Here is a 261,490-nt window from a genome sequence, read left to right as displayed (position 1 = left end):
ATCCACAGACGACCTCTCCCCTCTCCTGCATAAGAAAAGTAGAACAAAATTCCTCCACAGTGCCTTTCATTCAGGACTAACCCACCAGCAACACACGTGCCTCTTTTCCATTTTGATGGGGATCCATAGATTAAAAACCTTTCTGTTTTTTCACTCAATTATGCTTCCGTGCTTGCACAGGCAAAGTTCAGAGATGTTTTAGGAAACTATACTGTAGCTCAGCATTTTACTGCCCCTGGAATTTCAAGAATTCTTGATGTGGAGATTGTTTCCTCCTTTTTGTGGAGAGGTGCATGTGCTTTTTGCGGGTGGCATGTGACCAGGAGCTTTAAAGTCCAGCTACACAGGGAGGACAAACACACACTATAGCCCTGCAGCTAAATACCAGACTTTTGCTGTATTTGTGCCCATTTCAACCAGCAGTTCAGCACTGACGGTAAACAAAGCACAGGAAACTTTACACTGGTAAAGGGGAGCAGTGGTTCAAAAACAAATAAGCTTCATCATACACGTGTTCACTGCACTGTATCTGTGTGTTTTACCGACTGTATGTGTTTCTCTTATTCTTTCCACTCCCTGTGGATGGTGCACTAAAGTCACTGTGTGCACAGAGAGGAAGACCAGAGAGTCTAGTCATCGTGTTTCTATGACTCCAACATAAAATGAGTGTAAACCACACGATGCTGGCTTCGCCTCAAGGCCCTCACTGTATATTTTTATCATTACTCTCCAGCAAATGGCTTGTGTTATGTAGCTCAGCGCTCTCCAATTGTCTCTGGCAATATCCTTCTGCCCGAGAATGGATGAAACATGTGAACATCAAACAGCCTGAGCACAAGCCTGAAACAAAGGCTGCAATGTGAGAGCTTCTGGTCTGGTTACTGAAGGAAATTAGGCCCGCCATTAAGGCATGTTGTCATTTTCAAAGCAGTGTGTGCCGTCAGGGCATGTGTTTTGATTCTCACCATCTACTCCCTCCTGAAAGCATGCAGCTTTTCTGGCCCCTTTTATTGCAATATAAACCCCTGGATGGAGACGTGAGAGGAGTGAAGGAAGTTAAGAGAACACATGTGTTGAACATTAGTCTCTTCTTTCCGCAACACATAGACACACTGAGATATGTTTTTGAAATGTGACAGTTAGTTTCTGGTATTCAAGTCAATTAGAAACTCCTTTTGTTTCTAAGACATATGGGAACTGCTGCTTCGACCTGTATTTTCTGTGAACTGCTGCACCAAGGGTTATTATTATAAAGCACACATTCTTCCTCTCTAACCTTTTATCCATCCATTCAGAGTCCTTTTTATAGCCATCGTTCAGCATTCATTTACCAACCGTGTGTTGGTTTGTATTTCACTCATTAAAATTCACTCTTAATGGATGTCGAATGAGAACAAGCAAACACCACAAGAACATTTAATAGCACACTGTTCAGCATCAAGTGAGGTAGTCCTAACAAATACTGAAATGTTGGACTGACTTTATTTCAGTTATGCAGAGACAATTAAAATTCCAGATAAATTATGTAGTGCATTGGCAAATTTGCCAAATCATCTATGATTTAGAATATAATGAGACTATTTCTGGGTAACATACAGAATATGAGTAATAGAGGAAATATGCCCAGGTGCACAACTGCGTCTACTGTTAAAAAAAAAACTCCCTTAGTATAATGACTGGTGCCTTCAACAAAGCAAGCTAGTACAAAAAAAAACAAATATACAGTATATGATGGAAGCTAACCTTGTGGCGCACAGTATGTTACAATGTAGAAATCAGCAACAATATTTCCAATAAATTAGAGCCACAGGAGCACTAATGTCTTATAGGGATTTATCATCGATAAAGCGAGGGCAGTGCATCAGCCCCAGGGCCTGACCCTGAGCTGCTCAGACATGATATATGATAGACATAAAAATACAAATACAAAGCGACAGTAATGACAGTTATCCACCCCTCCCCTTCGTTTAGCTAGTTTTCATGCATTCGGACTCACTCAGTCAAACATCCTCAGTCATCGCTCATACTGACACTACTTAAAGAAGCATCTATGATGTGTTTTGGCATATATTGTTATATTGATAATATAGCTGTTAAAGTGGAAATAGACAACTTTTTTGTTTTAACTTATCATTATGAAGTTGATGTTGATTACACAATACAATGGCTATTGAATAATGACACCACTGGCATACTGGTTCCCTACATGCTTTGCTTTCACTTTTGCAATTTTGTCTTTCACCGGGCACGAATTTTGCTGAAAAATGAAGACTCGATTTACGGCACAAAAGTGCATCTGCCACTGTGTAACCAAGTTATGCCAAGTAGCTTTCCCCAGGTAGTGGAAATGACAGATGGTGGAACCAGAGTGAATGTGGAAACCCTACATGGCAAAAGAGAAAGAGCCCTGTTGTCAGAGGAGGCAAAGGAGGTGAAGAGGGACACTGACAGAAACCGAGAGAAAACAAGAGTGAACCTTGGATAGGTGGTCACTCAATGGAGGGAGCCATGGTCAGACTGGGACAGAAATTTTGCCTTGGACTTATCCGCTGGGACCGGAGCGAAGGCCGGTAAAGAAACTGACTGGGCCGGTAAAACTTTATGGATTTTTTTAAGGTCCACTCACCCACCAAGATTTGTCCAAGTTGTCTATAGAGAGAACCAACATTTTAGTTGTCCTCATTTCTACTAGATCCGTAAGTAACAAAACTGGCCAAAGCATTAAAACAACTGGGTGTTTTACACTGCCTTTATCATAGCACTGAGATCAAATTGAAATTCTTATGGCTGTTTCTTGCTTGGCACAATAGCCAGGCTGATAGCCAGAGCCATATTGCTAGCACTACTGCTAGCAGCCAGAAACAAATATGTATGATTCATTGTCTGTTCGATAATCTGAACAAAGAGCATGTTTTGTGGCACTGACCTTTCCTAAATGAGCAGTGTTGAAACTTACTATATTCTGTTATATTCGATGGGGTCTTTGCGAAAGTGGCGCCAATTTGAAAACACTGCGGGGAAAAGTTGTCTATTGCCACTTTACATATTGTCTCTCTCTCTCTCTCTTTTGGTAATTTGGCCACTGAACAAATGCTGTCCTGCGAATGGCTGCTCAGACAAAAGAACTTCTGATAGGGGATGAAGAAACGCTATCAGAAAAAACACTCTTTCCTGTTCCTCATCATCTTTCTGCTTCTAGTCTTCCTCCTCTCAAACCTTGCTCTTAGAAGTTGTAAGGTGAAACCATTACATGGACCCTGGCCACATGCTTGGCCTGAAAGGTGCGGTCGCTGTACTCAGACATGTCCACATCAATGCTGATCTCCTGTGGCCCACGCAGCTGCTGGACCAGTATCAGCTCACCAGTCTGTCTGTCTGAACGCTGCATGACAAAGATGCCTCGGGAGTTTCCACCCACTATGCCGAAGCGCAGACTGTCTGGCCCAGTGCGCCCGGGGGCTGCCGCGGTCGCCATACGGAAAAGTGTGGCAGGAGTCTGCAGGTTGGAGGGCAGAGATAGGTAGTGGAAGGACACAGTCTTAGGAGCAAGGTGGCAGGAGCGGCTGTCCATGGGGCAGGGGTTTCTCTCACACTGACTGAAAGACAGAAATGCAGCCATTATTAAGCCGGGGTCATTACAGGACGAAGTGGTAAATGGTTTCCATTCTCCATGTGTTAAACAGTTGTCATGGAGAAACGGTTACATAATTAATCTATCCCTGTGAGAAAGTGTTCATAACAGCTTCTTTGTGACTTAAGAGAAATGACACATCTACATACAGCACATTTGAGGTCAAGCACCCTGAAGTATTAGATCATGACTGTGAATTTCTTTCTGTTGTGGGCAGAACTTGTTACTTCTTACGTCCCCTCTCACAAACACTAACTTTCACTTGCTTTCAATTCCATACTGCATAATAACAGAATACATAATGTACCAATGTACCACACACTGACAGACATCAATCAAACTGTAGATTGCAATTACCAATAAAATACTTTATAAAAGGTAAGGGAACTGTTTTTCCAAAGACACATTTTTTTAATTTGCTGAGATCTTCCTGCATCACACCATCATCTGTAATTTGTTTTAAGTTCTTGCAGCTGTAAGTGGTTATTTCCTTTAAACACTGCATTCTGGGACATGAATATGAAGTGGATTCGGTATGCACACTGATACCTGATAGTATACTTCATTCAGTCACTCACTTTTTCATTGTGAATGCATTACAAACTAAAAACCTGCTCAGCATTAGCATGGAGCATAGAATTGGGACACAGCTACTGGCTTACTCGATTTCCTACTTTCTTTCCTAAATATTTATCCGTCCCCGTTGCTGGCGGTGGAGCAGTATTTCACCACATTGATGGTTCACTAGAAGCAGACAGAGCTTTGTTTCATGCTTTTAAATGAGGCAGCTTGCTGATGACTGGCAAACAGGAGATGGAAGTTGTAATGTCTCCAAACATTTGTCCAGTGCACAGACGTTCTACATGGTTTCAAAGAACAAAAACTGACGTCATTCAGTGAAGTTCTGCTGAGCATGCATGTTCTTTGTCAGGAACTATTTGCATCACTATAATACAGCTATAACCACAACTATTTTTTGTTATTGTACTGTATTCATGAAAGTAAGATCTGGGAGAAATGGGGGCATTGTTACAATGATTGGGCAAGAGTCTCAAGCAGACAGGGTTTACACAACAGTCAACCTTTTAGCAAGATTATCTACACCACTTCATTTGAAGGTAAAACTGAAGGTGAGTGCATCTAAAATGTTATACCAGGAACAATAACTACAATAACTACATAACTAAAACTGTTGTGAACAGTTTCAGTGGCAGCCTTCGATTTCTCCTCCAAAAAAGTTTTGCTACCTTGGCTGTTAGTGGTGTTGCTGCGTTGCCAGATCTCCGCATTTATAATGGTGACTTTAATGTTATTTCTATGTAATGTTATACCAATGATGGCCAAATCTACCAAGATAAGTCCCAAATTGTATGAAAATGGTTTAGCTGGAGAATTTGAGGCTGTAACACCTTGCTTGGATGCACCTCATCAATGACAGATCTTTCTCACTACCATGCTCATTAGTGTCTCCCACTTGGCTCTGATTTAGTACGCAGAGGGTCATTTGAAAGTTGATGACACTTTCCTGCTGAAACGGGGGAGATGTGGTCCTGGTTTGTTTTTTTTCAACATGTATTCACTGACAGAACAAATGACAAAGAAAAACAAACCGGTCACACTGTGCTGTATCCACTTACAAGGGAGATGTCTTGACATAGCTGATGTTGCCATGAGAACGGGGACACTCTGGATTGACGCACTGAAAGCCTCCACCCCTGTTGATACAAGTTGTCCCTCGGCTACAGTTGTGCTGCTGGCTTAAACACTCGTCCACATCTGGAAGACAAAACAGCGCAGGCATGTAAGAATGAGAAGCGGGGAGAGAGAGAGAGAGACTTGCCAGACTGACTCCCTGCTTCCTGGTTACCACAGTCTGAGCAGGGGGTGCTGTGCTGTGATTGTTTATTTGTTTTTTTTTAGTTTAGTCTCCCACAAACGCCTCATGTCCTAAAGATCCCTTCTGCTGGGAAAGGGTGAGGTCATTCATTCCACTGGCAAGCACTGTAAGCTTCAGAGGTGCTAATGAAAGTGGTACCAAGGTTTGCAAGACCGACAGACACCTCTGCAGAAACTAAAAACTCTGCTGCTAAAAGGCTTCTCGTCTTTCTAACTCACAGGTATGCCTGTCCATAGCTAAATACCCAGCTAGATCTGCAGCCACGATCCCTGTGAATGAGCCTTTGTCCCCTGTTGCTTCTTGTCACTCACCCTCACAGCTCCGCCCATCTGGGAGCAACTTGTAGCCGCTGGGGCAAGAGCAATGGTACGAGCCGGGGACATTCACACACTCGTGGACGCACAGCTTCCCTCCTTGGTCCAGCCGGTACACTTCACACTCGTTTACATCTGTCACGAAACAGAAGAAGAAATGCATGTAAATGCCTTGTTTCTATATGCCTTGCGCATATAGAAGTTGACTTGAAGGGAGGAGGTGTTTGGGATATAGGTAATGATACACCTCCTGCAGTTTACAACAGGAACCAAGGTATGTTGTTGTCTTCAGCATTTAGGTCCCTCAGTTTTGCACTTTGACCATCTTGGACATAAACACATTTGAAGCAACAACATGAAAACTCTCATTTCAAAATGTTACTAAACCAATTACATCTTAAAAACAACTGAACTGTGACCTAAATGGATGCTAATCAGCTTGAGACCTCTCGAGAGGATTATTTTGTTTGTCACAGACTGGCTCTACAGATTACACCCATTTGTAACCATATAAATCTCTAGAGGAGTAAACGATTCAGGTGTTCAGGGATCTAACATCTGCTGTTTGCCCTGCGGCGATGTCGGTGAGCAGGATGGCCAGCTGGAGGGGAACTGCTCTGTAGCTGACCCTGCCTCCCTGTGAGGAGGAGCAGCAAAAGGGGAGAATGTCGCAGCAGGGATCAGTTAAGTAACACCTGATTACAGCTCACCCTGACAGATACTGTTGTCAGAGGTGCCACTCATGTGAAAGCCTGCATCACAGCTGCAGTGTTGGGCTCTGTTCACTTGGGCACAGCGAGGTCTCCGGCTGAACGCTGGATCGTTCATAACACTCCACTCAGGTGGTGCTGCATTAGGAGAGAAAATGAAAAGTTAAAAACCTGGGCTACTATTTGACCTAGAGGAGGACACACTGCACAGACATGTAGTGGTAAAACTCAGTTTGAGTCTCAGACATTCATTTTGTGGTACTGACCTGTTTGGGTTTGGTGCTGGCAGTGAGAGCCACTCCAGTTCTGGGGGCAGGTGCATTTGTACTGGTTAACACCTTCCACACAGGTACCTCCATTTTGACAGGGATTACTTGCACACTCACTTATATCTGTGGGTGTGGGAGAGAAAGATCTTAACTTGTCAAGAAACGTCCTCATCGGTCTCCAGTAATTTTCTAACTTAACTTCTTATGGATAAAAGGCACAACAGTCACTATTTTGGCCAGTCGCATTAGAGCTACTTCCTTCTGAGAAACACAATCCAGAGATGAAAATGAAAAAGAATTTGGCCAAAATTGTGTCTATTTATCAAACAACCTAATGAAAAAAGATGGTAAGATAAGGTCCTGTTTGAAACACTTTTAAAATAATATGAAAAAAGGTGAACTACAACAGAATTTGCTTCAAGTTTAACTGGAATTGTGTAAAGAAATGCAGAAATAAATGAAAGGGTCTCTGTAAGTCTTTCCTGTCTACCATCCATCCATCGAGTGCCCAATGTGAGTCCACCCAGTTTGATAACTGATACTTCCGAATAGGAAACTGGTACTGTAATTATGGACGCAGTACGTCAACTGTAAGTCAGTGATGCCCTTTTATTTATTCCATTTGTGGAAAAGCAGTTCTATATTTAGGACATCTAATAACTAACATTATTAAAGTGTAATTCAAGAAAATCCATGTGCATCTTCAAAGTTAAAAGTTTAAGTTGTTGGTGTTAGACAATGTGACCTTGTGCTATATTACACTTGTAAGGTAACAGCACGGTAAAAAAAAAAAAAAAAAGAATAAAAATGATAAACGCATTTGTTGTTTTAAAGATTTAAAGCTGTTTTCTTTCAGCAAAACAAACAGCTGTGAAGTACCTCGCTGTCATTCCCTTCTCAAAAAGTTCCCACAAATATTTCAAACAGTTCTACTTGTTTTCATGCAAACTTCATATATACTTCATATATACATATATACAAGCTTTTTATGGTCTCCTAGACTACACTACAATAGTACAGTACCTAATGAATACATGCTGTGTGTACAGAGTACATCCATTCATACACTCACCAATGTTATGTTTATTGACTTATGTGTGTCTGCTCATACGTAGTTAATCATCAAACAGTGGCCAACAAGATGGTAGGCCTGCATAAAATATTCTCTGAACAACAACAGAAGGTAAGATGACTCTAATTGGTGATCTCCTGGCAGCTCCAAAACATGTTCTGTCTGTCAAAGTTAGGAAACCAGTGGATAAACAGTACATCATGCCTTATGATCTTTGCCTCTGTAGCCAGCTCTGAACATTGTGCAGATGGTTTCTGCTGCTCTTTCAGCTCCAGTGCTGAAGCCATAGTAGACTGGATGACAACCAATCCCTTTAATGTTTATTTGGCTTGCCCCAGGGGCCACCACAGGGCCATAACATGAAAAGGCCCACTTCAATCTGCTAAATATTTTTAAACTCTTTTTAACTTTTCAGACTCTGTTAATACAACTTTTTAAGCATGACTAAATTTAGACCTCTTGTGCTGGGTTGAAAAACATGATAATACTGTGTAGAGTCGAGCCTTCTCATGTTGGTTTAACCATGAATGTCAATAAACGTATGCACATGTTCTACTGAGTGTGCCACTTGGAATTTTTGGAAGAGTGCCACCAGCAGAGGCTGAACAGGCTATCAATAGCATGCTTAGCATACTTCTGTGCTATCAGACCATGGTGTGGGTATAATGTCTGGACCTAACCCCGTCCAGTGGGATTGCTGTAAAAGAATTGGAGAAACATGAGCAAGAGAGGGGGGGGGGGCAATCTTACAGTAGCCCAAGTGCTGTTCATGAGGAGTAGAAACCGGGAGGGGAAGGCACCCCACAGTGGAATGCAGTACAGGTGTTTTTCTGTGTTCAGAGACATTTAATGCCATTTTAACGAGGGCTTCATTCAGTATGCTGAGGAGCTCCAGCCCTTTCAAAGAAAGGCTCTTTTCTTTGCATGTTATCTGTGTGAATGTGTGTGAGGAGCTCAGTTTGGCCTCAGGGCTGCTGCCCCTTTCAGCCTGGCTTTCAGACACTACTGAGCCCAGGTCGCCCTAAATGGGTGTGGGGATTTTTGCTCAGCAGTGAATAATGCTCATACATAGCAGCCATGGCACAAAACATTTCACCAAGTCATGCATACAGTAGGTGGTAGTGGATGTGTATTTGTATGTGGAGGAAATAATGGCAGTCAAAAGCTCCTTATCCAATGATTAAAACATATTGTAGCTGAAATGAGAGTCCATTCTTCACCTAAACCAAACGTGACACTTGTGTCCCACTATAAATTATAAACTCCAAGGGAGACTCACCTTTACAGACGGCACTGATGCCAGTCCAGGTGCCATTTTCCCGGCAAACACGTGTGGCAGAACCGACAAGATGGTAGCCCTGGGAACAAGTGAAATGGACCTCATGTCCAACAAAATACTTTGAGCCAAACTTGGTTCCATGAGCTGGGGCTTCCAGGGAGGGGCAGGTGGTGGGAGCTGTGGGAGAGACACAGACAGCACGAGAGGAAGGCTGGTCAGATGTGGAGTAAGCCTCCCAACATCCTCTGGCATTCTCTGCCTGGGGATATACACGTGTCACTGGGCAGTGCAGAGCCTTCATGGGAAAGAATGGTTCAAATGCCTCGTTTACAGTCAATCAGCAGAGGACCGGCCATTCCTGTGAGTCAGAACTGCATCAGAAGCCAAATGCTATACTATGTTGTGTTGTTCTGGAACATTTAAAGCTTGTATAATATATAATGTAATTGCATTACAAAACACTGTGGATGGATTGCATTTTTGACTTTTATAAGATGTTTGTGCTTCCTCCAACTTGGATGATTGTGAGAAAATATTTTCTATTTTTTCAATCTCAAGTGAAAACAGCACATTTCAGATAAGTCTTGCATTGCCAGACCTCAATCATGTCCAGCTCATGTTTGTAGTGCCAATTTTGTCATATTGTGCCTTTTTATGACCAATTTTTGAGTCAGATGTTTTGCAGACCAACATGAGTTTCATCGACAGGGTTAAGCTACGCAAAAAAATCTATGTGCACTATGTATTTATATCATTTGAAAAAAAAGAATACATCTACAACACCTAAATCCAAATACTTTTGGATTTGATCCTGATGTGAGCACTTAAAGCAGTTGGTGCACTGATTTTGCTCTTGTCTTTTCATTTTGTTGAGCCTTTATTGCTGCAAATGTAAAATATCAGCTTCTTCCTGTCTTGCCAAGTCCTCTCCAGAGGAGAGTTATGGACTGCACTGGTCCATCACTAACAAATTGGCCTGACTGCTTGCTGCCAAACAACACAATTCCACAAATCCACTTCCCCTGTCAAGTACCCAGCTCTGTAACTGAGATGGCGCTGTGCTGTTGGATGAATCTGTAATCCCATAACACAAGAAGTCATCTCTGGCTCCTTATTGTTACTAGTTGACTGAGTGTTCCTAAAATGTTGTGAATTTAATACGTGGAATTTTGTATTATATTTAACTAAGCAATCATTCACTGAACTACTGAACAAAAACGTCAGTCATATCATGCATGCGTATGAAGCTTTATACAGCGTGGACTGCAAATTAAATGACCACACTTTTGGTAAAATCTTTTTTACAGCCAACCATATACTGTGTGTTTGTACGATCAGTGGCACAACTATAAAATTAATCCATTCTGTATCTTGATTTATGTAGAAGTATTGCTACTGACAATATCTATGCTAAATGGTCAAATAAGCAGATTATGGTAGAATATATATATTAGAAATTGTGCTTCTCTAACAGCCTTTGAACAAACGGTAGTTTCTAACTTCAATAAATAAAAACTCTGCATGTTTATTAATTTGTTTACCTGAGCAAATAGACTAATTTTAACAATTGTCCATGATCCAGTTTTTTGTAAAATTAGAACATAATTTCAGTTTTTCTGTGTTAAAATTCATTTATACAAGATGTATGAAATATTATGGCGACATATTGTGCATCCCTGTATAGTCCGCACTGTGCTTTTCCCACTACGATAAGTTAAGATGTCAATAATGAGGATTATGACAATGAATATGACGACAAGTTTGGTGCTGTGCATTACTATCAGTCTGTTACTCACCAGCTGACTGATCTGCTTGAGGTAACTTGGAGACAGAGTTCTGCAGCGCTGCCAGCTTTGACTTCATGATCCGGAGACCCTCTGTGAATCGCATCTCCTGTCCTTTCAGAAACTTCTCCATTTGACGGAGGACCCCAACCACCTGGTGCTTATCCATGCACGTCTGTGAAGAAAGCATAAGCACTATGAGCAGAATTAAGAGCTGTAAAAGAGTCTTGGCGAAATGTTTCTGAATGCAATGACTTTCCAACAAGAAAAAATAAGCACAGAAATAAAGGTTCCCTCAGTTAAATGGTCATAAAATATAAAACATGAGCAGTGAATAAACATTAATGTGCAGCTGTGGCGCATGATGTCATTGAAACTAAATCCATCTTTTTGGTAGGCCTGTGGTTGTTAAGGTTTTCATTGATATAAAAATACATTATGTAACACACACAGGGCATATTAGTGAGATGTTTTTTATTGTGTGTGTATGATACAGTAACTCATCATGATTTCTTCTACTTAAAACGATTTCAGCTTTCCACTGTTTTCCATTAGACCTCATTGCACTCACATTTGAGATATTCAAGGCCTACCATCTCTCTTCTTCTCTCCCTCACCCCTTTCCACTTACTACCACAACTCCAGTGGCAGACACAGCTGGACAAAAGCTGTCTGGCAGATGTTAGTGGGACCTAAGTCCAAAATGCTGTTCCTCTGTATATTTTGCATGGTGGTAGGAAGGCATATGCTCATTGGATAATCCTGAATGGGCAGACTGAAAACAGCATGGGTGCCACTAGCAGTTACTCGAGGGAGAAAGCCTGTCAAGCCATTACAAAGTTCCTCAGAGAAAGTGCCTCTAATCCTTTCAGGAGGGTTTATTAATCACATGCTCATTGGAACAATTTCTCTGTGCTGCATGCCTTGAATTCCTGCACTGGCATTTTTGGGGCTTTGTAATTTCTAATTTCAATACATTAAAATTCACATTGTGCACTTAGTTTGGACATGTGCAGTAGTTAGATAGTTCTCTGCTCATTTTACCTGCCCCAGGCAAAGGGGAAATGCCACCAGCTGACAAGACATGAGAGGATTCATATCCAGATGCTACAATATTTTTGTGTGTAATTCAAAAAGTATGAAGTCATTCCTCCAGTGGAAACTGTAGACTGTGATCAAAAAATCTGCAAAACTTAAAGTGTTATATAGCCCTATAACACAACTGCAACTGATGGAAACCAGTGTAAAAAACAACTTCACTGCTAGTTGTAGAGTAAGATGGAAGATTAAGATATTATGAATTGCTTTTCATCAAATAGGCCTGTATGAATATTTCATAAGAGTCACATACTTTATTGAGTCAGTTTACCAGGCTGTAGTTCCTCTTGGACAAGTGAGTTGTTTACATGAACTAGTGTAAAGTAAATTACTCTTACCTGGACTGCGGCATTGCCAGTCTGAATGGCTGTGAAGCACAGCAGAAGCAAACACCTGCGTCGAAAAGACAGTGCCATCCCTTACAGTCCCGCAATAATACCTTTCCCTGTTGATATTCTCAAAGATTTAGCAGGCTTGTTGTTATTTTATGGCACTCCGACAAAATCCCCCCAAAACAGTTCACTCTTGTAAAAATGAGGTCAAAGAGTTTGAAAGATGCTCATCAGGTGTCTGAGACAGAGATGCGCTCCAGCCTCTGGAGCTGCGCTCTTGGACAGTTCAGCCTCTGAGCTCTGCACGCCACCTAAATGTGCTGCAGCAGGAATCCCTCCCACCGAGATACTCCCAAACACTCACCAGTTTTCCTTCTTACATCTGTCTCTCTGTCTGCTGAAAAGGGAAGTTTCACACAGAATGAAGTCAGCTGTAGCTGGCAAATGGCACAAGTATAGTAGGACTTTTATGTTTGTTTACACGGCCATTAAGGGTAAAATAAATAATAATAATAATAATAATTCCTTTTCATTGCAAACTGACTGGATTTCTTAAGAACACGACTGCTTTCCTCAAGTATTTATGTGTATTTCAGCTTCACAGTTGAGTGTTACTGTGAGGTTCACTGCTACACTGTCGGGCAGTCTATCATTTGCTCTATCCACTGAACACATCACACACCGCTGGACGCACACTACGCTGGTCACCGTTACACAAACACTGGTGTGTTTGTGTCTGACGTGTGGAGCCGGAGCGGCACCAGGTGGTAGCTGACGGGACTGACGGGCGGAACGACACAAGAGAAGAAATACGTCGCTACCCATAGATAAAATTAGCTTCACCTGTTTTGTCTTTAAATGCTAGCGCAACCTCGGATCATTATAACTGCGTAACAATCGCAGCTGTGAATTAAAACAATGACAAAGGACGAAACTAAACGTCGCATACACTTCATTGTTGCAGCTGTTGGACATAACTGACGTTGCTCTGAACCAATCAGAATCGCAGCTCTGTTGGCCCGAACGACGTTTGACCAATCGCCGACGAGGGTTTGTTGTAGGCAAGTTAGATTGATCCGGACATGACTATATATACGTGGAGGAATACATAATAGGGGAATGTGTTGCAGAGCTCAGAAGCCATTTTGAGATGATGTCCCTGTTGAGAAAACCCATGAAGATGCTGAAATCAACGAGCATGGTTACATTTCTGTCTGTTTCTCCCTCCGTCTCCTCTATTTCACCATGGCAGCTGTCAACCGACGGGACATTAGCAAAGCGGGGTATCAAGCCGTGCTCACAGAGTTAAAACGTCATTGATATGAAAGAGGAGAGTGTCTGTTTACTGTCTCTGTCGAGACATGTAACACCGTGAGTTTTTTCCAGTCTGAAATCTTCCAGCATCTCTCACAACCCAACGTCTCCTTGAGTGACTGTGTTAATTCACTCTTGTACCGGAGAGAAGGGAGGCAGATCCGTTTTCCAATGGCTTCTGTGAGCCTTGTTTCCAGTCCCCCAGCCCCTGTTCTTGACAAAAACATGACAGACTCTGAGCTTGCAGGGGATGAAAGGTCGAGTAACATTCTTGTGCAATTGTTAATACGCTCATCTGTGCGTTTCAGTGCTGTGGGTCTACATGCTTGTGTTACTGTTTTCTTCTTTTAACCATTAATTGCAGGGTATAAGAGCCATTTCCACGGTTTCCTCCCCCCCTCCCCTCTTCTCCCCCTCAAAAATCTTTGCATGCCTCTTTGGTGCAGTTGAATAACGCTGTCCAAAATAGCCTAGACATCCCATCTCCGCGTCGACAAGACTCATTCATGATCATTTCCATGCAAGATAGCAGACCATCGTGTGTGTTGTTGTGGCACTGGGATGGGTCCATGGCTTCATTGTTGCCATCTGCAGGATACTATGCAAATGACTCTGATGTAGATGCCACGCCCATCCTCGTACTGCCCTCCCCCTACCGGGCACACGGCGGTACTGCGGAGACAGGCTTCACTCGGGGTTGAGGTTATGTGGTTCTGCTGGGTTCAGGCCATGCCTGCGTCCTTGCGATTGCTTTGTAATCTGAACGGGACTGTCAGACCATGTGAACAAAGGGTTAAACCAGATGGTTTAACAGTTTTTAACCAAAGAAGAAGACGGAGAAGAATCAGCTGGTGTTAGTGTTTAGTTGGGAGAAAAGTTTGATTGCACCTGTTACCTGTGACAGATTTAGATTTCTGATTTAAGTCCTTAAACTGGGCAAGAAAAGTGATGTAGTACTCGCAGTAGGAACTTCAGGTACGGCTGTTGTGCTCAGTAAGGGGATTGTGGTTTTATTGCACTTTGTAGTATTACTTTTATTATTATGTGGAATCACTGGAGAGTTCATGTTTCTATAAATACTGAATAGTTATGCCGAGTATTTGCCTACATTTGTTATCAGTCTTGAGTAAGGTATAATTACAGGTAAATATGAAAATAAGAGGGTGGTTTTATGCCGTTTTCACTTAATCATATTTGAAATATTTAAGCTGGTGGTGGATCTTGAGGCCTCTGCTGCTTTAACTGGGCTAAAAGTGAAGTTTAGGTGCAGTGTCATGGTAGTGTTGGCTGTCGAGGGTGTCATGTTGAAGCCTGAGCTGCACTGGTGTCATAGGAAGAGGCAGTGGGTGCCTGTGAAAACAGACCTGGGTCAGTGAGTTATTGTCTGCACTATATTTCTAAAGCAGCAGACATTGCATGTAATGAAAACATTATCAAGACTGAAATGGTGAGATATATATATATATATATATATATATATATATATATATACACACCACTGTCATAGTTTGATAGGAGATGGTAGTTTTTAGGATATATTTTTACATGAAATGCTTGCTATGTATTAGCCATCTACTATAACACAGTATGTGTTAATTTGTATTTTAAGAAGCATCAATCATAGTCATTTTAAATTTGGACCAGCTATTAAAAAAGGTTGCCTTTACTAAAACTGCTGAACTTTATTGTTGTAACCAACTAAATTTACTCAACATCCTTGTCTGAAACATGACATCTTATAAAAACAGCATGTAGGTATGTGGCGTACATTCAGTAACCACTCCTCTGCAGACACACGGGGCCATGGTTGCTGCAGCAAACTAATAGGAAGAGAGCCCCAAATTCTTCCAGAATGATGCTCACGCACTGATCATAAAGATGATAGACGTTAGTATCTTTAAACATCAACATCTCTGTATATTTCAGAGTCCAGGCTCGGACACGTCCTGGCTGATATTTCCCAGCTGTAAAATGTTCTCTGTCATAGTAATTGTTCCTACAGGTGTGCTCAGGCCTCTCAGCCAGATCGCTTATGTTGAAATTCCATCTAAATGTATCTCATTTTAAGAATCGTTTACTTGAGAGTAATAGTTGTCTTTTGTCACAACCATTTTTGACTTGTCAACACAGGTTTGCCTAAATCATACTTCACTTGTCTCTGACTTCAGGTTGTCATTATAGCATTTATCATTATAACTTTGCTTCCAGAAATAGAGGCTCATGTAGATTTTAACTCAACCTGAAATTGAATTTAATTTGGTTTTCATAAAACAACAGCACGCTGGAAATAAAGACTTAGCCTTGAATTATTAATGTGATGTTTTTAGTACAGGAAAGGCTCAGGGCGTAATGGAAACTCTCTGGCATGATATTTGGTACTTTGTTCCAGTTGAAGGGAAAAGACATTTCAAAAGCTTTAGTATAATTTCATTTTTATTTCTTATTTAAGTATTACAGCAGGCTCATCAGATGATTTGCTCATGATGTGAAAAACATATTCACAGTGTCCAAGGCTGACAAAATACAGTATAAACCCTTACAGTTATACTCATTGTACTGACTGTTTTCCTCTTTTTAGAGAGGATGGTGAACTAGAAGATGGAGAAATAGATGACGAAGGGATTGGAATTGAAGAGGAAAACAAAGAGGCTACAGAGGTGACCGGAGAAAAAGAGAAAGAGAAGGACAAGGAAAAAGAAAAAGAGAAAGCTAAAGAGAAAGAAGAAAAGACTCACAGGCACTCCAGGAAAAGATACAAAAAGACCAGAGAGAAGAGGAGGTCTAAAAGGAGGAGGCGTGACAGACAGAAAGTAACTTTATACTTGTCATTACAACATAATATCTCTTACAGCTACTGCAGTCACGGCATGAATGTGAACCACTCAGACTAATTGAAAATTCACTGCAATGTTTTGCCCTCTCCGCAGCACCACTCCCCGTCCAGCAGCTCCAGCTCTGACAGTTATGACTCTGACTACGACCGACCGGAAAGGCCCAAAAACAGGAAGAGCCAGGGATCTATCCGCGACCCTGACGGCCAGCCCTCTCAGGTGAGTTCAGCTCCGCTGGCACGCTGACGCTTAATAATCATCTAAGCATTGTTGTGCAACATTTCTCTCTTTTACTGTTGACTTGCCAGCATGGACGGGATTCAAAGGGAGGCCATGGCAACTCACAGAAGTCCTCGCCGCACAAAAGCAGCGATTTTGACAAATACAGCGACTACAGTGATGACAAGTATGACTATGATGAAGAGGAGGATGATTATGACGATGACATGTCCGAGTATCAACAGGCAAAAGACTCAACATCCCCGAGTCAGGGAAGGGGACGTCATGCTAAAGACCAGATGAGGAGAGGAAGTATGAGGGGAATGAAACAACAACAGTGTAAGAAGGCATTTTCAAGTTTAAGCATTTTGTATCACATTCATCTGATACACTATTGAGTCTGATCACTTCCTCCAAAATGTCGTTTCCAGTTGGGCAGAGGGGAAGAGGCAGAGGGAGTGGGCCAGGCAGAGGACGTGGGATGCTCAACAAGAACAAGAAGATGAAGGGCAAACTCTGGGGGGGACGTGGACGAGGTCGAGGAGGAGATCAGGGCATGGAAGACATGGCACTGGTAAATATGCCTTTAAAAATTCAGCCAAATGTATTAGTCCTATATTACTAATTATGGTAAATGGGCTGCACTTACATAGTGCTTTTAGTCATGGAGAATCAAGCTAAAGTACTATGTGTATTTTTAGTGTCTGCGTCACACTGTAATATAGAGTTTTTAGAAAACTGACCAACAGTCAAATGTGAAAAGACAGATAACTTTTGATTAAAGATTTTTATTAGTATTCACAATGAACCAATAAAGTAAGATTTCGCTTGTAGTGTATATTAACAAATTAACTGGGAACAAGACAAAACTGAGACGACATCCATTTGTTTACTTTGTGTCACAGGAGGGAAAAAATTCTTCCGGTTTTCAGAAGAAACGACCAATTATGAGCAAGGAGTTTATTAATCAGCATACAGTTGAACACAATGGTAGATACATCTGCAAGTATTTCCTGGAGGGCCGATGCATCAAGGTACAGCAGCACTAATGCTCTTTGGCTTGTTTTATATCTGGAAAACACAATGACTTTCCTAAATGAAAGATGAAATGATTTTGTCTTCATCCAGGGGGAACAGTGCAAGTTTGAACATGAGCTCGTCGTGCCAGATAAGAAAAAGGAACTTTGTAAATTTTACCTCCAAGGATACTGCAGTAAAGGAGATAATTGCATTTACATGCACAATATCCTTCACTAATGACAACAAGTGTTTTTAATTACATCTGTGTAATTGCATCTCATAATGAACAGAACTCTCATTATACATTTTAATTAGTTCTGATCCTTAACCTGTGATTGCACATGAATACCCGTGCAAGTTCTTTCATACGGGAGCCAAATGTTATCAGGGGGATAACTGCAAGTTCTCCCATGAGGCTCTGACTGATGTGACCAAAGAGTTGCTTGATAAGGTCAGACACCGAGAAAAAGTGATTTTGAATTTTAACACCTCCATGCCAAGAGACCTCGAAACTTTTGTCTTATTTCTGCCTTCTGACTCATTTCTCAGATAATTAACACTGAAGAGGAGAATGCCCGTGAGGACGAATTGGAGCTGGAGGATCTGAGAAAGCAGGGTATCTCCCCACTTCCGAAGCCTCCTCCTGGGGTGGGGTTGCTTCCCACTCCTGGTCAGAGCAGTCCTACAGATGGAGCCTCTGGCCAAGCAGGGAAGAAGATCCCCTCCCTATTTGAAATAAAGGTTCAACCTACTGTAGACTTGGCGCAAAAAATTGGTCTTAGGTAACCAAAATAATCTGTAATCAAGCTCTATAACTCTTTTTCAAACTCAAACTGGAACTTATCCCCAACCTAATTGTGCACTTAATTTTTTCAGTGGATCCAACTTCTCCCAGAATCAAGTTGAAGGGACCAATCAGTTTAGTGGCGACTCAGAGGACACACAGAGTGGAGGTATGGTGCCTTCAGGCACCTCTGTTCCTCCTGTTCCTCCCCCTGGATCACCTGGTCCCATGGGTCACCCCACCGGCCCACCCATGCCACAGAGCCCCCCAGGACAGCACCCAGCACACGGATTTCCAATGCAGCCACCAGTCCCCTCCGGTCAGCCCCAGCCCTTCCACGGAAACCTGCCTAATATCAACCCTCAGATGAATATGCAGAGACCTCCATTCCCTCCTATACCAGATCTACAGATGCTGCAAAGTCTCTTCCCTTTTCCATCATTGGGTCAGAACCCGGTAGAGTTCTTTGGCAGCTTCCTCCGAAACCAGGCCATGGGCCAACAAGGAGGTCAGTGTGATATTAAAATGTTTATTCAATAGGTTAATTACCCTTTAATCATTACTGAAACTTCAAAATGTTGATGTTTTTTTATGGTTTATTTTCTGCAAAGTGGACCCTAGTCTGGCCTTCATACAGAACCTCCAGCAGCAGATGGGTACAGAGTCACAGTTGCAGTCGTTACCACCAGCAGTACAGAAAGCCATCTTTTTACACCTGACACAGTCACAGGGGAATGAGCCACAGAGAGCAGAGTCTCAGGATGATAACAATGCAAACAGAGGTAAGTGCCCAAGCCCAAAAAGCAGGTTTGCAGAATTGAGATGAAATAAAAACCCAGAACCCCCTCAGAAACAGACTGAAGTAAAAAAGACCTGTGTTACCCAGGAAAAGTATTCAAATACTTCATAATAATTTACAAAAGTGCTCAGAGAGAAGAAATATTTAGATATGATTTCATCGTCTTTTACAGATGAAACTACAAACTGGTACTCGAGCGATGAGGAGGATGGGAGCTGTGTTGCCTCCATCCTTAAATCTCTGAAAAAGCAGAGTGAGCTGCAGCAGTCTCAGTCCAAGCCCTCCCAGGCTGCCCCAGGGCCCCCAGCACTGGGTGACCCTCGGCTTGTGAAGGAGAGGGCCCCACCTAGTGATCCGCGTGTGAAGACAGACCCCCGACAGCGCCCCCCTGAGGTGAAAAAGGAGTTGGATGGAGCTGCAGATCCACGGCTCTCCAGAGACCCCAGGAAGATGAGACCGATGGAGCCAACTTCCTATCGCCAGCAGGGCCACCCTGTTCCTCAGAAACCTCCCACAGGAGAGGAGGATGATGAAGGAGAGAGGGAGCTCAGGGAGAGAGCTGTTCTCATCCCTTTAGATGCCAGCCCCGGCGTGGTGCTGCGGGACCCTCGTTGCCAGTTAAAGCAGTTTAGCCACATCCGGGTTGACATTCTGCTCCAGAGGCCTGCCTTTGCTCAGACAGTGGTGTGGGCCCCTGAGGACCTCATCCCTTCCCTTGTCCCCAAACAGGAACACTCCATCAACCTTCCTCTTCCACCCCTAATCGCAGATGCTCAGATGAACCGAACAAGCCTGCCCGAACATCCCCCTGTCTCCAGCCCTCCGCCATCTGACCCCAGACTGCTAGCTGCACGTTTAAAGGAACGTATTCGATTGCCCTCTGGATCTCTAGAGTCTCGATCCTCCACTGAGAGACCCGTAGACCCACGCCAGCAAAAGGCTCTGGACCCCAGACTCAAGCGTACAGGAAGCCTGGACTCCAAGCTGCTGGTTCCAAAAGAGCCCTCCACTGGGGGAGGAGTTGTGGACCCCAGGCTACAGAAGACCAGTTCCAGCTCCTCTCCTCACGCCGCCCGAGCCAAGCCAGAGCCTGAGAGGCTGCCGCCGTATGCCCCTCGTCTGGCATCCTCTGGTGGAGGGCTGGAGAGTCCCACTACAATCCTTGGGGGCATCAGTCTGTACGATCCTCGTGCTCAAACAGAGCAGGCTCAGAAGGAGCAAGCAGAGCCTCCTAAAAAGGCGGGTATTCTGAAACACCCCGCAAAGAGAGACAATACTCCGCCACCATCACTCTCACCAACTCAACGAAGTGGCTCTTTTGAAGAGGCCAAAAGCACAGACGTTGCCTCAGATCAGCCTCCACCTTCCAGTTCCCCCACAGTGCCCCCCGCCTCACCTGTCAAACCCCCTGCAGTTCATAATCTCCCCATCCAGGCGCTGGCCGGGCTGATCCGACCCCAGTACACTGACCCCAGACAGGCCAAACTAACAGGACAGGGTCCTACAGGAGCACAAGAGGAGGCAGAGCTAAAGAAGGAGCAGGAGCAGCAGCATCAGGAGGAGGAGCAGGAGGAGGCCTTGAAGGAGCACCCAAAACAGGAGGATCCAGAGGAGGAGGCAGACGACAGGACGCTTAAAGATGTGTTCAAGACCTTTGATCCCACTGCTTCCCCTTTCTGTCAGTAAACACTCCAGTATGGAAATGTGAAAAAGTTGCATAAGATTTGTATATTGAGGAGACGTGTGTATTAATCTTTATTTAGCTTTACATGAATCTATTTATTTCTGTATATAATGATCTTGTATAGAATCACATATTATTTAGTGCACCACACATTTGACAGTTTGGAGAGGATGCTGGATACGTGCGCAGATACAGTGTATAGTCCAATTTAACATGATCATATTGATGCTGAAATGTGTGTTTTGTAAGTGTGTATGTTAAAGTCTTTTTATCATTATGTAATTTTCATCTATGTTTGAAACAATCCAAAAAAAAGGAACTATGTTAATGTGTATAGTTTTCACTAAGGACTGACCCATATGGTGTTTACTAAACTCTGGGTTCATTTCAGGCATTACACCCTGTATAGTAGATGAATTCAATCATAATAAAAAAAAATACTGAGTAATCGATCAAACCACAATTGTAAGAATTACCTTGAGAATTTTTGTATTTACATATTTATTTCTGGACACTTTTATATTACGAGGTATTTAAGTTTATGCTCACTTTTATGATAGGGGGATTTCTTTCAGCACAAGTTCACAGATGTTTTATCAAACATTTACATTTGTTACCAAACACACCCTGAGCTTATGATTTGTCAAGATCTCACATGACCAGGTCAGATTCCTTGCAGGCATGTAACAATGACTGATTGCTACTCCCTTTTTACAGTTTTTAAATTAAACTCTCTACAATTAAGCTAGTTTGTATTTTTTGTGCAATATGAGACAGTTCCCTGCTTAGCTGAGAAGAAATGTTCTGTAGTTTTGCAACATTGCAGCTGTTCGGTTTCAGGTTTTGTAAATTGTTGGACTATTATCATTTAAAGTGGCCTAAATGCTTTGAGGATGTTACTGTTGTGGGTTTTTCTAACTGGCTAACCTAGAAGTAATGACAGTTAATGGAGTAAATTAATATTGGTTACCTAATTTTTTATCATTTATCATTGTCATTCCTCAAAACACTCACTGCTGACAAGCTTGTAAGTAGCTCTTAAAACGTCCTTCACTATTTTTCAAAACAGATCATCAGAGTAAGAAGAAGGAAAGAAAACCAGTGTATTATACAAAGAGGATACTATCTTGGTGACATTGTAGTTATGTGTATATGTGTTATATGACCATTATGCCTATTTTCACTGTAGATTTTATTGGAGTTGACTATAGATTAACTCATATGAGGTAATGTGTGCTACAAAGGGTGAGCATTGTAGACCTAAGGTGGCATATCGCTTTGCAGTTTTGTTTTAATTAAAAGTCGTGTGTCTGTTGTAGTGAGCTTGACTGAAACTAAGCTATTTACTTTTTTTTATTATTGTTTTCATAATTCACATTGTAAATGCCTATTTTGTATCACGTGTACAGTGTATTTTTGGGTGTTTTAATGAATAATGCTTTATTTTTTTTTTCCTGTCAGTATGGTGGTTATGGTTGTGATAATACTATATGACATTTTAACAACACATATGCCCGTCACATTTCAGTGATTTTATTATGAATATCTGAAATAAAGAGAGAAAACATCATCAGTTTTATTTCAGAATCAAATGTCAAGTTGAAATGTCTCATTTTTGTGTGCAAGTCCAATATTATAACAAATATCAGCTCCAATACAAACACTGCTGAAGTGTCTTTGAACATGACAATCTGTGGAAGTGCTGCAAGCATTTAGAGGGCTTCATAAGTTTATTAATATGTCACATGAAAAAGAAAACCTGTCAGTGTTTGTGCTTCTTGAGACATAAATACTACAGGTGTCACTTGTAGCTATGTTGTACATTGACTTGCGGGGCAAGACTGGGTGCTACAGGGTGAGTTGAGGTCTTCCTCAAACCCAGCTCATCAGTCTCTGGGTTAGAGGTCTGCTGGGCCCGATGGATCTCCAGGTTCCTCTTCCACTGGAAACACAGAGCTGTAGCCTCAGCACCATCTGAGTTTGGCTCAGGCTGCTTCAAACCCTGGAACCAAGAGCATTCACATAGAAAATAGTTTGAGAGATTGTTTGTATCACAGAGAGGAGCTCATTGTTTGTTGCTGTATGTCTGTGTTATTAAAATTACTGTGATGCAGGCTGTCTCTGCAGCATGAACCCCACGCAGGACCGTCTGCAGTAGATTCTGTGCATTCTTCACAAGGATCTCATCAGATGATTTGCACCCAGGTGTTACGGCATTAACACTACACAAACATTAAGATACTGTCTCATTACCTTTATTTATTATTGCTATTTTGCAAGTGATTTGTGTCTAAGCTTTTCTGACCTGGAGATGATGCTGAGCTGGTTGGTGATGGTGAGGATCTGCTCGACAATGAGAGATAGTTCAACCGTACACTGCTCATCCAAGCAGTGGTTGGCAATGACTCTGATAAACTGAGTCACTGACTGGCAGTTAGAGATCACATCTTTGGCTGCAGTGACAAATGCCTCTTTATTCTGAAAAGAGAAATGATTGTGGATTATTTGCACCTGCAAATATCAAGGCAAACAAAACAAGAATTGTCGCCCCTTGCGGATGTATGCCTCTGCCACTCACACTAGTTTTTTTCTGTTTATCCAGAATCATATAAAATATTAATCATTTGTGTGAAACCTTGTCACAATTGCTATGTAAATTCTTGAGTTACGGCTAAAAGTGTGTTTTGTGCAGTCACAGTGACCTTGACCTTTGATCTTGGCTACAAAAATCTAATCAGTTTGTCCTTGAGTCCAAGTGAACATTTGTGCCTGGTGCAAGCTGGAGAAGACTCTGCATCACAATGCAAATCATCCAATCAGAACACAGCTACCAACCAACCAATTAGAATAGAACTGCAAACTAACTAACACCAAATTTGAACAGATGACTGAGTTATCACAGACATTGCATTCACAAGGCCAAAACCGTGTTTGTGACATCACCGTGACCTTCACCTTCGACTACCAGAATCTAATCAGTTCATCCTTGAGTCCAATTGAATGTTTATAACAAATTTCCATTACTGAGCAATCATGTTCACAAGAATGGCACAGACAAACAGAACACAACCCAGAAACATAATGCCTCTAGCCCTGGCTGTCACTGGTGCAGAGGCATAAAAATGTGATCTGTGGTGGTTCTTACTGGTATTGGGCCTTTTCTCCTCAAGTACTGTGTCATGTAGCATATTGTGTCAGCCATCTTCCTGGTCACCTGGACAATTCTGTTGTCCTTAGGGTCCCAGCTGTCACTTTCTTGTTTTAGAAAAATGGAGGTGTAGGTCAGCGAAGAAACTTTGTATGCTCCAGTCACGGCACCATCCTATAGAGAAAGGAAGAACTTCATTTATTGTGACATAAAGGAATCACTGATCTGTAAAATCTTGTCACTCATTAGATACCTACATTTTTTTCCATATTTCCAGTTCCATACCTGGCCAAAGATGCCCTTTCCATTTTTGTCTCTGGGGAATCTACACTCTCTGTATTGCCTTTCTGCCAGGACGTCATTGCTGTGTCAGAGGGAAATTCCACTTCTTTCACTTTAGATGGGATTGCAGCCAACACTGCTTTGATATCCTCAGGTGTTTTGCCCTGTAGACCGACTCTGATGTGCTCTTTAGCATCTTGGTGAATCCCATCTTGTTTCCTGATCTCCTCCACCACATAGTGAGCTTTGGCTGACCAGCACTGTATCTGTACATCCAGACTGAGCGTGTCACAAATGTAGTGAGTCTCTACCATGAGCCTTGCCCTGCTGATTACATCTGAAATCTGAAAAGACAAGTGGTCGTTGATAGACCTCAGATTAGAGCGGGCGCGTGGGTCATGGATGTAGTTCAAACAGTCCTCGACTGATTTGGTTGCAGATTTTACATTTTCAAAAAGTGTTTGTGCTGTATTCTCAAATTGTTGCTCTGCCTCTTCTATGTTGTTCTCCCTAAAGTGTGCAGCTGCAAAATAAGCAATGCTGGCAATATTTTGAAGTGCAGTGTCATAATCCTTATTTGCTTTGCTCAAGTGACCAGAAAGTACTCTAATTTTAATCAAAATATGTCTTTGCAAGAATTCAGATTTTGCAAGTTGCATCACGCTTGGCATTACGTCCAGCTCCTCTGCAGCTTTAAGGTAGGCCTCAGTCAGTGTTTTTAGTTCATCCTGGTATCCTGTTAACTGTTTTGATTTGTAAGCACTTCTGCAATTTAGGCTGGTGATCCTTGCTGCCTCTTGGATACGAAGCGAGTTCTCAGACAACACTGATAGCTGTTTCTGAGGGCTCAACTGGTTCATTGCAGCTGATGTTCCCAAAATCTTATCAAGCGAATTTAGCAAAATCTGAACAGACAAACCCCAGAGGATACAGAGTCCCTCTAGTTGATCTACCTGTCCTGCCTGTGAAGTGGAGAACTCGACCAGGTACCTTGTGTTGTTCTGGGCTTTGTTCAGTTTGGTGTGTAAAATGCTGAAGGTTTCTTGGCCGTCACTTTGTGAGGTTAAATCAGAGGAAGTCAAGAGCTGGACCACGTCAGCAGATAAACTCATCACTTCATTTAGTTGCTGCATAACAGTGGCTGCTGTTGTTGGCAGATTTCCTTGCAGTGCTGTGTAAACAGCATGATACCAGGTTCCAGCTACTGGTAGTAAAACCTTTCTGATGTTGTTAATAAGGTCAGAAAACTGTGTGCTGTGTTTGTAGATGCTCTCTGTTCTCATTCCTGAGCTCATCGCCGTCTCTTGAGCTGTCTGGACGAGCAGCGGAGTCAATGACACCAGCTCTGCTCTAAAACCTTCCAACGTTTGACAATCAACTGCATCAACAATGGCCATGGCCTCCTTTGCAGCTTGAGCGAAACAGTTTGACAGCTCAAGAACACCAGTGCAGGCCTGGTTGAGCACCGTCACATCTTTTTCTTTAGTCACAGTCACAACTTCATACAAGAGGGGTAAAAGGTTAAATTCAAGAGGCTTGTGGATCAGCTTGGGGGTATCAGAGACAGCTGGGATCTTTAAATCATCACTGTCATATTTATGAGCCAGCTCTGCTTCTATGGTTTCCTCATCTGAGTGCTCCTCCTCATGTTCAGTATGGGAATCCCTCTCCTTGAGCTCCAAAACAGGAGAATCAGACCCTCTTATCATGTCATCCAGGTTCAGTTCACAGGTGTCCTTCACTGGTAAACACAAGTGTGAGATTTCAGGCTGACGCGCCCCCTCTCGCAGTGGGCTCAGAAGATGTGGATGCTGTTGGCCGTCCAGTCCCTCTCTTAGCACTTTAAAATGCTGAATGACTCTGGAAACATTGTCTGAAAAAGTAGAATACACCTCCACATTTAGACAGGAACCTAAAAGCATGTCTTTGATTGACTCGCCCACTTTGGTCTGAGATGACTGAACCTGTTTCAGCAGGACCAGGAGTCCATTCCTGTAGATGGGGCTATCACTTCTGTCCAAGTGCCTCTTCACTGAGTGAATCACCAGCTTCATGTGACAAATAAGGTTTGTTGCATGTTCATTAAACAGTTTATAGCTCTGCTCTCTGTACGCTTCGTCACATCCATGCCGATCATTGACCATCTCATTAATGGCAATACTGGTAAACTCCCTCACATCCATCACATCACTGAGAGCATCCTGAAGCTGACTAGTCTCCTCTTCCCATTTCTGACAAACCTCATGAAGCTTGTGTACGGTTTGCATTGAATTATCCGCCAGCTCCAGTGAAAGAGGGGCAATCCGAGCTCTGAGTCTTGTAAGGCATGCTCGCGAGTTCTCCACGTTCTCCAAACTCTTTGCATCAACAGCTACAGCTGAGATAAAATTTGCCACTTGTGTAATTCTATCAGTGGAAGATATGAAGTCCTCAACTACAGGCTGAATAAAGTTCAGATCCATCTTTGTAGAGGAATCTGCCACCAGGATCTGTCTTGTCACATTTAAAAGTTCCTCAAATGTAGAAGATGCTATAAGAAATGTGTCCAAGACTTGATAAAGAATCGTAGTTATCAAAGTTTTGTCAAGCATTTGTATTTGTTCCACCAACAAAGTGAAGATGTTTTCAAGTCTCTGCTCATCAAGATCATCTGAAGACTTTAAAGTCCTTTTTATATCAGACCAGGACTGCAGGATGTGACGACAATGACCCACCATTCTTTGCTGAAACTCTCGACGAGAAGAATTTGCGACAACCATACAGTGAAACACAAGATCTCTTACAATGCTGTCAAAGCCACTCCTTTGGATTGAGGAGGTGGAAGAGCTAGTAAGTATCTCCAACAGACTGGTCCTCCTCCCTGTGTAATACCCAAAAGGACCCAGTGAGCCTCTGTGGCATTCACTTTTTAGGGTTATAATAATGTCATTCACCGTTCTCTGCACCTTGTCCAGAATGTACCTCTTGGCTGCCTGTGCCTGCTCGCATGTAGGGTGCTTGATGGTTGTGCACATGGCAGTGTGCAGCATGGAGATGCACCTCCTCAGGATCTCCAATGAATCAAAAAGTTGTTTTGTTTGTGTGGGATCCTGTAGGGAATTTGCCCTCTCCACTGTCAGTCTGTTGAGGAGACACACAGCATCAGAAAACACCTGGAAAGACCTGAGCAGAGACTTGATGTCTGAGGAGGAGCCAAGCTGAGAGAGGCACTCCAAAACCCGATCAGCAGCAGCTACAACTCTCCGGACGGTAGCATCATCATCCACTAACAGAACCTAGGAACAAAGAAACAGATAAGGTCACTATGTTACTGCTTTCTGTTTTACCTTTATAGTCATTCTAAGTCCCCAGAGGATGAACCCATCTGATGTTGGAGACCCCCTGACATGTCCTCTAGCACCACCATGAGATTGACTTTTTTTTACTCAGTGAAATGTCTTGACAATATCTTTGGGTGGATTGACATTCAATTTGGTTAAGACATTCATGCCCCCAAATTGTAATTCTGATACAGACAAGATCAGGTAGAAATAATAATTTGTCCAAAATTGCAAAACTAATGATGTCCCCATCAGCCTCAGCTCAGCTGTATAGTGCTGATTAGACAATATGCTAACTCAGCAAACTAAGGTGGAAAATATTATACCTGCTAAACATCAGCAGGTTAGCATGCTGATTTGAGCCTTTAGCTCGAAGCATTGCTGCAACTTCAAGCCTCACAGAGTTGCTAGCATGGCTGACTCCAAGTTTAGTTCATATTTCACCATATAGGCACAATATTACTTAGTCAGGTAGTAATGTGTTCGATCAAGTTCAATACCTAAATGTAAAACCTAAAAATTAAAACTATGTTTGTATTCACATAAAGCAAATACTGACAGACTGAAAAATTCTACATTGTGGGGGACAGGCACTGTAGATATAAAGTGACTTAGTTGTTTTGCAGTATGAGTGCATAATATTATGACAATGGTAATTATGGGTAAAGACAGACATCCCCAGATCATTTTGCAATCTCTTCCTAAGCCTTGGACAATGGTGGGAAACAAAGCTTCTGTGTGTCAGCATGTTCTGAGTGTGAGAACTTTTGTTTGCAGAAAAGGTTGGAATTTAAATTGCACCAATTTGATACCCTTGTGTGCTGAAATAGATCTAGACAGCATTTATCATAACCAAAGAGAAGAAAGACCAGATAAAGTTAGAAAACAGTGTGGGTGATAAAGTAGACCTCTGTCCTTTTTTTCAGATTTACATGGAATAGCTGATGTAACCCACTTTTATAAATTACAGAAGGTCTGTGCACAGGCATGACACTTCAGATAACATATCGGTCAGTAGCTAACATTAGGAGAAAGTTCACCATCCTCGCAAATTAACAAAGGGTAATTTAAACTGTTATTTGTAACAGTGTGTTTTTTCCATTTAAGGAAACTTGTCTGTGTTATTAATCATTCACTGTCTGGTTTTGGACGATGTAGCCATCCCTCTTTGCCTATCTCTGTTTAGTTTGGGGTAAAATGGTAATATTTATTTTTAAAACACATCCGATATTAAGTAATACATTAGCAGACACCTTTTCAACCAGGAGAAGAAAAATCATACTTTACTTTGACTAATCTCAGGAAGACGTTTTGTGTAGCGGTGATGAGCTCCTCTCTGTGTTCAGCCAAACTGGGCTGGATGCTGAGTTTCTGGGCTGCCAGCAGCACATGCTGTCCAGACACAGTGACTGACTCCAACAGTGATGACATCTCCATGTGCAAAACCTCATCCTCTGTCTCATTTATATGCCTGGAAGTAAAGAGCCTGGTGTTTGTCTGATAACATATTACACATGTCTCTTATATAAATCTAATGAGGTTACAAATTGGAATGTGAATTTTACAGATTTTCTTGTACCTGCGGTCTTCTACTCTTTCCCCCAGTAATCACCACACTGTACATACCTGGAGGCCACTGCTGCCATATTCTCAGTGGCTTTGGCCACAGCCTGAGCTGCCTCCTCCAGGTGGCTGAACTGTTGAGGTCCCACTGCACTGTCACACAGCAGCACCAAATGGCACAAATGACTTGCGATCGGTGCGACCACCTGCTCCACCGCCACAGTCCTAATCAACCCGTGATCGAATAAGGAGGACATAGTTAGCAGGGTGATTCTCTCTGGTCAAAAAAAAGTGAGCAGCTTCATGTGTCGTAGTGTTCCTGCTGTATTCACAGTGGTATTTGTATTAATAATTCATTGGGCTCTACAGAGGAGCTATCTTGATGACAGTGTTTCATAGCAACTGGTGTCACCTGACCGAGGAAACTGAACCTCATCAGGTTTAAAGAGCCTTTTCTTCCTTGACATATTGTTGTGTATTCAAACCAGTAGTGGCACAGCTCCCACGAGCAGAATGTACTGTGTGCTGCAACAAAAGATCATTGTAATTATCATTTAATCTATCCGTTATTATTTTGACTGACTGATTACTCCTTTAGGAAGGTGGGTTTAGCAAAAGTGGGACATTAAAGTCAATATTGATTTCACCACAACACGGCTTCCCACTGAAAAGCCAATACTGTTTGTGTGACTTTGTTAGACTAAGTTGAACTTTGTGGAGGAGCGACTGTTTAAAATGAACTGGAACTTACAAAACACAAGAGCTTTAAAGTAAATATAAATTGCTCAGTTAGTGCAGTTATTACAGAGTTGTCTCTGATCATTGAGTTCACAAACAGAGCACACAGTGTCATCTTTATTTTTCTTGGAAATCATATTTTGAACACTGTCCCACCATAGTTTAAGGTGTGAGCAAAACTGACAATATTATATTGACTATTAGTGGATTCTATCATTACTAATTAACATGCAATGACAATGTGAAATCTTTTAATTGATTTAGCAGTTATAGGAAACACTGAATTATCTTAGTTAATATGGAGTCTTTACTATGAAACGCACTGTAGATCAGTGCCCCACTTTAACAGACAAGCTGCCCACTAAACCTTAGAAATAAAGGAGTCTTACTGGGTGTCATTAATCAATTCCCTTCAATAGTATCATTAATCAGTTCTATTTAAGATTTTACATGGATGCTCAGAAGGGTTCTACCATTTTATAAAAACATGACTGGTGTGAGTTAATGTTTGTTATAGTGCTCTGGAATATTTGCCAAAATGTGGCTCACTTTTGCTGAATTCACCCTCAGAAAAATGTCAGAAATACATTTACAATGATACAACAGTGACAGATCCTCATATTTGAGAAGCTGGAAGCAAAAAATGTTTGGTGTTTTTGCCTGATAAATAAAAAAATGATAATCAAAATTGTCCCTGATTTCTTTTCTGTCAGACCCTTGTATTAATAATGATAATACTCCACAATAAAACTTGACATTTAAGCAAATAGTACTGAAAATACATCCTTTTTCCAGCTCCTTTGAATATGAACAGTGGTTTTGTGTTTTCTCTGTTCTGTTTACAGCAAAGCAGCCAGCAGAGAGCAGCACATACCATCAAACCATAAGCAAACCAACCCACAACCACACTGCGCCCTGTTCAAAAACAGCAAACGGAGCCAGGAAATTTCACTCTAAAATTTATCAACAGATAAATATACAGCTCAAACATGACTTTAAACATCAAACATACAGCACACTATAATGGAAATGATATTCAGTGACAGTAGTATACTCAGAACAAAACCCCAAAGAACGGTGAGATTAAACGTTGACGACAAACAAACATACAAACAAAATATAACCATCACAGTTAAAATTTACCAAAAATGTCAAGTGTCGGTTTCTCTGCATACAGGTATAGCATCGGTTTAACAGATGCAGAGGGGAGACGTGAATGTGTACAGTATATGCCGTCATGCCAGTGGAATTAAATGGTAAAAATAAAGTGTATCAGATCAGTAAAAGATTCATACAACACAATCGAGAGCTAAGCAATCATAGTGAGCCATAAAGTGACTTAGCACTGAAGTCTTCATATATAGTTTTTGTTCTTTGGCATTGCACGTTTCAATCTGACTTCGGTCTACTGCAAAATTACCCACAAATCCTGAGACTGCAGGGTTTCATCCTAACTTACTGAAATCTGTTTTAATATCATTCATTTACAACTTTGTTCATGTTATTTTGCAGTAAAGATAATCAAGTGTATAGAATAACATTAACATTCTTACTTCTTTGGGGACATAAAAATTTAATTCACTGTCTTCTGCAAAATTTCTTTAACAATCTAGCTCAGTATTTACAAGGTAAAAATTTGAGCACTGATGAGCCGTGGACTTTAGTGGTGGCAGGTTTTCGGGGCGCTGACATTCCTCCATGTTGACTTAAAATGAGCTTTTCCCATGAGCCCCAAAGAGCTCGTTTATGTGTAGTGATTGAGTGCAGCACATTCCCACCTATTTTTAGGGCATTAGTCATGCCATGGGCCCCTGTAAATGACTGTAGGTGGACTCCCATCATAGTAATGTATCTCGTATTTCATGCTAAAATCCAATTCCTAATAATATAATGGTAGAATTAAACGGTCTGCTTAAGTGAAGTCTGGAAAGGTTTTGGAAATAAATCACGATCAGGTTTTGTGTCATGACATATAGTGAATTATTTCCTCCAGAATCAGCTAAGATACCTTCATTTGAACCTGGAAACCTTTGGGGGTCCATCTAAAGAGCCAGCTGCATATCTGAGCGATAGTTTGCTCTACTGCACATTGCACTCTCAGAGCAATTGTTATTTCAAAGCACTGCTGAGAGTAAAGCTCAAAATGCAAATCAGCTGGAATCACGTACGTTACATCCACTTTAACACCTACAAAAAACTTGGTTAAAAGCATGACCAGAACAAATGGAATGCTTATGGAAAGTCGCAAAGCTTGAGATGTGAATGCTGGCTTTTACAGTTTAATTTACAACCCATCCTTTGAATTTCAGGTGTGGATAATAAAGGAAACATGGTAACTAAAGTGTTAATAGAGAACTCAACAGCGCTGCAGATTACTGCATCCTCAACTCAGTCCCAATGACCTCAGAGAGCACTTTTCCTGGGCCTTTAGAGCTTTTGGGACACCTCTAACAACACTGGCGGATGACATCAGGACACAACGTTTTAATCATCGTATGTGCAGTCGTAAAACACAGAAATATCTCTGGCTGATTATCTGTGGGAGGGAGCGGAAGTCAGATGTGTAAAGCAGATATTCTATAAGCCGGAAATAGTACAGAAAAGATACAATCTTTCACTCCCAGGAAGAAATGAATATACAAGTGACTCCAATCATATACTATACAGGACAAATCTTTGGCATAAAAAGTAAAGCTATGGAGCCAAGGCATTCATTCTTATCAAACATCAGTGCTTTTAGGAAAACATACTGCAGATACAGTATGTTTATAATGGCCTTCAAAACCCCAACTCTTCTGGAAGCCCAGTTTTATACAATATGGCTTAAAGTGTAGGTATAAAAATAAATTTGCTATGTAACACAGCCCTGAGGGTTTTGTTGTCCACCAGTATTCATGCCGTCTCCACATCTCCACACAGATGTGGGTCTCCATCAGCAGCCACGCTCCGCTGGCTGGGAGTTACCTCCGTTCAGATTAGCTGAATTCCACAGCAAGTGTCCTCTGGCAAGCCACACTGTCACCTCAGAAACCTGTTTCCTGGACCCCCACCCACAAAAAAAAAAAATCAAGTCTCCAAAAAATATGGAGAATATTCTTCTCTTCCACATATGGAAGACTGAAGGGCCTGGTGCCACTGGGGCGGCTGGGCTGCAAGACCCCGTGCTATTGGATCATTCGTGACCCAATCCCTAATCGCATTGGCTCCTCTGCCCCCCCCCCCCCCCCCCAACTGCAAGTCTCAGTGATTCTTCTCCATCCAGTCCCAGCTTTCATCACTGTCCTTCCTGTTCTTTTCAGCCTCGATGATCTCTCTGTAGCGCCGGCGGAAGAAGCCCATCTGATAAAGAATGAGAGAAGCAAACATTTGTGTTAGTAAGGTGTATCTGTGCTCAGATGTGACTGCAGGAGTGAAAAACGTTTCAGCTCATTAACTATTAATCGCATATATTTTACATAAGTGCGGACCATTTTCCAAACCATACTATTACTTTTCAGGTGGTCACTGTTTTTCAGATAAGAAATGCATAACTATGACTTAGAGCCCAACCACTGGCTGATATTATCCCATATTAACTTATCAGTGATATCTTGGTACAGATATGAGAGGGGAATCAATCTCCTCATCTAACTCTTGGAGAGAAAACAAATAAACCTATTTTCCAAAATGTCGATTTTAGCAGTTAGTGCATTCCTTAGACATAATTCTCTAATAATCAGATTCATGGGATCCTTTTTATCCAATTTATTTTAAAAATATATTGTCTGATATAATTATATTTTTCAGCTTTATTGGTATTGGTATTGTATTGGTCGGGCTATACTGTGAACATTTAGTCAGCTCCTTTTAAAATCTTAAAAACTTTTTTTTCTTTTTTTTTTTAAATAAATATTTATTTTGATTACATTTCTGGACTCAATCCAGATCACTGTGTGGTAATGAAGTTGCTAGCAGTCCTACTTTTTGGAGCATTCAGGTGCGCTCCAACAATAAAAGACTTATGAGATTCAGCTGTAGCATGCAAGAAAAAAAAAAAAAGCCCTGCAACATTTCTCCTGGTTGTCTTTAGCTTGTATATGAAGTATTATTCAGCAACTAACTGTCAGGAGCGCCAGTGAATGAACCACCAGTGAGAGTTTATATAAAACATTCCCTTCTTTCAGCTGCATTATTACAATAATAACATAATTTAAGCAAGTAATAACTCAAACCTTAAGTTCACTGTGATAGATTATATCTTTAGTTAAAAATAATAATATCTTATTTAGACAAATATGCAAGTGGAGATTACTCCCACAGTGATGAAAGTGGAAATCTATGGATGTGTGGGAGATATGAACATCATGGCATGGTATGCTTTGAAAAATGCACAGCAGTAATGTAAAACATACACAGTTTGAAGTCAATAGGCTAAACCATGTGAAACCACCAGTATGGATGGAGGCAAATTGAAAACTTCCCCTGTAGGAATGTGTTGTTTCTCTAGAAATGTAATATTGTATTAGAATTCACATTTAACTGACCTATAACATGCATTTACAAAGTGTAATATAAAGGAGATACGCAGGGAGGGAGAGCAGTAGATTCTCGGTGTGTAGGTAAACAAAGCCACACTGCAATGCTGCCTCCCTCACTACGACTCCATTCATTTATCTGCATTTGGCTACTAAAGTTTATTGATACAGACCTGTACTCTCCTCAGGCATTTCCTGAAAAGAGCAATACAGGACATGTGCTGCTCTTGTAAGAGGGGTTTATTTTGGCAAGATCTGAGGACCTGGGGATCGGGGAGGGGGAATGTATCCCAGGACCAGCATTCCAAGGTTTAGTTGTGGTATTCCCGGTGGAAAATGAAGCAGTGAAAAAGAAAAGGGTTTTTGTGCTAACAGGGCCTCTGGACATCAGTGTAATTGCCATTTCCCCTTTAGATTCTTCTTTCATGTGAGTGGTATGGTGTGAATTATTGTCTGTGATTTGTCCTTTTCAAGCTCTAACCCCCACCTCTCCCCCTACCTCCAGCTGTCTCTGTACAGTTGAATACTATGCGGACGTCTAATCAGAGTTAGACACAGGGTTTCTGGCTTTGACACACAAGTTTGTGACCACTGCCTCTCATTTATGAGCAAAATCTTCCTAGAAAAACAAGCACTTTTGTAATTTGTTCAGCTGAATAATCTGTGTTCATGTGTTGCTTTACCTTCCAGAGTAGCACAGCTAACAGCAAAAAGATGAGGATTCCCACCAGAAGACTGATGGCGATGATCCAGCCCACTACGTAACCCCGCGGCTCCTGACTGTGGAGAGCCTCGAACACCAGCTGGAACACAACAACACTTAAGTCAGTCAGTGAGTCAACCTCAAATGCAACACACACAAGGCAGGGACACACGATGATTAAGCACATTAAGTCATGTGCTGCTAATGATGCAATGTAAGTGCAACAACAACCCAAACACATCTTGTTTCAGTCTCCTTTAGCTGTAGTCACAACTCATGACTTGATTCAAGAGGAGCAACACGCTAAGCAAAACTACCATCAAACAGCAGAAAACTGGACACTAATGGAGTTTATTTTATGCAGGACACATTCAATTCATCAGTCAGGCTCACAAGACAATACAAAACAGTCAAGATGCAGATTCATTATCAGTTTATCGTGTACAGTGTCACATTTCAGGCAAAAAAGGAGAGCCCTTACTCTTAAGGCGACCCAGGTCACACAGGCTGGTTTGGTGACCTTTGCCCCCACCCACAACTCTTAGCAGCACAAATTGTAAACAACTTGTTGTGCTGTAAAGCATATTTTCTTCACATCATAAGTGATCATTTTTAATGATTCAGCAGCGTGGCTCTGTTGATGACAGTGTCAGTCACTCAGTCGGTCGGATGGTCCACAACTTTGGTCCAGACTGAAATATCTCAACAACTACAGGGTGGATTAGCATGAGATTTTGTACAGACGCTCACAGTCTCCAGAGGCTGAATCCCGCTGACGTTGATGACCCAAACTGGACCTATGGTTGAATTTGTCCAGTGCTTTGGTTTAAGGGAAAATATCCATAAAGCTAATGCCATTTTCATTAGCCTCAGCTGTAGACTGTCATCACTGCTAATCAGCAGATACATTGTTACCATGCTAACACACTAAACTAATATGGCAAACTTCGTAAGCAATATACCCACAAAACTCAATCAGCACGTTAGCGTTGTCATTGTAAGCTTGTTAGTAAAGGAGGATGTTAGCATTTAGCTCACAGCATCAGTACAGCACCTCAGAGCTGCTAGCTTGGCTGTAGACTTGTAGTCTTCGTATTCATCATTAACTCCTACTGTCTAACAAGATTTTCCCTATATTTATTTATTTTTCACTGGCATTAATTACATCGCAGAGCTAATGAGTATGCTTAACCATCACTGCTTCATAAAGCAACGCCGATGCCAAACAAGTATTCGCTAAATCAGTGTAATTCAAAATAACATATCATCCACTCCCTTTTTCAGTTTGGAGAATGACAAAATGACTCCTTGAGGCCCAGAATGAGGCTGATTCGGAGACTTATCTCGCTCATTCTGGGAGGCTTGGCAACTCTTAAAAAATAGCCTGTTTCCACAATCAAAAAAAAATCTTTTCCCATGACATGAGTGAACGCTGACCTGCTGGTTCATCTGTCACTGACAGCAAACACAGTTCACTTTACCCGATGCACAGTGTAACGCCTAACTGCAATGAAGGGAAGTAGTATCCAGTGACAAATGCTGTATTTAATGTAATTAAGTGAACATAATTAAATAAATTTCTAGCAACATTACTTCTATTTGTGTGACAGTGAAATAACCACTTTAGCCGTATGCTTTGAAAATGTCCCTTTGAAGCTATTTCATATTTCTTCACGAGTCATTTTCAAAACAATTACTTGGACCACTTAAATTGATGTGCACTGAATTAACAGTGGTGCGACTTGAGTGAAATATTGCATTACTCTGCACCACAGCTGAGCCTGCACTAATGTCAGCCTTCAGCCCTTAAATGGAAAACAACACATTCACTAAGATCATGAAAGAGACGAGTTTATTTACTAATGATCTTAAACAAAGACAAATAACGTTCATTCTCCAAAATGTTACACAATTCTGCTTAATTTGTTACTGCAAACAATGGTGGGACAATTTCAGAACGGACTGAGGAATCTTGATGTTCAGAGCTGCACGGGACACGAATGTGGCATGAGACGCCAACTGTGAGGCAAGACAAAACCAAGTGGACAAGTGAAGATTAATCTCTCTGTTGAATAGTTTGCCACATTAACACCTCCCCCCTACCCAGAGCTCTGGAATCTAACTGTTGCTATGCATGCCAAAGTGCTTGCGTGAACGAAAAAGATGAAAGCTCTGCTGGTCGTTGCTCTTTGACTCTTAACTTGTGCGATCAGTTAATTCTGGGAATGTGTGTTTGAATGTGAAGTTCGTTCAACTCAGCTCTGTGATGCTCAGCATTTAACTTGGATACTTGTAGCGAAAAACATATGGATTTTTTATGTGGGTTTGTTTACATGTCACGGGTGATAAAAAGCGAGCGTGGCATTCTGCTGACAACCAGGAGGCTTGCTGTGAGCAATACAACCAGGGACCACAAATTACACTCTGCAGTGTGTACTCTAGCCAGCAGTGATCCTGAGGGAAAAGCTAACTTTGTTTACTAAAACCTAGGGGGGTAGTAGTCACTAGGTGCTGAAAGAGTGGCATGGTATGGACATATTCATACCAGGTCTAAATTTTCCAAGCACGTCTGGAGCTCAGGGTCAGCAGGGCTGCAGCCCGGTCAGCACCCCAATCACTTGAGAGATCCCACTGCGAGCTTAACGGGTGCTCAGTATAATCATCACATCTGATCTGTCGGGCCATTCAATCACTCAGCAAACAGTGGGGGGAGGGTCCATCCTTGAGCACAGCTGAGAACCCCGAAAACAGCCAATATAAGTGCCACCATACAGTATACCCACAGTTCCCAGCTGTCCCCTGGACTCACATCCTTCATAAATAATCCAGATTCCATACCCACATACTAGCGTCTAAGCCCTGAGCTTCAATAAGACTCTACCCTGCCACAGTGCCTCTGAGCAAGATACAGTTGCCTTACTAGCTGCAGCAGTTCTGCTCTGTAACCTAACCTGTGACTCTTAAGTCAAAGTGATTGAACATATTTTCTCACATATTTATTTGATTTTATTTTTATATATTTACATCTAGTGGTTTTAATTTAGGTTTTAAGAACATTTTGAGAAATCTCACTAGAACAATTCTCTATCGAAGAAATTGTCACTATGACCACAGGATTATTCAGAGTAACAGTTGTCGTCGCTGATCTGTTACTAATCTGACTTTAATGTTTTGAGCAGCGTAACTTAATTCTATTCATCCACATTGTGTTTGGGCTGGAGTCTGAAATTTAGCCAGATATCACATAAGGAGAGTAATGTTTACATACTATCTCCCTTTAAACTTGAAATAGCAAACATGTTAGGAAACAGTTGCATATTTATACATACAGCAGACAGGGAGCAACACTGACATTAACTTGGAGTTATCTTTCCGGGGACCTTTTAGCTTCTGTTTTGGTCTCCACCAACTCCTGAGAAAAACAACGGGTTATGTTCACCAGCTAATCGCTAACTTTGTTTGTCTGCTGTTTGCTGCTTGATAGATATTGTACAATTTGTTTTTCAGAGCTTCTTTGCTGAAAATAGCTCTGAAAGTAAGCGGAGAGGTGCTAAAACGTTAATAACAGCTGAAGAGAACTGCAGCGTGTGGAGATAGTTCTCTGATTACACAGAGCCAGCTGACCCATTGTCAAAAGAAAAATATTGATCAGAGCAGCTGTAAGTGGATTATGTATAATAAAACCTCCCCACTGATACTCTGTAGGATCAATACATTTATTTTGAGTGCTCTAAATAGTATTAGTGGTGTAGATGGTGCATTACTGTTGCTTTACTCACAGAAATGTCCTCTGGCAGGCCCTTTGGCACCTCCATGGCCTTGTCATTTACTTGCACGCTGCCCCTCGTCACAAACTGTATCACTGAGGAACTATCCTGTGGGTTGAGAGAGGGTGGATTACTGTTGCTCTAAGAATCACAATAACCTGCAACTGAACTTGTCAAGAACGTGACACATTTCTTACCCTCTTAAGAATTTCAGTGTTGAGCAGAAGTTTTATATCTATGCTCAAAGCCTCTTCTTTTAACTGTGGACCCAGACTGCAGGAGATTGTCATACATGCTCTTCCAGGCCGATCACAGTCCTTTAAAAAAAAAAAAAAAAAAAAGACAGAGAGAAGAAGAAAGAGAGAGTGGGAAAGAGCAGTGTGTGGGAGAGAGAAGGATGTGTGATGAACAGATGTTTCACTTCCAGAAAAATAAAAATAAGAAGAAGAATCCTCATAGGGAGTGACTGTCAGTGACCTCTGAAATGTCAAAGTGCAATGCGACGGCTGCATATTTACCAAGACTTTGCGTCCTGATTTGGAGAAGAAGGCAAATATGGAGTGGAAGATGCTCTCTTTGTCCTGAGGGATGGTGCACGGTGTTGGGTTCCTGTGAGGGGTGCAGTTGCCTCGACCGTCGGCCACCTGTAACATGCCATTGGTAGAGAAAAACGTGTTGACTAAGATTTTAGGTAAAATCACATCTAATGAATATAAATAAAGAATATAGCAGAGTTGAGTTAAAATAGGATGCGTGGCACGAAGGTGTTGAAAGCAGAGATATTTGAGTTTGATAGCAAAAATGTGGACACAAGCACTTTTGTCAACTGAACTGGCCCAATCCCACTATTGTTATGGGTCTCCAGGGCTCACAGGAAGTTCTCCCCAGCCAGAAGCTGGTACCCCTCCCAGACAGATTTCCCATATGGAGTGATTTAGAGGTGTCTGCTTTACTGCCCTGTCCCTGGGGGAACACTTCCCCTTTCCCCTCTTCTTAGTCCAACCTAAAGCTCGGAGGTGGAATCTCCTCTGGCCCTCCACACTGTCTGCTCTGCTACCACCCAGCATGTCTCAACTTTAATTGCTGAGCTTTCTCATGTCCTATGTTACTGCTGCCATTGTTGGTGTGAAGATTCATAGGCTCTACTAACTTTAACCTGATGAAATCCTCCACAAGAACAGAATTTTTGCAGTAAATTATGACGAATTAAGGTTTTGTACAGAACTACAGCATATGGAGCAACAGTCAGGAACTTGTATATCATGTCTGAACAAATAGAAGTCTGTATAAAATGTAAGAATATCTGCTATAAAATATAAGTGTGCAACTGTCTTGTGTGCCTCAGGCTAGACGGCGTGTTAACAGTGTTTATGATGGGGATGGTACGGGGCAGTAGCCAGGTCTGCAGGTGTCCCATTCCCATTTCGTGCAAGCTGTCTGATCCCCTGAAAGTGATTCCAGATGGGATCTAGGAGGGTGGGATACAGTCAACCCCGTCTGCCCATTCACAGTAAATACAATTAACAGCTTGAGCTCCCCCATGATCTACCTATATGAAAGGGTGCAATGCAAGGGTTAAGAAAACATTTAAACCCAGTGGGAGTATTGTGTTTCTTTATCTAAATGCAAAATGTTGTGAAACAAAATGGTCCGTTAGCTTCAGTAGCAACGTCAACACTTTTGCTTCAATTTTCACTGGCCCAGTGGTGCCTCACACTAAGCAAATTGCCCAAGACATGACAAAAAGCCCACCGGTTTAGCAGCTTTCTGTACATAAAAGTGTCCTCTGAGGTGGATACAGGCAGCTGCGCCATGAAGGGAAGCAAGACCAACAGGCATGGGCTGGATAAATGAAATAAAAATGTGGCTGCATGCAGGTGAATAAACTAATAAATAAGGTTTTGGGTTAGATAAATAATGTAGATAGACTGCTGTTGGCATCCACCTGTGTTTCAATGATGTGGAACATGTCAGCTCCGCTGCCAGCCAGCCGGTTGGGTATCCTGATGTCCACAGTGGAGCCAGGCAGCCTGCTGGGCCCCTTGTTTATGGCCTGGAACCACATCACACAGAGACAGTGAAAGGAAAAGAGAAGTGAATATATATGAGGAAACATAAAAATAGTGAAAATCCTATACACTCCATGAATACAGTACCTGGAAAGTGAGATTGAGAGGCTGAAAGTTGCACTCCATGTCTTCTAGCTGCACAAAGCGCGAGGCATCGATGGAGTTTCCGTACATGAAGGAGCTCGGTGTCACCACCCTGCAGACAATAGTGTTCAGGAGAGATACCAGATGATGCACTGACAAAAAAATATATTTACTTAAATGTTATTAAAAAGAGTGTCATAAAAATGTTTGGCTTCAGTCATGTTATTAGCTGGAGTTTTTGTGAGGAGCTGAGATATGAGTCAGATGTGTCAAGCTTTGCTCTGAGGCCTCCCTCCACATTAAAGACAGAGCACACACAGCAGTCTTATCAGATGTCAGAGTTCTGGCAGATTTGGGCTGTTTTACATCTCTCTCCCTTCTCTGTGAAGCAGAGCTATGATAAAGCGTTCAGAGATAAGCCTTTTCAAGTTGATAGGCTCCATACTGACAAAAGCACTCCCTCTGTTCCCCAGAGCCAGCAGATGGGCAACAAGTTCAAGTCTCCACTGGAACATTGTTGTTCTTACCCAGTAATAGTTGTGTCAGTCTCATGAACCAGAGGGATGGACAGATCCAGACTGTTGTCGGAGAGTTTGTGCTCAGGATTGGCGCTACAGCAAACAAGCAACAATGCAGTTATTCATTTTGTAAATCAATTCAAGTGCAGGATTAAATTCAACTGGAAAAATATTTTTACTCTATGGGGCATAAAGGTGGGCACATTTATGAGGATAACTCAGCATTTTAATTCACAGCAAAATAAATATTGTTTGGTTTGAGCTGAAATGTGATTCTTAATACTTGCCTTTTTGCTTGAACTAAGAACTGCAACGTGTCATTTTCTCCCGAGAGCTGACTTGTGTCAAAAATCACTGCAAAATGATACTGAAGAGAAAAAGACAAAAGCAAACCAGGGCATCATTGACTGCACTCTCAACCATGAAACTGTTTTCCATGTGATACAGTATGTCTGTTGTGAGATGCTGCACTTTTTTCCATGCAAAAATGCCACAGCACCAGGTGGCTTCTGTACACCAACGCACTGCGATTTACTTCAGTTTGAAGTCGCTTGGCGCTACCTTAGTCTGTGCTCTCATGAAGGGAAATCCGACGCTGCATTTGAGGAAGTCCAAATCAACAAGCTCACAGGAAATACCCTTCTCTTCCTGCAAAAAGACAGATAGACAGGGGAGTGAGAGGGAGTGATAAAGACCGACAGACTGGAGACAGAGTGGGTGACACTCGTGGAGACAGAAGACACAAAGAGGAAGACACAGATGAGGAGACGCAGACTGGGACTGGAGGAATCAGTTTGGATAAGTTAACAGGTAAAAAGCATCTGCAGGGGCTTTGAACTTTGGTAACTTCAGTGCAAATATATAAAATGTAATTTACGACATATGCATGACAAAAAGTAATGGTCTACTGCAGCTTTAAAAACACAAACACAGACACACACACACCTGCCAACATGTACAGTATACGCAAAGTTCATTGTAAGAAAAGACAATATATGTAAAATAATAGGTCCTTGTTTCTTATTGAAGTTCCAAATTAGGTTAAATGAAGAATGTACAAAGCAGTGATGGCACACACACATCTTAGCGGGTGGGTAATTGGACAGCCTCCAGGCTGTGTGTTTGGAAGCTTGTCTAAACAATATGGAGCTTCACCGGCTGCGCTGTGTAAACACTCAGGCCTTGACCCTATGAGGAGTAAGAATTCTTTTAGCCAGAGTTCACTGACAGTTTGTCAGCTGAGCTCGTGTGCTGGGAGCATGAAAGACGGCAGAGATACTTCACAAAGGAGTAGACTAGTGCTCCTGGAATATTTAGCGGAGAGCTTAAGGTAAGTCATACAAAATATCTGCATGCTTGTCCTGCTGCCCAGTTGGAGCCTGTGTTTATAACATGTTTCCAAATGTGATAAAGAAAAGAGGTGTGAAGGTTGTCTCTGCTGACATATTTAAAGGTACATGACCATCCACATATCATCCACACTCCAATTCCCCTTATTCAGCAGATTCCCAGTGTCAGTACAGGGTGTGGCCGTGTCCTCAATCTTCATTAAGTCAGCTTAAATAAGCGGTGTTGCCCTTGTAGAGCCAGCTCTGTGGGGGTGGGGGTGGGGTTGGAGGCGAAGGGGGGGGGGGGGGGGGGGGGGGGGGGACCCCAGAACAACTGGCAGTGATGGAATTTCCTCTATTTCCTGTATTCCTCTGTGCTGCTGTGCAAACACCGCCTGTCCCATGGGGCTGGGCAGGATTGGGGAAGTCAGCCTGTTTACCCATCACCCACCTGGCAGCCCTTGAGAGAGAGCAGAGCACTCAGACATATGGTGTGCTGGGCCTCTAAACGACAAAGTCTGTTTGTTCAGCACTTCTTCACTTTCTTTCTCTTTGCTTACTTTCTCTGTTCTTTCTCTGTCAAATACATGCTGGGATTTTCACAAATGGCAGGAGCATTAAATATCACCGTGATTGTTTACTCTGCTTTAGTGTCAGCTGAGGCTTCTACTGCAGCAGTATGTCAGGGAGGATGACAATACACAGGAGCCACGCGGTTCTGCATGTTCTGCATGTCTCTTTACACCTCCATCCCCTTTGTACATGGAATTGGTATTTGTACAGTTGGCCTTACTTTGGTCTACCTTTTCCAAACCATTGTCATCACCTACTTCTTACTCACTACGCAGATATGACGATCTACCTTTGGCTTTCATGGCATGTGCAAAGCTCTGCTTCAAAGCCAAGAAAACCAGTGGTTCATATATTCTCCAGTTTTGAAGGTCTGCTGAAATTCACAGCTTCACACATTTCTCAGTTGCATTCCCAATTTCTGGGCTTTTCACCACGATGCTCCTTTGTTCCAACTCTTAAATCACCAGAAGTCAGTGGTGGAAGAAATATTCAGATCCTTCACTCAAGTGAAAGCAACATTTAGTCAAAGTCCTGCATTCAAAATGTAACTTCAGGAAACAGAAGTCTTAAAAACAACTATAATTAATTACTGAAGTTTTAGATTGACATAGTACATAACATTGAAGATGAATCTGATTATTCAACATATAATTTTGCATACATGTTACATAGAGACATGGACAATACCCATAAATATGAAGCAGCACAACTGCTACATTAACACGTGAGTAGGATTTTAATATTATAACTGGTGGAGGTGAAGCTAACTCTATATATATTGCTTTCTGTTTTAATCTAACAAATCATAATTTACAGGCAGGTATTTTTTGTGCATAAAAGAAACTTTAGTTTCAAGCTAAATGAATAGAGTATTTCTCTGGTGCAGTGGAGCAGACATATAAACCACTGCCAGAAATACAATGGTGCAAACATCTGCTACACCTCTGCCCTTCAAAAAAACAGACTACCCAAACATTTGAGAGATAAAAAAAGAAAACACAGAAGCCAGCGCAGCAGTCCCACGGGAGTGAAGGCAGTGCTCCTAAAACCAATTCACCTCCACAGCTCTCTGACAGCTTGTGTTGCAAGAACAACAGAGATAACACACCCCACTCTTAAATATGAGGGGAGTACAAATCCACTCTTCGCTCACTGGAGAAAAAGCCATAGGGGGGGACTGGGAGAAACTTTCACATCGTCACCTCAGACTTCTCCTGCAGTAATTAGAAAAGTCTGAAGCATGTGGCAGTAAATCTCCTCGGTGGCCTCTTTGTCATCTCTTCGCAGTCTTCACTTCCTGTTCCCTTTGTGCAGCAGGCCGTCCTGACTTATCAGATTCCCGAACAATAAGAGGCTCTGTGGCTGCCAGCAACCTGATACTTAATGTCAGCCTGGTTCATTAGATTAGCTATGAAACTGAAACTGAAACACTGTTTTTCTAATAGTTGCCTGCAGCATGTGTTCTATTTAAATTCAATTTCAGCTTTGTTTGGGGTTTTTTAAATCATGACACAGGGTTTGGTGCTTTACAGAGATGGTCCTATCCATCACAGGGTTTAAAAAAAACCCAGCTGGTTGATGAACATGAGGTCCTTTTTGAGGGGAAAAGCCTTCCTGATGGAAGCACTGAAAAAGCTGCCGAACGCATGCAGGCTTGTGTCAGAGCACTCTGTCTGACGTGGCGTCTCTCTCTCAGCTGTGAGCGGACCTGCTGTGCTCTTTGCGACAAGTGAGTGAACAGACGAGAGCAGAGGCAGAGGTGGCTGCTGTGAAATCCATCCACATACTGTGGGGTCACAAGGAAAATCTCTCAGGTTTAATGTGGGACGGCAGTGGGAAGATATTTCTTTAACAGGACGCTGAAATAGTTTTGTTTTACAGGTCAAAGGATGTGAGGAGCAGGTCTGATCGATACCTCCATTAAACTCAGTCATTATCCTTTGCCAATCTGTATCTACCCCCCTCAGTTCGGCCCTAGGGGAGTCTTCTGACACCGAATAACACAATTTGAACGGTGCATAAATCAAGCTTGAGGTAATATGAAGTATGTGATTTGTTCTCATGCAAACAGCTCATATGTTGTTGACATGGTGCGTCTGTCTTAAATGAGTCAAAGACGCGTATGACAGGTCAGCCAGAGGAGCTGCCCTGTGAGACGGGACAGCTGCTGCTGCTGCTGGGGCTCTCCAGCTCTTCATCCTTTCATCTACAGGGCTGCATTTACGGCTCAGCCGGAGCTTTAAGTTCCCGCAGGTCTGTCTTTTTGCATGCTTCACTGTTTAGACTGAGCTCCTGACACATCATCAGTCTTTTTAAATAAACTATCTTTGAGAAAACGTACATCTCGGTGGAAAACTGATGATATTCAGCTGATAAGTGAAATATGGCCATATGTATCATTTCAACTTCAATTTCCTCGTCAGATTTCAGAAATAAACATGAGCACCTGAGTAAATAAACACATTCTTCAGGAGCCACAACAGACCTTCTGCCAAAAGTTGATGTAGAAAACTTCTCTGGAGAAGTTGAAGTAGATGTTGGTGTCATAGGCGTCGTCTCCGGTGTTAGAGATGGTCAGGTTCAAGGAAACGTTCTTCACTCCCCCGAGGGCCAAATGGGGCTTGCTGTGCACCCTGATGGGAACATAAAGTAAACAATGTATTTCAGCGTATAAATAAACTTCTTATAACAACTGTGGGATGTTACAGGGGGAAGTGTGAGTAAAGATTTATATTAACAAGGAAGGCAAGTTTGTTTTACTTTGAAATTTTTACTGTAAAATATAAGTAAACAAAGAGGAGAGCCCTTAAAATAGAGGATGTGCTTGTATTTGCAGAAAAACAAAGAATATACAAAGAAAAATGACGAGTGGTTACCATGACAGACCTAAACTGTCAGTAAATGCACAGAGAGCAGATGATACACAATAAAAAGAGAGGGAACTCCCTAACTATGGAAAAACATATGGATATCCTCCAAGCATGCGTCATGGTTCCACTACCCACACCCACATGGCCTATGACGTCAGCTTGCTTCCTCAGTACAGGAGGAAAAGGCAAAGACGGCGGATGAATCTAAACTGTGAAGTTGAAGGTTTTTACCCAGAGAGCAACAGTTTCCCATGAAGCCTCAGGTCTGCAGCGCAGTCATCTGACAGGCAGTTCTTCTCAAACCAAGTCTGAGGAGGAAACAGTAAAGTACACAGTTCATATGACCTCATGCTGCCCATGCACTGAACACACTGACTCCATATTCAGACTAGGGGGCAGTGTTGTGTTGTTGTTGGAGATATCCAGGAGATTTTTATCTGTCTGATCTCTGTTTTAATTAGTCAGAGGAAGAGCTTTGGTTTGAGGCTACATCATGAAAGGAAACTTAAGTCAAGCGTCAGAGTTGCTGCTGCAGATAAATGAATTCTGTAGGTGGTGAAAGACGCAAATCCCTCAGTTTTTCAAGAAGTGCAGACAGTGGGGAAACACATGTGGGGCAGGTTAGAGGTGGTTGCAAAGAAAATAAATGAATCAGTCTTTTTGGACTCCACTCAAGAAAAGCTAACACAGACAATAATAAGCTGGTAACGAACACCGAATCATTACAACCCCAATTTGAGCTATTTCCTTCATGCCCTCTGTGACTGTGTCAGGTGTGAGGAGAATTTAGCCTTCAGTGGAATCAGCTGAGGAAATGAACTATATCAGAAAATAACTGTGATCCTCTCAATTCAAGAGCAAGACTGATATAAAACACTGTTGCAACACGTGTGAACTGAACTGTAAATTGATAAAAGCGCAGGGTAATTTAAGTATCGGTATCTAAGTAAGTGAATTAAAAAAAAAGACATTTAAAAACTATCTTCAATTGGAGATGGTCTTTTCAAGGTCAACTCCACACACACTGAAAAAACGAGAAGCTGTGAAACCTTCAGCAGCTCCATTTGTTATGCTGTCAACCCTTATTTTACCTCATTTCTCACTGCGATCTTGTTTCCTTTCCTCCATCGTAGCACCGGAGTGAGCGCAGGCAGGTCTCGCTCCTGGTGTCCCGTCAGCACATGCTTTCCCAGGCTGTAAGCCACCTCGAACGTGATGGCTGTGAACACGTCCTTCACATCTTTCTGCAGAGACAATAAACAACAAGGCTATTTTAAAGAAATTTGCCCGACCATAGACACAAAACTGTTAAAATAAATTTGAACTTATATGAACAATAACTGGCATGTGACAACCCGGATGATTATGGTAGTTTATCATCTTTCTCTGACTGAGGCCTGGAGCAAAGACTGATTACACTGCAGATTATCAGAACATCATACAGTTATCACTGTTATTACTAAACAAAAGATCCACACGGTTGTTTGCTGATGTAAATATACAGATAAACCACAAAATGACCTGAATTGATGAATATATTTCTATTTTGTCATTTTGCTGAACGTAGTAATAACAGGGTCATCGCTGACAGTTTTCAGCAAAGTGAACACACAGACTTTTTAAATCTGCTGGCTCTGCCTCTGAGAGCAATCTTTTCGTTTCTGGGGGCTCCATCTGAGACCACAAAAGAAGTGTTTGATTTGGCATCAGGTCTGGAAACAATGCAGACAGAATGAAAACAGAGCTAAATGTGATCAAATCCCATATCTTCATTAGATGACAGCTCTGAAAGACATACATGGGAAAAGCAGATACTGATGTTGCTTTTTCATCTCTTCTGTCCATTACAGTCACGCTCGGCTCTTTGATAGCTCGGTGGGTCTGACTCTCATCTTGGTGTCTAAAAACTGCAGCAAAAACACACACACAGACAACCTGTGCCCCTTTGCCAGACTGATGTCTACCAACACGGAGCCGAACCCACAATATAAACACAAATGTCTCTCCTGTGTTTTCCGGTGGTCACTTAGGCCACTCGTTCTTTTGCACTTTCTCTTTTTTTGTCTATTATCAGAGCATTTTCCAGTGTCCACCCACCCATCCTCTTTCCTCAGTCAGGGCCAGTCTGGGCTTTGGACACATTAGGCAACAGCAGTGGGGAACCCACCCAACTCATCAGCAGTGAGAGAGTTACAGCAGGAAAGAGCAACCGTTAGCGCAGGACATGAACAGACAAAAACAGAAGATTTGGGACTCACTTGGGAAATCGTGCTGGACACAGATAAAAATGTGGTGTTGTTGATAAAATCAGAGAATTTTTAGCAATTTCTGGTCATTATCTGGTTGGCTCTACAGTTGGCAACTGAAAATAGGGCTACAAAATATATTTATTTTCACTATCAATGAATCTGCCTGTTACTGACATCTTAAAATTGTTTTGTGCAGCCAGCAGTTCAAAACCCAAAGATTTACAATTTACTATATAAAACTCAGAAAAAGAGCAAAATATTCATATTTGAAAAGTGGAACAAGGGAAACAAGAAAAAGCATCTATGCTATGCAAGCAGCTCTGTGGTGTTGATACTTTGAGCTCTGTGCTAACATTCGAATGTTAATGTTCACATTGACTAACGTGCTGATGCTGATGCTGTCTGACTGTGGCACTTGAACAAAGCAGTACCTTCAACCTTCCTCTGTGTACGGGCTGCAGTTCGGTGACAGGAAGCGTTGAGGGCAGCAAGTGTGTACAAGAAGGGGAAAACGTGTCAGTCAGTCACAACCTGCACAATAAAGCAAGCTAATCTCTGTCACAATGTACTTAAGTGTTTTTAACACTATTTCAGATTGTAATTCTTTCATTTAGACAGCTTTCGGGCCTCCACTACCCAGTATTCCTGGTCAAATGAGCCTGGGTAAGGCAGATGATAAAAAGACTTTGACCTCACATCCATCCCTGGAGTACAAGTCATGCCTCATTGGGCTTTCAGAGACAGTGTTGTTCTAAGAGTATGTCGGCTCAGCTGGGAGGTAACATGACACGGTGTGGTGCTGGACGAGTGGTGGTGTATACAATGTAAGGTACTGGCAAAACCTTCAGCCTCAGTAGCCATTAAAGCAGAATGCTTGAAATGGCCCCTGTCCTCTGGCCTCTGAGTGAACTGACCCCCTGGGAGTTCACTGCTCGGGTCTCCAGCCCCAAACTCCCACAGCTTATCTCACATTTTCACAAGCCTCAGGAGAACTGGGGGACATAATGACTTGAAATGAAATTCTGTGTTTTTGCACAATCTCATGCTTTAAGGGAGACTTTTATGTACAAGTAAATAGGCATAATCTTTCCATTACACTACTGTGCTTTAGAGGGATCTATTATTGTGCATGAAGCGATCTATTATTGTGCAGATACAGGATGACTTTCTGCTGGAAGCACAGGCCTACAGCCCCCAAGACTCACAGAGAGCTTAGATTAGAATTGCCAGAGGCTGTTCAGTAACACTTGGCCTAAGCTTTTATTATCCCTTGATCAATGCTGCCAATTGCCCCACCCGTATCCACGCCCCTGGTCCGGTCATTTACTCCCTCCTGACCCTGCTTTTAATTCCTATATTTATGGAACAGAGGAGTTCCTGAGCTCCAGCTGAGAGAGACACCAGCTAGTGTTAACTGCCTGCTACCTATAATCTTATGGAAAGAAACGCAACAACTGTTCCTTACATGACGGCAAGTTTACAAGGGAAAACTTGTGACAGGTCATTCTCTGCTCAAAGGCTTCCACTGTGTAAATCCTCATGCAAACATAAAGGCCGCTCTATCTGATCTCAGAACAGATAGAGCAAGTCTGGGATTTATGTTATTTAAAGAACATTACAATAGAAGTGCAGATATGAAACAGAAGGTTTCAATAGTGTATGGCATTTGAAGGAAAAAAAAAGAAAAACATTCTTCCTCTGACATACTGTTACAAAAAGCTGAACTCATGCAATAAAACACACCCTTGCTCAGTTTAATACAGTCAGGGGGTTTTGCTGATACAGCCTTGGCCAGTAGCTGATGGTGGCTAAAGCTAATGTTTGTTAGTGACTCAGTTTGTCGACTTTATGACTTTTGGCCGACTTTTCTACTTGTGCTCAGTTGCACTGTGGTTTCGCATGTCACAGATAAACAACTGTTTTATCACAAAAGTAAAACAAAAAGTAAACGTGCTGCCAGAAAGACATGTTTTTGTTTCTGACTCTGCTTGGAGAAACAGTTGACCAATCAGGGCTTTGTGGGCAGGGTTTACAATGTTGACATCATCAGCGCAGTTTACATGATTCTTTCGGCCCTATTCATCAGGTTAGGGCCATGTATTTCTATCTGACACACAGCAAAGTGAAACTCTCAAATTTTACACATAGTGGCTTTAAATAAGTTGAATAAGACTTTTTTTTGACAGTATCCTTAGAGTAGGAAATAAAAAAGGTCAGTTTCCTGCAAGGTCACCTAAAAACAGTCTGAACCCTCTCATCATCCCAGGGACAAAATTACTTATTAATGGTTGCAGTCATACTGTCAAGATGCCAGCAAACTCAGTGGGAAGCAGCTGTTTTCCAGCAGTTCCCACCATACTTTGGTAACTGTAAATTCTCAACTATAGGATGGAAATCTGCATGTTGGGATATTTTATGACACACTTGATACAAACCTCTTCCTCCCTGTATGCATTATTCCTATAGTTAACTCATGGGATGGAGGACAGCTTGCCACTCTGCATGTTTTGAAAGAAAACAACTGGGAATCACACCTTCACCTACACCTTCGCAACACCGTCTCTCTGCGGAACAAGGTTTCTGTCAGTATACTATCTCTGTGTTTATGTTCACACTCAGGACCCATTCATTTAGTACAGCAGAGCATAACTCGCCCCCTTACCAACCATTCTCTCCCCTTGATTTCCCTCTAAGCTGTCCGTATGCCTTTTTCCTACACTTGATGCTTGCATGTTTTAGCAACATAAAGACTGCCGATCTATGAATGTTGAAAGTATTTTATAGATTTCACCCTGAACTCTTTGAGTTTCACTCTAGAGCTGCAGGCTCTGACTCTAACATGTTTATCCGATCAACAGGATGGCAATGCACCAAGCTGCACCCGTCATGCTCACAGAGCAGCTCCGCCATGGTGGGTGCGGGGAGGTTGACGTCAGGCTGCAAAAGGCTCTGATCCTCAGTTTAAACGCCTCATGCTTGGCTGAAGTGCACAAGAGCTCCTCTCTCAGCCAAACCATTCCCTCAAAAGCATATAGTCTAAGTCTGGTCGTGGGAAGTCTTTATTAACTCGTGAGCGAAATGCGCTCACAGCTCTCCTTTTTAGGACAATGGGTGTTTGGATGACTTGCAGGTTGAGGCCATTTCATTCAAGGGCTAAACTCCAGGGAATCTTAAAAGCTTTTTAGTGACGTGATGAATGAATTCAGCCTGTCAAAGGTTAGGGTTATGAGTGTATACTGAGACAAAGGGAGACAACTTGAAATAGAGAGAATTTACAGTAATGTCTGCAGCATACGGCAGACATGCACTTAAGCAGTTCATCTCAGCTTGTCCTTGAAAAAAGTCTAGAAGTAAGACTATTACTGAGATGTTTCGTGTGTAACTCTCTGTCAGATCGACTACAGGTCAAACTATAGCAGCTGCTCAGCTCACAACAGGTTAGCAGATGTTGGGAAGCCTAGAAATAACAAACTGTGTAGGAGCAGGAAAGAGTGTCATCCACTTGTTTTGGTTAGGAACCTTTCTGGAGAGGTCAGCTATGAACGGCCGCACTGTCTGTAAAATTGATCATCATACTCCTAAATCTTTCCTGTCGTTGCAGAAAGATCAGAGTCTGTACTTGCTTTGTCGTCATAGCCTCTTGATACGACAAAACTGCTATCTTTATTCCTGAAACAGAAAATATCACAGATCTATTAATAAATCCCACGGTCCATCCTCATATTTAACAGGATTATTTTTGGTTTGAACACCTCTTGCTATGAACTGCACTCACATCCAACGACACATCCTTTACATTCTGATAAAATCCCCCAAGGAGCAGCTCCTCACTTTACTGCTGTTGAATATAGTCAATAATAAAATGTGAATACCTTCCTTCAAGGACATGGTCAAGGACGTCTGAGAGAGAATGAGTACAGCCGCCTCTAAATCTGGTGATTTTGTACAGCCATGTTCTTTATGTGTATTTCCTCTTGTTGTTTTGTTACTTTAACTGCGCCTTGCCTTCAGTTCCTGCGTCCATTATTTTCCCTTCTGTGGCTTGTCATATCAAATGAGGGGTTTTTCTGCCTCTTGTAATCTTGTGAAATAGTTCTTGTATTTTTTGTGAATCTATTAATTGTTTTTTTTTTTTTTTTTTTTTTTGGTTTTTTACATTTAGGGGCAGCAGAACAAGCTTAAACCAAACACTGATGTATTATCACCTTATAAAGCAGATATTGTGAATGCGTAGTGAATAGTTACATATTCATCATATTCAATAGTTACATGTCATATTTACACATCCAGCAGACACCAATGAACTTCATAAGCACTCATTTGGAATCATGGCCACCTAGTGTCCACTATTCACTCTCCTATTAGCTCTGTTTTGGTCTCCACCACCTCTGATTGTTTAGGTCTGTCTGCTATTTGGTCCTTGGCATGAGGCGCACAGTAGGTTTTATCTGAGCTTTTTGACTGAAAATCGCTGCCTGCTGAGGCTGGAAATGACAACGACGAGAGCAGTGAAAGTGAACCAAAACAGTGTAGTTGCAGGCTGTAAAATTAAAACAATGAGCAGAAAGATGGTAAATCTATAACAAAACTGTGGAGAGGGTGATAATTATGTGTGTAGCTTAAAATCTGTAATAATTTTGCTCACTTGGGAGCAGCTGAAACAAGTTGTGAAACAGCTGCTTCCAGCTGATGACCGAGCCCAGTATTCGCTCTTCTTTTAGCTCTGTTTTTTGGTCTTCACCGACTCCTGAGGGAAAAATCTGGCTCTTTAGCTGCTAAATGCTCCTCTATGTTCAGCAGCTGGTGAACCTGCTGGCATAGGCTGGTTAACTTTGTGTTTTAAAAGCTTTTCAGTTGAAAACAGCAGCCTGCTGTGGTCAAAAACGCTATGAGTGTGAACCGAAATGGTGAAGGTGCGGGCTGAGCTGGGAAACAATGAATGCTACACAGCCAAAATCACTATGAGCACTCCTTTCACTTCGTCACATTGTTTTCACATTGTCATTTGAGACTTTGTTATGATAAGGAAATATAGATTAGGCAAGATGTCTGGTCTGAAACAATGACATGAACGTGAAAATAATAATGTTCTTATTAGCAAGTCTGGAAAAAATGATACAAGTCAACAACAAATGCTTTTGGACTTCAATGTCTTCATCCTGTCCAAAACCAAATAATTCTGACATGAAAAAGCCACATTAGCAGTCACACCAAATGTAAGCAGTATGCCTTTGAAAGCGGTGCCCAGTCAACACAAGCCATGTTTACTCCAACCACTGGAAAATGCTTCAGTCTGTCTGATGTTAGTAGTAGACGCTGTGATTCTCAGATGTCTGTCCAGCTTCAGGCACCAACCTGATAAATCACACACTGCACACACTCCACAACCTGTTGAACATAAAAACAAACTGTGCCCAGAAAACAAACTGAACTGGCGGAGCATTTTCAAACGAGAGCAGGGCAGAGAGCTCAGGGCTCGCTGAACACTGTGCCTAAATATGTTCCTATTACTCAGAGCTAATCCAGGGTTGGTTCTGCTTATTAAGCTAATTTAGTTAGAAATGAAAACAAATGTGTGGATTTACAGGGTTGTACACTCACGGTAATTAGGATCAAATCATGCTTTCAGTAAACAGTGGACTGTTCTTGCCTACAATGAACTTTTGCACAAATAAATCAAAACCCCTTCTAAATAACTATGTTAAGTCCTCACTTGTCATTGTGGCTCTTGGACAAGATGAGAAAATGAGGACAGGAGTGTAGTTTGACAATAGGACTGTTCGTACAGTGAAAATCTCACATGGTGATGGAGTCATGAAGTTTTTTAATCTAGAGGAATATTTGTTTTAATTTCTAAACCTCCCCCATTTCCCCATTCTTACTCTCCCTCCATTCTTAAATCATTACTGTCTCATTTGTTTTTCACTTTTTCCCCGATTTGTTGGATGGAGCTTTGATGGACCATTTACGACATTACAAGTGCCTGATCAGAACAGTCCTTAATTTACAATCCCTATAATGTCTGACGTGTAGCTGTGCTGCTGCTGAGACAGACCTCTGTAAACTACAAGAATGCTTTTTACAATACTGGGCTGCTGTTTCTGTGAAAACATAGCTGAACCGAGTCCTAACCATTAGCAAGACTGAGTGTTGCTAGATATAGCAGTGTGTTGTAATGTCTCCCATGAGCAAACACATATTTCCTCCTGGCTAAAAGAGAGGTGCACCGTCACGTAACTGACAGGAAACGTATACCATCTGTACTGTCATGCATGAGACCGCGTTGTGAATAAACACTAATAAATACCACGTTGCTCTAAACGCATCGTGCACACAAAACATTTATTTGCACACTGCCTGTTATTCTACATTTTTGCCTCACACACCGACGTTCACAATGTGGGCCACACAAACAAAAACACACACCTCTCTGCTTGAGACTCTCAGTAAAACCGCTCTCCCTCAATAAAGATCCCGCGGGTGCAGATAAGGAGATATACGTCTCATACGCCTTGGAGAATCCAAGCGTATTGAATTTATTGCTTTTTAAAACAATGTTCACATAAACACAAATTGCAGGAAACTTTTACGGTCTCACATGCATCATGAAGAAGGCATTCAACATTTGACCCTTGGACAGTTAAAGCCACAGCTGGGATTTATAAAGGAGGAGAGAAAGGTGCCTCATTTCCCCGGTGGAAATTGGCAGATGGAGTAGGTTTACTGCTCAAACATACCAAATTCATCAGCGTATTATTTTTACTACAGTCTATCAACAACAACTTGATTTAACGCCAACTCTAACTATAACTGTACCATAATATCCAACCAGCCACCTATAAATACACCAATGTCTTCCCTCATGCCGCATCTCACTTCCTCTCTCTACTCTCAACGCGTAATTTGTTTCTGTGCTATTTTCAGTGTCATTACTACGTCTCATTTGAGAGAATTACTAGATTTTACACTCTTGAAATGACCCTACGGCTGTAAAGTTGAGCTCTAGAAATTCAGGAGCAGTAAATTCGTCTAAAAGGTCCTGAATTACAGCCTCGTCATTTTCCAAATTCTTGACCCAGGGCTCCCGTCATCATCATGTCTATCTACCCTTAAGCCCTCGCTGATCTCTATTGTAACCTGACTGATGAGTGTGGAGTCACCGCAAGGACACATGCAAGACTCTCTTAGGAAGCAAAACAAACCTTTTGCTGAAAAAAAAAAAAGAAGAATCCAGATGAGGTCCTTTTAAGGAAGTGGTTCTGTGGTTTGAGAACTGGGAATCAAATAGGAACAAGGTGGATTTAGTTGCTGTTTAAATCTGTTTTCTGTTTTAGGCAATAATAGGAGGAAACCTAATAGTGCGACTACAAATAATAGGAAATTTGACAATGATTTTAGACACTCAAATATAATGGCAGGGGGTAAATATAATGTACTAGGCAGCAAATACAGAGAGATTTCAGACACAAACAGTGTTTTATTTGGTTTTATTTATAAACTCATTGAACTAAAGTCATCAGAATTACATTACTGAATTTTGTTGGCATTTAGAACGAACAACAAGCATCTGAAGAGTTCCTGTCTTTGAGAGATTAACTTCCTTCAACATCCTGATACATACTCCTTCTACACAAACAGGATGCTTCTTATCTTTACTCTTACTCAATGAATTTAAGAAGAACAGCAAAAGAATGAGGGTTCATTCACAACAATCGCTAATTTCAGCATCATGTCTTGTAATTACAAGCTTTCATTGAGAATTACCGTTTCACTCTTAGGAGAAAACCACCAGCTGATTGATGAGATACCAGCAACCAGGAGCAGCTCTGAATGTGCAGTTTCTATGATGGGCTTCAGTGTGTTTATGAGTATATTCCATCTTGGTGATAGAGGAGGTCTCCAGATGCTTCCTGCGGCTGATTTCGTCACTGTGCACAGACTCTGCTGCACTCTTACATGGCTGTTATTGTTGGAGCCGTTTTAGACAAAAACTTGCAGCACAAATTAGCCAAATGAGGCCAGGTTACAGTCCCTGCTGCATATAAACAAATGTCTTCTGTATTTATTTGCGCCACTTCCTTTGTGGCAGATCTTGCCCATTTATACAGGAAGCAGAATTTGATGCTGACGCCACCACATCAGGAATATATGCTAATATTAACAGTGGGTCAAGTAATGGGAAATGATGACGGAGTCACCACCAGGAAGTTAAGGAAGTGTCATGAAGACACCAAGTGATGAAGTAGCCTTTTGTTTTATCCTGGTTAGTGAAGCCCAGGCACCGTCACATTATGACTTTCTGACTGTGCACGCACATGAGTTCACACTGAGCACTTGCATGCATGCACATTTCCTCTGCAGTGCAAGCGGGAAACATGGAGGAGAAGCTCTTTCATTGTGGTCAGACTTGGCCACCCATTACGCTGCCTTGCAATGGCACTGTGTGGCAGTAACAGGGCCAAAAGACTTCGGAAACATTCTACCCAGCATGCTCAGCTGCCAAAATCAACAAATCATCAAATCTGGTCTGTCTTGATATGAGTAACAACGATGGATTTACTATGGCAACAGCACAGAGTGGGACTAATGAGCAGCCATACCAAAAATAATAGCTTACTTATATCTTTAATACACACGCATGGGAAGAACTTCATGAGAAATTTTGACTTGTTTTACTGTAACAAAAGTTACAGTTGGCCGTAGAGTCCCAAAACAAGACTGGAGAAGAACTGTTTAATGTTCATTCTGGCATGACCATGTAGGGAAATCCTGACCAAAATATTACCCTGAGCTAAAATTAACCTGAATAGCTCTTCTTCAGAATCCAGTAAATACTATCAACACTTATACTCACAGACAAAGGATTCAGTTGAACTTATTTATGGGACAGTGAATGTGATATTTTCCACTTGATACATTATTGCAGCGCATTGCTCTAGTATTTTTAATTCTTTATAAATAGGTGCTTGACTTGCTGCCATGTGTAATAGAAACAGCTGGGTTTGATCACCTTCCTGCTATACGCTTTCATTGTATCAGCTCTCTTGGCCCGAGGTAAATGAAACCGGGGGAACGGTATCGAGGGAATTGCAGATTTCTATTGAACTGTAAAGAGGCAAACAAAGCAGGCAGTGTGGCTGTGGCCCAGCTCTGGTGTTTCCATGTGCCAGACAGTGTTGAGGGGACTGGGACCTAGTTTAGCTGGAGACTCTTTGGGATGCCGCGACAGGAACTCCTGCTTTACTTTACTCCCCAGAGTTTCCTGTTTGTCTGCAGAGAGCAGACTTGGGTCAAACAGTGAGTGCAAATGATTTTTCACATTTGTTCTGGCTTACGTTGAGGAACAGATTAGTGGACTTAACTGCATGACGTAGTTCAAACACTGTCAAGTAAGCTGTCAATCACAGAAAAGTGTATCACAGTGTCTTTCTCTTACTTCTCTTTGATTGTCAACAGCTTCTAAGATCCAAAGTTACATTCTGTGAGCCACTTCTCACTGTCTGCCACAGATACATCAGGGTAAAATGTCTTGACCCAAGTTTGACCCAAGTCTTTTAAAGAGTGGGATCAGTGTCAATAATGAATCTCTAAAGCTGAAGGGTTTCGATCAAATTAAACGAATTAAAGCTGCAAATAATTTCCACTGTCGACTATATAAATGATTGTTTTCTTCATTTGATGTTGCTGCAAGACACTGTGTTCAGACACACACTGATTACATAGCTCACCCATCTTTTTTCATTTTTCTTAAAACCCATTTTCGTTAATTTTCACATACAGTATCAGCGGTAAATTCATCAAATAAAAACGTTGTAAAATACTAGTTATCAATATACCATCGGATGCTACAAATACAAATTGAAAGTGTCTGCTCCGTGCAGCAGCAGAGCAGAGTTACATCACAGTCTTATCACATGATGAGAGGAGAGTTGACCAACAAAGCAATGGCGGAGGATTTGGTGTCAAAGCGAAAAGCAAAAGCAGATATTTGGCAATATTTTGGATATGGTGAATTTTTAAATAAAGACTTTAAAATTAACAATTTATGAATAAATCGACCGATCATTTCAGCTTTACTATTGGCTATCAGTACTTCACCATTTTGCTGGTGCCTAATATCAGCAATCAGCCATTTGTGAATACAGGAAACATGTTATGTAAATGAAGCTGAAATCAAACAAAACTTCTCTAACTTGTAAAGCTGCAGTTTGTTTGTTCATCATTTGTCTTTCAGATTTTGTTTTAAAAAAAAAACACAGCATGTAAAAGACGGATCTGTACGAATGCAACAAACAGACACACAGACGAGTTCAGACTTTACTGCCTTTCAACTGCATTTGCAGAGGCAATGATACGAGTAACCTGGTTCCTTCTGTAACTGCATACATCATGATCAGTCCATTTACCCAGTCTGAAAATCTCATGCACCAACATGCGTGCATAATCTGGTTTTTCCATTCAGTCATATGTGATGGGAGACTGGAGTTGGCCTCAGTGCGTTCAGCCTTGACAGTTTGATGTTCATGCTACAGATGCCCCAATAACAGCAGCAGTCTTTAGAATAAAGTTTGATGGAGCTTTAAATACTCCAGTGGTGCCAAGCAAATGTTAAGGGGCATGAGATATAGGCCACATACTCAGTTGAATATAGGCCAGAGGAAAGTGAGCAGGATACTTTACGAGCTAAATTAAACAGACAACTGTTGCAGGCAGGGCTCTCGCTCCCTATTTTAGCTCCTCCTCGGAGACTGTGCCGAATCTACAGCGCTGCACAATACCGCTCATGACCACAAATGGAAGTGGCTCTTGGCATGATTTCAAGGCTCACGTGCGCTGTGACGGGACTGCTGAACTCGAAACACGCATATGACGATGGATGAATCGCCGTGGATGTAAACATGCCATGAGTTGTGATCAAGGAAGGAGCGCAGAACATCTAACAGAGGAATACTTAAAACATGTTTACTAAGACGAGCAATAAATCAAAGCTGATTGAGCAGTAAAAGCCGGCATACAACCACATAGCATGTGACACAATGAATAATGAATGCTTTACAGTTTGAAGTAAGACATATATCAGAATGTAATGTTGACATTACACCTGTTGCACTTAAATCAATGGACAATGATGTGCTCCACTCAACATATGGCATGCATACGTAGATAAACAAAGCACAGAACATGATCTGAATACCAGTGTCACTTCATTTGTTTTCATCAATGCTAGCAAGCTGGCTCTGTAGATGGCATGTATATATACCCTGCTCTATGGATGGTATATATATATATATATATATACATATATATATATATATATATATATATATATCCATTATCATACCCATCCTACACAACATACCAGTAGGTAGTGTACAGTAAAATAAACTGTCTCACAGGTGGTTTTTTCTGTCCGTGATGCTTCTATAATAAAATGTAATTACTGTGGCGTCCACTTGCACATGAATAATACTCCAAACCTTCAAACTATTTCACTACAAGTGTTCTGACTTGCACAATAAGATGAGAGACTATTCCACACGCCAACAGTGCAAAATTACTTAATGCAACACATACAACTGAAGAATTTCCGCTTATAGTTGGTGGTTCACTTGTTAAATGACTCATTTCCATCTCACGCACAACGCCTCTGGTCTGATCAGAGCCCGGATCATTTGTCAGTCATCACTGCGAGGAACTGCCTTCCCTCCCTAATGTGAGGTACAACTGAAGGAAAAGCCTGCATGGAGTTTATTCAGCTAAAAATAACCAAACAAAGTCCATCTGGAGGGCTGGTATTCCTGTTGGTCTGTGCCAATGAAAACATGTTTAAAATGATCAACATGAAAGTCTTGCATAATTTCAGAGAGAATTACCCCAGAAAAAAATGTTACGACTGAACTATTAGCTTCTGTACTCTGTGCTCTCTGAATAACTCCTGTGCCCTGGTGTTCTCAGCACCGCATGATTTACAGATTGGCCAGTTCAGCTTTTTCACTTGATTTCAGATGGTGAAAATCCAGCGTGTCTGTTCCAGTGCTGTTGCTGCATGTACATTATGCAGAACAAACACAACTTTAACAGTGCATTATTAAACCTCGCTGTTAACTGAAGTCCTTTTAAGAGTTGTTTAATTTATAAAGTCAACAAATGGGGTCGACAGATGGTCAGAGTGGTTACGAACGTGAGAGTGGCTCAGAATAGCTCATGGCCTGCTTCCACCGGCCCTCATGCATCAGGGCTTGAGCAATCAACCCTGACGTGAGGCTTTTCCATGAGCAGCGCCAGCATGCAGCTCCAGTTGACACAACAGCAGCCCAGCACCCCGCTGTGACGCTACAGCCCCAGTCCTGTGTTTTCACTGCATGTTATAGCTGAGAGAAGAGTCGGGCGGGGGTGTGCAGTCCACCCCCTACCTTTCCGAACACCCTTGAGGATGTAGTCGGGCAACCAGCTGGTTTCCATTAGCATTCCTCTTCTGGGGAATGGGAGGACTGGCTCATGCGGGCAGACACATGAGGAAGATAAACGATGCAAACGGTCAAGCAGACTAGACCCTCTCTTAGAGCGGAGACGGATCACCTCTGATTATGGTGATTCTTCAGCTCCTCTCTCAAGATTAGGACAAACACGTACTGCATGATGAGACAGTTATAGGTCGCAATCTTTCTCCCTTTTACCCTTCATACATATACAAGTCATTCAGCCTGTAAACAGTCTGGTAAGGTTGTCATTTGGGCACCACACCTTCACCATCCTGTGTGGCTTTTCGGGCGTTTGGCAGCTCTGGGAATCTCACTTTTGCCTTTTGCTGCTGAGCAGGTGGAATTTGTGGATACATATAGTGAAAAATAATAATCCACACAGCTGCAGTGGCAACCACGCTGCACTTCACACCTTAGTCAAGCCAATCCAAATACTCCTACAGACGGAAGATGTAATGGCGTCTGCATGAGGCCACCCCAAGAGACACTTGTCATCTGTAAACTCAGTATTAAAGAAGTAGTGCAACTTCGCTTATTTGCTTTCTTGCAGAGAGTTAGATGAAAAGATTGATTCTTATATTTGTCCCAGCAAGTAGAAGGTACACCTGCTGGAGGTCACTAATTAACACATTATATCTTGTTCACTTAATCTGTACAAAAAATGAAGACAATTTGCAGATGTTACTGCACAGAACCCCCTGTAACACTTTACAGGGTGCATTTTACCTTTGGACGGAGCCAGGCTAGCTATTCCCCCTGTTCACAGTCTTTATGCTAAGCTAAGCTAATGATCTCCTGGCTCCAGCTTCATTATGAACAGACAGACATGACAGGAGTATCCATCTCCTTCTCCAACTCTCTTCGTGACAGCAAATGAGTATATTTCCCAAAACTACCTATTCCTTTAACAACATGAAAGTGTAATTGCATCCACCAACATTAGTGCCTCAGCTAACTGACAGAGCTGCAAAACACGGCTCGTCCCTGAAGTTACCATCTGGCCTGATGGATGGCACTTAAAGAATAAGGGTGTTTATCTCACAGCCAGAGAGATGCCACAGATACGAGAAGCTATGAGCCACAGCTGACTGATAATTCACCCGCCCACCCACAAACCTAGGAATCTGAATTTCAGCTTTACTTTGGGGCGGAAACACTGCTTTATTTGACTTACGTTCCTGTTGATGTTCTGTGTGATGAAACTTGAAAAAAAAGTGAAAATTAAATTTCAAATGTGCAAAACTATCCCGTTTTAATGAAGAGCCTGGATAAACACACACCAGGCTTCACTGAATAACCCTTGATAACAGTGATGTGTGTGTTGTGATAAATAAAGGAGCTTATTGCTATAACCGCTCTGTGTGACATACGCTCATTATAGTGTGAGAGTCTGGTTGAAGGAAGAGAGGCGGGCACAGTAATGACAGCCCCCCTTCAGTCAGCAGCTCAGCCTCCCACGGTGAAAGTGCCTGGAGAGCCCCGTTATGAAAGCCAGTGAAATTTACAGGCCTGCGGTGGGCCTCTGTATTAGAGGAGGTGAAACATGGATGGTGCCCTCAGGATAAGGACCCTCTCCGTGGCGACACTACTAAATCACAGAGGAACACAAGAGAGGGACTATGCAATGACAAAGGAGACTCTGTTTCCTGTGTCTGTCACTTTCTGCAGACGCACACTTGAGCAGCATGGCTTCACGAACCATCAAGCGCCTGACTGTTACCTTTAACCTGACCCAGCTGGGTGTCACAAATAGCTTCCCAGCAGATGCCTGCTGATTCATAGCCTTCAGCTACAGCAGCCTAAGCTCTCACATCGCTGCGAGTCGCGTGACGGCCCTTCCTTTATCTTGACATTTTCATTTTTTCTCTTGCTTTGATCTGTCTTTCCGGTGGAAATGTACAGACGCTGATGCTCCAACCAAAAACTACATAAATAAATGAAGAAGGAAAACAAACCGTATAAGCAAATAAGTCATATCACAAATCAACACTGCAGGGTGAGAGTGCTCGAGGTCATGGGAAAGCAACTGAGAGAGCAGCTGAGGACATGAGCAGCGCAACACAGAGCACCAGCAGTAAGGCCGGACGATCCAAACTTACCTTCACGTAGGCAGTGTAACGCTGGCACTCCTCCCTGTTGATGTCCAGGCTGAGCTGCTGGCTCATCTGGTTGATCTGAGATCCGCCCTGGATGAAGTAAACCCGGGAAGGCTGGCTCTTCTGTCGCTTATCCACATCAGCTGTCAAGTTGTACAGCAACTCTGAGAAGAGACAGAAACACTGTTACACATAACTTCCACTGACAGTGGTGGTTCACCCAGTAAAGATAATATTGGGGAACACTTATAGTAGCATATGAGTAGGTGTAGGAGTATATGCAGGGTTTTTGTTTTTCTCACAAGTGCCATCAAAACATGGGAAATAATAAATGATCTCTTATTGCAGTCAGATTAATGTGAGTCAGAGGGAACATGTTGACATGACTTCTTGGTCAGATCATCTGATATGACTTCACTTTAACAAGAGTCCTTTCTTTCTATGCTGCATCATAAAATACTGATTTCAGTAGATTTATATTAGATTATAATGAGAAGATTTAGATTTAGATTTAATCATGAATTTCAGTTTCATCTAGAGACTAGACAAAGAGAATTTAGATCAAATTTGTCATTCATCAGCAATGACATGAAGAGGAGCTCTGTAGAATAAGCTGTTGAAACCCTAAGCCTAACCCTTATTAATGTCAGCTCATGCTGGACTGAATTTACACATAAAAAATAAGCTTTTTGTGCAGATATTTCTGTAGCTTAAGGTGGGCAGACAAGGACTAACTTAAAAAAGGAAATTAATTTTCCAGCTGGTGGGGCAGAACTAGTATTGCTGTGAAAGAAAACATTGCAATAACAACATTCCTCCTGGTTCCACCCCTGGCGTTAGTGACATTAAGACACTTCCAATGTATTTTGAATTGAGAAATCATAAGCATGAAGTCAAACATTACCAATGTTTCCGAGAAAACCATATATGGGCCTCTGGCCATTTAAAATCCATTCCTCTGAATGAATCAGCCTCAGTCTGTAGTAATTGCTTCAAGAGGGTGTCATACTGGTAAAACAGTGGGAGGGGTGGCAAACACACCCCAGTCGGACCAAAGCCTACTGTTTCCTCCGTCCAACAGAGGGAACGCCATGAGCTCACTCCAGAGGAGGCAAAAGAAGGTTTCAGTACGGGAGTCACCAAACACATGGTGCTGCACTTTCCATGCTGTTCGCCAGACAGCTAAACAGAGAAGCTTTATTCCTGTGAGCCAGGATGCAGTCATTATGTAACTACAGGGCTCCTGCTCCCCTGGGGGGGGCCCACAAATGACCCCACCCAAACACTGAAACAGGACTGCACCTCAGCGCTCAAAAGACACCGCACCCAAGAACCAGTTAGGGAAGGCAGAAGGGTAAACCATCGGCCTGCAGCACTGACAGTCGGCCACGGGCTAAAGGCTAACCACACTGGCTGTCTCCAAGCATGGGGAGAATTGCTCATGTTTACAATTTTTCCTCAATGAAATGACCACTAAAAGTTCAAGGAGTATGAATTTCACTCCCTCATGATGTGTAATAGCAAGGGATTGATAGAGTATAGCAATGACAAATGCCGACTGAGATTTCTGGCTTTTGAGATTCAACTGCAACAAGACTCGAGAGCGTCAGTGTGCTTGGCCACTCGTCGCCGACAAATATGTCAACTCAGTGGCAGGCATGTTTTTTCATCACTTCTCTACTTACTCTGGTGCATTGTGGGGATATATTTTTGTTTCACAGGTAGTTAAGAGACTCTTTAATAAAGGACTGACAACTTCTGTGAGGTTTCCCTTGTCAGGATTTCTCCTCACCTATCTGTCCGGGCAGCTGTCTCCCCCTGAAGCGCATGCAGACTGTGACACTGAAGCAGTTTAGGTTCTGGTGGCCCTCGTGGCACTGCGGCACAGTAATGTTGATGGAGACGGGCAGGAAGATGGAGACGTCCACTGTGATGACAGGCCGGGACCTACAACCACATCAGCCGACAGGGCATCAGGGTGGGAGAGAGATCGGACATTAAAACGACTTAGGAGTAGAAAAAAAACACGGCTGCATCACAGAGATTGATCCAGTTACTCACCTCAGCAGCACCACACTATCTGCCATGAAAGCTCCGATAGTGACATCTGCAACAAAAACATTAGCACGACTGATTAAAAAAGCCATGAAGAAGATATGATATTAATGCAGCATCTGCTGACAGCACTCCGTACACCTGCAAACAATGCACAGAGGTCTTTAACTGTCATGCTGGCTGAGTCTGAATGTCAGCTGTGGAATGCAGTAAACAAAATGCCTCAATCACGAGCCTGAAACTCTGCTATTGCAAGAGAATGAGAGTGTAAAACTATGAGGGTGCAAAACAAAAAGATTTTATAAATAAATCCTTTTTCGATTTGATATGTTTTCATTTTATTTTCCTGATCTTTCAAGCCAGCATCCAGTCTGCTACGACTCTACCTGTGTAACCATTGCCATCCATGTCCACGTTGCCGGAGATTGACTGGCCAAACATCTGCAGACCAGGGTTTACACTGCGCCCAGACAGTTTCTGTAACAGATGATACCAGCCTTTAAATAACATGTGAGCCAATGTGGAAAAGAGCACATTGTGTAACATGTTTTTATGCTTGGTGTTTGTTTCTCATAGATGAATACTCTTTGCTTTCACAGACCTTTAGTAAATACCACATTTGGTAGCTTAGCTTGGCATTAAGACTGTAAACAGGGGGAAACAGTTAGCCCGGCTTTCTCCAGAGCTCAAACATACACCTCTAAACTCTTGTTTGTTTAAACTGTACATAAGCAAGTGTGCAGCGTTTCACTGGAACTTAAATATAATGTATTCCTTTGCTTACGATGAAAAAACATCGTACCATGGAGTATTTGCTGATGATCCCTGTTGCATCCCCATGGTAGATATAAACAGCTCCTCCATAGTCATCCTCTTTAGGTGCCCCTATGGCTACATCTGCAGAGACAAATGGAGGACAAACAGTGTTTCTGTGTAAAAGTTGGAATGAGTGCATAAACGACTGTGCGTGTTTGTGAATGTGTACAAATGCTTTCATTAAAACCGTGTTTACTTTCAGACGGACCAGTGCACGGGAAACAAGCTCTTACAGTAAGACTCTTAATAGACAATTAAGTGTTGTTAATGGCCATAAAAACTTGAGCGACCTCTGAGAAAGTGGAAACAAGACTATAAAGTGCTGGCGAGGGCACTGAAACAACGTCTCCTTATGCCATTTCCACACAAAGTCCACATATAAACTTTCTTTTTATAAACCAAAACACCTCTGTCCCCATGTGGTGCAGCATACCAAAGCAGAAATGGGAAAAGAATGGCACTCTCTTTTTTTTTTTTTTTTTTTCACAATTAACTCATTATGTAGAAGTTAAATGAAACAAGGCTTTTGTTCTTTGTAAAACTGAATATATACAATTATTTCTACAGTAGTTCCTTCAAATGAAATGGTAGCAGTTAAGTTGTAAATAACATTGTCAGTCAGCGAGTAAGTCTGGCACTTTCGACGCTCCAAGTTACAGGATGAGTTATACTTCCCAGCTGCCATCTTTTCTCTGCTCACACACACACACGCGCACACACGCGCGCTCACACACACAAACACCCACTCTGCCAGGCTGCAAGCCTTGAGGCGTATCTCACACAGAGATGAAACCAGGCAGCAGCTCCCAGCCTCGAGTGAGAGACAGACGCCAAGTCGAGCCGGCAGAGGAACAGACAGCGCAAATGTATGTTTCTGCGTGAGGATAATTTGGTTTGTGCCTGGATGAATCTGTGCACAGAAGGGTGAGAGAGAACAATATTCTCTACACATCCCCGCTCGCCGCAGGGCAATCGAAGCAAAATGTCTGTCAAAATTATGGGGTTCTGTTGCACCTACCAAGCAACTCAACTGGCCAATGTTTGCTTGTGGGCTGACATGAAGAATATAAACTGTGTAACTTTATTAGCCACCAGATGACAGAGGAAATGGCTCTGTTGCATGACAACAGGACAATAGCATTGAGTCCTGTTACAAAGTGGTTGGCATTGCCTGGATTATGGAATCATAGACCACCGGAGAGCCATTAAGAGAATTGTACATATAAAACATAGCCCCCAGCTTTGCTCTGACCTCTCACTAGTGGCTAGATACAATACCAGCTGTTTTGCATGTAGGGCCTATTTTGAAATCTCTCCCTCTCTAGAGCATTCAAGGACACTCTGACAGACAAAAAGAATGGTTATATTAATTTCTTTTGGTCTGTAATTGCAGAAGTTGATTTAGAAGGAAACACTCTCTGCTCTAAATTAAATGGATGTCAATTTACAAACCAGGTAGCACGTTTGGAAAAAAGGCCAACTCTAATGTACAACACAAGTGAGTTCAATGGACTGAAATATGTCAAAACCCCAGTGTGATGCTCTGAGGAAATGGTTCCTCTTTTTGGCTTTTGACCCCATCTACTTGTTATTCCTTTAGACAGGTTTCAGATGTTTGTCAGATGTCAGCAGTTCCTTTGAGAAGTCAAAGTAGAACTATTCAACAAGTACAAGAAGAAAATCCCATCAATCATGACCCTTAAAATTTATGTCGGGACCCAATTAAGGAATACCGACCCACAGGTTGGGAAACACTGTTTTAAGTATCTAAATTTCTGTATCTTCCCATTGGCAAAATGCAGAAGGTGTAAACATTAGCCAGGATTTAACTGTCCCTGTTAAAACATTATAACATGACATACTTATAATAATAGATATCATAATTAATTTACAATAAACCACACAACAACATGGGCAAGAAGACTTCAGTGTGCTCAGAATAATGCAGCATCTATGGTTCAATGAACAAAATCCATCTGCTGATGTCGACCATGAGATAGTTCAATAAGTAAGTGGACACTGAGTGGAGACCATTCCCTCAACAGTTTGTATGAAAATGTGTTTATGAAGTCAGAAGTCAGTCAGTTTAAAGATGACACTTTGCACTGACCTTGATAACCATCGTCATCTATGTCTCCGATTGCAGCGATGCATTCACCAAAGTGTGCATTGAAAGCATTGTCACCAGTCAAAACACTGGTCTCCTCCATCACCCCCTACAAACAGAAGCAAGCAAGAGAGCAGTTCATACACAGAAGAAAGGCTCCACAGTTTACAGCTCCAGTGAAATGACTGCAGCTTTTCTCTGATGAAATGATTTAGCCACGGGTGTTGATAGTTGGCTTTTATTCAAAAAAACTGAACAACCAAACACAGTCAGTATCCTCGCAGTTACTCATAAATAAAACATGTACAAGCAGAAGCTCTATTCTCAGTCATTTAAATAATCTCACGACGCTGTTTTATTCTAGTAACACGATAATAAATATGGTCAGGAATAAATCAAACATGAGCAAAGCTAAAAGGGGGCGTTGCAGTACAGAAATGTGCATCTGTTCAGGAAGAAAGAGAGAGGGTGTAGTAAATAAAAGCACGTGGTATCATGTTCCCGCTGACCCACAGATCCCACTCACATTGCCCTTGCTGAGGTACACAGACACCTGGCCCTCGTCCCGGAGCTGGCTGTGCATGGGTGCCCCCACCAGCAGGTCCGACAGGCCGTCCTGGTTCAGATCAACTGCACACAATGAGGAGCCAAAGTAAGAGCCCATCTGGAACCAAGCCGAGCCACAGAGCAATGGGTCAGATCACAGACACTCTTCCTTCAGTTCATACAATTGACACACGCTCTGACTGGATTCATTTCCCCTTTTATAGCTGTACCAATATTAAAGGAATATTTACACAACTTATGTCTTAAAGCTGCCCTGACTTCCTCTTACTTACTCTGCATGAAAAGCATTAGCTACCTCCCTGGCTTTGGTTTCTGGCAAGTGTGTTCCTTCTTTGAATCACTATCACTGTCTAAACACTTAAAGCAGACATAAACAGAGCAGCTCTGACAACAAAACAATTAGAGTAGCATGTCTGCAACGCATCATAAGAGTCAACCACAGCAGATTAGCTTAAAAAAATACTGTAAATACTGTAAAGCGTTTAACTACAATGCAAAGTATGCGCTGCATAATGATTAACAAGAGAGCTGTCAGAGACCACATCTGAGCTCATACCATTTTCCCTGAGGCTTGAAAACTCTTCACCAAAAACGCACCATCAATTTTGAAAATATAAACCTGTGCAGGAGAAAACACAAAATCAGTGCAGCAAGCAACACAAGAGGACTTCAGTTCAACAAAGAGAGAAACAACAAAAAGATGAAGTCCCTACTTTTCCGCTGCCGCTGTGCTGAGGCGCCCCTGCAGCTATGTCTATTACATGAGGAGAGGAGAAGTGTCCCGCGGTCACAGCATAGCCTGGAGACACAGATGTTAATCAGTCACAGCTCCTTTGTACTGATATATTCAACATTCATCACAAATATCCTCATGAACAGACTCTTACCAAGGTAGCTGTATCTGTGGGAGTCCACGTCTTCTTTGTTCGGGCTGTAGACAGAGTCAGAGGTCAGGTTGTACACCTTGATCGTCCCAGTCCAGTAGTACGACCCCGGTGCCCCCATGACCACCAGCTCCTGAAAATGACATTCATTGAGATAACTCTGACTTTGATCCACCTTTCATCTGCAGCGCAGCAGTCTGCTGACGAGAGGAAGAAAAAAAAAAGGAAGAAAGGCGCTGCTGGGTGAACGTCTGGTTAACCAATGGCCACAGACTGGTTTGTGCTATCTGCTCTTAACCACATATCCAGATGGCATACCAGCTGACGCTTTGATCTGATGAGGAATTCAGAGCCCAAGCAAAATTGTCAGCTGTAAAATGAGTTGTTAACAGCTTTTTGTTGTGATGCTCCACATTTATTAATGGAACCATAGCACGACGATTAAGATGCTCCATTCTGACTACAGTAAAAGGTGTTGTGCTCTTGCTCAATACCCGGTGCTTCAGTCACACTGGAGCATGTGTGGCCACCACTGGGAACTCGTGCTCTCTACAAACAGACTGAACAACACAGTGATGACCTTACTCAGCAGTATACATTCCCTGCGCTGTGGTGTCAAACATCTGGGCACCACCAGGCGTGTGGACGGTGGTTCAGACAAGGATAAGGTTTAACAGTCGGACGGCTTTTCTTTAAATTCCTCACATTCTTTCAAGGGGGATGGTTCAAATGCTTTAACAGATCAACAGTGACGTTCTCAGCCTGTGGAGAAAAAAAAAAAAAAAAAAAAAAAGCGAGTGTGATAATTTCTTTAAAACAGGAGTTTAATATGGGATCCAGCTTTATCAGATTCTTTTCTTTCCTGAAGCCAAAAGTCTTCACTCTGCTGTTATTTACAGCTTCATTAAATTTCATGCTGTTCCACACCTGCGCTGCACCTTCCAGCTCAAATATTGTGCTTTTCCACTGGAGTTTATGTGATAAAATAATGAATCTAATCCCTGAAACATGACAGTCACACTCTGATCCACACGCCTGAGTGTTCAGAACAGCCGTGAACAAGACTTTCACTTTCTTTGACACTGCGTTGAAACGCACACATCAAAGAAGCTGTAGTACTGTAAATGTTCAACAAGTTAGCAGGCAGATCATGTGATCTGATCCCATTTTAGTATCTGTGACAGGAAAATCAGTTTTAAAAGCAAAGCCATGTGTGTGACATGTAATGTTCTGCTGAGTCTTTGTTATTGTAAATAAGTAAATGTAGAGTTTAGGTCTGGTTATATTCATTATCAGTTAATCTGCTAACACTTTACTTAAAGCCCCCTTATTTAACATGTATAAGGACCATACAAGGATTTAAATGTTGAGAAATACTTTTACTATTACATAAACAACCAATTCAAATGTCCTTATACAATTACAACTAGAACTTCCAACTAAATTATACTGTTATAAACCATTCACTACTGCTTAGAAATGATAAATAAAGGAACATAAAGTAAAATGTTAGAATTAACCTTTTTTTTCTCTATTTATCATTTGGTCTATTAAATGTCAGGAAATCCATCGCAGTTTTTCCAAGCACAAGGGGACGTTTTGAAATATCTTGTTTTGTTCGTGCAACAGTCCAAAACCCAAAGACATTCAGTTTACAATGATATAAACAGAGAGAAGAATGATTTGAATGATTAAGCACTGTTTAAAAAAAAGCTCTTGATTAATGTTCTGCTGATTGACAGTCGTTTGTGGCTCTAGCAGAGTTGCTTGAGATTAGCACCGGGTTAACTTTAAAGATAACATAATAATGTTATTGAACCAGAGTCTTTCTCACCAGCGAGAATGTTCTGGCCCTCAGGGCACAGCCGTGCTCCCAGGACACACTCACAGTCACTCACTTACAGTCTACTGTACTTTACTGTATGTCCCAAATTAAGCGTGACTGTAATCTGAGACTTGAAAAGGACCTTTGCAGAACATGCTGCTCATGGGCAACATCAGGAAAGAATTATATTACTGACAAAATGTCTAAACTGATCAAACATACAGTTTTCAAATTTTAATTTATTCCTCATATGCACATTTTTTCTTGTCAAACTACATTTTCACAAAAATGCTTGTAGAAGTTAAATCTATTTGACCTTCCTCTCACCACTTCTGCTCACTGCAGCAGCTTCATCTCTCTAGACTGCTCTCAAGACAAAAAGCTGTTTGGAAGATACAAAAAGGTGTTTCTGTAATTAGGGATGATGCCACATGCAAATACAAAAACAGTAGTGAATCTACACTGTGGGGCGAAGGAAGCTCATATTTTCTCAAGTGCTTTATCTTGTGGAAGCACACCAGAGGTCGAGCGAGGCCGCTGCAGCCTTTCCTTACAATGCTATGGAAACATAAGCTGACAGTTATCAGCACTTAGTCACCAGAGAGCTCACCAACATGAATATGTGACTGTAGGATTCAGATTTTCCACATCATTTGACTTGTTAAACAGCCCTCAGCTCCACATATTAGGTCTCTGCTAACTATCCTCAGGATACCAGAGAGTGAAAGTCAACAAAGACGAGGGAAAAAAAAAAGGTTCTTTGTAACATCAGGCATGTGGCAGTGTTAATGGTGATCATACTTTCAACTGAGAAAATGAGACCACGGGTAAAAAAAACAAACAAACAAAAAAAAACAAAAAAAAACACAAGGAATATGAGAATGACTAATAATCTTTATTTATATGTGATGTGAAAACGTAAATTGTTATTATTTTTGAAGATGTGATCCAACCGCTCCATTTACCAACCAGTGAAGTGACTGACTTGTCCAGACAACAGAGTTTGGATGACAGCAAACAACACAAAGAGAGAATTACATGGATTAAGAGGATGAACAGGCAACGTTACTGACCTCCGTAAAAACTCCCGCTATCCCGGCTTGGCACGAGCCGTGCTCTTCCCCATACTTCTGCTTATAGTCTGTAAGAAAAAACAAACCACAAATTATTTCACTGTGTGCTTGGGCCAGCATTTACTGGAGTTTTTCCTGCATTCCATATGGAGCTAGTCAAAGTCCCAGTCCCATCCAAGAGGAAAGGGGGCAGAAAGCAGACTGAGAAGACCTCTTACTTTAGAGGAGTGGGGGTGGGGGGTGATTGCTCTCAGGTTACAAAAATATTGAGCTTGGATCTGCGCAAAATGCACTGTAAATAATGTCCCATGCAAAGTCTGCCTGGCTTCTCCACGACTGCTGGCAACGAGAGTTACGGAAGGAAGTGAAATCCTGACCTGGGAGCTCAATTAAGGTGTAAAACAGCCTTTGATAAATAGCTCCGAGTCACATACGAAAACATATGAGGAACACATTTGCATGAGTCAGCTCAAAATGTTACACAGAACATTATTTTTTCAAATGAAACTTGATTTTTATTGTTGTAGCGTGTGCACAGAGGAAAACAACCTGCAGCACAAATGGCTTTGATTTACTACACTCAAAACAAAATCTGATTTCTCTACTTTGCAAGTAAGTCTTTTCTTAGAAACATCTGATTTCTTCGAAAATCGAGCTGAAATCTGTGCTCTAACAAAGTTGCCATAATAGCACCTATAGTGATAATGTTTTTCTTTTGCAAAAAGGTGCACAGGGAATACACCTCCACTGGACAAATGTTCATTTATTTGGCTTAAAAAACCACATGTCCTTCAGTGGTAGGAGCTGGCTCTTGCCAGAGTTCTGGTCTTGGACTGAGGATGAGAGATCACACTTCAAGGCTCTTGTGCTTCTCTTCCTCAGTGCCAAAACACCAATCACAAGCTAGAAGCAGATGTGAGGCTTCACACTGATGGTGCTGGCTACAGAGATCACGTGCCATGATAAACTGTAACCACAGAATAGACTAAACCAGTGGTTCCCAAACTGGGAGTCTGGACCTCTCATGGGGTCCCAAGATAAATCTGTGGGGTCTCAAGATGATTAGAGGAATAAGAAATAAACCAGACCTGGACATGTTATCATGTTAATATTTCCTAGGGCCATAAACTAACAAACTGGGGAGATTAAAGGTTTGACCTCACGATGAAAAGTTAAGGCATCACTAAAGTGATTAGAGTTCATCCTGAGTGGGACACAAATATATTAAATTTCATAGAAATTCATCCAACAGATGTTGAAACATTCTCAAAACCACAAATGTCCACCTCATAGTGGCACTGGAGGAAAAGTAATCACCAAAATCATTAGGACTCATCCTCTGGGGAACGTGACTATCTGAACCAAATGTGCCGCCAGCAGAGCAAACTATATGTTACTTATACAAAATTATGTTCATTGCTTTCTTATATATTCTTTTTATATTACACAATAAATCCCCAGGCCTTTAATAATCCCCAAAAAATAAACAATGTGAGAAAGAAATTAGACTTTAACTGCTCGCAACTGTTCAAATGAAGGCAACGACCTGTGTCTTTGGCTGATTTTAAGGGGTTACGCGCCACTGGAATAAACCAACAAGACTTCTCTTTCCGAGTGTCTCTTTCTGTTAGTATGTGTTGAAATGAAGGAAAATCCTGATTAAACTTGTACTTTACCTTCATAACAAGGGATGAGCGGCTTGGTCCTGCCCTGAAGTGTTGGAGGGATGATGGAGCAATATCCATGAGGGAGGATATGCTCTGAGTCGTAGTAGACGTTTTTCCAGCGGTGAGCACAGGCCTGCGAAAAGGAAAACAGGAGCGACAAACAAATTCAGACACATGCTCACTTCAAATATGCAAAATTTCAGACTCCACAGTAATTTTCTGAGGCCTTTCCTTGCTGGGCTGGAGTCAATGTGTCTGTGGCTGTCAAATGAGTGTCAATGAGGGGGGGGGGGGGCATCCATACCCTGACCATAACAGCCACAGTCTGGGGTGCGAATATCTCAGCTGCAGCTTGAGATGTGTGTTTCCCAAGCAGCATTTAATTTGCAGCAAGGAATTCTTCACATTAACAAAAGTTTTCATTTAAAAACAGCTCCTCCATCCTCCGCAGGCAACTGGAGGAGCCGAGAGTTCAGCCAGCGAAAAAAAAAAAGGGTCGGAAAGAGAACAAATTCTGACTTTTATGTGCCGCCGCTGAAACAGGGAGTTCATTTCTGAAACTGACAGTGAATGATTCTAAAAGCAATATTTTGTTGGTGTATTTTTCAAAATGAAACAAAAGCAAACAGGATAATACAGACTAGACTTCGAACTCTGCACAAATCAGGCCACATACATACAGTATGTGTAAATGTGGTAATAATTTAGCACCCTGGGGGGATGGTGGTGGGGCTCCTGTGGCTCTGGGGACAGTTCTGGACGCCTCTGTGCAGACAAAGTTCACTTCGTTTCCCCCTGCACAGTTTAACTCCCCCCCGTCTCCGTCCCACCCACACACACACACACACACACACACACAGCCAATCTAAATGAATATAGGAGTTCGGCAGATTGTGGGCGCACACAAAGCGTCAGATGACTGTCTGGAAGCAAGATTCTGTGTTGAGAAACACAGGACAGCCTGGCCAACAGTAGTAGCAATACCAGCATGAACTCTCCCTCTTAAGCAGAAGCAGATTCTTTGGAGAAAAAAAAAAAGAATAAAAAGATCAATCAGCTGACATAAACATAGCAAAAGGAGCGTTTGCAGCAATTCTGTTGAAACAGTAAAGGAGGCTTTTACGGTTGGAGTGTGGTGCTGTTGTCATGATACAGAGCTCACTGGTCACAAACAAGGCCTTCACTCAAAGCGCAGATGAAATCACCCCTGCACACATCTGCCAAGCAGCCGTTTCTCTCCTGTTGCACTGAAACGTGAGTCCATTCGATTGAGATAAAAAAAAAGAAGAAGAAAAAAAAAAGGCACAGCAACACGTGGCTGTGGAAAGTCACCACCTTTCTTTTATCATAAGCCTCCCCGGACGGCCAAAGAGTGTGCGGCTAAAAGCTTGTTGTTAAACAGCTCCACGCTCAGATCCCCAACACTGACAACTCCAAGAAGTTTTCAACTTTTGATGGGCTGACTGACGAGGAAAGCCAAGGGTAACGGTTTGAAAATCAAGCCAGTAAATTCCAGTGAGGTGAAAAAAAATGGAGCAAAGACAAACATATTGAAAGGAATAGAGGCAGAGCAGGCCAAACAGTTATCTGGACATCTTCAGGGAGAGGAATTCTTTTGATTTTCTCTGAGTCCCAGAGGTGGAGGTCAATCAGCAACAGGTATTCGAGCACATTCACACCTGTCATTAATGTTTCAAGAGTTGCCCAGTCCCACCAGTCGAGTTCCCTCACTACCCACCGCAGGACACACCGGGGTTAACATTTAATGAAAGGCTGCCCTCACACAGGACCACCGCAGTGGGGCTGAAGCCTCAACAAACTCTGCCAGCTGCCCTGTGATCTCTGTGCAAACACACAGCCAAGCATCTCAGGGATTAGCACCACTAGGTAGTCTTCTAATTTCTCTAAATCCTGCTCTCATTTTTTTAAAATTTTCAACAAATAACAATCTACTTTCGACAAACCCTGTTCCACTGCCTCTTCCAGCTCCAAACACGAGGTAAATGTTATGTAACCACACAGCAGCTTCCAAATCTCTCTGACTTTAGTTGTGAGTCCAGCTTTGGATTAAAAAAAAAAAAAAATTCAAAACCATGAGTTTTTTACTTGTCCCGTTTAGAGCTTGCGACACAGAATGGAGGGAAAGGGAGGGCTGTAAAAGTTGGGACCAGCTGTGGTTTAACAGCGCGGTTCATGGTAAGACATTTGTTACAATGATGTTGGGATAATCAGGTCTGTTTTTAGGAGCGCACTGTACATGGTTCGCATTAAGCAATTTGCGGAAGTGACTGCGGCGTTGTGTCCCCCAACTCACCAGTATTTTGCCGTTAGCTCTGTCCTGGCGGGCCAGGCTGACCCCCATCCACTCATCATCCCTGTCTCCCTGGCACGTCTTCCCACACGACTCTCTGGGCTTGTTTCCTGAAAGACAATGAGAGCAGTTTGCAGACGTTGAGTCATCAGGACAGAGGATGTCTTGGAGCAAGTTACTTGTTACTTTTGAGTCGCTGTCAGCTTTCTGAGCTCTGGTTTTTATTATTTATTTCTGCTGAATGTGCAAGTGGTGTTTACAGAGTTGACAGATACTCAAAGGAAAAAAAATCCATTGTGACATTTGGCACAGCCCTGTGGCACCGGATTTTCGAAGTAGGCATCAATATTGATAACTGAGAGTTAAACGAGTCAGATAACTGGCTGACATTCATTTTTTACAGGAACATATAACACACAGATGTTTCTATTAGGACCCCTCACTAATGACTATCTTTACAGTCAAGCAATCTGCCAAATATTTTCTCAATCAATCGATTAATTGTCTTGTTAATAAAACCTCAGAAAACAATGTCCATCACAGTTTCCTCAAGCCTAATGAAATGTCAGCAGATGTCATGTTGTGTCCCACCAGCCATCCAAGATATTACATTTACAGTCATGTTAGAACAAGGAGAAGCTGCAGAGTCTCACATTGCAGATGCTAGAACCATTAAATGTTTGAGATTTTTGCTTGACAAATGACTAATTGATGATCAAAATAGTCACAGATTCATTTTCTTTTGATCAGCTGAGTGATCCGATGTTTCACTGTTGCAGTTTTAGACCCTTGAGATTAGTTCTTTTTACAGAATTTGACCAAGGTGTGTCCTGAAAACGCACTATGTAATGAAGTCACTGCTTCTAAAAGACCTCAAACATATCTGTCTGTGCAGCAATGTCTTGTTACTCATCAGCCAATATATACACGATACCAACATATCTGCTACATGTTACTACTGGCACATAGTGCAACTTTTATTCTCTTTCTCCCTGAAGACAAGTTCTCTTTAGGGTCCAGCTCCTCTGGCTCATGATTCACTGGGCACCAAGCAGCACATGCTGCTGCTGTGACCATTGCTGTTTCTTTTTTTTTTTTTTTTGCTGTTTTGGTGACACATTGACAGAGCACAGGGTTAATATTAAACCCATGTCTGCACCCCAGCCATGCTGAACTTTTTGGCTCACGTGCTCGGAAAATATTAGCAGAAACATAAATCAGATTTATCAAAATATTTATGGACCTCTGCACACAGACCCCTCTTGTCTTTTACATGTCTCCATATAGAAGGTTCAGGACAAAAGGAACAACTGTCGCACTGTTAAGAAAAGCATAAGGCTGCATTATTCTGATAAAACAAAACAGATGCTTGGGGGAGTTTGTGCAGTGACTGGACAAGAGAAGCTGCAGGAAAGCCCTGCATGTGTGTGCATGTGTGTGTGGACTGTAGCACCAGATAGTGAACTTTTCTGTGTGATAAGAGTTAATTGCTGAACAGTTCAAGTTGTGAGTGGGTGCATGTGTGGCCCCGACAGATGTGCAGTTAGTGTGTATGTCGTGAAATGCTGTTGCGGTGATGCTGCAGGCCGCGGGGACTGACCTCTGCCCAGGTCCATCTCTGTGCAGCGGCGCTCTGGGTTGCTGTGAACTCGACACTTATATACAGCTCCAGGAGAGTGCACAGAGCTACTGTAGGTAGAGTTTGCCTTCGGAGCCCCTACTATTACCCTGCAGATATGAGAAGAGGGGACACAGTGGGGGTTTTCACCCGCCAAACACCTTATTATGTCTTTCATCTGTGTCACTGCAGCCTTTTAATAAAAAAGGAAAATCTTCTGCCTGCAGGAAAAGTTATGGCAGAAACTGAAATGGCTTTTCATGAGGAATATTATGAATTTATTTAGATTCACTGGGTGTGGAAACAGCCCAGGCTCTGGAGACATTTGTTTGAAAAGTACAAATTCATTGCATCATTGATAGAAAGTAACATCATTTCCAGGAACTGTACATATGGGACTCACCAGCGTGTGTTGTCATGATAATGCTCCAGCACAGAATAGCCAAAAAAACTAGAATTTGGTCCGCGGAACACCAAAGGATGTTCTAAGTCTATATTGTAAGAATAAGCCACTGTAATGGAGAGACAGACATAAAAAACATTGTGTACTCCCGTTTTTTGTCTCCGAAGAGGAGCCATCCCTTTGCGCATCATGCGTAATAACGCGTTAAAGTGTCCAAAAAGAAGAAGAAGAAGAAGAAAAAACCAGTAAGGAGGATTTGTCAGCAGCGATCAATGAGTTACAAAACTATCTAGCAGTATATTTTCCTGGACTAACACCACATGTAGGCTGTGATGGCATGAGGAAAGTTAACGGTCCGGTAAATAACGGTGCGTCAGCTTCTCTCCATTCTGTGTCAATCTGAGAAAGTCGCTGCTCTCAGACTCCCAGTCCGGGAGATAAAGGCTGTCAGCTGTGTCAAGTCCACTCGAGTCAGGCACAAAACCACCGGAAGTAAGAGAAGCCTGACTCAAAATAAAAGCGCCGTTGGATTGAATCACTGTTACGAGGCGCACGGAGGGTTTTTAATTTGAAAGGTCAAACCGGAATGTGTTTTTTTTTTCATTGTGGGACATCGAGGCTGTTAACGCGGTCGTGGAGAGAGAAGCGAATGGTTTTGAGGCGCAAAGCATCACATTTCAGCCGGGGGGCTTTGGGGGCTCAACTCACCAGAACCGAGAAATGAGGGCGCGCTGCTGCCACCTAACGTTTTCCAGCCACAATGAGCAGTTTAACATCTTCATTAAAATAAGCTTTGCTTTCATTGATTTATATTATTTACTTTAAATCAGGTACCAGGGAGAGTTCCCTGCGGGTTTAAAGCCCACTCAAGAGATCCCTACGACATGGTGTCTGGGGACAAATCGTCTCACTTTATTACACAGTACATCACAGTGGTGGTTTCCAACATGTGGGTTGTGTCCCTGCAAAACAAAGCAACGTCTGCTTACAACCCTCTTGTCACAGGTTGCAGGTCTAATGCTTGTGGCCAGTGACTGATTTTAATTTGTTTGATCCGAAAACTTTGCAGAGTCCTGACAAAATAAATGATCAAGTTGATTAAAGGAGAGTCTGAAGAAATAAGCAGATACATGTTTTTTCTGGCTCTTCTCTTAAACTCCTGGCAATCCCACAGGTTTATCTTGCAATGTCTTGTTAGGGTCACAACCCCTCAATGTGGAGCCAGACATAATATTCTTTCGATATGCACATAAACCTCCTCTGCATAGAGAAATTAATAATCAGTACAATCATTGCATATTCATGTTTCGATAGATAACAGATAAGTAAGAATTTTGAACTTGTTCATTGTTGTTGACATATTCACTTCATTATACAGTGTCTGCATTTGTCTCCTGCTGTAAATGTGTTTTCTGCAGTGCAGCAACACAAAACCAGTCAAATTCCTTGCATATGTAAACATATTTCGCCAATAGTTTGCTCATTCATATATGTGTGGCCTTTTTATAGAACATAGCATTTTTGTTGTGGAGACAAGAAATAAAGGTCAAAGAAAGGTTACCTGCTGGTTGTGGCCTCTCTTAGGGTAACCCACCACAGAGACGATCTTTAAAACCTATATTTGTTTTGATGTCTGCATTCCACACGTCTCTATTTCAACAAGATGTTATCATACTTTACCCTCAGTCAGATAGGCTAAACAATGTAAAAACAAGTGATGAGATAAGTGATTGGATTCAACACTTAAGACACTGATAGACAGTGACAGATAATAACGATAAAGGAGTGACAAAAGGTGTTCTGTAAATAAGATTTAATTTGTTAATTTGAAAATGTATAGCAAGTCATATAGTGCCCTATAATACAGTTTGAATTATCATGGTACAATTTACAGTTTTGTGTTTAGGGGTTTCTATGCCAGTGTCAGTGACAAAATATAAAGCATAGAAAAGCTGTGTTACACAAACAAGGTCCAGAGGCCAGTATCTTAATGTGGTGCAAGTGCACAGTTAAAGGGTCGTTTACAGTTTTACAGAGGAAGTGATTCAGACAACAGCACAACACAGAAACCTATAAATCAACTGACCGTCAGCATCAATACATGATAGTGATATCATTTATTGCACAAGCCAATCCGTATGAACACATTCTAAAATGAAAAGAAAACCATTTATCTTCTTCTAAAACATAAATTAATAAATGTAATTTCAAAGTAAAACTGGATTCATGGCAGATTTGTGTTTCTGGCATATTCTCTAATAATTCCCTCATACTTTTACATATATTCACACATACTGCACAGCACACACCACAAACTTATGCCCCAGTGTGTGCTAATACTCATACACATACACGCACACACACACACTCTCTCTCACACACACACATATATAAAATGACAAGAAATGCAGATAGAAGGGCTCGATCAAATCCATGGTAGTCCTCCCCATCAGCAGCAGCAGCTTTTCATCCCAAAGAACCCGAATCACTCAGACACTCATCGTAGCCAAGGCTGTGCAGGGACAGATATGACATGAATTCAATTAGTCACGTGCTTGTCAATGACGAGCTGTAGTCATGTTTTTAACTGCCAGGGGCTGGGGTTAGTTCAGTGAATGAGCTCATCAACACTTCCTCAGCAGGTAAAAAGACACTTACAATCGGTTTTGAGTCCTCTTTGTCCAGAACCTTTTGCGCTTGGTCTGGAGGAAACTTGAGCATTGAGGTAATCACTTTGGCCATTGTCTGCAGATGAAGAGAAAAAAAAAAAAATAAATAAAATGACAGCAATCAGCAATATTTCCTCATCTTCATTTATCATTAAAATATTCCCTTTACCCTTTGACACCATGATCCAGTCGTATTAAACTTGGTTCTGAGACAAAGCCAAACAAGACCAAAAAAAAAAAAAAAAAACATTATCTGCATAATCAACTCCAGGCCTATCTGCCAGGGTGCATGCATTTCCCCATAAACACAGGGGATAATCAGAAACAGGGCTGCTGTGTAGGAAACCTAACTGCTCAGCTAACACTAAACAAGGCCAGCATGTCTTTAAATGGCAAATCTGCGTCATGCAAAATGCATGTGCTAGTAGGCAGCCTGGGGGACATCCACCACACTGGGGAGGTCTGCCATGTTGTCATAAAGACTAACTGTTTGCTGAGGAGCTGGGAAAATCCCGCTGATTTTAGGACGATGTCATCAGCACTGTTAATTAGGGAGAGCACTGTTAATTTTACCCAACAAGACTGGACACAACATGACTTTTATATGACTTCCTAAATGGTCTCATGCTCCCCACTAAAAAAACATGGGATGGACTGAATCTCCAATATCACCAGTTATCATTTCAGTGTGAGTTTCAAGTTTTGTTTACTGACATTATATAAAATGCAACATAATCACACTTTGTCAGGAATAAAATGATGAAGTCCTAAACATAGTATTTACATTGTTGTCCCTTGTGCCTTTAGTGGCTATCAAGAAATGTTAGAAAATAACAACTGAAAAAAACTAGAAAACTGAACCAAATGGACAATCAATTGATCATTTTTTGTTTAAGAAAATGTAAAAAACAAAACAAACAAAAAAATACCTTTGTTTCTCGTCCCATCATGTATTCAAACAACACCTTCCTCAGGTACTCCATCTCAGTGGGTTCTGAGAGTGCATCAGTGCTGTCGAATCCAGGATCTGTAAAAACAAGCAAGAACAGCCATTTAATTATCAGTCACACTATAAAGCATACGTGACCAAGACTGTAATAATCAACTGACATCAAACATTTTAGGAAGAAAGCAACTGGTTTAAATAGTCAGGAAATTAGGGAGCCTATGGAACTATATGTGATTTACTCTATGCTGCTATTCTGAGTTACTGCAGTATATTTACATACATATATATATTACAAAAATAAAATTTAAAAAAACATTGCTACAAGACCAAAAGTAACGTAGGACTAGCATACAGTTCTGCAATGCCTGTCACTGTCAAATGCTCCAGCTGTGACAACCCAGAGCATCATGTTTGTGTTAGCAACCAAATGCACAACCTCTTTCCACACAAGTATGGGTTCAAATTAAGCACCAACTACAAGCACAGGAAAGAATGGCGAGGCTCAGCATGACCACTTTAACACCACAAGAGTCTTACAATGAAATTTTTTATTCTCCGCCCCAAGCTATAACACCATTTTCCCTCTAAAAACTATGAATGGGAAAAACTGTGTTACAACTTGGACAGGGCTGATAACACTTACGCTTCTGCTACTACAACTGAAAGATCCCCAGCAGTTCTGTAATATGGAACAACACCCACTCGCTCTCTGCTTATCTGGAATAATCATTCAGACAACACCAAATGTGCCTGTATGCGCCAAGAGAGACCACGCAGTTGGAGGAAAGGAAAAGGTGATAGAGAAGTGCAAACAACTCTTTGATCTCTGCCATGAAGTAATGCGTCACCAATGAATCCCCTAGCCTTTGTCCTCCTGACCTCATGTTGCCCCGGCTGACTCTACCATACCACCACAGCACTACAGACCTGAAACCAGTTATCAACAGCCTTCTGATCAGCCGTCTACCTGAAACCCACAGCTCTGGGTGGGTTAAGCAGGAAGACACTTTCACTGATAGGTTCTATAGTCTGAAGGATATACAGGACAGAGCAGGCATTATCTCGGATATAGTACGTGTTCTGGATATGGAGGATTTGAGAAGTCTGTGTGCTGCAGGGTCTAGTGTGGGAAACATTAAGACTGTGATCTGCAAAACCCATTAAATCCGAGGATGGCTTCTTCACCGCCACCCCCCCCACCACTCTCCACCCCCTTCTGACAGCAGATTCTCTTTATTACACCAGGAGGGTCTAAGAGGAGGGTAGATTTCACTCAGTCTCTGTAGTCACAGTTTATGATATACTTATGGTATACTGCATTGGGAGACCTCCCTTCACTTTGACCACAATGGTTATACATCTAACCCTAACTCTTACTCTAACTTTAACCAAGCCCTTATTATAACCACAGCTCTTATCTCAACCAGTAAACCTAAAATCACACTTAGTTGGCCAAAATGTCCTCTAAAGCATAGTTAAACCAGACCACACACTCACATGTCATCACACACTACTCAGCAGCTGCATCTTTGATCCATGAAGTGATGAGTGTGCCGGCAGATAATCTTACAGAGCAGCAAGGCTCTTACTATAACTTTAAAATTCATATATTAACACAATATATAATTACATGTTATGTGTTTAAAATCCCTGGTACAATAGAAAAGTTAGGTTACCTTTAACTGCAGGTGTATGTAATTTATGTTATTCCTTCCCAGGACACTGTTCTGAGTTCAAACACTATGTATGGCATCTTTGTTGTGCTGATCTCAAAGAAAATTGGCTCACAAAGCAGAACTAAGTGATTCATGGTGTTAACGTTACCTTTGAATGTGCTCCCGAGATGAGTTACAACAGTGTTTCGGTGGAAGCATTTAATCTTGTCCTCAAGCGAGTGAATCTACACAAAAGAAACACACACAAACATGCACAGATTAATAAAAAAAAAAAAAAACCTCTATCTGACCCCAGTGGGTTAATTCTATGTATTAACTTAATTGTTGCATGGAACAGAAGCATTTTGTTGGCGATCCTTTGGGCATGTTTGTGAGAGTGACGATGTGTGTGAGAAAAACTGTGGGAGGCGTTGCCCTGATTGTTTACAGGGTTAAACCAAATGTAAACAGATGTGCTGTGTAATTAATGTTGATGCAGCAGGAGAGCAGTGGCTGCTCTTGCTGGGGGCCACAGAATCCTGGGAATACACGGCATGGGATTTGCTGTTCACTTGTCCCCGGCAAAGAGTACACACACGGGGTCCCGACACTCACTCTCTCAACAAACTCCTGCTCCTTCAGCCGAGCCGCGCTCAGCAACGTTGTCTTCTCAGCGAGCTGAGCCTGAGGTAGACGACAGGGCGTTAATGTGAATGAGAACAAGCAATGCAATGCACAGACAGTGTATGCAAATCAACGCTGCATGTTTTCTTTATCAAACATCTGTTTTACAGTGGTAATGGACTAAAATGCTATGACTCCTAGAAACAGTGAAACCAGTGATAGTGGAACCAGCAAACATACCTGTAGTTCTTCTGTGCTCATCTGTGCCAGAATGAATAAGACAGAAGGGAAGATACTATATGTTAGAACAGAATGAATAAGACAAACCTGTAGTAACAGTGAAAATAATAATATATACATTCAGTCAGTTATTGCTTAATAACAATAAAATAAACTTCAGTTTACATTTAAAGGTCAAGTGTACTGATAGTGTATATTTTTTCTTTTAGTCAACAAACGCAATGACAAACCAACAACAAATTGATCATAAGTATTTTCCAGGCATCAGAAGCCGTAAGTATCTTATTCCTCTCTGCCGGAGAGCTGCATTACTGTCCAAAAACAATAACACATCAGTGAGTCACACAGTTGCACTTGGTGACACGGTACTTCATTACCTTATTACCTTTATTGTGGATCAATTCAACATACATAGCACTTGCTAGAGGATAAAATGTGTATTAATCCACCGCTGAAAATCGTTCCCGCAAGCAGGTAATGTAGTCCTGTAAAAGCTACAGTGGACAGCTGTTATATTTTTGTGGCCTGTTTGGGAGCCACATACAGGTGGAAAAGGTCATAAGTACACTGAGAGATGGACTATCTCATTGTTGGTTTTGGTCTGTTTATGGGAAAGACTTTACAACCAGTTTTTTCTGCACTTGACTGTACTTGAACTTGTAAAAAAAAAAAAAAAAAGAGTGCAGTCTCCACGGTGAGACACACTGACCCACTGTCTAAATGAAGAATGGTTTGTGAGGCCCGTAGTAGGGAAAGGCCTCCCTGAGCAAAAACCCATGCAATCCACCCATAAAGTTATTACCTCACCAGGGAAAAATGCAGCAGAGAGAGCAGCATAATTCTTTGTGTTTGTGTGCATCTGGACATGCGTGTAAAGGTAGAAGAATCAGCGCAGGGGTCTCATGGCACCTCAACACCTGGGTAAAACATCTCTCAGGAGTACATTTGCTCTACATGGCTCCTTTCCAGTACGCACATCATGCATGTGAGTATTGGTGTAGCATAAATCTAAGGCCTAGATTCACCTCGTATGATGATAATTGAGAACAGGGACTGAGGCTGGCTGCTGCCTCACAATCTCTGTTTTCCGAGGAGAACATTCCTGAGTGAATCAAACGAGCTTCCCAGCATCCGGTGAGCTTTGGAGAGCCGCCACACGACTGGAGCGAGACACTGATCAGTGCAAAGTATGTAAGCAAATTGTCCACTAGCCCTCAGACAAAATCCTTCAATTACGAAACAAGACAAAGGGAAAGACAACTGAGAACTGCTAAGTCTGTTAACCTGGATGTGAACTTTGGAATAATGAGGTGACTGAAAGGGCCTTGTGGCACTGACACAATAATGCATCCGGATTAAGCCGTCATTCAAAACTAGTAATGCTTCCATCAGACTCCAGCCTGTCCCAGAAGGGAACTGAAAGAGCCATTGTTATTTCATGCCGCCGCTGTGAAGTGACTTATGGCTTCAACAGAATCACTATATAGATTTAACCTAAACCTCCAGTCTCGTACATAATGGAGTGTAATAGCTGCAGGTATGAATTTCTACACCTGCGTTAACGGTAAAACGTCCCCAACATGTCGACCAGTAGTAACACCAACCACAGATGTGTGATGACCTGGTGAATATGTACAGTAGGTCAGGCAGGTTTGTACCTCAGACGTCCCGTGGCTCCTTGCTTGCAACTCCTCCAGTTCCTTCTGAACCTGCCACACTCTGTCTCCCATCTCCTCCTCTCGACTCTGCAAAAAAAAATTGTAATAACAATGACTGAGTCATTTCCTATGTTTCATCTCAGCATCACAACTCAACTATGTTGGTCAAGTCACTGCCTTACTGTAGACCTCCCACCCTTAATTATGTTTGGAGAAAAGAAGGCAATTTTATACCAGACTGTAAAACAGTCATTTGATTTGGTTCCAAATATATATCATAAAGCAGGCGTTCACTGATGATTAAGTCAGGTTTTTTTTAGACCAGTGATTCCCCCGAGGGTGGAGGGTTACTGGAGGACATGTGGAAAGCTTGTGGGGGAGTAGCATTTATGATTTCATGAAAAAAAAAAAATACATCCACATGTTATGTCAGCTATACCACCTGAATAATGTTGTGATTAAGAGTGTGTGAAAAGTAGTTAGCAAGCAAGCAGAGAAGTTGAAGCAATTAAAAAAGATAAACCATTGTAATGTAAAAGTAATAGTGGTTGGTAAAGGATAAATGACTGAAACAGCTGAACTAGGAGAGATAGCCAACAGAGATAAACAGTTGAAATAAGTGATGGATAAATGACTGAAGAAACAAAAAGGAGAAATGATTAAAACATCCACCTTCTGTCGCTCAACTGTATGAGAAGATTTATCGTAACATCCACTGCTGTATCCATTTTGTATCACTAATAGTTAAATATTTTATTTCGAATAAAAACATCTGGAGCATGACTGGTGGTGTCTTGGAAGGGTACTTGAGTTCATCTGACGGGTCTGTGAGGTATGTCTGACAAAGCATGCCGGGAACTGCTGCTTTAGACTAAGACTAACTATGCTGGCAGCTACTGCAGTGATAGCTTCCAAATGGTGGGTGGAGTTAATCTCCTTTCCACAGTAAACCTATAAAATGGGATGGGTTTTTCAGCTTCATCTTTTTTTTTTTTTAACAATACCTGTAGAACTTGTTCATATTTCTGAACAGTTTTGTGCAAATCATCCTCCTTCTTGGCAACCACCTTCTTCAGCTGACTGGCCTCTTCACGATGGCTACTGATGAGCTCCGCTTCCACACACTGGGCCTTCGCTGCGTCCAGGAAAAAGAGAGAAGCAAGACTTAGCACATAAAACCAAGTTCATATTCCAACCCACTCACTCACATCCCATGGAACGTATCATGATTTAACCAAGGAGGAAACAAGGGAACATGGCAGTTCAGATGCACTGTTTCCAAGAGCAATGATCCCTTAATTTGGTTCCACACGGTGAAAGTGATTAAATAATGCTAAATCTTTCCATGTAGTTATTCCATCCTATTTTTGTAGATGAAAGTCATATTGAAGTTGATTTTCCATGTTAAGGCAGTTATTAGGATGCAAACATAAGTAGACAGTAATGTACTAAAATGACTGGACCACAACAAAAGAGAATGATCTTAATCTCTCATTTCTCGTGCTTGACGACACAATCTTGTGACTTTAATTTGATGAATGGAGAATGACTTTCTTCGGCCTCACCAATGGCTTCCTTCACTGCTGTATCAAGCTCCTTCTCTTTCAAGGCCATTTGTGTGTTGAACTCTCTCAGTAACTGCTTGATGGCAGAATTGTGCTTCATTTCCACATCTTCCAACTCCACTCTGTTACAACACAAAGTAAAGGAAACATACTATATCAGCAAAAGCACCAGTTTTCATTTTCATGTGTTATTATAAATGATTACTGATCACAACTGACATCATGAACTTACTTCAGCTTTTTCTCATTCTCCTCTAACAACTCTTTCTTCATGTATTCTAGGTCCTTTTCGTGCTCCTTCCTCAGTAGTCGGATGTCTTTCTGTAACCTGTTGAAGCCCTTGTGGATTTTCTCTTTCTCATTTGTCACATCACTCAGTTTGTTCTTGAGAGACTCCAAGGAATCACTGTCCACTTCCTGCGGCGGAGAGTGGTTTTCCATCTCGTTTTCCATCACGCTCCTGGTCTGCTGCACGCTGCTACATTCCACCTTAATCTCAGCCTCAAGTTGTGATTGATTTTGGACCTGAAGATGTTGATCGAGCTGAGCTTCCTTCTCACATATTTCTTCTTTCAGACGACTGATTTCTGCGAGAAGGTTTCCATTCTGCTCTTCTGCTTCTTTCAGCTTCGCCTCCACTTCATGTAGTGCTGATTCGGCTTCTTTGGGCTGCCCTTGTTGTGCTGCATCTGTCTGAAGTAAGGACAGCTTCTCCTCATACATGGTCTTCAGTTCTTCTAAAGACTTTTCTTTCTCAAGCTTCTCATTACTCAGAATCTGCTCGACTTGTTTCTCCTGCTCCTCTTTAAGCTTGACCAGAGCTTCCTCCAGTGTTTTTGTTCTCTCCTCTAACGTTTCTATGTGTTGTTTGCCCGATGTTTCACTGCTCTTGAGGTCCTCCAAGCTAGTCTGAAGACCCTTGATCATCTGCTCTTTTTCCTCAAGCTGTGAGGTCAGCTGTTTTTTAATCTGACCGATTTTCTGCTCAGCTTTCTTCTTCAGTTCTGATACTTTCCGTGCACTCTCTGCAGATAACCTTTCTTCAGTTGCCTTCAGACTCTCCTCCTTGCTCTTGATAATCTCGTCTTTCATCCTCTCAAATTCCTCCTTTTGATTTTCAAGCTCACTTTTACACTTCTGGTTGTCTTCCTGGAGGGAGTGTAGTTTTTCTACCATTTCCTGCTCTAAGTGACCATTCTGAGTGCACTGCATCTGGCTCTGCTGCAGCTGCTCTACCAACTCTCTTTTTTCGCTCTCCCTGATGCTGTGCTGCTGTTTGAGGTCGGCTGTGAGTTGCTCACACTCTTTTGTCTTTAAGGTTAACTGCTCCTGGAGCTCGCTGAGTCGGCTGATGCAGCATTCCAGCTCTGAGGTAAGTCCGCTGACTTTCTGCTCCTTCTCGCTCAGCACCTGGTCCATCTCAGACTTGCTGATGGACTGATTGTCAATGCTCTCTGTCAGCCTCTGCAGAGCTTCATTCTTTTCAGAGATTTCACGCTCCAGCTCTCCAAGCCTGGTCCGCAGAGATGTAATGGTGTTGTCACTCTGGGTGAACTTTGTCTCTGCCTTGTTCTCATACTCAGAAAGACTGTTCCTGAGCACATCTGCCTGCTCTAATGCAGACGTCCTTTCCTGCTCTAATCTCTCAATGGTCTCCTTCATTTGCAGAGCAGCCTGTTGTCCCTCCTCTTGATACTGCTGGTTCAGCTGATTTATGGCTTCCTCCTTCTCTTTTATGCTACTTGCTAGCTGATTTTTCAAGTCACTGATATGCATCTCGTTTGTTTTAACACTATCTGATATGATTCTGTTAGCTTCATTCAGCTCCTCGATTTTCTGATCTTTCTCACTGATAGACTGAGAATGACTCTCCTTCTCACACGTTAAGGCTTTGATATGCTCTGAGTGAGCATTTACCTGAGCAGTCATTTGTTCTAATGAAATGCATAGATTCTTATTCTCCTCAGTCTGCTGGTGGAGAGTCTCCTCTAAAGTGCTAATTCTATCTGCTTTAGTAAGGATAATGTTTTTGAGATGCCCTACCTTCTTCTGACTACAGAGCAGTCTGTCTTTCAGCTCTGCCACCCTACATTCAACTCTTTGACAGAGTTCATTAGCTCCACACTCCACTTTAGACCGAACCTCCTTACAGTAATGCTCCATTTGGTTGCTGATCATAATTAACTGCTGCTGGAACTCTGCCTCCTTGGCTTGTAGCTGAATGGCAGTCTCCTCAAATTTACTCTGCAGGTCCTCACTTTCCTTACATCTGGAACCTTCCAGTGTTTTAAGCTGCTTCTCTGCTTCCTCCAACTTATCTGACAAAGTCTTTAACTTCTCTCTGCTCTCTTCCTCTGCTGTGTTCAGTTTGTCTTGGAGGGCGTTTCTCTCATTCATAGCCTGGTTAAGGTTCCTCTCCACTGACTCCAATTGATCTTTCAGCAATGCTTCGCCCTGAGACAGACTTTCCAGCTTGACCGCTGCTTCATTAAGCTCTTCCTGCAGCTTCTGCACAGTGGTTTCTTGAATTGCCAACTCCTCCTTTAAATCCTTTATTTCACACATTACCTGCTCATTCTCCTCTTTGCTTTTGACAAGTCGCTGTGATAATTCCTCCAGTTCCTGTGCCTTCTCCTGTAGTACGAGTGAGTGCTTCTCCATTATTTCCTCCTCCTGCTGTCTACACTTCTCCTCCAAACGACGCTCCAGCTCCTCAATCTCATGCTTATGGGTGTCATGAAGCTTCTCCACTTCTTCCTTGTGGTTGGCCTGCAGCTCTGACATTGCACTGCTGAGGCCTTGGGAGCTTTTTTGGGCCATTTCAAGAATTTTCTCTTGAACTTGTTGCTCTTTCTGCTGTAGCTCTGTCTCCTTCTTTGCCAGTTCCTTCTTCATGGTCTCTTCATTCTGCTGAAGTTTTTTCTTAAAGTTCTCCTGCATTTCTTTGGCCTTCTGCTTGAACTTTTCCATTTTTGTCTCCTGCGTTTTTAGCTTAGTTTCCAGCTCAGTTATAGTGTTTTTCTTCTTCTCACAGGCAGCTTTTTCATCATCAAGCTTTTTCTTGAGGCTTGTCTGTTCTTCCTGCTTAGTGTTCAGTTCTGCAGTAAATGACTTCTCCTGCTCTGAGAGCTGCTTTTTGGTCTGTTCTAACTGCTGCTCTAGTTCTTGAAGCGACTTCTCTTTTTGTTGACAATCATTCTTTGCAACTTCCAACTGATGCTCCAAATCTGCCAAATCCGTCCTACATCGCTCGAGATCCTCTGAGATCTTACTGAACTGTGCATTAGACTCCTTTAGGCTCCCACTTTCCAACTGGGACTGTGATAAACTCTGCTGCAGCTCCTCCACTTCCTTAACCTTGACATTTAGTTCTTGTGTAGTGGAATGTGACTCCTCTTGTAGTGCTTTTTCTCTCAGGATATGTTCTTTAATTTCCTTTTCCTTTTCCCTCAGAACGATCTTCATCGCGTTAAGTTCCTCCTTCAGAGTTTTCTCTATACCTCCAAGTGACTGCTCATGGTCCTGTTTGATGTTTGCAAGCTCTTCATTGTGCTTCACCACCTGATCCTGAAACCTCTTCTCGTGATCCTTCTGAGCATCTTCAGCTGCCACCAACTTCTCCTGCAGAAGCTGTTTACTTGTCAAAGCCTCAGAGAGTTCAGAGGAAAGAGCCTCTAGCTCTGCCTGCTTCGCCTCCAGTTTCTCTAATGTTTTCTGGTTCATGTCTTCGACGTGTGCTTGGAACTGCAGCTCTTTGTCCTTCAGAAGGGTCTCCACTTCAGCTCTGTGTCTTTCCTTGACCTCCTCAACAGCAGCATTATGCTCCTGGGTAAGGGTGCCCTTGTGCTTTTCCAGCTGCTCCTGGTGCTTTTCCTCTAATGCAGAGATTTGCTCTTTGTGTTTATCCTTCAGCTCATCCAACTGACTGGAAAGTTCATGGGACTGACTTGATCCATCTTGTGAGAATTTCTCCAGAGAGCTCTCAAGCTCCAATATTCTCTGCAAACACATACATATAGGTTTTTATATTATCTTACAAAGTCACTACAGTGCAATTCATTTCACAGAATTCAGCTAAAAAACAGTTTGATAGTTATGATATTTAAACAATGGGACTGTACAGAAAGAGTACAGTTATCAGCAAATATCTAAAGCATCAAAGGCATGAACGGATGTGTGTGCGGGTGGAACAAGCAAACTAAACAGAACAAACTAAGAACAGAAGACACTATAGTAAAATATAATTTGCCAATTTATTGGCAATTTACCTGTAAAATTTTACTTTGCAATTTAACCAAATGTGCTGTGCTTTGTTGTAAAATATGCTCGAGTGTATACAGTGAGTATGCTTTGACACTGAATAAATCCACTGTCACCTGCCCGTCTGTGGGTGTGTGTGTGTGTATGGGAGTGTTTGCTGTAGAGACTTTAAGCTTGCCAAGTAAATACACACTAAATCAGATATAAATGTTATTTTTGTTCATCAATTAATATGGAAGTGAACAGAAAGTTGAACCTCAAAGCTTTCAGTCAGCCCTACTTCAATATTATCCCGGTAACTGCGATAGTTAAAAAAACAAAAACAAAACTCACAGTCCTTGCAGATTCCAGCTCCAGCTGTATCTCTTTAACCTTGTTGTCAGCTTCTGTCCTCAGAGCTGTCTTCTGTAACTCTGCGTCCTCCAGTGCCAGAGAGGCCTGCTGTTCCCGCTCCTTGGCTAACTGAGCAAACTCCTCTTTGCATTCCTCCTGAACAACACAATCATGTCAAATCAAAGCTTTGAAGTGATTATTTTTCACCTGATTTACTTATGCTGCAAAATTAAATGAATGAAAACATTTGGCACCTACCACAGCTTTGTTGACTCTGTCACTTATCTCTGCTTCTTTAGCAGCCAGAGCTTCACTGTGGAGTTTTTCCAAACCAGCCACTGTTTCCTCTGATGATCTCTAATAAAATTAATTTAAATGAAAGAAATCTGATTTATATCGTGATTTTCTGCTCTAAAGGACACTTTACATCATCACATACATTGTAAATAATGATAAAGAGCATCAAAAGTCAATAAAAATCAAACTGAATAAATTTGCCTTTCACTGTGCTACTGACTTCAAAATGACAATACAGGATTGTACAGGATTGTGCAGAATGACCTTCATTATTGTGACCACCTCCTGTTTGACTCGTGTGAGTTCCTGCTGCAGACTCTTCCTCTCTTCCTCACTTGCCCTTTCCACTTCTTTCACATGCTCCTCCAGCTGAACCTGCAGCTGCTTTCTGGCCTCCTCCGCCTTCTGAGCTACACCCAGAGCCCGCTCAAGTTCTTCAAATGCTTTGGGGGAGAAATAAAAAAACTATGCTATTAGCATATTCAGAAAAGTCTTTTTTCCTGAACCCTAATAGAAATGGATTCCACTCACCTGATTTCTCAGCCTTTTCTTTCTGTTCCTGCAATTCCTCTTTCTGGGCAGTAGCCTGCTGGAGCCGGGAGCGAAGCTGTGCAATCTCCTCTTCTTTCATTTCCAGTGTCTCATGCATCTGGCGCTTTGTCTCAGCAATGACCATGCCCTGAAAGCCAGGAACCAGCCATGAACAGCCGAAAGAAAAAGAAAAAGAAAGTCAACCATCAAACAGTACAATCAGAGCAAATGACTCCATGCTGAAATGAATGTTGATTTGATAAGTACAATCTCTGTATTTTACATCCTAACTGAAGCCCGTGTCTGTAACTGCCTTTGATTTAAAGTGCTTTCAGGGTTCCTCACAGAGATCTCATCAGCTGCTGTCCTTTGTGCAGAGCTGGGGTCAAAGTTTAAGAGAAACAATATGGGGCTTCAAGGTGTCTGACTTCTTTACTCAGTGGCAGAGTAAAAAAACAGTAGTTTTCAAATACAACTGAATCTGCAGGACCTTCAATGGAGACAAGACTATAGCCTAAAGACCACCTCACCCACCTTGTCCTGCTCCAGCTGTTCAATGTGGTTCTTTGCGTCTCGCAGCTGAGTGATCAACTTAGTCTTTTCTGTTGTGTGCAGTTCCTTCAAACAGAAAACATTTGACAGAATTACAGATGAGAATGTCACATATTTCCATCTGACAGATTTCCCATTTCACACTGGCCAATTTCTGATTTTCAGACTCTTATGCTGTACATACTTTGGTCAGATAACTTCAGAATCAGATGTTTTCTGCACCACCCATGATGCCTCGCCCACAAGCCAAACAACCAAAGAGTGTACACAAGCCCTGCTAAACCAACAAGTCGACCTAAATTACAGCCCAGTTTAGCAGCAGTGGCATGTAGTTGCTATGTCTCAGTGCCACCGCAGTTTAACCAGTGGTTACTGAACAGGAAATGCTGGGTTGACTCTATGTCTCAGTCGTTTGATCTATGTGTGCCACAAGGCATGAGTCACTATACAGCCGATGTTCAAAATCTCATACTTTTTTGTTTACTTTACTGTGAATCCAGAAAAAAGCCAAGACAGGACACAATATTCTTTCAACCAGGAAGTAAATAATAAATTCAAAAAGTCCTTGAGCTGAGGGTCAGGAATCGCGGACACATGGTCTGTTTTATGGGATATTTGTCTGAGGCAGGGGATGAGCACAGCCCAGCCCAGCAGTTCCAGGATGCCTTCACGCTGCTCAAGAGGGCTGAACGCCTGTTAACCTCTGCTTTTCCCGACACAGGAAAGGCCCCACTCCCAAGCAGAGTGCAGATTCAACATAAAAATGATGGCATCAACTGAAAGCAAGTCAATCAGCATAAAGCCACAGACAAGCTGTCTGTTATCACAGTGTCTTTGTGACAACAAACATTTGTTATCGGACGCTGCAGAACATCAGAGCCGCTACGGACAATCTAAACAAGCCGATCATACCACTGAAGCAAAATGTTTTGAAATCAATGAAAACAATGGTTCAGTCATGTCACGCTGACATGACATGAACCCTCGTCCTGGAGTGTGGCCAGAGAATTTGGATGCGAGGACACTGAGAACCACAGCAATCCACTGTGTCACTGCGATAATGAGTCGCATTATCAGTGGACCATAAAGACTCTGGCAGACATTTTGCAGCACCACATGAATTACCACCACATGAATGTTCAGTCATTCACAACATCTCAGCCCAGCTCTACTTGAAACCTTTTCATAATTGCTGTTTACTGCCACATCAATTTCAAGTAAGAAACTGTTGGCAGTAAATCACTTTGAAACATCTACTACTTTGTGCTTTTGGAGATACCTTATTGACAAAATGACACAGTGTATAAGCAGATATTATCTTCAATTTATGGATCAACACTTCAGTGTCATTGCGTTACACACAGGTTAACTACCTTCATCCTCTCCAGCTCCTGGAGTCTCTCCTGCAGCTGCTCCTGCAGAGTTTCGTTCTCACTGCCCAACTGGGCGCTGCGCTCCTTGTGTGTGCGCATCACTTCTTTGCACTTCTGCAGAAGGTTTTCCTGCCTCTTCACTCGCTTCTGCAGAGCCTCCATGAGTTTGGTTGGATCACTGTTGCCCTCTCCTGCACAGAAGATAAATTACACTAGTTAAAATGTATCATTTGTTACCTAAAAGTGTCATAAATTTCACACACAATTATCGTGATGTTGACTTTTAGATTGCTCCCCAACTAAAGATATAAAACAAGTATTCTTACCCTCAGTGACCTCAGGCTCTGCTCCTGTCTCTTTAGAAGGACTTTGTGCGGCAGAAGCAGAGTCTTCAGTATCTTCAGACTGAGGGACCTCACCTTCAGGTGGCCGGGCACCATCAGAAACCCCCTTGACTCGTTTCTTTAACAGAGCAACCTGACAGGAAAAACAAATACCTGTTTGTCAAATAAAACTCTCTGAATACTTAGGTTTACAAAAGGTTGTTGTCTTAATTCAGCCTCCATGCAGAACTGTACATTTACCTTTTAGCATGTATTGTATGGCTTTTTTCATTGTATTTTCACATACAAAAGAATAAATCATATGGAGCAAATTCCCACCTCTGATTTGATGTCAAATGTAATAGTTCTTACCATAGTTTATTAATCAAATGAAATTGAGCAGCCTCAGAGGAAGTGTTGCATAAAAATGTCTGTGTAAATAGAATTGTCAACAATATTGATTGCAAACAAATTTACCCAAAAGATTCAAACAAGGTGATTATTTTTTAACCTCTGCAATGCCAGCTTTGTTCCATAGATTGCTGCAGAGGTATCACCGTGTTCGCTTCATACTTAAGTTGATAAAAATCAAAATTTGTGATTAGTGTTTAGTTTTAAAGTCAAACTCAAATATTTTTCCAGGGCTGTATGGGAAAAGACTGGATTTCTGTGCAATACACGGTCATACTTACAGTGCCTAACTTGTAAAGCCTAAAAGCGAATGCAGCAGTCCATCATTCAAATATGACTACACTCACCTGTGTTTGAAGGACAGTGATCATCTGGTCCTTCTCCTCCAGCGTAGCATCAAACTCATCCTGCAGGTGTTTCTTGGCCTGCTGGTCCATTTGAAGCTCCTAGAGACCATTCAGTATGTTCACTCAGACATAAAATTTTATTCAGAAAGAAAGACAGATAGTGATGTAGAGAGACAACAACATTCATAACATATAGCTGTACCTCCCGCAGCTCCCCTATCCTGCGGAGAGCTTTGTCTTGACTCTGACTGAGGATGACCTGAGGGGTTAGGAAAGAAGAAATGAAAATGTGATCAGTTGAGGATACGACATCTGTTCTGAAATGACAGGAGAGATAAATATAAAATAATATTTTTAAAAAACTAGCAAAATTACCTGTGTTTTTTCTTTATCTCGTTGTACTGTTCGGTACGCAGTAACAAGCTGTGTGATGATGAAGTGGAAGAACATAAAAGAAGAAGAGGGAGAGAGACAGAGAAAATCATGACTGAGAGGACATCAAAGCAGCTACAGTTATATGCTTGTATGGCTGTGTGCTATGCACTAAACAGGTTAATAAACTAAACATTGTAATCTCTCTGGGACCTGTGTGTCTCTCACCTCTGAGTACTTCCCTCTGTATTTCCCCAAACTCCTTTCCACTCGAAGCAGTCGATGCAACAGCTGCTCTTTGGAAAGGGCCTCTGCACTTCCTGGTGGCTCCTCAGCCTCGCTCTCAATATCTGAAGGGGGATCATATGTAGGGGCGCCCGGGGAATCGTTTTCTCCCAAAGGTGTCAGGGAGTCACGTGACGAGCTTCGGACCAGGTTCTCTTTAGAGGGAGAGCGGAACAGGTTTTCTGCCCGGCTGGCACCGACACGAATCAGCGACTCCATTGAGGGAACTTTTAACTGCAGTTTCTGGGCAAATGACTGCGGCTCTTCTCTCTGTTAGGATGTTTAAGACAAAAACATAAACTAATCAAGGAATGATCCAGAGCATTATAACACTGAGGTTGGAAAACAACTGGATAATAAACATACATGAGGAGAAGCACTTCCATCGCCATTGATGCTACCTCTGGGTGACCTGCCTGGTCCTTTAGAGGAGCTCTGCAGATAAAAGGACATTATGAGAGAAAGAAAAGCTGTGCCCGTGATTTTGTCCTGGGCCTGTTAGTCATCCACACCCAGCGTGGCTCTCCCTGATTACTCTGGAGGGAGCAATATTAGTATTGCTGGGAGCAATGCAGGGGCAATGGGTACCCTCATGCAACTTGGAAAAAACAGAGGGGTTATATATACATAAAAAGAAGGCATCTCTACCGTACATGAAACAAAAAAAGGGTTAAAACTAGACTCTACAGAACAGCCATGAGGACAGATCAGACAGACAGACAGTTAAAGTCAAGTCGGAGAGCCGGCATTTGAATTAAAGATGCTTGGCAGTGCAATGTGCAGCTGTATTACAAGAGCACAAAGACATAATTGAAGTGAGTGAACATTTAGCAGCTTAGTTGGTTTAGTTGACTTGTTAGAAGCAGGATCAGAGTAAGCAAATTTTCTCCTCCCTTGTCCAGCTCCGAGCTACTCCTTCCTCTGAGTTACTGTGCAAAACATTCAACATTTATTTCCTGTTTCTTGTGGAAATTTTTTTAAGGGTCCTGTAGTAACTGCTGGCTCTTACAATGGCCCTTTTTTTTTTCTTTTCTTTTTTATAAAGAGCCCAGGTCAGATTTGAACCCAGGCCTCTGCAGTAAGGCCTCAGCATGAAGTACAGCTTGTAATGTATTATATGTTCTAGTTACTTTTCCAGGGCGTGTGGAGGTTTAGGACTTAATAATTAAACATATGTCATTTTACTCGCTATAGGGGGTAGTTGTTTGATTCCATGAATGTGCAAGTGTGTGTGTGCGTGTGTGTTGGGGACTGGTCATAAAGAAAACACTGACTGTACTGATCAGTCTTAATATCTAGAAGAAGTATTGATGAGTCAGAGATTTTTGAGAAAACTCTTCATTCAAACTTGATACCAGAGCACCATGAGTGTTTTCCACCACCAGAAAACACTGAATCAGTGTTTTTAGGAATGGGTTTTATTTTGTCTTCTTACACCCACACAAGGACATAGATGCACTTCAAACTTTTAAGGAGTCAGTTTAAAAATTCTCTGTAGCATTTTGCACTCAAGCTCGTTTAAGCATTTATTTCATGGACGTCTTTCACTCTTTACCCAGTGTGCAACTCCACTTTGATGCTTGTCACTGTTAAAGGCTGGACAATGATTCATGGGGATGTAGTTCTGGAAGTTCTCCAGTAAACCAGGAACTGAGTGCCTGTATTTCTGCACTGCATTCTTAAACACTACCCATCCACATTTTCACAGGGACAAATGATAAACCACATCCAAACAAGTTCTCAGTCCAAAATCCTTTGACTCAAAATGGTAGCTAATACTTCTACCTTGATTAAGTACCAGCCGCATAAAATATAGAGAGAATGAAGTTTTGGGTCAAATGAAAAACATGACTGACAAGACAAGGTCAAACCTCCAAAATAAAACATCAAAAAAAAAAAAAAAAATCAAAGAACGTAATCAAATAGTTTGATACAATCACTATCAAGGGATTTAGGAATCAACATTATATAATGACGTTGATAACATTTGATAAGATGTAGATGGAACATGAGAAAGACACTGTGATGGATTTTAGATTTATGGTTGATCACAATCTATACACATTAAAACTCTCCAAACTGTGAAGCAATAATTGACTGATCTCTACAGCTAATTACTGACAAAGTCCAACAAAGGTAATATTATTATATAACCTAACAAAAATGTTTTAGGCCAACCTGTTACATATAGTGCAGCTTTTTCAATAATATTTAGCGTCAGTATAATGAAGAGCAACAGTTCAGGACCCAAAACACTGGCCCACTTTACCAGCATGTCCTTACTAGCATTAGTAAACACTGACAAGGTAAATAACAGGTTACCATTAGCCCCAGGAGAAGTTCTTACAGTTACTGTCAAACTGTTTTCTTATACAAATTATCCATGTCAATTGACAACTATAAAATAAACTGTCTAATCTAGAGAATTCAGGGTAAATAACCTGACTTAACATTTTAAATTAGAATTTTAAAATAGATATACATTACAGGAACTACAAATAGCTAGCCAGATGAAGAAACAAAATTAGTTAAATCAAACATCCACACTGCATGATACTTTAAATATATCTTAGACATTAAAGAGTTATATAAAATGTTAATAAATGATTGGAATACAGCTTTTTTATTTGCTTTTACTGGTGTAGTAACAAAAGCTTAATTTCTGCAGAAACTCTGTTGTTTGTGTCACAAATGATGAATATTAGGTTGTTTCAAATGTTATTTTCCTCCAGTCTTCTTGCTGCCTCCACACATGAACACACATCATCCAGTTTTTAAGCTCCACGAGGACTGGTCTGTTTGTTTACTTGGAAGAGTTACGAACAATTTAACATTTCACCATTTAAAAAGCCTGCCTATAACTTGTAAAATGAAAACATGAACTCTCCAAATAAACAGACTTGTGGGGAGAAGGGATAAAGGCCATTGGGCAACATAACAAGGTGTTGAGGGTCTATAAAGCAAGCAACTAAGGACACCTAAAGACAAGGAGGCAATATTCAATTCTGTGAGAGATCATAATAACTGAAAGGTAGGGCAATAAACCAACATATGGCAGAAAGCACACAAGCTTCTATCCCACAGTGTAAACCCCATGAGATGCAGGGTTAGCCTAGATATGAGATGCCTTCTTGTTGCTAAATCCAAAGGAAACAGGAGACGGAGAGCAGGGAACAAGCTGTCCCTGCTTGGGCCACAGTCCTCTACCGAGTTCCCAAAGGCGCAGATATGGGAGGAAGGAAGAGGGCAAGAGGAGGAGGAAGAGGGAGGAAGAGGAGGAGGAGGAGGAGACAGGACGTGAGGACAAACTCACCACACTGGCTACCTGGGCCGTTTTGGGTCGTTTTGAATGGTCCAGAGCAAAGATAGTATACTCAGAGAGAAAAGCAGGCTCTGCTATCATCCCAGCCAGCATCTGACCCCGTCAGTGCAGTAACGGGACGAGAGGTGGGGAAAGGAGAGGAACACAGAGAGCAATGAGAAAAACAACACCATGAGAGTGAAATAGCGCTGAGGGGAGTGTCTAGCCAGACTGTCCAGGGGAGGCTGGACGAGAGAGACTGAGATGGATGAAGAAAAAGACTGAGAGAATAGAGAGAAAGACAGAGGGAGAGAGACTACATGAAATAGGAAGAAAAATAAGAAAAGCGGGAAAGTGAAACACTCAATCAACATTAATGTCATGAATAACAGTTTGACATCTCTGCATGTCGTCTTAAGTTGTGATGTTATCAAATACAGGCTGAATCTGCCTTCAATGATCAACTGACCACTTTCAGAGTGTGTCAAAGTGTTAAAGAAGTGAAAAAAGATGCTGCGATGATAAGAAGCTTCTAAGTTGAGGGCACATGAGCCCGAGTTACGACTACACATCTTTGCTTCCAAAGGACAAAAGGAGAAAGTATAGAAACCTGAGCAAGCAGGGGAACTGTCACTATTCCAGGGCTGCAGGGTAGAAAACTTATCATGAATAAGTAATTAAGCCCTTTTTTTATCTAAAGATCAAACAGCCAACATTGTAAACATCCATATTTGAGCTCTAAAACAAATGTATTAACCACACATTATATCATCCATATTAGTCGTGGTCAATACTTCATGGGTGGTCTTCCTCTGTGTAATGAATCAGAGAAGTCTGGCATAGATTTGCCCACATCCACTTGGGGGAAATATTGCAGTAACTCACCCGGGAAAGAAAAACACTGAGAGGAGGATACATAAATTATTCATACACATGCTGAAATATGGTCTGCGTGCCACCATTAAAATGTCCTTCCCAATGCCTCTAAAGGAGAATCTCTTTTGGGTGAGCAGATCCAGCACAACTGTGAAATATATGTGTCGTTACATGATGATATTTTTAATGCACTGATACTATGTTACAAAAGATTACATAATCATAATTGGCCAAATGTGCTTGAAGAAAAACATCAAAATGCCCTGAATTTAATCAAGATTTTGACTTCATTGTCCCATGTGAAAATACATGCAGTTAAATGAAGGGAAAGCTTAAGACATCATACCTGTGTATCATGAGATAACGGTGCTGATTGATCTACAACATCAGTTATAACAGAGTTATTCCAGTCCATGAGTTCTCGTGAAATTTTAAGGACCCTGTGGTGAGAGATTTGTCACCTGAAGTAATGGAACAGCTACAATTCAGTAGATATGTTTTGTGGATAATATGCATGTCTTTTATTATATTAACAAACTATGATCAATGGGGCAGGGAATAAAGGATGAGAAGTGGAAATTATCAATTGCCTACACTTTTTGAAAACTGAAAGTGCTACTTGGTCACGGATTTACTTTCACTTGGCACAGCAACCAAACGCATTGGTTTGTTATTGAGAGAACTTGAAGCGTAACAGAGCACATTAGAGATTTTTGAGGACTGACAGAGACAGTGCTCTGTACTGAAAATTAGAACAGAAGCAGGGGAGAGGACATGACATCTCTGCAGGCTGTAGTTTGAGTTTAAAGATATTACACATATGTTGTATAAATATATTAACACAGGCTGACACCATGCTCACCTCTCTGTCACTGGGAGAGGGTGAGCCATCGTGATGAAACGGTGGTGTTTGGCTGCTGCGCCGGTCACCAGAGGCCATCTGTTAAAGTAAAAAAAAAACAAAAAAACAAAAAACAAAAAACAGTATATACTTGCATTAAAAATACATAATTTCTCTCCTCAGATTACACACAATACTATTCTTCTTTCTTATTCTAACAAGACTTTGAGAATTCAAGTCTTGGACCAATATACCACTGCTTTTCGTTTGAACTAACTTTTCTTCCCATTGTACCACACTGTTTGTCAGTCTTCACCTTTGAACCCAGTCAACTTAACACGCTGGTTTTGACAAGACAATGGGGTTCACCATCAATTGTAAACACAAATAATCTTTAAGAAACAAATTGAAGTTTGCTCCACACAAGGTTAAAGTTGCACAACAAGCATGTTGCATGCTGTAGAGAAGTGCTATTTCTATGTGAATCTACAAAGGAGGTTTGACAAACAATACTGATATGTGAATTTTGGATTTCAAGAATTAAAATGCTCTGTGTTCAGTTTGCAGGGAAATAGTGGAAATAGTTAAAAAAAGATAATAACACTAATAAACTGCAGCAACAAGTAAGGGCAGGTTGAACCCAACCAGCTTTGTAACAGTGTTTCCGGTGATTATACTGTTTGACTTTCATGCTGAAGTCTGTGCACTGGTTTCTCTATCCTTTTATAGCTGCATACTACGAAGGCAGGTGTTTGGCACTGGCAGGACTTGAATGTGTCAAATAAAGCTGCCAGCTGACATCCACATGCAGCCCTTATAAGTAACATAAAACAGACACGCCCATACCGTCTAAAGCTGAATACAGTATAAGCTTATGAGTGTTTTGGTTGCTATGAGATTCACGATTGGCTGGCTGTTGTTATTTTAAATACCTGGGACAACGAGATTTACCAGTTACAAGTTTTCTTGAACGCACCTTACTAGCTGCTGGCAGCTAAGTTAGGCAGTCAACTGACTTAGCATTGTGCTGACGTTTACTAGACAGCACAAAGGCTAACTGATAAAACAAGTTAAGAAAAGTTGACAGCTTATTATGTTATGTCAGTGAGATATTACTAGACGATCGTTTTGGAAGGATGAATTATAACTTCAGTGAAACGACAGCTCTCTTCCTCGACTAGCTGCCTGAGCAGTGTAAACAGACGTTAGCTTAGCCTGTTAGCACGCAGCAACACAACAACCAACCTGGGCCTGCTGTGGTGACTGCGCATTCCTCTGCGGTGACTGCTCCTCGTTTATCTTCTGCTTCAGTTTTTTGAACATCTTGTCACGCCGACGTAGACAGGAGCTGACGAGCAGATAACCACTATCCGGCGGAGATGTATTCTGCTTTCGTTCAGCCTGTCATCCAGCCCTCAGTGGGAGACTTCCTTGTTCGCTTCAGAGCTCCTGCAGGTGACCGGGCTTTCTGCGCATGTGCGGCCAACGTGGAGGAAAACTGAAACGTCAGAGTTAAAGGGCAACGTCCGGATTAAATTAGCTACAGCGCCACCTGTGGAGCAAGTGAAGCACTACCTAAGTGCTACACAATTTCTTGATAGTATTACTGTTTTTACTAGAAAATGGTGCATCTTTTTCACTTTCAGTTTGTGGATATCAGCTGCTAAAGCTTCAACCAAATAATGTGTCCCACTCATATTCCATTTAAAGTATTTTACAAGTTTCATATGTTTATTTTCTCTCTCTTTATTATCTCTTTGATCATCTTTTTCAGATTTGTCTTTGTATCGATGACCAATTTGGAAAACACTGTTCTAGTGAATTTTTCTATTATTTATCATGCTCAGAAAACTTAAAAAATCTTCCTCATGCACCAAATATAAACATATAAATTAAACAAACTTAATTAAAAATGCTGTCCAAATATGTGTGCTACACTTGTGTCCTTTTTGCTTTTACTATTCAAGAAAAAAAAATTGCTTACATAAATAAAAAAGGTGCTGGAGAATAATACAATTGCATTGCTTGGACAGAAGAGGGCACTGCCCAAGCACATTTTTACTGTGATTTTGCTTCAGGCCAGTTCAAAAATAAACAAGATTTACAAAATGTTTCAAACTGTATGTGCTGTCAACTTTTCTTTCTCTGCTAAAGGAAGATCAATTACTTTCTCTTTACTCTTTGGCAGTATCCCTAAAAGTAGTAATTCTAGTCGGATTATTTAAAATGTGCTAGGTCTCCCATAAGCACCCTTTGATTTCAGGATATTGTAACTATAAATACAAAGTAGCAGGGTGCACCCATCTCTTTATTGTGTGAGTGAAACAATAGGAACATATTTTTATGCAAAGGGGATGAACACGAAAGTTTTACATGAGCCCATAGCCCAGCTCACAGTACATCACAAAAAGATCAAAGTTGTTGTTTATTGTTTGGATGGATGATCCCCTGCACTCTAGGGTTTTATATGAATCTTTTACCGATGCATATCTAACAATATCAAGTCTGTATTTTTGCTCTTCATATGAGTCATGAGGTCCTTGGGTAATGTAATGAAAACTATAACAGACAGAGAAGTTGATAGAAAGGATCACACTGTGGGTGTGAGTCATAGTTTAAATGCGTGGTATTTTCCTTCCTTTGGGATGTTGCCATGTGCAAGAATCTGAAATAAACATTTCTGAGTCAGATTTTGCTGTCTGGTAGAGACAGAATATAAGACATGCCATTTTGGGATCCAAAGCCAATTCAACAAAGGCTGGAATGAATGTGTGATTTGCATTTTTTCACCATCTTGGCTCTAATGCTTACAACTCAGCAGGAAACTTGGAATGGGTGCCTGAAACAGTGAGGAGGAATGGTGGGTGGTTAACGGCGGAGTGATGGAGCTCCCCTATACAATGCTGCGGTTTATGCCTCACCCTGAGGCAGACAGCAGAGAGGATATGTAGTAAACAGGGGAATTGGCTGCTGCATGTTTGGTGTGGCAGTATTATTTTGGACTACCACTAAACAGCAACTTAGTTTCATAATACAGAACATGTAGTTCTACAGTAGCTTATGGAAAACAGTTTCATACACTTGTATGAAGCAAGTGGGGCACCCCAGATAGAATTTCATGGCATTTCTTTCAAACAGTGGATATCAACAAGCTGTAAATAAAGTGATCTATGCAAATACCCCTGTAAGAGTCAGAAACCTGTTTCCATTGTTCAGTAATATGGCAGGATCTTCATCCACAGACTGAGTTTGCCCAGTTGTCATTCTTGGCCTTTGGAAACAGCAGCTGGGAATACATCCTCACCACAAGGTCCATTTGCAAGCTGTTCCAGAGCTTTGGATCATATCATATGTTCATCATTTCAGTCCATGCTGTGGACGGGGAACCCACCAGTGCCACAAACTGCAGCCCTTGATAATGAACAGTTGAAACAAACATTCGTGTTAGATAGGTGTACCTTAAAACTGGAAGCTAAGTGTAAACCACAGTAAAACTAATATTGGGTGCATTTATCTTTTCTTTTTTTCAAAAGAGGCTAAAAACAGTTTTGTGTTAACAGCATCTCTAGCGTCATGTTTCTAAACGGGCATATATCAGTTGATTGACAGCTACTGGTATTTGAGGCCTTTTTCACTGACGGTGTTTTCACGTGCTGCTGTGGGGAAAGCACAGGTGTAGGCTAATTGATCAAATTAATGGTGACTGAGCTACATTTAGCTGCTTCAGTCTCAGGGAGCTGGTATTGAGTGTGCTGGCTCACTGTCACACTGCCATGACTTACTGGGACCCTGGAGCAGAAGTGATCCATTGTTACTGTTTTTAGCAAATACTTTGTTCTTACAACTATAACAACTGAAAATGTCAGCTGTGGAAAAGCCCTATTGCGAGGAGACAGTGTATTCACTTCTGGATACTGTACAGTCCAAAAGTCTTTCCCCCCCCCTTTTTAATTTTATGATTCATTTTGTGGGATTGTAATTTATGTAATTAAACAACTATTTCATTAATACTACTGTGGCAATACATCTGTCACTTCTAAACAGAAATCTGCATTTCTGTTTTCACTCATGAACTTGGGAGTAAGGCTGAAGTCCAATACCTGTGAACTCCAGGAGAGTGATGTGCACCTTAAATTCACTGCTAACAACACAGTGGGCTTGAGAGGCCAGATCAATGAAGAAAGCAACAAATCCCTTGTAGACTTCACCGACACCCAATTAAAAGCATATCTGCAGGTGGACGTGAAGAGGTGAAGATAGTGTTACACAGCTTGGTCTTGTCCACCAGCACTGACTGCTGCTACCTGAGTGAAAGGGCAAAACTGATAAAATATTGATGTTGCCTGTCAAGGATCTTTCTCACCTCCTTCCTCTCCAAAAACCTCCCCACAGTTTGGACCAGATCCCGGCAAAACCTCCTCTCTGCTCGAGTAACGGTCATGTGAGGCAGCCTGTCATTCACTACTGCCTGTTTCCTCATCATTTCCCTTTCCTTAATACTGTTCTGTCCTATATTAATATGTGTGATAAAAAGCTGCCTTGGTGGTTAGATTTTGCATGCCGTGAGTATGTGTACACAAAAAGCTTAAATCACCAAGAGGTAAATATAACAGCTTTACTCTAAGTAAAAATGCTGAAGAGAAACTTCTGTAGTTTTACATTATAGTATCACTTCATATTCCCTTCAAAAATGTGACAGTCTTGTGCTGAGGTCACTGTTTTGGACACTGATTGATGACTAAGGCTTGGTACAGTGACCACGTATTGCCCCTTTCCCATCTCCCATGGCGTCATCATCTGGTTGTTTTGTGGCCATGCCTCCTGTCACGGTGAAACCGTGCCAGCTTGAAGGGCCTGTTAAAAATGCGGTTCTTAGGCATGTATTTGTCACTGGCCAGGGAATAAGCATTGCACAGCTAAGAGCACAGCCATCACCCCTCACGCCAAGTGCAAAACACAGATACACCATGATTTGCAAACCTTTTCACGTAGCTGTGCAGTGATGGTGTACTGAGGCCAAATGCCAAAGTCAGCATTAAAAAATCTAAAGCAAAAAAATCCAAAACAAAAGGTCATTTATTGTTTTTGAAAAGTGACTTTTGTGTTTTTTGTGTATTATCAACTGTTCTGCATTTAGATAGTCTTTATTTTTTCAGGAAGAAGGTTGTTTTCGTGACCTGCACCTCTATGTGATTAACAAAAAAAACCAATATATATACTGTATATACATGTATGATAAAAAATATACTCAAGGACATGTGCGCACATTTACATTCATACACAGCCTCCCCAAATATATTTACATGCATATAAAGACAAGCATACAGTTATATTTTATTGATGGCTACTGGACACTCCACAACTCCAACCAGGCCATCCTCCAAAGGTCCTGGATCTGTGGCCATTAACTGAGGTGAATCTGTGACCGGTTATTCTGTGAAACAGTGCAGTATATTTTGATTGGCGGTTTGATGTAGGATCAACCCACCAGATGGAGCTACCCCTGCATCGCAACACACCCACCGCAAGGTTTTCTGTCATATGAGAAACAGAGAGAAAGACAGTAGAGCTCCGCCTGTCTTGTTGTACCGGTCATATCTGGAAAAATCCATGATAATTAATTGTAGCCTAAAGAGACAGCACTAACATTTATTGTTTTATATGATGGAGCTAAACAGATGCACGCAGCAGCAGAAAAAAATAAATAAATAAAAGACCAAAAAAAGATCATTTATTAAAGCTAGCTAACTTGCCAGCTGCTGCTGAACTGCCACCCACCTGTCTGAGTAACTGCTCAGTTTTAGAGGCCTATACTTACTTAATTCTTCATGGATATATTTCAGATGTGATAAAACCACACTTTGAAAGTATTTATATCTGAAATAGTAAAGGTTGTGCATCTTTGTCAACTTTGACATCTTGTGTATATACATATCTTGGCTTCATGTTTATATTGCATACTGTATGTTGTCTGCACATCTTGAGACATGTTATGTGTATTCATAATTACCTTGCAGCCTCTTAAAGTTCCTCGGCTCTGTTCCATTCAAGTGTCACAGTACATCATTGCAGTGACAGTGAGCCAGGATGAGCAATATCAGGACCACTGAAACATAAGCAACTAAATGAAATTCAGATGTCATTAATTTACACCAGTGTTTTTCCTGTTGTGACATGTGAAGGTCTATACCAGAGCTCTGTAACTGGATCACATGCAGGATCAAAACTGCACTCTTCAGTTTGTGTGTTCAGTCAGAAATCCCATTAAAAGAAAGGCCTCACCTGTTGCACTAGATGATCAGCACGCTAATGCTGCTTGATTTTTGCAGGTCACGGTGGACTGAGAAAACCTGAGGGCTTGTTCGCAACCTTTCTGAATGGTTTTCCAGGCTGGATGTCTTTGGATGGCAAAGTATTTCCAGATCTCAGCAATCACATTGGTGGATAAAGTAGGCCTATAATAACAAGTGGGAATAGTGGCCAAAACTACAAAAACAAGATCCAAATTGTAACAAACCTGAACTAACTGTAATGGCTCAGTAAAATAAAGCATGGAAAAGCCATACAGTCGGAACAGGCAGTCATGTCTAAAGAGGCAGGAAGTCAGGATGGTAAAATAGAGGTTCTGGAGGACTGGGTGACGTCATGACACATAAACCATGACTACTATTGTTACCCAAACTTACCCAAGTACTTAGTTGCCTATACTGGAGCAAACTTTAACCATAAAGACAGTAAATCCAAAAATGGCCGTATAAGCCATTGACCATATGACTGAGGAATCCACTGACAAATGACGGATTATGTTGCTCAAACATGAAAGTCTGTGAAAAATTCATGTAAAGATTAAAATGCCTTCTGTGGGAACAAATTTAATTAAGTGAAATAAATGTCTACTTTTATTGTGATGGGTACTGGCATTTTACTGACTTTTCAAGACGAAAAAATGATTAAAGATCTGTGCCTTAATTACTTATTTATTTATTTACTTTTGACAATACCAACTTAAACCAGAAATTAATTTTCTGCCAGAGCAAGTTACTAAATCTTGAAAAAATGATATGTGGGGTCTTTGAATAAGCATGCCAAGAAGGGATCGCTGTATGTTTCAATCTGTTTTCTCATATTTTTTCATGATGTTAAAGAAGAAATTTGGCATAGAAAACAGGCAACTATATAACAAGCCAGATTCTCTTCTTCCAAACATCGAATGTTAAGCAGTTAAATTGCAGCCTGAAGTCATTACCAGGCTTATACCACAGTCGGGGAAGTGAACAGAACTGCACATTCCTCCTGAGGGGATAATTGCTTTTTTCAGTTTCTTCTTCTTGTGTCATCAGTCAGTATATCATAACTTTTTCTTTAAAATTGCTGTGGGAAGAGGGAAAAGATCAATCTCGCTTTTTGGAGGTATTGACTCTGCTAACAGTTTTTTGTTTAGCTTCCATATCAATATGACACATCTAGAAATAATAAAAATGACTATTGAACATCAGAGTTAAAGGGGGGAAAGGGACGATGATACACGTGTACTGGTAATTGTTTAGGTTTCCGTGCGATCCCAGCCGACTGGTCATATTTGTGTTTGTCTGATGAGAATGATGGCGTTCATTACAAAGACTGCAGCTGTTAACACAGGGTGGGGTTGGGGGGGGTCACCTGAATGAACATGTTTTATATAACGAGGATAACCTTTACAGAAGGTTGTATTATTCTCTCTGGAGTAGCTGGATTTCCATCTCCCTCTGTTTTCAGAGCCACTGGCACATTCAGATGGTGCATGAACCAACATATTCTTTCAAGCTCATTAGTGCTAACATCTACTTATTTCACTTATTTGGCATGGAAGGGCAGAAATACTAGAAAGTAAATGACTATACAATGCTGCATAGCACACATTTTAAGCAACTTCATAATATCTCCTGAGTGAAAAAAACCTCTTCTTGGTTACCATAAAATAAAGTATTCATCATGGTTCATCATGGGAAATAATTCCTGTATGTAATCCAATGTTACAGCGTTAATTTAATCTCTATGGTACCGGCCTCATTCACAAAACATTTGCAATTGCTGCTGTTTCACATTCAACTGGTGAAATTCAAGGTGACTTTTACAGTGGAACAGACACAGGAAGCACAATATGTTTGTCATGCTGGTTAGCACTGATTACAAACAAACAGACAACTTCTTTAAATTCTTCTATTAAAAACCACCAGATTGTTTGGCTGCACTGTAAATGGATACACCAGTTGCTACTCTACTCTGTTGTATTTCTGTAGCTGCTGAGTGCATGTTTGCTGTAGGCCTAGTATTATACTGCACTGCATAAAACACAATTGCATAATTTATTGAATTTTAAAAAATCTGAAAAAAATCCAACCAATTAAAACATTTTAGAGACTTTACTTTTGGTATCTGGTCAGACTGATCTGATCGGGGACTGGGCTCTGTGGAGAGATGGACTCATGACATCATTATTTCTCAAATCTGGTCACAGCCCTGATTATTTTACAACTTTATTATGCAGGCATAATAAGTTGTGTGTGAATATCAAACAGGAGGAAGCAGTGCGTAATGACTGGTGAGCTGAAACTCGTCACTTATCTCCATGAATCCCATCAAGTGAATTCCAATTAGCCTCTACACTGACATGAATATGTGTCTAATTAGACACACTTCCATGTTTCTGTAACGCGACAAGGCATCTGCCACCACAGATAGAGGCTGTGTGATTTCACAAACATCACTATTGCCTATTAAAATAAAAATCTCCAGTGTCTTTACTTTGGCCTTTATTGTCACATAGCAGTGTTGAATAGGGACTGATAAAGCCAAACTGAGAGGACTGTTGCAAGTCTGGCCTCACAAAGCACAGACGGGGGAAGTTTCTTTTGGGTACAAAGGGTTATCTACTTGCCCCATCATCACCATGCCAGTGGTAATAAAATGTTGCTTTGTGGCAGAGGATAAAAGAAACCCTGCTGATAACTGCGGTTCCTCCCCCATGGAGCTCCAGGAGGTGGGGCTGAGACAGAGAAGCCATTACAGAAGAATGGAGCAGTAATCTGATCATGTCCTAAAGGGGCGAATGCGGCATCAGTCAGCTGTGGCATAATCTCAACCTTCTGCCTCGGAGCAAACATAAATTTCCCATTTGTTCTGTGTTACATCAGATGACATCTGTGCATTTCTGGTTGTATTGTAGTGTCTGTGTCATCATGATAACCTTTTCACTCACCTGGCTGTAGAAAAGCTAATGGCTTAGCTCTATGAGCACAGGCTCATAAAGTGAATTACATGCTGGATGAGTGCCAGGGAAGACACACTCACTAATAATGATTGAAAAGGGCTGTAGTCCATTTATGTTTAGGTTATCTAAAGTGGTGCCAATACTGCTCTAAAGCCCCAGTCCATGTCTGACAATATCATTTTTATATATAGCTATAGATTTTGAAAGGGTAAAACTTACAGTAACAGTGGAAATTCATCTTCACATCTCCTCACCTTTGTCAGATCAATTTTCAAGATATCTGAAATCAAAAAAGTATGTTTGGTTTAAAATAACTTGTTTCTTTAAATGAGCAGTGGTATGAACACTTGATCAATCGAGGGCATGGTTCATGGATTTATGAATAAGGTTCAAGACAAACAAATGTGGAAGGGTTTGTTCTCTTGAATCCAAGCCTTTCCAATAGAAGTATCAGCTCCAGCTCTAGAAAAGGTTCTTCTAGTTTGGAAGTTATGTTGACAACGATGTCTTAAATGAACACATTCATTTTTTTTGTCACATTTTGCACATTGTCTATCTATCGGAAAGGTGCAGGCAACATTACTTTTCACTAATAGTCACAGTATCCACAGAACATCATGTCAATGCAGCATGAGAACTGAATCAGTATTTTGTATGTCCACTGACTTGCTGCATGCCATTACATTATACTGTAGCAGCATAATCCTGGAGTATATTTCATGTCTCACTGGTATATCACTGTAGAGGGAGCATTTATTTGATATGTGTGGGTGTGTGTTATTCACACATCACTAGGCCATGACCTGTAGGAGGCTGGATCCATAGCATCTGTATAAGAAATACATCAACACACCGTTTAATAAAATCATCCCACTGTCTGAAAGAGAGGTTTCGCAACCATTTTTTTATTTTTTTTTTATTTTTTTATAAACACTATTGTGGGGCTGCATGGAGCTTTCACAATCTGCTGACTAAGATGCTTGCTAAGAACGCAACACGCCTTATCAAATCACTTTTAATATACTGCAACAGGACTTTTTCCCCTCTTAGTCTCGGCTCTACAACAACAGAACACGCTGTATAAATCCATTAACAACTCTCAACACCTGCTGAGCATCCAGTTTCTGATAACATATTTATTAAAAAAACACAGATTAGGACTAAGGGGAGGAATTAATTTATGCTTCCTATCTGCTTTTATTTGGCATGTAAGCATGGTTTTTAATTCCACATTTTTTAGGGATTAAGGCAGCTTTAAATGTCTCTATCATTATTATTATCAGGTTGTCAGGACTGTGACTGTAACTAAGACATTTCAATTGCCTGTTTACCTCCTTTACCTCCTAATCAGATTACAAAACCTGCTGGAGGAGTAAATCCCAATTAGGTTTTGTTTCAGAGGTAGGGGGAACAGAGAGAAGTGTGCTCTGTAAAACCCATCTATCCATTTTCTGCCACTTATCCGGGGCTAGGTCGTGGTGCCAGTAGGCTAAGCAAGGTAGTCCAGACATCCATTTCTCCTGCAACATTTTCCAGCTCCTCCTGGGGGATCCAGAGACGTCAGCAAGCCAAATGAGATACATAATCTCTCCAGCATATTCTGGGTCTCCCCTGAGGTCATCAGTTAGCCATGCCCGGAAAAAACCTCCAGATGAAGACTCCCAGGAGGCATCCTGATCAGATACCGGAAGCACCTCAACTGGCTCCTTTAGATGTGAAGGAGCAGCAGTTTTACTCTGGATGTTTGAGGTCCTTATGTCTGTCTCTAAAGGTGAACTCAGCCCCCCTTCATAGGAAACTCAGCTTGTATTCGTGAATTCTTTCACTACCCAACATCCATGACCGTTATAGGTAGGGGTGGGAATAAAGATCGAACGCTTTGCCTCCTGGTTCAGCTCCACAATAGTCCAGTAAAATGCCTGCATTACAGCTGATGCCACAACAATCCACCATTTCGTCAATCTCAAGCTATCTTTTACCCTCACTCATGAGCAAGAGGCAACATCCACGGCTGAAAAATGAAGCCACCACGTAGGTGCCAAAAACTTCAGTTCATTGAATGGCCACTTGAGGCTGGCTCCAAAAGTGAGTCAATCCCCATGGACTCCTATGTTAAAATGCCCAACTTTACAGCAGATATAAACATGGCATAAACGTGTACAGGCTGGTACAAAAAACGGTTTTGATCTCTAGAGCTAATTTCCTCCTTCATGACAACTGGAGGTGAAAATTTTACTAAGGCTTAAAGTTATACTGGATTGAAGGCATGGCTGTTTTGAGTGTAGGGATAGGGATTGATAACAGGGGCATATGCTTGCCAGAGTTATGGGAAAAAAATGGTCAGTTTTTGGATTGGTCAGGAGTAAGGTGACATCAGGCACAACAAAGGTTGCAATTGCGGACCAGCTCACTCTGAGCTTCAAAACCACTCTTCAGAAACCTATGGACCTATCTTGGAGGCTAAGACCATCTTTATATACAGTCTATGCTCATGAACAAGACCCTGAGACTTCAACACCTTCATAATTGGACAGCAACTCACTCTCAATCACTCACTCAGTCACAAGCCAGCGATTTGCAGCACAGAACCATAGCCTCTGCCATTTCCATGATCTGGAGGTGCTGAATATGGACATAGCTACCTCTGTATTGCTAATGCACTAACCCAACTTAAAATCATTCTTAGTTTCCTTTAGAGATACTGGGTGCTGGTGTTGTAATTGCACCTTCACTACAAAGTGCACTGTGCTTTACTGTCTTAATCTTTGACTGATGTTCGGTTCTAGTATCTTTTATCAACTCAGATCTTCTCTCATCTGGACTATGAGGGCAGGAAGGTAGGAGGACAACGTTCAGCCTGACTTTGGTAGGAAATCATCATCTTGAAACTATAAAAGTGAGGGTTAGAATAATAGATTTATGAAAAGTGATATCATATCACACCATCTCCAGTGGAGATTAATCCTATGACTGTAGATATCCACTGACACCCTTTGCTATAATACCAATAACATGCCTCTAACATGACAGTATGTGTTTGTATGTGTGTGTGTTTTTCATGTGCAGGCATGTGATACAATGTATCACGTGTGTATGCTGCTCCAATGCTATCATCTCGGCACATCTAAATTAAAAAATTTGTGGGAACATGCAGGCGGCTGTCACCATGATAAATGAATCTCGGGGCTAGTCAGACTTCCTTCACTGTTCAGTTCAAAGCCTCAGAGGGCCACAGAGTGATTCTGGTTGAGAGGAACTCTACCTACACAACATGAACAGGAATCTATATTATGAGAGTACCTGAATACTTTTTTTTGTAAGTTATGACTCAATGTCTTGCAATAAATAAGGGCAGTCTTAAGTGTTATTGCTGTAATCATAACTCAGTTCTTTTCTATCTTACATACAGTAAGCATGTGGAGTGTGACTCCTGGATTTATCCCAGAGGTCCAGGTTTGTAGCAAAACTACTAGAACATGACATTTGCTGCTTCAAGGGATTCACAGCGACCAGGGATGCAGCCGTGGGATGTAAAGCTGTCCAATCAGCTTTTTCCCAGTAATTAACAGACCCTCAGTACATCTTAGCCTATCAGTTTGTTTAAGCTTGGGGATTGTGTTTCGTGGTCTTTAAGGAATACAGACAATCTGAAGAGGAAATCAGTGTCTCATGGTGTTTTGTCAATCATTCACTTGCTATAATTAGATTTACTTAATTCATAAACACATTCCACAAAATGAAACATGACGATACATCTATTGCACATAAGTCTACAGCAGTGTAGCAGTAGACTGCAGCTGACACTAACATGAGCATGTTTTACGAAGATAAGCATCCAGAGTAGGCTTATCGACTGTCAGGCATGCCTTGTGCATATTATCTCTCCAGTCTGAAGTGGCGTTTGATAAAAAGATTATGACAGTAAAAGAACTGGCAGTATGTTAGCTGAAAAACCCCTGAGATGCTTAAAAATCTGCTTCCCTCCTCCTCGTGCCATTTCGCTTGTCGGAAAGTCCTTAGTTTGGAATTCCAGTCCTCTGGCTGCCCTTGACAGCTGCAAGCTGCAAGGTGAGTGGATCTGAGGTATAATAATGCAGGAGAACCGCAGCTAACGAAATTCATGTATAGCTGTAAGTGTGGACCACCTCCAGGTTTTGACTGGGCTGGATTCACAAGTCTCTCGCAGAGAGAAATATGCTCTGCATGAGAGGATCCTCTCGAAAGGCTACGGTTTAGAGGACATAACCTACAAAAAACTGATCTCACTCTGCAGAATGACTAAAGTGTATCTGTTGCATAAAGGCTTCAAGTAGGTTGAAGAATAACGCCGAAATTAATGAAAGGGCGAAAGGATGGATGTGGACATAAGGTTGGAAAAGGGGAGACGATCATCACCACAGGATAAGAGTACAAACAGAATATAAGCAAATCTTCATGTTTTTTGTAGCATTTTAATATGATGCAATTCTTCTTGAAATGACAGCCGTGTAAATCCTTCCCCTGAGGTATCACAACCAAATGGCTTTACATTTTTTTAAAAGACGACAAGAAACCTGTAGAGTGGAAAATTATATATTGTTGGACAGGGTTTACCACAATACACAGCTGAGAAGCTGAGTAGCCTGATGGATGTATACGTTTCTTCAGCAAAATGAAATGCATGTTCCACGACTGAATGATGAACCACCTTAAACCTACCTCCACCCCCTGAATGATTTACCTTTGCAGGATTTTCCAGAAGAAGGAGAACTATTGTTGTTGGACTGTAATTCTAATTGGATTCTTGATGGCAAATCCTTCTGGGCAGGAAGTGTGGGTAAATGGTTTTCATTTAAAGCAAATGCTTGCAGACACACACACACACAAAATCACACAAGCACAAAAGAACTGGATTAAAGTTTCGCGACAGACGTGCTGATTGACTTGCACTTTTGTCAGTGCTCCTGTCAGAGATTACAACAGGAGTTTCTTTAAAAAGAAACCCTCTGATTCTTAATGGGAGACTGGCAAACAGCTATGTGCAGCTTAAATTTTGCATATTGCTTTTACTTATACACATTATTTTTCATAAAAATACATTTCCTATCAACAGACAGATGTAATTTTAAAGCTGCAAAGGCAGAAAAACAACATGTAAAATGAAATCAGCACTGTGGACTGAGTTTTATGTAATTTATTTATTTTTTCTGCTACTTTTCTCCATTTGAATTATTGTTATGAAACGAAACAATTCCTGACTCAAATGTAACTGACCTTTGACACAGTGTGCAGGTGTTGCTCTGCTAAGTCATTCGCTCTCAGGCCTTCATGACAAATGAGGCTTTCTGAAGGGTTCTTCCTAAATCTCAAAGGACTGTGTTTGCCAAATTGGACGTGTCAAGCCAGATTTAAATCAATATGCGCTCACTCCTTTCCACCGTTGTACGTGCTCTTTACCACTCACATCAACCTTACATGCCAGAACTTATGAAATGCATCAGGTCACATCTACCTATTGAAAAGCCGTGTGTGTTGTGGTTTGAGAATGACAAAATGATTGATTTCACCATATGTTCTCAATCACTGGGAGAAGCTCTCGCACAGCGGGGTGAGAGGAAATCCCTCACTCGCTTCCCTACCCATTTCATTTCTCACTGTAAGAGGATGTGTGTCCTCCCTTGTCTCCTCATCTTTATTCACTGCAGGAGCCCTTGTTGCTGCACTCTGAAGGATTGTCTCTCCTCTGTCTTTCCCACATGCCCTCTATATTTCTCATAATAGGCTAGTTAAGGTGTGTGCTTAGCTAGGGCTGGAGAGGATTTACCTTTTAACACTTAACCTGCTCTACTGTAAAATAGCTTCTGCATTCAAGTCTATCATTTGAAGGTGATTATAGCAGGCAAGTATCAATTTTTTTTTGTTATATTCAAACTATAAATATAGACTGTGAGTTTTGAAAGAAGCGATGACCCATTCTTCACCTCCGAATGAAATTTCAAATTCATGTGCAATGAAACACACCCTTGCTGAATAGAATACGCTCAGGAGCTTCAGCTGCAGACTCGTTTAGTCTGGTATGACCATCAGTTTATGGTGGCTAATGCTAGCACATATTAGCAAATTTTAGATAGATATTGCTTTAAAGTGAATATGTTTACTGAGTTTATGATTCCTCTCTTCTTGTGCTACTGTTACACCATGCTTTCACTGGCCACAGTGGCTGTTCACAGCAAAATTCATATAGGCTCACGTGAACAGACTTTAGCCTCAAAAGCATCACAGGACACTGTAAATCGTGTTTGTAATAACACATCACTGCATATGATTACAGTTGTGTCTTAGCTCTTTATTGTGCAAAATCTTTAAAATACAATGAAAAATGTCTTTATGTCCGCTTAAGGCTACAAATCATTTGTTATAGTGTTATTATTAAGTGTGTAGTCTGCTTATCCATGCTAAACAAGCATTAAAATTGACAAGGACAGTCAGTGTGTACGGCTGAGATAAGTGTGCTGAGTTTGCCCTTGTTCTGCAGTCTGCTTTGATATTTGTAAGCCAATTAGCTAGATTAAAAATCATAATCAATACAGCAGCCTTCTGCAAGCCCACTGCTGTCTTCTCCCCAGAAAACAGCTACCGCCTGTCACTGCAATGTGGACACAGTTTTGGGCTCTGGCATCATCTGTTCTTGTTTGGGCATTTGAGGAATCGTCTTAAAGGTGTTTTTTTTTTTTCATTTTATATAACTAAACATCATTTCTGAACTCTAAAGCGACAGTTTTGTGTGTGTGTGTGTGTGTGTGTGTGTGTGTGTGTGTGACAGAGACTCACTGCTTCCACTTCAGTTGAATAACGTGTCTTTTTAAAGCAGCAGTCGATAGTTTCATGGGTATTTTTATGGATCAGCAGCTCCAGGTCGTCATTGATTTTGTTAGAATCCCCACTGCGTATCCACCAACCCAAAGGGATATTGCTCCTCTTTTTTTTCCTCCTCGAATGGACGCTTGAGCCTTGTTGTGTGCCTTGTAAAAGTCCTATTGTTCTGAAAACTGTCAGTAGGAAATCCTGACCCGCCGAGTAACGTGACTGCGCCTCTTTTGTCTTTTTGTTTAATTTAAATCTCGGGATAAAGCGCACAACTCCCCAAAAAAGTATCAGAAACTCTCCGTCTCACCGATTAGTCTTAAAAGCAGGGTCTTAAGAGCAGGAGCAGAGTGGGTCGTTACTCATTTTAGATCAAGTGAGACAGTGACGGCAGGGTGAGATCATGTCTCACTGCATTCAACCATTTTCTTAGTGCTACTGGGAAATCACATGTGCAACAGACACACATACACACACACACACACACACACACACACACGCTTAGAGGGGCTCCGGCCTATTGTTATCATTTCTAGTGGTGAAAAGTAGCAAATACTTTTAACTTCCTGCTACTTTATTGTTCTGTTTCACTATATTTCAGAGAGAGACACTGCAGGCTGCACTGTTCACTGTTCTCCCCCTGTGTCCGTAGGACATCACACTGAATATCTGCCGGTTTTACACTGTAGGTGTACACTGTAGGTGTAAAACAATGGGCATTTTCTAACTAAATTAGGCCACAATATTTGACATTTTTAAATTAGGCCACAATATTTGACATTTAGATCAACCGGTTAATTGATTGAATTGAGAAAACTATCGCAAAAATGAAAATAATATTAGGATGCACTGATTTAGATGATTTAAATTGCTCATTAGAATTAAAATGAGCTCCGCCTGCAAACGACATTAGTTATTACATGTTTATGTAGCCTCTCTGTGACGATAATCAATCATATAAATAATCTAATCACAGCTAATTCCAACATGAGCCATTCTGCTGCGGGCTTCCTTTGAATATGTCAAGGATAATTTGCTGATAATACTGAAGTCATAATACTATGAGTAGATTTCTTCCACAGCCTTTGACTGTTCATTAATTTTCGATGAGCACATGTTTTATTTATTGTGTTCTTGACTCCGCGTTGAAGCGTTCAGAAACTTTTCAGGCAGCTGAGCTCAGGAGTGCGTCTTTGTCTCCGCATTTGTGCCCACGGTGCAGAAAGTGAGTAACGGGGTTTCCAGTGAGTAGAGTATCCTCAGTGCGCATGACACGAGGTAACACGGCTGCACTCAAGCCTCAACGTAAATCCTCTGCTTTCTGAGGAGCAGCTCAAGGAAGGACGCACGGGGATACTCCTCTTTTCTCCAACTGCACGACCCACATGTGCTATTTGCTCTGCTGTCTTGATCAATAGCGCAGAGTCCTCTCACCGAGTGCACTGGGAGGATGCAACGTCCACATGAAGGCTGCAGCTCCGCACTTCCCCCGAGCAAGCAAGGCTGAGGAGAAATGACTTTATGTGAGGACGGGAGCGGACACACAGATCTGTAACTTGGAGCTTTTTCGAGCGTCACTGTGGTCTTTTGTGGAGAAACATTTTGGTGCAGGGCACCCGGAGGATACTGCTACCAGCCTACCACCACCACTGCTTGCGTTTGCACAGAGAAGCGCGCCTGGTTGGACCGAAGCTGCAGTCTGCTCCACACTAACTGCATTGGCACAAGTGCAAGAGAAGATGCATCCATCATGAAACTATGCGCCGGCTGCTTTTCTCCTGAAACTCTGCCGTGGACCTGCAGACTCACATCCACAAGTGGAGCATCCAACCCCCCCCCTCCCACCTCACCTCACCTCACCCCCCCCAGCCACAGATAATATCACTTCACAACTACAATGAGACAACGTGGTGGCCTAACTGGAACAAATGTTGCCCGTGGAAGTGCGGCGAGAGAGCAGGACAGTGACTTCCAGGGGACACCTGCAGACGAGTGAATGCCGTCTCTGATGTGGAGCTTGTCGCTGTCCGACGAGAGAGTGGTGCTGAAATTTGGATGATGCCTGGCCAGCGACTGCAAGGCTGCCGCTCCCTGCACCTCAACGAGGACAACGGCCGCTTCGTGCTGCTCGCCGTCCTCATCGTACTGTACCTGCTGTGCGGCGCTGCGGTCTTCTCGGCCATAGAGAGGCCCTCGGAGCTGCGGGCTCACGGCCGCTGGAACGGGACGCTCCTCAACTTCAGTGAGACCTTCAACATCAGCCTGCAGGAGCTCAACTCCTTCCTGCGGGAGTACGAGGCTGCCATTGCCGCCGGGATCCGGGCTGACGCTCTGAGGCCACGATGGGATTTTACAGGGGCTTTTTATTTTGTTGGAACTGTGGTGTCGACTATAGGTGGGTGATCTATGCAGCATTCACTGATATTCCCTGACCTTTGCGTCCGTTTGGTGTCAGGCGTGGTGTCCACTCAGTACTTGTTGAAAAAACATGCAGTAGTCCATGTAGACGAGCCTGCAAGAAGCCTTGTGAAAAATAAATGAAAGGAAACTCCAATATTGCTCAGCTCACACCATTAAACACAAATCTTTTTAGTCTCAATAATGATTAAATGTGGGACCACATGACCTGATGAAGCCGCATTCAACACAAATGCATTGGAGAGTGGTTTATATTAATGTGGCTTCTGTTTGGTAAATAATCATATCATTACAGGCAGTCTGGGTGTCTAAAGCACTGGAGCTGCCATCCCCCTAGGCCGCTTTCTTTCCTCTGGCTTACATACAGAATAACAGATTAACATTTTTGGGTTTTTTTTGTTTTTTTTTTCCAGTCATGTGTTACATTTTGGCTATGAGGGACTTTGGCAACGGGGCCGACATCTGACTGGCCTGCCATTTGGAATGGCACTCTCATCCCTGGCTATAGGACAGCACCCATGGGTGCAGTCTTTTTTGCTACATTTCCATTCAAACCAGCAGGAATGTCAATGAGAAGCCCCGTCTGCTCCCCCTCGTTTAACATTTGCTGTGCAATAGGTCAGAAAAGAGCAAGTATCCCTCGCAGGGTATCCTGGGGGCCAGTGGTGTGGTGCACTGCATGCCTGATGGCTCCCTAACTCACTCTATTCCCGCCCTCCGCCCCCTGACACTTAGAGAGGTCCCACATACAGTGAGGGAGTGAGTGTGAATGGATGAACGAGCAAATGAACACACTCCAGGTAGTAATTTGAGCTGACAGCAGCAGTCTATCTCTGACCTTGCCCTCAACACACAAAGACACACATATATACACTTTGATACCCCCGGCACCTCACATTAATTGAAAACTGTAGGGAGGGGAGTGATAAGGAAAACTGATGGCTGTGTGTACGGTTGCACAGCGAGAATTGGATCCACGTGAGCAGAAAACCTGTCAGAACTTTATTTACCTCAGACCTGCAGGAGAGCTTTCCTGCCTCCTCCACTGTCTGCTCTCACATATAGAGGTGCACAAACGCAGAGCTCTCAGGGAGTCTGTGCTCTCAGCTCACACAGTCACAAGAGGGGAGGGGGGGGGGATCACAAACACAGCAGCTGTGTTTGTGAACATGTCTGTGGTAGGTTGAAATCCTTTGTGCTTCACTTGTCATGCAGCAGCTCAGTCTCCTAACAAGCAGATCATATAAACTGACTCAGCTGCTTAGGGGAAAAAAGGGTGATGTTGAGATTTTCTCCACAGTATTTGTCTTTTTCATTTGCACACATGTATTTCTGTCTGGATTTCCATCTCGCTTTGATCTCCGCTCCCCCACCCCACGGGCTTCTGTGCTACTTTTTCTGCATGCTTGTGAGCTGGTGATATAAAAGGGATTTGGGGGCCTCCCCGCACAACTCCCTATCAGAGCGGCATCCCCCTGCGCGTTCAGCACACTCCTCCCATACACTTCCAACCTCTGACTCTGCTGTGGCAAAAGCTTCAAATCAGCAGTGACACTTTGGTCCCCTTGATGTGCCTCCACAATATCGCTTTGAAGAATGAAAGTGAAGCTGTGGTCACTTGAGGCACTTGTTTACCCAGTGTTTCAGCCAGGCTCACTGGCCATGACTGCTGCACTTGGTGTGTTGTTTCACAATTTCAGAAAATATTGCAGGAAACATAAGGACAGAAGTGTATAGCAACTTTTTCTTAACTATGGTCTAAATAAAATCAGCTATTTAATGTTTTTCTCTAGTTCATCAGGGTTTTTTTTTTTCCTCATGAAAAGTATATTATCACAAGGTCCACTCATAGCTGCTGTGGATCTTCTGATCATATAACATCATGGTGTCACTTGGCAGATAGAGTAACCTAGTTGTCATAAAACTGTTGATGTTAAAATTTCCAATTTCAAGGGCTTGTCATCCATGTTAAACTTAAAAGTTGGCATACTACATTCATTCTTGACCTCAAAAATGGCAGCAAACAAAAACAAACTCTCTGCACTTTTCTGTAATTTTCAGTCGTAACACACAATCTTCCACAGATGTCGGTTGACTCACTCACGGTTGAATGTTGAGCAAGTACTTATTTTAACCCAAATAACAATATTTTCCTAAACCTAACCAAGTAGTTTTTGTGCCTAAACCAGGTGGTAACCCACCATGACGTCACCCATTGGTTTGTGAACTGCCGTTTTGAAGCCTCGAGTTTGTATTTTGGCCGTTGCCATCTTGGTTTTTTGAAACCAGAAGAAACCGTGTTTGAACAAAAAGGTGGAGATGAAGAGGAGGTGACTCTGACCTGCGCTGTCCTGTATCCTGATTGTCATGCAGGTCGCCGTATGTGGTACAGTCTGTCAATCACACGGTAGCCACTCCCTAATGCATATCCTGCTTTAAGGTTTATTTTCCTCTGAATGGGACCATGATTTAAAAAATGAACATCATGTTGTATTGAAGAAGACTTGAAACTAGCAATTGAGAACATAAACTAATTAGGAAAACGTTTACTGAGGTAATAAATCATGTCAGAAGTAAGGCCATTTCCCCATAGACTTCAAAAGAATAGAACTTCCCTTTGCAACCAGTGGAGTCGCCCCCTAATGGTCATTAGATAGAATGCAGGTTTAAGGCTCTTCTGCATTGGCTTCACTTTTCAGACCCAGACACTTCCCATTTTTATATACAGTCTAAACCTAACCATGCTTTGACTGTTATTATAGTAACCATGACAACCAAGGTCCAGTGCACCTGCCTCCATAGGAGCACTATTTCAGGAGACACTTCTATGGGTTATATCAGAGGGTTGAAAAAATATATAGTTGCACAGGTTGGAGGACTGGTTGCTTCAGAGACTCTTCACTCGTGGTGCAACCAGCAGGTTAAAGTTTTCCTGTAAAATATTTGAACGGGGCCAAATTATGTACAGACATTCATGGCCCCCAAAGAATGACACCAGACACCAGCTAGTTGGCATTTGCACTTGTGAATGAAATTTGGAACAAAATTCCTATTTCTCCTGTTTATGACCAAATACCTGCAAAACTTACATAATTTCCGAAAGCCTCAGTTGTCGTTTGTGTTTAGGTGTTTAGGATGTTCTTAGGATAGTGAACAAGGTAGCCTAAACATTATCTGTTAAGCACATGAATGTATGAGCAGAGCAACAAATTGCTGCTAATATTCCCCAGTGGCCATTCACGGTTTTGCAATGAAAAAATCCTCCTCAGCTCAAAAAACATTTTCCCCACATTATAAAAGAGATGTATGTAAAATTGATCACAGATCCCCTCAAGCTGCAAATATGGTCAATTATTAGTGTTCAACCTATGGATGTTTCATTGCAACAGAGTCTGGAAAAGCTATTTGTGTTACACTGTGATGTAAAGTGTACGGGTGTGTGGGAACATGTGAATCACTAATGCACACGTGCAGTGGGCTGCACTACCGCAAAGCAAACCCAGAAGCTAGAAAACACTTTTGGCTTTTGTGCTCGCCAAGCAGATTTCATACAAGTGAACAGGCGCCTTCTTTGAGTCCAGTATCCAATTCCTATAAGTGTTTTCTTGTGAGCGTGTTAGCATGTTGATGATAACATGTAGTTCAAAGCTCTTCTGTGCCTGAGTGCAGCCTCACAGAACTGCTAGCACGGCTGTAGACTCTTGTTTTTTTTCCCCTTTGTTGCATCCTGTTGACACACTGGTTTAAAGAGTTTGTTTTTGTCAGCATCTAACTTGGTTGTGTTGTCCTGCCCTACATATTCAGACACAGCTTTACTATTTGCATGCTCATTAAAGAGGGAATGGAGTCTGCTCTGTAAACAGAATTTCTATTAATAACAAAAGTTATTCATAACCCTCAAGGCTGATTGATGGCTGATTACTGCCAATTAGGACAGCACCGCAGCCGTTTGTGGGCCTGTACATCTTGTAAGGTGCTACAATGACATTTTGGAGAAATACTGTGTCAGTTTTGAAGCGCTAACAGGGCGAACACACATCTGAAATCAAGTATACTTCGTGATGTTTTTAACTTGTTCCGACTGAGTGGGACAAACCAGATAGGACAGTTAGCTGTTCGGCGGTTTTCCACATAATAATCCACCACAGGTTTGGATTGTGTTCTGGGCTATTTATTGCTGGGGATATAGACTCTGTCCTGTCTCTTCTTGCCCCTGGCAGCCACTGCAGCTTCTAGCTCCATCACACTCATATCCACCCACTCAGAGAAGTCACAAAGGCAAACCAGGCAAATAGGACAGTTTAACAAACAGCAGAAAACAGACCCGCATACAGTTCTTCCCTTTAATGAGGCCTGATTTAACCTCAGTGCAGTCCACAACTTGCAAAATGAGGAGAAATGCCAGAGGTGGGTGGAGTTAAGAGAAGATGAAATCCTGCTAAACCCCTGTCTGTGCTGTGCTGCAGCAACATGACAGTGCTCAGTATCCACCAGGACAGGCATCACAGACCACAAGACTGAAATGTGATCCTTAATACAAAGTAACCTCATTATAATGTATAGTTTAGGTTGACACTGTGAGAGAGGTGTTGCACTTTGTAGTGTTGCATCAGAGTGCATCAAAGACACACCTCAAAATTTAGCTCAAAGCTGCACTAATTAACATTTATATTTGATGATTTGATGATTATGTGTAATGTGAAAGGAGTCACTCATAGGGATGAACCCACAGAGAATTGTCACTTAAATCTCAGTGTCCCCCTCAGCTCTACAGAGCATTTTAACCTCTTTTAGCTCATTGTTTTGGTTTTACAGCCCACAACTTTGCTGTTTTGGCTCACTGTACACTACCTGCCCAGCACCAAACAGACAAAACAAACATAGTTAGCAACTAGCTGGCAAACATGAAGCATTCAGCAGCTAAAGAGCTAGAATTTTTTTTTTCTCAGGATTTGGTGGAGAGCAAAACTCTTAATGCCTCTTGAGGCTTAGGAAGAAAAGACTGTTGAAGTAATTTTTTTAATGCACCAGTGCAGTTTCCACATGCATCGAGTTGTAGGTTGTCACCTGTCAAAGATCCCAAGTTATCCTTATTGTACACGCACAAACATCCCAAAAAAATGGAGCTCCCCTCTCTGCTAGAGAGGCCCCAGCCTTTGTCAACAGGACACAACCACGTCCACGAAGATGACAGAAACGATCGTTGCAGCTCCTGGTGGTCAACCTAACGTCCAGCTGCCCCGAGCTGTAAGGAGAGATGTGTCTTCCCTGTCTATATTGTTCTAATTGAATTTTATTCTGATTTTAGTTTCAGCTAGTCAAACGCTGCTTGATATGCTTGACCTGACAGCACACCACTGCTGTATTGTCTCGTTCCAGTCAGTTGTGAGTACGTTTGAAATATTTACCCTTGCACCCTCATCATGTTAACAATTATATAGCTTTTAAGTTCAGATCACAAAAATGTGACTTCTCTTCAGGTGGTCTGAGACAGCACATTTGAGTTTGAAACATTGAGTGTTTTAACTTTATACTGTCTCTGTTATGACAGTCAGTTAGGACTGTAAAATCCAAGAGACAGTGCCCAAATACATAATTCATCCAACTTTGCAGACTTGGACTTTTTTTTTGTTTTTGTCAGGCTGTGTTTGGGATTTCGAGTTAATGTCCAAAGTTTGATTTAATCTCATAGCTCTACATCAGGCAAATCACCCTGTGAAACACGATGTGAAAATGCACTCTGCCAAATTTAATGAGACTGAACACCATATAGTGTCTGAGAAACAGATGTTACATGTTCACCAGGGAGACTACAGATTCCTGTTCGGGAGCGATGGATCTGACATGCATGTAATTATTTATCAGGTTTTGAATTCTAGCTATTACAAAATAATTATCTTGAAGTCTTCAGGTAAAAAGAATTGATTTGCTGTGATCAAAAAGTAACCACTGGTAGTCACACTAACGCTTTATGACTTTACATCAGTTCCTGAAATAAGTATGTTGTGAGAAAGAAATTACAATTTTGTTGACTCAAGATAAGCCCGTTATGTCATGATGGAAATTATAAAAACTATGATCACCCGTGTCCCCTCCTACAACTTGGACTTGGCAGTGTGAGTAAACAATTTGACCTAATGGGTTAATGGCTGTAATCCTCCACATCTTCTTGTGCCAATTTAAAAAGTGCTGATTTGGCTGGAGGGTCTCATTGATGCCCACTTGTGAGATTTGTGCGACTATTACACGCCTGTCTGACCAGGGCCAGTGAGTCTGGAGGAGAACTGCAAACCAAATTTGTTCTCTGTACTGTACAGTACTGCGTCTTGTAATTCATGTGTCTCTGAGGTTACAAGACAATGTCACCTCAGGCTGGTGGAGCGTGCGTTTGGCATTTAAGCATTGTGAAATGTCACATAATAGACTGAAGTGGATTCCTGAAGGCAGTCTGTGTTTTTGTTTTGATGTTGGGTTCTTATTTAGATTAACCGCTCGTTGCTGCCTCGCTGGGACAAAACCATCTGTGTTGTTGCTACTGTGTATGTTATGAATGTGCTTTCAGGAGGTGGGTGGTAAAGTCTTGCAATCTGTGAGAGCAGATTCATTGGTGCGCGGCGATGTTTGAGACTTGTTCTTGCCTTCTGTCTCTCACTTCAGCGCTGTTGCTCCACTGTCCCACACACACTGTTGACTCCTGTCTTACATCAATCTCAAATCTAACTACTTTGCTTCTATGTTCATAACTACCACAGTGCACTAATTTATTTGGATTCATTCACCGAGTCATTTTGATCTCCTGTTCACCTTATACAGTGTGTATCTGTCAGACAACACTGTAATTGTGTTAGACAATAGAAGATGCTCGTATTGCACAAGCAGTACATTTTGTAATGAGATGAAGATCCCTTTACAGGACCATCTGAAGCCGGTCAGTGTGACTCTATTGTCGACATAGTGTCTGCTGCCGTCTTTTCCTCGTCTCTATTCTTTAGATCTCCTGAGCTGCTCTGTGAAATCGCAGACTCAGAGGAAATGTCACTGTTAAAAATGGAAAAAAAACAAGGACCTTCAGTCACATGAAAGGCACGGGGGGGGGGGGGGTCTCTTTAGATTGTGTGGAGTCCAGATGCTCAGCACAACAAGTGTGTCCACAATACCAATGAATTAATGGAGCTGAATCGCTCCACTGTTGGATAGGAGCTGAAGAAGACTGTGTCTTTTTTTCTGGTCGTTGTGTACTGCTAGTTTCTGCCTTAAAGCTGCACTGATCAATATTTTTATAACGGAAAAACTGACCATGCGTTTTGTGACAGGTGTCACGTACAAATATCTTCATGTAACTTTTTTTTTCACATATGCAGTACTCCCCAACACCTGGAATATGAACATCTGGAAACAGCCTGTGATGTGTAAAATCTGAGGATTTACACTTTAAGTAAATTTCCAAATATTGGAGCTTAAAAGATAAAATAATGTAAAATAACTAATAATGCCTGTAGTTCTCTTCTGTCCAGTCGAGTCTACAGCCATGTTAGCGGCTCTGTGAGGCTGTATAGGCACAGTGATGTTTCCAGCTAGATGCCAATGTCCGCAAGTTAACGTGCTCACAGTGACAATGCTAACCTGCTGATGTTTAACAGGTATAATGTTTTCCATGTTGGCCATCTTAGTTTGGTATGTTAGCATCAAAATAAAGTAAAGCTGAGGCAGATGGGAATCTCGTTTCACTGGTATTTGGTCATAAACCAAAATATTAGTAGACAAATAGAAATTTTGACCTGATGATATTGCGAGATAAAAACTGAAGGGGCCATCAAAGTGATCATAAATCACCCTGTGTGCGTAAGGCAAACTTAGAGCGGAGCACAGGCTCCATCTTAGTTTACTGCTGCTGTACAGGCTGGCTAGACACACCTCTGCGCTCGCTGTGTCACAGTGGGTCATAAATCCACCCTGACTTGCTAAGGCGTACGCTCGCCTACATACAGTAACTCACAGACTCAAATCATCACGGTCAAGTGATTCCAAGATCATTTTAGAGAACACAGCAGATTTGCTGGGCTTCCTCCTCCTCAAACTGATTAGCATTTCACTGATTCTGCTCTTTGCACTGGCAAGGCAAAGACAGGATAAACTCATGTTCTTTGCACTGACCTGCTTTCCATCAGGAAAACATTTTAAATTTTGTCCTGGTGTTATTATTTTGACCATTATTTGACTATCATCAGTTTCACTGACAACCCAATTTGCACTGGTGCTGATGCCAATGCTGAGTTGCAGCTATGAGATTTTAAACTTTCCCCATAAGCAGAAAAGTCCCTCTCTAGAAACTTTTAGATGGTTGGCAACATCTCAGGCAGTAAAATCAGACACAACCTTGCCGTGGCAAAATGTTGCCATGTTCTAGAAAGCCTGCGTAGCAATTCCACTTCTGCACTTCTGTGGAACATTTATCTGCATCTTGGGGTCATGTATATAAATAGTTATCAATGTTAATAAGATAACAGCAAGTTGGCAAACAGCGCGATTTGTCAGCTGTCCATCTGTCTCTTTGTGTGAAGGAGGGGCTGCTTGTGTGAGAGCGGTGAGAGACAGGAGGACATGCTGCGATAGTGCATCTTTCAAATGCTTAAATGCAAACACGCTGGAATAGTATGAAATGTTCAATAGATGGATTCAGTGTCAGAATTGAGATTAATTGAAATTCTCACAAACACGCTAGCAGTGTAACTCGTGAGAGAAGAGGCCCACATGAATTTTGAGTGTGACCTTGAATCAGTGAGATGGTTGATCGCGATGATTAGATTACTAGATAAAAGAATTGACAGAGCACTGTGTCGTGGCTGGAGCTTGAGATCATGGGCTGCATACTATTGAGAGTCATGGGTGTTGCATGTTACACAGTTAAAGTACAGAGAGAAATGGTTAAAAATAGGTAATTACTGTATATACATGTAGTGTAAGCCACTTGTGTGCAATTTTTCCATGTAATCTGTTTGAATCAGAAGAAACCGTGCTCCTGATCCTTCTCTGTCTAAAGAATAATGTTCTTTCAGTAAAACCATTTGAGCTTCTCAGTGAATCCCCTGATATCCGTGGAAAACACCAGGATCACGCGTAGTTGGATGTGTGACATATATTTATCCTTATGCCAGCATTCACATATTATTCAGTTACCCCCAGAACGACAGCCTTTGCCAGAGTCTGACAGTCTCAGACTTGAAGTGGGTCCTCTCTGTTAATAGAGAGTAAAACATAATTTAATTATGAGCAACAGAGCATTGCCTCATCATTTCTCTGAGGCACCTTGCTGTGGTTTCTCTGTCTGTGATCCAAGATCATTATTGCAGTTGTCAGTAACTTATCAGTCCCTGACAGGAATCAGGCTTTTGCCCTGCCTTAAATTTCAAGGACTTGTGCTTTCACATTAGTGGTAATGAAAAACCATTAAATCGAAGGTCTACCAAACCTCAAGCATTCGTTCCCTGCAGGCATCTGATCTGACTGTTTTCATGTGAGATGCCTCAAAAACTGATGCAGCTACAGACATATTACTGCATTTAATGCAGCGTTTAACATGTTACTGTATGAGCACCTGTATTATCTATTATGCTGAACATGGAGGCTTATCACACTGATCTGTAGGTGATAGTGTTTCAAAAGCTCCACCAGAACAGGTGTGTTGACTTTGGGGAATAGTACAAGAGGGCTTTATGTAGCTACGCTTTTATTCAAACATTGACTGTGCATACAGTACAAGATAATAGGAAACACAAGGACATAGCCCTTAGATCCATCAGGGAGAAGCTATTAATCTGACGAGAGAATGACTCCTCAGTCACATGAAAGTCTCTGTTCCTGTGAAGCCACTTGACTCTCTTAATTTTACTTATTTAAGACTTGTCTTTCCTTCTATGTAAAATAATGAAAAACTGATCAAAAAATGAAGAAACGAAAGAATAAATGTTGGTGCAGATCCAAAGTCAGTGCAGCATATTTTTTTGACGATAAATCAATACGGGCAGCGGTGGACTCATCAATCCTCCTCGCTCTCTTTGCCAGTGAGATACAATTTAAAACACGCATCACTCGATTCAGTGAGGAAGGTGCAAAACGAATCACAAAATCAGAAAGAGTCTCATTGTCCAGGTTTGTGTTACCTTGTTACTTCTAACACCGTGTATCCATCTGAGCTGTTGCTTTTGTAATTTACATCCATATCGACCAGCTTTAATGGCTATATACAATATTTCATTATGATCGCCTCAGTCCATTATTTCTAATTATTGCACAGTCATGTACAGCATAAAACACTCATTATCAATGTTTTGACATGCAGAACACATACCATTAATGTATTACTTATAGTGTGTGTGTGTGTGTGTGTGTGTGTGTGTGTGTGTGTGTGTGTGTGTGTATGGATGAGCTGGGTTTAATATTTAAAGCCACATTGTTTTGCTTCAGGGCCTCACTGAATATTTTGGAGTATGTGTGGGCTTTGGGTCTGTTAATAGTATTTTTATAGCCTTTGTTTAATTTGGGCATGCAGCGCTCAGATCTCAAACTAACCTTGGCATGTACAGTATGTGATCTATTCTTTCATCTGCTTTTTGTGGACCTCTCAACATAGTGTGAATGTTCCTATTATTACCCAGTCTGCCAGTAATCCTGGCAGCTACTCAGCAGATGGCGTGATGCTGATGTCTCAGGTCTGGCCATGTTGCTGCTTCCTCAGCCCTCTATCCTTTCTGCAGACCCCCGCCACGCTGCCCCATGACTAATGATTTCCTGTTCGTCACCGAAATACAGTCATCAGAGGGACGGGCATGCGTGGCGTTTTCTGCTGCTGCTCTTATCAGGCCAATTTACGACTATTCCCACTAGTGGGACTCAGTTGGTTTGACTGGGAGCTTGTTTTTAAGCTCATTAATTGGGGACATGGGGAGGCAATAGGAGGCAGAGATTTGATTTTTGGTTTTCAAAACAGTCACATAATGAGTCTTTGGGTCCGTTTTCAGGCCTGCAGGGAGCTGTGTGTGGGGAGCTGTTGTCCTCGAGGACACACAGTGACCTTCAGACTGAGTGCTATTTAAAGACACAAGTGAATACAGTATGGTATATGTCCTTCGTTCAAACACATAAACATGGCTGTAAGTGCTTTTAGTTACCCTTTATTCTCATGTCCATTAGGAGAGTTTGCCCACTTGAGCTGAATCTATTGTATATTCCTGCTGCACCATGTGCTTCTTTAGCTTTTGCAGATTATTTCTGCTGGTCCTTGTATTCTCTCAATTATCAGCTGAACTCACTCACACTAGATGCAGACTGCTCTCATATGAGACTGAAATGTGCTCAGCTTTCTGATGGTTGGCCTTGTGCAGCTATTTTCCAGTAAAAATGAATCAATATTCCTTTGTTCAGGCTTTGTTTTGTAAAACATGTCAAGTGGGCTCTTAACAAAAAAGCCATAAACTCCAGGGTGAGCGTTCCCGAAAACTAACTCTACTACATGTAACAAGTATTAACAAAACAATTTTCTTGTTAAACTGAAAATTAAATAAGGTATCCTATTTGCCATGTGGTGTCTCCATAAATGTTTCCTCTTAGAAAATATTGTGATGAAATGATGTGCTAAAACTGCCATTTTAAAGGATAAGTCTGATGAAATGTTGCAAGTCAAGCATCAGTCTACATTTCTTTACTCGCCAAGAGCTGTCTCCTGGAAGGCAACATTAGTGTTAACTCTTGTTTTGCCTCTATTTCTATCGCTTCTTTTCTTCTACTGAAGTTAGCATGCTAACCAGCTAGCTCTGGTCTGACCAGACAGTCTCATCACTTTCCGATACCTAGGCAACTATAGCATCTGGGCATCTGGGCATATCATAACCTCTTGTCTTGTAAATGCAACAGTGGCTGAAGCTCTTGCCGAGACTGGAAAGTAAACAGCTGTTAATGCTAACGTTGGCAATGTATCAATTTTAAAACTCACAAATAGTTCCTTTAATGCAGTTATGCAAGTTGAACTATTCAAAATCAAATAGAAATGATTCAAATTCAGTTTCTAGTGACACATATTTCTGCCTGAACACTTTCTGTCCTCCTCATGGATGGAGTGGAAGTGTCTAGTTTCCCCAGTCAAAGGCAAAATGCCAGATCTTAACTGAGCACAAATAGACTTCAGGCTCTGCTCAGTCTGCTCTGTCTTGGGACAGTAAGTGTGTTTAATAACACAATATGTTCTCACTTTGGTTTGCTCGATAATTTCTTCTGACCATTTTTCTTTATATTTTTCAAATAGCAGACGAAATTACGAACACAACAAGGCGATTTATTTCTGAATATACTGTATACTGTAAACTGAAGTCCACCTGCCTATGGATAATTATTTAAGCAATCCCAATGAAAGACTTCTTTAGTAAGTCTATTGTCAGGCATGTTAATTCATCTATTACACAGTTACACCATGTCACCCTTGTGCCTAACTCCACATGACTCCTATATCACCACATATGAACAGTTTTGGGACCATGTGATACAAACCCCCAAAAAGCCACCCTTAGTTCCGTGTTGCATTTTATCACTGTTTACATTTACAACCCAGAACTGGACAGACACAAGATTTAAACAGTTGAATGTACATACTTTATTGTTACCAAGATTTTTACAAGACTTAATCTTATTCAGAAAGAGCCGCAGAGCCCTAACAGCAGAGTCTGTCAGGACTCTCATTCATCTCTCAAAAAAATGATCATCTAAAACCATGAAAACCATCTGGCAAATGAACAGAATCACTATGAAATACAAACTTGGATATCCCCTTTTCTCTGTAATACACGATCCGAGTTTAATCTTTATTTATACATTTTATAGTTTATCTGTACAATATTTACTCTGAAGATCCTGTTCAGTCTCTGCCAGAGGAAGTATATCAACTGCAGAAAAGAAAAGTATCAACTTTCAAAGTCTCACCCCAACACCTGCTGCTTAATTTTAGCCAACCTGTTTTTAGTCATTAATTTGCACATGATACTGAGATTCAATAGAGAGCTTTCACAGTTTTATTACATTCCTCACCAATGCTAGATTTCAGTAGTTTGAAGCTAAGGAGATACACTATCAAAAGCCTCCTGGAGATTGAAAAAGCTCGTATGAATGGTTGCAGGAGTGCACAGTGAGAAATGGCTTGAATTAAACTGAGACTTGAAGTGAGCACTGAGAAGTTTCCCCCTTCAAAAGATGAATCTGAAAACAGTCCTTTGGTGTCAAACTCCTCACATACATCATTCAGCACGGTGAAGGTCGAACATTCAATTGAACTGAAAATAAACTAAACATATTTTAGAGTGGAAGGGGAACAGCCTTTATGTGTAAAAAAAAATCAACTTGTAGAGATTGCAACTAGCCAGAACATCTATTCAGTAACAGGTGCAGGTGAGCCGACTTTATGTATAGGTTATGTATGCACTTAAAGCCCAAACAGAGGGGTTGGGGCTGAGGCCGATATTGATACTTGTTTTTTATTATGTATATTCAACATAAACTAACGTTTATAAATTTGATTAATAAAGAATTTAAACCATGATAAGTACTGAGTAGGTCATTTAATAGTTTGGTGTATTTTTATGGACAAACTGAGACAGTATTTCTAAATGATCTCAGACTTCACACCTCAGACAGTGAGGGCCCAGGATGTGTAAGAAGTAATATAAAATACTGACTGGAGCTTCAGACCAGGAGAAAACAAACTGTTGCAAAAACAACATTGATCCATATCAAGATCTGCAATTTTTCCCTCAGTAACTTCAATAGCAACTCTATCAGAAAGTTCTACAGGCCTGAAACTACACTACAGTTTAAAATTGAGCTTCAACTGCAAAGTACGACTGCTCTCTCTCTCCCCCTCTCTCTCAGTATCTTCACTGACTGAGACAAAGAAACCAGGTGAGAATTTCTCATTTGACCTGGAGAAACTTTTTTTTAGCACTGTGTGTGTGTGTGTGTGTGTGTGTGCTTGTGCAGCCAACGCAGTTCAGTGCAGCCCTTTGCAACCCAGCAGTGCACCTGTGCAGCGCAGCAGCAGAACACTGTTCAGGGTCTCGTAGATGCCCTTTACTCTGCAGTCACAGAGATAAAGTCTCTCAAAGAGGAAAATAAGGTTCTAGTTAACCTCGTGGAAATTTGATGGAGGCAGATGGAGAGCCATGTCCCAAGAGGAGCTCGGGACAAAAAGATGAGCTCCTCAGAAGGATCACCAGGAAAAAGCAGGGTCGCCTCAAAGCCTACGCAGATTGTCTGGCCCTGCTGGCTCAGACAGGCACAGAGCTAAGGAGCAGTGAAGAGCAGGTGTGACACACTGGAGGCAACCTGAGGTGACTCTGAGACAGGAAAACTGGAGGAGGAAAGTGCAGGAGGAGGAACTGGAGGAGAACAAGATAAACCAGCAGAAGAAAAACAGTATTCGAATGGAAGTAGAGGAGAGCAAGTTTCAAAAGGAAGAAAAAGATGGAGAACAAAGACAATGAGGAGGTGAGGAGGAGACAAAAAGGAGTGAAGATAAATGAATCAGACAAAAAAAGCCAAAGAAGAAAAGGGGGTAGATAGGGAAGAAGAGGAGTTAATTACAGCAGAGTAAATACCTTACCCACTGCCCATTCCCCCCTTCCCTGTTCCTAGCCTTTATCCACCCCTGCCCCCTTTTCTCCCACCCCTCAAGTGATTTACATCTGTCTGTGTTTGCCTTTCTGAATACAAATACAGGATCCATGCCTCTTATCATATACTGCAGTATTACAGTGTTTGGTTTACAGTTTGTTTCATAGGAACAGATCAAATGATAATGTTCTCCTTCTATCTTTACATATGTCACTTGTTTTAGACTTGAAGTAGACAAGAGGAGTTGACATATTGTGAATCTTGGAGGTTATGGAAAAACAGTCCGTTTTCTCTGGGAATTTGTCTTTCAAGTCTGTTTGTGACTCATTTTGGTGATTAAATTAGTGTTGATGCCCTAAAAGAGCACTGGTTTGGCATGGATTACTCAGCCAAAAATAGAATATCATATGGATGATTAAAACAGCCCTATCATTAACGGTGATACCTGCATCTGTTTTCCTCACTGTTCTATTCTACTTCCACCTCTGGACTTACAGTCTCCTAAAAGCCTCATACAATCTATAATACACTCCAGTCTGCGTACTTTGTCTTTTCTTGGTTTTGGGCTTTTTTATACTGTATGCTGAGACAACATTTCCTGGTCCAACATGCATCCATGCACAAGATGTTTTTCCAGGTTTGGTGTAGAAGACACTGGACAGGACTGAAAAAAGGGAATACAGCATAATACCCTCATGTAATGATCTGCACCTACAAAACTCCTTCCCACTGCACCTGCCTTTTCTCAAGCACTAATCAAACCACTCCAAGATTACAAGTCAACTTTGTTCACAAAATATCCCAAAATATACACCAAGGATTGTCATATCATCTGCTGAGCAAAATCATGCTGCCCAGAGCACTTAATCCTTGTAGTTAAGTTGACAGCATGTCCTTTAATGTAGCACCACTCAAACAAGCTGACAATTGCACTGTGAAGTTGTTTAGGCGCTGAAAGGATGGGCCCCATATGTTGTCACTCTGTTAACTTTCCAAAGCATAAGGAAAACTCTCCTGCATTTTCTCAACTTGAATAGTTGTATTAAAAAACTGAACCCAAATAATTAAATTGAATCCATTTACTCTGAGACTGAATGTGACGCTCACTGAAGATTCAACTGCATATACCTCCACATTCAGTCCTCACAGTTCAAATTCAGTTCTTGCAGTTCAGTTTCTGCTACTTGGACACACATGTGGTCATTGAGCAAGGGTCCTTCTCATGTTTTTGAGCTGTAACACCTACAGAATGAACTGAATATAGATTAACACACGTCAACATCTCACCAGGGCAAATTTCCCTCCCTGAGCTGAGGAGCGTTTGAACAATGCACTTTAGATTATTTAATGACACAGTTAGCTCTTTTGTGCTGTGAGCTTTCCAGATAATGAAATACTTGTTGAGTTGTATAGATTTCGTACAGTCCTCCTTCAGTCAGAGTGGCTCTTTGGTGCAAAACTGTACTGTGCAAAAAGGTCTACTTAGTGTAACGAAAGAAATGCAGAGCATTCACGAAGTCCATCAATAATTCTATTAGCAATGCTCTCAGTAATTTGTGCTATTTAGGTCCCGACTTTACTACAACTTAATGAGCCATTGTACTTACCGTTGGTCTTTAATGGGAGCTGCTCAGTCTAAATTGTGTCAGCTCTCCGATTGTGTGATTTAAACTTGACCACAGGTGATAAAAACTGACCTAAACACTGAAATCACTACAGTCCACTAACAATCTGTTTGGGTCTTTCCTGCATTTCATTTCCCCACAGTCTGATAACCATCAGAGCAGCTTCTTCTCCTCTTAAAACTGTCAAATGGTAATTAATGGATTCTAATGGCACCATTTCCATCACTCTCCTACTGGTTGAATCTCTAGAGTGTAATTACCTGTGTAAGCATCATTAGCCATTAGAGCACAACATCATTTTCTATTTTGTGTTGAGCATACTTTATTTAATGTTAATGGATAAATACTCTCCCTGGGCTCTGATTGAATTGGATTAGTACACATATGATTTCCTGTTTAATTGTGCTGAATTAAATGAGTCGTCCTGGCTTGGGCAGAGTGGAAAGATTGAAGTGTTCGCTGAGGTCAGCAGCAGCATCACTGGTCTGGACTGGTGACATGGGTTGTATCCTTTAATTAAGAGTTTTAACGAAGAAATGAAGAAGACTTTGTGGACATTGTCACACAGCGTTTGCATCTTTTTCTTCAGCCCGCCTGTCCTTTGCTTTCTATTATTGTTCTGTTTTCCCTAATGCGTCTTGACACAGTAGTCTGGAGTAATGGCTCTGAAATGCTACACTGAATCGATGCCTGGTGTCTTTGCCTCTCTTAGGTAATTTACTTGGTAATGAGAGACGGTGCAGAAGACTGTCTACGCACGCTGAGAAGATGTAATCTGTTTTCTCTATGATTCAGTTGGGTTAGACAGACTTAGGTTGCTAATTAATTAACTACAAAACAGGAAAATAAGATTTCCCTGAAGGGCTTAATTTAGGCGATCTCTGCCCCTCACCTTCCTATAAGTCCACAGTGCCCCATTGTGTGTTACTGAACTACTGTATGTCACGGTCTTTGACAAAACCAGGTAATTCACTGTCTGATGTAATGTTTAAAACCTACAGGAGTCTATCTCTGTGTGTGTAAGGCCATAAGGTGTGTGTGTGTGTGTGTACATGTGCGGACATGTGGGGATATATTTCCTCTTGCCTCTAAAAAACAATCTGTATCAATCAGTGTTGATCTAAATGACCCAGCGTGTCAACAGCAAACCTTCATGAGAGTGGTTTTCAGTGCGAGAGATAAGGTCAAAAAAGCCATTTTGGGTATCATAAAGGACGTATTGGCTAGATATTGATGTCATTTATTACCTGACAAGGATGGTTACAGACGGGCTGGTGGAAAAGGGGAGAAAAGCGCTGCCCTAATGCTCCGAGCAGACTGAAATGGAGGATAGCCATGATGGAAGAATCAATTAACCTTGGCCTGGAAGTGAACTGGTTGATCTTTCAGCACGATTTTATTTGTTGACAAATATACCATCTGCCGTTCTGTGGATAAGGGGTATGACACTGTGTGTGTGTGTGTGTGTGTGTGTGTGTGTGTGTGTGTGTGTGTGTGTGTGTGTGTTTAAGTGTGTGCGCTCACACTGGCTCTGGGATAGAGGTATGAGTACTGAATGTGTGCATACAAATAAGCATATATATATAATGTAAGAGCAGAGAATTTGCACATGAAAAATCAAACATCAGTAGATGTGTAGTGTATGTGTGAAAAGTCTCATACTGACAGATGCATTTGCTGTTTTCTACATGTTACATGTTTTACATTAAACCTTGATGTTTTGTACTGATATAAGCAATTATGCTATAAACCAGGGTCTCCAAAGCAGGAAGTGTATCCAACACATGGGTCCCAGGAGAAATGAATGGTCACAAAGAACAAAAATATATATATTACACAAGATCATGTATATTTTTTTGTGACTTGACAGCTTTTTGTGCTTTTTACTGATGAAAATATCGGTGTGTCGGTCGGTTGGTCCACCACTTAGGTCTGAAATACTTCAACAACTGTTTGATGGATTGCCATGAAATTTTGTACAGACATTCATTTATAGCTACACCTCTGCTCCTTGCAGTTGGAGTGCTGAAAGAATTTATTTTATCACTTGACCTCACGAGAAAGAATAATATACTCAGACACTCAACAGCAAATGCTAACACTATGGGCTGCAGCTGTAAAGCCAGAGCCGCATCTGTGACACTCCTTGAGATTGAGAAGTGCTCCTTCAGCACGCAGCAGAATCCATAAACATCCTCTCCTCTCCTCTCCTCTCCTCTCCTCTCATATCCCCTTCCTCAGCTTGAACACTCAATGTAATTGACTAAGAAATCAGAAGATAGCAGGAAGCCAAATCACACAGTACTGAAATTAAAATATTCAGAGGGCTTACCTAAGCTTACTCATGGCATCCCCCTCCCCTCCATATAACGCCTATGTCCTTGTTTTTTCAGTTCCACCAACAGCACTAACAGCAGATACTGCACATACAATACCATGTAGCTTTCCACATTTCAAATATAGCTTGATATCATCTAACCTACTGTGTGTCAGTGCAGTATTTAAAGTTCCCGAATGAATGCTGATAACATTCAGTAAAAGATGCAGTGGTAGACTGTAGATATAACTCTTCTTTGAATTATATAAGATCTACACAGAGGTCCTTACAGGCAGTAAACATATATTTTATTTTGTTTTATTTCTAATAACTGTAATACCAGCTTCACATTTACACCATTTTTTCTATTTTCCCTTATTCTCTGTCACTTCACAAAATGCATCTTCATTTGCAAGGCAAATTATTTTTTTAAATTATGCCATAGTCACTTTTTATCTTCTTCTCATTACTATGACTATACATTATCTCATCTTCCAGAGAAAGCTTACAGTCTTGTATCAGCATCAACAGTTATTATCCAGTATTTTCTGCATATTACTTGTGTGCACTCCACTCAATCCCAGCTTTTACATTTTTTTTTTTATTACTTGCACAAATGTTTACAAATAAGACATAAGCCTCATTTAAAACCCTCATTTGGATTTAAGGTTGTTTTGCTTTCATGCAACATTTCCCTCATCTCAAACAAGAGATAATTCCTTGTAAGGAAACTGAGGACATCTTGCAGGTGAAAATCTGTTTTTGGCCACACTGAGGGGACTAACTGTTTGATATCCCTGCTTTCTCCCTGCAGGTTTTGGGATGACAACACCTGTGACGGTTGCAGGCAAGGTGTTCCTGATCTTTTATGGGCTTCTGGGCTGTGCTGCCACCATCCTCTTCTTTAACCTTTTCCTGGAACGCATCATCACACTGCTGGCCGTGGTGATGAAGGCTGTGAGGGAGCGGCGAATCAGGAACAGTGGTATACTTCCACCAGGCATCCGCCATGATTTCTCAGCCTACTCCCTCCCAGGCTGGAAGCCCTCTGTGTACCATGTGATGCTGATTCTCGGCCTGTCAGCCATCACTATCTCCTGCTGTGCATCAGCCATGTACACCCCCGTGGAGGGTTGGGCGTACTTGGACTCGCTCTACTTCTGCTTTGTCACCTTCAGCACCATTGGCTTTGGGGACTTTGTCAGCAGCCAGAGTGCTGCTTACGAATACCAAAGCCTCTACAGGGTGGCCAACTTCCTCTTCATGCTAATGGGTGTGTGCTGCATCTACTCGCTCTTTAATGTGATCTCTATTGTCATCAAGCAGGTGCTCAACTGGATGCTGGAGAAAATGAGCTGCTTGTTTTGCCAGCGCTGCAATAAGGCCAACGCCTTCCTGGGAAGACGCAATGCCATCCGCCCAGGCTCCAGGAGACGCAAGGGTCGGCTTGGCCAGCCGCCCGACTCGGATGGACCTTGTGATAGTGACACTGAGGGACGCAGACTATCAGGGGAGATGATCTCTATGAAAGACCTGGCAGCATCTAACAAGGTGTCACTGGCCATCATGCAGAAGCAGCTGTCTGAGTCGGCAAACGGATATCCTAGGACAGTCTGTGGCAGCTCGCGCCATAACGGTTTCTCTGGGGGGGTTGGTGCCCTCGGTATCATGAACAACAGGCTGGCAGAGACAAGTAACTCCAGGTAGAAGGTAGAGGACACAGTGAGATAGGAAACAAATCATGGGAGCTCTTTATTCTCATACTGTGTAACAAACACTGAGGTTTATTGCCATAGAAAAAATACAAGGCTTTTGAAATGGATTGCAAGTCTACCTTGTTATGCATGACACTTATGATTTTTTTTGGATTCTTGTGGAATAACAAGCCTGTGGCGGTGATACAGGTAATGATGCTGATGGTTTTGGTGATGATGATGGCATGAAGCGAGAACCTCAGAGTCGACAAAAAAAAACATAAGTTGATGTGGAAGCATGGGGACCACCCATCGGCCATTTCATTAACCTCAACCCCAACCCAGAACAAATCACTGAATATCTCTTAAATATCAGTGTTAGTCTGCAGAGGAAATAGTCTGTTATACACGCTCAATATATTGGACTGAAATGTTGTGCTGTAAAGGAGCCAAGGGAAGCATACAGTGTAACCTTTACTGTTTGGGGGTTTTGCCAGTTTATTTGTATGTACATATTGAATGCTGATACAAACATGACAAGCGTGATCACTGAATGATATAGCACATACTGATCTATGCATTATACTTTTCATGCATTTCTTTGCACCATGTATAGACCTTTTATTGATTGTGCAAACCCCATTCCTTCTTGACATGGGTCAAGTTTTACCCTCAGGTGATTAATTTCATTTCTGGGGGCAAGTGTGGAAAGAGGAGTTTCTAAGCATGGCCGTGATGTAGCTGATTTCAACAGGGCTGTAGCGAGGGGAGGATTTCAAGTGCGCCACAATAAGGGGCTGCAAAGAGTAGTTTCCCTTTCCTCAAGATGGAAAAAAGAGCATAGTTGAAGAATTTAAATCCATTTGTCATGAGAGAGGAACTGGCTTTCTTTATCAGCTGAGACCATGCTTTGCTGGCCCAAGATGTTGACTTGAAGGGTAAAAGAAGGCACCTTCCAACTCTTTCTCTCTGTTCTTTTTCAAGCTTACAGCCGTCTGCAAGGAAAACAACTGATAAAGGCTTGCAATGTATTAATTACTCGTTGAATGCAGAATGTAGCCTTATGTGTTTGTAAAACAGAATAAATGAAAAGTAAGTTTATGTTTGTTTGAAGTGAAATATAGGGGAGTGGAGGGAGGTGGAGTGGAGGCAAAATATGGATGGTTTCATCCCGCAGGCGCATTATGTTAAATGATGCAGATTGAAAGCTGGGTCAATCTCAGATGCTGCAGTAGAAAACAAAACCCTAAAGGATTCTCTCACTTGCATTGATTTATCTTATGTGGCAATTTTTTGTTTTCCTCAAGGGAGACTTCTTTGCAGATGCATGGCTCTCACTGTAAAACAAAGCTTGATACAAAATTCTGCAGAGGCAGATTTCAGCGTAAATGTGTAGCCGAGGTTTAACGGATGGAGGGTGTTTGTGGAGGATACGGTGCTACCCTGTCAGGCTGCGCGATCAATGTCCGTGTTGCCGGTAACTATCTCTTCCAAGGCATCTGTGATTTAAAGCCGTGCGATGGTGTTTGATGTTCGTAAACAGCAAGACAGAGGAGAAGATGCTGGTAGTCAAACCGTCCGGGAGATGGTGATGAAAGAAGAGAACTAGAGAGAGGGGCTGGTGACAGCAGCAGTGGTAGAAGAGGAGGTGTTAATCGACTCCCTTCAGATCCAAATTCATACCCATTATAAATCAACAGCCTCTCTCAGCCAAGGGCTCAACTTTTCCTGGCATCTATCTACAGCATCTAATATCCTCCCAGGTCGCTCACTTCCTTTTCCCTGTCATGTCTGCATTCATTTCACACACACTGCACCAAAACCCTCCTGCTTCCTTTTTACTTGAGGATCTCGGCTCTCTCCTCACGCTCATCACCCTTATACTGTGAATATGAGACATGTCATAAATGTGTGTGTATATATATATATATATAAATATAGCGCTGGAACGTCTTAAAAAGCGCTTTAACAATAAGGCGTGACTTGGAACTGGGTCTATACTTTGTTGATTTTCATCATTTCAGAGCGTAGAGCTGAATAATTTCCCTTACTCCCCAGTTCTCACCAAGAGGAATAGAGAAAATGACTCAGGTAGTTAAATCTTCAGGCTTGTCTTAGTTTTTCCTGCATGCCATTATGGTAAAGCCATACAAAATAGATGTATATAAAACAGAGGACTCTTTAAAGTCTATTTTTCTACATATAGCTTTCAAATATCTACATGTGGATGACTGACAAAGTCTCACTGTCATGTCTCTTACACAATCAGTCAACAGATTGATGAGATGCAGCAGTCAGACTCTTAAAATATGAGAGTCACACAGTGAACACAAGGTTTTCCAGGTGTGAAAGAAGATTGTGAGAGTTTTGGAAATACTCATATTCGCTTTGTTGCAGACAGTTTGATGAGAAGATTGATACCACTATCAGTGTAGCAAGTATGAACATGGAGCTGGTTAGCTTAGCATAAACACAGGAGCTATTTAGTCGAAAAACTTCAGTGAGTGTTTTTTACTCTTTCTTTTGCCGCTGATGAGATATAATGTGTTTATTTGTTAGCTTTAGATGAGGTGATGGGCGGATTTTTTTGCCTTTGGGTAGAGCCAGGCTAGCTGTTTCCCTTAGTTTCCAGTATTTATGCTATGGAAAGCGAGCTTCGCCACACGTTCTTGACAATAGCCCTCTGCTGGTTACCCAGCAACTGGTGACACTCACCACCCCCTCCAGAAAGCATCAGAGTCAGGCTGCCTGTTTCCCCATACTTCCTGTTTAATGCTATGCTAACTTCCTGGCTATGTCCTAAGATGATAAAATCTGCCTAGCATCAACACATTATACCTCAGCGTCTAGTTTTATGACTTCCAGCTGTTGTCCCAATTTTCTGTCTTTATGCAAAGCTAAGCTAACTGGCTGCCGGCTCTAGCTTCAAGAATAGCCTGTGTGTATTTCCCAAAAATGTCAATTTATTCCTTCAACAATTCCCAACGGAGTGGCTCATGAGCGGCAGAGTGAGCGTATATTGGCAACGATGATGTGAAGCTGGCAGCACCAGGGGCGGATCATGTGTTGCCACACTGTTTTTAGCTGTGACATTGAGGCCATTGAAAAGTGACAAACCCTGGGACATTTGAGGAGGAGTATGGGCTTGCTGTAGCAAATGACATACTGTAGTTTGAATTCACTGGTGTTTCCCTGCTGAAGTATGTCACCAAGGGAGGGAGTTCTGCTGGCACATTTCTATAGTAATGATTCCTGAATGATGTTATATGTGAACCTTCATTTTCCCCCTGAGGCTTAAAGTGGTAGTGGCAGAGGTTTCAGGATTGCTTACTGATTTTTAAAAGCCCCTCTTGCCATCAGCTGCACTGTATCCTCGACCTTACTTTTGACAAGGAGCATGTGTGTGTGAATGCTTTTGTGTGTCCAAACCAGTGTGTAAAAGACTGATAATGAGAAATAAGGGACTGTGAATGTTATCTTAAATGCTTCCCTAAACATAAGTCCCCCAGAAGTTATTTGACTCAATATAATATCCATTAAAATGTATTTTCCTTAAGCCTGAAACACATCAAGCTTTTAAGACATTGAATATAGTATTTAGAGTAATGTTTGCTCACCTAAAATGCATGCATGTCTTGAAATCAATTGCCTTACTTTAGTCCTTGCATATTACAAAAAACGTTCCTTACTGAAAAGATTATAGTGTTTAGAGCTTGTGTGTTGTACTATACAATCCTTTTGCATTTTGCAAAATTGATCTCCATTGATTGCAATGGTTTTAACTGCTCCACTGTCCTCTGTATCTTCTGTAAGAGGAGATAGGTGGTCTTAGGATTTAATGTATGTTTGTATTTGTTATAAGCAGAAATGCCTCTTTGATGTGATATCACTGATTTTTCTTTTAAGTGTAATTAATTGCTCTCATGTTCTCGTCAAACACGAAATTAGACTGAAGTGATGCAAAATTTTAAAGCCCACATTGTTTGTACATAATAAGGGTAAACATAGCAGATTTGGATCACAGCACTGCGTTAAATTGTCAGCATTAATTCAGTCTTAAATTGTTGAAATCAACACTGCCAGTGTTTATTCCAGTCAACACATATTCTACTGTATTCACACTGGAAATTCTGCTCTGTAGTGAACAGCACTTTGACTGTAAAATAGCCCATTAAAATGTCATGCTCTATAGCCATTACAAGCCCCATAATAAAACAATTTGTTTGAAATAAGCAGCGACTGGAGATGTTGTTAGTGTTGATCTTGAAGGCTGTTGATGGTGCTAATGGCATTATCATTTATTCAGCAAAGTTATTATTTCTTTGTGACACAGTATGATTCACAACACTGTGCTCTCTCCACTTTCCTCTGAGGAAGGGTGCGTGAACTCTTTCATATTTTGACACTGTTAACGCCGCTCGTTTCAGGAACAAAATGTATTTATACTAATTTGGCTAGAGCACACTGGAAATGGCTGTTACCAGCGGGCAGGTAAACAGCTGAGTGGCTCAGTAACAGGATGATGTATTACAGCCGTGCTTGGCTGCTTCTGATCTTTAACAAAAGTCACATTGTTGGCTTTGATCTGGGGTTTAATTTCCAAATCCACGGGACATATATGCTTATATATATGTTTTTTTTATTTATATATAGATGTGAAGACAGGTGATATGAAGCCACAAACTACACAGATCTCAATAAAAGCTTCAGGTGTCTGTAATCCACAGTTATGTTGACCTTTGCCTCTATCGGTACCGACAACTACACTTTGGTGTGTGTCTCATGTTGCTTGCATTGTGGTGTAACATCCCGTTAATGTATGCAAATTAATTCTGTTTGCAAGTTGCACATTTATACCAATGATTGTACTTTTATATTTATGTAATTAAAAGTATTACATGAAACAAGAGGGGGTTCCATTAAACACTGATATTTACTGATGTTCCCTTGCTTTTCCTAATGATTATTGTCTATGGACAACCTAACACTATATCCACTGGGATCAATTACGCACATTGAATGATTTGGATAAAGTGAGGCATCCCTATTTGCTTCACTTCTTAGCCACTTCTGTTTAAGTGCCAAGTCAGATAAAGCAATAAAGTTTAGAAAAGAGTTTCCCAGCCGTTACGACTTGGATGATGAATGTTCTTTATGAGGCAGGAATTTGATAACTCCAGTATGACTGCAGCATAAAGTTCATCAGGAGCTACTCATTACTTGCTATTGCTACTCAGAAAGCATTCAGATTAACAGCTGTTTACGTTCCAGTCTAAAAGAAACATCGCAAGTTCAGCCTCAAACTGCAGTTTCCTGTCTTTATGCTAAGCTAAACGCCTGCTATCTGTAGCTTTATATTTAGCTTACAGAATAAGAATGGTATCAATTTTGTGATCTAACCCTTGGCAAAAAAGTCATAAGTTAGAACTTATAAACCCTTTGTAAAGGCTGTCTTATTAGAGAGTGATGCCACAGTTAGATTAAACTTGATAACAAGGTCAGACTATGTGAAAATTCATAATTACATGCTGCTAGAGCAGTGTTGCAAAACTGCAAAAACACTGTTGAGCTGCATAACTGACACAAACAGAAAACCTCAGTGACTGCAGTCTGAAATTAACTAGTGAGTTAATGTCACCGTCAAATCTTAGACCTGTTGTGTCTAAGATTCACATCTCCAAGTGAAGAGAGACAACAGAGATTTTGTTTGCATTTTGATAAAAGCTCTATATTTGATTGTGTTCGTAAAATGCTCCGTTGGTTCTCAGTATGCCACTCTGATAAATGGGCTTTGCTCTACCCTTTGCTGTATTTCTTTTAGACATTGTACCAGAACACATACAGCCAACTGAAAGGACCTTGAAACAGTGTGGTTCTTCAGTAATGGGTCAATCAGGATGTTAGTCATAAAGGGGAACCTGTAATTGCATTCATTATTGAAATGAGTCTGATCCCAGTAAATTATGCAGAAAAACAACATACATTATCTCACTGCACAGGGGTTAAGAGGAGTCTGTGTAGAGGAAATGTGCCACATTGTCTGTACTCATCAGTAATTTTCTATTTCTGTTTTCTACTGTTAGCAGAGACATTAAACAGCCCAGTATTGTTGTTAGAGGAATTAACACCCACCTAGAATGACTGCAGCTTTCCCTCTGCTTATGCTGGACCACATTTGATCGCTAGAGGTTTTGTTTTCCTGGAATATCTGCATGTTTTCAGACTTGTGCAAAATACCTGCCTCTGTTTCCCACAAGAAATTACACAAAATCTCTACTGCAGCACATCCAGTTCAGCTTTAACACCCAAGAGCTCCCAGATTTTAAACAGATATGTTGGGGGAAAAAATCATTGTATGTTCTCGTCCCCTGTTTGGCATACAGACAAACCTTTATGTCTGGTACAGTGTGAACTGCAAGATTATCCCACAGGGAGACAGGACCGCAGTTAAACCTCCAGCAGTAGGCTGAAGTGTTTCCTCTGGGTCCAGACGTCAGAGACATGTTCCTCAATTCCTTCACTGCAGCAGAGACCTCTGATGCTCGGCCATTTGTCAAAAGCTGCTCACCCTGTTTCTCTGCATCTCTTCATTGTTTTCTCCCCACTTCAGCTAAAAAATGTGAACCCTCCTATTACAACTGCAATCTTATAAATTATAACAGTCTATGAAATAGACCAGTATCTAAATGATGTATAGGATGAAAAAATGGACTCTGCCACTTTTACACACACACACACACCGGTAAATGTAATTTATCTTCATTTTAAGATCGTCTCAAGTGATTTGGATGGCAAGCTGTTGAGAGTTAAGTCTTCTCACAACCTTGTCAAACTGAATACATATATCAGTCTTGAGAAAATAGTGACACACATGAATACAGTTAAAGTGACAGTAAAGTTTGAAAAGAACCATTTAAGATTACAGTCTTGAACATTCAAGTAATTTGGAGACACGTTGTTTTCTTATATAAGTTAAACTTTTTACACCATGATCAACAACAAAAAACTCAACAAAAAACACTTACTGACTTTAAGGATAGGATAAAAGCAATAAGGAAATTTGGCCTTTCTCAAACAAAGAGAGAGTGGTGCTATAATAAATTTTTTTGGTTTTTTTTATACATTCAAATTCTACCTTAAAGTATTTGGCTGGTGATATTGACTGTCATCTAATTAAATAAATAGTCCCAAACCAACAATGAATTGATGTATTTCTTGTAGGGTCAAAGCCTGATGTGGTGTATTCTAATTCATCTTCCAAAAACTATTTAAAAGACATCATTGAGCCACACCAATGCACTACCGAACGTGTTCCTTTGTAACGATCAACGTGGGCATTGTAGTTTGTTGTGAATCAATTCGTAGTACAACAAATGTGTATTAATCCACACCTAAAAATAGTTCTTAACAGAAAGCTGGTTCCTCCCATTTGAGTATATTTTGTTAAAAACGACAGCGCCCAGCTGTTTTGGGGCATCATATAACCTTTTTTTTTTTTTTTTTTTTTTTAGTTGGAAGTATATATTTTGACTTGTTTTTAAGATATACACCTTTAGTGTGAACAAGTGGGCTCAAGGCTAAGAGCCACAGACAGGTAGGGGAAATCAGATAATATTAATAGACTGTATGCATTGTTGCTTTTGGTCTTATCTTGGGATTTTTGTTGACAGTAAGAAAACGTGGAATATCAGCGGCCTTTTCATTTAATCAGAAATAGGGCATCAAATAAATGTGGTTGGTGCTCAGCTAAATTCTTTAAACATTTTCTCAGAATACATCTCGATTCAGATCTTAGGAGATAAAAAGAAATATCAAGCTGTGGATGTTCCGGGAATTAATTTGCCTTACCCATGTAAAAATATTAGAGCTGAGCCGAGGCATACTGGTGACCAAAATAACACTGTGTAAAATGACTCTTTGCATTGACGCACTCTTTGAAATAAAGGAAGGATAAATGAAGGACTGTTGAAACATTTAGGGACAGAATAACTGACCTACGACTCTAAAGGATAAACCTGTTGACGGTATAAATTTAGACATTTAAATAAGCGCTGTAATAATGAGGTTAATTGCTTCAGTTGTTTCAATATCCTCAGGCTCTGCAGTCTTTATATCCGTGTCTTAACCTGGGGCAGTAATACGTTTAGTCACGTTAAGGATCACTTTCAACCCAGCAACCTCTTCTTATGCCTTTCATGTGCTGTGAAAGTGGTCACAGTTTTATTAATCTATTTGGGATGCACATGGGGAAGTAGGTTGAAATAGCCTGGAGTGCTCTAATGGTGTCTGAAGGGACCATGAGCGTATCTGAATTCAAGTTGGAGTGTGAAAATCAAAAGTCATTGTGGAAATGGGACATTTACATGTAGAGGGGCTGAGCAGGCTGAGTGATGAGGCAATTACCTTATTACATCTGCTCTTTCAATTACCATGGGAGGGGAGACGGGAAGAGAGGGGTTAATAGATAAGAGAAACTCACCAATTCAGCTAATGAAGTTTAATATGATCTCTTCCTCAGATTAGAAAACAGCAGTATTTACTATTGCAGAAATTCTTCAGTGTCAGAGTGCTTAAATGCAATAAAGCACACAGTTCACAGCAGATAAAGTTAGATGAGTAGTAATCAAGCTGGGGGTGAGGAGAAATCCTCTCAGCTTTGAGCGCCTCTGTGACTCAGATCAAGTGGAGATACGAAGCAAATTTCAAAAGGTTTTTCATCATCTATGGTGAAAAAAAGGTTCAGAATCTGCAGAGCCATCCACTCTATCAAAAGAATGAATACAAGTTATAATAGAATTATAATTATAATTCATAAATACAGTTATGGACTAGCCCTTTAAATCCCTGAGAAATATTTGCTGTTTTGCTTGCACAAATTACCCCACACGGTGATATACACTAATGTGTGTCTAAATCTGAAAGTTATATTCTCTTGTAAAAAGAAGGAGAAAAAAAAAGAAGAAATTGACTTGTAAAAATGAGGGTGGTTAAATTACTTTTGAATTGCAAATCAGTGTGCACAGCTTTGGTGCCTCTCAAGGAGAGCAGATGATGGAAAACTAAATCACACCAGGTGTGTTTTTTTATGGTCAGATTTTGCATGTTTTCTTTGTGTGGGTGGACAAAATAACCTCGTTTGCAAAGATTCAGCAACTAAATGCGTCTAAATATGGAGAAAATTGTTCATACTGCACCGTAGAGAGGACTGTATACCACTCATTTTAATATCTTTTTCCATCTCTCTTCTCTCTCGTTTTCCCATGTCCATCGACACAAATACTCTCCTTCTCTCTACACAGAGAAACTAAAAGATACTGCAGTTGTTGTTAAATCTGCTGACTGCGCTATCACTCCACTAGTAGTGACTGCCCCCACCTCAGATCCCCGAGAGGCAGCTGAATTAAGATGTGACCGAGCCTTACACAGTTATGGTATTTCAATAAAGCTCCGTGACGGAAGAGAGCCGCGTGGATCGCTGTGAGGAGGCAAACTGGCATTAGTCATTTGCACGAGGACTTTCCTCGTTCTCTGTTTTACTGGGAAGAAATGAAAGTAAAAAAAGAGACCCTGTGATCATGAAATCTGTCTTATGTGGTGTAAAAGTGAGAGCAACAACAAAGAGACATCCTATGATGAGCTGGTCGCCTTATTAAGCAGCAGAGCAGAGGAAGAAAAGATGAGGGGGGAGGAAGGAGGGAAGGAAGGAAGGAGGAGAGGTAGAGAGGAAGAGCTGAGCTGTTATTTCATGTTTTTTCTCGCTATACAGTCCCAGCAGTGCACAGGGGATCACTCTCTACATGAGCCTGATGTGCACTCCTCATTATGCTCAGAGGAGTCCCATAGAGGCTGCCTTCAAATAGTACTGCTTCAGGAGTGGTTGTAGAGGAAGAAAGGCACACAGGAGGGGGACAAAATAACAACAACAATAATAATAATGATAATAATAACAACAATAATTATAACGACAAAACTGATGGTCATACAGCCCATCAAAGGAATAAGAACGGGAGAAATGAGAAGACTCTCTCGTCGGCTTTATTGCTTTTGTTTTGTTCCACATACAGATGTCCATAGAGATGGCTGTTAAATTTAGGTATAATATTAATACTGTTTCGAGGAGGTTTCTCATCAGTTCTTCCTGACCTTTCCTAAACTGGTGAAGTGTAACTCACAGGATCCAAACACTGCCAGGTGTTGTATCATTTTGACAGATATCCTCATCCTCACTTGTAGGCTACACCAAAGCCATAATAAACAGGTGCCTGCTGAGCTGCCACTCACAGGTAAAGGAACTGATGTAATATATGATAATAACTTGTCTCTGATGCAGGCATACTGCACAGTCTCTGAACCCAAAGGAACAAAGCAGCACATGACAATCAATATTTGTAAGATGCAAAAATTTTCTCTGACTTCAGAAAATGCCCCCAAAAATGAAGACAATCTGCAGTAACCTGCACTACACAACTTTGCAATTTGGTAGTCCCGGCAGACAGCAGAGGATAACAGACAATAAAAATTTGATGTATTTCAACATCAGCTGCATGACTTAAACATCCCCTGTTTGGTAGCTGGTAGGGATGGAAGGGATGAGAAGAAATTCATTCAGAGGAAGGTTTATCTGCCGTTGCACAGTCCAGCTTGTTCCGTTTGCGAGAAAATATTTTTGCTGCTCTCAAGGTTCATTTTTAAAACATTCCCAGTACGTGACTTTTAATCTACAGGTCTCATTAAGGCAGGATGTAGACGTGTTCTCTTCTTTAACCCCAATTCGTCATTTAAGTGACTCGCTGTGTGTGTTTTTAGTCATAAATCTTGCTTGACGAGGCGATGGCCTCATCAGGGAGGGCAGAGCAAGATGTAGCGTTTTATCGTGCTATCCAAGGCTGCTCCTCAGACTTCTTGGCCACCTCATTTCATAAAGCACTTGACACAGCTCAAACAAGCATAATTGTGTTTGTGAAAATGCCTGTCATTCGGATGGGGTATTTCAAGAGGGCTTCTGTGCTTGGAATATAAATACTTAATGAGTTTGAAGTATAATGCTCTCTGGCTTATAGCCTTACCCCTCTCAGGGCAGTGAGCTAAAAAGGGTGAGAGGTGAGGAAACGCTTGACATTGTAAAACACAGGTTAACACTGACTCTAGAAACTCATCACATCGAGCCCAGCTGCTCGATGCTGTTGCATCAGCCTTGTTAGTGTCCTCGCTGAGCAAACCACCATCATGGACACTACAGACGCTACAGAAAAGAAGATTTGTGTGAAATACAGGGGGAAATGCGGTAAAGGAGGATAGGATGAAGATGATTGTTTGAAGAAAGAATTTAATTAGTCCAAAAATGTTTTTTTTTATAAAGAGATTGTGCTGAAAATTGAATATTTATTTCCTGGCTCCTGTTTTAAAGCAACATTATGAGGAGATTTAGTCTCTTTGATTGATTTCATCTCATCAGCATTTTGTCGTGGCAAAAAAAAGGCTGTTGTTGAATATTATTAGACGTTTTTTTTGTTAACAATAGGAATACTTTATACACAATACGATTATTTTTCTTCTTCTTTGGTCTCATAGAAGAAGGAACACATGTTTTAAGGGCTGGCTACTTTCCCACAAGCCTAAATGGTAGCTCTTTGAGCGTACTGGTACTTCTAATACTTCTATAGGTCCTTTTCACACAAGACATTTCAGCGTGTCACAGTATGAAAGGGCGCAGGTGTCCATAATTAAATTAACAGGTCTGAATGCCATTAGCTGCTTCAGTTTCAGGGTCCTGGTATTGTTCACGGAGCCTCACTGTCACACCGTCATGGCTTATTGGACTCTTGAATGGAGCTGTGCCATTGTTAATGTCATTAGTAACAGCTGTGCTTTTCCCACTAAGATAAGTCAAAATGCCTGCTGTGAAAAAGACCTATTTGCGTCAGGAAATTTTGGCCTTTTTAATTATCTGCCTGCTTCTCCGACTCCGTCCTAGAAACCTGTTGCAAATTACTAAGGAAATTAATTTCCTCATTTTCCCCCAGTAAAAGACACTTAATTATCTATGGACAACTTCAAATACAATGAACTGCATTCACTCTGCTAAAAGTCAGCCTGTTAAATGTGGTTTTGTGGAAAGTATTCGACAGACAGTACATGACACTACCCGTATTGTTTGTCTAATACACATAACCTCTGCGTGCTTGCGATGGCTAGATATAGTTCACGTTCGCTCATTGATTAGTGATGGGAAACCTGTTCATGTTGAATTAAAACAGCTCCTCATACCAACTGCTGTATAAGGTTTCATAATGCTGTCTTAATTAGATGTTTTCTATCACCCACACACCATATGCCAAAAAGTCATATGTGGGTGGATGTTTGTTTGGAATATTTAAGGCCACCTTTCTTTGGTGTTTAGCAGGATTTATTTACACCACACTCAAACATAAATATATGCAGTTAGTCATTTTCCGTTTTTGTACATCACAACTGGGAGCGTTACCGGGTAGACTCTGTTTTACCTGAAGATTTCTGCTGAAACAATTACACTGTACATATGCACTGCTGACACATGCTTTAATGCTTGTATACACTGTAAATCCCAGTTCGCCCACTCAAATTATAAGTTTCTTTGAAACGACATGCACACAAAACTTTAAGTTAACTTTCAGGTAAACTAAAAGTTAGGATCTGTGTCAGAGATGAAGGTAACAGTTTTCCAGCTAATATGTGGCTGAATAAGAACATTTCCTGTATTTATTGTGTTTGGTTATGCTTTTATTCTTCTAAAATACTGATGATTTTACAGTGAGAAGAGACAAACAATGCCCCAGTGTCCACAACAAGGGTGTTTTTCCTTTGTTGTTGTCTTCATTTAGAGCTAATGAGTGCAAATGATGAACTAACAGCATAAAAAAACACCCTGGAAGCATGGACTTGCTTACAAATGTGAGTCTAAAAAAGTCAAAGGCTTGCTTACATTGGTCAGGCTACTGAAGTTATATAGCCAAAATTACTTTGAGCCACTGGGGTAAATAAGTTACATTGCTAACCCCATAATCTACAGTAGCTGTGAAGTATACCCCCAAACAGGTCTTGTCCAGATTTTAAATTGGATATATAAAGTTTAAGATTTGAAATGCTCCTTTTGGTGGAAGACATTACCCAAACATTTTATGGCCTCACAGCGTCAGAACCCCATCCATTGTTGTAGAGCACACTGGGGTGACATTGTACGTTTTAAGGTTCTCCCTTTGGTTCTCCCTCTAACTTTAGAGGAGAGGGCTGCATGTTCACAAAAACTGACCAAACTTTTCTAGGGCACAGGAATAAGAAATGTGAGTTCTTAAAAAGGGCTGGGTTCTCCTTTAACTGCACAATCCATGAAGTCATTATAGGAGCCTATAGGGGACTTAATTTCAAATGATCATGTAAACCTCTCATTCAGCAGAGCCTGTAGATCTGCATTAACCAGGGCTTTTAGCTAGAAGAAGCTGATGTAGTCTGTGACGCAGTGTAAGAGGCTGTTAATGTCCTCGCTGTGAGGCTGACAGAGAACATCCCAGTTGGTTGAGTTAAAACAGTCCTTCAGTGCCTCATTAGACTCATCAGACCATTGTCTCATTACTGTAGGTTTGTGCACAGGCAAGTGATAAACCAGGTTGTGGTCAGATTTTCACAGGGGAGGGAGGGGTGATGAGTTGTATGCCCCCTTGATATTAGCCTAAAATAAGTCAAGTGTTGTGTTATCTCTAATCACAAATCATTCATTTCATTATATCCACATACAAAACATTTAGTGAATTTTTACAATATTTACAATATTTCTTTTAGCTCATTCAGCTTTCAAAGAAATGAGCGAAGTGCACAATGTGTGTGTTGTTAATTGGCCTTGAACCAATTAGGCTGTATCAACTTAAAAAATGTAAAATTGTTGACTTAACATAAAACAATTATGTTAACCTCACAATTGATAAATGTTAGTGTCAAGTTTTATTTTAACAGTCCCTAACATTTTGTGGCACGGATGGATTGTATTCCTCCTTTTGTTCCTGTTGATTAAATTACGTAACAGAGTTAAACAAAATGGCTACACAACATTTGTGTGCTGTTCTCATTGTAAATTGTTAACAAAGGGATAACAAGGGAAAGCAAGTGGCTCAGTTTTGTGTCCATTACCAGACTGAGCAACGTTGCAAAGAAACTGGAATAGGGGCAATTACTCGTGAGGCTTCCAGTATTGTGCTGCACTCTGCTGGTGGCAAGAGAATAGTACAGGTTACAGAGTCAGTGGACGATGGCCCAGGCACAAACCAGAAATTTGCAACTATAACATCAATCTGCAAAGACGGAGAAGACACTTTCCTGCATCTGTAAATTGCTCCTATCCTTTGTATTTGTAATCCCCAGTAAAGAAAAAATATTTCATCAGCTCCTTAAGAAACCTTATACTCTTATTATGGCCTGTTTTAACATATATATATATGCTCCTACCCACCATGATGCCATCCAAATTAAGTTTATCAGAAAGCTAGGTCCTATATTATCTTTCTTTTATGGACACATTATTAGTGAGATATTTGCTATATATGTATATAAGTACTGTACTTTTGTACATGTTGTCTCCCATGTATTTGGCTCTAATGTTCCCCAGCAACAAATATAATGTAGAAGGAAAAAAACAAACAAACATTAAAAATATATTGAAAATGAGTCGTACTACATCCTTTTTGCTTTAAAATTTCCTAACTCATTTTTGTATATTACAATTAAGTCTCTCTTAGAAAAACAACACTGAGCCATCTTGTGCCCGATTCTTTTGTCTTGTACTACAGGTACCCACTAGATATTATACTGATACCCTGATCCACAAAATAATGACACGGTAACTTGCTTTTTTCCAAATTCGTGACCCTGAAACTATCTTGTTCAGTGTGTGTTGCTCTTTTACCTGGTGAAATATAACTGAGTACATTTACTCATATTTACTTACTTAAATTTTCTTTTCATATCCCTTTCTGCTTTTATTCCACTACATATCAGAGGGAAATATTATTATTTACATTTGACAGCTTTAGTTATTAGTTACTTTATAAATTAAGATTTTTAGAAACAAAACATACAGATGAATTTATAAAATATGATGTTCTGTTATAAGTCAAACTTCCCAACATTACACAAACAAGCTGAAATGATTAGTTGATTAATTAGTTGATTGACAGGAAATTAATTGACATTCTGACTATTCTGATCATCATTCAAGTAATTTTTCAATGCAAAGACAGCAAACATTTCATGGTTCCAGCTTCACAAAAGGGAAGATTTTCTGCTTTCCCTTTTTCTTATTTGAATAATTATCATGAATTATTAATCATTTGTAATAATTTAGAGGTTTTGGACTATTGGTTAGTGAAGAAGAAAATCTACATATGCAACATACATTTTCTTGGAAGGGACATTTGCCATTACACGTCTGGGGCAATTCCAACCAAATGTCGCTCCCTCCCATTTCCCCTCCCCTGCTGGTCAGAGTCTCCTTATCATACTCCTTTGTCTACCCTCCCCTGCTGACCAGAGCCTTGATCATACTACCTGAGTGTCAAGCCTTTGTCCTTTTGTTTCTTTGTCTCTGACCTTGTCTGGGAGCCATCCCTGCCCCCCTACTGAGTTCACCCTCCTGTAAGACAGTTACCTGTTGCTCATGACTAATCAATACACATCCACTATACGATCCATTCATGAACTGTCTGTGACCACACCTGGGGACAGGGTATATCTGTTCACTGGCCCTGCATTCTAGAGCAGTTCCTGATACCAGACCCACTCTGTGTCGGTAGGCTCACCATGACCTGGAACTCCAATAAACTTGCACCACCACAGCAAACTTGGAACTAGACTCGGAGTTTTCTTTTCCTCAACATTAGACAAAACACTCTGGGCTGTGATGGCTTTTTTCACTATTTCACTATTTCACTGAATTTTTCACAAACCAAAAAAATCAATCAGGTAATTAAAAATAATCAGCAGCTCAATGATCAGTTGCAGTAAAATCCTGCTTTTACATGAATGCATGAGTAACATTCATCTAATGACATCTGTACATTATAACACTCACAGGGACCATTTTTCTGCATTTAATACTTTTTCTTCTATTGAATACTTTAAGTACATTTTTTCCTGACTGTATATATACTAACTATACTAAACGTTTGCAATTCAGTACTATTACTACCGTGTATTTTCGGTGGAGTATCTTTTTATATACAGTCTATGTGTGGTATCTTTGGTGGTATTAGTACTATTATGAGTACCAGTGTGCGGCCTCTGTGTTGGAAATAAACGTAACGGGAAAAAACATTTCTGTGGGCGCCAAGCATGGATATATTATTATATTAAATGATGTCTTAGAATACATCCATGATCCCAACAAGTATAATCAGTTGCAATTTGTGGATTTAAATTAATGACTATACATTGTGAACCATTCTGAGCGTTCCCGGGGAACCTTCGCTGAACGTTCGCTGAACGTTCGCCGCGGAACGTTCCCCAAACGTAATAGTAAAAAAAAGTAAACGTAATAACTTTATCTGATGAGCTGCAGTTATCTGTCACATGCAGCATCAATATCTTAACATTTCCTAAAATGTCTGGTTATGATTTTTTTGCCTGGTTATGATTTTTTAAAATGTTGATTCCAATGTGACTTTAGGCTCTAAAGCTTCAAACTGAATGTTGTTGCCGTTTTAAATCCGTGGTTTAAAGCCCCGGGCTTTAAACCAATGCATGTTTTTTTTTTTTATGAAGAATTTGTATTTGTCTTGGAGGGAAAAATATACATTTGATCTTGAGTGAGGCCTCAGCTGACAAAGCATGTTTTCAATTATGAGTTTTTAAATTATCTATGTTGATTTGGTCATATTGTACATTTTATCCCCTGTTGGAGAAGCCCAATAACAGACTTTTACTTTTATTTTTAGAAATAAAAGGCAAAGGCAAGTGTGACCAAATTTGTAACTGTGCCCTGAGATAAATCAGAACGGTTCACAGTTTATAGTCATGAGGTTTTTTTTTTTCTGTGGCATCTAAAGTGTTTGAAGCGCTGGTTGAAACTGAGAAGTGAACATAACTTGATGGAGAGCATTAATTTAAATCCACAAATTGCAACTGACTATAATGGTTGGGATACTCTGAAGGTTCCCACCCGGTAACGTTCCCCTGAAACAATCAGCGAACGTTCCCCCGGGAACGTTTGGGGAACGTTCCGCGGCGATCGTTTTTAGATCCGGCATCCAGGTCTGCCCCTGGGACGGATTGAGGATTGGTTGCTAGGTTACTGCTAGCGCCGTAAGGATGAGAACAAGTTAGTGTGAAAAGTGAATAAACAACACAAAGGCGAGTTTTCTTCTACACACATCAAGATACATTGATTTTGTGTTTTGTTTTTTTTTTTTTTGTCGTACTTATTCGTCACTTCTTACACTTTTTTTCAGGAGTGCAATTGTTTTTTAATCGATATATTAGCCGCATAACTGGATACAGAGACGCCGATATGATTTTTCATAACTTCCTCCGTAACAGTTTTCTTCAGGGTATTTTAATTTGTAGTTTGTACAGTCCTGTAGAGGTCTGTTACACACACACATATATATATATACTTTTAATATACAGTCTATGATTACACATAATAAAGTCCGCTAGCAGAGCACTCGTGAACGCGCAGCGCCAAATCGAGACCGTTTTTCGCTCGTTCTCATTGCCCAAAGGCATGATGGGAGTGACACTACTGCGCAGTCTCTATGGGCCGCATAACGCGGAAGTAACCCGGAAGCCAGAAACTTTTTCGCTGTATGCGCCAGGCGAGAAACTCGTATTGAACTGAATGGGCGCCATTTTTAGATCCGGCATCCAGGTCTTATAATACATCCATGTAATACATCCATGGCGCCAAGGGAAGTCATGTTGGACCATGTGACCTCTCCTCTCGCTTGTCATTGGTGGAGCTTGTGTCCACGCCCACCACATCTCCTGCGTGTGTTTCCCGCGAACGGGACGCGCTTGGCTCACGCCGTGACGCTGTGTGGCTGGGTGTTAGGTGATGCTGCGACATCGTCGTTAGGTTTCTCTAACAAAATTCAAGGACAACAGCCTTTAAACTCGCACACATGGCGAAGCAAAGCTCCCTTTTCAATTTTTTCACCAAGTCTCCGCCGCCGGTCTCCAAGCCGAAGCCTGCTCCCTCTCCGGTCGAGGCAGACCTGCCGTCCTCCGTGCAGAAGTCCAACTCCTCTCCGAAAGAGCAAGCTAAACAGACACCACAACAACAACCGGCCAAAACAAGCAAAGTAAAGCCGAAAAGTGACTCCAAGTCTGCCAAAGGGGGATTAAAGAGACTATTTGGCGACAAGGCCCCGACAACCAAAGAAAGGTGAGTTAGCTGTGATTGTGCTGGCGCAGTGTAATTGCTGGAGCCACGTTTGGTACCGTTTTTCTCTTCCTGCTGAAGACCGTCTGCAAGGCCCCACAAAGACTTAACCTAGTTTCTACAAATGTAAACGAGGTAATGTAAAATGTAAAAACTAACGAAATCATCCGATGCATTTTGTGAATTAACTACGAAAGAGAGGAAAGAGTTGGTCGACTTTGAAAACCTACTGTTTCGTTTGCTTTGAGGTATTTATCTCATGTTTATTTCATGCACTTGATCCTGTCTGACATCTGAATAGTCCTAGGTGACTTGGTGCAAACTGTGCAGACTGTGCAGTGGTCGAATCAGTGCTAATCCATCAAATGTAACGACGTGGAGTACAGAGAATAAAAGGGACATTTATTAATGACTACTAATGTTATAGTTTACACGGTGTAGATTATCTTTAACTGACATCACACCATGTGCTTGTTTGGTGATGATTGTGGTGTTGGCCCAGTTTCATTATGGCAGCAACCCCACCCCCTTTCCCTACTCTTTCCTCAATAAAAATGTGTGTAGCTTGGCTCGGTCTCCGCCAGATGGCATATAACCTGTTGTGTTTCGAGACAGAACTAGAACTAAAATCAGAGAAAAATATTAAAAACCCCTATTACTAAAGCTTATTGGCACAGTAATACCTGTATTAAATGATACAATTTTGCATTAATAATGAGTATCATTTAAGAAAACATTGGAGTTGAAAATGCAACTGCATGTTTTAAATCAAGACATGAGCATGAGCTGTGCAAGTGGAAACTTCTCCTCACATAAACTCCCAAGAGTTTTAAGTCAAATATATAAGAGAACGTAGCTTGTTTACTTTCCAGCCTAGTTGTAGTTACTCTTTGAGCTATATAGTTTTGGTGAATACCAGATGCTTATATTGGTCTGGGTCAATAAATGATTTCATAAAATGTGTCTTTGTTTTTCTTATCTCCAGCAGCCCCACATGTTCATTCAGTGCTGGTGCCCTTGTGTGGGCAAAACTGGAGGGACACCCCTGGTGGCCGTGCATGGTCATGCCCCAGCCTCTGACTGGACAACAGATGAGAGGCCGTGGTCGAGACCAACGCATACATGTCCATTTCTTCGATGAACCTCCTACGAGGGGATGGGTCAGCACCAAATATATCCGAGAGTACCAAGGTTGGTAACAATTATTCCCATAACAAAAAAAAATAATAATAGGAATAGTATAAGAGTGACAGTATGTCCTCCAAGCTTACTTCATGGCTGTTTTTGAATGACGAGTTTGTACTCTGTTGTTTCAGGCTCTGACAGCAGTGATGCTAAAACCGGAGGGACGTTCTTCAGCGGCAAACCTGTAATCCGTCGTGCAATGGAGCTTGCTGATGCAGTCATGGTTGACAGCCCTGAAAAAAGACTAAAGATGCCAATCTGCACAGATCCATCAGATCAAGAAGATGATGATGATGATGATGAAGAAGAAGAAATGGAGGTGATGTTTATGTTTAGTTAATATGTAAATTAAAAAAGTCTGCATTTCAACTGAAAGTTGTTGTTACTAAAATGGTAACACATGTATCACTACTCATAGTAGTTGAGTGAGTGAGTAGAGTGAGTGTGTTTACATCTAATCAGGTCAACAATACAAGTTACATATTGTCATTACATCTCCTTATTTGTGCTTTGTCAGCTTGACAAATCGAGACTGACCGACGAAGAGGTCAGTGATGAGGATGACCAGAAAAATGAAGTGAAGTCATCCAAAGTCAGTCGCCGTTCATCCCGCGCTTCAACAGAAAAGAGCAACAAGGCCAAGCGGCGACGCATTATTGTAGCCTCAGACAGTGACGATTCAGATGAGGAATTCAAACCAGAACAGGCTGCGTCCAGCAGTGAGGATGAAGAGGAAGAAGGGACAGTGAGTAGTGAAGAGGAGAGCACACAAGAGTCAGAAGTAGAAAGCCCTGTCAAGCCTGCAAAGCGCAAACGCCCTGCAGAAAAGCCTGCTAATGCAAAAGCCAGAGTATCCACAACCCCGCCTGCTGCACCTAAACGAGCTCTAACAGCAGTTGCGGCCGACACAAAGTCTCGCTTGTCAGCCTTCTCTGCCCCTGACAGCTTCGAGAGCCAGGCAAATGGTTCAGGCGCAAGTGGAGGTGCAACAGTTTGGGACCATGAGAAGCTGGAGTGGTTGCAGGATGGCAGGAGAAAAGACGGCAAAAGGCGGCGACAGTCAGAGGATGACTACGATCCTACCACCCTGTACGTGCCTGACGACTTTCTAAACAGAAACACTCCTGGTATGCGCCGGTGGTGGCAGCTCAAGTCCCAGATGTTTGATACAGTGATCTTCTACAAGGTAGGGAAGTTTTATGAGCTCTACCACATGGATGCTGTGATTGGAGTCAACGAGATGGGACTGACTTTCATGAAGGGCACGTGGGCGCACTCGGGCTTTCCAGAGATCGGCTTTGCGCGTTTCTCAGATGTACTGGTCCAGAAAGGCTACAAGGTGGCTCGTGTGGAGCAGACAGAGACCCCAGAGATGATGGAAGCACGCTGTAAGACCATGGCTAAGCCCACAAAATTTGACCGTGTGGTGAGGAGAGAGGTGTGCCGCATCATCACACGTGGCACCCAAACGTACAGCGTGTTGGACGGCGCTCCTTCAGAGAGTCAGAGCAAGTTCCTGCTGAGTTTAAAGGAAAAGGCTGAAGAGGAAAGCTCCGGTTGCTGCCGCACCTATGGAGTCTGCTTTGTAGATACCTCTGTGGGTTACTTCCACATTGGTCAGTTCCCAGACGATCGCCACTGCTCACGCCTGCGCACCCTGATAGCACACTTTTCCCCCGCCGAGGTGCTCTTTGAAAGGGCGAACCCATCTGCTGAAACACGCAAAATCCTCAAGGCCTCTCTGTCCTCTGCTCTGCAAGAAGGACTTAATGCAGGGACACAGTTCTGGGACGCACAGAAGACTCTTAAAACCCTCTCAGAGGAAGACTACTTTAAAGATGCCACTGGCAAGGAGCAGGAGACCGGAAGCAGTCTTCCTCCTCTTCTGAAAAAGATGACCTCTGAAAGTGATTCACTGTGCCTTACTCCCAAGGAGGGCTACGAGCTGGCACTGTCAGCGCTGGGCGGAAGCATTTTCTACCTGAAGAAGTGTCTGGTAGACCAAGAGCTGCTCTCCATGGCCAACTTTGAAGAATATGTCCCTGTTGATGTTGAGATGGAGAAAGCTGCTGGACCTGCCAGTTTCTTTGCCCAGACTCGCCAGCGAATGGTCCTTGATGGAGTGACTCTGGCAAACTTGGAAATCTTTCAGAACGGGTCAGGAGGATCAGAGGGGACGCTGCTGGAGCGTTTGGACACATGCTCTACCCCGTTTGGCAAGAGGCTGCTGAAGCAGTGGCTCTGTGCTCCTCTGTGTAACCCCACATCCATCAGGGACAGACTGGATGCGGTGGAGGACCTGATGGGAGCTCAGGCCCAGGCTACTGAGGTGTCAGACCTGCTGAAGAAGCTTCCAGATTTGGAGCGTCTCCTGAGTAAAATCCACAGCATTGGCACTCCTCTAAAGGGCCAGGACCACCCTGATAGCAGAGCAGTTCTCTACGAGGAGGTCACCTACAGCAAACGCAAGATAGCAGACTTCCTCTCTGCACTGGAAGGTTTCAAGACTATGCAGGAGATCATTTCTGTCTTTGCTCCAGTTTTAGGCAAATTTGGATCCACGTTGCTCCGTCAAGTTGTCAGTCTGAAAAGCGATAAGGAGGGCCTCTTTCCCGACCTCTCTACTGAACTCAAGCGCTGGGAGACAGCTTTTGACCACCAAAAAGCCCGCACTACTGGTGTCATCACCCCAAAAGCTGGCTTTGACCCCGAGTACGACCAGGCTCTGACCGAGATCAAGAACTGCGAGCGAGAGCTGCAGGATTACCTGGACAGACAGAAGAAGAGACTCGGCTGTAAAAACATGGCTTACTGGGGAACCGGGAGAAACCGCTACCAGATGGAGGTGCCGGACAGCGTCTCAGAGAGGAATATTCCTGATGAGTATGAGGTGAAATCTACAAAGAAAGGCTGGAAGCGTTACGTGACTAAGGAGAGTGAACGGCTGTTCTCAGAGCTGCAAGGGTTCGAGGAGAAGAGAGACACTGCCCTGAAAGACTGCATGAGGAGGCTCTTCTACAACTTTGACAAGAACTACAGAGACTGGAAGACTGGTGTGGAGTGCATGGCAGTGCTTGGTAATTATTTTTCTTTTATTCTTGTTCATCAGCATTATTCTTTTTTTTACAGCATAGTGTAGTGTTTTTATTTTGCAATTGTTTCTGAGGGAAAATCACTTTTTTTAAGCTTCTGAAAACAAGCTGGAATCGCAGGTGTCTGCTCTGAATACATTTCCTGCAGATGCTACTGATACACCCACATAATGTGTATTTAAGATGATGTTGCACCAGTCTGAGTGTTCTTGGTTAAGTTGACACTAATTAGTTTGTTTTTCCACTCTTATGGAAATTGTTCACTCGTTTGCTCCTGATACAGTTTGCATAGTATATTACTGAGCTCTGGTGCAATAACATAATTTACTTATAATGTGTTTTTCTATAACTGGGCAATCTCTCAACCACAGCTTTAGATTTATTTATTTAATTAGTTTTAACAAAGCTGAGCTTTTTTTTTTTTAGTTTGTAATGATGACAGATTGACTGTTTAATTCCTCTTTACTTTTACAACCAGTTAATTGTCTTGTTTTTTGTTTTCTTATGTGTGTTTTTTTTTCTTCCACTCCAGATGTACTGCTGGCCTTGTCACGCTACAGTGAGGGTGGAGACGGACCAATGACCAGGCCGCAGGTGGTGCTCCCTGAGGGTGACGATCAGGTAGCACCCTTCGTTGACCTCGTTGGATCCCGCCACCCCTGTGTCACGAAGACCTTTTTTGGTGATGACTTCATTCCCAATGACATCTTCATTGGCTGCCCCGGTAGTGGTGAAACTGATGAGGATAAAGGTCGCGCCCTGTGTGTCCTTGTCACTGGACCGAACATGGGTGGAAAGTCCACTCTCATGAGACAGGTGGGTTATTTATTGATATTTTATTGTTTCCTCCCTGTGTACAAAAACTTAATAGGAGTAAGTGATGGACTGGAAATAATGATGTGGTCAGTGCAGGTCCATTTCAAGTTTGTTGGCCCATATTCTTATGCAACATTGCTCTTTCTGTACAGTGTGGGCTTGTGATCATCATTGCTCAGCTGGGTTGCTATGTTCCTGCCGAGAGCCTGCGCTTCACACCAGTTGACAGGGTCTTCACCCGGCTGGGAGCCTCAGATCGTATTATGGCTGGTAACATCCCACTCCTTTTAACAAAGATGTTATGTAATCATCTCAGCTTCCACCTCATGGGCTAAGCTTGTACCGTTGACTGTTGTCTTCTGCAGGAGAGAGCACCTTCTTTGTGGAGCTGAGCGAGACTTCCAGCATCCTGCACCATGCCACTAAACACTCACTCGTGCTCCTGGATGAATTAGGTAAATCTTCAGTGATTATTCCATCTTATTTATAATGCCAGCAAGCATCATAGGAAGTCTCCTCTGCACTGTCTTCCTCCTGTGGTGGTATGTTTGTGGAGCGTAACCACTGAGCTGTTTGCAGGAAGGGGCACAGCCACATATGACGGCACAGCGATTGCCAGTGCTGTTGTGAAGGAGCTTGCTGAGAAAATCTGCTGTCGCACCCTCTTCTCCACACATTACCACTCCCTGGTGGAGGACTACTCCAACAACCCTGCTGTGCGGTTGGGCCACATGGTGAGTGCAACAATGCAAAACAAGCAGGAGATGAAAAAAGCTGCGACTAAAATAATCATCCAGGGAAATACCTCCTGAATTGTATCTGCTTATTGCATCCAGTCTATTGTACTTTGTGAGTACTGAATGTAAATAATTTGAGGGGATTAAGTCATTTTGTGTACGTTAGTCGTTTGAATTGAATTTTGCTAATTTCACATGGATTATTTATGTGCACAAATGAATAATCCCATTGCTCTCATACAAATTATCGTGCCATGTCTGACCGTCCCTGTTTTGTTCTCTTCAGGCATGCATGGTGGAGAATGAATGTGAGGATCCAAGTCAAGAAACCATCACATTCCTCTACAAGTTCATCACTGGTGCTTGTCCAAAGAGTTACGGCTTCAACGCAGCTCGACTCGCCAGCCTGCCAGAGGAGGTCATCCAGTCAGGACACAGGAAGGCCAGAGAGTTTGAGAAGAGCACCATCAGCCTCAGACTGTTCAAGTATGTATTAGTTAATGTGTCCTGTTGCCCCTCATGTTACTGCAGTAACATCCAAAGCAAGGATTTCAACCTGGTGTCTGCAGCTAACACTACAGCCTTGGTTGTGATTCTCTCTCCCCTTCTCTCTTGCAGGAAACTCTGCCAGTTTGCTGAAGATGCTACACTGGACAACACACACTTTGCTTCACTTGTTCAAATGCTCAACAGCCTGTAGTCAGTAAAATATCATTTGTTCTTGCTGAATTTTTTTTTCTCGGCACTTGAAAAAACACTACTGTAATGATCTAATAAAGTTTATTCTTTAAAAAATGACAATGTTTCATCTAGGAAATTAAACCCTTTTAATTCACGCTAGCGCCTACATAACGGTTATTGAATACTTCACAATATATTAAGTCTAGATGTTATGATACATGCATACATTTCAGTCTGTATGAGAACCCACAATCACCAGTACACATGAATGGGGAGGGAGGGTGGGGGGACTGGGGGCAATGAAACCATATAGCGCTGTATATAGATACTTGTCTCAGCTTCAGTAGAGTAAAAGCCTTTTAAATTCTCCAGCAACATTGGCAAACGAGGGAAAGAACATCAAAATTAGCTGTGCTTTCATAAGACTTGCTTTTGTTCCCGACCCTTATCCAAGTAAAAAATGAAATCTGTCATATAAAAGAAATTCACTATCTTAACAGGCCAAGAAGCAGCATTTGTGCCTGTTCACTGATTCTAATGCAGGGCAAGATGTCTATAGATTATGTAATCTACTTGACTGATAACTCAATGACGGTTAGTCAATACACCAGAGGGCACAACCATCCAAATATCTTTGGATAATTTCTTAACAGATGCATAATACCCTGACCCCAACCAGTAATGTCTTTTATTTGATAAATAAAGAAAGAGCAGGCTGTATCTTAATTAAAAACAACAGATTTAAATTGTTATACAATTACAGCCTAAGGTAAAAAAAAAAAAATGCTCCTTTTGCCCGATAGCTTTCTTATGGTAAGTCGGATCTCACATGACAAACTGAAAATATGCATAGATTATGTAAAACAGATTGAAATACAACAGTTCAGCTCCTGTACAAAGAAACATTTTCGATGCTGTACAAGTCTTGTAAAAGCACATCAGCATCTATTTTTCTGTATTGCAAATGTAAATGAGTCAACATTGCTGGAGAAATTGTTTAGTGTTTTCCTCTCTTTTCTCTGATCTCTTTCACAGAAAGAAGTTAGATACTGCGACATGAGTATAATTACAGCAATTCTAGGGTATAATAACCAAAAAAATTAACACATTTAATAAAATAAAGACATTCAAGTACAGTAAGATTTTTGCATGAAAATACAAAACTACACAAAAAGCATTAAAATCAAATTTCAACAGTTGTCTTGAGGGGGTGAAAAAAAAAGCTGAAGTGCTAGGTCATCTTTCCCGTACATATCATACGAGCACGTCGGTTGCTCAGTGATGGAAGCATTGTTGTATTTGGGGCCTTTGCCTCCTTAAGAGAAAAGTTGTGCCTCTTCTGACTGAGCGTCTGTCCACGGTGGGGCTGTACATGACTGCAGTATCTCGTTCTTCCTCTCCTTAATAGCAGATGAGCCTGTGGCTTTTTTCTCCGTCTCTCGTCGGTTTCACTTACTTGACTGAAGCAACGCACCCACAAACCCTGAGTCAGCTGCTCTTCTGCTCTGTCCCACTGACGTCATCTTTTTTTGTCAAATAATTGAAGAAAAGAAAAAGCGAGGCATCCATAATCAGACCTTTTTTTTCTCTAAATGTCTCCTCTTAGCATATTCATCTCCAAGTCTTTTTTTTTTTTTTTTTTTTTTTTTTTAATAGTCGCTGTATATGCTCTGTCAAAGTGAATCTGTAATTTAGTTTGGATTTACTCCTCCACTGCACGACTTAAAGTGTCTTATGTCCATTACTGCTGAAGCACCTTGGATCTTGAGCTCAGTTGTGCTGCAGTGTATTGGACTCTATAGGAGGAGCCGAGTCATACAGTGTGTCTGTGTCGTGAGTCGGCTCTCCAGCTAACGTGCAAGGATTTGACAGCGTCCCTGCACCACAGTCACAGAAGAATCTGCAGGTGGAGAGGAAAGAGGAGAAATTATTACATTTAGTTAGAACGCCAGTAATGTACACAGAAGACAGTTGGCACAATATGTTGCACACATTAACTAAAAATGTATAGGGGCCTACTGATGTATTAAACGTAACTAGCAATCCTTTAGTGAATGTTTTTCTTGTTTTGCTAATATATGCACACATGGAGAGATGTGTGGAAGAATTACACTTTATGCAATTTAAAGTCTTTTGTTCCAACTCATTTGTAAACCTGTAAGACTTCTCATTAACATAATTTCACTAATGCTCAAACCTGCTCTTCTGACCGATGACTGTATGTAAAGATGGACGACATGACAGCTCCCCAAAAGGGGTGATGTCATGACTGTAAGCTGTGATTGACTTATAATTGGGTTGGATTGGTGTATTGGTGGGACCTCAATACCACAGCTCCACAACCTGATCACTACTGCGCAGGCTCCAAATAACTTCATCAGCACAAGATGGCAGCGCCCGTATATGGGATGTTTTGGCTTCATTTTTGCAGTGGGATAAAGTGGAGATACATCATCTGTCTTTAAATGCAGTCATTATTTCTGAGACTCATGATCATGCCCTCTCTAAACTCTGTTAGATCATCTCATCCATCAACAAGTGGAACCAGTAATGAAACATTTTCATGCAACTGTTTGTGTAGTGATGCATGTCAGAGGGTATTTTAGTCATTCAGGGTCACAGCATTCAGGGGGCGTTAATAAGGGTCAGTAAGACTGACCTATCGTGTCTGATGAACTCCACATCGTGTCCTTGGTGACACTTCTTGATGCAGTTCACGCAGATGGCGTTGCGGTCTGTTGTGTTACAGGTGTGACACCTGGGGGAATCCAAATTGTGTTTGTTAACAACCACAAACAGATGAACAGTTGAAGATATTCTAATCACTGCAAGTACAAACTTAAATTACCTGTAAAAATCGTGCATTGGGTAGCTGGTGTAACTTGAAATCTTGTACAGGCACTGACCTCTGCTCACAGCCTTTTCAATGGCATCTTGATTGTTCATTATTTTATTATCTGGAGGAGAAATAGCAGAAACTGGTCAACTACAGGGCATTAGGATCTGGCGTTTCAAAGTTTGTCAAGAAAAACAGTAAAAGTCTTTGTGACCTGTGAACATACCTTTCATCGTAACGTTGACACCAGATGCAAGAAACAATCCCCCAAAGCGATTGTTGAAGATCTGATTGCCCTCCAAGGTCGCTGTGGCATGATTGGTGATCTCAATACCTAGCAGGTAAAAAAAACATTCAGTTCATATTACATTGCTCTGTCCTATTAGTGAGAAAACTGTACCTCATTAAGAACTGTTTGTTTACATATTTGTAATGATGTTAAAAGGCAATAATAATTAGACTCAAACACCTCATCAAAATTTCAAATGATGGCAGATTACAGCTTGTGCAAGTGTGACCCACCTGCAGCGAAGCCATCAAATATCCTGTTTTTCCGCAGGACAGGGTGGCTGTTGGTACTGATCAGGACTCCAGCTTGGGCATTTCTGAAGATGTCATTTTCCTCTAACAATCCTGAAGACAGTAAAGAGACTGTCGATTACACAAACCACTGACATGAAAATTTAACTATAAAAAGTGCCTAACTGAAATAATCTGTAAGGATTATGTTGATCTATGTTGACTCTAAATAAACTGATTAGTTACCTCTTCCTCCATTGAATATACAGATCCCACCGTCTCTCCCGTCATGGATCTTATTCCTCCGCAGAGTGGGGTTGCTGTCTGTCTTGATCCACACTCCTGCCATAGCGTTGTCAAAGATCTCGTTGTCCTCGATAAAGCCTAGGCCTGGAAAAAAAAAACACATTCATGTTTCATCGTAATGGCAACAGGGAAGAGAACTGTTGTCACACTGGCAAGTTGATGAGCAATGACCGCAGTAAAGACTTCTTTGCTTCTCACCTGAGTTGTAAACCAAAATGCCTCCGTTCTGGCCTCCCCAGATCTTGTTCCGCCTGATCTTGGGATTGCTGCCAGTCCTGTCAAAAAAAAAAACAAAAAACAAAAAAGGACACACAAGGGACCGTTGATCCACTGCTTCACTTACACTACATGCATTTCCTCCCCTACCTACTCCTCTTAACATCAGGAAAAATGACTTCACTGGGACATTAATTTGTTAGTTAACATCCCCAGACAAAGTCTGTGTCATTGCTATTTTCCACACACCTGATTTGAACTCCGGAGTACATGTGGTTGTAGATATCGTTGTCCTCCAGCACACCATGGCCATTGTCATAGAAGTAGACCCCAACCTGTTTAAATGACAGTGAAATATATTGGCTCTCATTTATTCATGCTATAAAAATAATGCCAGTGTAACTACATCACATCAGATAACAGTATGCATCTCATGAAGGTTGTGCATGTGACTTATTTTTATTTCTGGTTTGTGACTTTACATTTATTTCTCATCATTAAACTTGTAACCATCCTGTAATCTTACCTGCTTCCCACTGTGTATCCTGTTCCTCCTCAGCACTGGCGTGCTGCCTGTTGTCACCCACACTCCTGCCAGCGTGTTGCTGTACACCTCATTCTCCTCTATGACGCCTTGTCCTTTTTCATGCTGCATGATATAAAACCACCATACATTACTGCTATGTTTCCAAAATTAGATCATATGAAAGATGAAGAAGTGAAAACAGACCGAGATGTGAGACTATGATTATAATTAAAAACCATTGCCGGTGTAACTTTATGGGTTTAATGGCAGCATTTATGATCTTTCTCAAACATTTACCACGTATATGCCGCCATGCTGGCCATCATGGATTTTGTTGTGTCTGACAATGGGGCAGCTGTTCGTCCTGATCTGGATTCCTGCCAGGGCGTTACCGTAGATGTCATTTCCTTCAATGAGGCCTCGGCCATCACCAAAAATGTAAACGCCACCTTGGTTGCCATTAAAAATGGCATTGCCCCTGTATTTAGACAAAACAACACATTTCAGGGCATGATACAACTGTGCATAGACCAGTGTCTGAATTGATACCTTTTAAATGATGCTTTCGATTAACATTTGAACTTTGACAGTCGGGCCACACTGACCTTATTGTGGGGTCACTGTTAGATGTGATCCACACCCCAGCAAAGTTATTTGCATAGATCTTGTTTTCGATGAACTGTCCGCGACCCTTTTCGTGCACGTAGATGCCCCCCGTCTGACCATGATGAATCTCGCAACGAACCACTGTTGGATTGGCGTACGCCTTCACCTCAAAGCCAGCTATACGGTTCCTATGGATGTTACAGCTCTCAAAGTAGCCCTGGGAATGGACAGAGAAATACAAAATGACTGTCCCATCAAAATACTGTTCAGTCCACGATTAAGAACCTCGTGTAAACAACCCTTTACACGTCCACAAGTACTACAACTCAGACACTGTATAATTATACATAAAGGAAGGTGTTTACACATTCCTATACACATGAGAGCATTATTCAACTGCAGTGTTGCAGTGACACCACAACTGATGGCAGTTCTTGAAAAATTTAATTTTTGTAAAATGTAATAGTGAAGAAAAATGACAACAACAGTCAGTGAACAGTCAACAAACACAACTAGGTTGTATCTTACCATGCCGTGGTCAAACGTAAAAACACCCACGTCTCTGCCGTGGTGGATGTGATTCCGTCTGATGATTGGATTTCCATGGTTTTTCACCCAGATCCCAGCCAGAGCGTTGTTTGAGATCTCATTGTCTTCATATATTCCCTGAACAAAGGACAGTGTTGAATAAGTTAAACTTTAAATATTTTCATGTCCACTTCTAAGTCATTTTTAAACAGGTTGTATTTATCATACTATTATTTCAATCTCATATGTCAGGGGCGTATAAGAATTGAGAAAGATGGGCCCTGCTGCTGTTGTTCAATTAGCTAATGTGAAGCTGAGACACCCAGCTGTGCAATAATACGGCTGCTGACACATGCCTTCACGTGTTGACATAAACCTTAAACAACATGGGTGAAAGATGTGTGTTACCTGTGCATGGTCCGTGATGTAAAGACCAACATTTTCACAGTCACTGATGTTACAGTGCTTGATTGTGGGACAAGCACCCTGGCCGCTGACGCAGACAGCAGACCCCACTGAAACAAGCAGGATAGAGATTTATTAGTACACTAATATCCACGTCAACATACAAAAAAATACATCTTCAGCACGAACATATCCAGCGGTTAGGTGAAGGATCATTACCTGTGCATGTGCTGCGGATGATGCAGTGGTCAATGATGGGGCTGCAGTTGACTGTTATCTCCAAGCAGTGGTGTGCATTGTGGTGTTGGGCGGATTTATCATCAGGATTGAACTGCAATGTACACAAAAAGTGTTAGCAACAGCTATAACTTCCCGAGCAAGTGAGCATATTAAACTTTGTGGCTCATCTCACCCTAATGGTCATGTATCCAACATAGGCATCTTCTGAGCCTTCCATGAATACAAACGTAGAGTCTCTGGTATTCTCAATGATGACTTTCTCTGCTACTTTTCCAGGAGCTAAGAAAAGATCAGAAAGGTCAAAATAAAGACAGAACTAAACAAACGCACAATCAAACAAAACAGTAACTGTGACTTCAGACACACATACCAGCCCCGATCATTGTGATAGGTGACTCGATGTAGATCCATTCATCGGTGTAAATACCAGAGTGGACGAATATCAGGCCGTCAAAGTGAGGCTCCTGACCTCCTCCGAGAGCATCCTCAATGGTGTCATAGTACTGAAGAAAACATCACAAGTCAGGTCAATGACAGCAGCATTAACATTGGGGGGGGGGGGGGGGGACTAAGAAAAGTACAGGGAACAGTTCACTTACAAACATGTTATCTCTCCCTTTGTATCTGGCAGGATTACTGTAGAAGTGTTCTGCAAAGCCTGGCTTAACATGTGCTCCTTTATACTGTAAAAAAAGACAAAAACACAAGTATTCACATGATTGTCCACATGCTTAAGAAATGAATAATTCATAATGACCAAAATTCAGAGTACAAAGACATTGCACTGACATTACATTTTGAGCAAGATGGTGGGGGGATGTCATCACTAGAAAAAATGTCTGAGACATTTTTCGTCCCGGGAAAACGATACCAAAGGTCAATATATCGCAGAGGAATACAATTTAAACACATAGTTCTCTTCTACGCCCTGCTTACTGAATGTCACCATTATGGCCTGTGGTGCTGCCCTTTCACATGACATTAGCTGTCTGTACACAGGAGGATTTAAAGTCACACAGATGGGAACAGCAAAGTCAGTGCCACTACATATATCTACCATAAAGGCCATAATAACCATGAAGAGTAGCGCTATGTTCCAGCAGCTGCCAGTGTCTAATCTGCTTCATGGTGAAATATAAAATCTTCTTTTATGATGGTAAAATATGTTTGTTAATGGAGAGAAAAAGCAAAAATATATCAAGCAAGACTTTTGTAAGATTAGCGGTGAATCAGTAAGTCCACAGGAGATTCCTTACCAGCTGCTGAAAACTTTCCTTCCACGGGTTTGGCTGCTCATACTCTTCTGGGTTTATCTGGTAGAACTTCCCTGCCTCAGGGTGCATCATGGGTCGCGTGTATTCAAAAACTTCCATGTACAGCCTCTTCCTGAAACATGAAGGCACAATAATGATTAGCACCATCCTCCTCTCATTTGTGGTGTCTTAGTCTCCAATACAGAAGCTCTTATCGACAGACTCAAGTCCAACATGTAGCTAAATTGGACTGTTACTGTAACTGCCCTCAAGACATTTGAAATACGTTCAAGTAAGAAACAAGAATATTTATGGATACAAAAGTTAAAGTTGCTGTCAAACCTTTCACTAAACACACACACAGCGGAAAAATAAATATCACAACATACTGATCAAGAGAAAATGTTCCCACCACCAACAATCTACTCCAACACGTCTCACCAGAGGATGGGGTCATTGGCCAGCTCACTGAAGCGTTTGCACACACATGCAGCACGGCACAAGTCCTGCTCCAACAAGTACGAGAAGATCTTTAGCACCACCTCGTCTGGAAGCTTCTCCTGCAAATACTGCTCTGCTGGAGCTGCTGGTAGGAAGATGACCACAGCATTAGATTAAATTATTTTGGACGGACAGAGTTTTAGGTGGGGCTAGACAGCAGTAGCCATTCAAGCGTAGTTATATGAAGATCATGTGAAATCTCTTCAGTCACAACAACAACAAATTTCTGCAAGACCACTTTTAAGTATTAAAAACATGTAACGACTATTGAAAGATTTGAGGCTTACAATGTATTAACAAGGGTATGAGTCCCACAGTGTTTATTCAATATTGATGTGAACACCCTCAAAGCTGAGTCTATGTGTGCAGGCTGCATGGACTACAGAGAGGCCAATACTTGTGTGGCAGTAATTGAGATCCAATCAGAGACCTCCAGAACTAGGACTTTGCTACTAGACCAGAAAATCCAATCACATTAAAAAAAAAAAAAAAAAAAAACGCTGATGTTTGTGTGAATTTCTGCATCTATGTTTAAAATAATGGAGGGAGACTGAACAAAAAGATGAATTCTGAGGAAAAATGTCAAATTGTCTTTATGGCAGTCATTTTTAAAACAAATTATGTGAGCACAGCACAAGGAAACATGACTAATATTTTGACCAAGTGCTTCAACACCACAAAGCCATGTATGTTAGCCAAATATCATGCAATGGCTGCTCAGGCTAGGACCACACAATGTAAGAAAGACTCCAAATGCCACAAATAACAGACCAATAATTTCCACTTGGTGAAACTCATGGTGCTGCTTCGTTTTTACAAAAGAGGTTTTTAAAGAGACAATCTCACGAGAGGTTCATAACATACATACAAACAGGGTCGATGCAATTCATAGATTTCTTATTGTGAAAATGAAAGTGAAACTTCACTTTACAATATGAAAAAAATGCATGTATTCAGCAACATTACACTTTGTATGAGTGCTAGCTAACATGAGAGACAAACTGTAAATTTTGCCCTGATAGTGCTGTTGTACTGAAGCAATTCCTCCATCACCCCCACAATTACCCCTCACGGCCTGTGGGAAACACAGATTTCAAGTCAAGTAATGTGCTCCTAATTACCTGGTAAATCTTGACACTTTCCTGAAACTCTGGGGCGCTTAGGTCGGTGTCCAAAGTTGTCTGTGGTTGAAGTGGAAGCACCCTGGGGATTTTTTTTAAAAAGACAGTGGAAAAATGTTAATTTGTGTTTATTTAAAGTAAAATCTTTGTCTTTTATGCGTTTCTTCAATCTTTTGAGGATGTCTGCTAAATGTACCTCCATGTTTGTCTTTGTCGGACACACTGTTCTCTTGGGTAGAGACTTTCTTCTAAGCTGGTAGGGACTATTCTGAGCTCCTGGACCGGATTCTTCTGCAACCATATCTGCAGGAACGTCCTCATCTAGAAATGGTGGAAAAGATAAAAATTGAATAATTACAATGCTCTTAATTAAATCAATACAAAATACTGTATGATATGCCACAGAAAAAAATTCAAGAGAAATGTGTTTCTGGTGTATTTCCTACAGCTTAATCATGATGTATCATTTCAAATGTGCTTATTAAGAATTTGAGTTATCTGGCAATAGTAGGCACCATGACTAAATAATACTCTACGCATTCACTTCTTGTACTGTACAAAGGCAAACGCCTAAGCAGTATTTATCACACAGGTCACAGGACAAAACCCAGAAAAAACAAAAGGTTTTGTTCATTACCTGCTCTGTATGCCACAGATTGATTACAGATCCTATCAAGAGAGGATTCAATCAACAGAAAAACAAAACAGCCATAACATCAACCCTGAGCTAAACCAGACATCTAATTGTAAGCCTATTCACCGTGGCATGATGAGTTGATAGCCACCCCAGATGGGAGATGCAAACTGTCTGCTTGTTGCTCTGGTTGCAAGGATAACTCTCCCCGGCTACTGAGCCAGTAACCACTACAAACACTGTCTATAAAACAGACTGGGCCAATTAGAGCAACTTCACTGCAGATGTAAACTGAAAAAATGTAAAGGTTCAACTGTTTTGTTTGACTGAAACAAACACACTTCATTCCACAGCAAATATACACTGTACTGAGTGAAAAGAGCTAAGATACTATCACCAGCCACACAACCATTTACTCCTTCAGTGCCACATTAAAAAGACAACTGAGCTATGCTGTAAACCTTTGGACAGAGAGAAATACGTATCATATTTAATCATGCATGAATAAATGAACAGAGACAGGGAGAAAAACTACATATCTATTACAATGTACTAATTAATATTTAGGATGAGCATGGCACTTCATTTTCTATTAGATCGTTTTGACAGCATTTTCAAGTTATTACTTTAGTATTTAATGTTTACAATCACTCTTACCAGAAACAACAAGTAAGAGTTAACCATGCCATTCATCTGATGCTGTGAGATCCAATATCACAACATGTCATTAGTCCACCTGACAACGTTTAACCAGGTTCAGCAATCAGCCTTTAATGTTAGTAAATTAACTGGTTCTCTAGCACCGGCTTTCAGCCATGGCAACTATGATTAGAGCATCTCTAGCTAATGTTTACTTTGAAAAAAAATGCAGTCGATATTCGTTTACATTACACCGTCTGTTGTCACACAGCGTAGCAGGAGAAAAAACTAAATATAATGTGCTTCAATTGTAACAGTGAAGTTATTACACTGACTACAAGCTTTGTACCCCTGCTTTGGCATTTTAACGTTGTAAAAGGTTACGAAGAGTGGGGCTTTTTTGGAAACCGCCAGGACGCAGATGGCTAGCCAAACATGCTAATAATAACAGCTAACTAGCACAAGCCGAGTCCAGTTAGCATGCTACGACAACTGGCACAACCACTTTGTGCATCCGTCTCTGCGTTTGTCACCCATAAGCCGACCAAACCAGTGTCTACAGCCTGTCAGCTACACCGCCAATGTAACGATAGCTGACACAAATCTAAAACCAGCAGCGATATGAGGCCAGACGAGCAAAAGAAAGGCCGACTCGGTGCAAAAATCAAGCAAAACAAAGCGCGGCCTGAATGCTAGGTACACAGACAAAAGCCTCGGTGTTTCCTGGCTGCACGGCGACCCTTGAGGACTGCTATTAGCTCCCCACTGTTTTATCCGAAAAACCAACGTTGCCCTAATGTGCGTGCTACATGTGACCATAAACAAAACGTAAATCCGTACAATCATAAAACCAGCAGCTCACCTCTAAAGCTAGCAGTTTGACAAGCCGTCCAGTAATGCTAACTAACGTTACCTCTTTCCTGGTGGTTCCTCTCCGGCTGCACCGGGCGCGGCCTCGGTACTCGCCTAGGTCTTCTGCTAACGTTACTTGCTCTGACGGAGTTCATTTGGGGTTGTTGTTAATCTTGAAGAAATGTCGAAGCCTTCACAGCAGAAGAGGCGACGCCAAGCATATCATCTATGTCTTTTTCTTGAGCATTGCACGATCTGCCATGTTTAGCCGCGGCTCCTGGAAAACGTATCGCGGTGTGTTATTCCCGTTCCCCTGCACTGGTGTTACGTCTAGCCCCGTTTCTACTGTAGCAGGAGGAGCCATAACAGACGAGCACAGTCCGTCAGGCCTCGGTCACATCACATGGGTGGATCTCTCGCAGTCACGTCGCTTTCGCCGTCCGCGGCGGTCGATTCAACGGTGACTTCACTATCCGAGCGTCTGTCGCAGCAGCGGTCCACCTCCCAGCCGGAGGAGCACAAGCAGCAAGGGGTCCAAATCTTCCAACATCATTTATTATTATTGCATGTGACATCAAAATACCCTATAACACACAACGCATTTTTGGGATAATGCGATTTTAACTCTAACCACTAAAGGATCAATCGCAGATCAATACTTGATCAAATTTATTTCCGTAGATTATGCAAAATAAATTATCAATCAAGCTTTCACTTTGTGTCTGATCAAGCTGCACGTCCATAGTTTACTATGCTAATTTATCTTTGCATCTTTTATCATAGCGTGACAAAATGTGTATTTGTCACTGGGTGTTTATTGGGTGTGGATATAATGTATTGGCTGTGGCGTTGTGCCCCACATGACTCTTCACCCCAGCTGTGCTTGGCAGTTGCAGGAATCCATACAGGCTGCAGAAAAATAGCTTGAGCTCAGAGAAAAATTGATCATTTCTTTACAGGTATCAAAATGTGTCACTATTACTATGTAGACATTGTATGAAGTGAGAGCTTCTTGCACATCTTGCATAGTGACTCAAACAATAACACTGTGGATACAAGCAGCCAGGATCCTTCAGGCCAGTGTTTTGAGGACACCTTAGTGCTGAACCACTGCACCTTTACATTCAGAGGAGTCTGTTGAGATATTTTTGTCACTTGTTAAGGATGCCTGCTGCTTGCCATGTTACAACTGTCTCTGGATAAGCAATAAGATCAATGGATGATTGATTAGTTTACATAAATTAGCTCAGTCAAAAGATACTCCAGTCTTCTCAGGTTCTGCTGCAGGGAACATTATTCATCATTATTATTCATCCATGGTAGATATGTTTCATTTCAGACCTGTTTACACATACATTCAAACCTTACACAGCCCAGTACGCAAAATCCTAATGTTGTCTCATGTTGCAAATATTATGACCAAGTGGAATCCATTAATATACATGGAAGAGCTCTAAATACCCAGACACCAGTTTGCATTACTACTCACCATGTCCCTAATAACTCCACCTCTTTCAATGAAAGCTGGATGCTCAGAAGCTTGTCTCATGATAACTGTGATGATGAGTAAATTCAAGGTGTCACTTAGTTTCTCTATTTAACTGTTGAAACAATACCACAAAACACATTTACAGAGTTTTTGTTTGTCAGTTTGTCAGTGGGAATAAACCTAACCTCTCAACTCTGTGAGCCACATCCAGTGCCTCAATCCAATAAACATGATTTTCCCTCAGTACTATTCAGTCTGTGTGATTTGATACAACCTCGGCTCACACACTGAGTGAAGGCAGTCTTAGTTAACATTACTGAACAAATGCTATGACGTGAATAGGAAAATAGTGATAAAGCAGCAAAGCTCAAACCTATATCCATCTTATTTCTATATCTCGATACCTCATAGGATTCCCAAACAGTTCCCAACAACTGCAGGTAAATCGATGCTTGACATATTGCAATTTGAAATTCTGGTACTTTGTCTGATGGTGGTGCTATTCAACATGACCAAATGAGCACCCTGAACAGGGCTCACATACAGTATACCTGAGGCCAGCCCAAACACAATGTATGTGAAATTTTGCTGAATCAGCCATAATCATTTTACTATTTACACTTGTGTTTTTCTTACTAAAATGGTATCAGTGAAAAATTGTATATTAGGTTGTAAGGAAAAAGAGATAAAGTAAATTATGCATCATTTTACAAAATATGATTTACTTTAATTTCAAGCATTTTTTTTTTCAGTTTGGGTTTATTGTCAGTCTCCTCAGTTTACTCAACAGACAACTGACTCAGTGCCTTGTCACTTACCTACTTGCACAGTAGCCTGGTTGTCCACTAGATGTCTCCTCATCTCTACCTCTGAGTGCTCACTCCATGCTGTGTGTAAGATGAGCATCACATGATACTTTACCTCTGTGTCTGTCTTTTTGTCTCTATTGTCTGAGTGGTGCCTCACCTTGCTCTGATTTTCTCACTGATGCTGACATATCACTTTTTTGTTTCACATACATTTTCAGTGTTCACTCCTGGCAGTCACTGTAAGCTATAATTTCTTTCCAGACCCCTTGCCCTAGGATGCTGCCATGACAACAGTGTTGTTTGTCACACTGATTGTGTCAAATTGCCAAACAAATTAATGAATTACCTCCTCTCTGATAGACTGAAACCCCAGCCTTTTTTTTTTAGCAGCAATGCCCAGCTTTGTAAATATTTTCTTGTAGAATATCAATATGTGCATGTGGTGACAACATGGTAATTAATTAGCATATATTTTGGCTCGTCTAAATGAATACTGTTCCACTGACTAATTAAATACCTGCATTAAGTGAGTCACATTGAGCTGTAAAACAATCCTGCAACTGCCTTTAGGTGGCAGTGTCCTCAAAAGTGATGCAATATTGTTAGTTTTCATACTCAGTAATAGTGTGCATTTATGTTTTCTGTTTATGCATCTGTTTGGTTTCATATTGTTTTTTTTGTGCTTTCAATCAACCCCAGGCCTATCAGCAGGACCATCTGTGATTTGTTGCTCTGTGGTCATTGACCCATCTGTGAGTTTGTCTGTCTGTCTGATGAGGTTAATGTTGATTGACCTCAAGAGAGGAGTCAGCTGAGAGTCTTGTGTCGGACACTGTGGCGTCCAAAACCCTTTGCTAACATTAGTAACCGTGCTACTATGAAATGAAAGAGTTCTTGTAGTGTTTGTCACGTGTCTTTTGTTGTTAAATCTGCAGTTATGTGGCTTGCCATCAGGGATTTTATCAGGTTGATCACATTTTCTGAATGGACTTGTTTCGTCTGTGGCATTGTAAATGACAAACTAATGACATTTGTGTTCATGATGCACTAGTTGTGGTCCTCTGATGATAGAATGGGTTGACTCAGGAGGAACCTATATTTGTCTAATATAATCTCCATTGAGTCTTTCTACTTCTGTTTTTCAAACTGAATAACCAGTCCTCTGAGAAAAATAAAATGAAACATACTACTTTACTTCAGCCTGAAACATGGAGAGCTTAACTGTCAAGATCTGTTGTTTTCGACACTAATCTGCTGGAGATATGACAGTGAGGCACATGTGTTGGCTTGGTAACCAATCTAGTATCCAGTGGCAACAGAGGTCTATTGAATGCTGGGTGGCTCTGTATTGGCTGGTGTGCCCACCACTCTCCTGTGTCACCAAGTCACAGACGCACATCCATATAGCAGCTCTGAATAATGGTAGGGTTGTGTAATATTCAGCTGAGGAGTCAATATTGTGCGTGAGTGTGATTGGGGAGGGGTCATCCGAGCACTGATATTACAAATGCTCTTTGTGTTGAACAACTTAATGTACTGACCTGCAGGTGGTAGCACTCTCTGTCTCTGTCACTTTCACTGTCTCTTTAACAGATGCATGCACACACACACAAACACACACGCTCTATGTTTAAGTCTTTATTTCAACGACCCTCCATCCTTCACACTGCAAACTCCCATGAAAAGACTGGACATGTGTCAGGATTGTTTCCGTTCTTGGTCATCATTGAGTCCTATCCATATCTAAAGGCATCTACTGGTGCAGAGGCAGACACAACAGGATAAGCGTCTTTGTCTCAGACTCCTGTCTGTCAGAGACACCCCCCCCTCCCAGCCTCTCCTCTATTTGGGCGGCTGTTACAGAGAGGGCAGATGGCTCATTACCATAAATAGGACAGAGAGAGAGAGTGAGTGAGGGGGCCTTGCACACCGACCAACAGGACCATGCCGCCCAAAACCAAGGAAATGGGAGGCCGTTGCTAGGAGAGAGGAAAGACAGCTTTATGGCAACACAAAGCTGATTCCCCCATCCGACCTCGTATTGCTCCCGCCCCCTCGTTCCCTGCTCTGGGGACAGAGCCTTGAATCTGCTGGTTGGGGACAGATGGTCGATGGGCCCCACTGTCTCTACAGCTGGACACAGGCTGCACCGACACAGTACGACCTGGCAGGATTGAATCACACCTCGTCCCGTCCAACGTATCAGAAGCAGGAGCAGGAAGTGCTGAAGCCCAGGCCATCAGCTAAGAATAGATCCACACTTGTTGCCCACGGGAAATGTGTGGCTGCACAATAGATGATAATATGTTAAGGATTTGTCTTTGTAGTAGTGCATTGCTCTCTCTAGGATGAAAATCATTCACTGAGGATAATCACAGGTTGTCTCTTGCTTCTCTATTGTAGCTATTTAGTTTCTAAACACTTAATGGCAATGATTTGGTCAATGCTTGTATCGGGAAGTTCTAAAATGATACACCTACCTAGACAAACACACACACAAAATCCCAACATGACTCTGTTTGACTCTGTTTTTTTCAGCACACCTCTGTTATTTTTCATCTCTACCTTTTTGCTAATCTGAATACCCCCATTCGAGTCATTGCATTTGTTTTTTAATGACTTGACTGGCTTTGTTTGTTAAATGTATTCAGCCATATTTAGATGAAAAAAACTGGCCCAAAACAGGAAGGTGGGGTGAGGTCAAGCACTTCTTCCTATGGAAAGTATCTCAGTCAAGACACCACCTCTAAAACAATAGCACATCTGCTCTCACTAGACCTCTGGTCGAAAGGGCAAGTACAGCCAACTGTCTCACAGTCAGGAAGGAGGAGAGATCAATTGAGAAAACAAGAGAGTCTAATTTAAATAAATGAAAAATGTTAGCTATGAATACTTCAGCATAGCAATTATTCAATGGTAGTTTTGGTCTTATATGCAGGTACACTCAGAAATGTGTTAATTCTCTCTCGTTTGCCATAATTGTTAATGTTGGTTGATTAGGTTTGAGTCCTTTTGCATATTGTCCATGGGGTGACACTGAGCAAACTGGGGAAGGATGTTTGACGGCATCACCTTAATGTGATGCAAGAGAAAAGAAGGATGGGCAAGGAGGAGAAAAGGACAACTAACCAGAACGAAGGAAAGTGTGGCAGCAGCATGACAACTAAGCAGAATAGAGGCGGTCCTGCATCACCTAGCCATCCGCCCTGGTTGCATAGGAACACGAGGGCTATGCCTACCCTGCAGACACACTCCTTTCCTCTCTCCTCTGACACACTTCATTACCCAGTGCTCAGCCAGGCACAGAGAGGCACTGCACCACTTTCTCAACACTACAGCCATGTGCCCGCTCAGAGCCTAGCAGCCAGGCTCCCCATAGACTGAGGCAGGGCATACACTGCCCCTCAGGCATCGGGTCACACTCACTTTATATGCAGAGACAACACTGGAAGGTCTCTACATGTATCATGTAAGCAATGGGTCTCAACCTTTTTTTTTGTCAGACATACTCTCACAGTCCTGTTAGATGAACTTATATCCTTAATTGATGCCACCCATTATGTTCCAAATGAGTCCGTTTGAACTGATTTTAAACAGGGTTTAATTGATTAATAATAATATGAAAATGGATATAATAGTGGATGTTACAACATTTTTTCATACAACTGAACTTTCAATATTTAGGTCAGTTTTGTTATGTTTGCATATGTGGACATTTAAGCAATTTACTTTTAGCTAGCGATTTCAACTATTTATCCCTTACTTTTAGCTAATTGTTTCAACCATTCACCCCTTAATTTTACCTAATTATTTCTACAATTTAACTGTTACTTTTAGCTAATTATTTCAACCATTTATCCTTTACTTTAAGCTAACTATTTCAACCATTTATCCTTTACTGTGTCCATTTATTTTAGCTAATTGTTAGCTTTTAGCTAACTGAGATTCTCTGCTCATTCTTACTGTGAGGTTTTCACACACCTTATTTGTGACATTGTTCGGATGTCATGTCAGACTCAATATGTGGATATACTTTTTAAAATCAAATTGTTAATGACAGTTTTTCAAATCAGTGTACCCGTGGTTAGAAATCAGTGATACTTTGAGTGCCCCTGCACCAACATGTGGCTTGTGGAATTTCATAGCTGTAGCTGCCGGATTGTGAATTTGAGTGCATATCTTTCATCTGGCTGTGATCATTTTAAACTAAACAAAGAAGTTTGAAATTATGAATATTACCGAGCAGCAGGCAGACTCATTATTGCACTGTATACACATGAAAAACACAACACACACTCATTCATACTGCTGGAGGAACACTAGCAATCCCTCATACGTGTCATAGCCCACTACGGAGCTGGTAGTGCCAGACAACACTGCTGGGCACAAGACCACCATTGTCCCACAAGATAAAGTGTGCTTGTGACCAAGGCAAGGCGGGGAGGACCAGATGCTGTGAAAAGATAAGGGAGTGTCAAAGAACAAAGCTTTTGGTGTTGCGTTGTTGTCAACAGTGAATGCATCAGTTGAATGTTTCTACAGACGTCACGACTGCGCATCGCTGATGGAGCGTTTTAAATTGTAGGTAAATGTCAGAGTGGGATGTCTTTCCTTTATCTTCCTCCTGCTTCAGAGTTAATTGACTACAAGTGTTCATTTGCCTGCAAGGAGCAGTCATTAAGGTGGAATAACAAAATTTAGCTTGGCAATAGAACAGCCAGGGATCAATAGGTTAATTCAATTGCCCCTGCATGTGGTGTATTGTATAGCAGGGCCATCTGAAGGCCTTTATGAGGGAGTCATGCAGTTTTAGTGTGCTTAAAGGTGCAAAGAGATAGCATGGATATTGGTCAATAAAGAGAGAAAAGAACAGCTGTGAAGGGAATGAAATAAAAAAGACCAAAGTTCAGTATTGTGTGTTTGGTGACGACTAAGTTGCAGATGACTGAAAAGGAAGTCTGTCCTTCACTTGTTACAATCAAGTTGGGTAAACTGCTGTCATTGTATGCAGTCAGAGCTTTTAAGGGGTTGTAACAATGCATCATCGTTTGTTTATGACAGGTTAATGCAGGTACATTGTAGGTAGTCCATTACCCAGTCCATTTATAATGCATGTTTATCAAGTTTTGTGGTGTAGTAGAGGCTTAAAGCGAGAGTGACCCTCTCAGACAGCAAGAGAAGCTTTTGTACTAGCTGTGCACATACATTTGGAGGCCGCAGCTAGTTATGGTGGTCCCCCTTGCAAGATGTGACTTGCAAGGGGGACCACCATAACTAGCTGCGCCCCTGTTTGGCATTTGTGAATGAGTTTTATCATAATAGCAACTACAGTTCTTTGTTTACTGAGTGCAGATCACTGAAGAGGACAAATAAAACTAAAAAACATTTGCTAAGCAGTTAGTTACACAGTCCTGTCTCATTAAACAGTTGAGTTCTGTTTCATTAAGCTTTAGTAAAATTTAATTCACTGTCCTTAGTTCATGTGGGTAAGCTTAATCCTCCACTGGAACAAATTGACACTTGGGCCTGTTTATACAAGCGTTTGCCCAATCTAACCTGAACAAATAGGCTGAATCAATACAGAATTACAGGATATTTGCTTGACTGTTGAAAAGATCATTCCTCTGCCCTACATGTTGAGCATTTTATTGCCTGTGCATTAAAGGAGGCACTTATCAGCTGACAGATAACAGACAATCAGCACACTGCTGACACAATTCATAAGACCCAGTTAGCAGAAAGGATTGTCAAACAAAGGCTCCTGTAGGCAAACATGCTCTTCAGCTGAGGATAACTGTAGGCAAAATCAGGGAAAACCTCAAGGGAAAAGAAACCTGAAGAACAAAGAAAGTGTTGCATTTGAAAGAAGCTGACCACGCCTGGTTGCTCTGCTGACAGTTAGAGGGCATATATGCTTAACAGTTACACTGACAGTTCACTGCAAGAATGTAAAGTTAGCCTCTGAGTATTTAATAAGGAATACTTAAAGATAAAAAAAAAATAAGCTGTCTGTGGTGCTTGTTTTATACTCGGTTTGCTCCTTCTAGAGCAATTAAGTCTGGGCTGGTCTTTACACAGCGGGCAGCCTATGGCAGCTTCACAGACAGCTGCATTCTCGTCCAAGGGAGAATACAAACACTACCTGTACAACCAGTAACCACTCGGACCATACTTATCTAAGAAAATGAAATACCACAGAGCCTCAGTGCATGTGTGTGCGCATGCGTCTGCATGTGTTTCTGCAAGCTTATCTGTGTATGTATGTTAACACACGTCACAATTCTCTCCATGGCTCTTCCACTTCGCATTTCAAAGGATTTTCAAACTAATTAGCTTAGGGTGGTGCTTGTCTGTTGGTCCCATGGTCCCATTGTCTGAACATCTAAATCTTCTGCGACTTCGTTTAGTTCACTTTCCTATTGTCCTCACCTGTCCAAGGTACATAAAGTGGAACTTACCAGAGAAAATAATGGCTGAAGTCGGCCAAAGTGTGCATACTGGTAAATATTTTGGGTAACATCATAGTCCCTTGTGTTCTGAGCAAGACCAGAATGCATCTTTATCATCTTCAGAAACAGCATCTTGTTGTTAATGTGTCTGAGAGAGGAAGCAGGAGACAGGAGATGAGCACCTAGCATGTTTTTAACAAGCATACAAAATGTATTTTTTAGTGCATGTGTGTGTGACATATAAAAAGAGATAAAAAAGAGAGATTATTTTCAATCTGTATGATACCTGTAATCCTGTTCAGTGTTTTAACAGTGAGTTTCGTACAGACTGTGATTTATCTTTACATTTTTCCCCTCTTCACTGGTTGTGTATCAAAGCGTCAACGTATGTGTTGTCACTCCAGAAATCAAAGCTAGGTGAAATAAGAAAAGAGAAAACAGAGAGCGAGGACAACGCCAAGAGGACAGATTGAATGAAGAGCAGCGTACAAACAAGCATTGTCACTAATAGAGACTTTTATGAGCTCCAGACCTGCTGAAATGGAGTGGCGTGCGTGTGCAGCAGCTCTTATCGGCTCGCTGGCAGTAAGGGCGGGTGAGAGCTTCCACACTTGTGCTCCGTAAAAATGGTCTGATTCATTTTCCACATGAGAGGGTCTCACTGGGGCGGCATCAGACCAGTCAGTCCACACAGATTTATGGCCCATTAAAGCAGCAGGCCTCCTGACCGCTATGCCACCATAGGCTGGCTGCGAAGACATACTACACCCTCATTCATGCTCGGTCACTGCTCTCCATCACAGGCTAGCTTCCTCATTGTTCATCCCTTCATCAGTACCACTTTTACTGCCTCACATGAACTCCTCTCATAGTCTGTAATCCCTCTATTCTTCACCTCACTCCCTTTGATACAGAGTGAGTTGTTTACTGTAATTATTCTCACCCATTGTTGCCTCAGCACGGTGGTCACACAGGCTTTTTTTATTCATTCATGTTACAGAGAGGATGATCCCTAAAGTCCCCCATCAGCACCTTAGGCAGACAGCATTTCATGCGATCCAGGAAATGCTCCAGTACCATTACGAACATCTCTGATGGTGGTCAGTGGGGCATGTTGTTTTAGCCGAACAGTTTTACAATCAGATTAGCACCATTGCAGGCACACAGACTAATGGGTCTGTATTTTCAAGGCATCTTCAATCAGCTGTTTCCCTGGTGATTAATGCATCTTGTTCTCCTCTCTCTCATTTGCTAGCTTTGCAACTTCATCATCCCTGCAAGTGATACTGAAAGGAAAAATGGGGCAGAGTGCTGCCTGCTGGCCCTAAGAATAGCTCACTGTGCCACAGCAACCTGAGCAAAGGCCCAGAAAAACATGAATTAATGAATATAATGGTATCCAGAGTGTTCTGCTGCCACTGATAAATCACTTTACACACTTCTTTGTTTAATAAATAAATATTACCACACTTAACACCATTTTTCACCTTCTGTGGAGGCGTAAAACAAACTGACACATGAAAAACTAGGGACTGAAGTAACATTAATGTTAAATTCTAAGCCATAGATTAACAAAAAATACTGTATCAGCCAGGCATCAACTCTGACACAAAACTGCCACTAAGCCACTTGCAAAGCCTGTTTGTCCAGTTGAAAGACAGGGAAAAACAACAGGGTGTGCATCAACAGCAGTGCAGAAGTATTTACTACAGTGCTGCTGCGTGGCAGGTATCTGGGTTTATACACAGTAAAAGCAAACAGAGAGGCTATTAGATCAGTCCACAGAGAGCTACTCGCTGTACGCTTATGAAATGGAGTGGCTGAGATGAGTAAGGTATCACCATTATGTGAAAGTTACAGTTTGGTGTGAAGTCAGTTGGCCAGTAAAGCTGCACTCAACAGATAGTCTGGAAGAGACACAAAACTGACCCGCCAACACTTTTGGCTTTAAAAACACACCCATAGACTCATGTAAATAACTGCATTGTGCAACTTGGACTTTTCACACATGTACAGAGAATAAGTTTCATCTACAAGCAAAAAAGCACCCAATTGTAATTTCTTTTCTTTGCTTTGTCCAATTGCACAGGCGGCACCCCCTGCATGTGTCTGTTGTGTATCTACATGTCCCGTAGGCTCCTTAAATCATCGTTGACTCTAGGAGGGGCCCTGCTGAGGGTCCACTATCGTCACGATGCTGGGTGTGGTGACACATCCTCTCTCCCCGCCCCGAGGTGTTTGTGTAGCCCAAATAACGCGGGAATGCATGTGTTTGTGATCCTGTCCTGTGCGATCATTCACAAATTCTATTAATTCAACACCATTTCACTGTCGGCAACACCTTATTATTCAGCCAGTCTGTTTAAAACACTAAAAAATAAAAAAAATAAAATAAATAAATAAAATAAAAAATAAAAACCTATAACCCTCCTCCGGATTACGTTACAAGCAGCTGGCGGTAGAAGCGAAAGCACATTGCACGATGCAAAGTAGGATGGCGTGCGCGTCCGCGGAGCTCCGGCGCTGCGGCAGTTGCCAGGGGAGATAGGAGGGGAGGGGTTTTGATTGGCTGAAGTGGGCCTGTTGCCATGACGACGGCAAGGGGTTTGGTAGCGTTGCCGTGCGGTGTGTGATCTGCGCGCTGCGTGTATGGAGGAAGCAGCTGCTGATCTGATCTCTGACATTGTGTGAGACAGACATCTGAATAAACTGCGCACAGACGTGTCTTTAAACATACCGCGCCGAGGCACGCCGTGCATGATTGTGAGTAACCGATCGTTTTGTTTGATCTTGTTTGTTTTTTTTTTATTTATTATTATTGTTATTATTATTTTGAATTTCCAGTTATCGAGTAGTGTTTGGCAGGACACGGTTTGCGTCTCGAACAAGCTAAAAGTAAATGTGGTCAAGTGACTTCGCTTAGAGCAGCCAGCATGGCAGATCAAGCGACAGCATGTGGCCACAGCTAGCTAAAGGTAACCTTACTTCTCTCTGTTCTCCGGACTCGGAGCTGGAAGAGGGGACGGGGACACTTCCCACACCGACGGACGGTTATCGCTTGATAGGTGAAAACGGACCCGCTGTGATATTGTAGATAGTTAAAATGTTATGCTAACGCTAGCAGCAGATCCGCCTTCACTGACCCACCGAGCGACCGCTAGCGCTACTTTGTCTCGGGCTGGTGCTGGGTGAGCTAACGCGTGTGTAACGCTACAGATTGTGAACTTACTCAGATGAAAAACTAAACAAAATGTGGTGAACTAAGCGGGGATAGGATACTTCGTAACGAGTCCCGTGTGTCGGGAAGTGTTGTGCAATTCTCTACGTCGTTACGTGTAACTTTGTATTCCTCGTTGTGTTGCTGGCTGTGCTTGCTTGTGAGTGTGGTATTAAGCCCGTGGTGTTTTAATGCCACTGTATCTCTAGCGTTAGCCACGAAGCATATTAGTTTTCTTGGCTAACAAGGCTTTCAGTTCATCTTTTTCCACTCGCCATCCGCTGTTTCATTTAATATCCGGCCATCGCCTGGTTTCTCAAGTTGTTGTGGACAACGATATTAAATCAGTTTTTGCTGGTGTTCGTTCAGGACACACATCTGCCCCTCTTACGTGTAACTAGTTGACTATTTCATGGTATATATAGGCGATACCAGAGGTTGGGAGGATACACTGGCTAGCTGAGCACATGATGTAATGGATTATCACAAGATTGTCCCAGATACAGAGTGCTCTGCAAACAATGTCAGAGTCTAGGGAAAAATATCTCTAATCCAGTTGGATAGACTTTGTGTTTTGTTTTTATTGAGTACATCTGCATATACTTTATTATTCCACGTGTCTGCCCTGTAGTCTCTCTACCTGCTACCTGTCAGTGTGGTGTTTACTGGGCTGGACGGTCCTCACCTAAAATTCACTTGTGTGCTCCGAGGTTTCTGTGTGTGTTTGGAAAAAGTGATGCCTTTTCCTTTTCGTGAGCTTCTGACATGAATATAGGCTGACATTCCTGTCTTTCTTCTTGCTTGACAGTTGTTAAAGGACTGTTGGTAAATAGACGACAAAGACAACAGGAGCTTAAGGGACAGAAAGGGACAAAAAAGAAACAGATGTTGTCAGTTTGCTATTATTTCTATTCCTAAGATCTCCCTGGTCATGCTGTAGGTCAAACCATCTGTTGTCTTTGCTGTTGTTTGTGGTCCTAGCATGTATCCACTCCTGTACATGTTGGTATGTACAGAAGGCTCTGAAGGGTAACTACTTTTGGCTCCCAGAATAGACAAGGGTCTGCTAACTTTACTGACATTCATTTCTATAAATAGGACTTGTCGTAAGCCAGTGATGCAGTTATTGCTGACGTGAAATGGCTCTAATAACCACCAAGGAACTGAAATATTGTCAGTGGAGTTGGATTATCATTAGTTGTGAACCATCATAAGCTTATTTGAATTGCTGGAACAGGCCTCTAAGACACTGAAGTTACCACAGGTAGCCTCACTTCACGGTTTGAGGTTCTGCTCTACCTCAGTAAGAGGCGAAATCCAGGTGAAGTAGGAGGCAGGCTGCCAAGTGTTTGTGAATATTCTGGCCCTTTCTTATGGCTCTGTTCAGGGAGCACAATGTCTGAAAAGGTAACTGACAGACATGAGTCAAATGCTGCAACTGATGATAAACTTGTAACTGAAATTTACAACCAGTCGATGTGAGTGAATTGCTCACATGAGTCATAGTATCATTTGGTGTTTTTGTCCTATTTCTGACGGTAAACCCTGGGCTATTGGTCCGCTTGTTAAAGTCATTTCATTAGATAAGTTCAAAGTCTATATTTTTTTTTGCTCTTATTGAAAACATTTTTCAAATGACTAATACCCGGATAGTCACACACATACATTCAGTGTATGTGACGATACTAATAGATATTTCATTTCTCATATTTTACACCAGCTGAGCACAGTAGTTGACACAGTAGTATCAGATGTAGCCTGAGCTTCTCTTGAACCCTTGAGAGTGCCACGCTTCTTTTTTACAACTTGGTAAACACACTAGTGTCACTTTTCTGAGAAGTTGCTCCATTGTACTGTAGTGGTGACAGAATGGGAGGATGTATGATAACAATGAAGCAACGTGACAAAAGGAGACCACCAGAGCACAGCATTTGTATCAAGTGAACTTCTACATTTGAAATCCTACGTTTTCCCGTTCAGTCATCACAACATGCCGAATACAATGTATAAAACATTTTGATAAGGCAGTGGCTTGGCACTGGATTACAGATTGTGGCTGTTAACTGTCTTTCCAAGAAAGAGTGGCACAGAATCTGCAGTTTGAAAATGGTGGTGCTGCCTTGTAATCAGCCTTATCGCAGAATTGTGTACTCTGACCCAGAGTAAAGGATAGGTTGCGTCCTCTAAAATCCACCATGTTCTTTTGTAGGTATATGAGTGACTGTGGTTTTAAATTCATTACAAAAGCTGACCCATGTGGAAACCTGTGTGATTGCTTAACACAGTCTAAACCTGGTTTCTCATGGACTGGCTGAACAGAAAAGCTCAGAGATTTATAACCTGCTATTCTCTGAAAACCCTATAATTACCAAGTCATCTGTGACTTTGATTTTACCTACTGGTTTACATGGAATAATGAATAATTCGAGAATTGTCAGAATAGGGAAGTCGACAGTGTTTGCTCACTTGAAGCGACTGTTATTATGTTGTTGTGCGTGAATTGTAGTGTTTCAAAGTTGAAAATAGTTTTTAAAAACATCAACAGCATGAATTGTGAAGGAAGTGAAAGTATTAGAGCTTTCCCACTTTTTTTGAATAACCAGTCTTCATATTCTGTTGTTTTTTTTTTTTATAAAGAATGAACTTATTTCTTTCTACCTCCCATTATGACAGCCTAGGTTTTTAAATTGAGCAATCACGGTCACCAATCAGTGAGCTCCAGCTCTGATGGCTGACGTTGGCCTGTCTGGCCTCTGGAGGTGACTGCCTCATGCAGTTTTGTGGTGTTTTGCTTGAATGATAGAAGCTGCACATGTGTTTCATCACCTGCTCACAGCCCATGTGTGTTTTTGAAGGAGGGACGTCCCCATGAGTACGTGGTCTTCTGTTGTCTCAGGTCGGTGACATTCTGTTGATCAAACAGAGGTGCTGGCTGTGAATTTGAGATGCAAATGTAAAACGTCTGCGGAGGCAAGTTGCTCCCTCCCTTCTTTAGTTTCTCAGGTCATCATTTTGTTTTCTTGTCCTGTTCACATGATCAACTTGTCTGTTTTTATTCTGATGTTTCACATCATTTAGCATCTCCCAAGAGATCAGGACAGAGCTAAATGGCATCTATTTTTATCCCATACGCTTTCCACTTAACAGCTCTTACTATATTACAAACTGGGATCAACTCATTGTAGTTAATGTCATGACGTCACAAAGAGACGGAACAGGTTGAGATTTGGTTCTGCAAACCTAAAAATACACAGTTTCCAGTTATTGTTTTTTATCCCTTGATTGGTTGCAGTGATTATGCACTGTGGATGTGAATGTTTTGAGTTTCTACCTCGGTTCTTCCTCTTTCAGCCTGCCCCTGTGTGCGTGTGTGTGTATGTGTGAAGTTGTATATGGGCAATATGTATATTCCTGTTGTGACGCCTCTCCCTCCACCCCAGTTATTGTTTTACGTTTTTTGATTGTTCGCAGTGGTGATGTGCTGACCCCTCCTTCTCTTCCCTGCCCCACTCAAACCCCCTGACGGTCCCTCTGCCTGTCTCATTTCTGATGGGGTGGACTCAAGACGCAGCCCATTAGGGCCCGCCTCATTGAAAGCAACACTGATGTGACCATTTCCTTGATTGAGAGAAAGGAAGAGGGAAGCACGGCTGTGTGTCCTGTGTCACAATGGGTCTTTGTCTGGTCACCCCTGGCTGAATTAACAGGATTTATTTAATTGATGACAGTATGACAACAACGACGCAGGGTGACCAGCTTGTGTGCAAATGATCAGGATCTTCTTGGATGTGTGGGGCAGGATGAGGATTGTGTTGTCAGTTAAGCAAAATTTTAGAAGCAGCGTCAACTGAAGCGCCACAGAAGGTAACTGAGTGTTCAGCTGTAAAACAATATCGTCATTAGAACAGCACTGCTTAGGTGTTTGGCCAAAGCCAAATTTAACATCAAACTAATGCATCATACTCTCTTGTTTGAATGAGTTTTATACTGGGCTCTGTACTTAAAGCTCAATCCATGAATAAGTACAAAGTTCCATTTACCAGAACATTTCTCAAGCTTCACTGTTTTTAAAGGTTTGACATAGTCATCAGATCACCAAGGTGATTTATTAACAAAAAAAATTGTTGTTAAAAAAAGAGAAAGGAAACTGCATTTGAGCTGAAGATGAGAGCGATCATGCATCTGTATGGCACTGAAAATGTGAATTCATTCTTTGTAAGTAAAATAAAAATAAAATATCTTGTTTGATGTTACACATCTATTGTTATTCCTCTGATTTTGCCAAGTTGCTGTATTTATTGCAACTAATTTGGAGAATGTTGTATGATTGAAGTTGATACTTGGTATCAGATCTCAGTTTTGTAGCACTGCATATTGACACTCTTAATGTCTGTTTTGTTCATATGAGAAAAAAAAGGTTTTGTAGGGAAAGTATGTTTATAAATACTAAGACAAGGTAGCATTTTAGTTTTTTATTAGAATTAAATAACTAAACTAAATCTAAACTAGGACTAAAAGCTCTTTATTGATTTTTTTTTGTACCGTGTTATCCAAAAAAAGTAAATATTTCTTGAAGCTGCTGATGTGGCATGACCAGAAGTGAGTGAAAGACAAATATAAGAGGCTTTTAATGTAACATGGAGATCACCAACCCCTCTGTCTTAATGTTTTATCACTGCTACTTACTGCATGTATGCACTTCTGTTAATTTTACTCACTTGAGAAGCTCCAGTAAATATTTTTCCCTGTATTTTGACAAAGGATCTGTCTTCAGGCTGTTCTCTCTAGGTTTTTGTGGAAGCCCTTTGACGTGGATACCTATGACAAACGCTTTTTTTCAGAGTTTGCTATAATTCAGGATGCAGGGCCGTACCGGTGGTTCCTGTGTTTCTTGTAGTGTTTATATGGAAAGTAATCTCTCAGAGAACACATTCCTGGAAGGGTATATGTTGAAACTTCAACTAAGCTCCAGAAACATAGAAAGTCATTTTATTAATTCATTAGGATTTATTTGGACAGTGGTGTACAGGTGTAAAAGCAAATGATCCGGCAATTTTGTGGTGTTAGAAAGTATATGAGGTTGCAGCTTATGTTGATTGGCGGCGTTTGTTTGTACACTGAACTTACAGCCACATGACCCAAGAGATAAGGTTTCAGTGTTGGCTGGGGGCAGGCATGTACTTTGGAAGGCCTCACCTCTGTCCACGGTCAAAGTGCAGTACTGTGTGATTGAGTTTGAAAACTCTGTGTGAAGCTAATGTCTCCGATGAACACCTCAATCATTACCCATTGTTTTGTTTGCTTGTTTTCCCCTAACTGTTTGGTGATTGCATCAGCTTGTCACCAGTCTATAAGCTACATGCTGGTGGAATTCATAGATTGCCAAAGTAAATACTGCCGCTTCAATAAATGCCACCTCGCTGCTCGGGTCCACTGTTCTGGTATAGAACGAGCCTAACTGTCTCTGTGTGAAGTCTGAATTTGTTTTCTGAGAATGAACTTCCTCAACGGGCAGGAGGTGTTTCCTTCCCTCCCGCTCCTCTGTTTGAAACTGTGAGGTGAATACTGAGCACTTCTGAAACATGACGAGAGCAAAAACAACTGCTCCTTTGTACGGGCTGAGTGTGGGGCCAATTGTGATGCTTTGTGCGAGCTTTTTCTTTAGCTTTCACCTCGGTCGCTGAGTAGATCATTTTAATCCACTGAGTAGTTTTATTTAAAAATGAATCATTTAGACGAGCTTTAACAGTAGCCTGATTAGCCTTCACATCAACGGCTGCTTTATTTGTTATGGCATAATTTGACCCGCCCATAAAATAAAAGACTGCTACTTGGCTACCTTGCTCTGGAATAGCCTCTTTCTCTCTCTCCCTGTCTCTCCCACTCTAACTCAGCACCCCTTTGTCTCATTCACAGTTTTAGAGCTCCAGCCAGACAGGGTAGTTACCTAAATATCAGTTAGGGTTTCAAATAACAGCCCTTGCCATGGGGCTGCGCGACACACCTTTGTGTATCTATTACAGAGGTGTAACTGGTTTGTGTCAACTGGTTTCTTTCTTGTGAGGAGGGTGTGGTGTGAGCACGTCACAGCAGTTACATACATTATCTCTGGAGTTTTTGAAATCTTTCTCTGCTATTTACATGAAAACAGTGTAATCTTTTTAATCTTACGTAATAAAATAGGTTTTTGTAGCCCAGAGCAGGTATTATAAAAGTATGCCTTAATGTCACTCAGTCAGTAGCGCCATGACATCCAGGTTGGCTGTGGCCTTTCTCGCTGCTCTTTGTCAGACAGGTTTGTGGAGAACGGCAGCAGACTGCTGGCCTCAGCATTTTCCGCCTGTATTGATCTCCCCACATTAGCTCTCTCTTCATGCACAGACATGAGCACAATTGCTTCCCTTACAACATTGGCTGCCGTGGCAACTGAGTCCTGATCGTGAGATTCGCTCCCAGAAAACATCTCAAACCAGAACCTCTTCATTTTGATGCCGCTATCATCTCCTTTACATTCCCCCGTACAAATATGGCACATCAACGGCTTGATTTGCCACTTAAAGCTATCTCCATATGTCTTTGTGTATTTTTGAATAGGCTAAGTGCTTAACAGGATAAAAGAGCAGTTTGAAAGGGGGGGAAATGTGCCTTGGCACCTGCTGTTAGTCCCTGCCTGTTTGCACATGAATATGATGAGGCTGGCGGTGCGCTGGGCTATTTTAACTTGCAGATGAGCCATCAGGTCAGCACCATTGCAGCTTTGGTGTATTTTCAAGGATGAGTTGCAGTCAACAGGCCAGTCCGGCTTATTAGCTCCCTCTCCCCTCTCTCCACTCTTTGCACACTAGCGTCCCATTATTCATTGCATTCCCAGCCGCCTCTCTTTGATGCCTTTTCATAAGAGCAATGATAACTGCGATCATTGCGACAGCAGTGGTAATTGACCAGCTGCAATCATGGTAAAACACTTCCTGTGTTTGGCTGGATGCAAGGCAGCTTTCTCATCCGTCCATCCCCGCCTCTGTTGATATTCAAATGATGGGTCCTCTGGAGGAACTACTCAAAAGAGGATAAGTGATCTCTGGCACTCAAGGGCCCAGCTGAGAGGTCAGGGCTGTGAAGATGGGCTAAGGTGAAGCTCTCCAGTGCTTTTAAAGTTAATCAGTGGTCTGACTCTTTACCCGGGCCAGGGCTTCTTTTTTCATTTCCCAGACCACAAAAGTTCAGGCATAGTTCATATGGCCTCACCTTTTAATCAAATGAAGACCTGATTCAGTGAAGGCCACACCTGTGTTAGCTTGTGGGTCATTGTGAGCTAAATGTTTGTCATAGGCATGTATTGGGTGACATAGTCATGGATCTAGACTTGAGAACAGCCCACAGTAGGGCTTCATGGTTGCTCCGCAGCTACATTATCCTCCATTTAACTATATTATTTAACCACAGCCTGGGATCCTCATCAAATGCCACCCTCACTCATCCTCTCCGTCTCTCTCCCATCAACACAAATAGATAAATGCTTTGTAAAAATCTCCTGCTAACTGTACATAAACATTTAATTATCAAAATGGCACACACAGCTAATTATAGTCTGAAATGGTTTTCGGAAGAATAAATGACACTTCTCCAAAACTGTAGACTTGTCTCTCTGCTTGCCCCCCTTTCTATTTGTAAATTCATTCAGAGTAGGAAGCTGTCAAGGAATATCTTTCTGTGTTTTGGTCTCTTGAGCAGAGATTTTCTTTAAACACAAATGGGCAGTTCTCTCGCTGCCTGACATTTCTCATTGCTCCACTTTAGCTTAGAGCTGTGATTCATCAGACTAAGGATAACTTACATAGCCTACCTCACTACCTACTGAGTCTCAGCTGTCTCTCTCTCTCTCTCTCTCTGTCTTCCTCCCAGTCTATTGGTTTCTCTTTCACTGTTCTTGTCTTGTTCTCCTTCCGTAAAAAGGATTTCCCTATTGTTATGTGTCTTCCTATGTTTGCTCTGCCTGTCCCTTTGCATTTGGCCTGGAAAGCTCTTTGACTTAACTTTCTTTTTTTTGGCGATCAAAATCGCAGAATTGCACGAGGACATTTCAGTGGTACGGTGACAAATGAAAACACAGACATCAGAGGGTTGACAGGCAGAATGCAGGACATGGTTTAGCTAGCGTGATGCTACCTATAGAAGAGACAGAAAGAAGACTTTTAAGGCTGAAGAAATCATGACCCTAGACTTAGAAACCACGCGTCTCATTGAGTTCAGTGGTCATTTTGTAAATGCACTAATGCCTCCTTCTCCCCCCTCCTGTCCTCGCTGACTGGCTTTGACACACTGATTTGTGTGTGTGCATGCACGCGAATGTGTGTGTATACACTCCCTCTCCTGTCTTGCCCACCGTGCAAACACTCACGAGTTTGACCCAGTTCTTATCTTATCCCAGAAATGAAAAGATTTGCCTTTCTACCACACACTCTGTGCCTTTACCATTCCAACTTACCAAACCCTGCTCTCTTCTCGGTCTGGATCCTGAGCATCCAGGACCACCCCAGAACCCGGGACATCTGGTGTCCGCACACGGGTGCAGCAGGAGTACTTCGTTACGGGGTGGCTGCCCAGCGGGCGTCTGTGGCACGGCAGAGACAGCCAGCATGGATTACTTATTTTCCTACTGATTCTTGTTTGTGGGATTTCTGCTCTTAATTGAAGGAACCGCATGGTTGTCATGGTGACACCCAGGACATGAAACTCATTGTGAGCTTAGCCAAAGAGTGATCTCTTTGTGCTTCAGGCCTCACCAAGTAGTGTGCAAGACCATAGCAAAAAAACTGTAATAGCACAGGTGTCTTTAGAGGCAGGCTATGATACCTGGTCATATCTCCTTCTCTACCAGTATCTTTTTTTTTTTTTTTTTTTTTACATAACTCAGTACATTTGGTTGAATTAAACTTTGACAGTATCACTGCTGTTGTCTAAGATGAAATTCTCCTCCGGAGCTCATGTAAAAAAAGTGTCATTGTCTTATTAATGAGGGTACTTGTGTGGAATTGGTTAATGATAGAGGGCTCCTGGCAATATTGAATTTCCTAGTGCTGTTAAATGACTGACAACTTCAGGGGCTGTAACCTCTTCACTCTACTTTGTGTGTGACAAATGAGTCTTGATCCCGGCTGAATGCAGATCAGTCTGTAAGAGCCATCCACTCTGTAAGACGGACTCGAGGCCTTCCACTCATTCCTGCAGTTGTTGGATGGTTTCATGCTCATTTACACATAACGAGCAGCTGAGTCTTGTCTCAAACGAGGTGGGCGTCGAGGAGTGGAGCCTTAAGTCGGTTCAGTTGCTTGAGAGGACCCCCTCAAAGCTCCTCGGCTGGAGTTGAGGGGGGGGGGGGGTTGAGAGCCTCTCTGTCCTCACCAAGAGTGGGGGAGAGGGGCAATGAGAGGGTCAGGAAATGCAATAGAGGCAGACAGGCACAGCTACAGGGGGTGTGCCCTCAGGGGAAACTTAAGAAAACAAGGTCAACGCTTGGAAGAGCACATCATTCCAATGTGCCACATCCCGTTATTTCATTTCAACTTTGTGTTGAAATCAAGTCACCATCAAAACTGTGATTTTTGTCTGTGCGTAAGCTGTTCAACATCAATAACCTCTTTTTCTCCCTCTCCAGACCTCTTTGATTTAATGGGTCCAATCATTGGGATGTCACCAGATAAGAAAACGGAAATTCCGGGTATGCAAGAGGAGCGGACGGGGCTCAGAGGTGTTTGTGGCGTAGGAACGCTACCTGAGGCGGAGTGTGCATCCAGTCCGCTGGCGACCAGCGTGGATCGCACCGGAGGTACAGAGGATGAGGAGCTCACCAACCTCAACTGGCTCCACGAGAACCTGCTGCAGAACTTCACTTTGGGGGGTCCTGAAGCTCAGCCCAGCGGCAGCCCCCTTTTCGACATAGAGGGAGACTACGGGTCCAGCCAGGGCCCGTCATCCTCCTCCTCGTCCTCGTCGCACAGCAGAGGCAGGGAGCGGGACTCGTTGAAGTCTAAGCCACCTTTCTCATTTTCTCTGCTCATCTACATGGCCATTGAGCAGTCTCCCAGCAAGTCTTTGCCTGTTAAAGAAATCTATGGCTGGATTCTTGAGCACTTCCCTTATTTCTCCAATGCTCCCACTGGCTGGAAGAACTCAGTTCGTCACAACTTGTCCCTGAACAAATGCTTCCGCAAGGTTGAAAGGAGTTTGGGAAAGGTAGGTTGGCAAACTGTGTCCTAACTTTCATGCACTAACTGCACATTTTAAAAGTGTACCTTGATGATATGACATGCAAATTTCCATAGGTCAAAATTTGTATGCTTTGTTTAGCAACAGACTATTTGTGAACAGTGTGTTGCAGTGTGGAGCTACAGTGTGGCTCATGTGACAGTGTCCGGGACTGTAACACTGCTGCAGGAACCACTGACTCTGCTGCGATAAGGGTGGAATCCAGTCAAGGTCACAGATACTCCCTCAGAGGAAATGCAAACACAGCACACTAAGATAGGACTTTATCTCCCCAAGCACCACAAGGTAGTGCAACTGTTTTAACCAGGGAGAGAAGCATCCCACAGTTTGAAACCTCAGCGTCATGCAGAGAGAAGGAAGCAAACATGACCTGAAAGTGCAGACGTGAGTTTGTAGGAAGAATCTTTGTCAGCCTAGTTCTGCCAGAATTATGTTTCTCTCATGCTCGTTTGTTCCTTTTATAGAAAGGAGAGAAAATGGAGAAGTTGGCCTTCTCATATGCACATGTTTTGTGACAAAAGGTTAAACACATCCTGCAAATCCTGCACAAACATTCTTGTGAAATGAATAGGATGTGAGTAAAACGTTGGTTGTGAAATTGTTAATTTACTTCCTAAGGGTTGCGTTCCCATTTAGCTTCCCAGCCTTTTGTGTTGAATGATGTGGTGAGGAACAGAAAGGAGAGGCAGCACTTGTTTGAGAACATGAAGTCCCTGAAAACTGGTTTCAAATTTTCTGTATTTCTGTATAACATTAATATTCATGATTGAATAAGGTAACCCTCAAAGTTAAACCTTTTTTTATGAAGAGTTCATCAGCCTTATCAGGACTGTGTGGGTGTGGTTTGATGAAATTTGATTGATAGTGTCATAAACAAACACTTCCAGGAGCACCTGTGTCAGACCTACATACACAGCCTCATTTGCATGTTACTATAACGATGCAGGGAGTGACACGATGGTAGCCATATTGAGCTTCAGTATGAGTTCAGACTTGTGACCGGCAGAGCCCGTGGTGCCAAGCCTGTGCCTGGCTAAGACCTGATATTTTCCCACCACGGGAGGGGATGGTGGTTAGCGCTCGGCGAGTGGCAACATGGTGCGGTGCAGGCCGCTCAGCGTGCAGGTGCACAGCGTGAGCGCCTTCGTCTGCTGAGAGACCAGCACCAGTTTCACATGACACACTGGCTGGTGGTTTCCGTTACCATGGAGACATTTCCTTCTTCCTGCATCAGGGCTGGTTGGTAATCTGAGTCAAGGTTATTCTCCTCCCTCCCTCCCTTCCTCCCTCCCTCTATTCTCCTCCCAGACTGGGCAAGAATACGCCGCCATCAGATAAAGTGACAGTTAACACACTCCCGCACACATCACCAACAGACAGATTCATTCCTCGCACAGCGCCGTGGAGCAATTATTTCCTGCTTCAGCTGAAGCTGTTAAGGAATTCTGTCCTATGCATTTGCTATTTCCCACTGTTTTGTTTATATTTGTGTATGTTTAGAGTGATCCTCTCACAACTGTTTCTTTTATGTTTTTGCTTTTTCTCGCATTAATAAAATGTGACACATCGCTATGGTGATTTTGGTGTGTCAGATTTTTGTCAGCTGAGAGAATTTTCTGAATGTAGCCCTTCCACAAAAAAAGAAAAAAACCATCTGTGCATCATTTTGATGGATTAAAAATAGAATCTTTCCATAAAGAGTTTACAGTTGTCAATATTTGTAGTTTTTTTATATATTAAAATAATATGAGAACATCGTGTAAAAGGTGCTATGAAGCTTATTATTGAAAAAGAGGTTGCATAAAGGTGAGACGCGTAGGAGTGCACTCAAAAGGTAATGAGAAAGATGCAAGCTAGCAGACGTGAATATAAACAACGCAGGATTCAACATGATCAGAAATCCTGCTTTGCCAATGTATTACACATTATAAAGACTGTATTTAAACATGACTTTCGTTTGTTTACAAGACAACTCCACAGTGTTTTGTGTAAATATAATCTATTTCTGGTCCGACCTATGGAAGTTCTTTTGTTTTTCCATTTGTTTAATGCTCAGGAATCCTCTTTTCTGATGTAAGAACTAAGTTTCTTACTTCAGGTGCAGATGTTTGACTGTCCCTGCTCTTACCCCCCAGGCCAATGGAAAAGGTTCTCTCTGGTGTGTCGACCCTGAGTACCGCCCCAACCTGATCCAAGCCCTTAAGAAGCAGCACTTCCCTGCCGCACATGCCTTCTGCACACCACCCGCCTCCCCACCCAGGTAAACCACCATCAGTCACTGTCTGGATGTTATGGATTATTAGTTTGTATTTGCACACCAGTTCCGTCTGTGTTGAAATAGTTTTACTGCATTTTTAGTTTTTAGTGAAACATATATATTAGCAGGTTTTTGTTTTTATTCTGGAGGTCTGTATTTCTCTGTATTTGACATTAAGTTCTTTGAAATAACTGAAACGTTTTTTCCTTACATTTCCTTTGCAAAGAAAAATCTGACCCTTTGTGACTTTTGTCTACCTTCCACAGTGCCTCCTCACCCCCTCGCCATCTCTTTCTACAAGGCTGCTCATTCAAAGGTGAGACCGCGGCGAACTTATCTCAGTTTTTAAATTTGGATGTTAATAAAAAGCTGCCTGCAGACGTCTAGAAAATCCAATAAGTGTAGTTTTTTTTTTTTTTTTTTAGCTTGTGTTTGTGCAGTATTTTGATTGTGTTGCCTTCGCACATTTCAGTCCCAGAACATTCAGCATCACTGTGCTTTTACCCTCAACTCTTGGTTTGATTTGTTGCTTTCAAGTCATCGATGCCTCATGTAGACCATAATGTTGAGAGCTCCCAGTCGATGTCTCAGCCTCCTCATTCCCCCCTCTGCCTCTTGGATTTGTAACCTTGACGACAGGCAGAGGTTCTGCCGGTGCTGAGTGTCGTGCACTCAGTCTCACTGTAATCATTAATAATTTAGAGCACCAGAAGTGAGCTATGAGGCTTTTAGACACTTTGTCAGGTCTGAAAAGATCGGATGCACTCTCTCAATATCAGTGGCTAGAAATTATCCTCTGGTTTGTTTTGATGAATCTTTTGCGTATCCAGTCCATTCAATAAACACCGTCTCTAGTTTACTGAAGGAGCCCAGTCCTCCCAGTCCTGGTAGAGATGCCATGCTACCATGCTTTCACACCTTAGGACTGACCATCGTGCATGTTCTCTCCTCTTCCAGAGTCTGACATTGATGCTGCCACTGCCATGATGCTCTTAAACTCTGCCCCCGGGCACCACGTTGACCCATGTAAGAGAATCCACAAGCAGCCATTCTTTCACCTGTTCTTTCAAATCTTTGTGTCCTACCCCTGGCATACCACCCTGTCATTGCTTAAATCTTCTTTCATTTTGTGTGCTTTAATTTGTTATGTGTACATCACCAGTTGTTTATAAGCAGGAAAGGTTTCAAGAACATTCTATACATTCTTTTAAACACGCACTGATGGAAAAGTTTGACATTGGGAAATACTACAGTTAGCAGCTCGTTAGCTTACCTGAGCGCAAAGACTGGAGAAAGTGAAACAGCTGGCCTGGCTCTGTACAAAGGGTGGGGTGATGTGTCGGACAGTTATTTACAGTATTTCCCAAGATGTTGAACTTTATCCTGTGATTGATCTGAAAATGTTTTTAGAGAATATTACGGCAGCTAAAGGCAGTTTCAGAGAGTGTTGTGAAAGTGCTCTTTCTATATGGTTAATCATTAATTTCATGTGTTTTTAAATTTGTTGAGCTGTTTTTAAATCAGAATTATGCTCTTGCTGTTATCACTTACACTTCGGATTAGATTACAATCAGTAAGACTGTACTTAGTTCATTTGATCCATCGCAAAAGCCCCTTTAGAGGGTTCTGCTAATATTTGTACTTTCCTCATCTGTGTTGATTCTGCTTTAACATACATGCAGCAAGATATTTTTAAATCAGGTTTTCCCATTTGGGCCAAAACTGATCTTAGTTCTGCTTTAGACATGTAAACAAAACAGACTGAAGCCACAGTGTGTAGTCCACTGTGTCTGATTTCTGCTTTTTCTCCTGCAGAAGAAAAGCTTAAAAAATAGGTAGTTAACTGTAGTTACATGAAGGTTTACTTACTGACACTTTCCCAGCTAGAGTCTGTACAATTTGTTAAACATGAGAATAACATGTTATATTTGTCATGCACTAACAAGCCTGTATCTATATTACATATATATATATATATAATACATACTTATCACTTTGTCCATCTTCTGCTCTCCTCAGGCAATTCAGACAGCCCACTGGACCTCTCCAGACCTGACTCTGTCCTGGTAAGCAGTGATCCAAAGCAGGACCACAACTACAGCAGTGTAGCTCTACAGCGCTGCTCTTCCCGCTCCTCCTCCTCGTCTCTTTCCTCCCTGGACGAAGGAGGCTGCGACCGCAGGCAGTCCCGCCGCGCCGGCAGCGAGGGCTTCCACAGCGACGAGGACTCCGACCTCTGGGACGAAAGGGGCGTCCACCAGACTTCTCGACGTCCACCCGCCATCAAGTGGCCCGCCGGCAAGAGGGCGCGACGTGAGGTCAAGCCAGAGTTGGATGAGGAGCTGAAGGAAGCCGCCGGCTCCTTGCTGCACCTCGCTGGTATACGCAGCTGCACGGAGGGCTCCAAACGTACTGTCAAGAGCACAAAACTAAACAGGAAATGAAGTTTCCTTTTTTTTCTTTTTTTTTTTTGCCCCCCATCAGACTCCGGACCCTGTGAACCCTAACCTCTGACCCCTGATCGTGTGTCCCAGTGTGCCTCCTTCTCCTTATCTGATCGTTCATTGGCCATTTTGAGCCTTTTCTTTTTGTTTGGGAATATCCCTGTCCAACAACACAAATGGCAATAGTATCGTTCACACAGGAGAACAAAGCCATATAGAGACTTTTGTAACTCGGGGGTAACTGCTGGGGGTGGGTGTTTGGGCTATGGAGAACCATTAAGATACCTATCCAAAATGACCTGCCTGCTTCTGTTGGATTGGGAGATTATGATTCAAGAAATTTTTTTTCTCTGAAAGACGAAATGGGAAAAGCTGAAGGTTTTATAACTCAAAGCGTTGCATGCTTCCTCCTCAAACCTGTATCCTCTTCCAAGTGAATCTATTTATGAAGCGAATGAGTGCATGTTTGTAACAGACAAAAATCTAACCTCCTGGTGTTATCAGTTCTCCTCTTTGTGCTAAAGAAGAAAATGCCACTGTTTTGAAAGGAATTCTTGCTCTATGAATCCTCTTGTAAGAGAGATGCAATAATTAATCCACAACCTTTAGACATTTATTTCATGATGGCATTTTTCAGAGTTGAGTATGCTAGTTAAACTTTACAATTAAGAATGAATGGAGTAGTATTATGATCTTGTTATGCGATAAACTTATTACACACGAGCTCTGACTCTATTTCAGGATTAGCAAGATGTGGGAATAGTATTACTCTGCCACTGCCAAATTTAGTTGCAAAGTTAGCTATACTACTTTGCTCACTTTTGTATGGCCATTACAGTGCCATGCGAATGAAAGCTGTTTTCAATCTGTCAGTCCCTTTCATCCATCAGTGTGTTTTTTGACATTTATTGTGCAGATACAGAACATTTATTCTCATGTTTGGCGACGGCCTATGCAAAGTGAACATCTGCCATGCTTTGCCAGATGTTCACTGTGTGTTCATAGGTTATTCTCCATGGATTTAATTTTATTTTTGTGGGTGTGTATGCGTGCGTGTGTGTGTGTGTGTGTGTGTGTATCATAGTGCATGTCGACTTCAACCTTAACCTGAGATGACGGTCAAGACAAAAAAAAAAAAAAAAAGACTTTGAAATGGTGAGACTACTTTCTTCTGCCGACAAGGTAGTCATTCTACTCTTGAATATGACTGGTGTACTGACAGATCTTCTAGCTACAGCTGTAGTGTAGGGCTGCTTGGTAATCTGCTTGATTCTGGTCCTTTTAAATGCAGAGCTGGTTAATGGTCAGAAACAGGAGTGGGCAGTACATTACCACAGCTTCTTGCTCCATTATTTGGGTTTTCGGTTTGATTATACCTCTGTGTGTTCTCCTTGATTTTAAAAGTCTTTTTATTTTTAGCTACTTTTCTGATCCTGTGGCCAAGTTCATTAACAACTTGAGGGAAGGTGTGTCTGTTTTGGGTCAAATAAATGAAAGCTTCAGAGCTTAGAGCAAATTCAAGTGCAGAGAAGGAGAAGGGGACAACACAGTCACGGCCACAGAGAAGTAGACTTTGTATGTGCAGTCACTCGCAGGCGAGATGTTGCAGACCTGTGCTGCTGCTCTCTTGTTGTGCCCTCTGTTCTGGCTGGCCACTGGTGTTTTTCGTTCTTCCTTCTAGAACAAAATCAGGAAGTGCACACTCTCTTCTCAAGCTGTGAAATGGAGTGTTTATTGTCAGTTGATTGCATGCAGTTCACTGAGGGGAAGTTGCGAGCCACTTGTGTAAAAAGGCCAATATTTTCATTTGAACTTTTAAAAAGGCTGCACACTCGCGGCGCACAATACAAGGTAGCATGGAAGCGCACAAGGCTACAAACTAAAAATGATATAATTTCTTCCCACAGTACTAGATCACATTGTGTCACAGTGACTGTTAGTATAGCACGCATGCTCAGTGCCAAACATTTTCTTGTGCCACTGATGTGAAACTGCAATGGGCCATAGTCACTATATTCCCCTGCTGCCACAATGTAAATGTGATTTAGAGCGACAATGCCCTAGTTTTCTGAATCATCCCTAACAGGAAATGGGAGAGGACTCTGGTCAGTACAGTGACTTAACCAATCATTTTGGTTTATTTTAGCGCTTTAGAGCGGGAACTGTTCTTACCAGAGTAAGCTTCAGTTCTCAGAAGTAATACTTGCATACACTGGTCTTGTTTAGCTGTGAAAAAAAGAACAAATTATTGTTCATTAATCATCACCTTATTTATGACATTAATTTATGGGATTATTGAATGCATACTCTATCAAACACTGGTCATTTGAAATGAATGACCGGGCACATTTATTTTTCTCCCTCTGTGAACTTCTCTTAATAAGTATTTTGTTTTCCTCCTTGTTTCTTTTACAGCAATACAATTTTTTTCCTTTCACTATTTATAGTGATTAAGTATGCCAATATCTATTGTCTTTAGAGCGGGTGTTTTTGTTTTTTAACCATGACTGCCAGGTTTTCTTGATGTTTTGTTTTGCTTTTTTGTTAGAAGACAGTTCATTAACCTTGATCCTGAAACCTTTTGTTGCCAAAATTGATGTACAGCTGGGGTTTAAAATTTAAGATGGACACATTCCCCATGTACTGTAGAAGTTTGAAGTTAATTTAATTATTTTTACATTTGTCACATGTATTGTTTATTTTTTAGCTATTATGACTAAGTAGTGACAAATTGAAGATTAGCTCTCCACCTCATCACAGATAAGAATCTTTAAAAAATGACTGCCACTCATAACTCAAGCTTCCAGGTGTCGTTATGGGATGTTGAAATGTCTTGAATATTACTGGAAAACTGGATCAAGCTAAGTCAGTCCCCAGGCTGCTGCTGTGTAGTTTCAGACCTAACATTTGCGGATTAAATATGGAGAGACTTGTAGAGGAAAATCTCACTCATTCTTTCTGTAGCACTTGCAAAAGAAATGTTATATTGGTCTCAAAGTGGCACTGAGTCAGCAAGTCGAACTGTGGACGAGCTACCCAAACATGTCGGGGTCCCAGGACTTAAAACCCAGTTGCTTCATCGCTCAGCAGCTGTGATTGAATACTGATTATGTGATTCTCTAAATTCTGTTGCAGTTCCTAAGGGTATGATGAACATTTTGTTGCATTTGACAAAGCTGCCAACCCAGTATCAGTTTGTGTCAGTTGTCTGCCATGTCTCTTAGACCGACACACCTTTTGGTTTTTGTATGCTAACCTCTGTTGATAAAATGTTTATAAGATTTATTTTCGCCAAAGATATGCAATTGCATTATATATGGTATTACAAAATATTAATAAAAACCTGTTCTTGTTATCACTGTGAGTGTCTTTTTGTTCTGATCTGAGCTGCAGCTCAGCTCTGGCATTTTATCACTGCAAATAAGACTTGACATGTTTTTTGCCCTCCAAACTCTCCTCCACAACAGAAGAATGCCATCACTTTACATTAGCAGCCTACACTAGCTAGATTTTTGGTCAATATTGCCACCTGCTGTGAAGGCCACATTCTCTCGAATAATGCCTGTTCTTTAGAATAGCTACCTCTCCATGTGGCCGGTTTCTCAGTTTTCACATAACCACATTACAGCTGGCAAATGTTTCCCACCATGTCCAGCAGTTCAGTGCCACTTTGACTGCACAAGCTGTGCTCAGCACCACGTGTGGCAGCTTCACCACACTTTTCTCTTTTGAATGCACCAACATGGCAGGCTGCCAGAAATGCACCTCAAATTAATGTAGATTCCAGGGCTGTGCCAGTGATGGATGCATCATCAGATGTCCTCTACGACACTCTTCGCTGTAAGTTAATTAGTCATGGAGGACTGTGGGATGAACACAGTGTGACCCTGAACAAGGGTTTGTCTGACTAGCCTCAGGCCCATTGGCACAGCTCTATTGTTCAATAGAGTCCTGTGTGTCGACTGGAAGAGGGGGGCTTCTCCCTACTGACTGCCTCAATTCAGCTGGAAATCAGAGCAGCATCACCTCCCCCCCTCCCACACGGCCCTAGCAACCACGCCACGCCGACAGTTGCCAGGCAACCAGACAATGCTGGAGCCACTGCTGTGGTGTGCGTGTGAGAGAGTTTGTGTTTTGCCTGTATGCATTTAAGATCAGGAATAGTGAGACAGCAGCAGAGGAAATGTCTTTCTTTGGCACAAAACATTCAACCCTTATTTGAATACTTTACATGTTACAAATTTAACAGCTGATAGAAAAAGAACTCCACAGTTATGATTTCTTTAAAGAGATAGCAATACTCTGGTGAAAGTATAAAGAGATTATTATGGATTAGGTGAAATTAATCGTGTAGGATTTGAGCAGTGATGGCTGCATTAGCAACATGTCGTTTCACTTCTAGTCTAAACGAGGTCATGTGCGTTTTAAAGGGAACTCACAGAGACTATCCTTCACAGTGCTGCAGCCCACTTGTTATTTTCTGACCTGGTTTTTGTTAATGCAACTCTTACCAGACTCAAACTCAGCAGTAAATAATTTATCAGTGACATCACATCTCTTAATTGCAAATGGCATTAAGTCTCTCACTGCAAAGCTGACAGGAGAGGAAAGGATGTCATAATAATAGTGACATCTCCATTGTGCGTCATACAAAAATCACATCCAGACCTCTCTGTAATTGCCTGCACAATACAAATATATGAATAGGCACATAATATCACAGTATAATCTTTGGGTAAAGTATATATCACCAGTGTAATTTTACAAAATGTACCTTTTTCTTTTCTTTTTTTTTTCCTTTTAATTTGATTTCCTACACTAATGAATTATGGTTTTGATCTCAGTATTTATCTATCTACAGTGGTGGCAGAGGAACCCAGTGTAAAAATACTCCATTACAAGTAAAAGTGCTGCATTCAAACTGCTACTTAAGTAAAAGTTAATACTGTAAGTTATCTGCAAAATATATGCAAAGTATTGCACAGTATTAAAAGAATATAAAAGTAGTCTTGATGCAGAGTGAGTGTCATTTTATATATTTTTTTTGTGTTATTGGAATATTACTACTTGGGCAGTTTAATACAAATGCACAATATTGTATTTATATATGATCCTACATATATATAATAGATGTATCTTTCTATTTTTCAAACACTAGACGGCGCCCTACGGACACTAGCTCGCCACTTTTCTGTTTTCTGAACTCTGACCTCTGTGCTTGAGTCTGTGGTCGGATCTCACTCGGTGGGGAGGATTTTGCGGGTTAGAAAATGAAAGTATTCCTTGAGATAAATTGATAATTAAAGCTGTTTCAGTAGCTTTGTAGTAGCCACACTCACTCTCTGATATTATTAGTTGACACAGAGGGTTACCCGGCTGCTGTCACATACACTGAGCTAGCATACATGTGTTGCTCGGTGTCGGGATTTGTTTTGCTAGGTAGCTAGTTAGCTCTCGGCTAGTCGGCTAGCTAGCAGGCGCTGTCACAGCTAGCGGTGCTAACGTAAAGAAAGCATCGCTGCCAGCTCGGAAGAACATCCTGCTTCAGAAATCAGTCTAAATCAGATGACTGGCAGCTGCTTCTTCCCCCGGGACTCATGACCGTCCCTCTGTCACAATGTATCCGAGGTCGGTCGTGCCAAGTGACGGAACAAGCCTCCGTGAAGTAGTTAATGACGGTGAGCTAGCCCACCTGAGTTAGTTATAGCTCACCGTTAACAGCACAGGCAGCTGAAGACAGCGGCTTGGACGAGCTAACCGGGCAACCGTCGGCTAACAGGGCTAGCTAGGATAACGTTATCTAGCATCAACGGTTAGCGACGGGGTAACGTCTCCATCGACAATGGCTAACGTTACAGACCTCCAAACAAAATACAGCAAGCTGGCACAGGAGTACTCAAAGGTAAAACATTCAGTCAAGTCTGCTAATTTTATGTCTGTAGATGAAAGCTATGCCAGCCTATGGCAGCTTCGCCACACTTTTCTCTCTTGGATGTTGGTGACGAGGAGTAAGAAAAAGACAGATAGAAGCATCAACTGTGTTGTTAGCGTTAGCCACCTTTTAATGATTCATGCATCTAAAGTCAGCGACAGATATTTTTCAGAAATATCAGAGCGAACAGATACACTCAGTCGTTGGGGTATACATAGCCATAAGTAATTAGTAAAGCCTTCTTTTGTTAAGGGTACAATGCCTACTTTTTTGTTTAAATAGAGTAAAGGTAAGTGTGACAAAACTTCTGGTTATTGGTGACATGAAGGCTGTAACCCAGTTAGTAATGTTGTTGAAGTGTGTTGCCTTATACTGAGAGGCGTTAATAATATATTACTTACTCCATTTATGTCAACTTAAGTAGATACAAAACATGACAATGTAATAACATAAGAAATAGTGCAGTACAACTCAACATCACCACAAACTGCAGTAACTGTAAAGTTAAATACAAAATAGTGTGAACAAAAACAACATTTTTACCTTCATGAAGGTTTGATTTTTAAAAATTTCTTATAATATATTCATATGATAATGATAATGCAATACAAGACTTGATATTTCATGGGATTGTGGTCATCATGCTGCAATTTAAATACTTTTGATGCGTAAGATTTATATTTAAAAGGTGTACGATCATTTTAATATCACTCACTCATATTCTTAACATTGTTTTGATTTTGTAACTATCAGTCAGGTCTACCCCTGGTGATAGATGACTGTGGCCACATTTCAAGTTGCCAATGAACACCCTATGTTCAAGTGCTGTAATGGTAGTATATCTATGAGAAAACAGTAAAGTGACAGTAAAGCCTGAGTTTTCTCTTGTGAGCTGCATGTGCCCTTTGTTTCTGTGTCAGCTGACAGCACGGGGAAAGTGTGCTGTTTCCTGCTCAACTCTGATCTCGCTGTTAGCCAAGAACCATATCCTGCTCAGAAAGTGCTGACAGTGTAACTGTCACACATACTGCCATTGTAGTTAATATACTATTTGTTTAAAGGTTGTTAACCACAGAGTAAAAAGCCTTGAGTTTGGTGCAGAATAGGATGAAAAAATAGTAACCATACCCAAGCATATGACACCAGATACCAGATTTTCCGTAGGAAAATTAAAATTTGGCTTGAGGTGCAGCATACATTCTGCAAATTGCCTTTGCATCACAATCCTGACCACTGATAATGTTTTATGTTGTATTTATGTGTTATGTCTCAACATTTCTCTGTGTTTTTTCACAGCTCCGTGCCCAGAACCAGGTGTTAAAGAAGGCAGTTGTGGATGAACAGGCCAACTCTGCCTCGCTAAAGGTAAAGTAATATGTTAAAACAAAAACAGTGGAAATCACTTATAGTGATCACGTCTGTCCAGGGTCAGATTGATCGCTATAAGTGGATGATTATCATTACCTTCTTTCTTCTTTTTCTTTATTTATCATGCATATTTGCATCTAATTGACATATATTTATTATATGAATATAAAGTAATGACACGGAAAACTTCGCCATTTACTGATTTAAAGATAGAAAAATATAAATTACACTGTGTCCCTCTTCTGCTCCAAGCCTCGTCTGGATGGTCATGGTGAAAGCATTACACTCCAGTCATGTAACATATCTGCTGCTGTCAGAGAGTGGGCACGATAATTACACACTTTAAAAATCCAAAAATGGGAGCAGAGCTGAAATGGGAGGGCAAGGCAAATTTATTTGTAAAGCACATTATCATACATAGAGGTCATTCACTATCCTTAACAGCAAATAAAAGAAGCTTAAAATAGAAGTAAAAAGCATAATAAAAAACAGTATTAAAACACAGATTATAAAATAGATAATATTCAATCAAGTGCAAGATTAAAACATAACTTTTGTACACACACACACACACACACACACACACACACACCCATACATACACAAACTTTTTGATTTATATAAGCAGGTTCCACTTTCATTATGATAATGGAAGTAATGTTGTGGTTAAACAGTGACAACTCTGCCATCTTTGCCAGAGCCCTCTTTTTCAAAGCAAGTACTTCAGTTTCTGCAACAGTGCACAAAACCATGTCATTCAGATCTAGTGTTTTACTGAATGTGTTGGTTTGTAAGAAGACTTGTACGGCAATGTAATGCTCAACATGTGTTGGTCACCATACTGATTTTCCTCCCTCATCAGGAGCAGCTGAAGCAGAGGGACCAGAGCCTGAGGAAGCAGGAGCAGGAGATGGACAGTCTCAGCTTCAGGAACCAACAGCTGGCCAAGAGGGTGGAGCTGCTTCAGGAGGAGCTAGCTGTTAGTGAAGCCAAGGGCAAAAAGGGGAAGGTGATCATGAGGGGGAAATACAAGGGAGTGGCTACTTAGTTCTGTAGACAGGATGTGTACAGGATGAATTATGTATTTTTTTGGCATGGACATAGAATTAATCTGATAGAAAAAACATTATTTTTAAGAGTGATTATGGAATTTTTAAACTCATTAATGATTATAATTAAACACTAATATTTGCCAAAAGATCATGATTAACAGTCCCTATTTTATCCCCAATTCCTCCAGACTAAAGGGGACTCTCCCTCACAACATGGCCTGCAGACCCAGAGTGTTTTTGATGAGGACCTGCAGAAAAAGATAGAAGAGAATGAGCGACTTCATATCCAAGTAAGCAGCCATGTCACGTTTATATTGCTCTGTCATTGTTCTGCATAAACTGTATTTAAAGTTAACACACTGGATGACGACTCTGTCTTCTGCTGCGTACTCACTAGTTCTACGAAGCGGATGAGCAGCACAGGAGGCAGGAGGCTGAGCTGAGGGCAAGACTAGCGGAACTGGAGAAAGACTCCGAGCAGCACCAGGGTGTTGTGGACGGACTGACCACTAAGTACATGGAAACGATTGAGCGGCTGCAGAGCGACAAGGCACGCTTAGAGGTGAGGATTACCAGGAGGAGGATGAAGAACATTATGTGATTGTCAGTTTTAATAAAGCTGATTAAAATGTGTATTTTCCTTTGCATCTGACAGGTGAAAGCACAGACTCTGGAGAGGGAAGCAAAGGAGTGCAGGATGCGAACAGAGGAGTGGTAAATCTACTTTTTATTCACAGTTTGGGAATAATTTCATCAACCAGTGTGGTAGAGGAATCCAAAAGGGTGATTAAGCAACTACTTAAGCAGAATGTGCATATAAATATAGGGTTACAGTATAGTTTATATACATGCTACTAGTGGAAACTAGACACAAACATGCATCTCAATATCAGTGTCCACATCTTTATATCTGGAGAACTGGATTATGATTTACTTTCATACACATTAACTAAACAGAAATGTGTAACTGACATATTTTTTGACGTAAACCTTGGCTACACATTTTTGCAAAATGTAATTTTGAATCTCAGACTGAATTACAACTTACTATTACTATTAATCATTGAAAAGCATATTTTAATCTATTCATCTGGTGTTTGGTGTGTCTCTGCAGTCAGCAGCAGCTGAGGCGGTGTCAATCAGAGTTGAACAGACAGGTGAAACAAAGCAGCAGTGTAATCCAGGAAAAAGTGCCCTTCAATGACACCAGTGAGTATCACTTGGACCAAAACAATCTGCTACGCAGCAGACATCTATTTGGGAACACCGATGTCTGTGTCATTGATAGCAACATTCTGCCCAGGAGTAAATAGAGTAATGCTACACCGCACTATAATATTGGACACAAGGAGGCAGAAGGCTAAACTATTTAAGGCGGTGTTTGTCAAGTCAATATAGTTCACTGCAGGGATTGAGGTTCTGCTCTGGTTTAACTGCTCTTATCTCTGATCCTGCAGAATTTAGTGACTACAACAGCCTGAATGTACCAACACACAATCGAAGGCACCAGGTGAGCAAGAAAACAAACCTGTGTGTTACTGGGTGTATTGTTAATATAGAGTTCGATGAGTTCTAGGTCTCTCCTGTTTCTCCAGTAGTTATAACATTTAATCATTTTATTTGGTTTCAAAACTTGACTTTTCAGGGCATACCCAGCTTTGAAAAAAAAAGGCATTATTTTAATTTAACTTAATTTAATTAATGAATATCTAAGGAGACTTGGGTGTACTTGAGTATTCACAAATGCAGTGATAATGTCTTAGACACATGCCATATGTCACAGATGAATTCATACATTGCTCTGTGGATTGTCTGTTCTCTCTGTGGATTCAGCTCAAGGCCCGGGACGTGGCAGGTCAGGCTCTGAGCTTTATTCAGGATTTGGTTGCTGCTTTGTTGAACTTCCACTCCTACACAGAGCAGAGAGTACACATCTATCCCCGGGACTCCTCCATTGAGCCCATCTCCCCTCTTAACCAGAAGGTGAGGCAACCACACCACACAAGAAAGACAGATAGTCTGTGAAATACAATGTAATGACTTTCTACAAATGGAGTGGTATTTATTGTAAAAACTCAGAAGCTTAATTCTTCTCTTAACCCAGTTTTCTCAGTACCTGCATGAGAATGCAGCTTATGTGCGCCCCCTGGAGGACAGCTTTCTGCAGTTACACCAAAGCATCACGGAGGACACTGTCACAGTGCTGGTGAGTGGGTTATAGACAGGGATATGTTAGGTTATGGGTTTATAATGAACCGCTAACTGTGTTTTCCTTCTGTTGTTGAATTGAAGGAGACTGTAGTCAAGCTGAAGAGCTTTGCTGATAACTTCTCCTCATACACTCACTTTCTGCAAAAGATTCTTCCCTACCAGCTGAAAAGGTCAGCACAGCACAGCACAGCACTGTGTGTGTGTGTGTGTGTGTGTGTGTGTGTGTGTGTGTGTGTGTGTGTGTGTGTGCGTGTGTGCGTGCGTGTGTGCGTGTGCGTGTGCGTGTGCGTGCGTGCGTGCGTGCGTGCGTGCGTGCGTGCGTGCGTGCGTTTGAGATAGAGAAATGGAGTGGAGGAGGCTGTACTGATGGCTATCTCCTCTTTTCCTTTCAGCCTGGATGAAGAGTGTGAGGCGAGTCTTTGTACTGCTGCCCTTACTGTGAAAAACCAGGAGCTGCAGAGTGACATGAAGAGAGTAACTTCTGTGTTTGAGAAACTGCAGAACTACATTAACCTTTTGGCCTTACCCAGTATGTTAACATTTGAGCTCTTTTTGCCTGAAAGCACTGTCACCTATCCCAGTTACTGCAAGACTGGAATGATTATTTTACAAACGCATGTAAATAATTATATTTTTTCCTCTAAAAACTAAAGGATTTGCTCATTTTTAAAGATTGAAAGGCTCATGAAGTGATGACAAGGTTTTTTGTTTTTTTTTTTAAATTGGTGCAATGTTTTCTCAGGTGTTCGGCAGGATGCCATGCCACAGAGCAGCACCTCAGCTGTCTTCACCCAGCTGGCTGCCTGCCTACACAGTCTTCACGATGCCATTAAAGGTGAGCAGCACTGTGAGCCCCTTTTGACCCACAGCCAACCACCAGCAAGAGTAGCCCCTCATGTAACCACCTATCCACTGCTTCCATTCACAAAAGTCACTCTCATTTAATGTTTTCACAACAAAACACCAGCCCAGTCTTTGTGACCTAAACATCCAGAGGGTTCAGCGTAGCTTCTGTCACACTGTGATGCCAAATGAAAAATAATTTTGTGCTCTCTGGAAAGGAAGAGTCACATTTGTACACATTTGGTGAGAGGAAATGTGTCTATTTAATGAGCACCTTTGTACAGAAAACCTGCTTTTTTACAATATAAAAATATTGTGAAAGATATCATAAAAATATCAAGCTCAAAAAAGGGCCAGATGTTTTAAATGCCTCTCCTGCTGTGTTGTTTCCTCATGTGTGTCCAGAGATGTCAAAGCACTACAACCAGAAGGCCAGCTTAGAGCAGGAGCTCCCCACCATCACCCAGAAGCTCTGTACCACCACAGAGTGCCTGTTGGGATCTCTGGGCTCGCTGAACAGCAGCACTGGCAAGGTACAACCAACAGAGGGCAGGCAGCAGCCAGGTTTAAACAGTATATTGTGTTCTCAAGCAGTTTGTGTTGTTTGTTAGCTGTAATGCATAAAGGCTTAATTGTTAGTAGCAGTGAAGTTTCACTGCAACTGGATCATGTTGGTAATTTGCCACTAATGTGATAACACTGAACGGCAGGACTCAGGTGGGCAGTGGTTAAATGTTCAAAGATGATGTCCAAATCACAGTTTGTACAGCTGCTCCCCAGTCGGAGTAAAGGGATAAATGATTTTCTCTTTGTGAATCAAGTGAACCGTTGGCTGAGATGTGTGCACTGATGGGAGGCACAGTCCGCTGGGTTGCAGCGTCGAATAACACGCTGGCACTCAAAGCGTGGAATGAGCTGCATTGTGAGAGTGATCATCTCTAGGCAAAAGCTTAATTGCTCAGACATTTATTACTGTGGACACTTTGTGGTGGAATCATCTCTCCGCTGTAAACACTGATTAATTTTAGGCGAAACAGAATGCTGAGAATCTGCGTTGAGAAATGTAAGCATTAATTAGTGTTTTGTTCTCTGTCCTCTGAACGATATGAGATGATGATATCACTGTTTTGTTGCAGATTGCCACTTTCTTCAGCAACAACTTGGACTTCTTCACATCCTCAGGCTACAGTCCAAGAGGCGGTGCAGTCTCCCTTAACCCTCTGCAAGCAGAGAGTATGCTGGCCAACAAGAAGAAAGCAGCCGCCTATATCCATGCTATCAAAAAGGTGAGTATCTGCTGAAATCTGCCGGCTTTACCCAGGTCTCAGCTGGATGACAAAAGGTGACTGTGCTTCTGCTGTTAAAGCCCCCAGAGTTCGGATCACTCTGCCCACAAAGAAAACATCAGTAATTTCTTTAAGACCACTTCTTAAAATATTCTTTTATGAGGAAGTCTTTGTGAATATTTCATATGTTCCGTCTGGTTTTATCTCGCTGCTATTTTACGTTCATGAATAATTGATAAATGTTAATGAATGACTGTTCTTCCACTTTTCTGCTTGTTTTGTTTTTGATTCAGCCCAGGCCACAGTCTGTTCCATATAGAGAAGCCCTGTCAAACCGTCGTATACTTACCAGTTCCACTGAGAGCAGAGAGGGACTCACTCAACAGGTACGACACTCCACTGAGACACTCTTGAACTGGTTAATTCACAGATTTTGCTCTTCAGTTTTAAAGAGCTAACATCATTCCAACAACCAGGCTGTTCTGTGGACAATGTAACAATGAATGAGTCACTGTGCCAGCCCTAAACTCAGTGGTGTAATAAGAGAGATAAAGTCAAAAATGGTTCTGCATGCAATTATGTTTATTGTAGCTTTGTGTTTTTTGGGGCACATTACAATTAAAAACCAAACTGGAAATGCAGGAAAACTGAAAACAGCAGTTTCAGCAGTTGCTGAGATAATACACTGGTATGGAAAAGTTGGTCATATAAGTACAGAACTGTTAAGAAGTGCAGAAATCTGTGTCTTAAAATGATACAACACAATCTTGTGATGTTTCGTGTGAGGTGCAAGCAGTTGCTCTTTAGAGACAAGGTGTGACGACTTTAGAAGCTTGGCCCTCGAGACTGTGCTTATTCTGCCCTGAACACGTTTGAAATGTCTTTTTTTTTTTTTTTTTTTTAATTGTGTCCTTTGGTCCATATTAACCTTCTTAAGACTGGCACTTCAGCACCAAGTTTACTATTACAAGTACAAAGTCATAAAATCAATCTATAAAGTCCAAGCTTATTGGGCTTTTATCATTTCAGCCTCCAGCTATTGGAAAAAATATAACAGAATCAGTCCCCTCTTTTATATTGGCCGATAAAATATTTATTTTATATGTATATATTAGTTTCTGCTATTTTAAGTCCTTCAATCAGATTAAATGTGTAAAATATTTTTGTTCTGTGTTATATAGTCTCCCCATTTCTTCCTAAACACTGTTGCCCTTTCACGTCTCCCAACCTCTGCTCAGCCCTCCTCCCATAAGCTCACTGTCCACTCCTCTCCTCTCCCCACTGGCCTCCTGCAGGTGCAGCAGAGCCAGGAGAAGATCGCTCGGCTGGAGCAGGAGAAGGAGCACTGGCTCCTGGAGGCGCAGCTGGGGAAGGTGCGGTTGGAAAAGGAGAACCAGCGCATTGCGGACCTGGAAGCACAGCTCGCGGCAGCTCTAGGGGGAAGTCCAAACTCGCAGACAGCTGCAGCCAGCACGCTAGCACAGAGCCACGAGGAAGCAGAGGCAGAGCAGAAAGCTGCAGGGAAAGAGACTACACTGTGCACCAGCCTGGTACAGTCACTCTACTGGCTGCTGTTTGTTTTTCGCTTGCAGAGGAAAATTTCAGCCCATGGCTCTAGTGTCTGATTTGCTTCAACAAAGGGAGTATTATCATTCTTTTCTTGTAGCTCCCCCACTTAATAAGTTTTTGCTTGATAAAACTCAGACTTCCAATGTGCTGATGTGGCAGAATACAAGAATACTGTTGTTTATGCATGTCGGGACAGAGTCCACAACACAGTCACAACCAAGAGCTGTTTGTCTCACTCCTCTCTGTACTACTTGCGTATTAGGTTTTAGTGTTATCTTTTGTATGGCTAATTTGTCCTAGCAGTGTTAGAGGCCTGTCTGTGCTTGAAGTGGATTTTATAACAGCTGATCTATGATTCTATCTCTGACATGTTTCTCTGATCGGTCTTGTTGTTTCCAGGTTGGCATGCTGTGCACTACACCTACAGTCGAACATGTGAGTTGTCATACACTTAACCAATTAACATATTAAAGGAAGACTTCCTAATTAAAAAAGAGTATTTGAAATTATAATGCCTCCCAGAAGTAAAAGAAAATCTTATCTAGCTGGATGTTGTGTCTGTGTCTGCAGGTGGGAGACGAGGAGTCTAGGGAGCAGTTGATAAAGACTCACTACATGACCAGAGTAGGAGAACTCACCACCCAGCTCCAGATTTCAGACAGCAAAGCTGTGCACTTTCACTCTGAGGTGAAGCCCTTACTACAATGTTTCTCTCACTAACTGCGTCTTAAAGCAAAGACCTTTTCAGGAGAGTTAGATAGTTAGAGAACACACAGCCTCTCTAACATGTCAACTGCAAACATATGGAAACTCTTATGACCTCCACTAAACAGCCAAATACATTTAGTACAGAACAGTCACTTACATAGCTCCCTTCCATGTTCCTTCCTCAAATCATTCCACAACTATTTTTGTCTGTTTCTTTAATTTTCTCGAACTGAGCCAGAAGTTAACCTTGTTTTTCTCTTCCTTGATCTTTGGCCTTTGTTCTTGGAAATGATTCCTTAGTCCCATTCTTACCAAGTGTTGCCTTTTTTATTTTTACTGACAAACTGACGCCTAATATTTTTAGTATTACAGCGAGGCTTGATCTGATGTTAGAAACTTGTCAAAGTGACATCCTGTCTCATTGTGACTAACTGGCATGTCAGTCATCCTCATTTTGTATCATAGCAACAGGATTACACCTGATCTCGAGTCAGTATCTCAGATGTCCTAAAATTACTCGAATAATTTCTCCCTTTATTGCAGTTTTTGAAACAGATCTCTAAAATGTGTTAGACAAACATTAAACCTATCAGGGGGAAAGCAGTTGTTTACTTTCCTTTTTCCTGTCCTAGTGTCGCGCTTTGGCCAAGAGATTAGCCATTGCAGAAAAATCACGGGAGACTCTGAGTGAGGAGGTTAAACTGGCTAATCAGAACATCACCCGCTTGCAGGTAAAATGCCGGCCCTTTTACCAAAGAGCTTCCAGTCTAAGTAAAGACATCAGCCTCCTCCCAACACATATTGTAACTGTGGTTTTCGTTGTACAGGATGAGCTGGCTACGACTAAGAGGAGCTACGAAGACCAGCTCAGCATGATGAGCGACCACCTGTGTAGCATGAATGAGACTTTGAGCAAGCAGAGAGAGGAAATTGACACGCTTAAACTTGGCAGCAAGGTACAACACTTGAGACAGATTTCCATTGTGTTTCCTTTTTTTCCCCTTTTTAATTCAAGCTCTTGCTCTCAGGTTTGTTTTCAGCTGTCACATACTGTCAGTCTCCATGTAAATAAATCTAAAAGCTCCGTCACTAAAGAGGAGTGATAAAAATCCACTGGCTTCAGAGAGTGTGAAGGATCAATTCAAGCCTGGCAGTGAAATGTGACATTGTAAAGTTTCTGTCAGTTATGAGGTGAACCGAGAGGTCATCTGTGGTGTTGTGGTTGCTGCCGGGCCTGATGGGAAAAGCACCTGCTGAAACCATCTGAGAAAGTCGTTAAGTTGAAGCCACAGAAGTGCAGAGGCCTGTTTTAAGTGCACATGTTCCTGCATGTATGCGCAGACTTAGCTGCATGTTGGGAAGTTGCAGGACAAAACACGTTTGGAGATCCAAAGGTGATGTTTTTCTCTTGAAGGCCAGAAACCAGCCTCAGCACGTTTGTAGATTTTGAAAAAGAATGCAAATCAAATCTGAGCTGTCCCAGCTTACTGCTCTTAAACGCAACATGGTTCTTTTAATTTTGTACTAATCCTGGACATTGATTTTGATTTATGTAGAACTGAGCCATATGTTTTTTGTTTACTTTAGGGAAATGCCAAAAAGAACAAAGGTCGCTAGAGCTGCCCTCAAAACACAGGCTCCATTGGCATCACTAAGGGCACCTTGAGTGATGAGCTGGACCGTGGAGCCTCCGAGCAGCATCCTGGTACCAACACTACCACTGTCACCAAACCACAGAACGGCTACATGAGCCTCAGATTCCTCCGCTGACAGACAGTGGCAGCACAAATGAACTGCATGGAGGCTGTAACGTGTTTGTGTGAAGAAGCTTCTTTTTTCCCCTTTTCCTTATCACAGCACCAGTTAATGCATAACATGATTTGCTCAAAATGCTTTCTGAAACTGTAGCGGAAGCTGCTGCTTGACCTTTTGGTCAAAGCAGGGTGGGAGAGAAACAGCTTTTCCCCAAAAGGGACAGAGGAAGATAAACAGCTGACGACTGTTGAGGTTGGTATTACTCACTGAAGTCAAGACTTGAAGACCAAACCCTGTTGATCAGTGTGTGTACTTTTTCCTGCTTAGTGTACATGAGAGAAAATGAAGCTGCATTCTTACTGCTTATCTGTGGGAGCAGGCGAACAGAGCAAATGTTTGTGTGGCTGTATGTGTACAGAGTGTTGTGTCATTGTGTGACTGTGGCGCTAGGCTTTACAAAATGTGAGAATTATTTTATGCTTCAACTTTTTTTTTTCTTTTTTTTTTTTTTTTTTTAGATCAAGTATGAGATTATTTGTGCAAGTTGTTCCAAGGGTCTGTATGTATACATACATACAGCATAATACCCCTTCTAACACATGCATATATCACAAGATTCTGTAATGAAGGGCTTTAAAATCTGAATGAACAACTAACAAAGACACACTTGAATTCATTCCTCATTTTGGAAAATTTTCAATCCTCTTTGGGTGGAGAAAAGAAAGGAAAAGAAATCTGCCTTGAAGCACTGATTAACTGTGTTTACCTAGACAAAAAGGGTAGGATGAACAAGTCGGAGCTCGTGAAATGGTGTCAGTCTGTCTCTGTGAAGTCCTTTTTATCACCAAAGTAAGTGTGGATGTGCACTGGTGTGGCACAAGTCACTAAATTCATGTTGTAATATGTATGGATAAAAAGGGTTAATATGAATATACTCTCATTTCAAATCATGATGTAATTGTACTGTATAATTTCTAAAAATATATATATACAAAAAGTCATTTATTTAGAGGTTACAATTCTTTATTTTCCACAAAATTTGGAAAACTTAATATGCAGTTAGGTTTTTTTGTGTCTCCGACAAGACCTGTTTCCTAAGGAGGTGTCGTAGATGGGTTGGCACATACTGTAACTTGTGCTTAGACAACCTGATTCATGAGTCATGGCAGAGTGCAGTTAAAGTTTACAGAAAAATAGAACCTCTCCAGCTAGTAGTGACACGAGACAACTGAAAGAAAAGCCCAGCAGAGATTGTTAGTGTTCAGACGTCCTGTTTTCCAGTCTACACCTGCCAGCAAACCTTTGATCACAAAGATTTGCCAACGCCCCTTCAACTGATTTTAAAAAAAGTACTTGTATTCTCACAGTGTAACCTGTTCAAAAGCACATATGAATATGTGAAACAAAATAAAGAGCTTGCTCAACACTTTAATCTGGTTGGTAATCATCCTTAAACCTTTCGTGCCGCATTTCTGGGAGTTGGAGGAGACTGGGACTTTAAATTGCCTGTGATTTTTAAAGAACAGCCAGTAACACACCCTAACCACTGGGAATGAGGCAGCACCATTAAACTGGACATATGAGAACTGGAAGATTACTGTTTGATGCCGTCACCTTATTTTGGAAGGAAAAACATGTTGTGTCATTTTAGTTGAATTTGTGATGCTTTCATGTACTCTTGGTACTCCAGAGGTCAAAGTAGTAAACGTATAATAATAACAACCACCACTTGTTTGTTTATTCAAGAGATTTGGGCCAGGAATACAATGCAAGAAGCAGAGGAACAGTGGTTTCAGAATTAATATATGTACATGTGCATGACATACAGGGTGGTGGAATAGTGGCCTATCAAAATTAATGGTATATTGTTATACACTTCTCAAGTTAATGACAAAGTTTGAAATAGTTTCGTACAAATAGCTAAAGTCAACACAATGAAGGGACAAACTATTGGTTCCTGTACAACTCCTTTTATTCTTCATGAGTTTGTGTTGTATGTAATGTTTATAGTTTTTTGATAAATGGCTTACAAAACCTTAACTCTGAAATTGAATAAATTAAACACAATAGCATTCAATTTTGAAAACACGGGCTTATTAAGTCAAAGCGTGTGTGCTTTGTTTATTTCCAACCATGGGGATGTAAAAAAAACAGGCCTATTATCTTAATTATTTAATCCCAGAGGTGTGTGTTTGTTGTCTGTTTACTCTTACTTCTAATGATCTGCGCGCCCTCCTCACGGTCGACACATTTCCCATGCTTCGTGAACGCAGCACCGCTGTGTTCATTCCTGCAGTGTCCCGTCGGAGGACAGTCTGCCTGAACTCGGGAGGGGAGTCGCTGGTAAAACTCCCAGGATTTACACTCTGCCATTTTGAGCAAAACCGGTCGACATCAGAGTTCAGACGCGTCCATCAAACAGAAGCCATGACCTGAATAAGCGAGCGACCGCGGCGAGTTGGTGAGCATTTCTTTCTCTTAGCTGCGTTAAGTGAGCAGCTGAGTTCAGGGACCGTCTAAAGAAGTGTTTTTGTTCAATGTTGACTCAAGTCTGTTGTCAGCCGTGGCTCAGTTGTGTCTGAATGGCGCATGTTGTGCTCCCTGAAACGTGCGCAAAGTGGAGTACGACGAAAACGAGAGCAGAGCAACAACTTCACTCCACATCAAAACAAAGGCGGAGGAGTGATCCGAGCAGCGGGCCTCCGTGTCCGGGACGCGGGCCTGGCTCTGGCTCTGTTGCGGCTGACAGCACGCTGGTACTGTTGTCTTCCAGCTGCCATGAGCGGAAAAAAAAGTGTTTTTTACCGGCACCTTGTGTGTTTGTGACCCCATGCTGCAAGAATGCGCTGTTACAATGGAGCAACAGTGAATCGTGTTTGAATAAAGAGGGAGGCTCTTTATTTGCACATGTGGATGGATTTCACTGCGAATACCTCCGCTCATTTAGACATATTTGTGTTCCGCCTGTTCAAAACATGCAAATGCGTCCTTTTTCATTATTTATCAGGGTGAAGCAACACTTTTTAGTCAGGTTTTTAAATTGATTTCAAAATGTAATATTTGTTGAATAGTGTTCAAATGACAATTATGGGTTAATTGTAACTTCTGTCTAATGCAAGAATAGTTAAAAGAGTAGAGGAGAGTCAGCAAACTGACTCAGTCATGTCTGCAGATGAGCAATATGTAGCTAAACTTTGCTAACATTAACTTTTAGCAGCCAAAAGCTAGCACATAGAGTAAATGGGTGCTTTTCAACTTGTGTGTTAGTACTTGTCTCAAAAGTTAGTCTCTTTAAAGAGTATAATAAAATATATAAGAAGGTTTAATCTTACGAATAATTCTTACGAAATGAGATAAAGATGAATCACCACTACCTCAGAAAACTGCAGTGCACCAGTGGAAAAGTGAAGTGACTGACAGAAACATCCTCCATTCATTCCTGCTGATGTTTTATTATTATTATTATTTTTTTTTTTTCTCTCCAGTCTTGCTTTTCTGAAGTGGAACAGATCTCCACAATAAATGCAGTGAGCCCTGTAATAACAGCATATAACTAACAGAATTGATTCATTCAGTTTGTTCAAGGTGTGAGGAGACAAAACAAAACAGGAGCGGCACCTCCTCTGCTTTGTTTGACAGGACAGCAGAGCTCAGTTTGCAGGCAGTGCCACTGGAAATGGGTCATCCCGTTTTCAGCTCTGCGCTAGATTACACAGTCATCGTGGCCACAACAGGAGTACTCTCCAGACAAATTAACTGGCAAAGTGTCTTATTTTGTTTGTTTCCCTTAGAGAAGTATATAAATAATCTACTTCCCAGTGTGTGAGATTACAGGAAATATCCAGAGAATCCTACAGAAACTTATCTCGCTTCACCAGGAAGCATCTGTCTCCGAGTTAAAGTTCAACCCCACTTTTTTTTTTTTTTTTTTTTTTTAAATTCAGCCGTTTTATTCTTAAACCACAATAGTTTTCTCTCAGTCATCATTTGTGAGTAAATGACAAAAATAGTAGTAGTGGTCCAGTAATTGGTCAAAGTTTTGCAAAGTATTTGCATTTGTTTTCTCATATCCTGACAAGATAGTTTCAGCTCCTGATCGCTGTTCCTCTTTGTGGATTGCAGTTTCTCTATGTTTGTAATAAGTTCTCGTGATATCCAACTAGACTAATCCACAGTACAGTTTTTCAGGGGTGGCATATCAAAGTGCTGACTGGCCTCTTTTAAAGCCGACAAATGCTGCTACTTGGCACCACATTATGACGCAGTTTGACCCAATAATTATGCTTTCACCCTTTAGACTTTGTCCATGAGGTGTGTATGTTATTTTTCCTACCCCAGGCTTATCAAGTGTAGTAATTAGTCTAAGTATAGTAATAATCAGTGATGATAAACCTGAGATGCTGCATGGGATGAGCCTACTCTTTGTCTCGGTTGTAGACCTGCAGTGAAACCAGGAACAAACTTCTACAGTATTTTAAAGAGGAAGTTTCAAATTCTTGCAATGATAATAAAGATGAAAAATAAGGTTAAAAATAAATTCTTCAGACTTATTGTTTATAAAGTATCTAAATACTGAAAAAAAACAAACAAAAAACATCCTAATTCCCAGGCTCCGTCTCTGTCGAGTTTGACAGTGATAAATAACCAGATGAAGCAGGGTGTATGACCTGTAACTCTGGTGTGTTTTTGAAATGTGATAAAATGACATTAAGATAATATTTGTTGTCAGTTCACACGGATATAGCAGGCTGGTATTTCCTGTGTGCAAAGCTGCTTGTCCCCGAGGAATGTGTGGAATGTATTCTTTTGTCCTCTGTAGATTTAGCAGCGTCTCGTTTCTGTACTGCCTGCTACAGAACCCGGGGAGAGATGACAGACTGGAAATGAGTCTGAAAGACTGTCAGTAACCCCTGTGGAGAACTCATCTCTCTCCGCGCCCGTCCCTTTGAACCAAAGCCTCTAAAAGTCGGAGAGGAGGGATGAACTTGAGGAAATGTGTGTGTGCCCCTGCAAACATCCTCTCATTAGAAAGATGTTCTCCAGTGTTTGACTGAAGACTTGTCAATCCACCACTGAATCAGAGCCCCCACTTCCCTGTTTATTTATAGCTTAGAGGAACTTGCCACTGGATGTCTCCTTCATGCAAGTCGTGGCTGTGATCTTGAAGGGAGGAGCGAGGCTGTAATTGAGGCTTTCTGCTTTCAATTATGTTTTTCAAGATTTTTATGGGGACATGAGGCTTCAGCATTTTGAAAGTGGCTTCTCTGTGGCCTCAGAGCCGGATGTTGGTGAGAACAGAAGAGCCATCACTTCAAAAGAGAGGTTGTGATTGAGTAGCAGGAAAGTTGACTTTGAGATTGCATAAAGATTATAACATGTTTACTCTTTGCCCAATGGAAAATTAGCCTGAATATCTTAAGGGCTGAACAGTTAATCAAAATATTATCCAAATCCCAATATGGACAAGTGCAATATCAAAATTGCAGGAGCAGCATACACCATAAATAAAGCATTGTAGTGCTACAGAGATGCCTCGGCCCCCTAAATCATATCACATTATCATGATTTTTTTTTTTTTTTCAGAGAAATTGCAGTCATGACTGGTATCGCAATTGCAATATCTGCCAAAAATAAACACTATATAATTTTTTTTGCATATCTTTCAGCCCTAAATACCATTAGTGTTTAGTAATATTCCCAACCAACTCTTAATACCTATGTTGAAATATGTTCTGTTGATCTAATACGGGACAGGATGAAACATTCATTTTCCAGAGGTGCTTTAGCCATTAAACCAGCCTTGTTCCCCTCTGAAGCTTCATGCAGCACCGGCTGCTGCGCCACATTATACCTGCTCCTCACAGCTGACTTCATGCTGCTTAATGAGGCAGGATCTTTGCCGCCATGGTTAACTTCTCTCACACTCATTTTAGAGCAGACTTGCTATGAAATATTTAGACTATGCTCATTTCAAAGCTCAGTATGTCTAAAATACCACACTTTTCCTCATCAATTTGCATTACAAAACCTTTGAACGTCCAAAACTTCTCAACTGTAACTCCATTTGAAAACAGTAACATTTCCTTCTCCCTGAGACTTCTTTCTTTATCCCTCCTGCTTTTTAAAAAAAATACTCTTCTGCTCCAGTAGAAGTTTCTAAAAAACTGTCATCACTATCCTGGGAAAACCCTCGTGTCAATTTGTCAGACTTAATGGACACAAAAGATTTTTTAACTGTCATATAGATATAGTTTGGATTAGCAGTCCTCTAGAGAGCTGTCCTTAAAACTAATCTTTGTTTTCCAAAATTTGAATAGAAGAATAGATTTTGTGTTGCATCTCTCTACTGTTTTAATCGCCTCGCCCATCTATCAATATATCAAGAGCGAGAGTCCTCGCTTCAACCTCAGAGAACAATTTACCGTATTAAAGAACTGCTCCAAATTCAAAATGTGATAATTTAAGAATTCCTGGAAGCGCTGTATCACCATAGGTGTATTTCTTTTTTTATAGCTAAAAGATGATCACACTCTATTAAAGATTGTTCACACTGTTCTGATCGTGTACTTGGAAGACAGTCAGCTAGTAAATGCTCATATGAAAAATTAACAGAAGAGCCAAAGTCTCCCGCTGTGTCTCTGAATTGCAGTATCCTTACTTCACCTTTTACATCAAATGAACCTCAGTTTGTTCTGGCGTTAACAGATATGAACTTGTTCCAGGTTGTCAAGGTTAGTCTTTCATTAAGCTTTCATGGAAGATGTTAAGGAAATATGTTTTATTTATATCCCCGAGGATAAGTTGACTTGTTCGTGCTTTCAGATTTAGAGCTGATCTGTTCAAAATGTGTCACCTCTGGAATATCTTTAGTTAGTTCATTGATATGTAATTTTTCTAATGTGTTCTCTTGCAGAGGAGAAGGTCTTGAAGTGGGGGGAAAAATTAATCCAACCAAGGAGGAACTGTTTTTTTGGATGGACACAGTCATCTGCAGCCATGTGCTCTACCAATCATTCAAACTGGGTCACATTTGAAGACGACAACACACCCCTCTCATCACCTCAGAAGCCCCTACAGTCACCAGGGCTTATCAAAGCATCGGTACCGCGTCCCAATGGTCTGAAATTAGTGCTTCCTCCAATCAGAGACACTTCCTGGAGCTTCAGTCGTTCCTTGGAATCCCCTCAAAGCCACTCAAGTCCTGGTGGAAGTTCCTGTGTACCATGTAACACGCCCTTTTGCACTCCCGTGAGTGGGGTTCCAAGCAGCGCATCCCCATTTCACTCCAACACATGGGAAAAGAACGACTTCTTCCGGAGTTTGTCCAGCACGTCAACCTCCTCTGCTCCCTCTCCTGCGCCAGAGGCCCTGAATCAAACCTCAGAAGGACCAAGCCCTTTCCCTGCTTTCAAGGGGAACTCAGGACACTATAACCCTTTCTGGGATGGATCTAGATACAGCGCTGATGTGGGCAGCTCCTCCTCAGACTCAGAATGTGACAATACCCTACCACGTTTTTTTATTCGGACCAAAGATGGCAGCGAGCCTCCACGTGACCAACTCCAGAGCTCCTTCTCCTATGTTTGCCACAGACTGGAAAGCCTAGGAACAGAAACGGACCCCGAAGCGGAGACAGAAAAGGATGGCGAGAGGCAGCCAAGTTGCAAAAATGAGGTGTTAAGTGAAGGTTCATCGCAGTTCGTTCCTCGGGGTCTGTTTCGTAGCCAGAAGAGAGACGGCTGGCCTGTCATGCTCAGGATACCTGAAAAAAAGAACCGCATGTCCTCTCGACAGTGGGGGCCGATCTATCTCCGCTTGTTGTCGGGAGGTGTGCTGCAGATGTACTACGAGAAAGGGCTGGAGAAGCCGTTCAAGGAGTTCCAGCTTCTCCCTCAGTGCAGGCTCTCGGATCTTAAACTGGAAAGCTACGGAGAACCCCGCAAGGTCCTCACGCTTAAGGTGGAGCATTTCTCCTACACCGAAAAGAAACGCTACCACCCAAAGTTGGAGGTTAGTCATGAGGCGGAGGTAGAGCAGCTGCTCAAGTTTGGCTCCACAGTGCATGACGACATGGAGGACCTGGTAGTCTCCATGGAAGAGGAAATCTTGAAACTGCGTATGCCCCATCAGCAGAGGCGACACTATGAGGAGCAGGAGCTGTCGCTGCAGATCACTGATCATATCTGGGTACAACTGGATAAATCTGGAGGAGTCATTGAGCGGACAGCTTTCACCCAGATTCACTGTCTGGCTTTCCTGAACGGACTAGGGGATTGTTTTCTCGCTCTTAATGATCTCGGGCTGCTGCGCTTTGACTCCAGCTACGGGTCTGAGGAGGACAGTGAGCTCTGGATGGAGATTGCTGACTGCCATTTTCACAAATGTGTGAATGAGATGGAATTTCAGAGGTCCCGGCTAATTAAGTTCTCACCTCCTGACGCCTGCAGGGTGGAGCTGATGCGGTACAAGACGACAAGTTTGGGTTGCACAGAAATTCCTTTCTCAATCAAAGCTGTGGTCACAGTTCAAGGTGCCTATGTGGAGCTCCAGGCCTTTCTTAACATGTCAGCCACCTTCCTTTCCTCCGTGGGAGGGTCTGACAGGCACCCACTGTGTGAGAATGTAGTGATCCGTGTGCCGGTGCCAGGCGACTGGGTCAAAGTGACACAGACAGTGGCCTTGCTGCGACAGAGGTCGCTGAAGGCCCGTATGAACAGAAATGCCTGCTTGGGCTCCGTCAACAATGGAGATTCACAGCCTGTCATGCAGGTGTCAATTGGCACCGTCAAATATGAGAATGTATATTCAGCCGTCGTGTGGAGGATCGACAGACTGCCAGCAAAAAATACAGGTATTAGATTTCTGAGCGATTAAACTTTACATATCATGTTCCCATCAGCTTCTTGTGCATGTGTACAGTTTGTTTGCCACTCAGTGGAGTAACACTCTAACTACAAGTGACCTTTGTTTTCTCCTTTGCAGCAGTGGATCATCCCCATTCATTTTCCTGCAAGCTAGAGCTGGGATCTGATCAGGAGATCCCAAACGACTGGTACCCTTTTGTCACGATGGAGTGTGAAATAATGGGTGCAGTTGTGTCACAGACGAGGGTGAAGTCACTGGGCACCACGAACGACATCCAGCCGCAGAAACATTTGACCAGCTGGACGCGCTATCATTGTCAGGTAAGATGTTTCATCAGTGTATTAATATCTCACTCAATACATGCATCAGCTTAAAATGTGATGGAGAAAACACCTTCATCTATTATTGTACTGAACCTGATGTCGTGTTTTTTTTTCTTTTAGGTGGAAGTGGAGAAGAAATGGATTGAAACAGAGTCAGAGAGGCAGTCTGGCTGTATGACACAGTGATGATCGAAGAGGCTCTGATGGGGATGTTATCCCTTTGGTCCACAACATTTGCCAAAATCTTCTTAGTAGAGGAAAGGGATGAGAGAAAATGAACAAAAACAAGGGGATGAGGGACTTTTCTGCTTATATCTGGTGTCAAATTCATCTAATAACACATAGCCTGGTAACCGATTTTGTATCCTTTAACTGAGACTGAATTATTCTAGACCTAATCAAAAAAAAAATTAACATGGTCTTCTTGCCTAGCACTTTACATTTAATAGATTTATTAATTGTAAGATTCCAGTTTATATGAGTACTGTATATAAGCTTGCATTTGCATCATCTGCACTGCCCTCCAGAATGATTGGCAGCCTTAATAAATGTACGCCAAACAGGCTGCATGAGATAAACAGCTTAAGTAATGAGCAACATTCACTGTGTTTGAGGAAAGCTAATTATCAGTAGATGTTTAGCACAAGGCCCTGTTGTTGCGCAGTGATGTTTAAACTTCACAAACTTCCAAACATGATTCATGTAGGTTATGGCTCCTCCACATTTAAGCTATATGTTATTTGGCAGTGGCATTACAGTTTTTGAATAATATATTCTCTCAGTACATAGGTAAACCTGTGTATCAGTAAATGTCAGACAAAACAGTGTGAACACCTTGCGGAAAAGGACTAGTAATGTGATTATAGTTGCACAAAAAGATTGATTCAAATGTGGGTCACATGGCCCTGAGTCCCACAGAGCAGCATTTGTCTGAAGTGGCTTAATCTCAGTTAATAAATAATATACAATAATAAACAATCATTTTCTTAACAATGCACAAAGTGTTTTACAAAAATAAATAAAACCAGACATTACAAATAATATAGAAATAAGACCAAAGAAGTTATTAGGCTCATTTGGTTAAACTGGCTCAGGTTAAAATGCCAATTAGCAGCCAGTTCTCAGAGGTGAAACACATTGATGTTGTGAGTCATCATGGCAACGTGAGGCAAACCACTACCAAATTACAAGTGCATTGTCCTGAAAGCCACAAAATAGTTTAATATTTTGAACAGTAACTGTCTTGCTTTCTGCCAAATACAGACACAGTTCACTTACAGAGTGAAGCAGCAGTGGCAGTGAATAACTAACCACACAGTAATATGACTGACTGCAAACTAATACAGTATGGCCCATCTTTGGAGAGGTTTTTGGAAAAGTTGTAGTATAGTAACAGCTATACACAAACTTTTCTGTGCAAAGAATGACTATGCAACATAGCGTGTTAATTTTAAGATGTAAGGTGAGAAATTAATTTTCTGTTTTTCACATTAATACAACTCATTACTTTTGTTGCTTACCTCGAGCCGACCTTTGACTTTATACCAAGGTTGTATTCTGGAGGACTGTAATGTTATTTAAACAAATCAAATCTTTATTATGTGATCTTTCTGCCTCTGGGTTGTGAATAGGTTGAATGGGGAAAAAAAAAAAAAAGTGGCGAAGCTTTGTAGTGAACAACAAGGCCTTCAGTGATGACTCGTGTGTATGAGGTACCTGGCTTAAGCTGGATATTATGTACATCAAGAGTAAAAACTGAATTAAACCTGAGTGACTGGTTCTTCTTCACAGATGTTCTTCAGACTGAAATAAAGCGTCATTCTCTCTCGTACTCTCTCCACTAAAACTTTAGATTAAAAAAAAACACATTTTGAGTTTATACCTTGTTAAACTAAGTCCCAAACCACTTAATGATAATTTTGTTCTGGCCTGTGGTAAACACATATGATATGTAGGCAGGGTGTGGAGTGATATTTTTGCCCTGAAAGCAATGCTGCCGTGCCAAAATGCTTTAAAATCTCCCGATGACAGAGCTCCCACTCAAAGCTTTTGTTTGTGGCCAAACAAACCTGGAGAAGCTGCATATGCTGAAACACCACACTAAGACACTGAATATTTACTGAACACAATAATGATCTGGGAACTGATGCATTAGTCAGGTTCACAAAAGCCTTTAAACACACAAAAAGATGGTTATTAACCCTATACCCTGTTTATTAAACTATCACCCAGTTAATTCTATTGTGTTTAACTGTGTTTTAAACATTATATGGTTATCTACTACAAGTTTTTAGATGTTTTTTTCAAGTTCAGGTTGATCATTACAGGGGGCTTTGTTTGTCACTGCAAAGAAGTAACCAAGGTCTGGGTTACTTCTGGGCTCTAAACAAACCTAAAAAGGCTAATGTTTTAAATTGAGTGTCATCTACTTATAATTCAAGGACGGACTCTATCTGAGTCCAGGGTTGTGTTTGTAGTTGTGTGACAGCTAAGTGCCTGCTAGTTTCAGCGGTTGCAGTATCTAAAGGGGTGTCTCATGTTGCTGCTGTTCAGCCGCAGCACTCTCATCCTCCTCAGAGGAGTCAACCTACAGTGTTGAAAGAGAGCCAGCGTTGCCAAATGGATGCTTGGAGGAAGCAGGGGTCACGGCCCCTCGCTGTTGCCACAGATCTATTGAATGCCAAGTTCAAAATGAAGTGTTTTGTAAAGGGTGAAATATTTTTAACTCCTGGCATTCTGCACTCCAGGGATCAGAAACTGCACCGAGCTCCCAGAGCTTTGGAAAAAAATGTGGAACAGTGTAACCTTTCTGCAGAAAGTAACCAGAAAAGGAGAGATGGAGAGGTTCTGCAGGACAAGAATATTTGAGGGATTGAATAACTATAACAGCACTACATGTCTGAGATAAGCCGCGACTAAGGTCATGAAGCCTTATTCAGCGCCAGGGTGTTTTTCTCCCTGTAGGTTTTACTGTTTGCTATAACGAAGTATTTGAAGGTTGCGGGTGGATCTGTGAGGTGGTGTGGAGGGGAGCCAGCTCTCACCGAGGCCCCTGATCCAAACATGTGACCGCCTCCAGCCACACCTCCCGGCGGAGCCTGATCACCGTCACCTGTGAGTGCGCGTCGCTCCAGGCAAAACAAACCCGACTCTGTCGCCCTTAACTTTATGAGCCATCTTTCCCGTTTAATGGAAACCCCTCTGTCACCGCTGCGCTGCGGGTTTTGCCTTCAGTCATGCTGACCAACACAGGCCCCGTGGTAAGCGCTACAGGGTAACTCATAATGGCAAAACTGTGGTATTGAGTGAAGGCCCTTATGGACGTGGAGCAGCCTGATGACTGTGCTCTCCTGCTCAGATACAGGCTGCTTGTTGTGAGTCTTGTTATTTGGATATTTATGTCGCTGTTTGTTTGGAATAGCTCAGTGCAGTTTAATTTATCACGTCAAACCAAATCTCATCCAGCAATCTTATCAATTATGTCTCACATTGCTTATTATATCACCATCTGTCAACCGTGAGGTGTCTCTCTAAGAAATCTGCCTAGAAATATTTTATGCCATTATCATTTGAACTCAGATTATTTTAATTGCACAGTGAGGGATCTTATCTGAAATACATTCTGAGAAAAATGGAAAAAAAAAAAACGTACAACTACAGGCTACTGAGAGATTATATGTAACCCCCGAAGTGAAGAGTGACTTTGATGTGTTCAGAAAATGTCCTCAGTTATATTTAAGCACTTGAGTCTACTTCTTACAACAGTCAGCAACATAGAAAAGGGAGATGTTTGAATGAAGTTTGGTCTGTTGCTTATAAAGCACACACTGACTGGTTGTGATCAGTCACTTCATCCTCACAAGCAGCTCACCAGCTTCTGACTTAAACTTTCTGAAACCAACTACAGGCCAAACTCTACTTGTCCATAATTGATGATGTGATTGAGAGTATGAGGGAGCTCTTCCTGGATGAAGGGCTTGAAGACTGCATCCTGGACGAGTTAAGACGTGTGAGCCATACTTTACATAACCCTGCTTCCTTATAAAAAATAAATAAATAAATAAATAAAACTGTGTATACTTTATAACTATAATTTATATTTTGACTCAAGTTGTCAGTTGCAGCAAAGTTAGATCATCTAGTGAGGAAGTATGCACCATAGCAGGGAGACATACTGCTGTGTCCTCTGCTGTGCAGCTTTGGGAGTCAAAGATGATGCAGTCTAAAGCAATGGAAGACTTCAGGAAAAACAACATCAACTCATCGAGCTTTGTGCTCCAGCTCCCTGCCAGCTACAGTCAGACTGATCAAGAGCTGCCAGGTAACACAGTGCCACTAGAAACTCAATTGCTTACCAACAAAACTTAACATCTTTAGATACATTTGAACTTTTGAATTACTGCAGATCAGGCCAGTATTTTCAAGCAGCTCATTTACTGTGATTTAATGTGTGCACAACAGCAGACTACCTTCTGGATTAAGACATTTTTGGTGTGAATTTGTACATGTATAACTAGAAACTACTGAAACTGAAATGATCTAGAGTTCTGGTTTATGTTCTCAGCCTCAGTTGTGATCCCTGCAGGTCAGAATATCCACAGCTTCCCAGTCAAGGCAAGTGTCGTCAAGATTTGCAGTCCATCGCCTCCTTTTTTGATCTTATTTAGAAGCAAAGTAAAATAATAATTTTAAAAAATCAAGTTGCCTAAATTGAATTTGTAAAGACACCAAATTTCAAGAGGAAAAAACAGACTTGAGCATCTAGGATTTTTTTTAAATAGCTAACACACTTGCATCATATGACTGACCTGTCTGATCCACGATGATTTTATGCTTGGTGGCCCAGTTGTGTAAGTTTAATTTTTTTCATCCTTTGTTCTCTGAATTTAACCAATCAAATTTCAGGATTTGTTTTTACTAGTTTCTGCTTGTTTTTAATGACCTCAGAACTTCAGTAGGCAAATTTAAGCAGATTTAATATTGGTCTTGAAAATAATGGTGGTTTGAATTTTCTATCTTTATATGGAACTAAAAATTCTCAAAAACAATGAAATATGGTGCAAGTCCTGGAAACTTTAAGGAGATAAACTCAGCTAGATGGTTATCATGGTAAAATATTTAACTCCTTTACATATAATGTTGAATTGCAGAACAACTCGGAGGCGGTGGCTACTTTCTCTCTTCCTGCTGGGTTAGCTTATCCTGTGCAGATTCCAGCAGGAGTCACTCTACAGACAGCCTCTGGTACGCCATGAATTTATCTGTTATAGGCCTACAATTGTTCTTGTTTTTAGCCCAGACTGTCTGGTGGAAATAACATTTCACCCTTCTCTTTCGTCTCACTGAGGTCAACTATACAAGGTCAACGTTCCTGTTGTGGTTACTCAGGCCCCAGCAGGTCAGCAAACTGTGTCTCACCCCACACAGAAAGCTCCTGCCCCTCAGTCAGCTACAGTCCCACCAATTACCAGTCATCCTCAGGAGGGGGAGCCCTCCCCTCTTCCAGCTACTGCTGCCTCACAGCTGCCACAACCAAAGACCCATTCTCTCCCCAGTCAAGAGGGCAGCCCCTCCCAGCAGCCACAGGTTCCTGATGCTGACACCTCGCAACTTCAGGGGGTCCATTCTCCATCGTCTGAGGTCACGCTGAGAGAAAATGAGCCGAGTCCACAACCTGAACCTGTGAACTTAAGTATGACCGCCTCACCCTGCAGTCAGGTATTAGACTTCCAGCTCAGCACAGAGGAGGCTTTGACACAGACGGCGCAGTTAAAGACCAGAGACATTGATGACATCCTGAAAAAAGTGATCGAGGAGGAGAGAGAGAAAGCACAAAGGGTGAGGAAACTAGCGCCTGAAAAGACTGAAGACCAGTCTTCCTATAAGAATATTCCTTTTTTTAAGCAAATGCCAGAAACACAAATAGAAAAAGACCAGATGTCGCAGTACAGGTGTGTATTGTTAAATAATAATTCCACATTTTAGAAATAACACTTCTTCACGTTCTTGCTACGAGTTAGATGAGGAGATCGGCACAACTCTCATATCTGTATGCTGAATGTGTTGTTGAAGCCAGCAGCAGCTTAGCTTAGCATAAAGACTGAAAACAGGGGAAACAACAAGCCTGGCTCTGTCTGATGGTAACAAAATCTGCCTTCCAGCAACTCTAAAGCTCATTAATAAACATGTCAGTTAGTTTAAACCTTTATGCTAAGCTAAGATCAGCTGCTGGCTGTAGCTTTATATTGACTGGACCAACAGAAAGTGATTTTGATCTTTACATCTAACTCCAGGCAAGAAAATGAATACGTGTATTTCCTAAAATGTTCTTTTAAAGAGGTGCTCACAAAATGTGGGTTTAAAAGACATGGATGTTAATTAGACAGAGAGGCTGGGATGAAAGACATTCAGTTGCATTGTGGGAAGTGTAGGGTCCAGTGTTTTTGGTTTTACTGATACTAGCAAGCAAGAGTCAAGCAGCAACCTCCGCAGCTGAAAAACGAATCCATGCAGTTCCTCAAATGGCCACTTGAGGCTGGCTCCAAAAGTGAGACAGTCCCCACAGACTCCCATGTTAAAATGCCCAACTTTCCCCAACAGCCTGGTCTCTGTAGCTAATCCCCTCTTCATGACAACTGCACAGAGGGGGGAGTGTTTACATTTTATTGAGGCTTAGAGTTATGCGTAATTAAAGGCTTTAAGTGACAGGTGGGTGAGCATATGCTTGCCACACCTCTCGGCTCCACACTTGCGCCGCCTCTTTGCCCATTTTGGCCCTAGCCAGTGTTAGGCAGAGTCAGGCACTGCCATGATGGCAACAGTGGAGCAGCCCACTCTGAGCTTAAAAACTTCTCTCCAGAAACCTACGGATGACATCACAGAGGTTACGTTGATCTTCATATGGTAAAAATCAAGATGTTTTAGCCTCGGCTACGATTTTTCTTTTTTTTTTCGTTATGGACCACTTTATGGAAGTTCAGTACTAAATTGTTGGAATGCCCCTTTAATTTATCAGAAATAAATGTTTCTATTTGTGATTAAAATGAGCAATCATGTAATCAAACTTTACCACTTTTAGGTTTTTTTTGATCATGATGTTCTCAACATGAATTGTATTCAAATCTCAAATACCTGAGTGCTGCACTTTAACAGCAACAGCAAACGTGCAGTGGAATTATTCAAAGAACAGTCGTCTTACCATAACCATTACTCCCACGCCAACTTCAAACTTAAGAATATTGTCGTGGCATAACCATTACATTTCTTCTTGCCATTCCTACTTAGATGGACCTGGGCTACAGCTACAGTGAACTGTCAGACATCGTTCAGCTGGATGGTCCTGCAGACAACTCTGACGTCGAGGAGGAAAATGGAGTTCCGCTGGAAGAGAACGACTTTCTGGGCATAATCAACGCAGAGGCCATCAAGGCCCTGCAGGAAGGAGATGGAAGCAGTGACGGCAACAGCATCTCCTCCAGCAGCGACAGTGAGGGAGCAGATGAACTCGCTAATGTAGAGGAAGAGGTGAGCGGGAGTGATTTTGATGTTTTGTTTGTTTTACACTGAAGCAGCTCCTCAGTGCCTCTTTCCTTAGAAATGACATGTACCATGTCATGTTTTGCAGGCAGCACATTTTTTTCATTTTTTTCCAACAGCGTTTCCTTGATTGCACATTTTAACAATTTGTTTCCTATGACACACTTTCTGTTGACAAGGATCCTTTGAATTCAGGTGATGATGTGATTGAGCAGGACATCCCAGATCTCTTTGATACTGACAATGTAATCGTTTGCCAGTATGACAAAGTAAGAAAATTTCAGCTCTCTACTGGGCATTATTTACCTCTCAACAAAGCCCAGTGCTGAATACTGCTTTTAATATTGTAAAATGTTCTTTCTGTTGCAGATTCACCGTAGTAAGAACCGCTGGAAGTTTCATCTGAAAGATGGAGTGATGTGTTACGCAGGCAGGGACTACGTGTTCTCTAAAGCTGTAGGGGAAGCTGAGTGGTAATGAGCTTATGCCTTCCTGAAAAGATCAGACAATCATGTAGAAACGGGGGAAACAATGATTTAAAAGGGAAAAACAATTAGTGAATTTAGACCTCTTAGTGGTGTAATTTGGCACAGAGGGCAGGAAGTAAAAACGCCACCGAGCAAAATCACTGTTACTTTAGTTTCTTTCTTTTTATAATGCAATTATCAGAGCAAGCCTGCAAGTCAATTACGATGTTACAACCGATTTACTTAGTGTTGCTTGTAAATCCAATTTGCTGAGACAAACAGCATGAATTTATGTTGTATAACGTTTTGTTAAATAGTTTTCTTTATTAGAGAAACAAAACATTATTTGACCTGGAGTTTGTTGCTTTGAAGATACCTACTGCTGTTTGATTTCCTAACATTGTAGCATTTTCCCTTTTAATCACGTATCAAATATGCTGAACTGTACTGTTGTGCTGCAGTCAATGAACTCTTTTCTTTCTCTGCACAAAGCCAGTGTTGCCTCATTGTCATTTTAGTTTTTATACTAAGGTTTTTTTTCTTTTCAACATTGATTAAATAGATATAGTGCTCAGTACTTATGCTAAGGTTTCCTACTGCTCTGAAGCTGTAGTGACGTCCCTTGAAAACAAGGTAGAAAGAGGGTCGTGTGACAGATCCAGCACCAACTCACAAAACTGAAAGTCTATGTGACAAATCTTTGGAAAATATTTTTACTATTGATATGTCAGGTTCGCAATTACACATTGTGTTGCACAGAGGGAGAATTAATGGAACCGTGTGTGTGTGCGTCAGAGACCAGTGGAGTAGAAGTAGAGGCTTGGCATGTGAATCTTTATATATTATGGGATGTAAGACTCAACAGCTGTTTTCTAAATGGGGAAAATAATTGAAAAAAAGATGGTTAGAAGAAGTAATTGTATGCACTTTTTATTTTTAATGAAATGTCTTATTGTGAAAATCCAGGACACTTTAAACAGCAGTAATATTTCTCATCAACCAGACTCGGCTTTAGTTGAGTTCATGTGGGTGCTGTGTCGGCAGTGTCTGTCTGCAGTTTTTAAGTCTCCCGAGTACAACAATCCAACAGATGGCACTAAAACTCATCTCTGCTGAACTAAACAATGTTACATTTGATCACATTTACCTCATTGTATTCACACTTAAAATCTCAACCTCTATAAGCCCATAATAATAAATAATGTCCACTTATTGATCTTTAATAGAACTGAATGTTTCTGCTTATAACAGCATCTTACTCAGGTGCTGTTTTATATAGCTCGATCTTAATAAATGGCCATCAATGATAAGCGTTAGGATAGCTTTGCAAATAAACTGGCCCTTTTTTTATTTGTTCCCCTTTCCTGCTCCATCAAACTGCTTCTTTGTACCACATTAACTGTGTAGAAATGGAGACTACAGCACCTGTTGTCTTCAATTTGAGGTCTTTTGGTCCTGACTGATGAAATTCTCATTTTGTAAACTAACCTAGATCAAAACTGATCTGTTGCCTGCCACGTACAAGATGACAATCTCTTCACTCTGACCTAATTTTTTTGAAGAAATGCTACATTTTTAGCAAGACGGCAGATGCTGCCTTTACGTTCATAGTAAAATTCTATATGTTGATGGTCATGTGGCTCCCTTGTTTAGAAAGCAACCCTTCATCTTAATGTGGTAGGCGTAGAAGCTAAGTGAGTGTGGTTTCCTGGTGGCCATTTTTTGGGTACAGTTGAGGTGTGAAGCCAGGGTCTGTGACCTGTAGAAGTCGGCGTTGGCCTGGCAGCAGCCGCAGCGACTCAGCAGCAGACACATGTCCTTCCTGAAAGCCCGTGTGAAGATGGTGTATAGGAAAGGGTTGCAGAGGGAGTTGATGGGATAAAAAAGGATGAGCAGGATCTTTGAGTGAGACACAGTTATGAGGGGCATACGCAGGGCTGCAGAGATGGCGAAGAAGGAGATTGGCGCCATGCAGATAAAGTCAGTGAAAATGAGCACAGCCATGCGTTTGGCAATCTTGGTGTCTCCGTGACGAGTAGAGTGCTCTGGCTTGTGAACACTCAGATATATGCATATGTAACAGTAACAGACCAAAATGAAAGCAACAACATTGAGAATGAGCACAGCCACCACATAAACCTGAGAGCCCAGTGTGTCGATGTCCATGGGCAGACAGATGCTCACTTTGCTGTAACTGCTGACCCCCACAAGAGGGAGCAGGGCAACCAGCAGAGAGAAGCCCCAGCCTGCCCCCATGATGGCTGTCACATGGTGCATCCGCAGCCTCTTGTTGACATGCATGGCATTGGTGATGGTGTGCCAGCGTTCAAGGCTAATCACAGTCAGTGTATATACTGATAGCTCACTGGCAAACACTGTCAAAAACCCTGCTATGCCACACCCAGGCCCGGTCTGCCAGTCCGTGGCATGGTTGTAGTACTCGTGACGGGAGTAGTGATCCATGAAGGCGATGAGCATCAGGTAGAGCCCCATGCACAGGTCAGCAAAAGCCAGGTTACACATGAGGAATTTGGAGATGGTTAGCTTATGGTGGCTAATTAGCAGAATAACCAGAACAGCCACGTTACCAGTCACAGCGAAAGCTGTAATTACCCAGGTGAGACAGCGCAGGAAGGGAGAGCCCAGCAGGTCCTCACAGGGGTTAAAGGCATCTGGCTTTGGGGTGCACTTGACGAAGGGGTTGTTAAGACAATCAAATTCCAGGTCTGCATACTGAAAGTTGATGTCATCAATAAGATTCACGCTATCTGCAGTGGGCTCCCTGAAGAATACAAACATGTTAAGATTAACATGAGTAATTGATCAAGGAAAACTATCTGCTTAAGGGACAGTATGAAAATTATTGAGGTGAGGGGATGAAGAAAAGGGAGTATTGGTGTTTTTTGGTTTTTTTTTTTGCTGAAGTTTTTTGGGAGAGCAGGGGAAAGCTCTTTAACTTGTTCTCATCCAGAGTTAATCTGTCAATAAAAGATTCAATATTTTTATCAACGGACTGTCAATCTGTCTGTGTATTAGAGAAGTGGTTCTCAAAGTCCCCATCATCCATATGTAACACAATGGCAGAATGTATGACTATTTTTCATCATGGCTTTCAAACACACTCTGTAATAAAACAACTGAAAGCTAAAATCTGATGAGGGAACTCTGGGACAAAATCTTATGAGATGGGGGTTTGTGATCTAATTTGTATCAGTTAAAGGGTCCCTGATGTGAAAAGTTTGAGAAACACTATATGAGAGTTTTTCTCACATAAATGATCTGGAAGCTAATGGCATCAATATGACTGAGAAACAGAATAGAGGTGAATGTTTGTTATTAGTGATTAAAGCTCATTAAAATAAAGTTAAATGAGTCACATAAAGTGACAGCGACAGCTCTAGGTTAAAAAAATATATATGAATATTTAGTAAACAGGACATTTTGTTATGTTAAAATCCAAAATCCTGCTAAATCCACTGCTTTTGTTTAATTTGGCTGTAAATTAGAGTACCCCTCAAATTCTTTGTACACTATAAGTTATTAATGGCAAAATGAACTGCATCAATTCAATAGTGATGCATCTTTTTCAAAGGGGAAGGTCCGGATGAAATACTAATATTGTTGGGAAGGGGTCTTAATTTAAAAAAAAAAAAAAATTATAAAATCCACTCCCCTTCCCACCCCAATACGTTTTGTACATTCCCTAAGTGTGCAGTGAAGTAACTCACATTTCTGTTTCGCTGAGATCACAAAACTTTGTGAAGTTCTTTAAGGCACTTTCCCTTTAAATGAAAAAAGGAAAAGAAAAGGTTAGATTACACAAAATGTCAATAAACTCAACTGCTAATTACCAAACTCCAGATGATCTGCATTCATTGGGCAGAGCAGCTTTTGTTCTTTATGCAGATGTGAATGGATTTGCTACATCTCTTGGAGTGGTTGTCAGCTACCTTTGTTTTCGACGCCACGTGTGGAAGGCGCAGCAGTGGCTGGGGTACGTGAGCTCAGCCTCCACCAGTTCAGCCAGGCTCTCCAGACGAGGGAGACTCTTCAGAGCAAACGCAGAGCTGGCTTTCAGAAACCTCACCTGCCTCAACCCTTTAGGTGGGAGGGAACTCAGAGCTGTGGAGGAAACATCCCTGAATCACACACGCAGAGAACGTAGACATACATTTCAGTGGGGATTAGTAAAGTAGCTACCGATAAAATAGTGTTTTTATGAGACATTGGACTACCACGAGCCACTAGAGCAGCTGCGTACCTCAGCTGGGATTTCATGTGTAATTTAAACTCTGTTGGAGAGATGCGAAGCCAGGTTTTCATACAAGAGGGCCCATCATTTGGTGTTTTGTTGATGGTGCAAAGAAATGCTGTTTCAGGCAAATCTGCTGAACCTCCCACAGGTGTTCATTGAGCTCTAGTGACTGCGGCAGCCAAGCCTTAATTTACAGTGTTTTCATATTCATTAAGCCAGTGAGCAAATCATGCTGTTTTTCTAAAGAGATGCACATTCACAACAAAAGTGCTTCATCACAGAATGGACATTGTAATTACAATGACATACAGGGCTGAATTCATTTTATCCGAAGCAAAGTAAAATTCGGGATCTACTCTGCTTCCTGATTTGATTGGATACTTGTAACCTGACATTACACAGAGGTATCACATTGGACCCCACACAGGCAAAAGAAAGACCTTTGGCATTTCCAGCATGTCAGTAAATACCACAGACACTAATTCATAAGCAAGATAAGAGGAAATTTCATATCTACAAAATAGGGTTGCTTGCAGTCAGAGACCTTGTGAGCTGTATGCTCCTCAAACTTGACTGTTTGCTCACTATAATCAGTATTCAGCAGTCCTGGCTGCCTTGTTGGTTGTTTACACAGACTGACTGTCACTGCCCTAATGTTTATACAATAAAATGATAAACATTGTTATGAATATTAATCTTGCATCACTGACCCAGTTCAAATCATCACCACAATCCCGTCGATTTAAACAACAATAGATAGAGAATGTATGATTGTCCTCTGTCATATTTTGCTTTGCTACAATCAAAAATTTTACATTACCCATTAACCCAAATTTCCTGTCATCTTTCTACTATACATTATTCTAAGAGGCGGAAAAAAAGCCTATTTTCAATATATTATTATATATTTTTAAGCTGACTCCTGGAAACTTATCACAACATTTTCTTTGGTTTTATTGGTTCTATTAACTTGAATTACTGTCACTTACAGAGAACTCGGACCCGTGGCTCCTTCAAAGGCATCTTCTTGAATGTAACTGAGATACATGTTGTCTCTCAAAATTCTACAAAAGACATTAAAACAACTGTAACACAAGTGACCTTCACTCCTCCACAATCTGTAGTTTTGCAGTTTCCATACAGTATGAAAGAAAATTCAAAATGACACGCTAATGTCCAACAGTGCCCAAAACCATTTTTTATCTGCTTTTTGTTTTCTCAATTTGACACTGAGGAAGATGAGCAATATTTTTAGACAGCAGGGTGTCTGCGCATATCTCGTCCCCATCAACATTGAGCAGTACAGGGCAGAGCAAGAAAACAACGGGGCGTCCAATCTTTGTTTAGTCTTACATAATATTTGTTTACTGGTACACTCAGTTTTTAAGATTAGAAAAAGACAAGCTTAAAAGATGAACAACATACTTAAGAGCAACATACTGTATCGACCTGTGATGTTGTTGTTAGGCTAGTACTGTATGAGGGAAAAATCTCGATCATCAAAATGCTTACAGTGCGTTGAGTTTGGTTCCGTTGAACGCGTGTGACTTTATTTCCCTGAAGCCGTTTCTAACGAGGTTCCTGCCAAGGACACAATGTTATAAATTTTAGTTCGCTGTCAAAAGCACCTATCACCAAGGTCAGAGAACTGAACATTCAATTACATAAGCATATTAAGACACATCAAAAAACATTCTTAACAAATGGTGACAAATTGTTGCTGCCAGCTCCGATAATGTAACAAAAACAAACTGACTCCTGCACTTACATGTCAACGAACTCCTCTGCTATACCCTGGAAAGAATTGGCAGGAATGAAGTCGATCCTCATGTTGTCTGCCATTTCTCTGCACACGGAAGAGATAACACTCACCATTCGCTCAGGCAGTTTGGCTCAATTATCAGTTAGACAAAATTATGTATATACATACAAAAAAAAGAGCAGTTTGAACTGTGACCCAGTTGCAGTATTTGCAGCAGGGTTAGTGGCATCGTGACATTGATAGATAAAAGTAGAACTGGGCTCAGAATGAGCAACTTGGGTTCTACTCAAGAGTTGGAATATGAGGAACGTGCACTTTTGCAACATTGCAGAAAGACACTAATCCAGTTTGGAAACACACTATTTTTTAAAATAGGATTACTTACAGGATAAGATTTGGCGCCAAGGAAGAGATACTTGTGAAGTCTGGGAAGTTTATCATTCCTGTATTAGAGATGCTCCTGTGAAGACGAGCAGCAGAAGCAGATGATCATAAGCATTAAAGGCAACTCTTTAACGTGTCTGCAAAAGAGTCACAGATTATCTCAGCCCTTTTAGTTCCACATCTTTTTCAACACGGTCTGACAATGTCATACATATTCTGTATGGACTTATTCCAACTCATCATTTCTGTTAATTTGATTTTAATCTTTATAGGGACATGACTAGCCTTAGCTAGTTTTTTTTTTTTTTTTTGTAATACAAGTACTGATGCCTGTTAAGAAACAACAAGAGTCCCCTTAACGGAGACTCTGGGATCTCCATTTAATATAAAGTCACGTTTGAACAATGCTGTGAGAATGAGATTGTAATGACTGACCCACCGGCTGCTCAGTGGGGTTTAAATAGATGAATAATAGCAATAATAATAGGAAGACTTACAAATATTCCAGTTTGGGCAGGTCAGTGAAGGCCCCTTTCTCAATAACCCTCAGACTGTTGATATTCTGCACCGAACTGCAGGAACAGAAATGAGAAAAAATATCAGTAATTACAACAATGTTGTCAGTTGCCCTCAACAAGCAAACACAAAAAAAAAAAAAAAAACCCATAATGCATCAGCCGCTCTGGAAGTCAAGGATTAAACACGCTGCTTTGTAATTGAGAGGTTAATCCTGTGGAACTTAAATGAAATGCAAAACACATACCAGCTGTTCAAATGAATAATTGCTTTCATCACCTTTAAATAGGATGTGTGATGGAAAGGTAAGTGTCGCTTACATCTGCGTCAGGCTGTGGAGGGAGAGGAAGGCATGTCTCTGTATCTGTGCGATGCAGTCGCTCTGGGAAATCTCACTGTGACACAAAGAAATGGCTCCACATCAGTCAACAGATTAACAAGAGACTGTAAACAAATTACTCTGGAAACATCTCAGATTCAGCCAGAAAATATGGAATTTTAGTTAAACAAATATTAAGAGAGACACAGTGTTTATTATGGATTTATATCCACACATACTTGCTTTCTTTGGGAAATAGGGCAGAGTTGATTGATACAGGGATACAAACCATGAGGGAAATATTAAAATATCACCTCTCTCACACACACACACACACACGCCTTCGCCTCATGTTTGGAAAAAATCCAAACATGCATCTCGGACGCATCTAGGCCAAGATGAGTTAGTGAAGATGTTTAAGAAGGAGGACTAAACAAAGAGGTTCAGAGACAAACAAAGTCAACAAGACTTTTTGATTTGTCCTTGAACACTTTGTTTTCTGATGGCTGACTTTCCTCTCCATCCTCCTTTTGTAATCATCGTTTCAGACTCCCGCTCCGCTGTAATTAGCCGACACTTTTCTTGGGGTTAATGTCATTCTGCTTCCATTTCACACCAAGAAACAATTAAATGACTCCATCTGCGCTGCTTGTATTTTTTTTATTTTATCCCCTCCTCTGATTGCATTGCGTATAGTGTCATAATTACCACTTACGGCGCATGAAAAGCTTTTTTGCACATGATCATCACGATGAAGTGGCTCTGTGATTTCCAGCTTGCGTCATCGGTGGCAAACTTCACGCAGCTCCTTGTGTCATTTCACCTTGACACTGGTTTAACTGGCTAACTTGCTTCGGGCTAAAAGATCTGTGAACCATCTGCAACTCCATTTAAACTTGAATTTATTTTCTCAACTAAAAACTACTTTTTGATAGCGACGGAATAAACCTATCACATGTAAAGTATCTGAGATTGATAAGACTCGTCCCTGAGGAGCAGAACAAAGTCAAACGCACTCTGCTTAAACTGCAAATGATTTCACCACAGGGTAACAAACATTTCATATTTGCTCATTAAACTGTTAGGGGCATATTAATTAAATGGTAAAACCCATTCAGGATACCGTTATGGCTTTGACTGAGTTTTTAGTAGCTGTAAACATGATAAAGATAAGGCCTAATTAATTAGCAATTAAGGTGAAGAGAGGTTATGTTTTCAGCAAGCTATCTCACTCTGTTGTAATTGGATTTAGCGGTGGAGATATTTTTGGTCTGGTATTCTTACCCTTAGACAATTCTTAGGTTTTATTACTGTGTATGTTCTTGTGCTGTCAAGCAGCTCAACTATTGGGAGGTCAGCTGGTTATGAAACTATTAAACTTTAAAATGTCTTAAAATGTCTAGCTTTTACGTACTTGACCTTGACTTTGTTTTTTTAACAGTTTTCTTTTTTCTTTTTTTTTAAAATAGATCATGTTTAACAAAGAATATCCATGAATATGGGTAATTTGTCACCTTTTTGTTGATCTTTAACTAACTGGCAAACATAACATCACATCTACATTTAGAAACTTTTTCTTTAATTACTAAATGGGACAAAGTACCTACAGGTTGACAATACAAAATGAAGTGTACTGCTGTAAGAAAAAAAATGGAAGTCATGCGTAACTCTAAACAAAGCACATGTAGGAAACATGATGACTTAAGCATGTGGGTGAAACTTTTGTCCACTGAATTAAAATGATATTTTCCCATGGGAAGTAAACTCCAGACCAACACCTCCAGCTGAAGTGCAGATATTTCAGGAAGTCGAAGACAAATGTCAACACTGTGAGAAAGTGAGGTCTTAGTAGTCAGAGTTCATCGGGTCATCACAGAAACATGTTTTGATTTTTTTTTTTCAAAATTATGGGACATGATTTTTTTTAGACATTTTGTGCCCACTCTATTTTTATTTACAAGTCTTATTTATGAAAATTATATAGTTTTCATCATCACAGCTACCGAAACATTATGTGTGTAATAATTTAACACAAGAAACTCAAATATTTAAGTCCTTTTAATGGACATAAAATCACAGAAACACTAACAACGACAGAAACACTTTTCCAGCATTTTATACTCTCTTCAGTATACATACAGCATACTACATACTACTTCAATGTTTGGTTTAATACTCCAAAATATGACCCGTATATAGGCTACCCATTTCCAGGCAGGCCGGTGTGTGTACATGTCGCAAAGAGACACTCCTCCATTTCTTATTGCTGCTGTATTATGCTCCCGCATATATCGATAAATAACCTGATTCACCACTTGCATCATTATAAATACTCCGCACACACACTCCTGTAGGCGGCGCTACAGGGACAGTTCCTGCAGTGGGTCTGTTTACAGTAAGTTCACTCAGAGCTCAGGGCAATAACACTGTTCACAATGCTGTAAATGTTTGTGTGTGTTTATTTAGAGTTGTTCAGAAGTTTTATGTCCAAACTCTGTCACAACACACATGCAACTTCCTTGATAAGGAGAAATTGATCTGCTAATTAACATTTTCTGATCAGGCAGCATTCTCCTTTGCTTGTGTGTTTCGTCAACACTGGAGTTTAAATCGGCGGTGTGTGTCCTTTTCTAAATGAATCCCATTTTACTGCAACATTGAGTCACCCAGAGTACATCTGACTTACATTATCGTGACGTTGATCAGCTCCTTGAAGGCATGAGTAGGCACCTCTTTCAAGGGCAGATGAGTGAGCCATCTGTAACAATCCAAAAAAAAGTTATTAACTCTTTATTTACAATATAGGCTATAAAAAAGATTTTTTTAAAAATACAAAAAAAATGTCCTGAGCTTAGCCTTCAAAATTAGATTTTTTTAAAGTCCAAAAGTAACTTAGTGAGAAGCCAGACATAAGTGCCAGAAATAAAAAAAATAAAATAAAAAAAAGTCCATGAAGTAGCAGGCTACATGGGCGCTGACGGGTTCAGTAGGTAATAAAGCAACACAGATCATGCACAGGAGGGTTACAGACGAGAGCTAAAAAGCTGTTTTACTCACAGTCGAGGCACGGATGTTGTCGCTGCCCGGGAGGCCAGCTGAGTGTCTCTGCTGCACTGAAAAGAGTCGGCGCTGCAGCGGCAGATGGCCGGACAGGTATAAGCCCAGCAGGAGCGCGCATTCAGGACACTGGACAGCGCGACCAGGAGCCAGACCGCCCAGGGAGCCATGCGTGACACCGAGCCACTCACTACAGAATCTTAAAAAGAATATATAAAGAAAAAAAAAGTTGAAGATTAAAAAAAAAAAACTACTCTGGGAAACTTGGTATGCTAAGCCAAAGGCAAAAGGCTAAATAATTTTATGCTCTTTTTTTTCCCACTTGCGCTCTGCCTGGGTTTCAGGGTCCAGTGCTGCCTTCAGGCGCTGCCGTAATTGTGAGATTGGTTGCGAGTTTGCTCTCTGTTCAGAGGATCTAACGCAGTGAAACACAGGCGGGATTGCCTTTGACAGCTGAGCTGCAGAGATGTGACGTTTGGTGGGTGGAGATCATGAAGGCTCTGGTGTTAAAAGTGATGTGGTGGGTTCACTCACTTTTATTTGTAATAAATCACTTTTCAAGAGTGAGGAGTAAGTTTTTTTTTTTTTTTTTTTTTTGCATTTTCAATTGATGTAGGTTTTCTTTCTAGTTGGATAGCCTTGAGGTTTAAATATTGTATTTCTTAGCCTATTAGCTGCACCGTTAAAACACAGAAATAAAAACTATTTCTCCTGTTTCAATTGACCATAACAGTGAGTTTGCTCTTTAACTATGAATCATGTAGACTTTTTACTGACTATTTACCATTGCATGCTGTACATTTTTAGATTTAACGATGTGCTCTTCCTACTATTTAAAGGTTCTACAAACAAATTTTAAACAATAATATAGCAGCAAATACCTATCCTGTACGTAAAGATATACTGGAATAATGTTGAGCAGAGAACAAGGTCACACCCCCTTTATATGTGTAGTAGTCTGAGGCTCCTTGTTCTTTGTTTTGGTAGCTGACAGAGCATGCACAAAAGTGTATGTGAGTCCCTCCTATTAAACCATTGGTCTTCTCAGCATTTAGAAACACACAGCCACCGTCCACAGGTGAAATAGCACAATGCACAATCTTTAAGGCAACTAACAGTTTCTATTAATTCTACAAGATTGGAAAATCTGCACTCTGAAGACCGGATGTGATGTACACGTCATTCTCCCTTTAAGACTGTATGAGACGTACATGTGTAGTACATGATTACGTTGTTTTTAAGACATGTGACCGAAAAAATCCATTGTGATTCGCTGAAATTTCGTGTCAGAAAGGCAAAATCCATTATGGGAAATGTGTTTGTTTGTCATTTTAGCCATTTTAGACCCAAAAAGTTTTCAGAATTGTTGTTTGGACAATGGCTAAGGACCTGAGCAAGGCGAGTGATACTGAAGCACATTACAGCAGTTACCAGGAGGAAAATAACAAAAACAATTACTTAAAAGATTGTAAAAGATTCAACCTGCAAAGCTGCTAACCAGCGTCAGGATGAGACATGTCAGCCAGTATCACTAGCTACAGGTAAAGATTCACCTGATGCAACGCTGTAAACAAAACCTTTATTTCAGCCTTTGAAGCAGAAAAAAGCATGAAGTAAACACCGTTTGAGACCTTTAAACTTTTGATTTTAATTGTAAACCGTTGCCTTTTCCCTGATGTTCATCAACATTAAAAAAAGAAAAAAAAAAAAATCAATAAATGTCAAAAATGTTGAACTGAACTGAGAAATTTGACAAATGTGCTTGTTTTTCCAGCCATATACGATTTCCAAGGCAAAGCCAATGGTTTACAAAGTCAGATGTTTGAGCTCTCAAATGTTTTTTTTATGTCATGTTTCTATCTCCTGAGTAATAAAGGTTTTAGTGAACATCAAACTTCTCATAAAACCCTCATGTTTTAGAAGGTTGCTTTCAGTGCTTAGGTTTACTCTTTTTTAGAGGGCGCCTTAGGTCTTATTGGGTTAAGCTAGTGTTGTACTTTACACATCTGCAAGTATGCGAGGGTCGGCAAGGTCCACTTGTGTCCACGTGAAGTAAATTTTGTCATTGAGGGTGAATGCAAGTGTGTGGACATCTGTGTACCCACTAATTTGTTATGTCTGCGCAGACAGTCTGTGTGAGGAGGTCTGTCACCACCCTCACCGCCACAATTCATCTTTAAAAGAATACAAAGACAACAAATGTATTGTAATTCTTCTTGGGTGGATGTTGCCATTTTAATTTGATTAGTCACGCGCTTGCTCAGACTACGTAGGCGACGATCCACTGCATGTAAATTATCCTCCAAGTTAAGTGCAAGTGAATATAACTGAGGCCTTAGACTAGCTCTCAACAATAAGGTAAGGCAGACAAAAAAAACATGCATACTTGATGGTCACTGAGATAGATTACAACAGTCTGCTAATTGATTTCTATATCATATGGAAACTAATGGAAACCAATGGATGCCTGGGACAGTGAAAAACCTGTATTAAATAAAACAAACAAAATCATTAAATCTATTTAAAAGGAAAGTCCACAGGAGTCCACCTGTGGTAAATTCAACTAATTGGACATGTTTTGGAAAGGCACACACCTGTCTACTTAAGGTCTCAAAGCTGACAATGTATATCAGAGCAAACACCAAGCCATGAGGTCAAAGAAACTGCCTGCAGAGGTCAGGGAAAGGATCGTGTCGAAGCACAGATCTGGGGAAGGCTACACAAAAATCAGCTGCACTGAAGGTTTCCAAGAGCACAGTGGCCTCCATAATTCTTTAATGGAAGAAAAGTGGAACAACCAGGACTCTTCCTAGAGCTGGCTGCCCAGTCAAACTGAGCAATCGGTGGAGAAGGGCCTTGGTAAGAGAAGTGACCAAGAACCCGATGGTCAGTCTGGCTGAGCTCCAGAGATGCTGGGTGGAGATGGGAGGAACACTTTTTTTAATGCACTGTAGGATCACAAATGCACCTCAGCACTCAAGTACAGCATACTCCACTTTCACTGAGTGTCTCAAAAGCCTTAAAAGGAAACACAATTTATAAAAATATACAAGATAAAGACCAGTTAACAGAAAAAAAGCCTTCATACTGTACCATTTAAAATGACAGAAATCAAATCTGATGTTAGAGAACACATGAAGACACCTTTCTGCTGCTGTGTTTTTTTTTACTTCTGGCCTGGTCTACTATATGCTGCAGCACAATGGGTTTTTTTTGTGGACCCATACAAATATGAATTCACATGGGAAGTAACTCTGACCATGTCTGTGGACACCTGGAGTGGACACATAAACATACTGACTGAAGGCTGGATGTTCCCTGTTGAACCACTGTGATCTGTTGGCTAAGAGTGGGTTGGCTCCATTGAAAGATTTTTTATAAGTGCAGCACTGAGTCTGTGGAAACTAATGGTACAACCTGACCTGTCTTTCTGCACTAACAGGTGCCACAGCCCCATTTAACCAGATCCATGGATGAAGATGCTTCTGTTTGCTGTTCCACTAGTAAACCCTTTCACAGGGTGGCTTGTCAAACTGGGAAAAAGGAGAGTGAAAAAAAAACAAACAAAAAAAACCCCAACTCAAAACAGCAACACAAATTCAACACAACCTGCCTGCTGTAAAACCACATGCACTTTTACACCTTACATCACATGACACATCACAACAACAAGCCCGATGTCCCATTTACACCAGTTTGTCAAACGTAAAGCTTCGTGTCACCCACATCCTGAGCTGCACCTCCTCTGCTGTCAGTGACCCTGACCCCATTTATACAGCTTCACCATCCTGCCCCTCCAACCTGCCACCGTGACCCATGTCAACGGAACAGCAACACCTTCCTTTGACTGCTGCTGAGTAGCACTCACACACACACTCAGCTCCCTGGAGAGGTTACTGCCCAGTGCTGTTTACCAAGGCTCTTGAATTCCCTGCCAGCCTCTTTGCTGAGCACAGTGTCAAGTTCCAGTAGGTTAAACCCTGAAGAAGGAAAAACACACTGACAAGGAAAGAGAGACTAATTTATGCAAGTGGACCCCTATGAATTGGCCCATGTCTTTGTGCTGACCACCACGCTGTGCATCACATCACATCTAGAAGGTCACGCACAGCGGGGGCAGACGTTCAGGAAAAAGCAATAAAGACACAATTTCAAAATCAGAGCTACATCACATTAAAATTTCATAATAGCTCAACACAATATTCTAATAGCTGCAATGAGTTGATCGTTAGATTACTGTTGCTTTTTAAGCATTAGCAGTTTGGATCGTGTATTTAAAATAAAGGGGGGCACATTTGTAAAATGAGTGAAAATGTGCCCAGACTCACATTTAAAGCAAATAAACTACATTATTAATAACTACATTCTTTATTCATTATTCAGTGTAATACATGAATGCCAATTAAACACCTCGAAGTATTATGATATCTAATATTATCAGGTGGTATTTGGAAGTTGAAATGCCCTCCAGCTCCAGACAGATCATGAGACAATGTGCCCTGGGACACACGTGTAAAAGGCTCATTTTGTTTCCCTTCAGTCAGTTTATTTTCTGCATCTCTTTGTGGTAATTTTTCATCTCTCTTTGGCAACTTTTCATCTCTCTTTGGTTGTTTTCATCTCTTTGTGGTCATGCTGCATCTGTGTGTGTGTGTGTGTGTGTTTTGTTTAGTTTTTTTGTCTTTGTGGATGTTTTGTGTCTTTTCATTGCAGCCCCACTTGTTTTCCATTCAGTTTAGCTTGGGGAGTTGGTTTACACATTTTTGAAAATCAAAATTTACATGTAGAAAAAGATGAACATAGGCATCAGTGTACATCATCTTTATCTGATTTTCAGATTTCAACACATGTCTCTCTGTTCCTATAAAACAGCTAATTTTGGTGCAGTTTCCTTGCTTTGGCTGAGTTTACATTCTCAATCCTAATGAGCTACATATACAGTTCAGCTGAACAGGACTGAGGTCATGTTTACACTGAGCAGGATCAGAGAGTTTTACTCTAAGGCCATGTCCACACTTCTGCAGAAAAACTTTAAAACACCTTTTTTTCCCCCTCAGGTTTGACCTTGCTGTTGTTTTTGTGCTTTTATGTTCACAGCAGAGAAAACAATTTGAAAATGCTGATAAACCCTTGACATGTAAACAGTAATGATTTGACTCCACATAAGTGGAAGATGGACTGAATCTTTTTTTAGAGCAACAGAGGGGCAGATGAGAACAGGTGTCATTCAGACCTGTGTTAATGTGGCGTAACAGACTATAGGTGGGATTGCACCTCACACTGTCACCTTCGCTTGCTTTGTTACTGTATGTAGTTAGAGGTTCCTTTTTTAGTGACAAGGTTCTTCTTACCTCTGGGTGGAGGCTGTTGACCTGTCAGCGTCCTGCTGGTTATCAGCGCACACTAGTAGAGTGTGAGAAACACAACACAACCCTAAATGATGTGATACAGTACGACACCACGCAGCATAAAACAGTGCAACAGTGCAGTCTAACATGAAACGGTGGAACGTAACACAAAACAACACAACGCAACATGGAATTGCACAAAAGGAGCGCAAACATCAGTAAAACACACCAGGGCTGAGTCAGAACAGGCCTGCAGTCATTACTCAAAGTGGTGGAAGCAGCCATAGGTGTCAAATGCTGTTTACTTGTTATTTCCACATAAAGTGACATTTTCAGGGAGCGAGTTCAAGAGTGAGCACACGAGTGTGGCATTTGAGGTAATTGGCAACAGGGGCACTGAGCGTCCTCTGAGAGTCCCTTTGTTTTATTCTTTACCGAAGCTGCAGCTCAGCACTTGACATCAACTTCTTCCCATCTCTGTCAGACTTAACAGTCTTCTCTTTAAACCTGATCAGGGATTTTCCAAACATCTCCCAGTCCGCTCTTGGTCACATTAAACCAGTATTACATCACACTGCACTTCAAGGCCTTAAAGGAGCTATTTGTAAGTTTTGCTGTCGCTACATAGCCAACATTAGCATTAACAGCTGTTTACTTGCTGTTTTTACACGAGCTTCTTCAGCCACAGTGACTCGGCATCAAAAAGTTATGAGACGGGCCAACTGGGCTGGAGCTAGCTGGTTAGCATGCTAATGTCAGTGGAAAAAAATAAGTGATAGAAATAGAAAGAAAACAAAAGGGTTGCTTTCCACCAGAGGAGTCATTTTGGGCGAGTAAAGGAATGAAGTTTGATTCTGAGCTCGCAACATTTCCCTCAGACTGTCAGTAAACAGCTGTTAATGCTAACATTGGCTATGTAGCAATGGGAAAACTTAAATTTTTGTTCATTTGCAATTGTTAATTTGATCTGAGGAGGATTAGCTATCTCAGCAGAATCCTTGTTTGTTTGCTATTATTGCAATTAACTCCTTGATGTGACCCTGACTTAAACGATTATTCAGAGGTGACTGAGCTTTGGAAAAACTAGGCTCAGGTCCACTCCATATCATTTGGCTCTACGGCTAGATTTCATTTAGACACAAATTATTTTAGTTCATACTGTACCAATTTTTGTGAAGCTCTTCTTCATCAAATTGTTAAAATTTTTTCTATCAAGTAATTAACACAAGGTCTTATTACTCCATGACAGAGGTACTGTAACACTGCTACCACATTCTTCATTAATAAGTCTAACTCATAATTTTCTTTAAGAATCAATTAATAGTTTACTGTATAAAATAGTGAAAATGCATCAGTATTCCCTTGAACCCCTTGAACTCTTTTCAGCTCTAGAGCACTGATTGGTTTCTGAGTGCCCAGGGAAATCAAGAAAATTCAATGGGGGCTCAAGAACAAGTTTTTGTCTTGGTCATGCCAGTGAGTTGCTCTAAAAAAGCTTAAAATGTTTTACTGGTTGGACTCTGACTCCAGTTACATACACTCCAGTCCCCCTTTTGTCATTGGTTGGTATTTCTTTATCTTGTTCCTTGAATAACTACACACTCTTCCTGAGCTTACAATACTTGCTGATAATGTTTTGATTTCTGACATCTCCTTAGGTACTTCAGTTTATGTTACTTCACAGTGGGGGCTCAAAAGTGTATTTGTGCATTAATTTATAACAACATATTTATGATACAGTAAAAGCAAAAATGACATTGACAAGAACTAGTTGGACCAGAATGATCGTTTTTGGCTTCAGGACTTAGAAAAATCAAGGCTCTACACTCAAGGGCACCGCAGGAATCTCATATCGCAAACAAGGAAGTGATGGCCAAGGAGACTGAAAGAGAGCCAAAAGAGTTCAACATGACAAAGCAAAGATAGCGACACACAAACAACCTCAACACACATGTACTGTACACCTCCCCAGCAGACTTCTGCTTCCTAATCTACTTACTTAATCCTCTCTGTTTGTGAGCGCGGTGGCTCTTGGATACTTCCACTTCAGCAGGTTATAATCATTTCCATATGCCCTCTAATCACTCTTCCTCACTCCCACTCATAAGACATTTTGCAGTATGAGCACCATGAGGCTGGCATGTTAATGAACGTGGGATAAACAAGCAACCAACAAACAGGGGAGTCATTATTATGAATTATTAGGCGGAATTTATGCAGTCCTGTTTTTAATGGCATATGACCTTGAGGCTGTCCGCTCTCTCAATTCTCAATTACACACATACATAATAATGTACACACACACACACACACACATATGCACACACACGATTTGTAGACAGGGCAATGCTCCTGACAGCTTATCAGGGCAGGAATTCACGGGTCCTTGGACATCCGAAACGCATCACAGAGATATGGCATTAAGAGAGTTAACCCTTTCACAACCAGTCGGGAGATGAACCTTGTTCACTGTAAACTCACACAAAAGAGGTTTTGTGCAACAATAGGATTCTTCATCACTGCATGAGCCAACAAAAAAGCTCTCATGCTCACATACTATCATCTTTTCTGCCATGTTTGATCATGCACTGTGCCGTTTGATGCTCTTACTGTATGTATAGACCTTGTTAGAAGTGGCTGTAGTTCTTCAGTTTGATCAACAGGTGTCAGAGAGCACTTCTCTTTTATATGTGGGATTGAGCTCAGGGTTCAGACTGTGAAAAGCCAGCTGGTCTTTGATCACTGATTCATTCTGATCCAACGCTAAAGAATAATCAGTGTGGTGAAAATGGAACACGGGCCTGGTTACAGCCTCGGTGGAGGCTAGTGAGCTCAAATTATAATGTCCAGAGGACGACAGATGTACAGGAATCTTTTTTTGTGTTTAAGGTGTGGTTTGGTCTGTGCGTATGAGGATTTTGGAGCTATTTTATCATTTTAGAGTGAGGTCTGGTGTAAAGACAAGCTGGCTATTTGAGCATCTTTCCCTTTTCCCCACTTTAGAAAATAGAGCAAATCATTCGGTTATTTTGGGACCCTTACTACAATTTATTACTACACCAATGGTTTTGAATAAATGGGCAGAAAAAGTCAATATTGTTTCATGTTAATTATCTTTCCAATCGATGAACAGATTTCTCCTACAAATAGTAGCTAGCAATTAGAGTGATAATAACAATGCTTGTCAAATATATTTTTGAATGTTTGCTGGGTGCCTCGAGACTCATTCAAAGATGTTAAATATGACTTTGGAACTGTTTTCCTCAAAAATGAAAGCCCTCAATATTTCATGTTTAGTGCTGATCAGTCAGTAATATAGTGTTGTGTCCAGTCTCATCTGTGCTGAGTGTTGGTCCAAATGAAACACAAAAAAGATCTTAGGAAAGTTTGCAATCATTTAAATGTTTTTGTTCCAAATGTCTCAACATTATCTCCAGCACAGTTGCAAAAATATGTTTACTACAGGCAGATTTGCTCACAACTTCTCCCCTTCATGCAATTCCAGCAGATTTTTTGGCTTCTGCCAACATCAAAGCATCTCTCTCAGTGCCAGCTGGACTGCAACAGCAGTGTTGGTATTGGCTGAGTGTGTTTGTGTCTGTCCGCGTGTGTGTGTGTGTGTGTGTGTGTGTGTGTGTGTGTGTGTGTGTGAGTGAGAGAGTGGGAGACTTGGACTAAGGCCCAGCCCTTGGCATATTTGTGTTGATAAACACATCTTAGCACACCTTTTTTCTCTGGATGCGGTGACGTTTATCTAGAAGAAGAGGTGTTGTTGTTCACTGAGGACACTTCTCACTGAAGGACAGATATTCTTTTGCATTTCTGCTGCTGAGTGGCTCTACAGGCTGATCCATTAGAGTCTCTAAAACACTCCTGGCTACTCATTTTCAACGGGACGTCTGAGGACGGCACTGTCTGTACCTGTTGGGCACAATCTGAGCTCTGTGGGTGAGTCTGGCCCTGGACGTCTAGCACCTTGAATTTATTAGCTGAAAGGAATGCTCTGCTTTTATCTTACCAGTCTAGAAGTCAGTAAGCAAGTATTTCTGATCAGCCAAAAGGTGATGAGAGAGACCTGTGGAGTAACAGTTAAATCTGTTCCACAGTCTTAGATACAGTTCTGTCTTCATCCACAGTATAAATAAATTGGGTGCTAAACCTTAATGGCCCATAAAGCAGGAAATCTTCAGTTTCTCATGTCCCTGTGCATAAGACCGAGTCATGTGCAGAGGACAGCTGGTGTCGCCCATCAAGATACAGAAGCAGCTGGGACTCCTGGTGGCAACCAAATATGCTAATTAAAAATTGAAAATCAGAAAGGCTACAATTTTAATGAGATGTGAATCATTATATGACATTTGATAATCCCTGTGAAAACATCAAGACACCAAATCATAATTTGGACAAAGCACACAGTCTCGAGTATAAAGGTTGATTGCTGTTTGTTTGGCTGAGAAACTTTTGTTCTGTTGAAAGGGATTTCTACATGCTTAAAATACATGGATCTAATACACCATCCTCCGTGTCACCAGACTCCATTTACTGATAAGAATAATGAAGACGAGAGAAATCCCAGGATTAACCAACTGCAACCAACCGTGAACTGCAGCGTGCCTTGTTTGAGTCCATTTGAGGACCTTGGTTGCACCCTTCCCCTCTACCGTCATTTCCTCTCATCTCTTCTGTGAACATGGTAATAAAGTAGATAAAAATAGCCCAAAAAATACATAGAAATAGGTCATGTGAATCAATGAGTCTGGCCGCACTCCTGAAATAAGCATAATCAGCAACACTTAGGCGTGTAGGTCGTGTGTGTGCAGAAACTTACTTGGAAACACTGGTGGTCGTCATCTAAATCAGGTGAAGTGAACCACAAATTTGTTTTTGTTTTGGTACTCAAACAAGTAACACGTCATACTGACCTATCAGAGCACTAAAAAAGTCTGTTGTTGTAAAATTGTGGGGGCATCGTGCCAAAATGTAATGTCTGTAGAAAAGTGAAAAAGACAACTTAAACCATTAAATATTGTACCTGAAATGCCCAGGTGATAACAGGTTATAACAAACAGTCTGAGTGCTCAGTTGCATCATTTAGACAAGTCAAAAACTCTGCTGTGAAAAAGGTCTCCAGTCTCTTTAGTCAGGCCTCTCCTGCTTCTAGAGTTTGTGCTAAGCTAAGCTAAGTACATCCTCGAACAGGAAGGAAGTATTATATTGACGCTTTCATCTAAATACTCCAAAATGTTATCAAATGTAATCACCACTAACACAGACTTGCTTCTTGATAATGACTCAGGAATGAACATTGCTAAATACAGAATACAGCAAAAATATTTGCAGCTGCAAACGCAAAGGTTAGAAAAACGCCTGACTTTGCATGAAAGAACAACGGTGAGAAGAGGTAATGATGACGTGACATGAAGAACACACAACGCTCTCAGTCATAGAGATGCTTTAAACAGCAAAGAAGTCCAGCCAACCAGCTGTCACCGAATAAAATTGTAATTGGCACTGAGAAGGAGATGAAACCACTCTCACTTTAAGCAGCCTGATCTTGATCCGTTTCTTCTCGGGCACTGTTGAATTTTGGCCTCTGCTGTGCTGAACATGAATTTTACATGGATTGTGCAGATGCATGATGATCTCCTGTTGTTTTGCTGATGTTTGAAGGATCTCAAGTGATGAAAGGCAAAGTCAATGGCTTTAATGATTATTGTGCACACTGTTTGCTGGGATGGATTTTTTTTTAAAGCAGCAGAGCCATAAATACCACCAGATAACTGCCTGTCTTGTACCAGACACCACATTTATTCACTGTCTCAATGTCATTCTTCTGTCTTTAACTTTCAATATTTAAGTCAGTTTTTTTTGTAGTCTGTGCAATCAGTTATGTCTAATTATGAGCAGTGTTTTCCCCATCATACTGTTTTTAATGAAGGGTGCTTTGTCATGATGTGTAAACCCTGTAAAAACCAGCCTGCAGTGACTTCTCATTTGCTGTCCCTTGTTGTCACTGTAAAAAATGTCACTGACAGATATATTTAATTGTAGTCATACACACACACACACACACACACACACACACACACACTCAAATATACACATGTCACCTAAGAGAAACAGTTCAGCAACCTTCAGAAGTGGTGATGTGATCGTTCTGTCTGGTTTCTCAGACGTGCTGCAGCGGGATGCTCAAAAGGCTGCAGCCACACAGCTGGGTCCGCTGGTGGTCAGCCGTCACATACTTAAGTGGCACGAGCAGCAAACAAACAGCTGAAGAACGAACCACGAGGAATGAAGGGGCTGGCAGTCCCCTGCTTCAGATTAACAGCCTGCTGCAACACGAACTATCCAGCAAATCTGCCTCCCTCCTTAATTACGTCGAAAAGGGGGAGTGAGAAGGTCATTAAGCACTTATTTATTTGGCAAACCACTGGTACTGAATGGCAATTGTATTCTTCTGACTGGGTCACATAATTGGTCTGAACAATGATAAGCTTAGTGCCATGCAGAATGATGGGCAAGGGCACTTGGGGGTGCTGTAAATTGTGCTAAGCCTGTGGTACACAAACTTTGATCATTAAGTCCTCAGCAGGGAACGGCACTGATGAATACCCCCGTTGACCTCAATACCTCCAAACGCATTCTGCAAGCTGCTGCTGAAGTTGGCTCACACATTATACTTTATTGCTGGAAATGAAAAGAGGATAGGTGTCCTGTGAGAAGTGGTCGTACCAAGTGCGATTACATCACAAACAAGAAAGAGGAGGAGAGGATTCAATTTGGGAAGGAGTGTATCACACGGGCATGGTGGCCCTTGTGCTTGTCAGAGATTGGGAGAGGGGAGCGTTAATCATGGCACACCAGCCGCATCTCCTGGGCTCCAGCTTTGGCTGTTTGAGCATTCTGCGAACTGAAATACAGTCAGTGTCAGAGAAAAGGTCAATGACATTGTTAGGAGGCTCTGTGAGGACACCGAACAGGTGCTCTTTCTTTGACAAATATAAACCATAAGACACCAGCTCCTCTACACTCTGTTCAGGAAATTATCAGCAAGTCCTCAAGGTCAGAACTTTCACACAGATCAGATCAGAAATGATGTAATTTAGTGTAATTTGTAGAAGGGCATTTCAGGGGATTTTCAAATCAGGAGAGTTTAACTATAATCCTTAAGATTAATAGAAAGGAATTAAAACCCTGTTTATGATCTGCGGTTTTCAATAATAGCCAGTTGTTGTATTTACATCTAGAAGTTATCTCTCTGTAGGGCAGAGCTGACTGGTAGTGGCAGAGTCCTGTGCTGGATTCATATTGCGTACCTAAGCATGAGGGATTGCCAGTAAATGATGCATGCACGTAATCCTGTGCAATATAATCTCATTAATATCAGCCTCACTGTTCACTGTCATATAGCTTATATTAATGCAAATGGTGCATCCTACTGCTGCTGCTTTACATTAAAGGTGCTCGACGGGCAACACATTGATGACTTTTATTGTGAGTCACCTACAGCAGACACATGTTCAGCATCCACAAAACAGTGTTCTTTTTCTGCATTGTTTTTTTGTTTGACAGTTTGGTCAGTTTTCCCTTTTGCAAAGGAGCAATGGAACAAGGCAGAGCAGCCACAGTGTGCTGCACACCTCCAACTCCTCAGCAAGGTAACCAACTGTACTGTATCCTGCTGTACCCTACTCACATTGCCATGGAAACCGTGGGTGTCACCTGGGGTCTACAGTCTCAAGGATTTCAACTTTAGACAAAAGGATCGGTATATTAGGTTTGCCAGCCACTGATGAAGACAATACCCCATGATGTTTTCATAAAAAGAAGGTATATAGGCCTACAAACTTTTGCTGCGGACTCACCTGTGTTAAGGCTGAAGCTGGCTTCAGGTTGCTGTATGTAGCTTAACAGGTCTGTTCTGTCGTAGATGACAAGTGTTATCTTTCAGGCCTGGAATGATTCTTGCACAGATG

At 41.5% G+C, this 261,490-nt stretch overlaps 13 protein-coding genes across 30 annotated transcripts; 7 read left to right on the top strand and 6 right to left on the bottom strand.

The window, feature by feature from the left end:
• Positions 1-1,463: 1,463 nt before the first annotated feature.
• Positions 1,464-12,867, bottom strand: LOC139623084 (fibulin-7). 2 transcript variants are annotated; one of them, XM_071480976.1, is made up of 8 exons: positions 12,751-12,867; positions 10,969-11,131; positions 9,173-9,349; positions 6,819-6,944; positions 6,553-6,690; positions 5,840-5,977; positions 5,269-5,407; positions 1,464-3,596 (listed from the first exon to the last, which is right to left on the bottom strand). In XM_071480976.1, the coding sequence occupies exons 2-8, from the start codon at positions 11,123-11,125 to the stop codon at positions 3,224-3,226; spliced, it is 1,248 nt and encodes a 415-aa protein (XP_071337077.1). In that variant the 5' UTR covers positions 11,126-11,131; positions 12,751-12,867; the 3' UTR covers positions 1,464-3,223. The 2 variants fall into 2 exon arrangements, with proteins under 2 accessions (XP_071337077.1, XP_071337076.1); XM_071480975.1 differs by lacking the exon at positions 12,751-12,867 and adding an exon at positions 12,393-12,731.
• Positions 12,868-13,318: 451 nt separating this feature from the next.
• LOC139623082 (zinc finger CCCH domain-containing protein 6) lies at positions 13,319-22,629 on the top strand. Of its 2 annotated transcripts, none has more exons than XM_071480973.1 (12): positions 13,319-13,757; positions 16,279-16,510; positions 16,628-16,750; positions 16,840-17,089; positions 17,182-17,324; positions 17,656-17,784; positions 17,879-17,995; positions 18,114-18,221; positions 18,320-18,552; positions 18,647-19,062; positions 19,166-19,336; positions 19,526-22,629. In XM_071480973.1, exons 1-12 carry the CDS (start codon positions 13,708-13,710, stop codon positions 21,037-21,039), a joined length of 3,486 nt encoding a protein of 1,161 aa, XP_071337074.1. In that variant the 5' UTR covers positions 13,319-13,707; the 3' UTR covers positions 21,040-22,629. The 2 variants fall into 2 exon arrangements, with proteins under 2 accessions (XP_071337074.1, XP_071337073.1); XM_071480972.1 differs by having other exon boundaries at positions 13,319-13,957.
• LOC139623439 (uncharacterized) lies at positions 22,624-29,607 on the bottom strand. The gene is made up of 7 exons (XM_071481683.1): positions 29,414-29,607; positions 29,075-29,258; positions 24,443-27,742; positions 24,183-24,359; positions 23,343-23,515; positions 23,142-23,259; positions 22,624-23,039 (listed from the first exon to the last, which is right to left on the bottom strand). Exons 1-7 carry the CDS (start codon positions 29,605-29,607, stop codon positions 22,839-22,841), a joined length of 4,347 nt encoding a protein of 1,448 aa, XP_071337784.1. The 3' UTR covers positions 22,624-22,838.
• A 1,427-nt stretch (positions 29,608-31,034) lies between these two features.
• itga9 (integrin, alpha 9) lies at positions 31,035-79,102 on the bottom strand. The gene is made up of 28 exons (XM_071480974.1): positions 78,668-79,102; positions 78,247-78,374; positions 76,650-76,756; positions 74,345-74,468; positions 72,669-72,736; positions 69,774-69,903; positions 69,600-69,685; positions 69,443-69,505; positions 68,846-68,983; positions 68,323-68,428; positions 66,199-66,293; positions 65,783-65,873; positions 65,403-65,448; positions 65,134-65,288; positions 63,345-63,505; positions 47,606-47,758; positions 46,746-46,822; positions 46,130-46,277; positions 42,305-42,391; positions 42,031-42,110; positions 41,753-41,836; positions 41,229-41,337; positions 41,018-41,125; positions 39,591-39,716; positions 39,270-39,389; positions 39,085-39,180; positions 35,286-35,405; positions 31,035-33,427 (listed from the first exon to the last, which is right to left on the bottom strand). Exons 1-28 carry the CDS (start codon positions 78,856-78,858, stop codon positions 33,329-33,331), a joined length of 3,096 nt encoding a protein of 1,031 aa, XP_071337075.1. The 5' UTR covers positions 78,859-79,102; the 3' UTR covers positions 31,035-33,328.
• Positions 79,103-80,463: 1,361 nt separating this feature from the next.
• golga4 (golgin A4) lies at positions 80,464-103,590 on the bottom strand. Of its 4 annotated transcripts, none has more exons than XM_071480967.1 (25): positions 103,375-103,579; positions 102,151-102,228; positions 100,425-100,526; positions 97,478-97,546; positions 97,055-97,381; positions 96,830-96,877; positions 96,657-96,713; positions 96,455-96,553; positions 95,700-95,850; positions 95,374-95,564; positions 93,983-94,066; positions 93,449-93,596; positions 93,182-93,360; positions 92,879-92,977; positions 92,621-92,776; positions 88,260-92,026; positions 88,028-88,149; positions 87,467-87,597; positions 86,463-86,549; positions 84,805-84,825; positions 84,556-84,624; positions 84,110-84,185; positions 82,266-82,363; positions 81,326-81,412; positions 80,464-81,179 (listed from the first exon to the last, which is right to left on the bottom strand). In XM_071480967.1, the coding sequence occupies exons 1-25, from the start codon at positions 103,450-103,452 to the stop codon at positions 81,165-81,167; spliced, it is 6,339 nt and encodes a 2,112-aa protein (XP_071337068.1). In that variant the 5' UTR covers positions 103,453-103,579; the 3' UTR covers positions 80,464-81,164. The 4 variants fall into 4 exon arrangements, with proteins under 4 accessions (XP_071337068.1, XP_071337069.1, XP_071337070.1 ...); XM_071480968.1 differs by having other exon boundaries at positions 93,200-93,360; XM_071480969.1 differs by lacking the exon at positions 100,425-100,526 and having other exon boundaries at positions 103,375-103,590.
• Positions 103,591-120,053: 16,463 nt separating this feature from the next.
• Positions 120,054-146,205, top strand: kcnk12 (potassium channel, subfamily K, member 12). Its single transcript, XM_071480966.1, has 2 exons — positions 120,054-120,617; positions 140,049-146,205. Exons 1-2 carry the CDS (start codon positions 120,278-120,280, stop codon positions 140,939-140,941), a joined length of 1,233 nt encoding a protein of 410 aa, XP_071337067.1. The 5' UTR covers positions 120,054-120,277; the 3' UTR covers positions 140,942-146,205.
• A 12,727-nt stretch (positions 146,206-158,932) lies between these two features.
• msh6 (mutS homolog 6 (E. coli)) lies at positions 158,933-165,996 on the top strand. Of its 2 annotated transcripts, none has more exons than XM_071480961.1 (10): positions 158,933-159,334; positions 160,320-160,522; positions 160,648-160,835; positions 161,034-163,593; positions 164,141-164,424; positions 164,577-164,694; positions 164,790-164,879; positions 165,004-165,158; positions 165,448-165,647; positions 165,780-165,996. In XM_071480961.1, exons 1-10 carry the CDS (start codon positions 159,072-159,074, stop codon positions 165,859-165,861), a joined length of 4,143 nt encoding a protein of 1,380 aa, XP_071337062.1. In that variant the 5' UTR covers positions 158,933-159,071; the 3' UTR covers positions 165,862-165,996. The 2 variants fall into 2 exon arrangements, with proteins under 2 accessions (XP_071337062.1, XP_071337061.1); XM_071480960.1 differs by having other exon boundaries at positions 160,317-160,522.
• fbxo11a (F-box protein 11a) lies at positions 165,928-177,381 on the bottom strand. Of its 3 annotated transcripts, none has more exons than XM_071480963.1 (22): positions 177,086-177,381; positions 175,096-175,220; positions 174,900-174,981; positions 173,719-173,863; positions 173,281-173,410; positions 172,624-172,707; positions 172,395-172,527; positions 172,197-172,303; positions 172,004-172,115; positions 171,788-171,894; positions 171,380-171,517; positions 170,851-171,068; positions 170,543-170,723; positions 170,246-170,368; positions 169,969-170,054; positions 169,702-169,778; positions 169,444-169,587; positions 169,201-169,311; positions 168,905-169,012; positions 168,691-168,799; positions 168,502-168,600; positions 165,928-167,742 (listed from the first exon to the last, which is right to left on the bottom strand). In XM_071480963.1, exons 1-22 carry the CDS (start codon positions 177,177-177,179, stop codon positions 167,613-167,615), a joined length of 2,643 nt encoding a protein of 880 aa, XP_071337064.1. In that variant the 5' UTR covers positions 177,180-177,381; the 3' UTR covers positions 165,928-167,612. The 3 variants fall into 3 exon arrangements, with proteins under 3 accessions (XP_071337064.1, XP_071337065.1, XP_071337066.1); XM_071480964.1 differs by having other exon boundaries at positions 173,719-173,860; positions 177,086-177,321; XM_071480965.1 differs by lacking the exon at positions 177,086-177,381 and adding an exon at positions 176,191-176,331.
• Positions 177,382-188,353: 10,972 nt separating this feature from the next.
• Positions 188,354-207,310, top strand: foxn2a (forkhead box N2a). 5 transcript variants are annotated; one of them, XM_071480957.1, is made up of 7 exons: positions 188,354-188,534; positions 192,460-192,852; positions 198,644-199,221; positions 201,390-201,514; positions 201,778-201,827; positions 202,469-202,537; positions 203,531-207,310. In XM_071480957.1, the coding sequence occupies exons 3-7, from the start codon at positions 198,658-198,660 to the stop codon at positions 203,953-203,955; spliced, it is 1,233 nt and encodes a 410-aa protein (XP_071337058.1). In that variant the 5' UTR covers positions 188,354-188,534; positions 192,460-192,852; positions 198,644-198,657; the 3' UTR covers positions 203,956-207,310. The 5 variants fall into 5 exon arrangements, with proteins under 5 accessions (XP_071337058.1, XP_071337060.1, XP_071337057.1 ...); XM_071480958.1 differs by lacking the exon at positions 188,354-188,534 and adding an exon at positions 188,986-191,884; XM_071480959.1 differs by lacking the exon at positions 192,460-192,852.
• Positions 207,311-209,166: 1,856 nt separating this feature from the next.
• On the top strand, positions 209,167-222,111 carry ppp1r21 (protein phosphatase 1, regulatory subunit 21). 2 transcript variants are annotated; one of them, XM_071480948.1, is made up of 22 exons: positions 209,167-209,857; positions 211,184-211,252; positions 212,118-212,234; positions 212,496-212,597; positions 212,705-212,869; positions 212,963-213,021; positions 213,422-213,516; positions 213,765-213,817; positions 214,141-214,290; positions 214,412-214,513; positions 214,600-214,688; positions 214,911-215,047; positions 215,261-215,353; positions 215,767-215,894; positions 216,498-216,647; positions 216,941-217,033; positions 217,943-218,197; positions 218,616-218,651; positions 218,787-218,903; positions 219,557-219,655; positions 219,752-219,880; positions 220,512-222,111. In XM_071480948.1, exons 1-22 carry the CDS (start codon positions 209,798-209,800, stop codon positions 220,539-220,541), a joined length of 2,328 nt encoding a protein of 775 aa, XP_071337049.1. In that variant the 5' UTR covers positions 209,167-209,797; the 3' UTR covers positions 220,542-222,111. The 2 variants fall into 2 exon arrangements, with proteins under 2 accessions (XP_071337049.1, XP_071337048.1); XM_071480947.1 differs by having other exon boundaries at positions 212,118-212,264.
• Positions 222,112-222,917: 806 nt separating this feature from the next.
• ston1 (stonin 1) lies at positions 222,918-231,637 on the top strand. 2 transcript variants are annotated; one of them, XM_071480946.1, is made up of 4 exons: positions 222,918-223,140; positions 227,593-229,530; positions 229,662-229,864; positions 229,988-231,637. In XM_071480946.1, exons 2-4 carry the CDS (start codon positions 227,676-227,678, stop codon positions 230,051-230,053), a joined length of 2,124 nt encoding a protein of 707 aa, XP_071337047.1. In that variant the 5' UTR covers positions 222,918-223,140; positions 227,593-227,675; the 3' UTR covers positions 230,054-231,637. The 2 variants fall into 2 exon arrangements, with proteins under 2 accessions (XP_071337047.1, XP_071337046.1); XM_071480945.1 differs by lacking the exon at positions 222,918-223,140 and adding an exon at positions 223,214-223,544.
• Positions 231,638-231,729: 92 nt separating this feature from the next.
• On the top strand, positions 231,730-238,447 carry gtf2a1l (general transcription factor IIA, 1-like). 3 transcript variants are annotated; one of them, XM_071480953.1, is made up of 9 exons: positions 231,730-233,127; positions 233,775-233,876; positions 234,065-234,188; positions 234,453-234,481; positions 235,018-235,111; positions 235,215-235,705; positions 237,152-237,391; positions 237,583-237,672; positions 237,773-238,447. In XM_071480953.1, exons 1-9 carry the CDS (start codon positions 233,104-233,106, stop codon positions 237,878-237,880), a joined length of 1,302 nt encoding a protein of 433 aa, XP_071337054.1. In that variant the 5' UTR covers positions 231,730-233,103; the 3' UTR covers positions 237,881-238,447. The 3 variants fall into 3 exon arrangements, with proteins under 3 accessions (XP_071337054.1, XP_071337052.1, XP_071337055.1); XM_071480951.1 differs by having other exon boundaries at positions 234,432-234,481; XM_071480954.1 differs by lacking the exon at positions 233,775-233,876 and having other exon boundaries at positions 234,432-234,481.
• A 308-nt stretch (positions 238,448-238,755) lies between these two features.
• LOC139623075 (lutropin-choriogonadotropic hormone receptor-like) lies at positions 238,756-248,714 on the bottom strand. Of its 2 annotated transcripts, XM_071480949.1 has the most exons (12): positions 248,486-248,714; positions 248,164-248,362; positions 247,793-247,864; positions 245,108-245,182; positions 244,769-244,843; positions 244,273-244,347; positions 243,894-243,971; positions 243,638-243,706; positions 243,115-243,189; positions 241,821-242,009; positions 241,599-241,652; positions 238,756-240,652 (listed from the first exon to the last, which is right to left on the bottom strand). In XM_071480949.1, exons 2-12 carry the CDS (start codon positions 248,331-248,333, stop codon positions 239,503-239,505), a joined length of 2,082 nt encoding a protein of 693 aa, XP_071337050.1. In that variant the 5' UTR covers positions 248,334-248,362; positions 248,486-248,714; the 3' UTR covers positions 238,756-239,502. The 2 variants fall into 2 exon arrangements, with proteins under 2 accessions (XP_071337050.1, XP_071337051.1); XM_071480950.1 differs by lacking the exons at positions 245,108-245,182; positions 247,793-247,864; positions 248,164-248,362; positions 248,486-248,714 and adding an exon at positions 245,067-245,085.
• Between the last annotated feature and the right edge of the window lie 12,776 nt (positions 248,715-261,490).

This window comes from Trachinotus anak, unplaced genomic scaffold, assembly GCF_046630095.1.
Source record: "Trachinotus anak isolate AG129_WGS33_773 ecotype Australia unplaced genomic scaffold, CSIRO_AGI_Tana_v1 ptg000007l, whole genome shotgun sequence".
Taxonomy (NCBI): domain Eukaryota; kingdom Metazoa; phylum Chordata; class Actinopteri; order Carangiformes; family Carangidae; genus Trachinotus; species Trachinotus anak.
Note: the sequence above shows the minus strand (reverse complement) of the source record. Positions and strands in the feature narration are given on the sequence as shown.

Excerpts from the sequence above, each read along its gene's own strand:
- LOC139623084 (XM_071480975.1), bottom strand. The coding sequence starts at position 12,470 with ATGGCACTGTCTTTTCGACGCAGGTGTTTGCTTCTGCTGTGCTTCACA. Across the intron at positions 5,978-6,552 it reads TGACAACAGTATCTGTCAGG|ATGTAAACGAGTGTGAAGTG; the intron begins GTGAGCTGTAAT and ends GTTTCGTGACAG. Across the intron at positions 5,408-5,839 it reads AGATGGGCGGAGCTGTGAGG|ATGTGGACGAGTGTTTAAGC; the intron begins GTGAGTGACAAG and ends TTTGTCTTCCAG.
- LOC139623082 (XM_071480972.1), top strand. The coding sequence starts at position 13,872 with ATGGCTTCTGTGAGCCTTGTTTCCAGTCCCCCAGCCCCTGTTCTTGAC. Across the intron at positions 17,785-17,878 it reads TGGAGGGCCGATGCATCAAG|GGGGAACAGTGCAAGTTTGA; the intron begins GTACAGCAGCAC and ends GTCTTCATCCAG. Across the intron at positions 18,553-18,646 it reads GCGCAAAAAATTGGTCTTAG|TGGATCCAACTTCTCCCAGA; the intron begins GTAACCAAAATA and ends TAATTTTTTCAG.
- LOC139623439 (XM_071481683.1), bottom strand. The coding sequence starts at position 29,607 with ATGTCCTCCTTATTCGATCACGGGTTGATTAGGACTGTGGCGGTGGAG. Across the intron at positions 24,360-24,442 it reads CTGGAAATATGGAAAAAAAT|GATGGTGCCGTGACTGGAGC; the intron begins GTAGGTATCTAA and ends CTTTCTCTATAG. Across the intron at positions 23,260-23,342 it reads CAGCTCAGCATCATCTCCAG|TGTTAATGCCGTAACACCTG; the intron begins GTCAGAAAAGCT and ends ATGTTTGTGTAG.
- itga9 (XM_071480974.1), bottom strand. The coding sequence starts at position 78,858 with ATGATGCGCAAAGGGATGGCTCCTCTTCGGAGACAAAAAACGGGAGTA. Across the intron at positions 65,874-66,198 it reads TCATCAGCAAATACTCCATG|AAACTGTCTGGGCGCAGTGT; the intron begins GTACGATGTTTT and ends CATCTGTTACAG. Across the intron at positions 39,390-39,590 it reads AATCAGGACGCAAAGTCTTG|GACTGTGATCGGCCTGGAAG; the intron begins GTAAATATGCAG and ends TTTTTTTTAAAG.
- golga4 (XM_071480967.1), bottom strand. The coding sequence starts at position 103,452 with ATGTTCAAAAAACTGAAGCAGAAGATAAACGAGGAGCAGTCACCGCAG. Across the intron at positions 93,361-93,448 it reads AGAAAAGGCTGAGAAATCAG|CATTTGAAGAACTTGAGCGG; the intron begins GTGAGTGGAATC and ends TCTCCCCCAAAG. Across the intron at positions 81,413-82,265 it reads TGATGGGACGAGAAACAAAG|ACAATGGCCAAAGTGATTAC; the intron begins GTATTTTTTTGT and ends CTTCATCTGCAG.
- kcnk12 (XM_071480966.1), top strand. The coding sequence starts at position 120,278 with ATGATGCCTGGCCAGCGACTGCAAGGCTGCCGCTCCCTGCACCTCAAC. Across the intron at positions 120,618-140,048 it reads AACTGTGGTGTCGACTATAG|GTTTTGGGATGACAACACCT; the intron begins GTGGGTGATCTA and ends TTCTCCCTGCAG.
- msh6 (XM_071480960.1), top strand. The coding sequence starts at position 159,072 with ATGGCGAAGCAAAGCTCCCTTTTCAATTTTTTCACCAAGTCTCCGCCG. Across the intron at positions 160,836-161,033 it reads ATGAAGAAGAAGAAATGGAG|CTTGACAAATCGAGACTGAC; the intron begins GTGATGTTTATG and ends GTGCTTTGTCAG. Across the intron at positions 165,648-165,779 it reads ATCAGCCTCAGACTGTTCAA|GAAACTCTGCCAGTTTGCTG; the intron begins GTATGTATTAGT and ends TCTCTCTTGCAG.
- fbxo11a (XM_071480963.1), bottom strand. The coding sequence starts at position 177,179 with ATGAACTCCGTCAGAGCAAGTAACGTTAGCAGAAGACCTAGGCGAGTA. Across the intron at positions 172,708-173,280 it reads AGGAAAGTTTTCAGCAGCTG|TATAAAGGAGCACATGTTAA; the intron begins GTAAGGAATCTC and ends CTTTTTTTACAG. Across the intron at positions 168,800-168,904 it reads TGTCAACGTTACGATGAAAG|ATAATAAAATAATGAACAAT; the intron begins GTATGTTCACAG and ends TTTCTCCTCCAG.
- foxn2a (XM_071480955.1), top strand. The coding sequence starts at position 188,725 with ATGTGGCCACAGCTAGCTAAAGGTAACCTTACTTCTCTCTGTTCTCCG. Across the intron at positions 188,837-198,643 it reads GGACGGTTATCGCTTGATAG|ACCTCTTTGATTTAATGGGT; the intron begins GTGAAAACGGAC and ends CTCCCTCTCCAG. Across the intron at positions 199,222-201,389 it reads TTGAAAGGAGTTTGGGAAAG|GCCAATGGAAAAGGTTCTCT; the intron begins GTAGGTTGGCAA and ends CTTACCCCCCAG.
- ppp1r21 (XM_071480947.1), top strand. The coding sequence starts at position 209,798 with ATGGCTAACGTTACAGACCTCCAAACAAAATACAGCAAGCTGGCACAG. Across the intron at positions 212,265-212,495 it reads CCAAGGGCAAAAAGGGGAAG|ACTAAAGGGGACTCTCCCTC; the intron begins GTGATCATGAGG and ends CAATTCCTCCAG. Across the intron at positions 214,689-214,910 it reads CTTCCCTACCAGCTGAAAAG|CCTGGATGAAGAGTGTGAGG; the intron begins GTCAGCACAGCA and ends TTTTCCTTTCAG.
- ston1 (XM_071480945.1), top strand. The coding sequence starts at position 223,262 with ATGGCGCATGTTGTGCTCCCTGAAACGTGCGCAAAGTGGAGTACGACG. Across the intron at positions 223,545-227,592 it reads GCTGTTACAATGGAGCAACA|AGGAGAAGGTCTTGAAGTGG; the intron begins GTGAATCGTGTT and ends GTTCTCTTGCAG. Across the intron at positions 229,865-229,987 it reads GGACGCGCTATCATTGTCAG|GTGGAAGTGGAGAAGAAATG; the intron begins GTAAGATGTTTC and ends TTTTTCTTTTAG.
- gtf2a1l (XM_071480951.1), top strand. The coding sequence starts at position 233,104 with ATGCTGACCAACACAGGCCCCGTG. Across the intron at positions 233,877-234,064 it reads TCCTGGACGAGTTAAGACGT|CTTTGGGAGTCAAAGATGAT; the intron begins GTGAGCCATACT and ends TCTGCTGTGCAG. Across the intron at positions 237,673-237,772 it reads TCGTTTGCCAGTATGACAAA|ATTCACCGTAGTAAGAACCG; the intron begins GTAAGAAAATTT and ends TTTCTGTTGCAG.
- LOC139623075 (XM_071480949.1), bottom strand. The coding sequence starts at position 248,333 with ATGGCTCCCTGGGCGGTCTGGCTCCTGGTCGCGCTGTCCAGTGTCCTG. Across the intron at positions 242,010-243,114 it reads GCCACGGGTCCGAGTTCTCT|GGATGTTTCCTCCACAGCTC; the intron begins GTAAGTGACAGT and ends TGTGTGATTCAG. Across the intron at positions 240,653-241,598 it reads GATCTCAGCGAAACAGAAAT|GGAGCCCACTGCAGATAGCG; the intron begins GTGAGTTACTTC and ends TGTATTCTTCAG.